Source organism: Nicotiana sylvestris, chromosome 6 (genome assembly GCF_000393655.2).
Source record: "Nicotiana sylvestris chromosome 6, ASM39365v2, whole genome shotgun sequence".
In the NCBI taxonomy this organism is placed as follows: Eukaryota; Viridiplantae; Streptophyta; class Magnoliopsida; order Solanales; family Solanaceae; genus Nicotiana; species Nicotiana sylvestris.
In genome coordinates this window covers 169546353-169834710 of record NC_091062.1, presented here as the reverse complement: position 1 = coordinate 169834710, position 288358 = coordinate 169546353, and the positions used below count along the sequence as shown (strand labels likewise).

General features: G+C 39.8%; 3 protein-coding genes across 3 annotated transcripts; all 3 read left to right on the top strand.

Annotated features, from left to right (window-relative positions):
• Positions 1 to 121188: 121188 nt before the first annotated feature.
• Positions 121189 to 122157, top strand: LOC138871664 (uncharacterized). Its single transcript, XM_070149558.1, has one exon. The coding sequence runs from the start codon at positions 121189 to 121191 to the stop codon at positions 122155 to 122157; it is 969 nt and encodes a 322-aa protein (XP_070005659.1).
• A 903-nt stretch (positions 122158 to 123060) lies between these two features.
• On the top strand, positions 123061 to 124625 carry LOC138871663 (uncharacterized). The gene is made up of 3 exons (XM_070149557.1): positions 123061 to 123304; positions 123793 to 124217; positions 124326 to 124625. Exons 1-3 carry the CDS (start codon positions 123061 to 123063, stop codon positions 124623 to 124625), a joined length of 969 nt encoding a protein of 322 aa, XP_070005658.1.
• Positions 124626 to 221147: 96522 nt separating this feature from the next.
• LOC138871661 (uncharacterized) lies at positions 221148 to 221546 on the top strand. Its single transcript, XM_070149556.1, has one exon. The coding sequence runs from the start codon at positions 221148 to 221150 to the stop codon at positions 221544 to 221546; it is 399 nt and encodes a 132-aa protein (XP_070005657.1).
• The last annotated feature ends 66812 nt before the right edge of the window (positions 221547 to 288358 follow it).

Genomic DNA, 288358 nt, shown 5'->3' with positions numbered 1-288358 from the left:
AATTCCTCAACATGAAACCTCCATTCTTCACAGGGTCCAAAAAGGATGAGGATCCGCAAAACTTTATTAATGAGGTTTAGAATATATTTCGAGTGATGCATGCTACAGACAGCGAGGTAGCAGAGCTTGCTGCGTACTAGCTAAAGGATGTTGCCACATTAGTATGAAACATGGGAAGAGTCTCGAGGGGAGGATGCAGCTCCTGCGACTTGGAAGGAGTTTGAAGATGCATTCCTTGAGCATTTTCTACCCATTGAGGTCTTGGAAGCAAAGGCTTTAGAGTTTGAGAGACTCAAACAGAATGACATGAGTGTGAATGAGTATTACCTCAAGTTCGTCTCTCTGGCCAAGTATGCTCTGAAAATGGAATGTGATATGAGGGCCAGAGTTAGGTGGTTTGTGTTGGGGCTTTCAGATGATTTGTTTGCTGATGCTAATATAACTGCTTAGAATAATGACATGACCATCATAAGATGGTTGCCTTTGTTCAAAGGAACGAAGACAGGTTGAAAGAAGAAGAGTGGCTACAAAGAGAGAAAGAGAGGGAATTCAGCAAGAGAGCTAAGTCTGCAGGAAACTTTAGCCATGGGGGATCTCAAGTAGGAGGCTATCGCCAGTTCGTCAAGAAATCAAAATCAGGACCTGCTCCATCTTCAACTAGTGCACCAGTTCAAAAGTCAATGTTTAACAAGAAAAACCACAATTTCAGAGCAGCAGACTCACAGTCACAGTCTAGTGTGGGCTATAGAGTCCCTGGTAACCCTATTTGCAACACTTGTGGTAAGAGGCACCCGGGGTTGTCATTCGGGCACAAATGGTTGCTTTGGGTACGGTCAACATGGCCACTTCTTGAGGGATTGTCCATCAGCAAAGCAGAACAATGGAGTCAATGTAGCTCAGTCCACTAATTCAGCAGCCCCTCATAACTCTGAGGCCCAACAAGGGCGTGGTTCAGCAAAGTCTAGTAATGCAGGCGGTGGTCGAAACCGCTTGTATTCACTGGCAAGCCATCAAGATACAAAGGCTCGTGGAGATGTTGTCACAGGTATGCTAACAATATTCACTTTTGATGTCTACGCTCTTATAGATACGTGATCCACCCTATCTTATGTAACCCCATATATTGCTAAGAAATTTGGGATAGAACCAGAAAAGTTGTGTGAACCCTTTGAAGTGTCCACTCTAGTTAGAGAATCAGTTATAACAAGATGTATCTATAGGGGATGTCCAGTCAAAGTGTATGATTGTCTTACTATAGCAGACTTAGTAGAATTGGAGATGGTAGACTTCGATGTGATCATGGGCATGGATTAGTTAGAGTCTTCTTATGCCACAGTAGGTTGTAGAACCAAAATAGTAAGTTTTGAATTTCCCGGTGAACCAGTCTTAAAATGGAAAGGTGATGCAGTAACACCTAGGGGTAGGTTTATTTCCTATTTTAAAGATAGAAAGATGATCTCTAAAGGGTATATCTATCACCTGGTTCGAGTTATGGATGTAGATGCTCAGATTCCCACTCTCCAATCGATACCAATTGTAAATGAGTTCCCAGAAGTGTTTCCCGAAGATCTTTCTGGAATGCCTCCCGATAGAGAGATTGACTTTGAATTGATCTACTTCCAGGCACTAAGCCGATATCTATCCTGCCTTATAGAATGGATCCAACAGAGTTGAAGCTAAAAGACAAGTTGAAAGATCTTCTATATAAGGGATTTATAAGGACAAATGTCTCACCTTGGGGTGCACCGGTCTTGTTTGTCCGAAAGAAGGATAGGTCTTTGCGTGTGTGCATTGACTATCGTTAGTTGAATAAAGTCACCATCAAGAACAAGTACCCTCTTCCCAGAATAGATAATTTATTTGATTAACTTCAGGTGCCCAATGTTATTCCAAGATTGACCTTAAATCGGGATACCATCAATTAAAGGTTAAGGAAGTTGATATTCCAAAAACAGCTTTCAGGACTCGATATGGGCATTTCGAATTTTTGGTAATGTCATTCGGTTTAACAAATGCACCAGTAGATTTCATGGACTTTATGAATAGGGTCTTTAAGCCTTATCTTGATTTGTTCGTTATTGTGTTTATTGATGATATCTTGATTTATTCCCGTAGCGAGACTGACCATGCAGAACATCTCAGAATTGTGTTGCAGACACTACAAGATCACAAGCTATATGCGAACTTTTCTAAGTGTGAATTTTTGTTAAAATCAGTAGCATTTTTGGGCCATGTCATCTCAGGGGAAGGCGTGAAGGTGTACTTTCAGAAAATAGAGGCATTGAAGAATTGGCCTAGACCTACCTCAGTGTCCGATATAAGAAGTGTCTTGGGTCTAGCGGGCTATTAAAGGCGTTTCATATAGGGATTTTATTCTATCTCGTCCCCTTTGAATAGACTAACCCAGAAGAAAGTCAAGTTTCAATGGTCGGACGCTTGCAAGAAAAGTTTTGAGGAGTTAAAGAATAGGTTGACTTCAGCTTCAGTTTTGACACTACCGAAAGGAATCGAAGGGTTCGCTGTTTATTGTGTTGCTTCAAGGGTTGGTCTTGGGTGTGTATTAATACAGCATGGTAAAGTCATAGCCTATGCATCGAGACAACTCAAGGCTCACGAGAAGAATTATCCGACTCATGATCTTGAATTAGCAGTTGTGGTGTTTGCACTTTAGATCTGGCACCATTATTTGTATGGGGTGCATGTTGACATTTTTACAAATCACAAGAGTCTCTAGTACATCTTTAAGCAAAGAGAATTGAATCTATGTCAGAGAAGGTGGCTCGAATTACTTAAAGATTATGATGTTAATATCCTCTATCATCTAGGAAAAGCAAATGTTGTAGCCGATGCTCTCAGTCGGCGTTCTATGGGAAGGTTAGCTCGTGTTGAGGCAGACAAGCGAACTATAATGAAGGAAGTCCACCGCTTAGCAAGTCTAGGAGTTCGACTTTTGGACTCTGAAGATGGTGGTGTTGTTCTCTAGAATAGGGCTGAATCCTCCTTAGTAGCCAAAGTGAAGGAAAAATAGTTCAGTGATCCCTACTTATTGCAGCTGAAGGAGGGAATTCACAAACACAAGACTATGACTTTTGAACAAGGGGAAGATGATGGTACTTTGAGGTACAGAGGCAGACTATGCATTCCAGACAGAGATGGGCTTAGAGAGCGAATTGTGTCAGAAGCCCACAATTCCAGGTATTCTATTCAATCAGGTTCCACAAAGATGTATCATGATCTTAAGGAGATTTATAAGTGGAACGATATGAAAAAGAACATAGCAAATATTGTGGCTAAGTGTCCAAATTGTCAGCAGGTGAAAGTCGAACACCAGGGACCTGGTGGTTTAACTCAGAGTATAGAAATTCCCATTTGGAAATGGGAGATGATAAACATGGACTTCATAACATGTCTACCTCGCTCGTTTTGGAAGCATGATTCGATTTGTGTGATTGTAGACCGAGTTATCAAGTCAGCTCACTTCTTGCCAGTGAATACTATAGATTCGGCCGAGGATTATGCCAAGTTGTATATCCAAGAAATTGTCCGATTGCATGGGACTCCTTTGTCCATCATCTCAGATCGTGGTGCTCAGTTCAAAGTGAACTTTTGGAAATCCTTTCAGAAGGTATTGGGCACAAGGGTGAACCTCAACACTGCTTTTCATGCTCAGACATATAGCCAGGCAGAGCACACCATTCATACTCTTGAGGATATGTTGAGGGCGTGTGCTATCGATTTTAAAGGTAATTGGGATGATAATCTACCTCTCATTGAGTTTGATTATAATAACAACTATCGCTCTAGTATCAAGATGGCACCGTACGAAGCTCTGTATGGGTGAAGGTGTAGATCACCAATTGGTTGGTTCGAAGTTGGAGATATGAAATTGTTAGGACCCGATTTGATCTATCAGGCTATGAAAAAAGTCAACTTGATACAAGAGCATTTGAAGACGGCTCAAAGTCACTAAAAGTCCTATTCGGATGTACGACGTAGAGACTTAGAGTTCCAAGTTGATGATTGGGTGTTTCTGAAAGTTTCGCCAATAAAAGACATTGTGAGATTTGGGAAGAAGGGGAAGCTTAGTCCCCGCTATATTGGGCCATATAGAATCCTGCGAAGGATCAGGCAGGTGGCTTATGAGTTAGAATTGCCATAGAATCAGCTGTTGTACACCCCGTGTTTCATGTGTCAATGTTGAAGAAATTCATGGGAGACCCGTCACTTGTGGTTCCTACGTAGACTAGGGGTTAAAGATAGCCTGACTTACGAAGATATTCCAATGGCTATTCTTGATCGTCAAATCTACAAGTTCAGAACTAAGGAAATTGCTTCAGTGAAAGTGCTTTGGAGGAATCAAAAGGTTGAAGAGGAAACATGGGAAACGGAAGAAGACATGAAGTCCAGATATCCCCATCTCTTTGAAGAGCAAGTAGAGAATCTAGATGGTAACTAACCTTTTCATTCAGACCTTATATTACAATCTCCATATCTTTCAGTGTTTAGTCAGTTTAGTAGCCATTCAGTCTAGTACCTATTCAGTTCAGTATCTCATCAATTCAGTAATCGTTTATTTATTCAGTTTGGTATGCAAATGTTAATGAAAGTTCATGTCCCACCAGACCCATTTATGGTCTGGAGTTAGCTGAAGATACAACAAGGACAATCATTCGAGGACGAATGATCCCAAGGGGGAGATAATACCACACTTTAGATGAGCATATCTACAGATATGTAAGGTGTTCAATGATGCACAACCTGTCAAATGAAAGGTATTCTAGTCTAGTTTTTAACGCTTCAAACCGTTCGTCATTTGGACATTCCTACAAGAAGTTATGATCAAATTACCAAAATCAGACCACCTAGTTATTTTGGCGGACAGCGAAGCGAGACTTGCTTCGCCAGACCGGGCATGGATCCTGCCTTACCTTGAAGGTGCTGGACAACAAAGTGAGGCTCACTTCGCCAGACCGGGCACGACCTAGCTAGGGTATTTTTAAGTTAATTCGGGGGTTCACTTCCCCTATTCCATTTGGACGAATTTTAGGGTTTTCCTCCACTTTCTCAAAACCTCCAACCCCTCCCATATTCATGATCTTCAAGAGATTTCTTCAAGAACTCAAAGGAGGGTTTTGCAAGATTTCTTCCATAAAGATTGAAGGTTCATAATATTGTGGATCATTGTAGTATCACTAAGGGACAAAATTGAGGTATATGAGGCTAACTCTTTACGTTTGGGAATGTCTATGATTCCCCCTATGTCCCATTCATTATGCCTATTACTAGTTCCTCAGAAAGTAATTAGGCCTTAGTTCCATGAATAGTAGTAGAACTTCTATTCTCCAGATGGCATAGTTTCATAATCATTCAATATTCTATGAGTTTCAGTTATGACAAATCAACTTATTATGAATACACATCTTAGTTTAGTCCTATTTATTATTCCAGTATCATGTAACTCAGTATGGTTTATTATTTTAGTTTCATGTATTGTAGTATGATTCTCAGTTCCTGATTCTAAGTTCATGAATGTTGAACACCTGTATTTGGTCTCGAGGCCGCAGTTTATGCTTTATGCATTTTTGGTCCTGAGACTGCAGTTATGTATATGTATACTTGGGCCCGAGGCTGCAGTTTATGCACACATTGAGACACACACACACACACACACACACACACACACACACACACACATATATATATATATATATATATATATATTGGACCTGAGGCCGCAATCTATTTATTAAGATAAAGAGCTGGTTCATCATTCAGAAGAGGAAGTATTCATAACCTCGCTTCCTATGTATATTTCAGTTATCGGTTTCAGTTTTAGTATTTGCAGTTCTTTCCTTCAATTGTTTTACATACCAGTGCAATTCAAATGTACTGACGTCCCTTTTTGCCCGGGCCCTACATCTCGCGATGCAGGTAACGATTTACTGGTTGATGATTCTGCTTGCTAAGACATCTGGTATCAGCTATTGGTGAGCCCTAGTCTTTCGAAGCATTATCCCTCCCCTTTTCAGTCATTATAGTATTTCAGTTAATAAGGTATACCGGGGACCTTGACTCGGTAAACAGTTATCATTTTAGTATTCTTTAAAGGCTTCGTAGACTATAGCCCAGTGACTTAGCTATTAACAGGCTTTTATGTGTTAGCCTTGTCGGCTACTCGTTTATATTTGCAAACATTTCAGTACTTTCCGCATTTATGATATTTCACTTAGACTTGTTAGTAGATCAACATGTTGAATGTTTCTATTCAGCTTATAGTGATACCATATGTTGATCCAACCACCCAGTTGGTTCACTTGGACACATGTAGTTAGGCACTGAGTGTCGTGTTACGCCCAGGCTATGGTTCGAGGCATGAAACCGAGAATGACAATCAGTACATGGATCTCACCATTAACAGCAAGCCCGCTCGTGCAATGGTGGATACTAGAGCAACTCATAATTTCGTGACTGAGGCTACCCCAAAGAGACTAGAGTTGAAGCTTGCTCCAACCAAATCTTGCGTCAAGACCGTGAATGCCGAGGTAAAGAATTCTCGTGGGGTAGCTAATGGAGTTGGTGTCAAATTGGGAACTTGGAAAGGTATGACAAACTTTACCGTAACCACAATGGATATCTTTGATATCGTTGTTGATACTCAATTTTTTCCTATTTATTTTAAATATGTAAATACCTTAAAAATAGCATATGTATACATATATAAGCATGTCCAAGGGTTTTATTATTTTTCCATATTTTTAAAGATTTTTTAATTGATTTATTTTCTCCTTTTTATCCATAAAATCCCAATAATTATTTTAAAAATTATTATTTTTGATAATTCATCTATTGGATTTTTATATTTATGCCAAAATATGGCTAAAATAAGTTTTACATATTTTTACAATTTTATTTAGTATTTTTAAATTAAATTGCATATAATTGCAATATTAGCCCTTTTTAAGGTTTAATTAGGTTTTGTATTCATAAAACTGGGTCCTGTATTTTAAAATTGTTAATTATGTGCTATAAATCATTTTAGCCCTTTTAATTAATTTTAAGAAACTATTTACTATTTTATAAATTAAAAAGAGAAAAAGTGGCTATTTAAATTTTAGCCCAAATTGGCTTTCAAATCTAACCCAAATCAAACACAATTCACCGGCCCAATTTCTAATTAAACCCGACCCTAACCCTTTTTAACCCTACCCAAACCCGTATCCCCACCTACCCTATTTAATCAAGGCCGTTGATCATTCAGATCAATGGCCACCATTTCACCTACCTAAAATAAATCTAAATGACCCCCTTAACCTAATTAATTTCTACCAACCCGCCGCCCTTGAATCCCTCTCCTCTCAAACCCTCTCTGAAACCTAAGGCTAACCCTAGCTGTCGCCACCCAAATCCACCCTGAACCCCTTCAATCCTCGCTCAATCCATGGACTCCCATGGCAGTTTGAGATGTATACCAGTCTACTATGTCTCTTGGTTGCCTATTTTCGTGATTTCATGGAAAGATCTTAGAGAGATCTAGTCCAGACCTTGCAAACTTCTATCCATGGCATTTTTCCGGCCATCCATGGCCGTTCGAGTCAGATCCATGACTTTTCTGGCTAGATTGGTAACTTTTCGAAGTCTTTCTCATTTTTCTGGGTTCTCTGAAACCCTAACTTTAAAGGCTTTCCTATTTTCTTTCAGATCTGTCTTAGATCTGTGTCTGTTATGAACCTCCTAAGTGTTTTCCTTAAAGGTTTTTCGATTTTTCAAAATGATTTTTTGTCTTCAACGATTAGGGTATTTCTTAACCCCTTTTAAAAGATCTCTTCTCCGATTTTCAGTGTTGTTTTATGATTTTACTATGTTCAAACAATTTGTATATGCTTTTCTTCTACCTGACTCAGCATGTTGAAAATCCTAAATATCTTTGGTTTAATCCAAGGTTCTGAAATCGTCTTTTATTTTGTATACGTGTTTCGACTGAGTTCTTTGTGCTTAAACCTTTTTCTTTGACTAATTCTGAGTTCTTACCCTTTTAACTCAGCTATGTTAAAACACTAGTTTCTTGAAATTTTCCTCACTTGTTACTGAGCATTTTTAAAAGATCTCCTTTACTTGTTGCTATGTGTTAGACTGTTTCCTTCATTTTTGATTCTATGTGACTACTTGACTTTGTTGACTACTATGCTTCGAGTAGGTTCTTTTACTAGTAAGCCCTAGCCTACTCTTGTTACTGTTGTATGTTTGTGTACATCTAGTTGTTTCTTTTGTCAATATGGTTGGCCTTGCATGTTCTTTCTTCTCTATTTATATGGCGAAGTGCAGAATCATGACTCTTTCTTAATTGATCTTGATTTCCTCAAGTTACGACTAATTGCAAATATTTTCTTATGAACCCCTGGTTTCACTCGTTTTGTTTAAATTGATTGATTCCCTTCCTTTGCTGTGATGTTTTACCCCTACTGAATCCTTTCCCAAAATTAAGTATATTTTGTACTTAGACTTAATTATTTACTCAATACTTTTACTATCTCCTATATGGTCAGAAATCAATTTTTCTCAAATTGATTTTCTTTCCTTAATTACCCCTGTTAGTATTCGTTTGAGCAGTAATTCCTTGATTAAAGGGAATACATGTATTAATCGATTCCGACTATGATTAGTTCCATATTTGTGTCAAACATTTACTTGTTACCTTATTTTTCTACCCGTTTTAAAGGCTATAAATACCCTAATGCTTTCATTAACAAGACACGAACAACTGAGTTCAAAAAACACACACTTACACATTCAAACTCTCTTTCTTTCTCTACTACTTGTGCTACTGCCTTGTCTAGCCGGCTGAAAGCCAAAGCTAGACTTTGGAACTCTGATTGCTTTACTTTTCTGCACTTTGCTACTTCAACTGGTATGTTCTTAATTTAAATTCTGAATCTCAACACCTATGTGTTCCCTTGTTGTCAATCACTGCCTCTTTCTGCACTAACTTAATGGCTCGTGCTGTTGAGTTGTACTGCTTGTTTATTGCTTTACGAAGCATGCTTAAAATTCTGCGCTTCCTTGTTCAAATGTGATCAACATATTTACTTGTTCCTGTTTATGTCCTTCAACTAGCATGTCTATAATGTACCTGATTCATTACTAATTGTGTGTTTCTGATTTGGGTCCTCTATGTCCCCAACCCCTACTTCCCTGTTTGTAACTGCTGAAGCATGTAATTCTCTCTGAACTGGTTCTGTGTGTGTTGTTATTACTCCTACCCCTTTTCCCTTTTCAAAAACTATTTTATTAGGCAATACTTCTGCTGTTTTTAAACTCACTTCAAACATGTTGTTTCCAAAACTATTTTCCAACTCAACTCCCGTGAATTTATGTCCAGCACTCTCACATGCACTCTTAGATTATTAGGTTCTGCCCCTCTTGTGTGAGCCTTGATTTGGGACCCTTGAGATCCCTCTGAACCTGGACACATAATGTCACGCCCCAAACTTGGGGGATCAAGACCAGCACCCAGTGCCTTACCTATCATTGCGTACCAACTTGCAACTAAGGGATTCTGTACATATGATGTAATACTTTTGGCCATGGGCCACATTGCAAGACGACAATGAATGCTGACTAAATATAAATATAAAGCTTGGCCAACAAGGCCATAATATTTATTACAACTGACAAACCAACCAAATATACATACAAGGCCTGAAAGCCCAACATACTGCACTAACTGACAAGATATGTCTACAAGCCTTTACTATTGGATATACTAGGATCAGAACGGCTATCTGACCAACTTATGACATATATACGTATATATACAAGATATATATAAGGCTCTAGACCCGGAAACTCCAAAAGGCATGGAGCTTACGAATCAATCTGATCTCGGGCAACACTTATTGAAGAGGCCTACTCGTCTGTCTATCTGACATGCACACATGAAATGCAACGCCCCCAGAAAAGGGACGTCAGTACGAAATAATGTACTGAGTATGTAAGGCAATATACTGAAAGCTGAAACTGAACTGATAATATAATAACTACAAGTAGTTGGAAGTCAAAGATAGTCTGAACATATGCTTACCTGTTGATACTGACTCAATTCTCTCAATATAGTAAGTAAAATAGTTGTCCGGCCCTATAAGGCTCGTTATACATATATATCTTCTCTGTCGTAGTAAGCTCGCTCATAAGCGCTCGGCCATACTAGGCTCTGTATCTCGACCAACTGGGCTCGCTCATAAGTGCTTGGCCACAATATATATATATATATATATATATATATATATATATATATATATATAATTACTCTATCGTAGTAGGCTCGCTCATAAGCGCTCGACCATATTAGGCTCTGTATCTCGACCAACTGGGCTATCATACGCGCTCGGCCACAGTAGGCTTGGTATATAACTTACCATCTGATCTGAGGTTACCCAATAGGGGCATGCCCATCGATTATAGCTCGATGGTAATGAAAATACTTTTAATACTGTATATATATAACTTCTCTGCTCTTTTGACTAGAAGAAGGAAATACTCAATTGAATATGAAATCCCGATAAGGAGAATATTATAACTTACAACACTAGAAAAATATACGCAATTTGCGAGACTAGCAAAATATACATAAATTCTGGGATATGAATGTAATGACGAGATCACGCCAAATGAAAGAAGACCTTAGCCTTAACATACATGTTCTTGGAATTATTTGAACGAATCTTGCTTCTGCGAAATATGGACAAAATTCCATTTGAAATTTGAAACAAAATCTGACTGCTTTCTGAAGTTTTAATCACAATGTTGGCTTAAGACGTTGAATTTGTTCAACGAAAATGGTTCTACTTCACGTTTTTGGTTTTTAAACAGATTTGCAAACGTTGTTTTATCTATAACCATACAATTAGAATGTTTAATAATAAAGCTTATAACCATATGCAAGACTTGGTTACAAGTCTTGTTGATAAGACTTAATGTAATGAAATCCCTATAAATAGCCACATGGCTTGAATGACTAAGAGTCATTCTTAGCCATTGTGGCTTTATGCCACGTGGCTTTGAGTTATTTAGATAAATTTTGTCCGTTTATTAGTTAACTGGGTAATGTTCTGTTATCCGGTAATTAATTAATTACCCGCATAATTTAAAAATTATCATAAATTACTTAAAATTCTATTTATTTTAAAATACTTCATATATACCTTATATATTATACTACTGTGGTCATATGGTACCTTGCATGGTACTAGTTCATAATTATCAGGTATTATCGCTCGACCCATATTTTATTCCAAATTGGCCACTTCTAACAAAACTTGTTTTCATTAATCCGTGTACCCCTTTATCCTTTAAAACACTTATTTATCACTTGTTTATAAATAGCGTAAGTACGTTAACGTCAAGATGATCTCATTCCCAATTCAACTTCAGTTAACTGAAAACTAAATCTTTAACGTACAATACTTCAGGGTGCAACATCGTTGTAACTTAATATTGCAAAATGTGACATCACCATAATGTAATACTGCGGGACGTGACATCTCACTTCCGGGTTCTTATTAATTTATTTATGGCGTATTTTCATGTACGAAAATATGGGGTGTAACATCATTCCCCCCTTTGGAACATTTGTCCTCGAATGTTGACCGATGCGCTTATCGTTCTCATATCCCATATCTCTTGCGAATACTTTAGTAGTCCTCTTGCCATCTAGGCAACTGTTCTGTGAATAATTCCAAAGGCCAGGGTGTTCCCCCCTTTTTGGCCTCTTTCCCATGCCATGACTTGTGATCAAATTCCTTCCAATCTCATAACTATTGCTACCTCCCATCATGCAGCTTCTACGATACTGACCTTGTAAGTGTGCTTATGCGACTCTCCTCTCCTTTTTTCTCCAGTTTTTAACCAATCCTGAAGTTCTTCACTTTTTGTCGAACTTACAAATATTGCTATATCTTATTTATCCATTCGTATGACTTTACTGCTCTACATAGGTCATACTATACCATAACTCTTACCTCGACTTCTCGTTACTGAGGTCTGCTACCAAATTCCAAGTTACTTTTATTGCTTATCTTAGTGCCCATTGTCAACGCCCCTTTTTTCTCTAACCGTGGGGTCAGAAATCGAGTATACGACATTGGGAAGGACAACTCTATTCCCTTTTGAGAATTGAGTTTCAGAATTTGAAGAGTCACCGCCTAATGATTATAGTGCATTAGGACACTTTTTTAGAAGAGTTTGAGTTGGAAAACTAGAGTTTGGGTAAGGTCTAGAAATTATCTCGATGGGAAGGTGTTAGGTACCCCTCAAGATCCACTAGTGTTGTTCCCGGCCATGTTACAATTGTGACTTTACAAGTAAACAATCAAGGCTCAAATAAGGATTCACATATAACATTGCAATCAGGTTGAAAACTTTCGATGGTAAGTAGAGAAGGCAGAAATTTTAAAAAAAGAGATTTGAATAATTTTACAAGAAAAGATGAAAGCAAATAAAGGGAGGGGGTTCCTAGGTTTACAATTAATATGGATCACATCAATGCAATATCCAGCAATCACTCCTCAGAAGAGGGGTCGCACATGATATTAACGCACCAGTCATCATATCCATATTCTACCCTTCCCACCCCGTTAAGGTATTAAAGCGCAGAAAGTTTCATTACTTATTGCATGCTAGTACCCATCCCACTCCTATCAGTCCCGGAGGCATTTAGGACTACTAATCCTAAAAGGAAAGGGATTTAGGGCCTTTTGAGAGTTTCAAAGGACAAAATACTAAGGCGTCAATCAAAACACATAATACAAGTAAAAGTGGAGGCATATAAGCAAGTAAGGCTCACGTAAACCTCCTTAAATCAGATAAGCCATAGAGTTTATCATGTCTCGCATGTACTGGTTTGGTCTTTAAAATTAAAGCGATAAGCGAACTGATTCAACGCATACTTTTAGACAGGAAGTCCACATTATGGCTCACTCGAATGCAGTTGTCAAAGACTGAGCCACTTTAATTAGTCAACTTTACCTTAAATATGGTACATAACTACTGATTGTAAAGGAGTTGCAGAATAAGATAAGTTTCAGAAAAGATTGCAGACTTAATACAAAGAACATGGTTTAAAACGAGTTTCAGAAAACATACTTGTTTAAGAAAAAGAATTGCCGAGTTTTAACAAAAGAACTGAATTGCAGACCGATTCAAAAGGTTTATCAGATAAGTATAAAGAAGTGAAGTCAGATTGATTTGAAAAAATGTTTGTCAAATTATCAGGAAAGTAGCAAGTTTCCAGAAAATATGCACTGATTTGAGAATATTTATCAAGAAGGAAAAAGATGCACTGGGTTGGTTGCAAGAAAAGTTTTAAGGGTTCAGACAACGTGTAGAAAGTCGCTTGTTTTAGCAAAAAAGGGCAGTACTGTTTTAGACGAGTGAAACAATTCCGATTTGAAGTTCCTATAGGCATGATCTCTACAAGTTACTAATTTTAATACCTTTCAAACGTTAACAGACTTACAAACATAATATCTATATGCTGGCTTATCATAAAACCTAACGGTTTGCCTAATGTCATTATAAATGCAGAAATGCAAATCCCTATAGGTACAGTATCTATATGCATAGTTGCAAAAATCAGAAAGTTAGATCCTATAAGCATGGTTTCTACTTGTGAGATTGCATAGATCAAAAAATTAAATCCTATAGGCATGATCTCAAACCTTTGTGCATAAAGTAAACCCCTCCCTTTTCACTAAATCCCCAAGAGTTTATACAAATTATTACAGGCCAATAAAAATAAGACAGAAATTAAAAGTACATCAGAAATCACAGCTACATCCGAGCAGCCTAATTCAGACTTAGTGTCTAACAATATGAAATTGAACCATTTCCGAAATCCAGATTACCAAAGCCTTCTCTTATCTGGGATGTTTCAGAGATCCAAGGAGTTTCAGGAACTCCGGGCAGTGCTTACACCCCAAATATATTGCAGATTTAAATTATAGTGCAGTGTGGAAATGCCAGCTCTCAGATATCCAAGTTCAGAGGGAACTCAAGGTCCCAAAGCAAGGCTCAAGAGAGAGGGGCATAACTTAAGATTCTAGGAATAGGTGTAAGTGCACAAGGGGGGGGGGAGGGAATCAAAGAGAGACATGGCAAGCTGGTGGTCATGCCCAGCAATCGGGATGCTGGCACACCCTTGACCAGCCTGCTGGTCAAGCATTGAGAGTTAGGATCCATTGTGGATCAAGCCAAGGCTTGGACTGTAATTAAGATACTGTCAGGCCTAGAACTTAACTCAGCACATAGAAGGGTATAGGGGTAGAGGATTCATAACAGAAATAGAAGTAAGGAAGGAAACTATTTAACACAAATTACTGAACATAGGTAGTAGAGTAAACCACAGTCCGAAGCACATAAGGGTGAGGCAGAAAATTAAATAAAGGACATACCAGTTTCAAGAAAATAAGTAAGCAAAAGTAGCCTTGAGAGAACCAAGTTGTAAACAGCAGTTCCAAAAGATCTCAAGCAAAGCCGAATTTAAAACAATATTGCAAGAAAGTGTTTTTGTTCGTGTGTATTTTAGTGTGTGTCCGTGTCAAAAATGTGAAAGGGTTGTCCCTTTTATAGTGCAAAGAAGCAAGTAAATAAGGTAAGAAAATAGTTTACCATCAATCACATAGAATTTCCCTTCAGTTAAGGGATTTCATCTCAAACGGGTAGAAGATAATTAAGGAAAGAATTTTGATTAAAGCCTTTTCAAAGTAGCACAAAAGGGGTAAATGCATAAAGGCTATTTAAGGACATGGTCTTGACAGTACATGGCTGTAACATTTAAGGAAAGAAAATCAATTAATAGCCAAGAAATCAGAATTACAAGCTCAATTCGAATGAACCAAGTCAAGAAAAGGTAAAGGAGGTTCAATCAAAGAAAATCAGTGACAATCAATCAAACCCCATTAGAGGATTTCAGAATTAATCAATGAGTTAGTAAAAACCTTTGAAAGCAGAGTTCTCATATATAAAGTACACAAATATGTGAATCAAGAAGAGGCTGTCAAATTATTTAGAAGATGGTTTAATTGAAGAGAAGTCCAGAATCATAAGCAACGAGATGCATGTTCAATTCGCATACTCATAACGAGTCTGAGAGTTCAGGGTCCCAAAGTGGAGCCTCAACTCGAACACAAGAAATCAAAATCGTCAAAGGAAACCCCCGAATCCTAGGGTTTCAAAATTGAATCCGACATGAAAGTGAGAAAGCAAGTAATTGAAACAGGGATGATAGCAGGTTTTAAACGCAAAACAAGAAAACCGATTTAAGAGCATAAAAGAACATTTTTTTTAGAAAAGTCGGGGCTTAGGCAAGTTCAGAAGAGAAGAGAGGATACAAACTTAAACAAAAGTAGATGAAACATGCTTAGCAAGAACACAAACAGAGTTCAGTAAAGCAAAAATCAAAGAACTCAACGGTAATCATATATAGTAAAAGAGTAAGGAAAACATAACACGGATTAACATGTGAGTACTGAAGTAACTGTATAGTAGAAAAAGAAATGGAAAAATAGTACATGCATAGTAAAAGAGGTCATACGAGCCTAACACAGATAAACACACGTAAAGAAAGAACAAAAAGAATCAGAAAGATGCTTTTTTGGAAAACCTTTCAGAAACCCTAAAATGTCAAATAAAGCATAGATACAACATAGATCTAAACAAACAAACAGAGAAAGAACCTTGAATAACTTAGGGTTTCGGAGAAACCCTAGAAATGAGAAAGGCTTGGAAACAGGTCCGATCTAAGTCGGATGAGGTCAGAAACAGGCTCAGAAGACCAAGAGCCACTGGAGCAAAGTCGGAGATGGCCGGAATCTTCGAATCGGTGAAGGTCTGAGCGAAGACCTTCGAGGTCTGGCAGAACGTTTCGAGCATCAGGCATGCAAGAGATGGAGGAGGTGAATATAGGTTGTCCATGGCCTGAAAAGCCATGGATTCCAGTGAAAACATGGTGGAACAAGATGGGATGAGGCTAGGGTTCCGAAGAGCCTTGAGAGAGTCTGAGAGCGTTTGGGATTCAAAGGCGGTGGGTCAGGTGGAAAATGAAGGAATTAGGGTAGGTCGTTTGGTTTAATTATGGAAGGGTGGGTTATGGCCGTTGATCTTGAATGATCAACGGTCCAGATTTGGAAGGGTAGGTGGGAATCAGGTAGGGTCTTTTAGATTGGGTTATGGGTTGGGTCAGGTTAAAAAGTGGGCTGGTCCGGTTGGGGTTGGGATTGGGTCAAATGGTGGTTAAAATTGAAATATAAAAGGGGATGTAATTGAAATAAATGAGGCTAAATGTTAAATGGCCATTTCTTCCCTTTTTATTTTATATAAAATAATTAAAAAGATTTTTAAAACAGACATTGAACTAATTAATAAGGTATAAGTATTAATTTAAAAATACCGGAAATAATTTAATAATAATAAAATGTTGTTAATTGTAAAATAGGCTATAATTGCAATTACATGCAATTTAGCTTTTAAATATCAAATAAATTTGTAAAAATATGCAAACAAATCACCTTAATTATATTTTGGTGTAAATGTGAGAAATAAATAAATTATTCACCAAAATGATAATTTTGGGAATAATTATTGAATTTTGCATTGCTAAAATAGACAATAATTGTGTTTTGAAAGTCTTTAGAAATTTGGGAAAAATACCAAAACACTTGGGCATGCTTATGTATGCACATATATGTTATTTTGAAAGTATTTTGAGTGTAAAAAATACTTAGGGAAAAATTGGGTATCAACAGCTGCCCCTCTTTACCCGGGAAGGATGAAAGAGTTGTCGGGTAAAGATACGATGGCCAATTTTGACTGAAAAAAACGATTTGAAAAGTTTTGACCGAGCTCTGGTTCCTGAGCTTCCTACATATCCCTGGTCTTACAAGAATCAGGCCACGTATAGTTCAGTATCCATTGACGGGCTATGCCGGTGGAGATTTTGAAAAGAACGGACATGGTGTTTGGTTGAGAAAAGTGGTTGAAGTCTGATAGGCTGCGGGAACTGGAGCGGGATCGCTCCTGCTGAGGTGGCTGTTGATAGCCGGTGTACCTGCAAATGAATAATACCAACATACATTGTGCATAAATTTAAACGTGATACAAGTTCCCATCGGACCATGAATGTTGTTTTTGGACGGTTAGGATGACGTCCTCAGACCATGACGTCCTGGGCCATGAAGCGTATAATAAAGGATTCACAGGCTATGAAATGATGTTCTCGGGCTATGAGAATGATGCCTGCGAACCATGATGCCTTTGAATAATGATATGCAAAAGGTAAAATAGGGGTCCTCAGGCTATGGCATGGCATTCTCGGGCTATGCAAATGGTACCTCCGAACAATGATGCCTTTGGACAATTTGGCGATCTTTCAGCCCATGAAATGCAGAAGGTGGCGATCTTTTAGCCCATGAAATGTAGGATTTGGCGATATTTCAACCGATGTGAGACGTAAAAGGTGGCGATATTTCAGCCATGCGAGAGAGATAAGGTGGCGATCTTTCAACCTATGCAAGAAAATAAAGTGGCGATATTTCAGCCATGCACGATGGAGACAGAGCTTAGTCTCGGAAGGTAGAAAGGTAGCCTTGTGCAATGCAGGAGATGCAGATGGAGGTAGAGCTTAACCTCAGAAGGCAGAAAGGTAGCCTTATGCAAAATGCGGATGGAGACAGAGCTTAGTCTCGAAAGGCAGAAAGGAAGCCTTATGCAACGCAGGAAATGCAGATGGAGGTAGAGCTTAACCTTGGAAGGCAGAAAGGTAGACTTGTGCAATGCAGGAAATGCAGATGGAGGTAGAGCTTAACCTCGGAAGGTAGAAAGGTAGCCTTATGCAAAATGCAGATGGACACATGGCTTAGTCTCGAAAGGCATAAAAGTGGCCTTATGCAATGCAGGAAATGCAGATGGAGGTAGAGCTTAACCTCGGAAGGAATAAAGGTAGCCTTATGCAAAATGCAGATGGAGACAGAGCTTAGTCTCGAAAGGCAGAAAGGTAGCCTTATGCAAAATGCAGATGGAGACATGGCTTAGTCTTGAAAGGCAGAAAGGTAGCCTTATGCAATGCAGAGAAATGCAGACGGAGGTAGAGCTTAACCTCGGAAGGCAGAAAGGTAGCCTTATGCAATGCAGGAAATGCAGATTGACGTAGAGCTTAACCTCGGAAGGCAGAAAGGTAGCCTTATGCAAAATGCAGATGGAGACAGAGCCTAGTCTCGGAAGGCAGAAAGGTAGCCTTATGTAGTAAAGGAAGATTAGTAGTAAGATCTCTTAGCTGATAGCCGATTATGACAATATGACTACTAGGGAGATTGTGTATGGATAGCAATTGCGGGCACGTGATGATTCTGAGAAGTTGCATTCATGGGAAAGTATGCGTACATAAATATACCCGACGATATTGCAAGTCGAGTGCCTGCATCCAAAGAAACTCGTGAGTTATGTGAGGGGAAAGGTTAGTTCTTCTTCCCGGGCTCTTGACATTGTGTATCATTGGGGCAGCGTCGCTAAACAATAGCAATCCGAATAATAGTTATGCATGATTTAGTAAATATAACGTAAGTATATAATTGAAAATAGTTTTCTTTAGATGAACCAACGACTGTGACGTGGTTCCAGACATTGCAACCTCTTTTGCTCCGGAATTTTGAGGATCCCCCTCAAAATTTTGCCCCAGTTTGCTGAGCGGACATTTCTGACGGCTATGCTGAATGGCTAAAAAATCATCTTCGGAATTTTGAGGGTCCTCCTCAAAATTCCATCCCAGTTTACTGGGCTGGCGCTTCTGGCGATGCATGGACTGAAATTAACTTCGGAATTTTGAGGGTCCTCCTCAAAATTCTTCCCCAGTTCCAATAGCGGGGAAAATGGATTTTTTATTAAATTATGACCGAACCCATAAGGCTGCCTACGTATCCCCTCTTAAACGGGAATCAGGTCAGGCGTAGTTCAAATTACATCATTAAGGGAATCATAAGCGGTTACACATAATATCGTTTCACTGCATCTGAATTGATTGGCTTCGGCCAGACTTCTCCATCCATCTCTGCAAGAATAAGGGCTCCTCCAGTTAGAACCCGATGAACCATGTACGGACCCTGCCAGTTGGGAGAGAACTTCCCCTTGGCTTCATCTTGATGTGGGAATATTTTCTTCAACACTAGCTGCCCCGGTGTAAACGTCCTTGGCTTAACCCTTTTGTTAAAGGCTCTGGACATTCTGTTCTGATACAACTGACCATGGCAAACCGCATTCATCCTTTTCCTATCTATAAGGGCTAACTGCTCGTGGCAACCTTTTACCCATTCTGCATCGTCCAACTCTACTTCTTGTATGATCATTAAGGAGGGATTTTCTACCTCGGCGGGGATGACCGCCTCTATACCATAAACCAGCATGTAGGGAGTTGCTCCGGTTGATGTGCAGACTGTGGTACGGTACCCCAATAAGGCGAATGATAACTTCTCATACCATTGTTTGTGCCTTTTGACCATCTTCCTTAGTATCTTCTTGATATTCTTGTTGGCTTATTCCACAGCTCCATTCATCTGAGGCCTGTAGGCTGTAGAGTTCTTGTGTTTGATCTTGAAAATTTCACACATTGCTTTCATCAAGTCACTGTTGAGATTGGAACCATTATCGGTGATGATTGATTCCGGAACTCCGAACCGACAAACAATGTGGTCGCGCACGAAACCCGCCACAACCTTCTTAGTGACCGCCTTGTATGATGCTGCTTCGACCCATTTGGTAAAATAATCGATTGCCACTAAGATGAACCTGTGCCCATTTGATGCGGCAGGCTCTATAGGCCCGATAACATCCATTCCCCAAGCGGCGAATGGCCACGGTGAGCTTGTTGCAGTAAGCTCATTTGGAGGCGCCTTTATCATATCTGCATGTATCTGACAGCGATGGCTTTTACGAACATACTGGATACAGTATGTTTCCATAGTCATCCAAAAATACCCTGCTCGGAGTATCTTCTTTGCTAAGACAAAACCATTCATGTGCGGCCTGCAGGTCCTTGCATGCACTTTGTCCAATAGCATGGATGCTTCTTTTGCTTCGACACACCTTAGTAAACCCAAATCGGGAGTCCTCTTGTACATGATTCCTCCACTGTGAAAGAAGTTGCTGGATAGCATACAAAGAGTGCGCTTCTGAGTAGCATTGGCATGTCCTAGATATTCCCCTGTTGTCAAGTACTCCTTGATGTCATGGAACCATGGTTTTCCATCCGCTTCTTCCTCAACGTGGGCACAATAAGCTAGCTGATCATGAATCTTTACTGGGATGGGATCAATGAAATTTGTATCTGGTTGCTGGATCATGGACGATGAAGTAGCTAGTGCATCAGCAAACTCGTTCTGGACTCTAGAGACGTGCTGAAACTCTGTCTTTGTGAACATTTTCCTCAACTCCTGTATGTGATGCAAGTAGGGAAGTATCTTGGAGTTCTTAGTTGCCCACTCTTCTCAAACCTGATGTTTGAGCAAGTCTGAATCCCCGATCACTAGCAACTCCTGAACGTTCATGTCAATGGCCATTTTGAGCCCTAAGATGCAGGCTTCATATTCGGCCATATTGTTGGTGCAAGGGAACCTGAGCTTGGCGGATACCGGGTAGTATTGGCCGATTTCTGATACTAAGACTGCTCCTATGCCAACTCCTTCGAAATTTGTAGCTTCGTCGAAAAACAACCTCCAACCATCATAGGATTCTACAATATCTTCTCCTATGAAAGATACCTCTTCATCGGGAAAATACTTTTTTAGGGGCTCGCATTATCCGTCCACAGGATTCTCAGCGACATGGTCCGCCAAGGCTTTCCTTTTGATTGTTTCTGGGTTATGTAAACAATGTTGAATTCACTTAGCAGGATCTGCCACTTGGCGAGCTTGCCAGTGGGCATGGGCTTCTGGAAGATATACTTCAGAGGGTCCATTCTGGATATGAGATAAGTAGTGTAAGCACAGAAGTAATGCCTCAACTTCTGCGCAACCCAAGTCAGAGCACAACAAGTGCATTCTAAAAGAGAATACCGGGCCTCGTACAGTGTGAACTTCTTACTGAGATAGTAGATGGCTTGCTCCTTTCTCCCTATTTCATCATGTTGTCCCAGAACACAACCGAATGCTCTATCCAATACCGTAAGGTAAAGCAATAAGGGTCTTCCTGGCTCAGGCGGAACCAAGACCGGCGGTGTTGACATGTATTCCTTAATTCTGTCAAAACCTTTCTGACAATCATCAGTCCGTTTGTTGGCAACGTCCTTCTTCAACATTTTGAATATAGGTTCACAAATGACCGTGGACTAAGCTATGAACCGACTGATATAGTTGAGTCTTCCCAGGAAACTCATCACGTCCTTCTTGTTCTTTGGCGGTGGCAATTATTGGATATCTTTGACCTTTGATCGATCCAATTCTATTCCTCGATGACTCACGATGAAACCCAATAATTTTCCAGCAGGAACCCCGAATGCACACTTGGCGCGATTCAGTTTCAGATTGTACCTCCTCAGTCTGTTGAAGAACTTTCTTAGGTATTCCATGTGATCCCTGGCTTTCTTGGATTTTATGATGATGTCATCCACATATACCTCGATCTCCTTGTGTATCATGTCATGAAAGATGGTAGTCATGGCTCTCATGTAGGTGGCACCAGCGTTCTTCAAACAGAATGGCATCATTTTGTAATAGTAGATTCCCCACGGCGTGATAAAAGCCGTTTTCTCTGCATCTTCCTCATCCATCCATATCTGATGATACCCAGCGAAGAATGTGTATGTTAGGCAAGGGTAAGTCGTCTTTGGGACTGGCCCGATTAAGATCCCGGTAGTCAACGTAAACTCTAACTTTCCCATCCTTTTTTGGTACTGACACGATGTTGGCTAACCATGTCGGATACTCTACTACCTTGGGAACCTTGGCTTTGACTTGCTTGGTAACCTCTTCTTTGATTTTCAAACTCATGTCGGGTTTGAATTTCCTGAGCTTCTGCTTTACCGGCGGGCATGTTGGATCTGTTGGCAGTTTGTGAGCTACAATGGATGTGCTGAGACCAGTCATATCATCATATGACCAGGCGAATATGTCTTCATATTCCTTTAGGAACTCCGTGTACTCTTTCTTTTCTGATGGTGACAGGTGAATACTGATGCGTGTTTCTTTGACATTCCCTGTATCTCCTAAATTAACGACCTCAGTTTCGTCCAAGTTAGACTTAGGCCTATTTTCAAAATTCTCAACTCCTCTAACGACCTCTTCTGGTATATCATCCTCTTCTGAGTCCGTATCCGTTTGTTGCGTTGTCTTGTTGCAAGTCACAATCGTTGGTTTATCGTCAAGGCAAGTAATAGTAATGCTGTGTAAAATAAAGTGAATGATAGAAAAATAATAAGAGCGAGATATATAATAAACTGAAATGCTTAGATTAAATTCGTAATTGTTTTGAATATTAGAGCTCTTTTCAGAATTAAAGACAAAGCGGAAATAAAATCAGCTAGTAAAAAGTAAAATGTGATGCATGGTGCTTTTGTTTAGCCTTGCTACCCCGAAGCTTTCCGGGCCCTGGTGGTTCTGATTGACCAATTGCTGAGGCGCTCTCCTCGGTTCACAACTTGTATAGAAGGTCCTTCCTCCCCTTCCTCCTCGAAAATAACACAGCAATCCATATCATCATCCTCCAAGAACAGATTCTTCACGGCTGACAATGCTTCATCTTCCTCTGACCCATATATAGTATCTGCCGGCTGGAAAGTCTGCTCCAGGTGAGGTATCGAATGCTCCAGTGGGTAGTAGGGACTGCGCCATGGTGGCGACCAGTGATTGAACTCCTCCCAAGTGTACTCATACCCCAAACCAAATGTAGTGCCATGTTTCTTCAGCTTGATGGGTTTGGCGATTCCCTAGAGGTTTTTGCCGAGTCCCTTTCCAGGTTCGTATCCACACCAATTCAAGATACTTTCAATCTTGCTATCCCACCATTTATCTTTGTCTACAGCGTTGACTCTTTCAATGTGGTGGTACGTTTCTCCGCCTATTCTCCTTCTGCCTCCAATCATCGGGATGGTCTGGCGACTATATATGGGGTTGCTACCATCGCCATGAATGATCACCTCTTGGTGATTCCATTCAAACTTCACTGCCTGATGCAGGGTCGATGCTACAGCTCCAGCGACATGGATCCATGGTCGTCCCAACAACAAATTGTAGGATGCTGGGACATCTATCACTTGAAAGTCAACGTCGAACCAGGTTGACCCCATTTGCAAGCATAGGCTGATCTCTCCGATAGTAGACCTTTGGGACCCATCGAAGGCTTTGACGTTGATGGCCCCATCTTTGATCTCGTGCAGGCTCTTTCCCAATGTTCGGAGAGTTATCAACGGACAGATGTTGAGGCTGGAGCCTCCATCGATCAAGACTCTTGTGACGAAGTAATCCTCGCATTGCACGGTGATGTGTAGGGCCATGTTGTGACTCAGTCCTTCCGGCGGCCGTTCATCTTCGTGGAAGGTGATTTTGTGGCTTTCCAGTATTTGTCCTACCATATTTGCCATTTCGCCCCCAGTTATGTTGCTGGGCACATAAGCTTCGCTCAATATCTTCATTAAGGAATTTTTGTGTGCGTCAGAGCTCTGTAGAAGAGCTAGGATGGAGATCTGTGCTAGTGTTTTGTTCAACTGCTCAACGACCGAATACTCCTTAGCTTGTATTTTCCTCCAAAGATCATCGGGACCAGTTTCAGTAGTCTGTCCCGAGTCTTGCTTACTGGACTCAGCTAGGTGCTCTGGAGTGTAAACCCTGCCTATTCTGGTCATACCCTATGCAACAATTGATTCTCCAGTCTTGGTCTTTCCTTTCCTCCTTGCTTCAGCTGTGTAATTTCATGGTATGGAATTTGAGTGGAACGGTGTTATGTTTGACATTGCTACAAGAATGGGTACCCTCGGTGGTAACACAACAACTTCAAAGAGTACAGGTGTCTTTGGAGCCCCAAACTCAACCTCAATTGGCCCTGCCACCTTCGTAGAAGAAGGTGCTTCAAATTCGATAGGTATAGACATGTTTGCTTCATCGCCCCTGGAGGGTTGGTTCTGCACAACAATCGGGTTAAGTGTGACTACCGGTTTCTTTGTCTCATCATCCTCAACAATCAAACCTATCGATCCCTTGGGGTCCCAGTCATCTTTGATCTCGATCATGTGAATGTCCCTACCACTGTGATCTGGCAGAGGGTTGTTGCGGACATTAGGAGCAGGCTCCTTTGCTACGATAACCTTATTGTCGATAAGAGTTTGAATCTTGTCCTTCAACGAGCGACATTCGTTAATGGTGTGACCTTTCATGCCGGAGTGGTACGCACAGGTCTTATTAGGGTTGACCCACTGGGAAGGATTTTCTGAAGTTATGGCAGGGATAGGGGAGACGTAACCAGTAGCTTTAAGCTTCTCATACAGCTGGTCAATTGGCTCAGCGATGGTTGTATATTGTCTGGGAGGTCTGCGGTCAAAATTTGGTCTGGGTCTAGGGAGATTTTGGCGAGTGGGGGTGATTGGTAGTGACAGGGTTGGGCATTATAAGCTTGGTAAACAGGTGCAGGTTGAGAGTATCTAGGTGAAGTGGGTTGATATGCGGGAGATGGAGATGATTGGTAAACAGGTGGTGGATTTTGGTAAGAGGGTGGGGGTGCTTGGTAATTCGGGATAGGCTGATATGTAAGTGGAGGTGACGGGTAAGTGTGGTATTTTAGTGGTGATTTGGCTCCCTGTGCGACCATCACATCATTAACATCCTTCTTCTTGGTCGTGCCACCTGATTGTAAAGCCTTGTTGGTGGCCTGCAATGCTTCAAGATTAGTAACCATACCATTCTTAATGCCTTCCTCAATTCTTTCCCCCAGCTTGATGATATCGAAGAATTTTTGGCCCTCGATCAGCATCAACCTCTCATAATATTGTGGGTCCTGAGCCCGGACGAAGAATCTGTTCATCTGTTCCTCTTCTAAGGCCGGCCTGACCTTAGCAGCCTCTGATCTTTAACGAGTAGCATACTAGCGGAATGTTTCGGTAGGCTTCTTCTTCAGATTCTGGATGTAGAATACATCTGGTGCATTCTCTATATTGAATCGGAACCTATCCATGAAATCCGATGCCATACCTACCCAGCTTGTCCATTTCTTGGGGTCCTGACTGATGTACCAGGATAAAGCATCCCCCTTCAGACTTCTCATGAAGAGTTTCATACGAATTTTCTCATTCCTTCTAACTCCGACCAACTTATCACAATATGTCCTCAAATGGACTCTGGGGTCTCCCATGCCATCGAACATTTCGAACTTGGGAGGATTGTATCCCTCCGGAAGTTCAACATCTGGCTGAATGCATAGGTCCTTATAATTCATCCCCTCTATGCCTTTGTTTCCTTCCATGCCCTGGACTCGGCTGGTGAACTTCTTGAGTTCTGCTGCCAAGTTTATGATAAGAGAGTCCTTGTCATCAGACTCAGGTGCACTTGAGATTGGTTGAGTGTAGTGGGGTATGGTATCTACATAGATGGGAGTGTTGTGGGGGTGGTCGTTTGTGGTGTTCAGTGGTTCAGGAATGAGTAGTGGAGTGTGGCATGTGTTGCAGTGTTGAGCATGAGTGAGTTGCATCTGTGGTTATGGGGTGTTCTGTGGAGGTGCGGGATTTTGAGTATTTGGAAAGTTGACATCAGGAGCGGTGAAAGTGAATGATAAATTTTCCAAGTTCCGAATTTGATCCAGTTCTTCTTGGAACTTCAACATTTTCTGCTCAAGTTGGGCAGCAGTTTCCTTAACAACCGGGGTACCTTGAGGAATCTCAATTCTTTCAATTTCCTTTCTAGCGCTTGAATCTCCCATTCTACCTTTGTTCTTGTTCCGGATAGGACTCGGAGGAGGAGGAGGTGGAGGGCCCTTGGATCTCATACTGTATGATGATGGTGCCAGAATGCACGAACTAACCTTTGGGGAGGGGAATAAAAAATAAAGAAAAACAAAAAGGTAACAAGTTAGTGCGGGTTATGAGAAGAAGATGTTGCAATATTTAAACACATTGTGCAAGAAGATAAATCGCGTCATAATTTGGGTGCCTCGTTGTGCCCGAGGTAGGCCAAGAGACAAATTAACTTGGAGAACTTATAATGCTAAATGACTCATTTTATTGATAAAAATAAGATGAATCCAAAACGATGCTAAATAATAGAAAATAAAATGTCACTAGTGGCCATCGGCCTTATTACATCATTAAAAGCAAAATAAAAGACTCCTAACTACTTGGTCCGAGAAGGATCTTCCCCAGATTCGGTATCTTTATCCCCCTCGAACAGCGTCACCAGCTCGCGCAGTCCTAGCAACAGATAAGCTTGGGCCGAATGTCCGCCTGCATTCCCTTCAGTGTTTCGACAATCTTCAATCCTCTTGAGGAACTTTCCTTCTAGCTCCACTAGACCGCACTCCAAATACCCTAGTCGCTTGTTGGCACTGACAGCCATATCCTTCCATTCCTCGATCAACTTTTGATGGGCTTCTTGTATTTCCCGATGCTCACTTTCACACTCTCGAATCCTCTTGCATAGTTGATTGTACTTAGCCCGTGCTTCAGCTTTCTCGTCGATGATTCTGTGTCTGTGAATGAACCCGAGCTGACCCATACCATTGTGATTATCTTCCAACCAACCCGAATAGTGCGATACGCAACCAGCGTGATACCTGTCTGGCTTAATAGATACTTTCCCTAAAACGAGCTTGCAATACCACATGTGTTGAGCTTGGCATTTGTGAGGGCTATCATCGTCCTGGAAATCAGCCCTAAAATGACTCATTTTGTCGACCCTTGGTATGATTTGATTTCTTCCCGCCTGCCTCATGGCTCGGAGGGGAACATAGGGATAAGTTCCTCTTAGACCAATGAGTATGAGAAATAGTGCGTCTTGGGATCGAACAATGAATTCTTCCGTAGGGAACCATTCGACCATCCACTGTACCTGGTCTTCTTTTAGATTCTCGAATAGCTCCACCCATCTTCTAGCGTCCTCTGGCTGAGCGAACATATCAGACATATAATTCATACGCCTTGGCTGGTGGAAGGCAATGTGATCATCCCAGTCTCTGCGTAAGATCTCCTGTCGGTATTCTCCTTTCTGGAGGTGCTCCATGAGCCAGAGCTGAAGTAATAAATTGCATCCCTCAAAATGACTGGCCTTTCGCTGACAGTTGTCCAAAGCCCGGTATATCTCAGCAACAATGATGGGCACTATACTGAAAGGCTGTCCGCCAATTCCTTCCATCAGAGTCTTGGTTACCATGGCCAGTCTGGTGTGGATCCTAGCCTTCTTCATAGGGAACACTATCATCCCCAGGAAACAAAACATGAATACGAAGATCCTTCTGTGAATATGCCCCAGTGAGGTGAGGGAAAATTCATCTGAGTAGGTGCGATATGACTTGCTATGGTCGTACCTCTCATACAGATAGTCGAATGGGATGTAGGAGTCTTTCAAACAGGTCATGTCTGGGTTCTTCTTCAGTTCCATCATTTTAAGGAAACCCCTACCCTTGCGATTCTCTGGCATAAGCAAACACAGAGTCTCCCAAGGAATACCAGCTAAGCCTCTTATTTCTTCGAGCAAAGGAGTCATTTCAAGGTCCCTGAAGCGGAACACGGACCTGTCACTATCCCAGAACAGAGTTGCAGCCTCTATGATTTTGTTGTCAGGCTGGATTTTTAGAAGAGAAGGCATATACCCTAAGTATTTGTGGACGAGTGTTTGATCACTGGAGTGGAGATCATCCCACCAATTTAGCAGCCTTGGATGAATGTTGGTTACCATGCCAATTCTGGGGACTTCGTGCCTCATTTTCTGCAAAACAGAGTGTTAGACCCTCACCCCGCCAGACTCGACTATTTAAACCAATAATTAGCATAAAAGCACTTAGTTCTCCAAATAAATGCACAAAACATGTAGGTGACCGTTTGGGTTTCAGGGAAACACGATGAACTTTGGACAAGGCTATCTTAATGAGTCATTATGGGGACAACATAACTGACTCGGCTAGGTTTGACCATGATGCATGCACAGTTAGATAGAGTAAGGTTTCTATCAGGGTATTAGACAGGTACCCTTGAGCGGACAACTCAAGGGGGAAAGGTACGGAACCATGGACTGCATCGCTGATCGACTGGTTTTACCACAAATGCGCCTTTGCCGAATTTAAAGGGTGATAATATTGGAAGAGCGCAACCACTCATTATAAGCGTTGCTATGGTATTTGTTTGGCACTAGTGGAATGTGATGTTGAAGATGCAGTTTACAAGAATGAAACAAATTGACATTTAGTTTCACATTCATAAGATAAATGATTACAATAATTGCAGCAATTACAACAACATTGAAATAAAGCAGTAAAGGAAAGCAGCTAAAGGAAAGAAAAGACATAAAGAGCCAAGTCAGTTTCGTAGTGAAAGAATAAAAGACAGTAAATAAAGCAATTAATGAATTAGTAAAGTCACAAGCAACATGCAATGGTAAAAGCCTAAAGAAGATCTCCCCAGCAGAGTCGCCATGCTGTCGACGCCCCCTTTTTCTCTAACCGTGGGGTCAGAAATCGGGTATACGACATTGGGAAGGACAACTCTATTCCCTTTCAAGAATTGGGTTTCAGAATTTGAAGAGTCGCCACCTAATGATTATAGTGCATTAGGACACTTTTTTTAGAAGAGTTTGAGTTGGAAAACCAGAGTTCGGGTAAGGGCTAGAAATTATCTCGAGGGGAAGGTGTTAGGCACCCCTCAAGATCCACTAGTATGGTTCTCGGCCATGTTACAATTGTGACTTTACAAGTAAACAATCAAGGCTCAAATAAGGATTCACATATAACATTGCAATTAGGTTGAAAACTTTCGAAGGTAAGTAGAGAGGGAAGAAATTTTAAAAAATGAGATTTGAATAATTTTACAAGAAAACATGAAAGCAAATAAAGGGAGGGGGGCTCCTAGGTTTACAATTAATATGGATCACATCAATGCAATATCCAGCAATCACTCCTCAGAAGAGGGGTCACACATGATATTAGCGCACCGGTCATCATATCCATATTCTACCCTTCCCACCCCGTTAAGGTATTAAAGCACAGAAAGTTTCGTTACTTATTGCATGCTAGTACCCGTCCCACTTCTATCAGTCCCGGAGGCATTTAGGACTACTAATCCTAAAGGGAAAGGGATTTAGGGCCTTTTGAGAGTTTCAAAGGACAAAATACTAAGGAGTCAATCAAAACACATAATACAAGTAAAAGTGGAGGCATATAAGCAAGTAAGGCTCAAGCAAACTTCCTTAAATCAGATAAGCCATAGAGTTTAGCATGTGTCGCATGTACTGATTTGGTCTTTAAAATTAAAGCGATAAGCGGACTGATTGAACGCATACTTTTAGACAGGAAGTCCACATTAGGGCTCACTTGAATGCAGTTGTCAAAGACTGAGCCACTTTAATTAGTCAACTTTACCTTAAATGTGGGACAGAACTACTGATTGTAAAGGAGTTGCAGAATAAGATAAGTTTCAGAAAGATTGCAGACTTAATACAAAGAACATGGTTTATAACGAGTTTCAGAAAACATACTTGTTTAAGAAAAAGAATTGCCGAGTTTTAACAAAAGAATTGAATTGTAGATTGATTCAAAAGGTTTATCGGATAAGTATAAAGAAGTGAATTTAGATTGATTTGAAAAAATGTTTGTCAAATTATCAGGAAAGCAGTAAGTTTCTAGAAAATATGCACTGATATGAGAATATTTATCAAGAAGTAAAAAGATGCACTGGTTTGGTTGCAAGAAAAGTTTTAAGGGTTCATAAAACGTGCAGAAAGTCGCTTGTTTTAGCAAAAAGGGGTTGTACTGTTTTTTGACGAGTGAAACAATTCCGATTGGAAGTTCCTATATGCATGATCTCTACAAGTTACTGATTTTAATACCTTTCAAACGTGAACAGCCTTACAAACATGATATCTATATGCTGGCTTATCATTAAACGTAACGGTTTGCCTAGTGTCATTATAAATGCAGAAATGCAAATCCCTATAGGCGTGGTATCTATATGCATAGTTGTAGAAATAAGAAAGTTAGATCCTATAAGCATGGTTTCTACTTGTGAGATTGCATAGATCAAAAAATTAAATCTAATAGGTATGATCTCTGCCCTTTGTGCATAAAGTAACCCCCTCCCTTTTCACTAAATCCCCAAGAGTTTATACAAATTATTACAGGCCAATAAAAATAAGACAGAAATTAAAAGTACATCAGAAATCACAACTACATCCGAGCAGCCTAATTCAGACTTAGTGTCTAACAATATGAAATTGAACCATTTCCGAAATCCATATTTCCAGAGCCTTCTCTTATCTGGGATGTTTCAGAGATCCAAGGAGTTTCAGGAACTCCATGCAGTGCTTACACCCCAAATATATTGCAGATTTAGATTATAGTGCAGTGTGGAAATGCCAGCTCTCAAATGTCCAAGTTCATAGGGAACTCAAGGTCCCAAAGAAAGGCTCAAGAGAGAGGGGACAAACTTAATATTCTAGGAATAGGTGTAAGTGCACAAGGGGGGAAGGGAATCAAACAGAGACAGGGCAAGCTAGTGGTCATGCCCAGCAATCAGGATGCTGTCACACCCCTGACTAGCCTGCTGGTCAAGCATTGAGAGTTAGGATCCATTGTGGATCAAGCCAAGGCCTGGACAGTAATTAGGATACTGTCAGGCCAAGAACTTAACTCAGCACATAGAAGGGGATAGGGGTAGAGGATTCATAACAGAAATAGAAGCAAGGAAGGAAAATATTTAACACAAATTACTAAACATAGGCAGTAGAGTAAACAACAGTCTGAAGCACATAAGGGTGAGGCAGAAAATTAAATAAAGGACATACCAGTTTCAAGAAAATAAGTAGGCAAAAGTAGCCTTGAGAGAACCAAGTTGTAAACAGCAGTTCCAAAAGATCTCAAGCAAAGCCGAATTTAAAACAGTATTGCAAGAAAATGTTTTTGTTCGTGTGAATTTTAGTGTGTGTCTGTGTCAAAAATGTGGAAGGGTAGTACCTTTTATAGTGCAGAGAAGCAAGTAAGAAAGTAGTTTACCATCAATCACATAGAATTTCCCTTCAGTTAAGGAATTCCATCTCAAACGAGTAGAAGATAATTAAGGAAAGAATTTTGATTAAAGCCTTTTCAAAGTAGCACAAAAGGGGTAAATGCATAAAGGCTATTTAAGGACATGGTCTTGATAGTACATGGCTGTAACATTTAAGGAAAGAAAATCAATTAATAGCCAAGAAATCAGAATTACAAGCTCAATTCGAATGAACCAAGTCAAGAAAAGGTAAAGGAGGTTCAATCAAAGAAAATCAGTGACAATCAATCAAACCCCATTAATGGATTTCAGAATCAATCAATGAGTTAGTAAAAACCTTTGAAATAAGAGTTCTCATATATAAAGTACACAAATATGTGAATCAAGAAGAGGTTGTCAAATTATTTAGAAGAGGGTTTAATTGAAGAGAAGTCCAGAATCATAAGCAACGAGATGCAGGTTCAATTTTCAGACTCATAGCGAGTCTGAGAGTTCAGGGTCCCAAAGTGGAGCCTCAACTCAAACACAAGAAATCAAAATCATCAAAGGAAACCCCCGAATCCTAGGGTTTCAAAATTGAATCCGACATGAAAGTGAGAAAGCAAGTGATTGAAACAGGGATGATAGCAGGTTTGAAACGCAAAGCAAAAAAACCAATTTAAGAGCATAAAAGAACATTCTTTTTAGAAAAGTCGGGGCTTAGGCAAGTTCAGAAGAGAAGAGAGGATACGAACTTAAACAAAAGCATATGAAACATGCTTAGCAAGAACACAAACAGAGTTCAGTAAGGCAAAAATCAAAGAACTCAATGGTAATCATATATAGTAAAAGAGTAAGGAAAACATAACACGGATTAACATGTGAGTACTGGAGTAACTGTATAGTAGAAAAAGAAAGTGGAAGAACAGTACATGCGTAGTAAAAGAGGTCATACGATCCTAACACAGACAAACACACGTAAAGAAAGAACAGAAAGAATTAGAAAGATGCTTTTTTGAAAAACCTTTCAGAAACCCTAAATCGAAGGTAAACGATTTTAAAAAGAAAATCCGGGGAAAACCTTTTAAAATGTCAAACAAAGCATAGATACAACATAGATCTAAGCAAACAAATAGAGAAAGAACTTTGAATAACTTAAGGTTTCAGAGAAACCCTAGAAATGAGAAAGGCTTGGAAACAGGTCCGATCTAAGTCGGATGAGGTCAGAAACAGGCTCAGAAGACCAAGAGCCACCGGAGCAAAGTCGGAGATGGCCGAAATCTTCGAATCGGTGAAGGTCTGAGCGAAGACCTTCGAGATCTGGCCTCGAAACTTCAAACATCAGGCATGCAAGAGCCGGAGGAGGTGAATATAGGCTGTCTATGACCTAAAAGGCCATGGATTCCAGTGAAAACACGGTGGAACAAGGTGGGAGGAGGCTAGGGTTCCGAAGAGCCTTGAGAGAGTCTGAGAGCGTTTGGGATTCAAAGGCGGCGGGTTAGGTGGAAAATTAAGGAATTAGGGTAGGTCGTTTGGTTTAATTATGGAAGGGTGGGTTATGGTCGTTGATCTTGAATGATCAACAATTCAGATTTGGAAGCGTAGGTGGGAATCGGGTAGGGTCTTTTAGATTGGGTTATGGGTTGGGTCAGGTTAAAAGGTGGGCTGGTCCGGTTGGGATTAGGTCAAATGGTGGTTAAAATTGAAATATAAAAAGGGCTGTAATTGAAATAAATGATGCTAAATGTTAAACGACCATTTCTTCCCTTTTTATTTTATATAAAATAATTAAAAAGATTTTTAAAAGAGATTTAAATCATTGAACTAATTAATAAGGTATAAATATTAATTTAAAAATACTGGAAATAATTAATAATAATAAAATGCTGTTAATTGTAAAATAGGCTATAATTGCAATTACATGCAATTTAGCTTTTAAATATCACATTTGTAAAAATATGCAAAAAATCACCTTAATTATATTTTGGTGTAAATATGAGAAATAAATAAATTATTCACCAAAATTATAATTTTGGAAATAATTATTGAATTTTGCACTACTACAATAGACAATAAATGGGTTTTGAAAGTCTTTAAAAATTTGGGAAAATACCAAAACACTTGGGCATGCTTATGTATGCACATATATGTTATTTTGAAAGTATTTTGAGTGTAAAAATGTCACGACCCTAATCCCGAACCCGGTCGTGATGGCGCCTCTCTTGAAGACAAGGCCAGCCAGTCTAACCCAATTCATCTTTTAAAGCATTTGATTAACACAAACATAGATAATAATGCGGAAGTCCAGCCCGACACAGCCCTAACCGGGGTGTCACAAGTCATGAGCATCTATAAGAATGAAATTTCCACTTTACTGTCTAGAAATACACTGAACAAGAATAATGAATAACATAGAAAGACAGTGGTGCTGCGAACGCTGGCAGTCACCTCGCTAAACCTCTACAACTCTGCCTCCACGCAGCCAATACCTGCTACCGGGTGAATAAATACCTAACTGCACGCGAGGTGCAGGGAGTAAAGTGAGTACTCCAACTCATTGAGTAATAAAGGTAAATAATAACTGAGCAACAAGAAATCACGTAAAGCAGCCAACATGCTATATAGAAGCAGTGTAAAACTCCTTGAGAAAAATCAGTGAAACTGTGAATTCTTTAGAAAATACCTTGGCTCAGTTTTAAACCTCTTTTGAAAATGTTCTTTTCCACAGTTGTGAAATAATTTCAAAACAATTAGTGCCGCTATGCACAGAAATCCGCCCCTCGGGCACAAATACCACAGTTAAACAAGTAAAAAACAAATGAGTATGCAAAATGAACATATAAACCTCGCCCCTCGGGCAATCATATAGAATAGTACCAGCCCTCGGGCACAAATTAGTTCCTGGTCAGCCATTGTTACCTGACCTCACGGTGTTATTCCTGGTCAGTCATTGTTACCTGACAAAATTGCATCATACAATGTCATTGTTACCACTGTCCTGGTCAGTCATTGTTATCTGACCAAATTGCATCATACAATGTCATTGTTACCACTGTCTCAAGTCACATGGGTACCCGCGCTCACTGTGGGTGTGCAGACTCCGGAGGGGGTCCTACAGCCCAAGCGCAACAATAACATAAGGCCTGAAAGCCTTCTTACTTCACTCATAAGGCCTGAAAGCCTTCTCACATCACTCATAAGGCCTGAAAGCCTCCTCACATCACTCAAGCCACCGCGTGGCATAAATAGTAACTCAGGCCCTCGGCCTCATATCACTCAGCATATCCTCACATATGGCCCTCGGCCTTACTCAGTCCGAAAATCATCACAAGCCCCTTGGGCATTTGTAAAACAGTAGTTCTCAGCCCAAAATATCATTTAGAAATATCATTTGAGTTTCAAATATGTATAAAAGTGGCTGAGTTTGTAAAACAATAATCATCAACAGGACTAAGTTTAAAATAAGTCAAAACAGTGAGGAAATGGTGATAAAAATTCCCGAAGGATTCAAATAATTGGCATGAATCCCAAATATGGCAAACAACCCAAATCATGATGATAACAAATCCGTTTCAATCAAATATGCAGTAAAATCATCAATACGGGATGGACCAAGTCACAATCCCCAGTAGTAAAGGACCTCACGCTCTTCATCCAGCACGTGTCTCACCTCAATATAGCACTATGATGTGTAATCCGGGGTTTCAAACCCTCAGGACATCATTTACACTCATTACTTACCTCAAACCGGCCAAAGCTCTAGCTCGCTATGCCCTTGCCTCTCAAATTAGACTCCTCGTGAGACGAATCTGCTCAAAATCATAACAAATATGTCGCATTATGCTAAAGGGACAATACCCAATCGAAAACACTCGAAAAATATCAAAATTTACGAATTTGGCAAAACCCGAGCCCCGGGCCCACGTCTCAAAACTCAGAAATTTTTACATCAACGGGTTCCTTGTCTCCCCATGAGTCTAACCATACCAAAATTATCAAATTCCCATAACATTTCAACCCTCAAATCCTCAATTCTATCCGAGAGGGTTTCTAACTTTTCTCGCTAAATTCACGGATTTAATGCCAAAATTTGTAATAGATTCGAGTAATCTAACCAAAATTGAGTTAAGAATATTTACCCCGTTGTTCTCCCTGAAAATCTCTCGAAAAATTGCCTCACCCAACAAATGAACTAACTAACATATGAACTAATAGATTCGAAAAATTGAGTCCGAAATCACTCCGAAATGCTCCCGAGCCCTCGGGGCTCCTAACCAAACATATGAACTAACTCAACAACATCCTACGAACTTAACCGTGCGATCAAATCGCCAAAATAATGTCATATACCATGAATTAAGCTTTAAAATCCAAGAATTCCTTCAAATTTCATAAAACTTCAAATTTTCCATTTTGAGTCCGAAACACGTCAAACGACGTCCGTTTTCAACCAAACTTTACAGAAAGTGCTTAAACCATATATAAGACCTGTACCGAGCACCGGAACTAAAATACGAGCCCGATATCATCAGTTTCTAATCAAATTTCTTTTCCATTTTCCTTAAATATTTTCAGAAAACAATTTTACTCAAAAATTCATTTCTCGGTCCTGGGACCTCGGAATTCGATGATTCTTGTTCCTATGAGTCACAAATAATGATACAAACATATCCCTTTAGTCAAAACTCAATTCGGAGCTCATTTGCTCAGTTCAATACCCATTTCACTCGTTAAACAATTAACTCATATTTCGTGTGAAAAACCCAATCGTGACTTGATGAAATTAGACCAAACTTTCCGGATCAGTCCTATAATTCATTATCAAAATTCAAGAAGTCTCGAAATCAAATTTCGATCTCTAGAACTAAAAATGGACCTTTGGATCATTACATGCTTATGCTCAAAACGGCAAAATCTTCCAAAAACTCTTCCAAAACTTATCCGAGCCTCATGGGACCCCGACCAAACATTCCAACACACCCCATAACATCATTCAAACTTTTTCCAATCAATAAAACACCTCAAACAATATCAAAACCATCAATTCACATCGAATTCAAGCCTAAGTTTTCCAAAACTTCCGAAACACACATTTGATCAAAAACCCGACCAAATCACCTCCGAATGACATGAGATTTTGCACACACATCCCAAATCACATAATGAACTACAGAAATTATTAGAATTCAATTCCGACCCTTGGATCAAAATCTCATCTATCAACCGGAAATCGCTAAAGTACTACTTTCGCGAATTCAAGCCAAATTCCACACCGGACCTCCAAAACCAATTCCGATCGTGCTCCTAAGTCATAAATCACCTAATGGAGCTAGACAAATCATAAAAATTTCGATCCGATATCATTTACACATAAGTCAACTCTTGGTCAAGCCTTTCAAATTCAAAGCTTTCAATTGAGATTATTCTTCCAAATTCATTCTAATTAACCTGAAACCCAACACCAATGATTTACATAAGTCATAATACACCACAGGGGAAAGTAATGCACAAGAACTGGCGAGCGAAGTGCAAAAGCTCAAAATGACCGGTCGGGTCGTTACAAAAAAATACTTGGGGAAAAATTGGGTATCAACACCCATACTTGCCAGAGTTTTCATACAACTCATATGATCTCGAATATTAGTTTTAATTCTTACTTTCCGTTCATTAGCCACGGTAGGTGCCATTTTACTTAGGATGCTTACAATGTTGTTACGAGATTGTTGTTACACGACCATTTCCTCTCTAGGTTGTTGTGCTTAGGTTGGAGCCTTCTTTCTTATCTCCTCAGCTAGTCTTTCATTGTAGTATTTAGGGAGAACCCTTGACTCTCGTAAAGTTGTGAGCTTATTACGGATCCCTTTTTTTATGTCTAAACCTATTATAGTCTGTAATTGCTTACTTCCATGTCCTTGTGCTTGTATGGTTGCTTCTGAACTGATATTTTGGTTGTCTTCCTAGTGGCACTCTTTTTTATTTCCATAACACTCATATAGTACCTTTTTAACTTCTCCAACTGCTATATGAATATATCTCAAGTATTACAATGTCATAACTGTGGGGCTGAATTCTCCATGCTAGAGTTTACTACATTTATCTTGCATGATCTGTTGATTTGTGTTAACTTCTTGTCTAGTCATGACTAGGCTCTTCCCGAATCAACTACTAACTACTCGTTAGCCCACTCTCATGTCAATATTCCGCGAAATCTTTCTTGGATATTTCCTTTGTCTTAACTTATGCCTTGCACTGACTCCTTTTCTATTAATAATATCTCGGGCATGGATCCTTACTTCCTTTCATTGACGTCATGTTGGCATAATGTTCTGGAATTGTAGCATGTACGTAGGAGCTAAATAAGTGTAATCTAATTACTTTTTCGTTTTTATCCCATCCTTCCTTTATTATTTCATATTTCCGCCTTTAGAGGAGTATTAAGACTTGGAGCTATGACGACCTTCCAACAGATGTTTGTTTTTTTCAACTTTGATATCCTTTCACGTCATCAACGACCCTTACTCACCTTGTGGCATTCCTTCTGTACCAAGGATGACAAATACCTTTACTCGCGAGGGTGACACTTAATGTAACTGGTACATATAGTCACTTAAGCTTAACTTTGTTAACATTGCTTGCTTTAGGGAAGCGTCTTCTTGAATGAAAATCCTCTAAATTTCTCATGAACCTTCCTCTATTGTCCGTCCTATTATTGTTGGAATACGATATGAAATTCTTATGATGCCGACTATTATGAACTCACTCAATCTCTATTTCATGTTTAGTTTATCTTGTTCACCAATCCATACTGGCTTCTATTACTCTGAGGTCTAACATTTCCTTCTGGTGATTGTGTCAGAGTTGCGAACTTATTTCTCAAAGTGAGGATATGACTTTATGGCCTATATTCTTCATTGTCTCAAGACCTGTCATCTTTTGTCTTTCCCATCACTTGACTGTAAATTCTATAATACTGTCATCATTTTTTTTGACCTACCGTTAATATCCGTGTATTATATCTTACTCATAATGTTTGATTAACTCTATTCTCATCTCCCGCTAATTATCTATGTCTACTACTTTATTCTAAAAACTCGAACAAAACTTTCTTTTGCCTTTGGATCCCCTTGCTCTATCCCTGGGCTCTTTCAATTGCCTAGCATTCTTTCTTTACTGGGGCGGGAGCCACACTAAGATAATATTTATTCCTTCAAGGCTTCCAGTGCTCATATCTAGCTTTAATATTTTAGGGTGCACCGTCTAGGTGTCTCACAAGGAGATCTACTAGCATACTTGCAATATCCTTCGGAAATGTCAACTAACACAAACAATCCATTCACCATCTTGGTTTACTATAACCCAGCCAGGTCCTGATGTTCCGTCCTTTTCTTAAACTACACTCGTTAGCCCCCATAGGGTATAACTGAATTGGGTGTGACCAACTGTACATACCTCTGTTACTGTTGAATATAACTCAAAAAGCTTATGTTCCTCTGCCTCAATTATAAAAGTTGATAACCTTTATTAACTGGGCGCCTCATACCCTTCTTCACCTTGCTTCTTTTACTTTTTAAAAGCATTGTCTTTTAACATAAAGGTGGATAAATATTCTTGCCTTAAGGTCGCTTATCAAGAGGCTTACACCTTTCAACACACTCATGATGTGCTAAAGATCTCACATTAATTTATCGTAGGCATCATACAAGAATCCAATTCCTCTGGCTCTGCTCTTCCACAAGTATCTCTCTTTCAAAACCTTCTTTCCAGATGTAGGTATCGTCTTATTACGAATAAAATTAAATTTAAGAACTTGGATTCTTATAAGTGAGCTCTACCACATGATTTAGAGTAAGAAGAAAGAGTGACAATCCTAAATGCCCTGTAGCCTCTTGCTTATAAGTGTGGTGCACGACACACCCATATATAAGACTCTACTAGACACGGCTTGTATATTCCGTAGGGCAGAACTGCTCTGATACCATTTTTGTCACGCCCTAAACTTGGGGGAGCGAGACCGGCACCCAGTGCCTTACCTATCCTTGCGTACCAACTTACAACTAAGGGACTCTGTACATATGATGTCATACTTTTGTCCATGGTCCACATTGCAAGACGACAACGAATGCTGACTAAATATGAATATAAAGCTTGGCCATCAAGGTCGTCATATTTATTACAACTGACAAACCAACCAAATATACATACAAGGCCTGAAAGCCCAACATACTGCACTAACTGACAAGATATGTCTACAAGCCTCTACTAATGGATATACTGTGATCGGAACGGCTATCCGACCTACTCATGACATATATACGTATATATACAAGATATCCATAAGGCTCTAGACCCGGAAACTCCGAAAGGCATGGAGCTTACCGATCAATCTGAGCTCGGGCAACACTTATTGAAGAGGCCTACTCGTCTGTCTGTCTGACATGCACGCATGAAATGCAACACCTCCAGAAAAGGGACGTCAGTACGAAATAATGTACTGAGTATGTAAAAGGCAATATATTGAAAGCTGAAACTAAACTAATAATATAATAACTGCAAGTAGCTAGAAGTCAAAGATAATCTGAAGATATGCTTACCTGCTGATACTGACTCAATTCTCTCAATATAGTAAGTAAAATAGTTGTCCGGCCCTATAAGGCTCGGTATACATGTATATTTGCTATGTCGTAGTAGGCTCGCTCATAAGCGCTCAGCCATACTAGGCTTTATATCTCGACCAACTGGGCTCGCTCATAAGCGCTTGGCCACCGTAGGCTCGGTATATATATATATATATATATATATATATATATATATATATATATATATATATAACTGCTCTGCCATAGTAGGCTCGCTCATAAGAGCTTGACCATACTAGGCTCTGTATCTCAACAAACTGGGCTCACTCATATGTACTTGGCCACATTAGGCTCGATATATAACTTATCATATGATCTGAGGTTGCCCAATAGGGGCCTGCTCATCGATTATAGCTAGATGGTAATGAAAATACTTTTAATACTGTATATATGTAACTTCTCTGCTCTCTTGACTGGAAGAAGGAAATACTCAATTGAATATGAAATGCCGATAAGGAGAATATTATAACATACAACACTAGAAAAATATACGCAATTTGCGAGACTAACAAAATATACGTAAATTCTGGGATATGAATGTAATGACGAGATCATGCCAAATGAAAGAAGAGCTTAGCCTTAACATACCTGTTCCTAGAATTATTTGAACGAATCTACTTCTGCGAAATATGGACAAAATTTCATTTGAAATTTTGAAACGAAATCTAACTACTTTCTGAAGTTTTAATCAAAATGTTGGCTTAAGACGTTGAATTGTTTCAACGAAAATGGTTCTACTTCACATTTTTGGTTTTTAATTAGATTTGCAAACGTTGTTTTACTTATGACCATACAATTAGAATGTTTAATAATAAAGCTTACAACCATATGCAAGACTTGGTTACATGTCTTGTTGATAAGACTTAATGTAATGAAATTCCTACAAATAGCCACATGGCTTGAATGACTAAGAGTCATTCTTAGCCATTGTGGCTTTGTGCCACGTGGCTTTGAGTTACTTAGCTAAATTTTGTTCCGTTTATTAGTTAACTGGGTAATGTTCTGTTATCCGGTAATTAATCAATTACCCGCATAATTTAAAAAATTACATAAATTACTTAAAATTCTACTTATTTTTAAAATACTTCATATATACCTTATATATATTATATTACCATAGTCATATGTTACCTTGCATGGTACTAGTTCATAATTATCGGGTATTATTGCTCGACCCATATTTTATTCCAAATTAGCCACTTCTAACAAAACTTGTTTTCGTTAATCCGTGTACCCCTTTATCCTTCATAACACTTATTTATCGCTTGTTATAAATAGCATAAGTACATTAACGTCAAGATGATCTCATTCCCGATTCTACGTCGGTTAATTGAAAACGAAATCTCTAACGTACAATACTTTAGGGTGCAATATCGTTGTAACTTAATATTGCGAAACGTGACATCACCGTAATGTAATACTGCGGGACGTGACATCTCACTTCCGGGTTCTCATTAATTTATTTATGGCATATTTTCATGTATGAAAATATGGGGTGTAACACATAAGAGCTGGTCCTTCTACACTTCACTAACTCTCTTGGTTATACAATATGGGTGTGAGCACTGTCCGGGATCCCTTGAGATCCTTAGGGAACTCTGACATACCCAGATATGTAAAAGGTTTTGGAACAATATTGGCATTGAAGTGGTTTATTACACAACTCAGAGAGGAAGTCAGGATCAGGCTTTCTATGGTGTAACTTTTTATTTTGTGCATTTTTTCTTATGTAATTCAATCACATGGTCTTTAATAATTTGTAAACAACTCCGAGGACGGATAGTGAAAAGGGAAGGGGTGACTATGCATGCTTTAGTTATAAAAAAGAGTAGAAAACATGTTATTAGGTTTATTTTCCTACTTGCACAATAGAAACCATGCTTAGGACTCATTTCATGCATTAGAGATCATGTTCCCTAGGATTTACGCTTACTGTTTTCAGCATGTCCATTTCATTATCATATCGCTTATAAAATCCTGCATTAATTATGTTAATAATCGGAGTTTCTGCGATCATGTTCCTACTGCCATGCACACATAGAGATCCTGTTTTAGGCTAAACAACACTAACAAATATATCATTTCTGCATATTCTGGAAATCATGTTTAAACGCTGTAATATTTGTGCATATAGAAATCCTGCTTAGGATTATGCATCATTCAGCATCTCTGTACAATAGATACCATGTCTTTAGGATTTCATTTATTTGCTTAAGCACGCTTAGGCTAACTATGAATGCACAAAAAGGAATAAAACAATTTTACTCAGTTTTTACAATCAACTGACACTAATTCTATGTGTTGAACACCTAGAACAACAAGTTTTTTAGGTAATAAAAACCATCTTAATAATTCGGAACAACTATTGCATTGTTTTACTCCTAGGCAAGCCCTAGATAATAACCTGATTAAAACTGGAAATGCCTTTGTTTAATTATTAACTGCTACAACCAGCAGGCGGGCCTGATTCAAACTTCTTTTCTGAGTTATATAATGAATCTGGTTCTGACTTAAACACCCTGCTTGGGACTTTAAATCCAGACCTTAACTGTGTATAAGTCATGATATCTATGTGCAATCTTTGTGGAGGTATAACTGAGCCTTCTACTTGCTTATTGCTTATATGCTTCCCCCCCCTAATTTCAGTCTTATATGTTTTTGTATGTTGCCTGAGTATTTTGCCTTTAAACCTGAGGGTCTGCCTATAACCCCCTTCTTATAGGAATAGTAGTCCTAAATTCCTCTGGGACTGATAGGAAAGGACGACTAATAACATGCAATAAGAGTCGAGACCAACCCTTGCTTTAACTACCTTAACGGTGCGGGAAAGGGTAGATATGGGTATGATGACCTGTGCGCTAATACCACGTGTATCCCCTCTTTTGAGGAGTGTCATACCGGGTATTGCATTGATATGATCCATATTATAAACAAACCTAGGACACCCCCTTTACATTCATAAGCTTGCTTAGATTGTAATTCTTTTCAAAATTCCGCTTTTCACTAATTGTTTTCAAACACTTGTGTATGTGAATCTAAATCCCCTACTATTTGACCCATTCTTGTCTATTTGCTAATTGCACAAATTCATAAAAACTATCTGGCTGGGAACTACACTAGTGGATCATGAGGGGTGCCTAACACCTTTCCCTTAGAATAATTTTAAGCCCTTACCCTATCTCTGGTTATCAAACATAGTTGTAGTTGAACCTTATAGGTGCCTTAATGCACCTTAAAATCATTGGGTGGCGACTCTTCAAATACCCAATTCCCATAAAGAAATGAGTCATCACACCCCATAAATGTCGAAACCCGGACTCCTCTCCGCTGGAAGGAGAAAAAAGGGGCACGACAACATGGCGAATCTACTGGGGATATTTAAGATTTTACCATTTCAGATTGTTCTTATGAATTTATACCCCTCCCTTATGTGCAATTATTTGTTCAACTTTTTTAAGCATTTAATTTCTCCTTCAAAAGCAAAACTGACATATCTTCCTTGTTTCTTTCCTTTATTGTTGCGTTAAATTATGAAAATACTGTATTTATCACTTTCTTAACGTGCAAATACATGTCAACATGCTTTTAATTATTGCACAATCATGCTCAACATCATACTCCACTCGTACCAAACAAATACTATAGCAACGCTTGATGAGTGGTTGCGCTCTTCCTATATCATTACCCGCTAAATTTGGAAAGGCATATTTACGGTAAAACTAGTCGCTCAGCAGTGCAATCGACAGTTCCTTGTCTTCCCCCTTGATTTGTCCGCTCAAAGGTACCAGTCTAAAACCCCATAGAGACCTTACTCTGTTCAAATTGTGCATGCATCATGGTCAAACATCTTTTAAGATAGCCTTGTTCAAAGTCCACTGAGTTTCCCTAAAACCCAAACGGACATCATCACGTTCTGTGCATTTATTTGGAGAACTAAATGCTTCGTGCTAATTGTTGATATTAAATAGTCTAGTCTTGTGGGGGTAAGGGCCTAACCTTATTTGTCTTGTAGAAAATGAGGCATGAGATCCCCAGTTTCGGTATGGTTAGCAGGCCCCACTCTTGCTAGACTGGTGGAAAAGTCTTTCTTCAAATGACCAAATCAGGAATGGAAAGAGAGGGCCACCAAAGCTAGCAAAAAGTTGGAATATCTAGAATACAGTCTGCTGGAATTGGTAGGAAAAGTGAGAAAGAGAGTCATCGACTGCCAGAACGCTGAGGGAAACGAAGGAGAACACCTTGCAAAGGCACTTTTATTGGTAAACCTACGCGATTGGAGGATTTGATCAACAAGAGCATTTAACCAAAGGAAGGTCCTTATGGGACCAAATAGATAGGAATTCACTTTTTCGCTTTATCAATGTAATAAGGCCAATGTCCATTAGTGACTTTTATTTCTTGTTTATTTAGTGTCGTTTTGGGATTCACCTATCTTTATCAATAAAATGAGGCATTTATCATTCTAAGTTCTCCAAATCAATTTGTCGCTAGGTCTACCTCGGGCACAAAGAGGTTCCCAAATTAGGACACGATTTATATTCTCGCACTCTGTGTTTAAATATTGCAATACTTTTTATAATCCTCACTGACTTGATTACCTTTTGTTTTTATTTTGTTTAGGTTTTTATTATTCCCTCCCCAAAGGTTAGTTCGTGCATTCTGGCATCGTCATCTTATTTCACAAGATCCAAGGGCCCTCCACCCACTCCTCCTCTTAGTCCTGTTAAAACAAGAACAAAGGCAAGATGGAAGATTTGAACAACATCAGGAAGGAGAACACAACTGAACGGGTAGAGGCCACTGATGGCCAGGGTATTTGGGTTCCTAACGGGAATGTGTCATAGCTTGAACAGAAACTGTTGAAGTTCTAAGAAGAGCTCGATCATGTTCGGAATCCGGTAAACCCGTCATTTTCCCTCAGCACCCCAAATATCAACTTCCCCAACGCTCAAAACCCTATACCTCCTCAAAATATCCCAAAACAGCAGAATCATCCCGCACCTCACCATCACGCTGTTCCACCAAAGAACCAATGTAACACCTGCCATACCCCAAGCAACACTCCACTACTCATCCTAGAACCCCAAAATTCCACAAACGACCATTTCCACACCCGCACACCAGGCCCCCATAACACTCCTATCTACGTGGAGACCATGCCACACTCCACCCAACCTATCTCTTGCACACCTGAGTCTGATGAAAAGGATATGCATATCAGAAACCTAGCTGAGAAACTTAAGAAATTGACTATCCAGATTCAGGGCGTTGAGGGAAGCAAAAGAATCGAAGGGCTGAACTATGAGGATCTTTGCATACAACCTAATGTCAAACTACCCCCGAGGGGTACAAACCTCCTAAGTTCGAAATGTTTGATGGTACGGGTGATCCAAGGGTCCATTTGAGGACATATTGCGACAAGCTGGTTGGAGTAGGGAAGGACAAGAGAATCCGCATGAAGTTGTTCAGGAGGAGTTTGAAAGGAGATGCATTATCTTGGTACATCAGCCAAGATCCCAAGAAGTGGTCAAGCTGGGTGGGCATAGCATCTGACTTTATGGATAGATTCAGTTTTAATACAGAGAATGCACCAGACATGTTCTATATTCAGAATTTGAAGAAGAAGCCCACAGAGACGTTTCGCGAGTATGCTACTCGCTGGAGGTCCGAAGCTGCGAAGGTCAGACCTACCTTAGAAGACGAGCAAATGAACAAGTTCTTTGTTCGGGCTCAGGACCCACAGTACTATGAATGACTGATGATGATTGAGAACCACAAGTTCTCCGATATTATCAAGCTGGGTGAAAGAATTGAAGATGGTATCAAAAGCTATTACACCCCATATTTTCGTACATGAAAATACGCCATAAATAAATTAATGAGAACTCGGAAGTGATATGTCACGTCCCACAGTATTACATTACAGTGATGTCACGTTTCACAATATTAAGTTACAATGATATTGCACCCTGAAGTATTGAACATTAAAGATTTCGTTTTCAGTTAACCGACGTAGAATCGGGAATGCGATCATCTTGACGTTAACATACTTACGCTATTTATAACAAGCGATAAATAAGTGTTATGAAGGATAAAAGAAAACACAGATTAACGAAAACAAGTTTTGTTAGAAGTGGCCAATTTGGAATAAAATATGGGTCGAGCGATAATATCTGATAATTATGAACTAGTACCATTCAAGGTACCATTTGACCATGGTAGTATAATATATAAGGTATATATGAAGAATTTTAAAAATAAATAGAATTTTAAGTAATTTATGATAATTTTTAAATTATGCAAGTAATTGATTAATTACCGGATAACAGAACATTACCCAGTTAACTAATAAACAGACAAAATTTAGCTAAGTAACTCAAAGCCACATGGCACAAATCCACAATGGCTACGAATGACTCTTAGTCATTCAAGCCATATGGCTATTTGTAGGGATTTCATTACATTAAGTCTTATCAACAAGACTTGTAATCAAGTCTTGCATATGGTTATAAGCTTTATTATTAAATATTCTATGTATAGCCATAGATAAAACAACGTATGCAAATCTGTTTAAAAACAAAAAAACGTGAAGTAGAACCATTTTCGTTGAACAAATTCAACGTCTTAAGCCAACATTTTGATTAAAACTTCAAAAAGGAGTCAGATTTCATTTCAAAATTTCAAACGGAATTTTGCCCATATTTTGCAGAAGCAGATTTGTTCAAATAATTTCAGGAACAGGTATGTTAAGGCTAAGCTCTTCTTTCATTTGGCATGATCTCGTCATTACATTCATATCCTAGAATTTACGTATATTTTGCTAGTCTCGCAATTTGCGTATATTTTTTCTAGTGTTGTAAGTTATAATATTCTCCTTATCGGGATTTTATATTCAGTTGAGTATTTCCTTCTTCCAATCAATAGAGCAGATAAGTTAAATATATACAATATTAAAAGTATTTTCATTACCATCGAGCTATAATCGATGGGCAGGCCCCTATTGGGCAACCTCAGATCAGACGGTAAGTTATATACCAAACCTACTGTGGCCAAGCACGTATGAGCGAGCCCAGTTGGTCGAGATACAGAGCCTAGTATGGCCGAGCGCTTATGAGCGAGCCTACTACGGCAGAGCAGTTATATATATACAGAGCCTACTGTGGCCAAGCGCTTATCAGCGAGCCCAGTTGGTCGAAATACAGAGCCTAGTATGGCCGAGCGCTTATGTGCGAGCCTACTACGACAGAGCAGATATATATTTATACCGAGCCTTATAGGGCCAGAAAACTATTTACTTACTATATTGAGAGAATTGAGTCAGTATCAGCAGGTAAGCATATCTTCAGATTATCTTTGACTTATAGCTACTTGCAGTTATTATATTATCAGTTTAGTTTCAGTATATTGCCTTACATACTCGGTACATTATTTCGTACTAATGTCCCTTTTCTGGGGGCGCTGCATTTCATGCGTGCAGGTCAGACAGACAGACGAGTAGGCCTCTTCAATAAGTGTTGTCCGAGCTCAGATTAATCGGTAAGCTCCATGCCTTTCGGAGTTTCTGGGTCTAGAGACTTATGTATATCTTTTATATATACGTATATATGTCATGAGTAGGTGGGATAGCCGTTCCGATCACAGTATATCCATTAGTAGAGGCTTGTAGACATATCTTGTCAGTTACTGTAGTATGATGGGCTTTTAGGCCTTGTATGTATATTTGGTTGGTTTGTTAGTTGTAATAAATATGACGGCCTTGTTGGCCAAGCTTTATATTCATATTTAGTCAGTATTCGTTGTCATCTTGCAATATGGCCCATGGTCAAAAGTATGACATCATATGTACAGAGTCCCTTAGTTGCAAGTTGGTACGCAAGGATAGGTAAGGCACTGGGTGCCGGTCTCGCTCCCACAAATCCGGGGCGTGACAAAAGCGGTATGGTTACAAACTTCGAGGCCTTGTAAGCTACAAATAAGGCCTTACAGTCCATTGGTGTGTCCATGAAAAGGTACGTAGGGTCCGTGATAGTTGCACAGAGGACCAAATCTCCCCTCAAATACCAAACTTACCCAACACCTCCACTCACACACCAGCCAATCCCAAACTACCAAGCACCCTCACCCTTGTACCAAACTCCGCCACCAACTTATCAGTCACCTCCACCTCCTACATATCAACCTACTTCCCCCAGATACTCCCAACCCGCTCATGTTTACCAAACCTATAATGCTCAACCATCCCACTATCAACCACCTTCTACACGCCAGAACTTCCCTAGATCTCGACCTAATTTTAATCACAGACCTCTAAAACAATATGCAACCATTGCTGAACCCATTGACCAGTTGTATGAGAGGCTCAAAGCTGCTGGTTATGTCACCCCTATCTCTGCTACAACCCATAAGAACCCTTCTCAGTGGGTTAACCCAAACAAATCCTGTGCATACCACCCTGGCATGAAAAGGCACACCATCGATGAGTGCCATTCCTTGAAAGATAAGATCCAGTCTTTGATTGACAATAAGATCATTGTGGAAAAAGAACCCACTCCTAATATCCGCAATAACCCTCTAGCATACCATAAGGGTGGAGATATCCACATGATTGAAATAGAAGATGACTGGGATCCCGAGGGATCAATCAGTTTGATCGTAGAAGATGATAACCCAAAGAAACCGATGATTACTATCAATCCAATCATAGTCCAGATCTAACCGTCTGAGTACACTGAGGTGAATATGTCGATACTACTTGATTTTGAAGCAGCACCATCCGCAAAGACACCGGTACCAATTGAGGTTAAATTCGTGTCTCCAACAAATGCACCCGCACCATTTGAGGTTGTAGTTTTGCCACCGAAAGCACAAGTTCCGTTTGGAGTAAGGATAGCCGCACCGATACCAGTGGTGATGTCAACCATGATACCATTCTGTACAAATATTGTACCCTGGGACTATACAGCCGAGGCAAGAAGGAAAGGCAAGGTTAGGTTCGAAGAAACTATCACTACACAGGGTATGACAAGAACTAGTAGAGTCTATACCCCTGAACACCTAGCTGAATCAAGCAAGCAGGCCTCCAATCGGCCATCCCTTATTGAGACAGGTCCGGACAATCTTTGGAGGAAGATACAGGCCAAGGAATATTCGGTCATCGACCAGTTAAACAAGGTACCAACACAAATATTCATTCTCTCTTTGCTGCAAAACTCTGAGGCACACAAGAACGCTCTGTTAAAGGTGCTAAGTGAGGTATACGTACTAAGTAACATCACTAGAGGGGAAATGGCTAACATGGTAGGACAAGTGCTGGAAAGCCATAAGATCACCTTTCATGAGGACAAGTTGCCACCTGAAAGGTTGGGACACAACAAAGCACTGCACATCACCGTGCAATGCAAAGATTATTTCATCACCAGAATCTTGATTGATAGAGGTTCCAGTCTCAACATTTGTCCGCTGGTAACACTCAAGAAGCTGGGTAAAGGACTGCATGAGATAAAAGATGGAGCGATCAATGTGAAAGCCTTCGATGGTTCTTAGAGGTCCACCATTGGTGAAATTATTCTATGCTTGAAGATGGGACCAACATGATTCGAGGTAGCATCAATGTTGTATCAGGCAGTAAAGTTCGAATGGAATCACCAGGAAGTGATCATTCACGGCGATGGTAGCAGCCCTATATACAGTCGCCTGGCCATTTTGGTGATTGAGGGAAGAAGGAAGCTGGGTGGAGAAACTTACTACCACATCGAACGGGTCAATACTGTCGACAAACACAAATGGTGGGATAACAAAATCGATAGTATACTGAATTGGAGTGGGTACAAACCTGGCAAAGGGATCGGCAAGAACGTCCAAGGAATCTCTAAGCCCATAAAACTCAAGAAACATGACACTACTTTTGGTCTGGGATATGATTACACTTGGGAAGAATTCAATAACTGGTCACCACCATGGCGTGGTCCTTACTATCCACTAGAGCAGCCAATACCACATTTGGAGCAGACTTTCCAACAGGCTGACGTTATTTATGGGTCAGATGAAGAAGAAGCGCTTGCAGCGATGAAGAACTTGTTCCTAGAAGATAGTGATATGGACTGTTGTGTTATTCTCGAGGAGGAGGGGAGGAAGGCCATTCCATACAGGCTATGAGCAGAGGGGTATATCTCAAGAATTGGACCATCAGGACAACCAAAGCCCGACGTGCCTCGGGGTAGCAAGGCTAAAGCAAGCATTATTCACCGTTTTATTTACTAAATGATTTTCTTTTCGCATTTTTCAATTCCCGTAATAAGAGCTTCAATGTTCAAAACAGTTATTCAATTTATCAAAGCATGTTTGATTTTCCTTATGATTTAATATTTATTGCTATCTCTCCTTACTTTACCGATACAACATTACTATTACTTATCTTGATGAACCAACGACTATGGCATGCAATGAGACAACGCAACAAACGGACATTGACTTAGAGGAAGATGACATACCTGACGAGATTGTCAAAGAAGTTGAGAACTTTGAGAACAGACCTAAGTCCAACCTGGAGGAGACCGAAATTGTCAACCTGGGAGATGTAGAAAATGTCAAGGAAACACGAATCAGCATTCACCTATCGACATCAAAGAAGAAAGAATACACAGAATTTCTAAGGGAGTATGAGGACATATTCGCCTGGTCGTATGATGACATGACTGGTTTGAGTACGTCTATTGTGGCTCACAAACTACCAACCGATCCAATGTGTCCACCAGTAAAGCAAAAGCTCAGAAAGTTCAAGCCTGATATGAGTTTGAAAATCAAGGAAGAAGTCACCACGCAGATCGATGCTAAGGTTCTCAGGGTAGTAGAATACTCGACATGGATAGCCAACATTGTTCCAGTGCCAAAGAAGGATGGGAAGGTCAGAGTTTGTGTCGACTATTGGGATCTCAACCGGGCCAGTCCGAAAGACGTCCTCCCTTTGCCAAATATACACATCCTAATTAACAATTGCGCCAAGCATGAGCTACAGTCATTCGTAGATTGCTTCACTGGTTATCTTCAGATATGGATGGATGAGGAAAATGATAGAGAATCACAAACAGTGGCACGAGAAGTTATGATTTGCTCTTCTTGGGTATCGTACCACAGTCCGCATATCAACCAGGACAATCCCCTATATGTTGGTTTATGGTACAGATGTTGTCATTCCTACTGAGGTAGAAATTCCTTTACTAAGGATCATGCAAGAAGCTGAGCTCGACGACACAGAGTGGGTAAAAAGTCGTTATGATCAACTAGCCCTTATAAACCAAAAGGGAATGAATGCAGTTTGCCATGGTCAACTCTATCAGCACAGAATGTCCAGAGCCTTTAATAAAAGTGTCAAACCAAGACAATTCACACTGGGGAAGTTGGTATTAAAGAAAATTTTTCCGCAGCAAGATGAAGCCAAAGGGAAGTTCTCTCCCAACTGACAGGGTCCATACATGGTTCATCGGGTTTTGACAGGAGGAGCCCTCATACTTGCAGAAATGGACGGAGAAGTCTGGCCAAAGCCTATTAATTCAGATGCAGTCAAACGTTACTATGTATAATCTTTATTCTTTCCTTATATGATGTAAATGAAATACGCCTGACCAGATTCCCGTTTAAGAGGGAATACGTAGGCAGCCCTATGGGTTCGGTCACAATTCAATAAAGTTTTTAGTTCCACCGCAATTGGAAACTGGGGTAGAATTTTGAGGAGGACCCTCAAAATTCCGAAGTAATATTTAGGTGATTGTCGCACGAGCAACAGTCAGAAACATCAACCCATTAAACTGGGGTAGAATTTTGAGGAGGACCCTCAAAATTTAGTAGCAAGAGAGGTTGTAATGTCCCGAACCACGTCACAGTCGGCTGTTCATTTGAAAAATATTTTTAACTATACATTTATGTCATACTTTTATAAAATCATGCATGTTTATTATTGACACTACTTTGTTTAGCAACACTACCCCAATGATACAGACGGTATCACCAGATCAAAGACGAACGAGTCAAGCAAAGCCAGCGGGGATACGAACTAACCTTCCCCCCTTATAAAACTCACAATTTTTCTTTGGATGCATGCACTAGGATTGGGAAATCATTAAACATATTGTACACCCATGGAACAAACATTGTTCAAGAGTACGATTCCGAACCGTTGCACTTTCCAACATTTGCTATTAGCACACACAATTAATGCCCCGTAGTCACAATGCTCCAAGTGATCACAATGCCGCGATCTGCTATCAGCTAAGAAAGCTCTACTATCATTTGTTATTTTATTTTCTTGCATAAGGCTACTATTCTGCCTTCCGAGACTAAATGCCGCCTCCATCCACATTTGCATTGCATAAGGCTGCTATTCTTCCTTCTGAGGTTAAGCTCTACCTCCATCTGCATCTGCATTGCATAAGGCTACTATTCTGCCTTCCAATCTGCATAAGGCTACCATTCTGCCTTCCTAGGTTAAGCTCTACCTCCATCTGCATCTGCATTGCATAAGGTTACTATTCTGCCTCCCAATCTGCATAAGGCTACCATTCTGCCTTCCGAGATTAAGCTCTACCTCCAATTTTCTTCGAAACTAAGCACCATCTCAAGCACTGTTTATTTTGCTTTTCTTACAGGCTAAGCTCTGCCCTTCAATTTGCAAGACTAAGCTCTGTCTTGTCCGCATCATGCTACTGCATCTTTCATGGGCTGAAATATTGCCAACTCATCCGAATGCGTCATCGTTCGGAGGCACCATCTTCATAGACGGAGAACACCATGTCATGGCCTGAGGATCTCTTTCAATAGTTTGCATATCATCATCTGAAGGCATCATTGTTTGGAGGCACAGTCTTTATAGCTCGAGAACATCATGTCATGGCCTGGGAATCTCTTTCAATCTTTTGCATATCATTATTCAAAGGCATCATGGTTCGGAGGCACCATCCTCATAGCCCGAGAGCATCATTTCATGGCCTGCGAATCCTTTATCATACGCTTCATAGCCTAGGACATCATGGTCTAAAGACATCAACCTAACCGTCCAAAGACAACATTCATGCTCCGACGGGAATTTGCATTATGTTTAAATTTATGCATAGTATATGCTTGTATTGTTTCTAATTGCACGTAAACCAGCAACCAACGGCCATCCCAGCAGGAGCGGTCCCACTCCAGCTCCCGTAAGCCATGTCAACCCTAACCAGTCCTGTAAACTGTTCACTCACCCAGCCCTAAATATTGCGTCCGTTCTGGAAAGGTCTTCCTCGGTATACTCCGTCGATGGATCCTGAACTACATACAACCTGATTCCTGTAAAACTAGGGATATGTAGGCAGCTCAAAAGCCAGAATGTGACCTAACCTCTTCAAACCATTTCGCTCAGTCAAAATTGGTCATCATTTCTTTACCCGAAAACTCTTTCATCCTTCCCGGGTAAAGAGGGGCAGCTGTTGATACCCAATTTTTGACTATATATTTTCAACATGAAAAATACCTTCAAAATAGCATATATATGCATATATAAGCATGTCCAAGGGTTTTATTATTTTTTCATATTTTTAAAGGTTTTTTTAATTGATTTATTTTCCCTTTTTATCCATAAAATCCCAATAATTATTTCCAAAATTATTGTTTTTGATAATTCATATGTTATATTTTTATATTTATGCTAAAATATGGCAAAATAAGTTTTTTTACATATTTTTATAATTTTATTTAGTATTTTAAAGCTAAATTGCATATAATTGCAATATTAGCCCTTTTTAAGGTTTAATTAGGTTTTATATTCATAAAATTGGGTCCTATATTTTTAAATTGTTAATTATGTGTTATAAATCATTTTAGCCTTTTTAATTTAGTTTTTAGAAACTATTTACTATTTTTATAAATTAAAAGGGGAAAAAGTGGCTATTTAAATTTTAGCCCAAATTGGCTTTCAAATCTAACCCAAATCAAACCCAATTCCCCGGCCCAATTTCTAATTAAACTCGACCCTAAGCCTTTTTAACCCTACCCAAACCCAGATCCCCTCCTACCCCATTTAATCTAGGCCATTGATCATTCAGATCAACGACTACCATCCCACCTGCCTAAAATAAACCTAAACGACCCCGTTAACCTAATTCATTTCTACCAACCCGCTGCCCTTGAATCCCTCTCCTCTTAAACCCTGTCTGAAACCTAAGGCTAACCCTAGCCGCCGCCACCCAAATCCACCCTAAACCCCTTCAATCCTCACTCAATCCATGGACTCCCATGGCCGTTTAAGATGTATACTGGTCTCCTATATCTCCTTCGTGATTCATGGAAATATCTCGGAGAGATCTAGTCCAGACCTTGCAAACTTCTATCCATGACCTTTCTCCGGTCATCCATGGCCGTTCAAGTCGGATCCATGGCTTTTCCGACTAGATCGGTAACTTTTCGAAGTCTTTCTCATTTTTCTGGGTTCTCCGAAACCCTAACTTTAAAGGTTTTTCGATTTTTTTTCAGATCTGTCTTAGATCTATGTATGTTATGAACCTCTTAAGTGTTTTAATTAAAGGTTTTTCGATTTTTCAAAGAGACTTTTCGTCTTCATTGATTAGGGTTTTTCTTAACCTCTTTTAAAAGATCTCTTCACCGATTTTCAGTGTTGTTTTATGATTTTACTATGTTCAAACGATTTGTTTATGCTTTTCTTCTACCTGACTCAGCATGTTGAAAACCCTAAATGTCTTTGGTTTTATCCAACTTGTCAAAACCCGAATTCCCCACCGTCGGGAATCGTGATGGCGCCTACTGTCGGAGCTAGGCAAGCCAACCTTAACATACCTTTTCAACTAATTTTCAACAAGATAATAATAAAAACAATAAATTCAAGCGGAAGCCTTAATTTAATATTAAATGAACGAAAATGCGGAAAAATTAACATCATCCTCTACCCAAGATTTAGTGTCACAATACTCACGGACTACTATAAGATACTACAAATAAGAGTTTGAAAGAAAATACATAAGGAGTCTGCTTCGATACAATGAAAACAAACAGAAATGAAATAGATGAGACTCAGGGCCCACGCACGCCAGCGAACTACCTAGGAGTCTCTGGACTGAAGGCACGCTCCCAATCTACTGCTACTGTGGTCCGTAAGCTACTCCCGAATCTGTGCACAAAAAGGGCACAAAAGTGTAGCATCAGCACAACCGACCCCATGTGCTGGTAAGTGCCTGGCCTAACCCCGGCGAGGTAGTGACGAGGCTAGACCGGACCTACCTCAAATAACCTGTACAAATATATGTGCAACAACGGAAAGATATACAGAATTTAAACAGATAATAGGGAGGGGACATGCTGTGGGGTGTAACAATTTAGATATAAGACCAACGAACAGAGAGATGGAAACTGAATAATTAGCATCTATGAAAGAGAGCAAGTGAATCAACAACTGCACGGCACCAACCTTCGTGCTTTTACTCTCAATTCTCACCAAAACTGTCAAATATAGTGCATGGGCATCACCCTTCGTGCTTTTCCTCACATAACTCTCACATCAAGGCACGGAATGACCCTTCGTTCTCAAATAATTAGAGACATGGCACGGAAAGACCCTTCGTGCATAAATAATTAGAGACATGGCACGGAAAGACCCTTCGTTCATAATTATCAAAACATGACACGGAAAGATCCTTCGTGCATAATCGCTCTTCCTCACCCAATCATCAGTCACAACCAATCGGGGAAAGGGAATATACAACAAGATTAAACATCCCGGCAAGGGAGAACAAATCAACAATAGGTCCCGGCAAGGGAAAAATACCACACTTCCTTCTTTAACTCATCTGCTTCTCAACTATCACTTCATAATTATATTAGCAAGTAATTAGCTCAACTGTTTCACATCTTTCGAATTTAAAAGCAACTACGACTCACGGTCATGCTAGACTCCGGTGTATAGATAACCGTCACCATGCCTATACACTGTACTCCACAGTTAACACGTAGCAAATAATATCCAAATCCTAATCCCTCAAGCCAAAGTTAGAACAAACACTTACCTCGAATGCTCCAAACTTAACTCACGCTTCTAGTATAGCTTTACCTCTTGATTCCACCACCAATCAGCTCGGATCTAGTCATAAGTTACTTAATCACATTAATAATTACTAAATGAATCATCCCCAATGCATGAAAATAGATTTTTCAAGGTTTTTCCCAAAAAGGTCAAAAATACCCCTGGACCCACGTGGTCGAAACTCGAGGTTCGGACCAAAACCCGGTTACCCATTCCCCCATGAATCCAAATATATGATTTATTTTTAAATCAGACCCCAAATTGAGGTCCAGCTTCTCAATTTGTAGAAAACCTAGGTTCTACCCAAAACACCCAATTTTCCCCATGAAAATCTTTGATTTGAAGTTGAAATTATATTAAAAGAAGTTAAGGGATAAAGAAATTAAGTTAGAAATCACTTACCAATTGTTTTGGAGAAGAAAAGTTGTTTGGAAAATCGCCTCTTAGGTTTTGGGTTTTTGAAAAGTGTAAAATGACTGAGATTTCCGAACTTGTATACCTTTCTGAGGACCTGGCGCGGACCGCACAAAAATGTGTTGCGGCTGCGCCGAGTGAGAGAAAAATTGGGGCTTCTCTGAACCCTTCCAGCGTGGACCGCACTGTTTTGGTGCGCGGCCGCGCTGGTTGACCTGAAACCCTAGCCCTCAGACTCAGCCACGCGGACCGCACAAAAAGGCATCGCGGCCGCACGTCTCCAGCGTGGACCGCGCGGAAATGACCGCGGCCGCGCTGGTGTCTGCAACACCTGAACCTGCATTTTCTTAAGTCCAAGACCTCCCGGGCCCCATTCAAAACTTACCCGAGCCCTCGGGGCTCCAAACCAAACATGCACACAACCTTAAAAACATCTTACGGACTTACTCGTGCGATAAAATTGCCAAAATAACATCATATACATAGGATCAAGCCTCAAACACATGATTTTCTTTTCTTCAACTTTCATAACTCAAATTCTCCATTTTTTAGTCCGAAACACGTCATATGACGTCCATTTTTAGCCAAACTTTACAGATAATGCTTAACACATATTTAAGACTTGTACCGGGCGTCAGAACTAAAATACGAGCCCGATACCTATATTTTCTAACTCCTTTTCATTTCAAATTTTCATATCAAATTTCAGAAAAACAATATCTTTCAAAGATTCATTTCTCAGGCTTGGGACCTCAGAATTTGATTCCGGGCACACGCCCAAGTCCCATATTTTTCTACGGACCCTCCGGGACCGTCGAATCACAGGTCCGGGTCTGTTTACCCAAAATGTTGACCGATGTCAACATTATGCATATTAATACCAAAATTCATCAAATGTTTCACATAATTCACATATTCTAACATAAAAACTTTCCGGCTATGCGCCCGAACTACGCACGCCAATCGAAGCAACTAAAAGCGAGGTTTTCAAGGCCTCAAAAGCGCAAAACAAGGAAGAACTACGGTGATGGCCCTTCGGGTCGTCACATTCTCCACCTCTAAAACAACCGTTCGTCCTCGAACGAACAAAAGAAAGAAGTACCTGAGTCGGGAAATAAATAAGGATAACGGCTCCGCATATCGGACTCGAACTCCTAGGTAGATGCCTCAGGAGGCTGACCTCTCCACTGAACACGCACCGAAGGAAAACTCTTCGACCTCAACTGTCGAACCTGCCGGTCTAGAATAGCCACCGACTCCTCCTCATATGATAGATCCTTGTCCAATTGGACAGTGCTGAAATCTAACACGTGCGATGGATCTCCGCTATACTTCCGGAGCATAGACACATGAAACAAGGGATGCACAGCTGACAAGCTAGGTGGCAAGGCAAGTCTATAAGCCACCTCTCCCACACGATCAAGAATCTCAAATGGACCGATGAACCTAGGGCTGAGCTTGCCCTTCTTCCCAAATCTCATCACGCCCTTCATAGGCGATACACGGAGCAATACCCGCTCACCAACCATGAAAGCAACATCTCTGACCTTGCGGTCTGCATAACTCTTCTGTCTGGACTGAGCTGTACGAAGTCTATCCTGAATAATCCTGACCTTGTCCAAGGCCTCCTGAACCAGATCCGTACCCAATAATCGAGCCTCTCCCGGCTCAAACCATACAACTGGAGACCGACATCGCCTACCATACAACACCTCGTACGGAGCCATCTGAATGCTGGACTGGTAGCTGTTGTTGTAGGCAAACTCTGCTAAAGGCAAAAACTGGTCCCACGAGCCTCCAAAATCAATGACACAGGCTCGGAGCATGTCCTCAAGAACCTGAATAGTCCTCTCGGACTGACCGTCCGTATGGGGATGGAATGATGTACTCAACTCAACCTGGGTGCCCAACTCTCACTAAACCGCTCTCCAGAAATGCGAGGTAAATGGCGTACCCCGATCCGAAATGATAGATTGCGGCACCCCATGAAGGCGAACAATCTCCTTGATATAAATCTCGGCTAACTTTTCGGACGAATAGGTGGCTGCAACAAGAACAAAATGCACTGACTTGGTCAGCCTATCAACAATGACCCAAACTGCATCAAACTTTTTCCGAGTCATCGGAAGTCGAGTAACGAAATCCATCGTAATCCTCTCCCACTTCCACTCGGGAAGTGCAATCCTCTGAGATAGACCACCAGGTCTCTGATGCTCGTACTTAACCTGCTGACAATTCAAACATCGAGCCACATGCGCAACGATGTCTTTCTTCATCTTACGCCACCAATAGTGCTGCCTCAGATCCTGATACATCTTCGTGGTGCCCGGGTGAATAGAATACCGAGAACTGTGGGCCTCCGCTAAGATCAACTCTCGAATCCCATCAACATTGGGCACACAAACTCGCCCCTGCAATCTCAATACACCATCATCATCTAAGGTTACTTTCTTGGCACCTCCACGCTGCACCGTGTCTCTCAAGACACACAAATGGGGATCCTCAAACTGCCGCTCGCGGATACGCTCTAATAGTGAGGAACGAGCAACCGTGCAAGCTAACACTCTGCTAGGCTCAGAAATATCCAACCTCACAAGACGATTGGCCAAGGCCTGAACATCCAAAGCAAGCGATCTCTGGCTGACTGGAATATAAGCAAGACTACCCATGCTGGCGGACTTCCTGCTCAATGCATCGGCCACCACATTGGCCTTCCCCGGGTGGTATAAGATAGTAACATCATAATCCTTTAGCAACTCTAACCACCTCCTCTGCCTCAAATTCAACTCTTTCTGCTTGAACAGATACTGAAGACTCTTGTGATCAGTGTAAACCTCACACGTCACGCCATATAAGTAATGCCTCCAGATCTTCAAGGCATGAACAATGGCTGCCAACTCGAGATCATGAACCGGATAATTCTTCTCGTGGATCTTCAACTGCCTCGAAGCATAGGCAATGACTTTGCCTTCCTGCATCAACACTGCACCAAGCCCAATACGAGACGCATCATAATAAACCGTATATGGCCCTGAACCTGAGGGCAAAACCAATACTGGTGCCGTAGTCAGAGCCGTCTTGAGCTTCTGAAAGCTCGCCTCACACTCGTCCGACCACCTGAACTGGACACCCTTCTGGGTCAATTTGGTCATAGGGGCTGCAATGGATGAAAACCCCTCCACGAACCGACGGTAGTAACCTGCCAACCCCAGGAAACTCCGAATATCCGTAGCTGAAGCTGGTCGAGGCCAGTTCTTGACTGCCTCTATCTTCTTCGGGTCTACCTGAATACCTGCTGCTGATACGACATGACCCAGGAATGCGACCGAACTTAACCAAAACTTGCACTTTGAGAACTTAGCATACAACTGACTATCCTTTAGGGTCTGAAGGACCACTCTGAGGTGCTGCTCATGCTCATCCTAACTGCGGGAGTATATAAGAATATCGTCAATGAAGACTATCACGAACAAGTCCAAATAAGGTCTGGACACTCGGTTCATCAACTCTATGAACGTTGCTGGGGCATTAGTCAATCCGAATGACATGACCAAAAACTCATAGTGCCCATACCGAGTGCGAAATGCTGTCTTAGGGATATCAGATGCCCTAATCCTCAACTGGTGGTAGCCAGATCTCAAATCTATCTTTGAAAACACCCTCGGACCCTGAAGCTGGTCGAACAAATCGTCAATCCGTGGCAGTGGATACTTGTTCTTTATCGTCACCTTGTTCATCTGCCGGTAATCAATGCACATCCTCATCGACCCATCCTTTTTCTTCACGAACAACACTGGTGCACCCCAAGGTGATACACTGGTTTTAATGAAACCCTTATCAAGCAAGTCCTGAAGCTGCTCTTTCAACTCTGGCGGGTCCATGCGATATGGCGGAATGGAAATAGGCTGAGTTCCCGAAGCCAGATCAATACAGAAATCAATATCCCTGTCGGGCGGCATACCCGGCAGGTCTGAAGGGAAAACCTCGGGGAATTCTCGAACAATAGGAACATAGTCAATTGATGGAACCTCTGCGCTAGAGTCGCGAACATACGCTAGATATGCTAGACACCCCTTCTCGACCATATGTCGAGCCTTGACATACAAAATAACACTGCGGGTGGCATGGCCTAGGGTCCCTCTCCACTCAAGTTGGGGAAAATCTGGCAAGGCCAAGGTCACGGTCTTGGCGTGACAATCCAGAAGAGCATGATACGGGGACAACCAGTCCATCCCCAATATAGCGTCAAAGTCCACCATATCTAAAAGCAATAAGTCGACACGGGTCTCAAGACCGTCAAATACCACCATACATGAACGATGCACTCGGTCGACCACTATAGATTCACCAACCGGTGTGGACACATATACAGGAATACCCAAAGCCTTACCAGGCATGATCAAATAGGGTACAAAATAGGACGACACATAAGAATACGTAGATCCCGGGTCAAATAACACAGAAGCACCCCTACCACAGACCAGAATAGTACCTGAAATCACAGCATCTGATGACTCGGCCTCTGGCCTGGCCAGCAAAGCATAACAACGGGGCTGACCCCCACCTCTCTGAACTGTGTCTCTGGGACGATCGGCTGCTGGCTGACCCCTGCCTCTGGCGGTCCGAGATCCACCTCTACGGTCTCTCCCTCCACCCCTATGATCCCTACCCCCACCTCTAGCTGGCTGGGCGGCATGTGGATCACCTACTGCCTGAATCGTAGGGCGAGGACCCTGCTGCTGAGAACTACTCGAGGCTCGGGGGCAAAACCTGACAATGTCACTCGGGTCACCAAAACCATAACATGCCCTCGGCTGCTGGGGCTGCTGGCCCTGTCGACATGTATGTCCTCCCCTGAAGCTCTGAAGTGGCGGTGAATTGATGGGGGCTGGTGGTGCGCTGAAGGTCTGCTGACCCGAATAATACTGCTGAGGACTACCACCGCCTGGAGTACTATGAGAAACCTGAAGTGCCGACTGGAAGGGCCTCTGAGAGTGGACTCTGTCATATGAATCCCTACATCCAGACGAGGTACCACTAAATCTACCGGAATAACGGGGCCTCTTATCAGACCCATGACCACCTCCCTAAACAAGTGCCATCTCTATCCGGCGGGCACCATCTGTCGCCTCCTGAAATGAAATCTCACCACCGGCACTCATGGACATCTGAACACGGATCGGCTGGGCCAACCCATCAACAAACCTCCGCACCCTCTCTCTCGGTTGGGAGTATCACAATGGTATGACGAGCGAGATCAATGAACCGGGTCTCATACAGGGTGACCATCATAGGACCCTGCTGGAGACGCTTAAACTACCTGCGAAGAGCATCTCGCTGAGTAACTAGAAGGAACTTCCCCAGAAATAACTCTGAAAACTGATCCCAGGTCAATGATGGCGACCCTGCTGTCCTGGCTAAACAGAAATCCCTCCACCAAGTCTTGGCAGATCCTGCCAAGCGAAAAGTGGCGAAATCAACCTCATTGGTCTCTACAATGCCCATAGTCCGTAGAACCTCATGACAGTTGAATATGAAGTCCTGAGCATCCTCTGAGGGTGTTCCACTATATGAAGTAGTGAAGATCTTGGTAAAACGATCAAGCCTCCACAAAGCATCCGCGAACATAGCCGCACTATCACTGGACTGAGCCGTAATACCTGGCTGGGCTGCCACAGCTGGCTGAACTGCTGGAACATGAGCCTGAGGAGCTACCGGCCATGGAGTACGAGTATCGGGAGTATGAACTCCTCCCCCAGCCTGAGATGTGGCTGGAGCTGCGGGAAGCAAACCCGCTCTAGAAATGCCCTCCATAAAGCCTACCAGTCGGACCAAAGCATCCCGAAGCACTGGAGTGGCTATGAAACCCTCTGGGACCTGAGCTGGGCCCACTGGAACAGCTGGGGCCGGAACCTCCTCCTCAAAATCGGCCTGAGGCTCCGTCGCTGGAAATGCTGCTCGGGGCCGAGCCCTGCCCCGGCCTTGTCCTCTGCCCCTAATAGGGGCTGTTGCTGGGGGCTCAGGCTGTTGCGCGGTAGAAGAGGAAGCACGTGTCCTCGCCATCTGCGAAAGAACAGAGTGGAAAGACAATCAGTACTTGAGAAACAGAATCGCACGACAAGAATGAACAAGGTGAAGTTTTCCTAACTCAGTAGCCACTGCGGGATAAATACAGACGTCTCCGTACCGATCCCTCAGACTCTACTGAGCTTGTCCGTGAGTTGTGAGACCTAAGTAACCTAGGGCTCTGATACCAACTTGTCACGACCCGAATTCCCTAACTTCGGGAGTCGTGATGGCGCCTACTGTCGGAGCTAGGCAAACCAACCTTAACATACCTTTTCAACTAATTTTCAACAAGATAATAATAAAAACAATAAATTCAAACGGAAGCCTTAATTTAATATTAAATGAACGAAAATGCGAAAAAATTAACATCATCCTCTACCCAAGATTTAGTGTCACAATACTCACGGACTACTATAAGATACTACAAATAAGAGTTTGAAAGAAAATAAATAAGGAGGCTGCTTCGATACAATGAAAACAAACAGAAATAAAATAGATGAGACTCAGGGCCCCTAGGAGTCTTTGGACTGAAGGCACGCTCCCTATCTACTGCTACTGCGGTCCGTAAGCTACTCCCGAATTTGTGCACAAAAAGGGCACAAGAAGTGTAGCATCAGCACAACCGACCCCATGTGCTGGTAAGTGCCTGGCCTAACCCCGGCGAGGTAGTGACGAGGCTAGACCGGACCTACCTCAAATAACCTGTACAGATATATGTGCAACAACGGAAAGATATACAAAATTTAAACAGATAATAGGGAGGGGACATGATGTGGGTGTGTAACAATTTAGATATAAGACCAACGAACAGAGAGATGGAAACTGAATAATTAGCATCTATGAAAGAGAGCAAGTGAATCAACAACTGCACGGCACCAACCTTCGTGCTTTTACTCTCAATTCTCACCAAAACTGTCAAATATAGTGCACGGGCATCACCCTTCGTGCTTTTCCTCACATAACTCTCACATCAAGGCACGGAATGACCCTTCGTGCTCAAATAATTAGAGACATGGCACGGAAAGACCCTTCGTGCATAAATAATTAGAGACATGGCACGGAAAGACCCTTCGTGCATAATTATCAAAACATGGCACGGAAAGACCCTTCGTGCATAATCGCTCTTCCTCACCCAATCATCAGTCACAACCAATCGGGGAAGGGAATATACAACAAGATTAAACATCCCGGCAAGGGAGAACAAATCAACAATAGGTCCCGGCAAGGGAAAAATACCACACTTCCTTCTTTAACTCATCTGCTTCTCAACTATCACTTCATAATTATATTAGCAAGTAATTAGCTCAACTGTTTCACATCTTTCGAATTTAAAAGCAACTACGACTCACGGTCATGCTAGACTCCGGTGCATAGATAACCGTCACCATGCCTATACACCATACTCCACAGTTAACACATAGCAAATAACATCAAAATCCTAATCCCTCAAGCCAAAGTTAGAACAAACACTTACCTCGAATGCTCCAAATTCAACTCACGCTTCTAGTATAGCTTTACCTCTTGATTCCACCACCAATCCACTCGGATCTAGTCATAAGTTACTTAATCACATTAATAATTACTAAATGAATCATCCCCAATGCATGAAAATAGATTTTTCAAGGTTTTTCCCAAAAAAGTCAAAAATACCCCCGGACCCACGTGGTCGAAACTCGAGGTTCGGACCAAAACCCGGTTACCCATTCCCCCATGAATCCAAATATATGATTTATTTTTAAATCGGACCCCAAATTGAGGTCCAGCTTCTCAATTTGTAGAAAACCTAGGTTCTACCCAAAACACCCAATTTTCCCCATGAAAATCTTTGATTTGAAGTTGAAATTATATTAAAAGAAGTTAAGGGATAAAGAAATTAAGTTAGAAATCACTTACCAATTGTTTTGGAGAAGAAAAGTTGTTTGGAAAATCGCCTCTTAGGTTTTGGGTTTTTGAAAAGTGTAAAATGACTGAGATTTCCGAACTTGTATACCTTTCTGAGGACCTGGCGCGGACCGCACAAAAATGTGTTGCGGCTGCGCCGAGTGAGAGAAAAATTGGGGCTTCTCTGAACCCTTCCAGCACGGACCGCACTGTTTTGGTGCGCGGCCGCGCTGGTTGACCTGAAACCCTAGCCCTCAGACTCAGCCACGCGGACCGCACAGAAAGGCATCGCGGCCGCGCGTCTCCAGTGCGGACCGCGGCCGCGCTGGTGTCTGCAACAGCTGAACCTGCATTTTCTTAAGTCCAAGACCTCCCGGGCCCTATTCAAAACTCACCCGAGCCCTCGGGGCTCCAAACCAAACATGCACACAACCTTAAAAACATCTTACGGACTTACTCATGCGATCAAATCGTCAAAATAACATCATATACATAGGATCAAGCCTCAAACACATGATTTTCTTTTCTTCAACTTTCATAACTCAAATTCTCCATTTTTAGTCTGAAACACGTCATATGACGTCCGTTTTTAGCCAAACTTTACAGATAGTGCTTAACACATATTTAAGACTTGTACCGGGCGTCGGAACCAAAATACGAGCCCGATACCTATATTTTCTAACTCCTTTTCATTTCAAATTTTCATATCAAATTTCAGAAAAACAATTTCTTTCAAAAATTCATTTCTCGGGCTTGGGACCTCAGAATTTGATTTCGGGCACACGCTCAAGTCCCATATTTTTCTACGGACACTCCGGGACCGTCGAATCACAAGTCCGGGTCCGTTTACCCAAAATGTTGACCGATGTCAACATTATGCATATTAATACCAAAATTCATCAAATGTTTCACATATTCTAACATAAAATCTTTCCGGCTACGCGCCCGAACTATGCATGCCAATCGAGGCAACTAAAAGCGAGGTTTTCAAGGCCTCGAAAGCGCGGAACAAGGAAGAACTACGGTGATGACCCTTCGGGTCATCACACCAAGGTTCTGAAACCGTCTTTTATTTTGTATATGTGTTTCGACTGTGTTCTTTGTGTTTAAACCTTTATCTATGACTAATTTTGAGTTCTTACCCTTTTAACTCAACTCTGTTAAAACCCTAGTTTCTTGAAATTTTCCTCACTTGTTACTGAGCGTTTTTAAAAGATCTCCTTTACTTGTTGCTATGTGTTAGACTATTTTCTTCATTTTTGGTTCTATGTGATTACTTGACTTTGTTGACTACAATGCTTCGAGTAGGCTCTTTTACTAGTAAGCCCTAGCCTACTCCTATTACTGTTGTATGTTTGTGTACAACTAGTTGTTTCTTTTGTCAATACGGTTGGACTTGCATGTTCATTCTTCTCTATTTATATGGCGAAGTGCAGAATCATGAATCTTTCTTGATTGATCTTGATTTCCTCAAGTTACAACTGGTTGCAAATATTTTCTTATGAACCCCTGATTTCACTCGTTTTGTTTAAATTGATTGATTCTCTTCCTTTGCTGTGATGTTTTACCCCTGCTGAAACCTTTCCCAAAATTAAGTATATTTTGTACTTAGACTTAATTATTTACTCTATACTTTTACTATCCCCTATATGGTCAGAAATCAATCTTTCTCAAATTGATTTTCTTTCCTTAATTACCCCTGTTAGTATCCGTTTGAGCAGTAATTCCTTGATTAAAGGGAATACTTGTATTAATTGATTCTGATTGTGATTACTTCCATATTTGTGTCAAACCTTTTGGTTACCTTATTTTTCTACTCATTTTAAAGGCTATAAATACCCTAATGCTTTCATTAACAAGTCACGAACAACTGAGTTCAAAAACACACACTTACATATTCAAACTCTCTTTCTTTCTCTACTACTTGTGCTACTGCTCTGTCTAGCCAGCTAAAAGGCAAGGCTAGACTTTGGATCTCTGATTGCTTTACTTTTCTTCACTTTGCTCCTTCAACTGGTATGTTTTTAATTTAAATTCTGAAACTCAACACCTATGTGTTCACTTGTTGTCAATCACTGCCTCTTTCTGCACTAACTTATTGGCTTGTGCTGTTGAGTTGTATTGCTTGTTTATTGCTTTACTCAACATGCTTAAATTCTGCCCTTCCCTGTTCAAATGTGATCAGTATATTTACTTGTTCCTGTTTATGTCCTTCAACTAACATGTCTATAATGTACCTAATTCATGACTAATTGTGTGTTTCTGATTTGGGTCCTCTATGTCCCCAACCCCTACTTCCCTGTTTGTAACTGTTGAGCATGTAATTCTCTCTGAAGTGGTTCTGTGTTTGTTTTGTTGCTCCTACCCCCTTTCCCTTTTCAAAAATTATTTTATTAGGCAATTCTTCTGCTATTTTATAACTTACTTCAAACATGTTGTTTCGAAAACTATTTTCCAACTCAACTCCTGTGAGTCTATATCCAGCACTCTCACATGCACTCTTAGATCATTAGGTTCTGCTCCTCTTGTGTGAGCCTTGCTTTGGGACTCTTGAGCTCCATCTGAACCTGGACACATAAGAGTTGGCCTTTCCACACTGCACTAACTCTCTTGGTTATGCAATCTGTGTGTGAGCACTACCCGGGATCCCTTGAAGTCCTTAGGGAACTCTGACACACCCAGATATGAAAAAGGCTTTGGAACAATATTGGCATTGAAGTGGTTTATTACACAACTTAGAGAGGAAGTTAGGATCAGGCTTCCTATGGTTTCAACTTCTTATTTTGTGCATTTTTTCTAATGTAATTCAATCCCATGGTCTGTAATAATTTGTAAACACCTCTGGGGACGGATAATGAAAAGGGAAGGGGTTGACTATGTATGCTTTAGTTGTAAAAAAGGGTATAAAACATGTTATTAGGTTTATTTTCCTACTTGTGCAATAGAAACCATGCTTAGGGCTCATTTATGCATTAGAGATCATGTTCCCTAGGATTTAAGCTTACTGTTTTCAGGATGTCCATTTCATTATCATATCGCTTATAAAATCCTACGTTAATTATGTTAATAACCGGAGTTTTTACGATCATGTTTCTGCTTCCATGCACACTTAGAGATCCTGTTTTAGTCTAAACAACACTATACAAACATATCATTTCTACATATTCTGGAAATCATGTTTAAACGTTGTAATATTTGTGCATATAGAAATCCTTCTTAGGATTCTACATCATTCTGCATCTCTGTACAGTAGATACCATGTCTTTAGGATTTCATTTACATTCGCTTAAGCACGCTTAGGCTAACTATGAATGCACAAAAAGAAATAAAACAAATTTACTCAGTTTTTATAATCAACTAACAATAATTCTATGTGTTGAACACCTAGAACAACATATTTTTAGGTAATAAAAACCGTCTTAATGATTCGGAACAACTACTACATTGTTTTATGCCTAGGCAAGCCCTAGGTAATAACCTGAATAAAACTGGAACTGCCTTTGTTTAATTATTAACTGCTACAACCAGCAGGCAGGCCCAATTCAGACTTTTTTTTTGAGTTATATAATGAATCTGGTTCTGACTTAAATGCCCTGCTTAGGACTTTAAATTCAAACCTTAACTGTGTATAAGTCATGCTATCTATGTGCATTCTTTGTGGAGGTATAACTGAGCCTTCTACTTGCTTATATGTTCCCCCTAATTGCAGTATTATATATTTTTGTATGTCTCCTTAGTATTTTGCCTTTAAACCTGAGGGTCTACCTAGAACCCCCTCCTTATAGGAATAGTGTCCTAAATTTCTCCGGGACTGATAGGATGGGACGTGTAACAGCATGCAATAAGAGTCGAGACCAACCCTTGCTTTAATTACCTAAACAAGGCGGGAAAGGGTAGATATGGATATGATGATCGGTGCGCTAATACCACGTTTATCCTCTCTTTTGAAAAGTGTCATACCGGGTATTACATTGATATGATTCATATTACAAACAAACCTAGGACACCCCCTTTACATTCATAAGCTTGCTTAGATTGTAATTCTTTTCAAAATTCCGCTTTTCACTAATTGTTTTCAAACACTTGTGTATGTGAACCTAAATCCCCTACTATTTGAGCCCAACTTGTCTATTTGCTAATTGCACAAATTCACAAAAACTATCTGGCTGGAAACCACACTAGTGGATCCTGAGGGGTGCCTAACACCTTCCCTTTAGGATAATTTCAAGCCCTTACCCTATCTCTGGTTATCAAACATAGTTGTAGTTGAACCATATAGGTGCCCTAACGCACCTTAAAATCGTTAGGTGGCGACTATTCAAATACCCAATTCCCAAAAGGAAATGAGTCATCATACCCCATAAATGTCGAAACCCGGACTCCTCTCCGCTGGAAGGGGAAAAAAGGGGCACGACAATCGTACTGGGGCAAGAGTTCTTTATACATTGTAATACGATGATCGACCCCTACCTCTAATGTCTCTTAGTTATGGAACGAGAAGGAGCTTTCATTGTACCTACAGTTACTATGCCACACAGATAGAGCCAAGCACAACTCTCAGCTATGTAGGTTGTCAAGGGGATCAAGAAGGGGGAGCTGACGTTCATGGAAACCATCGCAAGTCTGGCGGAAGACAAGAGTTTTTAAGAGACACTGCCGCCTTGCATAGAGAAGTTTCTCGAGGAAAACAAAGATGTCATGCCCGACGAGTTGCCTAAGCACTTGCCGCCTAGGAAAGAGGTGGATCACAAGATCGAGTTGGAGCCAAGGTCTAAGCCACCGGCATTTTTCCCATATCGTATGGCACCGCCCGAGCTAGAGGAGCTCAAGAAACAATTGAAAGAGCTGCTAGATGCTGGTCACATTCTCCTATCAAAGGCACATTTTGGTATACTAGTATTGTTCCAGAATAAGAAGGATGGATCATTGCATTTTATGCATAGGCTACCGAACACTTAATAAGGTTACAATGAAGAATAAATACCCGATCCCACTAATTGCTAATTTGTTCGATATGCTTGGGCAAGCCAAGTAATTTACCAAGGTGGATCTTCGCAAGGGCTACTGCCAGGTCCGCATTGCGAAAGGGGATGAGCCAAAGACAACATTTCTGACGAGATATGGAGCCTTTAAGTGGTTGGTGATGCCCTTTGGCTTAACCAATGCATCAACCACATTTTGCACCCTTATGAACAAGATTTTCCATCCCTACCTTGATCAGTTCGTGGTAGTCTACCTAGACGACATTGTCATATACAACAACACGTTGGAGGAGCATATGGAGCACTTAAGGAAGGTTTTTCAAGTCTTATGGGAGAACAAGATATACATCAAAAGGGAGAAATGTGAGTTCGCACAATCAAAGGTGCACTTCTTGGGCCATGTCATTAGCAATGGCGAGCTACACATGGACGAGGATAAGGTACGTGCTATCTAGGAGTGGGAGGAACCTATAAAGGTAACTGAGTTGATATCATTCATTGGCCTTGTTAACTACTATCATCGGTTCATCAGTGGCTACTACGCAAAGGCCACACCATTGACTGAGTTACTAAAGAAGAACAAGTCATGGGTTTGGACGGAGCATTGTCAAAAGATGTTTGAAGGCCTTAAGGCAGCTGTAATTGAGGAGGCAGTCTTGGCGTTACCTAACTTTGCCAAGACATTTGAGGTGCACACAAATGCCTCTGACTTCGCCATTGGGGGTGTCTTGATGCAGGATAAGCATCTCATAGTGTTTGAGTGCCGCAAGTTAAATGAGACGGAGCAGCATTACACAGTGCAAGAGAAAGAAATGACTGCCATTGTGCATTGCCTTCATACATGGCGACATTATCTGCTCAGGTCGAGGTCCATGGTCAAGACAAACAATATAACTACTAGCTACTTCCAGACACAGAAGAAGCTCACACAAAAATAGGCTAGGTGGCAGGATTTCTTGACCGAGTTTGATTATTGCTGGAGTACAAGCCGGGAAAAGGTAACATTGTAGCCGATGCGTTGAGCAGGAAGCCGAGCTTGGTAGCATCACTTCAGCAAGTTAGGAAATTCGTGAGGCTATAAAAGAAGGCATGCAACATGATCGAGTTAGCCAACCAGGGAAAGACGAGACGTTTTTGGGTAAAAGACGACCTATTGCTTACCACGGGTCGGCGGGTCTACATTCCTATGTTTGGAGACATTAGACGACGAATCATAAGGGAGAGTCATGACAAAATGTGGGCTGGTCATCCAGACCAACGTCTCACTAAGGCCTTGGTTGAGTTAGTCTACTATTGGACACGCATGCAAGATGACATATAGTATTATGTGCAGACTTGTCTTGTATGCCAGCAAGATAAGGTTGAGCAACAACAGCCTGGAGGACTTTTGGAGCCACTACCAGTTGCAGAGCATCCATGGGAGTTCATAACTATGGACTTTATCACTTGTCTACCGAAGTCCGATGGTTATGGTACTATTATGGTGGTCGTGGATAGATTTTCTAAATATGCCACCTTCATGCCCGCCTCACTAGGTTGCATAGCCAAGGAAGCCGCCAAGCTATTCTTTAAGAATGTGGTAAAGTATTGGGACTTATCAAGGCATATTATCAGTGATCGAGACCCCCGTTTTACTGGGAACTTTTGGAGAAAGTTATTTGACATACTTGGTACAGAACTGCACTTTTCTATTAGTTTCCACCCACTGACGGATGGACAAACAGAACGGGTCAATGCCTTACTAACATTCTACTGGAGGCATTATGTAAGTGTGCATCAGAAAGATTGGGCAAGGCTCCTAGACATCGCCCAATTCTCTTATAACTTGCAGCGGAGTGAGTCCACGGGGCGAACACAATTTGATCTAGCCACAGGCCAACAGCCACAAACTCCACATTCATCACTAGTCGCGTTAAAGGGAAAGAGTTTGGGGGCTTATCTTATGGATGGGAGGAGTAGCTTGACACTGCTAGGTCCTACTTGGATAAGGCAGCTAAGAAGATGAAAAAGTTTGCAGACCGTAAGTGGCATTCCACAGACTATAGAGTTAGGGACATGGTCATGGTGAAGTTATCCCGAGACAGTTCAAGGCATTATGGGGCATGCATCAGAATCTGATTCGCAAGTATGAGGGGCCATTTAAGATCGTCTCCAAGGTAGGCAAGATCTCATACAAGCTTGACATGCCATCGTAGATTATGGTCTACCCTGTCTTCCATGCTAGCATGCTTAATCCATATCATGAAGATAAGGATGATTCGAGTAGGGGCCAATCAAGTCGAGCGCCAATGACTATCACCACCTCGCATGATCAGTAGTTAAGGCTATCATAGATTACCAGGCTAGGAGAAAACAAGGGCAAAAAGCCACCGCTATGTTCCTCGTCGTTTGGAAAGGGCAATCACCGGAGGAGGCCACGTGGGAATGAGATGAAGTCTTGCGGCAATTCAAAGATAAGATCCGAGAGTTTATGCGGCAGCATTGCGCCGTGTTCGTCGCAACATTAGGTGGGGGAGAGTGTGATGACGCGCCACATCATCATGACACATAGGCACCATCTGGCATATATTAATACCATGTGAAAGCTTACATAAGAGGAAGGCTAGCATTAGTGAGAAGATTCTAGAGAAGTATGGACATTTCCTTTGGAATACCCTAGATCCCTATGGATTAGCTAGGAAAGTCCTTGGAATCTTCTAGGCTTGTAGAGGAATCTAGAGAAAGTCCTTATCTTGTAAAAATTAAGGACTTGTTTAACAATTAATTTTTACACACTAGCCCCTAGGAGACTAGTATATAAAGGGGGCCATTGATTTTTAATTCACCAAACAAACAATTCAAGTTCTCTCTAATACAAACCTTCCTTTAACAATTCTCTTGTGTTCTTTCTACCATTTTTTTAGCGATTTTGAGTATAGTAAGGCTGACTTGGCATAGCAAGAACGTGAGCAAGTTGTGCAAGATCATGAGTGAGTTGTCAAGTACCGCACGTGTACTTAGTTAACGACTAAGGACGTGACATTAATATACCTATAATAGGTGAAGTCCTGAAGAGCTGTAAATTAAAGAAATCACTTGGGACTAAGGTAAATGCCTATATGCAAGAATGACATCTTAATTTATTAACTAGCTTTATTCTTTAGTAAAAGAAATAATAATTCATTCCCTGTTCACTGCATGACTACAAATCAAAGAGAAAAATATGTTAGTTTTGATCATTATAGGCTTATAACAGGGGTTAAGCACTTTGTTTAACCTTAAAATCGGAATTGGTTTTAAGGATATGCGTATTAACTTGATACAAAGAGATATATTAAGTTGCTATTGAATAAACAAAGATAAAATAAATTCAAACCACACGAGTTGGATAGTTTTAGCGTTAGTGAAATAGCGGCTCTCGAGCCGCGTTTGCCATGACCGATACAGATGAAAAAGAACAAGAGTTAAAGATAGAGAAAATAATAATAATATATTGTTTTGAATGCGTGTTGTTACACCTCTTTTTTTTACCTCGTTAAACCCTCTTAAAATTAATAAAAAGATTTTACAAAGCTCGAAAGAGTTTTCCATATTGAAAGTGACGAAATTGGGTTTTAAAAGATTATTCAAAATCGCCACCTAATATTTGGTTGCGGTATGTCAGGTCACCGTTTAAAAATAATTTTTTTTCAAAACACGTTCGACTCTAAAATCGAATGCACCAGAGATTCCGAGAAAGGGGGTTCATTTGACTCGGGGAGAAGGTTTCGGGCATTTTCCGAGTCCCGTGAAAAATACGGTTCCAAACTCGATGTATTTGGCTTTTAAAGAAGACTCAGATTGAGGTAGAGACACACAAAACAAGAGAATAAATACCAAAGAGGCTCGAGATCGTTTCCACCTAATAAAAGAAAATGAAAAGAAAAGAAAATAGAAATCCTAAACTAACCTACACTATGACTTCTCCACGATGCTCGTCAAGGCCTCCCAATACATGTATTACGAGGTATTTCCTGAATTAAAAATATTTAAAAGTTTTTTGGGGCATTACCCGGATAAATTTAATTATGGGAATAATTTTTCACCTCAAAAACTAATAAAACGTCATAATATCGCCTAATCAAGTGGTCGGCCTAAAACATGCTCCTAGCGATTAAGTAACGAGGTAACTAAATAAAATAATAAGAAAGCTGAGTGAAAAAAATCATGGCATGCTGATTTTTTTAAAATTTTATTATTTACACCAAGACCATTTCCTAAAACATGCAAATAAATTAATCACTAACGGGCTTGGGTCTTCCCACTCCCCGAGGTCCAACAATCATTCAAACCATCCATTCATACCAAGATAGTATCAAATAACTAAACATACATAAGAAACGAAAATATAGTAACAATAGAATAGGAGAAAAATAATAATAATAATAATAATACTAAAAATGGGCGATTCAAAGTAGGATAAGAGCCAAAATATCGTGTCAACCTAGCCACATTCCCACTTAAACATACGAACTTGACATACTACAATTGAACAGAAGATGGGAATTTACTGAAATTAATCACCAAACAAGTAGTAGTATCCAAAGAGAGTTAACGTGTTCCTTAACACCACACACGACACACTTGAAATTTTCATATTCAACAACACAAGAAATCTAGCAAGCAAAATAATTTTTAAGACATGGAAGATTATCCCCGACTAACAGAATTTTTTCAATATCCCTTTCCAAAAAACCATCACTTGAAATATCCTAAGGTTCATGCTTGATCATGTTATTATTATAACCTTTTATGAATCCACAGAAGAATCCATTTGTTTAAATAAGAATCCACCATCAGAGATGTCGCCGATAGTAGTCCCAAATATAGCAAGAAAGAAAACACTTTGACATTTAATTTTCAGGAAAAGAGAACAAGAAAAAGTTCGATGCATTACGTAGATTTTATCTTGAAATAAAACAACCTAAATCATTTCTCTAATTAATTGAATATATTATGAGGACCTTACTAACTGCTAGAAACCAAAACTAAAATGAAAATAGCATGCTATTACCATGGCACCTCAACTAAAACAAAGCATTCAAACTATAGGACAAAACATGATAGAACATCAAACAACAAAATAGGGCATCGAGCAACGAAGAAGAGTATCAAATATCTCTTTCAAGCATGAATCAATACTAAGGAAAGAAATGATAAGGGAAAAGATGGACCTGAAATGTGCTTTCCTTTAAGGTATGAGAAATTAGTAGGTATAGAGCTCCAAATCCGAATCTCAGACCGAGAAGACAACAACCAAAATTGAACGGAATTTCGAACTCGAACCTCTAACAGCAACCTCGGTCAAGAACTCGAATCGGCACCTCGAAACCTCACGCCGAACACGAAACCAAACTTTAATCAAACTCCATTTTTGGTAAAAAATAAACCCAAATATAAAATTGAAAGAGAAAGAAATAGACCTATATTTTAGCCTCTGAAATCTCAATTTCTAACTAAAAGAAACACATTTTTTTGTATTTTTCTCAAGCTTGAAACAACCTAAAAAAAAACTAAAAGAAGTCCGAACACCAGAAATAAGAAACGATTGTTTTATTTTCTAGAATTTAAAAGAAGATCCAAAATCACATAAGAAAACTCCCCCTTTTTCTGAAACCCTAGCCACCTTGTTTTTTAATCTTTTCTACGAAAAATTCTCCCAAAAGAACTCCCTTTCTCAAATATTAAAGATGAGAATGCATATTACTCTCCAAAAGCTTCTCATACCTCCTCTCAAATAAAACCAAAATTCCTCCAAAAATCTCTAAATTCGTTTGTTAAAAAAAGTAGAGGACAAATGGAGGGAGTAGATTGAGCCAAAACTCAAATACTACGCTCACCATTTATCCTCCCTTGCCCTAAGAAGTCATGTGAGTGAGGAGCGCGTGAGAGAGATGGAATATTCTTGTCACAAGTTGGTTATGGCTTGATGACGCGGAAGAGGGAGAGGGGAAGGGACTGTGATGACCCGGCCAGTCGTCTCATGAGTTACCGCTCTGTTTCCCCCATTTCTACTTCTTATTGCTTTGTCTATCGGTTCTAGGTGTGATTGGGTTGGCTGGCTCGTGTTCGGAAAGGTTTTGGTAAGGTTTGAGACACTTAGTCTTTTTTGAGGAAGCTTAAGTGGGAAAAGTCAACCGGATGTTGACTTATGTGCTATAGGGCTCAGATGTAAGTTCTGATGGTTTGGATAGCCTTGGGAGGTGATTTAAGTCCTGGGAGCGTGATCGGAATGTGTTTTGGAGGTCCGGAGTAGATTTAGGCTTGAATTGGCGAAATTGGTATTTTGGCGTTTTCCGGTTGATAGGTGAGATTTTGATATAGGAGTCGAAATGGAATTCTGGAAGCTGCAGTAGTTTCGTTGTGTCATTTGAGATGTGTGTGCAAAATTTCAAGTCATTCAGACGTGGTTTGGTATACTTTTTGATCAAAAGCGTAATTCAAAATATTTTTGGAAACTTAGACTTGAATCCGATGTGTTTTGGTTGATTCAATGTTGTTTGAAGTGTTTTGAAGATTGGTATAAGTTTGAATGGCGGTATAAGTGTTTGTGCTTTTGGTTGAGGTCCCGAGGTCCTCGGGGTGATTTCGGATGGTTGACGGAAAGAATGGAAGTTTGAAATGGCAGCTAAAGTTGGAATCTGCTGTCATAACCGCATCTGCGGTTGGGATGCCGTAGGTGCGACCACCGCAAATGTGGAAAGCAGTCGCAGAAGTGGAAGAAGGCAAGGAAGGTAGGAGCTGCAGAAGCGGTTAAGAAGCCGCACCTGTGATGGCGCAGGTGCGGGTTGTGTATCGCAGATGCGAGAGTTGTGGACTTAAGTGAGGACCGCAGATGCGGTGGTCTACACCGCAGAAACGGTAAAAGGGCCGCAGATGCGGAATCCTTAGGCCATAAGTATATAATGTTTCCTTCGCAAATTTTTGGCTAAGTTCTCCATTTTTGAAGACGGGAATCAAGCTAGGGCAGTGAATTCAAGGGTAAATCAAAGAGAATCAGTTGGGTAAGTTCCCTAAGCTTCATTACTTGAGTTTATGATCATTTTTCCATTGGTTAATCATGGTATTAGTGGATATTAAGGGTTAAAATTGGGGAAACTAGGGCTTGGTATTGGAGACCTAGACTTGAGGATTTCAGGGGCCATTTGTGGTCGGAGTTTAGGACTTTTGGTATGTATGAACACGTGGGAAGGTAAGAAATCTATTGATGTAAATTTTATCGAATTCCGAGACGTGGGCTCGGGGGTTGGGTTTTGGTTAATTTCGGGATTTATATTGTAAATTGATTATTTTCGCATGGGCTTCGTTCCCTAAGCATATTTTGATGTTGTGATTCTAATTTTGAATAGATTTGACGCGAGTGGAGGCCGACTCGAGGGGAAAAAGCGTCTCGGGCTAGAGGTTGGACCGGATTGAGGTGATTAATGATTGTAAATGTTGTCCTGAGGGTATGAAATCCCAGATTGCATATCGTTATGCTATATTGAGATGACATACACGCTAGATGACGAGCGTGGGGTCGTGCACCATTGGGAATTATGACTTAGTCCATCCCGAATGACTGTTTTATTACGTATTTTATTGAAAACTATTTGCTATCATGATATTTTGGGCTGAATGTTATATTTGGGTCTCGTGCCAACAATTTTGACCCTTAGGGGATTTTTACTGATATTTCCTCACTGTTTTGACTTTATACTTGTACTCAGTCATGCTATATTTTACTATTTTCATAACTTAACCATGTTTATTCTGCTTTAACACTTAAAATGACATTTTAAATTATATTTTGGGCTGAGCATCATGTTCTACTGTTGCCCGAGTGGCTTGTAAGATTCTGACTGAGTAAGGTCGAGGGCTTATGTTGTGAGGAAACACTGATTATGATTATGAGGCCGAGGACCTGAGATTTGTATTTCACGAGGTGGCTTGTTAATATGAGGCCGAGAGCCTATGTGATTATGCCACAAGATGGCTTGATATTGCGCTTGGGCCGTAATGGGTCCCTCCAGGAGTCTGCACACCCCCAGTGAGCGCGAGTACCCATTGTGATATGAGATATAGCCCGAGGGGTTGGTATTGTTTTGTATGTTGCCCGACGGGTTGTTTTTGTTGGTATTGTGTTCGAGGGACAGTTCTTTATGTATTTATCTTTTCTAGATGCTTGTCATTTACTTGCTTAACTGTTAAAAGGATATTTAAAATAAGTTTAAACTGAACTAAGGGGACTTTACATGGTTTCACTGTTTTTACTGGATTTTACTGCTTCTTTATAGCCTGTTGATGTGCCCTTACGTGTTTTCTTATCGCTCAGTATTCATTTTTTATTATTACTCACTGAGTTGGAGTACTTACTTTACTCCCTGCACCCCATGTGCAGATTCAGGCTCATTAGGTCCTGCTTGCGAGGGTTGAGAGCTTCCAGCAGACTTCGGAGATTCACTAGGTAGTTTCTCGGCATTCGTAGCCCAGTACATCTCCCTCTATCTTATTTTCTCCTGTTTTAGTTTTGTAATAGCTGTGTAGACTCTTACAGACTTGTATTTGTTATGATAGATGCTCATGACTGGTGACACCCCGATGTCGGGCTATGTCTATTCTACAACTGTATTAAATACCTTATTTAGGGATTCTTATTATTATGTTAAAAACTTAGTTTTATTACTTAATTGTTTAAAAATGAATTGAGAATGTGTCGGCTGGGTTTGTCTTCACGAGAGGTGTCATCACTAGCGAGTCCGGATTTAGGGTCGTGACAAGAACTATGTGAGATTTTTTTTTTTTTTGGGGGGGGGGGGTTCCAGTGGGTTAGAGGTAGCAGATTTGAGAGAGGGATTAGGGTGGGGCGGATGAGGTTCTTTAATTTTTAGGGTTTGGAGAAGAATATGTTTAAATATGGTGTGTGGGACTAACCTTGGCCTTAGGATTAAATGGAATAAGGGCTAGGATTTAAAAGGGTGTTGGGGCAGGTCAGATAACTGGGGCACGGGTCAATACGGTGTGGGTCGACTGGTTTAAGGGCTCAAATGAGTGATGGATCAATTGGTATTGGGCTCAGCTTGTGGGAATTGGGTTTATGTCTTGTTTGATTAAATTGGAAATCAAAATTCATTAACTATAGACCCAAATCTTCTTGTATAATAATATAAAACACCTATAAAATTTAAAATCACTCCTAATTAATTAAAATGAACTATTAAAGATAAGACTAAGTATTAAAAAAATGAAACTATTTTGGATTTTCAAGATTATACTAAAATAAAAGTGAAGATAAATAGGTCAAAATCCTAGTAGAATTAAAGTAATACATTATAGAAATAATTAAAACCTTAATAATAATAGTAATAATAAAAATGTATAATGAGATGAATACTATAAAGATGAACCTATTTTGTGTTGTGTTTTTCTTTTGATTTTTGAATACTCAAAACAACAAAAATAAAAATAAAAGTATTTAAGATGTGTGTGCTTGTGTGTATGTGTGTGTTAAAATCCTATAAAAATTAATATAAACTCAAATAGATATGTATAAAATATTGGAATAGCCAGAACAATTGACGGGTCAAAAATTACGTGCTTACAGTTGCGCTTCTTTGCTTGGAAATTCGAAGTGTTTTTGAGTAAAGAATTAAGTAAGCAACTTAATTGATTTCTGACCCGACAATTATCCAAAAGAAAATATAGAATGTGACCGAGCCCTAGTATCTGAGCTGCCTACATATCCTTGGCTATAAAAGAATCAGACCACATGTAGTTCAGAAGTAAGAAAGATAGAGAAGGGTACCGAGGTGGGGAGCCGAGTGAAGTGCCATCGAGGTTCTGGTCCGCGGTTCCTATCATTACATAAAAATAAAACCAAACAAGATAAAAATTACAAGAAAAACTACAAAATCCTATCTACTCTTCTGCCTTGAATCTTCTCTCGGTCTTGTTGTGCATCTGGAACGGCTAACTCACATTCTCAAGGCGAGTTTCTGCTGCTTCGAGCTTGAATTGACCTTATTCTTCAGGCGCGCTCCTGCTGTTAATTTAAATTTGAATTAAACTTTGAAATGAATTTCTTCGATCTCCAGGTGGGCATCTTCTACTGACTTGAAGCTTGAAATAACTCTGAAATAAATATCCTCGTTCTCCAGGTGGGTGCCTACTACTGACTTGAAACTTCAAATAACTCTGAAATGAATACCCTCATTCTCCAGGTGGGCACCTGCTACTGACTTGAAATCAATTCTATAATGAATACCCTCGTTCTCCAGGTGGGCGCCTGCTACTGACTTGAACTTGAAATGAATTCCTTCATTCTCCAGGTGGACGCCTACTAATGACTTGAAAAAATTCTGAAATATTAACCCTTATTCTTCAGGTGGGTGCCTGCAATCACAATAAAACAGACAAAACAAAGAAAATTTTCTGCCCTAGTTTGTACCAGGAATATTTGTCAGTGTAAACGGAATCCCATTTTCCAGGAGGATCCTAAAAATTTAGTATTAAGTCCATTATCCAGAAGGGTCCTGAAGATTTAAAATTAAATCTCATTATCCAGGAGGGTTCTAAAACCTTAAAACCTAATCCCATTATCCAAGAGGGTCCTGAAAACTTAAACTGAACTTACTTGGAACATGCTTTCCTCATGGAGGATTCCCGCAGAGCAAACAAAATTTCTTGCCCCTGTTTCAAACAAAGAAAATCTTGTCAGTTTGAAAATATGGTGGCTAGTTTGTGGCATTCTTGCTGAAGGTGTCTACTTCAGCCACTGCCATGCTTCATTCTGATTAGCGGCTTCGGGCTAACAAGGAATTGTTTGACCTTCTAATCGAACCTCAACCAAAAATCCTCTAAATGACCCGAATCGCTTACACTCACTTGTTGCATTGTGTTTTCATTCTGACAATTTCTAATCTTTGTACTTTCTCATAATTCAAGAATCACTTGATCCCATGAACTTCAGTTATCACCACATTGCTTTTTCTGAATCATGTCACTTGTGATGTGCTCGGAAAAACTTTGCTTTGTCCAATTAAAAGGCTAGCAGTAGGCTTTGAAATACTTTCTTGCTTATTTTAAAAAGACTAACTTGAAAGAGACTCAGAAAAAATAGACCCAGAAGAAACAAAGCGAGGTGACTTTGAGAATTATGAATAAAAAGGAAAATTAGACCAAAGATGACTATTTGTAGAAGAATGGAAAGGAGACTTATCTGAGTGAAGTAGCTGGCTCCAATGATCATGATATGAATTTCAGATTGATCAAATTAATTCGTCCAACCAATCACATTTTCAGTTCATGTCATGCTTTTATACCACGAAGCCGGGCTTCCAATGCTCCACTTTCTCGACAAAGTCCATGATCCTCATTCGACTAGTAGTACCCCGAAGGGTTTTCACCAACAAGCCTCTCTTATTTGTTCATCTCTCAACTCATTGTCGCCTTATAGTGCCCGCGAGGGTTTTCACCAATAAGACTCTCTCATTTTGAATTTTTCCTTGTGCCCATGAAAAAAGTTTTACCCATAATGTAAATCATGCATCTATGTCGCTTGACTTGACATCCTCAAAGATTGATCCGAAAGTCTTTCTTTGGACCATAATGTAGGCTTTTGGACATGGTTAGAAAGAAAGAGTGACATGAAGGCTCAAAACAACTTAAGATGATAGGGTTCAAAATTACAACTTTTTGAATCAGATCTTTTGCAAAACTAAAACTTCTGCCCCAGTTTCTTTGAGTCTGGGGAGTTTTGAATTTTTATTTTAATGGGACTGAACCTCAGAGTAAGGCTTCTTAGGTATCCTTAAAAGGAATTAGGTCGAACGTAGTTCCAACCTAAAAGTTGTTCTATTTTTGTTGTTTCCTTTTTTTTCTTTTTTTTTCGTTTTCTTCTCTTTTTTTTTCTTCATATTTTTCTTTCTTTTCCTCTTTTTTTTTCCTTTTCTTTTTTCTATTTTCTAACTCTATTCACAATTCCAAAAGAGGGGTATGAAAGAAAATAAATAAGGCTCAAAAGAGGTAACAAAAGGATAAAAGTGTTTGGGTAGCATAATAAAATGCTTTCATCATTCCAACTTCGAACATGCCAAATACAAAAATTACATTGAAAATAAGCAAAGGAAGCATACATAATATCTCTTAACTGCATCAGAATTGATAGCTATATCTATACATCTGCCTTCTATGTCTGTTAAATACAAAGCACCATTGGGCAACACTCTTGTCACAGTGAATGACCCCTGCCAGTTTGAGGCGAACTTGCCTTTAGTTTCAGCCTGATGTTGAAGGATGCATTTCAATACCAGCTGGCCCACTTCAAATTTCCTGGACGTACCTTCTTGTTGTATGCTCTTGCCATTGTCTTCTGATACAATTGACCATGACACACTACTGCCAATCTTTTCTCATCAATCAAGCTCAGCTACTCTTGCCGGGTTTTGACCCACTCATCATCATTAATTTTAGCTTCTGCAACGATCCGAAGAGATGAAATCTCAACTTCTGCAGGTATAATTGCCTCAGTTCCGTATACCAACAAATAAGTAGTTGTACCTACCGAAGTGCGAACAATTATGTGATAACCCAGTAAAGCAAAAGGCAACTTTTTATGCCATTGCCTAGAACCTTGAACCATCTTACAAAGTATCTTCTTTATGTTCTTGTTAGCAGCCTCAACAACTCTATTTACCTTAGGATGATACAGAGTGGAGTTTTGATACATAATTTTGAACTGTTGGCATACCTCTTTCATCAAATGATTGTTGAGATTAACAGCATTGTCTGCGATGATTACCTTGGGAATTCCGAACAGGCAAATGATACTTCAATGAACAAAATCTACCATGTCTTCTTGGTCACAGAATTGAAAGTTACAGCTTTACCCCACTTGGTAAAGTAATCAATGGCCACCAAAATAAATATATGCCCATTTGATGCGGCCGGCTCAATTGGTCCAATGACATCCCTGCCCCAAGCAATAAAGGGCCAAGGTGTAGATATTGTGTGTAATTCGGATGGCGGAGAATGAATCAAATCATCATGCACCTGCCATTGATGACACTTGCCAAAAAAGCTGATTCAATCTCGTTCCATGGTGAGCCAATAATAACCTGCTCGAAATACCTTTTTTGCCAAGACATACCCGTTCATATGCTGCCTCAGACTCCGGAATGCACTTCGGTCATGATAGTTGAAGCTTCTGTAGCATCTATGCGCCTTAGCAGTCCCTAGTTTGGAGTCTTCTTGTACAAGATTCCCCCACTTAAGAAAAATCCACTAGCCAGACTCCGAATGGTTCTCTTTTGATCACCTGTGGCATGTATCGGATATTCCCCCTGTAGACATGTAATTTTTGACTCTCCCCAAGATTTTACACATTTTAACATTTAAATATTTAGTTTAGGTCTAATATTTCTATTTCAACTAGTTTTGACTCTTTTACTTTATTTTATCACAAAATTAAAAAATACAAAAATATTTTCAATTTATCTCATTATATATGTTTGTCTTTATTTTATTTACTAGTTCTCGAACACGTACGTTGCACGTGTATCCCATGCTAATTAATACAAATATTTCAATAAAAATATTATAATTAGTGTGTACTAAGTTGCGTAAAAATTGAAGAGAAATAATGCAAGCTTAAACTAATGAATGATGAGCCTATTCAAATATTTTATTATCATTGCAAGCGTAATCATACTGGTAAACTACTACCAGTGAATTTGAAAAGTAACATTAGAACGGCTTCAATTATACAATTTCTTATAATATATCAAGTATTCAACTTGATATTAATTGCTTTTAAAAATGCGAACAACACATAATTTAAATGTCGGCTATGGTTACAAATATTTCACGTAAAGATTTTGCCTTCTTTTTAAGAATCTATAGTCTTCACCTTTTTACAGCCACATGCATGTCAAGAATATAATTATATAATAAAATATTATGAAATATAACACAATCATGTGTTAGATGTTGGCAGTGTGATATCTTGTACTCCTTGAAAAATATACAGTCTATTATATTAGGATATAAATAATATCTTTTTGTTTACAAATTTAATTTTTAATAATCAGAAAAGAATTGACAAACATAACAGTCGTGAGAATAAATAATATTACAATATATGTGTGATAAGTAACATAAAATTTGAAGAGCAAATTACAAGCTCCAATTGACGAAAAAATAATAAAGACATGAAATACCAACATAATTAAAGGCACCTAATTGGGTGAATAAGGGGAAAAAATATAGAAAATAAGTCATGATCGAATTCAAAACAATGATATAGAACCTCAGAAAAAGAGTTTAAAGAGAATCATAAGACAAAATTGACCCCCCCCCCTTCAAATCGCCCCACCCTCTAACTTCTAGTATTACAGGAAAACTAATAAATGTTTACATGTAGCTTGCAAGTGTGAAGTTAAAAATGAAAGAATTTGCATTTTTTTTTTGGTCATGATTCATCATCCATTATTCTACTACACAATAACTAATAAGAAATTATCAGCTTATAGTTTGAACAAATATTTTCGCATCTGGAAGGAACTTTGCAAAATTAATACGGAATTTTAGATCCAAGAAAATCGAAGCATGCCACTAGTTGGAGCTTTTTCGTGGAGGCTGCTTGGGGGAGAACCACCAAAATTCGAAAAAGGCTAAAAAGAACAACTTAGCTCCCAAGTGGAAGATGAAAGAAACAATCTGAAACGTGATTCTAAAAAATTAATAAGAAAATTTATAGCCTGTAGTACTATTAGTGTACAAGATGAAAAAAACGAAACTGAAATGTGAAAACATTACTGACTAATAATTAAGAAAATTTATGGTAACTAAGAAGTCGTCTTGTTTCCTATGGATGTTAGTTTTTAAAAGGAATGACTTAAATAAATTAACTTTTGAGTTAATAGGGTATTTTGGTCATTCTATTTTTAAGGATATTTTAGTACAATAACTTTATCCAAAAATTTTCATGCTTATAATATAGTATGATTTAAGTTCATTAGTATCTTTATAGTGGTATTATCATAAGTTCACATTCCTATTTTTAGTATAATCTTCTAAAAATACAAAAAAGTAACTTTATTTTAATATTTATTCCATTTTTATGATTTATTTTCTTAAATAAAATTAATTAGTATTTTTAATAGTTTGTCTTGTTTGCTATGTTATTTTTACATGTAAAAAAGGGGAGGAAATAGAATTAATTTTTGGACTAATTTTTCGTCTTGCTTTTAGCCCAATTAAACCAATTCCCTTAGCCCAAAAGCCCAACCTCCCTTACCCTTAACACACCCTAAAAAACCCTAGACCTTAGAACCTAACAGATAAGAGCAACGGCCAAACGGGCAATTGAAAAAAAAAAAGAGTTGTCACCCTCACGCTTCTCTATCTTGGAAAAGCTCCAAACGCCCAGCCAAAAACACAGCAACACCCTCTTCTCCAAGCATTAAAAACCAAACGGCCATCTCTCATCACCAAAACTCCATAGCCGCACAAAGACACACCCTTAACCGAGAGGACAAACCAAAAAACCAAAGAAAAACCCTAGGAACTCTAGAGAGAAGAAGAAGAAGCAGCCACAGCTATCTCCCTACTCCAAGAATACACCCTATTCTAGCCGCCTGCCCTATCCCTCTAACCAACGACACTGCTTAGTAGCAGAACCGACGAACGCACTAGAGCAGCTACTCACCGTCCACTTCAACTCCCCACCTTCAACCGTGATGCACACTCACGAACAAGGAGAGGAGTTTTGGACAGGAACATTGGTGATTCTATATAAAAAGATCAAGAAAAAAAACAAAAAAAAAATTCAGTTCTTACTTCAAAATTTAAAAATACAAAAAAAATGTTAGTTTCTTCCATTCAATTTCGTTTTCTAAAAATGGTTGAGGTCGCGTGATTAAGCTGAGGTTTGGAGTCGATTCAAGTTTCTGCTAGTCGTCCGAGGTCTGTTCGTGGTCTTAATCATGGTTCGTCACATCTTTAAGCTTCAAAGCTATCAGACAATTAAAAAAATTTGATTTACTTGAGGTATATCCCTCTCTTTCCTTACTGCTTTTTCTTTAATATTTAATATCATGCGTAGTTCGGGCGCATTTCCGGAATGCATTTATGTGAAATCTAAGTAAAATAAGGAAATTGACCTTTAAAATTGATTAAAGTTGACTTTGGTCAATATTCTTGGTAAACGGACCCGGACCCGTGATTCGATGATCTCGTAAGGTCCATAGTAAAATAAGGGACTTGGGCATATGCCCGAAATCGAATTCGGAGGTCTCAAGCCCGAGAAAAGAATTGTTTTAAAGAAAATTGTTTACTGGATAATATAAAGGCTTTTAGAAGTGAATGAATGCAATTTATTGATGGTATCGGGCCCGTATCTTGGTTTCGGAGCCCGGTACAAGTTTAAAATAATAATTTGGTTGAATCTGTGGAAATTGGTAAGAATCGGAAGTGGTTTGGTATAAAATGGACCTGTAGTTGAGAGAAAATGGAAATTTCAATGTTTTTGAGTAATTGTATGAATTTGAGGTTTAATTCATTATTGTTGATGTTATTTTGATGATTCGATCGCACGAGCAAGTCTGTATGATGCTTTTAGACTTGCGTGCATGATTAGTTTGGAACCCTGAGGGCTCGGGTGAGTTTTGGATAGGCCACAGAGTGAATTTAGACTTAGAAAATAACCGTTGCAGGTTCGGAGAAGTTGCATGTCTCTGAAATGAGCTTCGCGGTCCGCGGTGAAACTTCGCGACTGCGGTGGAGTTTTCACGGTCAGCGGTGGGCAAGGCCATATCGTCGCGGCCGCGCTCGATATTTCGTGGTCCGCAGTGGAGCTCTACGACCGCTGTCCTTTTTCTGCGGTCAACGGTGGGGGTCTGAGAGGGGTATATATAAACGAGACTTTTCAGCCATTTTTCATTTTTCAAAACCCTAAAACATAAGAGGCGATTTTTCAAAACACTCTTTCTTCCCAAAATGCATGTAAGTGATTTTAACTCATTTATTTCACTCATTATCTTCTTTTTACAAGATTTCATCTTAGAATCTAGGGTTTTCATGGTGGAATTGGGAATTTTGGGTAGAACTTAGGAATATCAAAATTTGGGATTTAGACCCCAAATTGAGGTCAGATTTCAAAGCCAATTGTATATCCGGGCTCGATGGTGAATGGATAATCGGGTTTTTGTTTGAATTTCGGGTTTGGACTAAGCGGGCCCAGGGTCAATTTTTGACTTTTTGGGGAAATCACTAGAAAACCTATTTTCATGCACTAGAATTGGTTTATTTAGTATTTATTAATGTTATTAAGTAAATTGTGGCTAGATACAAGCGAATTGGAAGTGGAATCGAGAGGTAAACCAGTAGTTGAGGTCTGATTGTGTTTGTGGCATTGAGGTATGTGTTTGGTCTAACCTTAGCTTGAGGGAATATGAGTCTTGGTCTTATTTTCTATGTGTTAATTGTTGAGTTCGACGTATAGGTGTGGTGACGAGTATCTATACGTTGGTGTCAAGCATTCCCGTGAGTCTTATCCTATGATTGTTGTGACTCCGTCATGTATTATCCATGCTTAATATGATAGTTTCTAATGTTGAACAAGTCTTGTGGAAGTATTCTTGGTAATTGAACATTGTAGAGCATTGTCTCAAGTTGAGAAGTGAGTTGTGAAGTAATTGCGGAAAAGAGAAGATCTCTATGATATTGTTTTCTCTTGATGGGATGTTATTGCTTATGATATTATTTCCCTTACCGGGATATTATTGTTATACTATTGTTCCATTGACCGGTGACGGGATTCTATTGTGATTTTATTAATTCCCTTGCCCAAATTGCTTTGTGATTATTGCTTGGGTAAGGAAGAGTGTAAAAGCACGAAGGGTGATGCCGTGTGTGATATTTGTGAGTGAGTGTTAATGCACGAAGGGTGATGCCGTGCCGATATTGTAAATGTAAAATCACGAAGGGTGATGCCATGCCATGATATGAGTGATATTGCACGAAGGATAATGTCGTGCCATGATTATGTGAGGTAAAAGCACGAAGGGTGATGCCATGCCGAATATATTGATTCTTATGGTAAGAACGAGAGTAAAAGTATGAAGGGTGATGTCGTGCACTTGTTATTGTTATCCTTATTCTTGCTTATAGTTGAATTTTGGTGTTCCGCATGTTTCTTTACTGAATTTCAGTTTGTACATGATATTGCTCCGAGCATGTTTCCCCTTCCCATCTTAAACTGCTAGTTTCTATCATTATTATTTGTTATATATGATATAACTGCACAGATTTATTTGGTAGTCTTGTCCTAGCCTCGTCACTACTTCGCCGAGGTTAGGCTCGACATTTACCAGCACATGGGGTCTGTTGTGCTGATACTACACTCTGCACTGTGTGCTGATCCCGGTGCTGGAGAATTTGGACCGTAGAAAGGTTGCTGCCTTTTGTCCAGCAGGAGACCTACGGTAGTACTGCAGACGTCTGCAGGCCTTGGCGCCCCCTTCCATCTTTTCATTCTGTTTTTATGTAGTTCAAAGACAGATTTGTATTTTCCATTGAGACCACTGTTTGTAGTATTTATAGATAGTCCGTGATAGTATGACACCAATTCTGAGTAGAGTTGTATGTTGGATTCTTTACTAGTATTTGGTTAAACTATTAGATATCATCTTTCACATTTTTGTTTATTATGATTATTCTGTTGTTGATCACATGTTAATTCGTAAATATTAAAAGGTTAAGGAAAAAGGGTAATAAAAATTATAATACTCGTCTTGCCTAGCTTTCACGAGTAGGCGCCATCATGACTTCCGTGGGTGAGAAATCCGGGTCGTGACATGCCCTAATGCTAACATGTTGGCTTTGTTTTGCTCCCCTTTGTTGCTTTCATTGTTATCACAATAGAGGGTGATTAGTTTGTGGCACTTTTTAAGTCATCTATACAACACAAGATCAAACAACAAGGTAGACATGGCTAGCAAAGACTTGGACACAGGAGTTGTTGACCCGCCGAGGGAGATTATTGAATCGAAATCGGAACTGAAAGAGGAGGTCCAAAGTTTGAAACATCAGATGGCGGAAATGTATCAGGCCTGGATTAAGGGACACCCTTCACCGTCATCCCCTACCAACTATGCAGAAAACCCAAATTCCATTCCACCACTGTCCCAAGCCTAGATGCCAAGTACCATTGATCTTTCCCGACAACCCGCACAAGGCTTCATCCCTTACCACTTATACCCCGACACTTCGACCCAAATTTTTCATGCTCCACCCCCAAAACCACCTCATATCCCACTCTATTGACCACTCATGTTTTTCAGCCCCTCCACAAGATACCCTCCACCAATCCTCTAGTGAGCCCGCATTCCAAGCTCCAGATACTCAATACTATGCCCCGAAATCCACTTTCAAAGTCCCAGATCCTTACTCCTATACTGCTCACTTTGAGCCTCATGTTGAAATTGCGAAACCACCCAAAAACGCGGAGCAAGAGGAGATATTTAGGAAAGTAAAGAGCCTGGAGCAATCATTGAGAAATATGCAAGGGTTAGGAAGCCAGGTGGGTGTGGCTTATAAGGATTTGTGTTTGTTTCCTGATGTCCAACTGCCTGCCGGGTTCAAGATGCCCAAGTTTGACTTGCATGACGGACATGGGGATCATGTAGCCCATCTGAGAGGTTATTATAGTAAGATGAGAGGGTCCGATGTTGATACCCAATTTTTTCCTCAAAATATTTTTAAATTTGCATATATGGCTTCAAAATCACTTTTTATAATAATTAGTATTTTTCCATAATTTTCCATATTATTATTAGTTTATTTTCTAATTTATTCAGAACTTTATATCCAATAATTATTCATAAATTACATTACAAGTAATTTCAAAGCATTTCTTAGCTCAATATATCATTTTTAATCCTATTAGGATGCCAATTTGGCATTGTTTGGCTATAATTACAATAATTTTGCAATTATAGCCTAATTGTACACTTTATGCTATTTTAATTCAATAATCAGTCATTTTATATTTTTAATATTAGTTAATTACCTTAATTTCACCTATTTAGTTTTAATTTCATTTTATCTAATTATTAGCTATTTTTATTAATTATTTATCTAATTTTAATTGGGTATTTAACAAATAGCCAATTCCATTTTCAATTCTAACCTGATTGAACCATCCCTAAACCCAATTAAATAACCCACCAGACCCCAAGCCCAATACCCTATCCTACCCGACCCAAACCCCATTCCATCTGAGCCGTTGATTATTTGAATCAACGGTCCAGATCAGCCCCTTCAATAATTAAACCCTAATGGCTACCCCCATCTCTCATTTCCCCCCTCTCATTCTCTCTCAACCGGTCTCTATATCTCCCTCTCTCTATCTTTGGTTCTCTCTAAAATATTCTCTTCTCCCTTCCTCTCCGATGGACCCTGTCCACCTTCTCCGTCCACCTCCATCGCCGGAAACCATGGCCTCTCATCATCTCATGACCTCTACTTCACTGCATTCCGGTTTGACACTACCCTAAGGTACTCAGGTGAACCTGGAGCGGTCAACTCCTACCCATGGTCCTTCATGCCATTTTTCGGCACCTCCGGCCGTTCAAGTAAGATCTATGACTTTTTCGGCTAAAACCACTAACATTTTAAGGTTTTCTTATCTTAAGATTTTCCGATTTATTTTAGATCTGTCTTAGATTTGTGTATATTAAGAGCTTTTGTTGTTTTCCTCAAAGGTTTTTACGATTTTGCTAAAGTAAATCTTCTTCTTCGAACTAGGGTTCTTAAACACCTTTATCGAAAATGCTTCTTTCTTCTGATTTTTGTATTAATCTGCGACTCTCTATGTTTAAAATATTTATTTAAGCTTTCTCCTCTATTCGAGTTATTCTGTTGAAAACCCTAATTTTATCTCTTAAACTTCTTAGATCTGTACAGATCTGAAAAGGATCGAACTTATTTTACTTTTTTATGGTAACTTTCCTGATTTTTTAGTGGCTTATCATCTTCCTAAACTAGGGTTTCTGAAAATCCTTTTCTTCAAAATGCTTTCTGGTTTTAAGTGCTTAATCCCCTGTGTCTATGTGTTTTGACTGATTTTGTTGAGTTCTTCCTTGACCCTAACTAGCCTATGCTAAAACCCCCAATTTTTGATACTTTGTTTGGATTCTGCACTTGTCCGCATTATTTGATATGTTCCTATGTTTTGTGCTTTGATTTACATGATTACTTCTTCGTTTAATTAGCATATCTTGTGATTTTACCCTAGTATGCCTCTATTAGAGTTTTTGATTTGATTCTTTCTGTTTATACTTGACTTATTTGCTTATTCATGGAAACCTATGTTATTTTCCTTAAATTAGTGTTATTTCAAGTCCTTGATTTACTGATTTGCTATGGTAATACCTATATGATGATTCTAGATTATTTCCATATTTTGCAACCTTATTTAGTTTTCTTACCTTATTTGATTAACCATGTTATTTACTGATTATTCACTAATTGTTTCCTTAATTGAACCCTTGTGTATTTACCCCTAATTATCTACTATGTACCTAAGTCTTGATTTTCTTTCCTCCAATATGTCCTTGCCCTTTACCGTTGGTTAATTACCTCTTAATTAAGGGAAAACTTGCTGATTTATTGCCTGACTGATTCTGTGGCTTCCTTAATTATTGAAGACTAATTTCCTTTACCTTATTTTACTTTGCTCTCAACTACAATATATACTCTCCTCTATTCTCACTTCTAGCATAGGCAGACGAACGAAAATCTGTTCAACTCTCTCTCACACAACTAAAAACTCTCTATTCTTTCTTCTGTGCTACTTGATACTATCCTAAGCTAGCTATCGTGCCTCTCCTATTTTTGCTTTTTGTTTTGTTTTCTTCACTTCATTGGTATGTTCTAATTCAGATTTTAGTCCTCAAACCAACATGTTCCTATTACTGTTACAATTCCTTGTATTTCTGGTATGCTTTATTTACTATCTCTGCTGTTCAACATGTAATTAGGATCCTGAATTCCCTCTACATGTTAAGTTATGCCTTACTTGTCAATGACCAGCATATTTCTATATACTCAGTACATGTTTCTTATATGAATCCCCATGATTGGTACATGGTCTTAGTTGTTTGATGTTAATAAAATCCAATACCCTACTGTCCCCCTAATCCTCTGAACCTGTAGGAGTTTTTGATTGTGTGCTTGTATATGTTCCTGCCTGCTATATGTTTGCCCTCACATGCTCTATATTTGTCCATCCAATCCCATTCCCTTGCTTGTGTTTGCTGGACTATTCTTGGTCCTTAGTATGATACTGACTTTGTTTTGGTTCTGAGATTGGTATGCGTGCTACTTCAAATTGTTTTCATCATTTAAACTTTGTCATAAAACTATTCTAATTAAGTCTCTCTTTTCAAAACTGTTTCTTACTTACGCCTTTTCAAAACTATTTTCTTACTTAAACTCTTCAAAACTATGTCAAGAACTCTCACTCTGCTCTTAGACCATTAAGTTATACCCCTTTTGTGTGAGCCTTGCCTTGGGATCGTTGAGCTTCCTCTGAACTTAGACACACAAAAGCTGGCCTTTCCACACTGCACTTACTCTGTCTTGGCTATGAAATATGGGTGTGAGCATTGCCAGGATCCCTTGAGGTCCTTAGGGAAATCTAACACACCCAGATATGAGGAAAAGCTATGAAACAATCTTGACATTTAAGGTGATTTATTACATAACTCAGAAAAGAGGTCTTAATCAGGTGTTGAGAATTTGGGCCTGTTTCAGGCTCTCTATAGTGTAACTTTTTATTTTACTTTTCTTCTCATTCCAGTATTGGTCTGTAATAATCTATTGTAAACAAGTATTGGGGCTGGTTAGTGAAAAGGGAAGGGTAGTTATAGATGTTATCAACATCAATGGGTAGAAACCATGTCTTAGGTTTACATTTCCTATATGTGTATTAGAATCCATGTGTAAGATCAACCCATTCAAAGCATGTCATGCATTAGATACCATGTTCTTAGGTTTACTATTTCAACATCTCATTTCGCATCACTTTACCTCTTAGAAATCCTACTTTAGGCTAAATAACAACATCAACATAAAACTGTTGCTCCTGCACTTCTTGAAATCATGTTGCAACTCTTTGGGCATTTAGAAACCATGCTCTAGGAATTCTGAATCATTCTGCATTTTCATATGTGCATATTAGATACCATGTTTTAGGATCTCGTTCACACCCACTCAGTCACACCTAGTTAAACAAATAATACATGAAAAACTACATAAAACAGTCTCATGTTTGATTACCCTGTTTAAGTGAAACTGGTCACAATCCCTGCATATTTTTGCAACACTTAGAATAACTTGCTTAGGGTAAAATAACTGTTTCAATAATTTTAATAAGTGTTGCACATTATTTTACGCCTAGGCAAGCCTTAGGTGCTAAATTTGTCAAAATTGGAAACATGCTTCTTTATGTATGTTGCTTAATTATCAACTGGTTTAAAATCAGTAGGCAAGATTGATTAGGACTTTATATTTGAGTTATGTCATAAATATGACTCTTCTTATCACTTAGATACCATGCTTAGAATCTGAATTTAGACCTTAATTGTGTATGAGTCAGGCTGTTTATGTGTATTATGTGTGGAGGTATATCTGAGCCCTTAATTTTCTTCTATGATCCCCTTAAGACACCCCTTTTATATTACCGAATATGCTTATATTGTAATTCATTTCAAAATCTCGCTTTTCATTAACTGCTTTCCAAACATCTGTGTACTTAAACTTAAATCCCATACTATTTAAGCCATACTTGTTATTTGCTAATTGTACAAATTCACAAAACTGTTTGGTCGGGAACCACACTAGTGGATCTTGAGGGGGTGCCTAACACCTTCCCCTTAGGATAATTTCAAGTCCTTACCATGTATCTGATTACCAAACGTAGTTATAAATGAACCCTATAGGTGCCCTAACACACCTTAAATTGTTAGGTGGTGACTTTTCAAAATGCAAACCCCCTTTCCCAAAAGGAAAGAGTTGTCCCAACCAAAATGTCATAAACCTGATTTTGGAGAAAAATGGGGCACAACAGCCGGGGGGAAAGATGAATTACTGATGGCGTATCTCAGGCAGAGTCTGAGTAGGGTGGCTCTAAAATGGTACACCCGCTATGATGCCAACAGGTGGTACACATGGGACAATTTGGCACACGCCTTTGCTCGGCATTTTCAGTATAACATAGACATTATCCCGGATCGCCTATCCTTAACCAAGATAGAGAAGAAACCCAGTGAATGTTTAAGGGAATATGGTTTCAGATAGAGAGAGCAAGCAGCGCTAGTCAATCCTCCGATGGAAGAAGATAAAATGGTCGAGTACTTTCTTCAAGCCCTGGAGCCTACTAACTTCGGCCATTTGATCTCGGCCATTGGTAATCCTTTTAATGATGTGGTAAAGATGGGAGAAATGGTGGAAGAGGGGCTCAAGTCGAGAAAGATAATGAGCTACTCTTCTATAAAAGCAACCACATAGGCAATCCAGAGTGGTACATGAAGCTTGCCGGGTCAGAAGAAAAATGATGATGTTTCCATAGTTGTCTAAGGATCACGACATGACCCAATAGGTCTGCCTCACCAATATACTCAGCCTCGACCCCGACCTCAATCCCAAACCTATCCCCGAGCTCCACATAATCCACCTCAGTATTATCCTCCGAACAACGTCCAATTATTTGTTCAACCACTTGGTCAGTCCTTATGGTGAGGACCAGTACCATAAATACTCTTTCACCTTCATAACATTTTTGAGCACCCAACAACCCTAGAAACAGGCATAAAGGGGAACAAACACAAATAAATAGTTTCCCACCAATCGGAGAATCCTATACAAGCTTGTTTGAAAAGTTAAAATAGTCTGGCCTAATTGAGCCGCTCCTCGGCTATACTCCGGACCCATATGCAAAAGGTTTTGATCCAGCTGTACGGTGCATGTACCACTCTAATGTCCAAAGGCATAGCATTGAATATTGTTGTGCTTTGAAAAGGGAGAAAAAAGAATGATTTAAGAAGGGATAATTGTGGTCCAGGACAGTGACACGTAGAACATCGCTCAGAATCCTTTACCTGCACATGATGATGCACACTTTGTGGGGAGGATGCGTGGTGACAGGGAGTATTAGAATCCTTTTGGGAACTTGTTGACTGAAGTTAATAATATTGAAATTGGTGAAGGTCCCAGTAATTTTGATGTGCAACCCAGTGGCTAAGATGTCGAGCTTGGTAATTAGAAAGACACTCCTTTCTTGGCTAGCCAAGGAGGAGTTTCGGTGGTTTAATTTGTTGTCATTTTTGTTGTCCGGGTTATTTTAGGGTTGTATTCCAGATATTGTCTTGTGGTTCAAACCCTTCTTCTTCTTATTTTGACTAGTTCGTTTAGTGGTAATAACTCGTCTAGTGTTATCTAGGATTGTTCCAGGGCTGTAACCCATGTTTATTTTACTTGTTTTGTTCAAACCCTTTTCACTATCTGCCTAATGCAATCTCCAGTTTTCTGTTAAGTTTTTGTCTAGGTCACTTTTCCTTTTATAGTTCTTTTCATCCTGACTCTAGTGACATAACATGCACGCATAGCTCTCAGCCTGGTCTTGAAAGTTAGTCTAATCATGAAGTAATGACACGGTTTTGAATATGATAAAAGGAGGCATTTGAGGAAACAAGTAAAGATTCACACATTCTAAGATAACCTAAAGCTTGAATTGAGTGAAACTGAGGCAGTTAGTCTGGAAAATCAAGAGGTTGATGAGAGAATACAATAAGGCAATGTCTCTCAAACAGTTTGAGGTAGATCAGTCAGTGCTAAAATGCATTCTTCCACATCAAGATAAGTTTGAATCAAGAATGCTTTGAACTGGCAAGGATCATTCATTAGGACAAAGGTATTGCCCGTCGGCACTTTGTGTTTGTGTTGATGCCATCAATAGACACTGTGTATGATTTCCTTACATAATTTCAATTGCATGTTTGTAGTTGGCATTTTTAAAGTTTGGTATGACGAAGGCATTTTATTCTGCTACCTAAATATTTTTATCTTTTGCTACCCCTATTGAGCCTTAATTTGTTTTGTTCCATACCCCTCTTTTGGAATAAGAATGTGACGACCCGGCCGGTCATCTTAAGAATTAATGCCCTTATCCCCTATTAATTTCTTTCCCCGAGCTTATTTCTGTTATTTTGATTTGCCGGGTTGTTCGGTTCTAAGTGACGAGCCCCCTTTTTCTCATTAAATCGGGTTTATGACATTTGGGAGGACAACTCATTCCTTTTGGGAATTGGGTTTGTATTTGAAGAGTCGCCACCTAATGATTAGGGTGCATTAGGACACCAAAAGAATTTGATTTGAATAACCAGAGATTGGGTAAGGGCTTGAAATTATTCCAAGGGTAAGGTGTTAGGCACCCCTCAGAATCCACTAGTGTGGTACCCAGCTAAACTATTATTGTGAATTGGGTGCAAATTACAAATAGACAAATAAGGCTCAAATAAGAGGGGATTTCACATATAAAAGTTTGAAAATAAACAAAGTTTGGAAGAGCACTTAAGAAGGCTGATTTAGAAAATAAGGAGTAAAAAATGCTAAGGAAATAAGAATAAAGGGGGAGGGGGGTCCTAGGTTTATTAAAAATATGGATCATATCAATGCAATACCCAGTAATCACTCCTCAAAAGAGGGGTTACATGTGGTATTAGCGCACCGGTCATCATATCCATATCTTCCCTTCCCACACCGTTAAGGTATTTAAAGCGTAGATTAGTCTCGTTTACTTATTGCATGCTATTGTCCATCCCAATCCTATCGGTCCCGGAGGCATTTAGGACTACTAATCCTAAAAGAGAGGGATATTAGGCTTATTTGTAATTCCAAAGGTAAAAACTCTAAAGCGACATACAAAACAAAGAAAAGCACTTAATCAGTATGACATACACATACTGTTTAGGTCTGATTATAAGTATTATATACAAAGAAGGGCGGTTGCTGAGGCAGTTTTGGTTTATTACATAACTCAGATAAGAAGTCCGAATCAGGCCTGTCTGCTGGTTGTAACAACTGACAGAAGAAAATTCAGTTTATAATTATACTCTAAGGCCTGCCTAAGTGTTAGACAAGGATCCTATAGGCATGACATCTACTGGATTCAGAAAAAATAATGAAACAGTAAGGCTCGAAATGAACTCTTTGAATGCATACTCATTAAACTTGCTAAATGATAGTATCAAATTATTAAAAGAGAGTCAAGATTTAAGCGAATTGATTAAAAGCTCTACAACTGACCGTACTCATTATTACTGATTTTAGATTTATGATTAAGTGAAGTGGATCAGATTCGATTAGGAATTCCTATTGGCATGCTTTCTATGCGCTGTTGATTTTAAACCTTATAGACATGGTGTAAAAAATCCAGAAGCCTTATAAACATAGTATCTAAATGCATAAGACTGGTTTTAAACCTAAAAACATGGTACCTAGCTTGCAGAATTTGTTTAAGACCTATGACTATGGTATCTAGATGTAATTGAATAGGCAGAATTGACAATCCTATAGGCATGATTTCTATATGAAGTTGAGTATGTAGAATCCAGAATGGACCTATAGGCATGATTTCTATATGAAGTTGAATAGGCAGAATTCAGAATGGACCTATAGGCATGATTTCTATATGCATTTTGAATATGCAGAATTTAGAACACCTATAGACATGGTTTCTATATGAAAGTTGGATATGCAGGAATAGAGTAATCCTATAGTCACGATTTCTACCCTTTGCATACATAGTTACCCACCCTTTTTCACTAACCATCCCCAAGTGTTTATTACAAATTATTACAACCCAAAATAAATAAAAATACATCAGAAACAAAAAAAATACAACCAGAGGAAGCCTGATTTTGACTTCCTCTCTGAATTATGAGATAGACCAACTCAAGATACCATTGATCCGAAGCCTTTCTCCCATTTGAGTGTGTAAAAGTTCCCTAAGAGCTTCAATGGGACTTTGGGCAATGCTCATACCCAAATGTATTATCAGAATGGGGACAAGTGCAGTGTGGAAGGGACAGCCCTCTAATGTCCAAGTTCAGAGAGAGCTCAAAAGGGGTCCCAAGGCAAGGCTCATAAGAGGGGAGCAGAACTTAAGGACTAAGAAAGTGTGCAAGTGAAGAATAGAATTCTAAAAGGGGGGAAAAGAGAGGGAAGAAACTACAAATAAGTACACAAAAAGGGGTTCAGGGGGAATAGGGAGATTGTAAAGAGCCTATTGCTCAGGCAAGGGCAGGCTTTAGGCATGCCCAACAATGGAGAATGCTAGCATACCTATAAGCCTATCAGAACACACACTATTAGAGGCTAGGATGCCAGGGGATCAAGTTTGATTCATGGACAATAATTTGCAGTATTGCCATGCCTCAAACCATAGCATGAACACATATGGGTAGGGGTTTAGGATTCATAGTATAACAGGCAGAAAAATATTTCAGCATGCTAGAGTAAGTATATTGAATTATACCTAAGTAGTAGGTAGACATGCAAGTAAAGGTAGTAAATAAACATATTGTTGTGATTGTTGAAAATCTTAATCAGAACATACCAGTTTAAAGAAGAAAATAGAGAAAAAGTAGGCAGCAGGACTTGCAAACAGGCTACAGTACAAGTAACAAGAGAGAATACTTTTGAGTGTAAGTGTGAGTTCAGAAAAATCTACGAGTGTTGGTGTCCTTGTGTCAATGAAAGAGTCAGGTATTTATAGTGTGAAAACAGGCAAAAAATAAGGTAAGGATTATAGTTAAAAAATAATTAAGGAAATATGTGTCAACTAAAATCAAACCAGTATCAAAGACATCCTTTAATTAAGGAATTAAATCAAACGGTAGCATGCACGTGCTAAATAAGGGAAGAAATCATATTAGGGCTGAATATGACCAATACAAAAATATTTCCAAAATAGTACAAGTACAGAGTAGGTAATAGAGGTTAGGTTCATCAGACTCTAATCAATGAAAGGCCTGTAAGGATCCCATACCAATGTAATCAAGGTAAGGGGATCAAATCGACTTAAGTAGAAAAGGTAGGGGTCGAAGGTTCGAAGGAAAGTATTCAAATAAATCCAAGAAATAGGGAAGTCATAAAGAATCAATTACAAGAGTTTAATCAGAATTACACAAAGAGATTTGAAATCAGTCCACAATCAAAAGTTATTTTGAGAGGGAAATTTAGCATATAAAAGAGTGCATAACATTAGGCACGCAAGGCTGAACTCATGACAAAGAGAATAATCACACGACAGTCACATATGTCAAATTCACCATCTCAGTAATAGAAAAGGGGAGAGTATCAAGAAGCATGCAAAAGGGTCAAGTAGAAAGCTTTTCTGAAAACTGTAATCCAGTTCCAATGAGATTAGGAAATCGAAAACACATAAAGCACAGAAGTTGAATGTCACGACCCAAACCGATGGGCCGCTATGGGCACCCAGTACCTTACTTGACCGAGTACCAACGTAATGTAACTTTCTTATTACATCATTATATACATGTAACATATGGGCCTAATAGGCTAACATAATCATTTATAAACTCAAACATAGGCCGACAGGGCCGTACAATCTTCCACGTAGACGATATATGTCTACAAGCCTCTAAGAGTACATAAGTGTCACAAAGGTCGGGACAGAGTCCCGCCATACCAAATAATAGACGTCTAAATCATACTAACCAAATACGCAACTCCAAAGCAAATGGAGCGCACCACCATCTTTCGCTGAGCTGATAGCCTACTTGGAGGGCTCTCGATCTGTCTATCAGGACTTGCGGGCATGAAACGCAGCGTCCCCAGGCAAAAGGGACGTCAGTACGAATAATGTACTGAGTATGTAGGGCACATAAATAAATACATAGGAGATATGGAAGACATATAGAGTACATGACTCAACCCTTAAGTCTGAATAACTTTGTAAATCATAAATTACTTTCAGCGTCATGCATATGCGTATGAATGTCATATCTTGCATAGGTATATGTGTCATAACATCATCAGCCTCTGAGGGTATCCCATCATATCATATCGGCCACTGTGGACAAAGTCATAATCGTATACCAGCTGATCAGGTGGTGGTGCATATATAACGCCATAACCATTCCCATATCCCATATACATATATATACATACATATACGCATATATAATGACGTTTGAATACATACATATATATGTGTATATAATGCCATTTGAATACATACCCATATATGTGTATATAACGCCGTTTGAATCATATTTCAGCCACTGTGGGCAACATCATCATCATATACCAGCTGATCAGGTGGTGGTGCATATATAATGCCGTAACCTTTTCCCATATCCCATATACATATACTTACTTATATACGCGTATATAACGCCATCTGGTCATGGGTCAATGCACATGAATGCAATGCATGAAAAGTACGTCAATAAAATCATTCAGAATGTCATAAGACCATTTTGCCTCTTGAGCAATATCATAAAGTAACATCTTTTCAACTTTCGTATTTTTCTGAGATCCATGAACAGATGATAAAATATTATCACACATGAAAATTAAAGAACATAGATATTTCTATTACTTCTATGAGTAGAGTCACTTATGGAATTTGTGCATTTGCACGTTTCGTTCATATCGTATGGATCATGCCAAAGAAAGAAGGGATAGCCTTAACATACCTGTTCCTTGACTTATTTGAACGAATTGAAGATTTTTGCTTCTGTGAAGTATGAACAAAACCTATGCTTGAATATTTGGACTAAAATTTTTCTTGAAAGTTTCATAAACGAAATTGGTTGCTTTTGGAAATTTTGATTGAAATTTTTTGGCTAAAGATAAGAGTTTGGACGAACAATTGATTCGGCTTCAAGCCAAAGTAACGTTAATGAAGTCAAAGGCCTTAAATTAGGCTAAAGACAATAAAAATGAATCTTGAATAAATATTTGGATAAGTTTTGTATATGTCTTTCTAAGACTTTGAGTTATTATTAAGTAGCCAACTAGAATTGTGACTACTTAGTCCCTTTCTAGGCTTTGTGGCTTATTGCGATGTGTGAAAGATTAGTTTATTAATTATTTATCCACTTATTAGTTAATCGGGTAATGTTCTGTTACCCGGTAATTAATCAATTACCCGCATAATTTAAAAATTACCACAAATTACTTAAAATTCTATTTATTTTTAAAATATATCATATATACTTTATATATTAATCTACCGTGGTCATATGGTACCTTACATAGTACTAGTTTATAATTATCCGGTATTTTTGCTAGAAATACCGCTCGACCCATATTTTATCCAAAATTCCAAACTTGGTCGAAAATTCATTTTCTTTGACTTGTTTACCCTCTCACCTTTACGAATTTATTTATTACTTGTTTGAAATAGCATAATCCTTATAATCTCCAAATAATCTTTTCCTTGGACTGATGTCAATTACCTTATGACAATTTCAACGTACAACAGTACAAGGTGCAACATCGTCATAATGTAGTACTGCGGGATGTGACATCTCATTTCCGGGCTCTCATTAATTTATTTATGGTGTATTTTTATGTACGAAAATATGGGGTGTAACATCATTCCCCCCTTTGGAACATTCGTCCTCGAATGTTGACTGATGCGCTTATCGTTTTCGTAACTTATAGCTTTTGTGAATACCTTAATACTCTTCTTGCCATTTAGGCAGTTGTTCTGTGAATAAATCCAAAGTCTAGGGTATTCCCCCCTTTAGTCTTTTTGCTCATATCATGGCCTGTGGTCGGAATTCATCCAATCTTGTAACTGTTGCTACCTTTTGTTATGCAGCCTGTACGACTTCTTCCTACTATGTGCGCCCATGGGACTCTTTCCTTTAGCTTTTAGCCAATTGCCTTTCCTTACATACAGAAATTGACAAGATGTCCCTTTGGGTATCTATAGGTGTACTGTAGTTCTTTGCTCAGTACTTTGTTGAACTTACGAATATTGCTATATTTTGTTTCATAAACCTAGTTATCTATCTGTATGACTTTAGTGCATCTAGATTGGTCATTCTATCAAACTTCATGTTACTTTCATTGTTTATCCTATAAGTATAAATTTAAGTCCTTTAATGTTTCTTCGCCACTATTTATCTTAAGAGTGACGGCCGAATCTCATCTCATACTTTGTGACTTCTGTCCATCCATTGTCGATTCGCCTTAATGTCGATGTATCATCTATCAGTGATAACTTGATCTCTTATGTAACACTGCCGCTAGGGCTCACGTCTCATCGTGGAACATTTGAAGTGATTGTCTTGATCCACCTAGGGGCGATACGATACTATACTTCCATAATCGTAGTTCATTGCATCCCAGTGTGATTTACCTTATGTGGGTATTTCAATCCTGTACAATTCATGAAATCATTATTCAATTGAAGGCCCAAACGTCATCCTTCCTCTATCCCAATTACACCTGCATTCTATTATCAGAGTAGCATTCCATCTCTTCTAAATGCCATTAGACTCATTTGAGTTCCTCTAGGCTATACTGAGCTTTGCATAACTTAGAGAAACATCAGCTCTTCTTGTTTTCGTGGGTTTAATCCTGAGGACTTATCCATTCTCTTCACCTTCTCACTTGCCCTTTCTTATCCTTACTCTCGTCTTCCTAAAACCTTGTTGCTTTACCATATTTTAGCTTACGACTTACACATATCTATTTGTAGTACTCTCAACCTTCCTTCAACTTGCTTGTATCATAGGTTCCCTTGTATTATTCTTGAACATCATCCGAGATATCACACCATCTCTAACTCTCCTTTACTCTCTTAACTAGGCTTCTCAGTACCTAGAAATCATAGACTGGAAGATATACCACTAAAGATGATACTATCATTCCTATATACTGAATCCCAGTGCTTCTAATCTTCTACCTGAAGTATAGACCACTCTCATCCTTCTATACTTGAGTATTTCGTACATTGTGTACCTTTACCTTACTTACTTTAAAGTATCACCTTACATTCTTCTATATTTCTTTCATAACATCCCTCCTACATAGGTATAAATCACATTCACCATTTGAAACTCTATTATAATACTTGCACCTCTGATTTTTAAGGGAGATCCTACAATGTTCTCGATCACGATGTTTCTATTTTTCTGGGTCCAATAATCAAACTCCTGATTTGCTTGGGTGATGTAACTCTTGAGTTTCCTCCTTATTCTGATCGGCCTTAACGTCGGCTTGAGCTATCTTCTGATATGTGGTTCATGGTCTTATTTATTCTGTTTAGCCTTTTATGAGTGCTAATGTATGTGCATGATACGATCCTTTAACAATTTAATCCTTCGTTTATGACCTGGGCTGAATTCTTTCTTTTAACGTATACTAGAATCTTCTACGACTGTATATTCTACATATATATAAAACTCCAAACCCTTATGTGAGTTCTTAATGCAACCAATTTTGGACCATTGATCAAATAACTCTTTTGTTCCATCTTAGTTTTCTTTCAACGTAAGCTATTACTTTTCCTGGTCTTTCCACCCCCTCGTTGCGTCCATACTTAGCTTATCTTAGTGCCCATATATATTAAAATTCCATACAACTCATATGATTCTGAATATCACTTCTGATTTTACTCTCTGTTCATTGGCCACTGTAGGTGCCACTTTCCTTTGGAATGCTTACAATGTTGTCGCGAGATTGTTGTTACACGACCATTTCCTCTTTATATCGTTGTGCTTAAGTTGAAACCTTCTTCCTTATTTCCTTAGCTAGTCTTTCGTTGTAGTACTTAGGGAGAACCCTTAACTCTCGTAAAGCTGCAAGTTTACTTCATCGTATACCCAATAAAAATTTTTTATATCCTTCCTCGCCTACGATTATCCGTAGTTACTTATCTCACGCCCTTGTGCTTGTAGGGTTGCTTCTGAACTTATATTTTGATTGTCTTCCCAGTGACACTTTTTTTTTATTTCCATAACATTCATACCATACCTTTAACTACCCCTACTCTTGTTTGAATATATCTCAAATATTATAATGATATTCTTTGAGGTTGAACTTTCCACGTTAGGTTCTACTATGTTTATCTCACACGATCTGATGACTCATCTGTAACCTCCTGTTTAGCCATAACTGGGATCTTTCTGACCAATTACTAACTACTCGTTGGCCCATTATCATATCAATGTTCCTCGTAATCATTCTTGGATTATCTTTTTTTGTCTTAACTTACATCTCGCACTGGTTTCTTATTTATTAATAACGGCTCGGGCAGGAACCTTTACTTCCCTTCCTTAACGTCGTGCTTGCACAATATTCTTGAATTGTAGTGTATCTGTAAGATTTGGATAAGTGCCATCTTATTCCTCTTTCATTTATCACATTCTTCCTTTACTATTCCATACTCACTAGAACCACTTAATTCTGACTTAATGTCATATCACTCCATATTCCCCCCTTTTAGGGGTGTACTAAAAGCTTAAGCCATGGGGATCTACCTATAGATGTTTTTCCTCTTCATTTTTGGCGTCGTTTCTTAACATCAATGATCCTTACTCGCCTTGCGGAAATTCTCCTGTTCCAAGGATGACAAATTCCCTTACTCAGGAGGGTGACACTTAATGTAACTGGTACATACAGTCCCTTAAACTTAATTTTGCTCACATTGCTTGCTCTAAGGAAGCGTCTCCCTGAATGACCATCCTCTTAATTCATTATGACTTTTCTTTTGTGGTCTATTCTATTGCCGCCAGAACGAAATCTGAAATTCCCATGATGCCGAGTACTTTCCAATCATTCAGTCCCTAATTCATATTTAGGTTATCTTGTTTAACAACCCATACCGATTTCTGTTACTCTAGGGATTAACTCTCCCCTCTGGTAGTCGCGTTGGAGTCACGAACTTATTTCTCAAAATGAGGATATAACCTTCTATCCTATACTCTTTTGTTGTCTTAAGGCCCATCACCTTTCGTCTCTTCCTTCATTTGACTATAGGTTCTGTAACATTCTACCGTTTTCATCCATGTATCATACCTTATTCATAATGCTTTCTTATCTCTCTTCTCATTACTCTGCTAATATTTATGCATATCCCTTTTCTTGTGAAAACTTCAATACAACATTCTTTCGCTTTTAGCTTTCCTTTGCTCCATCCAGTGGCTCTTTAAATTGTTTAACGTTCTCACTTTACTAGGGCCATGAGCCACACTAAGATAATATTTATCCCTTCAAGGCTTATAGTGCATGTCTTTGTAGTACTCATATCTAGCTGTACTATTTTAGGGTTACTATATCCCTAGCCGGATCCTGATAACTCGTCCTTTTCTTAAACTATGTCTGTTAGCCCCCATAGGGCATAACTGAGATGGGTACGGCCAATTGTATATATTTTTGTTACTATTGAATATAACTCAAAAAGCTTATGTTCCTCTGGCTTAATTATAAACGTTGTTAACCTTCATTAACTGGGTACCTCGTACCATTTTCACTTTGCTCCTTTTACTTGCAGAAACTTGTACATATCTTCTTAATCTCTTATTGTCTTTTACCATAAAGATGGATAGACATTATTGCCTTAAGGCTTCTTATCAGGAAGCTTGTACCTTTCAGTACTGTACACCATGATCTGCTAAAGACCTCACATTTACTTATCATAGGTATCATACAAAAATCCAATTCCTCTGACTCAGCTTTTTCACAACAATCTCTCTTTCCAACCTTCTTTCGGGAAGTAAGCATCGTCTTATTACGAATAAAATAGAATTTCAGAACTTGGATTCTTATAAGTGAGCTCTACCACACGATCTAGAGTAAGAAGAAAGAGTGACAATCCTAAATGCCATGTAGCCTCCTACTTATAAGTGTGGTGCACGACACACCCATAAACAAGACTCTATTAGACACAGCTTGTAGACTCCCTAGGACAGAATGACTCTGATACCACTTTTGTCACGACCCAAACCGATGGGCCGCGACGGGCACCCAGTACCTTACTTGACCGAGTACCAACGTAATGTACCTTTCTTATTACATCATTATATACATGTAACATATGGGCCTAATAGGCTAACATAATCATTTATAAACTCAAACATAGGCCGACAGGGCCGTACAATCTTTCACGTACACGACATATGTCTACAAGCCTCTAAGAGTACATAAGTGTCACAAAGGTCGGGACAGAGTCCCGCCACACCAAACAATAGACGTCTAAATCATACTAACCAAATACGCAACTCCGAAGAAAATGGAGCGCACCACCATCTTTCGCTGAGCTGATAGCCTACTTGGAGGGCTCTCGACCTGCCTATCAGGACCTGCGGGCATGAAACGCAGCGTCCCCAGGCAAAAGGGACGTTAGTACGAATAATGTACTGAGTATGTAAGGCACATAAATAAATACATAGGAGACATAGAAGACATATGGAGTACATGACTCAACACGTAAGTCTGAATAACTTTGTAAATCATAAATTACTTTCAGCGTCATGCATATGCGTATGAATGTCATATCGTGCATAGGTATATGTTTCATAACATCATCAGCCTCTGAGGGCATCCCATCATATCATATCGGCCACTGTGGGCAAAGTCATAATCGTAACCAGCTGATCAGGTGGTGGTGCGTATATAACGCCATAACCATTCCCATATCCCATATACATATATATACATACATATATACGTGTATATAACGCTATTTGAATACATACATATATATGCGTATATAACGCCATTTGAATACATACCCATATATGCGTATATAACACCGTTTGAATCATATTTCAGCCACTGTGGGCAACATCATTATCATATACCAGCTGATCAGGTGGTGGTGCGTATATAACGCCGTAACCTTTTCCCATATCCCATATACATGTACTTACTTATATACGCGTATATAACGCCATCTGGTCATGGGTCAATGCACATGAATGCAATGCATGAAAAGTACGTCAATAAAATCATTCAGAATGTCATAAGACCATTTTGCCTCTTGAGCAATATCATAAAGTAACATCTTATCAACTTTCGTATTTTTCTGAGACCCATGAACAGATAATAAAATATTATGACACATGGAAATTAAAGAACATATATATTTCTATTACTTCTATGAGTAGAGTCACTTATGGAAGTTGTGCATTTGCACGTTTCGTTCATATCGTATGGATCATGCCAAAGAAAGAAGGGATAGCCTTAACATACCTGTTCCTTGACTTATTTGAACGAATTGAAGCTTTTTGCTTTTGCGAAGTATTAACAAAACCTATGCTTGAATATTTGGACTGAAATTCTGCTTGAAAGTTTCAGAAACGAAATTGGTTGCTTTTGGAAATTTCGATTGAAATTTTTTGGCTAAAGATAAGAGTTTGGACGAACAATTTATTCGGCTTCAAGCCAAAGTAACGTTAATGAAGTCAAAGGCCTTAAATTAGGCTAAAGACAATAAAAATGAATCTTGAATACAAATTTGGATAAGTTTTGTATAAGTCTTTCTAAGACTTTGAGTTATTATTAAGTAGCCAACTAGAATTGTGACTACTTAGTCACTTTCTAGGCTTTGTGGCTTCTTTCCACGTGTGGGAGATTAGTTTATTAATTATTTATCCACTTATTAGTTAATCGGGTAATGTTCTGTTACCCGGTAATTAATCAATTACCCGCATAACTTAAAAATTACCACAAATTACTTAAAATTCTATTTATTTTTAAAATACATCATATATACTTTATATATTATACTACCGTGGTCATATGGTACCTTACATAGTACTAGTTTATAATTATCGGGTATTATCGCGAGAAATACCGCTCGACCCGTATTTTATCCCAAATGCCAAACTTGGTCGAAAATTCGTTTTCTTTGACTTGTTTACCCTCTTACCTTTACAAATTTATTTATTACTTGTTTGAAATTGCATAATCCTTATAATCTCCAAATAATCTTTTCCTTGGACTGATGTCAATTACCTTATAACAAATTCAACGTACAACACTACAAAGTGCAACATCGTCATAATGTAGTACTGCGGGACGTGACATCTCATTACCGGGCTCTCATTAATTTATTTATGGCGTATTTTTATGTACAAAAATATGGGGTGTAACATTGAAGCAGAGATTTAAAAACTTAGTTGAGCAACAGATGAAGTAACTTCAGAAACCCAAATAAGTCCAAAGAGATTAGGGTTTTGAAACCAAACAAGTTCAGAGATGAGGAACCAACAAATCACGTCGCAAATAACCTCAAAATTCGGATGAACCCCCAAATTCAAGGGTTTTTACCATTAATCGAGTATAGAGACAAAAACAAGTAAATCAAGCAGAAATACTAACGAAATAAGTTCAGAAATCCCAAAAGGGAACTAAGACTCTTAGCATGCATTTTTCAGTAGAAGAAACTCATGAGAAACGTAGTCAAAGAACAACATAATAAACATAGTAGAAGAACACATAAAGAAACACAGTAGAAGAAACTCATAAGAAAAATAGTAGAAGAACCACATAATAAACATAGTAGAAGGGACACATAAGGAAACCAGTTGAAGAAACTCATGAGAAACACAATAGAACATGTTAAAGATCAGAAAAACCCCAAATCGGAAAAGATGAAGGTTTTGAAAGTAGAGTTTTTGAAAGAAACTTTTTGAGAAAATGTTTGCAAGTTTAGGGTAAGCACAAATCTAAACGGATCTAAAAGAATGAGAAGAACCTCGAAAGTTAGGGTTTCAGAAGAAACCCAGAGAGTGAGAAAGGCTTGGAAAACATCGATCTAAGCAAGAGAAGTAAATATCAGGCTCGAACAACCATGGGTGGCCGGAGCAAGGTTGGAGACATCCATGGAACTCGAATCGAACAACGTCTCGACCCCGCTTTTTCATGGTTAGGCCTTGAAACTTCAGTAACCAGGCGTGTAGGAGTTATAGGAGGCCGGTATAGGACTTCAATGGCCTTGGAAGCCATGGATTCCAGTGATTTAAGGGTGGAAGTGGAGGGAGGCAGCTAGGGTTCTAGAAGCTTTGAGAGAGAATTGAGAGAAAGGAGGGGGGATTCAAGGGCGGCTACAGAAGCAAATGGCATAGGGTTTGGGGGGTAGGTCAGGTTAAAAAAGGAAGGGGTGAATATGAGCTGTCGATCTAAGTGATCAACGACTGGGATTAAAAGGGGAATCCGGGCGGGTTATTTAAACGGGTTGTAGGTTGGGTAGATTTAGGATTTGGGTTGGGTAATTGGGTCATTAGGTTGGGTTTAATTGGGGTGCCATATCTGGCTAAAATTGAAATGCAATTGGTCTAAAAAATAGTAAAATGAATTTAAACATAAATACTAAAATGATTAATAATACATAATTATCAAATAAAAAATATTGGAGTCAATTTTATAAACATAAATACGATTTATATTTTAAAAGAGGCCAAATATTGCAATTATATGCAATTTAGCTTTAAAAATGTCAACTAAATTTGTAAAAATTAGCAAAAATGATGTTAGCTATATTTTAGCACAAATATGAGAATCTAATAAATGAATTACCAAAAAGATAATTTTGGGAATAATTATTGGGTTTTCTTGATAAAATAGTGCAATAAATTGATTTAAACAATTCTTAAAAATTAAGGAAAAATAAGAAAACCTTTGGACATACTTATATATGTATATACATGCTATTTTAAAAGTATTTTGCATATTAAAAAATATACAGGGAAACATTGGGTATCAACAGCTACCCCTTTTTACCTGGAAAAGATGAAAGAGTTGTCGGGTAAAGATATGATGACCAATTTTGACTGAACGAAATGGTTTGAAAAGGTTTGGCCATGCTCTAGCTCTTGAGCTGCCTACATATCCCTGGTCTTACAGGAATCAGGCCATATGTAGTTCAAGATCCGCCAGCGAAGTATGCTGATGGAGACTTTTTAAAGACGGACGCGAAATTGAGGATGGGGTGAATGGTCAAAGTCTAATAGGGTTGCGGGAACTGGAGCGGGATCGCTCCTGCTGAGATGGTCGTTGCTCGCTGGTTTACCTGAAAATAAGCAACACAAGCATATATTGTGCATAAATTTAAACATGATGCAAATTCCCATCTGACCATGAATGTTTGTCCTCGGACGGTTAGGATGACGTCCTTAGACCATGATGTCCTGGGCCATGAGGCGTATAAAGGATTAGCAGGCCATGAAATGATGCTCTCGGGCTATAATAATGATTCCTCCGAACTATGATGCCTTTGAATAATGATATACAAAAAGATTAAAAGTGGTCCTCAAGCCATGATATGGTGTTCTCGGGCTATGAAAATGGTGCCTCCGAACAATGACGCCTTCAGATGATTTGGCAATCTTTCAGCCCATGCGATGCAGTAGGTGGCGATCTTTCAGCCGATGAGATGCAGTAGGTGGCGATATTTCAACCGATGAGATGCAATGGGTGGCAATCTTTTAGCCATGCAAATGTAGAGGAGGCGATCTTTCAGCCATGCAAATGTAAATAAGGTGGCGATCTTTCAGCCAATGAAAATGTAAATAAGGGGGCGATCTTTTAGCCATGCAAATGTGGATATGGTGGCGATCTTCCAGCCAATGCCAATGTAAATGAGGCGGCGATCTTTCAGCCATGCAAATGCATATATGGTGGTGATGTTTCAGCCAATGCAAATATAAATGAGGCAGCGATCTTTCAGCTAATGCAAATGTAAATAAGGCGATCTTTCAGCCATGCAAAAATAAAGTGGCGATCTTTCAGCCATGCATATGTAAATAAGGTGGCGATATTTTAGTCGATGCAAAAATAAAGTGGTGATCATTCAGCCACTGTAAATATAAATAAGGTGGCGATCTTTCAGCCATGTAGATGGAGGTAGAGCTTAACCTCGGAAGGCAGGATGGTAGCCTTATGCTGTGTAGAAATGCAGATGGAGACAACACTTAGTCTCGGAAGATAGAATGGTAGCTTTATGCAGTGCAAAAATGTAGATGGAGACATCGCTTAGTCTCGGAAGGTAGAATGGTAGCCTTATGCAATGCAAGAATGCATATGGAGATAGAGCTTAGTCTCGGAAGGCAGAATGGTAGCCTTATGTAATGCAGAAATGCAGATAGAGATAGAGCTTAGTCTCGGAAGGTAGAATGGTAGCCTTATGCAATGCGGAAATGCAGATGGAGACAAAGCTTAGTCTCGGAAGGGAGAATGGAAGCCTTATGCAAAAAATAGGATAGCAAATGGTAATAGAGCTTTCTTAGCTGATAGCGGATTGCGATATTGTGACTGTTGGGGATACTGTGTTTGCTGGGAACACTGCGTGCGGATAGAAGTTGTGAGTAAGTGCAACGGTTCTGAGAGTTGTATTTTGAGCAATGTAAGTCTCGTGAGTGTATAGTATATTTGATGATTTTGCAACTCAAGTGCCTGCATCCAAAGAAAAATTGTGAGTTTTGTAAAGAGGGCAGGTTAGTTCGTATTCCCTCTGGCTCTACTTGACCTGCTCGGCTTTGATCTGGTGATAATGAATGTATCATTAGGGTAGCATTGCCAAAAAAGGCAATGCATCATTTGTAAAGGCATATATAAATGCATAATTAAGATTTCTTTTTGATGAACCAACGACTACGACGTGGTTCAAGACATTGCAACCCTTCTTATTATGGAATTTTGAGGGTCCACCTCAAAATTCTGCCCCAGTTTAATGGATTGATGCTTTCGATTGCTACTAGCGATGATTGGCTGAAATTAACTTCGGAATTTTGAGGGTCCTCCTAAACAATTGTGCCCCAGTTTCCAATTGCGGGGGGGGGGAGAATAAAAGTTTTATTGAATTATGACTGAACCCATAGGGATGCCTACGTATCCCCTCTTAAATGGGAATCAGGTCAGGCATAGTTTAAATTACATCATATAGGAAAACATAAAGATTACACATAGTAACGTTTGACCGCATCTGAATTAATTGTCTTTGGCCAGACCTCCGTCCATTTCAGCTAGTATGAGGGCTCCTCCTATTAGGACCCGGTGAACCATGTACGGACCTTGCCAGTTTGGAGAGAATTGCCCCTTGGCTTCATCTTGATGCGAAAAAATTTTCTTTAACACTAGCTGCCCCGGTGTGAACTGTCTCGGCTTGACTCTTTTGTTGAAGGCTCTGGACATTTTGTTATGATAAAGTTGACCATGGAAAACTTCATTCATTCTTTTTCCATCGATAAAAACCAGCTACTTGTAATAACTCTTTACCCACTCTGCATCGTTGAGCTCAGCTTCCTGTATGATCCTTAGGGAGGGAATTTCTACTTCGGCGGGAATGACGGCCTCTGTACCGTAAACCAGCATATAGGGGGTTGCCCCGGTTGATGTGCAGACTCTAGTGCGATATCTCAATAAAGCAAATGATAACTTCTTGTGCCACTATCTGTGATTCCCTATCATTTTCCTCATCCATCTAGATCTGATGATAATCAGTGAAGCAATCTACGAATGATTGTAGCTCATGCTTGGCACAATTGTCAATCAGGATGTGTATATTTGGCAAAGGGAAGTCATCTTTTGGACTGGCCCGGTTGAGATCCCGATAATCGACACAGACTCGAACCTTCCTGTCCTTCTTTGGTACCGGCACGATGTTGGCTAACCCTATCGGGTATTCTACCACCCTGAGAACCTTAGCTTTGACTTGCTTAGTGACTTTTCCTTGATTTTCAAACTCATATCAGGCTTGAACTTTTTGAGCTTTTGCTTTACCGCCGAACATGTCGGATCGGTTGGCAGTTTATGGGCCACAATAGACGTACTTAAACCAGTCATGTCATCATACGACTAGGCGAATATGTCCTTATATTCCTTCAGAAATTCTGTATATTCCTTCTTTTCCGATGGCGATAAGTGAACGTTGATTCGTGTTTCTTTGACATTTTCTACATCGCCCAGGTTAACAATTTATATCACGTCTAGGTTAGACTTAGGTATATTCTCAAACTTCTCAACTTCTTTGACAATATCCTCTAGTATGTCATCTTCCTCTGAATCAATATCCATTTATTGCGTTGTCTCATTGCATGTCACAGTCATTGGTTCGTTAAGATAAGTAATAGTAATGTTGTATAAGTAAAGTAATGAGAGAATAATAATAATAATAATAATAATAAGTGTTGATTCATAAGGAAAGTACAAAATTCTTTGATAAATTCCATAATCGTTTTGAACATCGGAGATCTTATTGCGGGAATTAAAATGCGAAAGGAAAATCATTTAGTAAATAAAAACAGTGCATGATGCTTGTTTTAGCCTTGCTACCCCGAGGCTCTTCGGGCTCTGGTTGTCCTGATGGTCCAGTTATTGAGGCGTTCCCCTCTGCTTATGGCCTGTATGGAAGGGCCTTCCTCCTCGAGAACAACACAACAATCCATGTCATTGTCCTCTAAGAACAAGTTTTTCATAGCTGCCAGTGCTTCCGCTTCTTCTAACCCATAGATAACATCGGCCGGTTGGAAAGTCTGCTCCAGCGGATAATAAGGACTGCACCATAGTGGCGACCAGTTGTTGAATTCCTCCTAGGTGTACTCATATCCCAGACCGAAAGTGGTGCCGTGCTTTTTGAGTTTTATGGGTTCAGTAATTCCTTGGAGATTCTTGCCAAGTCCTTTGCTAGGTTCATACCCACTCCAATTCAGTATGCGCTCGATCTTGTTATCCCACCATCTGTCTTTGTCAACAATATTTACCCATTCGATATGGTGGTACGTCTCTCCTCCCAGCTTATTTCTCCCCTCGATTGACGGAATGGTCTGGCGACTGTATATAGGGCTGTTACCGTCATCGTGAATGATCACTTCCTGGTGGTTCCATTCAAATTTTACTGCCTGATGCAGTGTTGAGGCTACGACCCTAACAGCATGGAACCATGGACGTCCCAATAGCAGATTGTAAGATGATGGAACGTCTATCACTTGGAAATCAACGTCGAACCAAGTTGGCCCCATCTGTAAGCACAAACTAATTTCCCCAATGGTGGACCTTTGGGAACCGTCAAAAGCTTTCACATTGATGGCTCTATCCTTTATCTCATGCAGTCCCCTACCTAACTTCTTGAGTGTTACCAATGGACAAATGTTGAGGCTAGAACCCCCATCAATCAGGTTCCCAGTGATAAAGTAATCCTCGCATTGCACAGTGATGTGCAGTGTTTTGTTGTGTCCCAACCCTTCAGGTAGCAGCTCATCCTCATGAAAAGTGATCTTGTGGCTCTCCAATACCTGTCCTACCATGTTAGCCATTTCCCCACCAGTGATGTTGCTTGGAACATATGCTTCACTCAGCACCCTTAGCAGGGCATTCTTGTGTGCCTCGGAATTTTGTAGCAAAGCAAGTATGGAAATTTGCGCTGGTGTTTTGTTTAACTGGTCGATGACCGAGTATCCCTTGGCCTGTATCTTTCTCCAAAGATCGTCTGGACGTGTATTAATAATGGGTGGCCGGTTGAAGGCCTGCTTGCTTGACTCAGCCAGATGTTCAGGGGTATAAACTCTACAAGTTCTCGTCATACCTTATGCGGCAATAGTTTCTTCGAACCTACCCTTGCCTAGGTTGTATAGTCCCATGGGATATCCTTTGTATGGCATGGCGTCACAGTTGACCTCGGTACTGGAATTGGTGTGGATATCTTTACTCCGATGGAGCATGTGTTTTGGGAGGTAAAACTGTAACTTCAAATGGTGGAGGTGCATTTGCTGGAGTCACAAATTCAACCTCAATTGGTGTTGGTGTCTTTGCAGTTGCTTCAAACTCTAGTGGCACAGACATGTTTACCTCAGCGTCCCTAGATGGCTGAATCTGGACTATGATTGGATTAATAGTCTATTGGTTTCTTTTGATCATCACCTTCTATGATCAACCTAATCGACCCCTCGGGATCCCAATCATCCTCTATTTTGATCATGTGAACGCCTCCACCCTTATGGTAAGGTAGAGGGTTATTGAAGACATTTGGACCATGTTCCTTTGCCACAATAATTTTGTTGTCAATCAGAGCCTGGATCTTGTCTTTTAGATAACGACATTCGTCGATAGTGTGTCCCTTCAAGCGGAATGATATGCACAGGATTTGTTTGGATTTACCCATTGGGAAGGGTTCTCAGGGGTTATGGCAGGGATAGGGGTGACATAACCAGCAGCTTTGAGTCTCTCGTACAACTGGTCAACAGGTTCAGCAATGGTTGTATATTGTTTAGGAGGTCTGTGGTCAAAACTTGGTCGAGGTCTAGTGAAGTTTTGGCGTGTAGGAGGTGATTGATGGTGGGATGGTTTAATGTTGTAGGCTTGGTAAACATGTGCGGGTTGGGAATATTTGGGTGAAGTAGGTTGATATATGGGAGGTGCAGATGACTGATAAGTGGGTGGTGGAGTTTGGTAAGAGGGTAAAGGTGCTTGGTAGTTTGGAGTAGGCTAATATGTGAGTGGAGGCACTGGGTAGGTTTGGTATCTGATGGGAGATTTGGTTCTCTGTGCCACCATGACGGCTCCTACGTCCCTTTTCTTGGACACACCACCGGACTGTAAGGCCTTATTTGTGGCTTCCAGGGCCTCGAAGTTTGTAACTATACCGCTTTTGATGCCCTATTCAATCCTTTCACCCAGCTTGATAATGTAAGAAAATTTGTAGCTTTCGATCATCATTAGTCGTTCATAATACTGTGGGTCCGGAGCCCGAACAAAGAATTTGTTCATCTATTCCTCTTCTAGGGCAGGTCTGACACTAGTAGCTTTGTATCTCTAGCGAGTAGCATACTCGCAGAATGTTTCGTTGGGCTTCTTCTTTAGGTTCTGAATGTAGAACACATCTGATGCATTTTCTGTGTTGAACCTAAACCTGTCCATGAAATCGGATGCCATACTCACCCAGTTTGACTGTTTCTTTGGGTATTGACTAATGTATCAAGACAGAGCATCTCCTTTCAAACTCCTCATGAAAAGCTTCATGTGAATCCTTTCGTATTTCTACTCCAACCAGCTTGTCACAATATGTTTTTAAATCTACTCATGGATCCCCTGTACCATCAAACATCTCAAACTTAGGAGGTTTGTACCCCTCAGGCAGTTCGACGTTGGGCTGTATGCAAGGATCTTCATAGTTCAGCCCCTCAATTTTTGCTTCCTTCGACGCCTTGAATTCGGCTAGTCAATTTCTTAATTTCTTCAACCAGGTTCCTGATAAGCGAGTCTTTATCATCAGCATATTCGCCAGATTCCGAACCTGATCAAGTTCTTTTTGGAATTTCAGCAGCTTATGTTCAAGTTGGGATGCACTTTCCTTAGGAACTAGAGTACCATGACCATGAGCGACCTCTACCCGTTCAGTTGAGTTTTCCTTTCTGGAGTTGTTCACATCTTCCATCTTTTCTTTGTTCTTGTTTTTGACAGGACTAAGAGAAGGAGTGGGTGGAGGGCCCCTGGATCTCGTGGAATAAGATGATGTTGCTAGAGTGCACGAACTAACTTTTAGGGAAGGGTAATAAATAAAGAAAAAGTAAAAACAAAAAGGTAACAAGTTAGTGAGGTTTATAAAAAGCATTGCAATATTTAAACACATAGTGCGAGAACGTAAATCGTGTCCTAATTTGGGGACCTCTTTGTGCACGAGGTAGGCCTAGCGACAAATTAATTTGGAGAACTCAGAATGCTAAATGCCTCATTTTATTGATAGAAAATAAGACGAATCCCAAATCGACACTAAATTAACAGGAAATAAATGTCACTACTGGCCATTGGCCTTATTACATTATATAGAGCGAAAAGAAAAAAACTCCTATCTACTTGGTCCCAGAAGGACCTTCCTCAAGTTGAATGCTCTCGTTGATCAGATCCTCCAGTTCGCGTAGGTTCACCAGTAAAAATGCCTTTGTCAGATGTTCTCCTTCGTTTCCCTCAACGCTCTTGGTAGTCGGTGACTCTTTTCCTCACTTTTCCTTCCAATCCAGCAGACTGTATTCCAGATATTCTAACTTTTCACTAGATTTGGCGGCCCTCTCTTTCCACTCATTGATTTGGTAATTTGATGGAAGACTCCTCCACCAGTCTAGCAATAGTGAGGGTATCCTAACCATACCAAAGTTGGGGACCTCGTTCTTCATTTTCTGCAAAACAAAACGGTTAAGACCCTACCCCCACCAGACTCGACTATTTAACATCAACAATTAGCATGAAGCATTTAGTTCTCCCAATAAATGCACAGAATGTGGTGATGTCTATTTGGGTTTAGGAAAACCCAGTGGACTTTGGACAAAGCTATCTTAAAGAGTCATTATGCGGACAACATAACTGACTCGGCTAGGTTTTACCATGATGCATGCACAGTTTAAATAGAGTAAGGTTTCTATGGGGTTTTAGACTGGTACTCTTGAGTGGACAACTCAAGGGGGAAAGGCACGGAAACATCGACTACACCGTTGATCGACTAGTTTTACCGCAAATATGCCTTTTTCGGATTTAGGGGGTAATAATATAGGAAGAGCGCAACCATTCATTATAAGCGTTGCTATGGTATTTGTTTGGGCACGAGTGGGATATGATGTTGAGCATGATTATGCAATAATTAAAAGCATGTTGGCACGTATTTGCATGTTAAGAAAGCAGTAAATACAATAGTTTCATAATTTGAAGTAGTAATAAAAGGAGGAAACAAAAAGAGAAGTCAGTTTTTCAATTGAAAAGGGAATTGAATGCTTAAAGAAATTAAACAAGTAATTGCACATAAAGGAGCATAAATTCACAATGATAGTCTGAAATGGTAAAAGCCTAAAAATCCTCAGCAAAGTCGCCATGCTGTCGCGCGCCCTTTTTCTCGCGAAATCGGGTTTATCACATTTGGGAGGACAACTCATTCCTTTTGGGAATTGGGTTTTCATTTCAAGTGTAAGGCCCCGTGAATTTCCTACTCAGAACCCTGAATCCCGATTCAGACCCTTTTGGATGGATCTATGATATAAAAAGTCAATAAATAATGTTTTCCAGAAAATGCGATTCTGCGGTCGAGGACGCGGTCGCATATCAGGTATGCGGACCGCATAATCGCCGCAAAGTGAGTTAGTGTGTTAGTCAAATTTGAGGTTAAATATGCGGTCCATTATGCGATCGCATAACCGATATGCGAACCACATAGTCGTCGCATAATTTCCTTGGGATTTTGTAAGGAGCAGTTCTACGGTGCATTATGCGACTATAGAACGGGTGTGCGGACCACATTTCTGCCACATACCCAGACAGAATGTTCAGATTTTGGGAGCACTTTTGCGGTCCATTCTGCGGGCCGCATTTCCACTTTGCGATTGCAAATACGATCGTAAACCTGACTCGGGGCTCCAATATTCTAAATTTTAAACCCGACCCCTTATCGATATATTTGGTTTTATAGCTCATTCTTAACATATTTCCTGATGCTTTTAGAGTGAGAGAGACGGTATTAGAGAGGGAAGTGCTTCCCATCAAATTACTCCATGAAACCTTGCCAAATCTTTGAAGATAATCAAGTGAGGGAACCTAAATCTTCATCCCAAGAGGTATGATTTCATTACCTCAGCTCTTGTTCCTATGCTTAGCAATAAGGTATCACTAGTGAAGTAATTCATGGGTGTAAAGTTGAATTTATTCCATGCATTTCACACCATAGAATATTGGGAGGTAGTGAACTAAAAAGGAAAGCAATTGGGGTATAAAATGATAGAAACTTCTCTAAAAAGGGCCTAAGATTACAATGCACCTTTAGTGTTTGATAATATGCTAAAAACAAGCTAGAATCTCAATTTCGTCACTAATTCTCGATTTAATTTGTAATTCTTACACAATAGATCGAAGTGCTAAAAGTTCCGGAATTTTGTAAGGAATAAGGAAAGCTTTATTGAGGTATGTATGGCTAAAACCCCGTCTTTTAGAAATTGAGCTTCATTAGTGTTTCTGTGGGCATGGCAAGGTTAAAGTTGAATTGTTGCATTGCTTTTTGTTTTACATGAGTTGGTGTTGTAACCCTATGTGTGTGAAAAATGTGTCCCGACTTAATCAACGTGCTATCTTGACAGCTTGAAAGGGGCAAAGGTATGAATTATGTATTGGAAATGTTTAGACCTTAAATTGAGATTCTAGCTGAATATATTGTGCTATCTACATGAAATCTTATCTATGTTTACAATTTAAATTGCTCTTGTGTGCACCTACTGTCCTAACTGGCAAAGCTAATATTGAAAATTGGGAACGATGTAAAATGCGGACTAGTGCCAAAAATGATTTGATAAGTCATGGCCCCAAGTGCCTATGAAATGATAAATGAGAAATGAATTGATTTATGATAAGGGAACAATGCCTTGATGAGGCGACCTAGCCGATCGGGTCGAGATCGGACTTCACTCAAGATAGCGGTGGTATTGGAAAGGTATTGTGAATGAATTCCGGGAAAGAAGTAAAATGAGATTGTGATTGAAGCATATGTCTCAAATGAGGCAACCTAGCCGATCGGGTCGAGATCGGACTCCGCTCAAGATAGCGGTGGTATTGTGAACAAATAATGAATAGTGTGAAATGCCCCAAACTAAAAGCTATGGGAAAATGATGTGAAAGTTGTATGATTCTTTTATTTGATAATGTGGTGATCGTTTAAAGTTTTGAGTTATACTTGTGATTTCTTATTCTTGTATGAAAGTTCTTTCTAATTTGATGGTGTTTAGTTATACATACTAGTGCTATTCGATGACACTAACGTACTTTTTGCCGGTGGCGCTACATTTTTTAAATGAATGTAGGTGGCTCCATAGTGGATAGTATCGATCGTGTGTAGCGGATCATCCTTTTCTCAAACTCTTGGTGAGCCCCTTCCTCCTTCAAGGGGTTTTGTGACATGACTTTTGTTATAGATGTCTCTTTTGAGGTATAGCCGGGGCCTTGTCGCCGGCGTTGTTATCGCTGTCTTGGGTATCCTTAGAGGCTTCGTAGACATATGTGTGGGTTATGTACAGGCGTTGGATGGGTCTGCGAACTATGATGTAATTGAAATTCTCATTTTGCTAAAGTGTAATTGTATGTAATCTTGGGAACTTAATTACGGATTAATGTTGTGATTTAAAATGAACTAACTTTGTAGAATGCACTATCTTTCCTCGTCTAAGAAAATGAATGAAAACATGGTTTCCTTATTCGTATCGAGTTGGGTAGGAAGTGTTTGATAAGGCTTGATCAGTTGGATTTACTCGATTGAGCGCCGATCGCGCCTCCCGAGATAGGGGCGTGACAACTTTGGTATCAAAGCCTAAGGTTTTAAAGTGTCTTAGGATGTCTCGGAGCAGTGTCTGGTAGATTCCTTCTTATCGGTGTGAAGTCGACCACATATATAAGTTGGAGGCTATTTGGGCATTTAGGAATAACACCCTTCTTTGATATTCTGGATCGTGCGGTGTAACTGTTCCCTCTCTAATTAAGTGTGTTGCTCTATCTTTCAGAGTATGGCACCTAAGAAGAAAGTGATAATTGGCCAGGAAGCCAATTCTAATTCCACCTCAGGAGTTGCTGATGATTCCCTGCTAGATGATGCGGGTGAGGGTAGTCGCCCTGCTATTGCTCTACCAGATTCTTCTACTCCAGAGCAGACTACCCCAGTTCATACACCTGTGGAGTGTACCACTATCCCTTCCGTTGATACCTCTGTCCCGCCTACAACTCCAGTTTCCGGTTCTGGTATTTCTGATGGGGATCTTAGGGGAGCCATTCAGATGGTGACCCAGCTAGTGGCCTCTCAGACCCAGAGGTCAAATGTTGCGCCCAGTTCATCCAGCCAGCAAGGGAATTCTACTAGTTCTATGGTGAACAGATTTCTTCAGTTAGACCCTCCAGTGTTTACGAGTGCCAATCCAGAAGAAGACCCTCAGGATTTTATTGATGAGATGTACAAGACCCTCAGGGTTATGCGTGCGACTGAGATAAAGGGAGTAGAGTTGGCTGCCTACTGTCCGAAAGGGGTGGCCTATTCATTGTTTGAGTTATGGGAAGATTCCCGTGGGGAGGGATGCACTCCGGCGAGGTGGAGCGAGTTTGCTGATGCCTTCATTGATCATTTCCTGCCCGCTGAGACAAGGGCAGCCCAAGCAGCAGAATTTGAGAATTTAAAGCAAGGTAACAGAACGTGTGGGGGTACCACATTGAGTTTGCTCGCTTGTCCAAGTATGCCATTCATATGTTGCCCACAATGGAAGCTAAGGTGCATCGGTTTGTCCACAGCCTTAATTCTTTGACAATTAATGAGGCTTCTATGGCTGCATTGAATTCCGACATGAATATTAGGAAGATGGTAGCATTTGCTAAGGCCATAGAGAACCGTAAATTAAAGAGCAAAATGGAGAGAGAGGCTAACAGTAAGGCCCGGTCTAAAGGCAACATGGGAGAGTCACTAGGTAAGGGAAGATCAGCTTTCAGGGGAGGATCATCCGGGCCTTCCCAGTCTTTTACACAGTCTTCAGCTAGTGCACCGCCATCAGGGCCCAGCCAGCAGCAGTGGAGTTGTTTCAAGCCTGGTCAGGGCAATAGGGGATCCCATCAGCGAGGTCGGTCATAAGGGAGGTTCCAGCAACAGCAGAGGTCCCCGTGCCCTAGGTGTGGGAAGATGGACTCGGGAATTTTCTATATAGAGTTACCTATATGTTATGGATGTGGGATGAGGGGTCATATTCAGAGACATTCTCGTGTACCCAACCAGGAAGCGGGTAGGGGCACAGCTCAGTCACCCGGTCCAGCAGCTGCTACATCCTTAGCCCCCCTTCTCCAGCTCGAGGTACCCCAGCACCCGTAGGGCGTGGTGAAGCTAGGGATGGTGCGCAAAGTTCAGGAGGACCCAGTCGATTTTATGCCATGAGTGGTCGCCAGACTGCTGAGGCTTCTCCAGATGTTGTTACAGGTATTCTGACTGACCAATCTCATGATGTGTATGCACTTATTAACCCTGGTTCCACCTTGTCCTATGTTACCCCTTTTGTTGCTATGGGATTCGTTATAGAGACGAATCAGCTTCATGAGCCCTTTTTGGTGTCTACCCCAGTTGGTGAGTCTATTACAGTTGCTCAGGTTTATAAGGGATGTGTTGTTACGGTACGGGGTAGGTATACCGCGGCCGATCATATTGAGTTAGGGATGGTCGACTTTGATGTAATAATGGTAATAGTTTGGCTTTATTCATGCTTTGCCAAACTTGATTGTCGTACTAGAACCATTAGGCTTGAATTTCCTAATAAGCCCATTATTGAATGGAAGGGAGATAATGTAGTGCCTACAGGTCAGTTTATTTCCTACCTTAAGGCCGCGAAGTTGATCAAGAAGGGGTGTATCTATCATCTAGTTCGGGTCACGGACACCAATGCAGAGGTTCTTAGCCTTGAGTCTATACCAGTGGTGAATGAATTTCCGAACGTCTTTCTAGATGAACTCCCTTGGATTCCACCGGACAGGGAGATTGATTTAGGGATCGATGTGATACCAGGCACACAACCTATATCCATTCCACCTTACAGAGTGGCACCGGCAAAATTGAAAGAGCTAAAGGAGCAATTGAAGGATTTGCAAGAGAAGGGTTTCATCCGGCCGAGTGTGTCGCCATGGGGCGCATCGGTCTTGATTGTAAGAAAGAAAGATGGATTGCTGCGGATGTATATTGACTACCAGCAACTCAACAAGGTCACAATCAAAAACAAATACCCTCTACCAAGAATAGATGATTTATTTTATCAATTGCAAGGTGCTACATGTTTCTCAAAGATTGACTTGCGGTCCGGGTACCATCAATTGAAGATAAGGGAAGAGGATATTTCAAAAACAACCTTCTGAACTCGGTATGGGCACTTTAAATTTATGGTAATGTCTTTTGGGCTAACGAATGCCCCAACAGCTTTCATGGATCTTATGAATCGAGTCTTCAAGCCCTTTCTAGACTCCTTTGTGATAGAGTTTATTGAGGATATCCTCGTGTATTCCCGAAGTTGGGAGGACCATACTACCCATCTCAGGGAAGTTTTGCAGACTCTTCAGCAACTTCAATTGTATGCAAAATTTTTGAAATGTGAATTCTGGCTTGAATCTGTCGCGTTCTTGGGCCATGTCATTTCCAGGGAAGGAGTTCTGGTCGATTCTCAAAAGATTGCAGCAATGAAGAATTGGCCTAGACCTACCACTCCAACTGAGATTCACAGTTTCTTAGGCTTGGCTGGGTACTACAGGAAGTTTGTGGAGGGGCTTTCTACTCTCGCCTCTCCATTGACTAAATTGACGTAGAAAGCAGTTAAATTCCAGTGGTCTGATGCTTGTGATAAGTGTTTCCAAGAATTGAAGTCAAGATTGATGACAATACTGGTGCTAGCCCTGCTAGAGGGTACACAGAGGTTTGTAGTGTATTGTGATGTTTCGAGAGTCGGGCTTGGGTGTGTGTTAATGCAACACGGCAAGGTTATAGCCTATGCTTCTAGGAAACTCAAGAATCATGATAAGAACTATCCAACCCATGACTTAGAGCTGGCAGCAATGGTGTTTGCGCTAAAGATTTGGCGACATTATTTGTATGGGGTCCATGTGGATGTATTTACGGATCATAAGAGCCTTCAATATATTTTCAAGCAGAAAGAGTTGAATATGAGGCAAAGAAGATGGTTAGAGTTACTAAAGGACTATGACATTGATATTCTCTATCACCCGGGAAAGGCTAATGTTGTGGCAGATGCACTTAGTTGAAAATCTATGGGAAGTTTAGCTCATTTGGAGGCCTATCAGAGGCCGTTGGCTAGGGAGGTTCACCAGCTGGCTACTTTGGGAGTTCGCCTTGCGGACTCTAATAAAGGAGGGGTAATTGTGCAGAATAGGGCTGAATCATCGCTTGTGGCAAAGGTGAAAGAGAAGCAATTCGTGGATCCGTTGTTAGCACAACTGAAAGAGGGGATTCTCAAACACAAAACCAAAGCTTTTTCCTTTGGCATGAATGATGGTACCCTACGGTACCATGACCGCCTATGTGTTCCTGCTATTGACGGTCTTCGGGAAAGGATCATGGCAGAAGCTCACACTTCCAGGTATTCCGTGCACCCAGGTTCCACGAAAATGTATCATGATTTCAAAGAAATTTATTGGTGGAATAACATGAAGAAAGATGTGGCGGACCTTGTGGCAAAATGTCCGAATTGTCAGCAAGTAAAGGCCGAACACCAAAGGCCCGGTGGATTAGCTCAAAGCATAAAAATTCCAATATGGAAATGGGAGATGATCAACATGGATTTTGTGGTAGGGTTACCACGTACTCCGCGCAAGTTCGACTCAATTTGGGTATTTTTGATTGACTCACAAAGTCAGCACACTTCCTGCCAGTCAAATCTACCGACACAACAAAACGGTATGCTCAGTTGTATATCAAAGAAGTAGTCAGGTTACATGGCACTCCAGTCTCAATCATTTCAGATTGAGGGGCTCAATTCACAGCCAACTTTTGGAAGACGTTTCAGCAAGGTTTGGGTACGAAGGTAAATTTAAGCACAACTTTTCATCCACAAACTGATGGTCAAGCAGAGCGGACTATTCAGACGCTTGAAGACATGTTGCACACTTGTACTCTCGATTTCAAGGGTAGTTGGGATGACCATCTGCCACTCATAGAGTTTGCTTACAACAACAACTTCCATGCTAGTATCCAAATGGCACCATTCGAGGCACTGTATGGTAGGAGATGTAGGTCTCGCATTGGGTTGTTCGAGGTCGGAGAAGCGGGATTGATAGGGTCGGACCTCATGCATCAGGCCATGGAGAAAGTCAAGCTCATTAAGGAGAGGTTGAAAACTGCTCAGAGTCGCCAAAAGTCTTACTCAGATGCTCCTCGCAGAGATTTGGAGTTCAAAGAAGATGATTGGGTATTTTTGAAGGTTTCCCCTATGAAAGATATCATGCGATTTGGAAAGAAGGGAAAATTGAGTCCGAGGTATGTAGGACCATACAGAATCATTCAGAGGATTGGTCAGGTGGCATTTAAGCTCGAGTTGCCACCCAAAATGTCAATAGTACACCCGGTCTTTCATGTGTCCATGTTGAGGAAAGTAGTGGGAGATCCGTCCACTATTATGCCAGTTGAAACTATTGAGGTAAATGAAGAACTATCATATGAAGAAGTTCCAGTTGCCATTCTTGATAGGCAGGTTCGGAAATTGAGAAATAAGGAAATTGCATCCGTGAAAGTATTATGGTGGAACCAGCAATTTAAGGAAGCCACTTGGGAAGCCGAGGATGAAATGAAAAGGAAGTATCCACATTTGTTTGAGTAGTCATGTAATAGCTTTTATACATTTAGCTCCTATGAACTCTTATCTTTAGACTTGATCTATGTAAAACTATCCTCTTTTTGGTAAAATGTTGCCTATACGGCCATGGTTGATGATTGTACAAGTTATGTTACGTTTATGAAATATGGTTATGCTGTTAGGATATGTTCTGGGGCTCTCTGACAGGTAGATAAGGCCTAGATACAAAGGAAACTCTAGCGATATTTTCGGAAATATAGGGAGTTAGCTAAATTTGGGGGACTGGCAACATGTTTCAGGTTATAAAGAATAGAAGATTGCAGTAAGACTGTTAATAAGTGAACCGTGATCCTCATTTGAGGACGAATGATCTTAAGTGGGGGAGGATGTAAGGCCCCGTGAATTTCCTACTCAGAACCCCGAATCCCGTAGTGCCAAGTTAGGATCATGCATTAGAGATGCGTAAGGAATTGCACAAGTAATTGAACATAAGAAATTAAACAAGTAATTTCACATAAAGGAGCATAAATTCACAATGACAGTCTGAAATGGTAAAAGCCTAAAAATCCCCAGCAAAGTTGCCATGCTGTCGCATGCCTTTTTTTCTCGCGAAATCAGATTTATGACATTTGGAAGGACAACTCATTCATTTTGGGAATTGGGTTTTCATTTGAAGTGTAAGGCCCCGTGAATTTCCTACTCAGAACTGCGAATCCCGTGGTGCCAAATTTGAGGTTAAATATGCAGTCCATTATGCGATAGCATAACCGATATGCGGACCGCATAGTCGTCGCATAATTTCCTTAGGATTTTGTAAGGAGCAGTTCTGCGGTGCATTATGCGACTGCAGAACGGGTATGCGGACCACATTTCTGCTGCATACCTAGACAGAATGTTCAGATTTTGGAAGCACTTTTGTGGTCCATTCTGCGGGCCGCATTTCCACTTTGCGATCGCAAATGCGATCGTAAACCTGACTCGGGGCTCCAATTCGATAAATTTTAAACCCGACCCCTTATCGATATATTCGGTGTTATAGCTCATATTGAGCATATTTCCTGATGCTTTCAGAGAGAGAGAGGGTCTCAGAGAGGGAAGTGGTTCCCATCAAATTACTCCATGAAACCTTAACAAATCTTTGAAGATAATCAAGTGAGCGCACCTAAATCTTCATCCCAAGAGGTAAGATTTCATTACCTCAGCTCTTGTTCATATGCTTAGCAATAAGGGATCACTAGTGAAGTAATTCATGGGTATAAGAATGAATTTCTTGCATGCATATCACACCATAGAATATTGGGACGTAGTGAACTAAAAAGGAAAGCAATTGGGGTATAAAATGATAGAAACTTATCTAAAAAAGGCCTAAGATCACAATGCACATTTAGTGTTTAATAGTATGCTCAAAACAAGCTAGAATCTCAATCTTGTCTCTAATTCTCGATTTAATTAGTAATTCTTACACAATAGATCGAAGTGCTAAAAGTTCCGGAATTTTGTAAGGAATAAGGAAAGTTTTATTGAGGTATGTATGGCTAAAACCCCGTCTTTTAGAAATTGAACTTCATCGGTGTTTGTGTGGGCATGGCAAGGTTAAAGCCGAATTGTTGCATTGTTTATTGTTTTACATGATTTGGTGTTGTAACCCTATGTGTGTGAAAAATGTGTCCCAACATAATCAATGTGCTATCTTGACAGCTTGAAAGGGACAAAGGTATGAATTATGTATTGGAAATATTTAGACCTTAAATTGAGATTGCAGCTGAATATATTGTGCTATCTACGTGAAATATTATATATGTTTACAATTTAAATTGCTCTTGTGTGCACCTACTATCCTAACTGGCAAAGCTAATATTGAAAATTGGGAACGATGTAAAATGCAGCCTAGTGCCAAAAATGATTTGATAAGTTGTGGCCCCGAGTGCCTATGAAATGATATATGAGAAATGAATTGATTTATGAGAAGGGAACAATGCCTTGATGAGGCGACTAGTCGATCGTGTCAAGATCGGACTCCGCTCAACATAGCGGTGGTATTGGAAAGGTATTGCAAATAAATTCCTGGAAAGAAGGAAAATAAGATTGTGATTGAAGCATATGTCTCAAATGAGGCAACCTAGCCGATCGAGTCGAGATCGGACTCCGCTCAAGATAGTAGTGGTATTGTGAACAAATAATGAATAGTGTGAAATGCCCCAAACTAAAAGCTATGGGAAAATGATGTGAAAGTTGTATGATTATTTTTTGATAATGTGGTGATCGTTTATGTTTTGAGTTATACTTGTGATTTCTTATTCTTGTATGAAAGTTCCTTTCTAATTTGATGGTGTTTAGTTATACATACTAGTGCTATTCGATGGCACTAACGTCCCTTTTACAGGCACTGCTACATTTTTTTAAATGAATGTAGGTGGCTCCATAGCGGATAGTGCCGTTCGTGTGTAGCGAGGCATCCTCTTCTCAAACTCTTGGTGAGCCCCTTCCTCCTTAAAGGGGTTTTGTGACATGCCTTTTGTTATAAATGTCTCTTTTGAGGTATAGTCGGGGCCTTGTCGCCGGCATTGTTATCACTATCTTGGGTATCCTTATAGGCTCCGAAGACATATGTGTGGGTTATGTACGAGCGTTGAATGGGTCTACGAACTATGATGTAATTCAAATTCTCATTTTGCTAAAGTGTAATTGTATTTAATCTTGGGAACTTAATTATGGATTAATGTTGTGATTTAAAATGAACTAACTTTGTAGAATGCACTATCTTTCCTCGTCTAAGCAAATGAATGAAAACATGGTTTCTTTAGTCGTATCGAGTTGGGTAGAAAGTGTTTGATAAAGCTTGCTCAGTTGGGTTTACTCGATTGAGCGCCAGTCGCGCCTCCCGAGGTTGGGGCGTGATATGAAGAGTCGCCACCTTATGATTAGGGTGTATTAAGACACCAAAAGAATTTGATTTGAACAACCAGAGATTGGGTAAGGGCTTGAAATTATTTCAAAGGGAAGGTGTTAGACATCCCTCAGAATCTACTAGTGTGGTTCCCGGCCAAACTATTATTGCGAATTTGGGTGCAAATAACATATAGACAAATAAGGATCAAATAAGAGGGGATTTCACATATAAAAGTTTGAAAATAAACAAAGTTTGGAATAGCATTTAAGAAGGCTGATTTTAGAAAATAAGGAGTAAAAAATTGCTAAGGAAATAAGAATAAAGGGAGGGGGTCCTATGTTTATTAAAAATATGGATCACATCAATGCAATACCCAGTAATCACTCCTCAAAAGAGGGGTTACACGTGGCATTAGCGCACTGGTCATCATATCCATATCTACCTTTCCTACCCCGTTAAGGTATTTAAAGCACAGATTAGTCTCGTTTACTTATTGCATGCTATTACCTGTCCCAATCCTATTAGTCTAGGAGGCATTTAGGACTACTAAACCTAAAAGGGAGGATATTAGGTTTATTTGTAGTTCCAAAGGTAAAAACTCCAAAGCGGCATACAAAACACGTATTACAAATTAGGGGAAAGCACATAACAAGCTGAGGCTCAGATATACCTCCTTAAACAAAGAAACACATAACCAGCATGACTTACACATACTATTTAGGTCTGATTATAAGTATTATATACGAAGAAGGGAGGTTGCTGAGGCAGTTTTAGTTTATTACATAACTCATATAAGAAGTCCGAATCATGCCTGTTTGCTGGTTGTAACAACTAACAGAAGTAGATTCATTTTATAATTATACTCTAAGGCCTGCCTAAGTGTTGGACAAGGATCCTATATGCATGACATCTACTGGTTTCAGAAAAAACAATGAAACAGTAAGGCTCGAAATGAACTGTTTGAATGCATACTCGTTAAACTTGCTAAATGATAGAATAAGATTATTAAAAGAGAGGTAGGATTTAAGTGAATTGATTAAAAGCTCTACAACTAACAGTGCCCATTATTACTGATTTTAGATTTATGCTTAAATCAGATTCGATTAGGAATTCCTATAGGCATGCTTTCTATGCGTTGCTGATTTTAAACCTTGTAGGCATGGTGTAAAAAATGCAGAAGCCTTATAGATATAGTATCTAAATGCGTAAGACTGGTTTTAAACCTAGAAACATGGTATCTAGCTTGCAGAATTGTTTTAAAACCTATGAGCATGGTATCTAGATGTAATTGAATAGGCAGAATTGACAATCCTATAGGCAGGATTTCTATATGAAGTTGAGTATGCAGAATTCAGAATGGATCTATAGGCATGATTTCTATATGAAGTTGAATAGGTAGAATTCATAATGGACCTATAGGCATGATTTCTATATGCCTTTTGAATATGCAGAATTTAGAACACCTATAGACATGGTTTCTATATGAAAGTTGGATATGCAAGAATAGAGTAATCCTATAGTCATGATTTCCACCCTTTGCATACATAGTTACCCATCCCTTTTCACTAACCATCCCCAAGTGTTTATTACAAATTATTACAACCCAGAATAAATAAAAATACATAAGAAACAAAACAAATACAACTAGAGGAAGCCTGATTCTTGACTTCCTCTCTGAATTATGAGATAGACCAACTCAAGAGACCATTGATCCAAAGCCTTTCTCCCATTTGAGTGTGTCAAAGTTCCCTAAGAGCCTCAATGGGACTCCAGGCAGTGCTCACACCCAAATGTATTATCAGAATGGGGACAAGTGCAGTATGGAAGGGCCAACCCTCAAGTGTCCAAGTTCAGATGGAGCTCAAAAGGGGTCCTAAGGCAAGGCTCACAAGAGGGGGCAGAACTTAAGGATTAAGAAAGTGTGCAAGTGAGGAACAAAATTCTAAAAGGGGGAAAAGAGAGGGAAGTAACTACAAATAAGTACAGAAAAAGGGGTTCAGGGGGAATAAGGATATTGTAAAGAGCCTATTACTCAGGCAAGGGTAGGCTTTAGGCATGCCCAATAATGGAGGATGCTAGCATACCTATAAGCCTGTCAGAACACACACTATTAGAGGCTAGGATCCCGGGGGATCAAGTTTGATTCATGGACAATAATTTGCAGTATTGACATGCCTCAAACCATAGCATGAAAACATATGGGTAGGTGTTAGGGATTCATAGTATAACATGCAAAAAGAAATTTCAGCATGCTAGACTAAGTGCATTGAACTATACCTAAGTAGTAGGCAGACATGGAAGTAAAGGTAGTAAATATACATATTGTTGTGATTGTTGAAAATCTTAATCAGAACATACCAATTTAAAGAAGCAAATGGAGAAAAAGCAGGCAACAGGACTTGCAAACAGGCTACAGTACAAGTAACAAGAGAGAATACTTTTTAGTGTAAGTGTGAGTTCAGAAAAAGCTACGAGTGTTGGTGTCCTTGTGTCAATGAAAGAGTCAGGTATTTATAGTGTGAAAACAAGCTGAAAATAAGGTAAGGATTGTAGTTTAGAAATAATTAAGAAAATATGTGTCAATTAAAATCAACCAGTATCAAAGACTTCCTTTAATTAAGGAATTAAATCAAACGGTAGCATGCAAGTACTAAATAAGGGAATAAATCATATTAGGGCTGAATATGACCAATAAAAGAAATCATATTAGGGCTGAATATGACCAATAAGGAAATATTTCCAACATAGTACAAGTACACAGTAGGTAATAGAGGCTAGGTTCATCAGACTCTAATCAAGGAAAGGCCTGTAAGAATCTCATACCAATGTAGTCAAGGTAAGGGGATCAAATCGACTTAAGTAGAAAAGGTAGCGGTCGAAGGTTCGAAGGAAAGTATTCAAATAAATCCAAGAAGCAGGGAAGTCAGAAAGAATCCATTACAAGAGTGCAATAAGAATTACACAAAGAGATTTGAAATCAGTCCACAATCAAAGGTTATTTTGTGAGGGAAATTTAGCATATAAAGGAGTGCATAACATTAGGCACGCAAGACTGAAATCATGGAAAAGAGAATAATCACACGACAGTCACATAGGTCAAATTCACAATCTTAGTAATAGAAAAGGGGAGAGTATCAGAAGCATGCAAAAGGGTCAAGTAGAAAGCTTTTCTGAAAACTGTAATCCAGTTCCAATGAAAGCAGGAAATTGAAAACACATAATGCACAGAAGTTGAAGCAAAGATTTCAATACTTAGTTGAGCAACAAATGAAGCAACTTCAGAAACCCAAATATGTCCAAAGAGATTAGGGTTTTGAAACCAATCAAGTTCAGAGATAAGGAACCAACAAATCACGTTGCAAATAGCCTCAAAACTCGGATGGACCCCCAAATTCTAGGGTTTTTACCATTAATCAAGTATAGAGACAAAAACAAGTAAATCAGGAAGAAATACTAACGAAATAAGTTCAGAAATCCCAAAATGGAACTAAGACTTTTAGCATGCATTTTCCAGTAGAAGAAACTCATGAGAAACATAGTAAAAGAACAACATAATAAACATAGTAGAAGAACACATAAAGAGGCACAGTAGAAGAAACTCATAAGAAACATAGTAGAAGAATCACATAAGAAACATAGTAGAAGGGACACATAAGGAAATCAGTAGAAGAAACTCATGAGAAACACAACAGAACATGTTAAAGATAAAAAAACCTAAATCAAAAAAGATGAAGGTTTTGAAAGCTGAGTTTTTGAAAGAAACTTTTGAGAAAACGTTTTCAAGTTTAGGGTAAGCACAGATCTACAGCGGATCTAAAAGAATCAGAAGAACCTTGAAAGTTAGGGTTTCAAAAGAAACGCAGAGAGTGAGAAAGGCTTGGGAAACATCGATCTAAGCAAGAGAAGTCAATATTAGGCTCGAACAACCATGTTTGGCCGGAGCAAGGTCGGACACAGCCATGGAACTCGAATCGAACAACATCTGGACCTCACATTTTTATGATTAGGCCTTGACACTTCAGTAACCAGGCGTGCAGGAGTTATACCAGGCCGGTATAGGACTTCAATAGCCTTGGAAGCCATGGATTCTGGTGATTTTAGGGTAGAAGTGGAGGGAGGCGGCTAGGGTTTGAGAAGCTTTGAGAGAGAATTGAAAGAAAGGGGGGATTCAAGGGCAGCTACAGAAGTAAATGACATAGGATTTGGGGGTAGGTTAGGTTAAAAAGGAAGGGGTGAATATGAGTCGTCGATCTAAGTGATCAACGGCTGGGATTAAAAGGGGGATCCGGGCGAGTTATTAAAACGGGTTATGGGTCGGTTAGATTTAAGATTTGGGCTATCTAATTGGGTCATTAGGTTGGGTTTACCTATATTTTAGCACAAATATGAGAATCCAATAAATGAATTACCAAAAAGATAATTTTGGGAATAATTATTGGGGTTTCCTGATAAAATAGGGCAATAAATTGATTTAAAAAATTCTTAAAAATTAAGGAAAACTAAGAAAACCTTTTGACATACTTATATATGCATATACATGCTATTTTGAAAGTATTTTGCATATTAAAAATATACAGGGAAAATGGGGTATCAACACTAAGTTTCGGAGAGTTTTGGGACACTTAGTTCCTAAACGAGAGCTTAAGTGTTGGAAAGTTGATCATAGTCGGAACAGTGTGAATACGGCCTCGGAATCTATATCCAATGGTTCTGTTAGCTCCGTTGGGTGATTTTAGGGTTAGGAGCATGTTCGGATTGTGTTTTGGAGGTCCGTAGCTAATTTAGGCTTGAAATGCCAAAAGTTTAATCTTGGAAGTTTCTAGTTCGATAGTGAGATTTTGATACGAGGGTCAGAATACAATTCTAAGAGTTGCAGTAGTTTCGTTATATAATTTGGGATGTGTGCACAAAATTTCAGGTCATTCAGAGGTGGTTTGGTTGGGTTTTTGATCAAAAACATAAATCGGAAGATTTTGGAAAGCTTAAGCTTGAATCCGATGTGTTTTGGTTGATTTGATGTCATTTGATGTGTTTTGAAGATTTTTACAAGTTTGAATAAGGTTTTAGGATATTTTTGTGCTTTTGGTTGAGGTCCCAGGGGCCTCGGGTGTATTTCAGATGCTCAACAGATCATTTTTAGTTGTTAAAAAGATGCAGAATTGCAAGTTCAGCTATTGCAGATATTTACTCTTCGCGTTCACGAGTGGACCCTCGCATTCACGAAGAGTCAGTGGAGGTTAGTGAAATTTTAGTCTTCGCGTTCGCGAGGAAGGCTCCGCATTTGCGAAGGGCTGGATACTTGCGAACTGCGTTCGCGATTGGTCTTCGCATTCGCGTAGGAGGAAAATTGGTCCACTAGAATTTACTCATCGCGTTCGCGATGAGAGGAACACATTCGCAAAGGCTTGTCTGGGTAAATCATCGCGTTCGTGAGGGACTTGTCGCGTTCGCGTAAGAGGAATTTTGGTCAACGTCATTTTTGTGCTACGCGAACGCGAGGCCTTAGCCGCGTTCGCGAGGAAAGAATTATATGCCTAGGCAGAATGTTTTAAAAGGTTTATTTCGCGAATTTTACCCTAGTTTCCTCCATTGTTTGGTGATTTTGAAGATTTTTGAAGAGGGATTCAAAGGAAATCACTTGGAGGTAACATTTTGTACTTCATAACTTGTTTTTATATGATTAAGGACCTAATTAGTGGTGAAAATGTGGGAAAAAGGGGTACTACTTAGGGCTTGAGTTTAAGAGACCTTTAAAAGGGGATTTGAGGGGTCATTTGAACTCCGATTTTAGTGTTCTTGTTATGTATAGACTCGTGATAGTACGAGGTTTCTGAAAATGTAAATTTCGCCCGATTCTGAGATGTGGGCCCGAGGGTCATTTTTATCATTTTACATAATTTCGCGTATTAGCTTATAATTTAATTATAGAATCAATTACTTGAACTGTTATTTACATTATGCAATTGACTTGAATAGATTTGGGCCATTTGGAGTCGAGTACTCGTGGTAAAGATGTGATGTTGGCTTGATTTTGAGCTGGTTCGAGGTAAGTGGCTTGTCTAACCTTGTGTGGGGGACCTTCCCCTTAGGATATGATATATTTGATAATTTAAATACCTTGTACGTGAGGTGATGAGCATGTACTTGATCTAATTGTTGAAAATCTGGTTTTTCCTTAAGTACTTCAGTTGAGTTCTTTTTCCTGTTTTATTCTACTTATGTGTTTAGCCTGTTGCTAGTTTGGAAAAGCATGTTTAGTTGATTTATTGCCTATTCGCTTAAACTGACTTAATTGGGTATTCTTGTGTTGCTTCTATGTGTTTTTACTTTGGGACTACGGTATGGCATCCCGGGAGATCTCCTGTACGTATTTATTATCTGAACTGAGGTGCAGGATACCAAGAGATCCCTGGCATATATATTGAGGATACCAAGAGATCCCTGGCATGTATATTGAGGATACCAAGAGATTCTCAGGATACCAAGAGATCCCTAGCATATAGTGAGGATACCGATAGATCCTCGGGATACCAAGAGATCCCTATCATATATTGAGGATACAAAGAGATCCTCGGGATACTAAGAGATCCCTATTATACATTGAGGATACCAAGAGATCCTCGGGATACCAAAAGATCTCTAGCATATATTGAGGATACTGAGAGATCCTCAGGATACCAAGAGATCCCTATCATACATTGAGGATACCAAGTTATCCCTAGCATATATTGAGGATACCGAGAGATCCTCGTGATACCAAGAGATCCCTATCATACATTGAGGATACCAAGAGATCCTCTGGATACCAAGAGATCCCTAGCATACATTGAGTATACCAAGAGATCCTCGGGATACCAAGAGATCCCTAGTATATATTGAGGATACTAAGAAATTCTTGGGATATTGAGAGATCCCCGGTTACTTCCTTGTGGTTTGCCTTCATCTCTGTTTTCCGTTATTGTACTTTTATTATCCTGTATAGGTTCTTACTATAGATTATCAATTGTACTGCTTATCTTATCCTGTCACCTTTATATTTATTTAATCTCAGTAGGGCCCTGACCTTCCTCATCACTACACTTACTGGGTATTGTTGTGGTGTACTCATGCCCCTTCCGCGCATGTTTTTCACGTGCATCCAGATACCGCTACTCAGGCCTATCATGCTTGAGGAGGCGACTGCTCAAGAGATTTCGAGGTATATCTGCCGCGTCCGTATACCGAGAAGTCCCTTTCTATTCCTGCTTTTAGTATTTAGCCCTTCTGTATTTTTCTATTCTTATTAGACATTCTGGAGTTAGAGCTATGTAGTATTGATCTTAGCTTGTGATTTTTGGGTTTTCGAGTCTTGGATTTATATATTGGTATTGAGAGTTAAACATGGTGTAAGACGAGCGGCACATTTAAACATTGTTACCATTTTATTCCTGTTTTAAATTGTTTACTTCCGCAAAATTTTGGTTTTTCTTTTGCAAATTAGACTTACCTAGCTGTAGAGACTAGGTGCCGTCACGATGGTTCACGGAGGGTGAATTGGGATCATGACAAGTTGGTATCAGAGCTGTAGGTTCATAGGAGTCATGAATCACAAACCGATTTATTAGAGTCTCGCTGATCAGTACAGAGACGTCTCTACTTATCTTCGAGAGGCTATGTAACCATTACGAAAATTCCACTTAATTTGATTTCCCTATCGTGCGAGATTTTTGACATCACAAATTCTGAACTTCTATCTTCTATTCTCTCACCGATGGTGAGGACATACGTTACCTGAAATGATCATGCACGCATGTCCCTGCAAGAGTCACCAGAAGTCGGGGTCGTGGTAGAGGCCGAGGATGTGCACGCGCATGCGCACGTGATGAAGTATGAGCACCCACATGAGCTGCCACCAATGAGCCACCAGCCATTCCAGCTAGAGCCCAGGCCTCGGATGCGCCTACTGCTACTACTACTCCAGCCTTTCAGGAGACATTTGCATAGTTTCGAGCATGTTTGGTATGTTATTTTAGGCGGGGTTGATTCAGGTTGTACCAACTACTTCACAAATCAGGGAAGGGACCCAGACTTCCACCACCCCCACTCCAGAGTAGTGAGTTCCCATTGTTCAAGTTCTAGGTGTCATGGCAACACAACTTGTGGTCCCAGTTCAGCGGGTGGTGAGGACCTCTCGTTGAGTAGGGGACAGGCGGGTCCAGGAGAGAACGGACAGACGAGGATAGAGACCCACTGGTCATTATTTTGGAGGAAGTGTATAGCATGGTAGAGCTTTTGTGGGTCAGCCAGCTTAGTTGCTTCTCAGATTTCATACAGTGTTTCAGGTGTTCAGGGTTCTTAGGGCACCCGTACAACACAGTTCCCACTGCCATGTCCTCCCACAACTTGTTTTGAGTGTGGTTACACATGTCATGTGGTAAGGGATTGCCCCAGACTTTGGGGGACTACACCTCTATAGAGTTCTCAGCCGCAGCGTGCCCGGCAGAGTTCTCAAGCTATGATCACAGCTCCAGTTTCTCCCCCACCTGCTTAGCCAGCTAGAGGTGGAGGTCGGGAAGGTAGAGGTCGCCCTAGAGGGGGAGGCCAGGCTAGATACTATGCCCTTACTGTCCGTACCGAGGCTATTGCCTACGATTCTATCATCACATGTATTATATTGGTTTGCCACGGAGATGCATCATTTCTATTCGATCCAGGCTCTAATTACTCTTATGTGTCTTCTTAGTTTGCTAAGTATTTGGGTGTATCTCGGGATTCTTTGAGTTCCCCTGTTTATATTTCTACTCTTGTGGGAGATTCTCTTATTGTGGATCACGTTTATCGGTCGTGTTTGGTTGCTCTTAGTGGTTTTGAGACCAGAACTGATCTATTATTGCTCAACATGGTAGATTTTGAAATTATCTTGGGCATGTAGTTATTGTCACCCCATTATGCTATTCTTGATTGTCACGCCAAAACCATGACGCTAGTTATGCCAGGTGTACCGCGTGTTGAGTTGAGGGGTACTTTAGATCGCACTCCTAGTAGAGTTATTTATTTTCTTAAAGCTCAGCGTATGGTTGAGAAGGGGTGTGACGCGTATTTAGCTTATGTGAGAGATGTCAGTATTGATACCCTTTCAGTTGATTCTGTTCCAGTATTACGGAATTTTCCCGATGTGTTTCCAACTGATCTTCCAGGCATGCCACCTGGTAGAGATATTGATTTTGGTATTGATCTGTTGCCGAGCACTCAGCCCATTTCTATTCCTCCGTATCATATGGCTTCTCCTTAGTTGAAGGATCAGTAACAAGAATTGCTTCACAAGGGTTTATTCGGACTAATGTATCACCTTGGGGTGCTCCTATCTTGTTTGTAAAGAACAAGGATGGTTCTATGCGTATGTGTATCAATTATCGCTAGTTGAACAAAGTTATAGTTAAGAATCATTATCCTTTGCCTCGTATTGATGATCTGTTTGACCAGCTTCACGGCGCACAGGTATTTTCTAAGATTGATTTGCGGTCAGGTTACTATCAGTTGAAGATGTTGGAGCCAGATATCCCGAAGACTGCTTTCAGGACTCGATATGGTCATTACAAGTTCCTTGTCATGTCATTTGGGGTGACCAATGCCCCAGCAGCCTTTATGCATTTGTTGCATACTGTGTTTCGACCGTATATTGTCTCGTTCATCATTGTCTTTATTAATGATATTCTAGTGTATTCTCGGAGTCAGGAAGATCATGAGCAGCACCTGAAGACTGTGCTTTAGACTCTGAGAGAGAAGAATTTATATGCTAAGTTCTTGAAATATGAGTTTTGGTTGGATTCAGTGGCATTCTTTGGCCATGTGGTATCGAGTGAGGGTATTCAGGAAGATCCAAAGAAGATAAAGGTCGTGTAGAGTTGTCCTAGACCATCCTCAGCTACAAAGATCCACAGTTTCCTTGGTTTGGCGGGTTACTACCATCATTTTGTGGAGGGGTTTTCATCGATTGTGGCCCCTATGACCAGGTTGACCCAGAATGGTGCTCTGTTCTAGTAGATGGGGGAGTGTGAGGCGAGCTTTCAGAAGCTCAAGACAACTTTGACCATAGCCCCAATTTTGATACTACCTACATGTTCAGGGTCTTATACGGTCTATTGTGATGCCTCAAGGATTGGCTTCGGAGTGATGTTGATGCAGGACGGTAGGTGATTGCCTACGTATCCAGGCAGTTGAAGATTCATGAGAACAACTGCCTTGTTCATGACCATGAGTTAGCTGCCATTGTTCACGCCCTGAAGATTTGGGGCCATTATTTATATGGGGTTCCCTGTAAGATTTATACTGACCATCGGAGCTTGCAGCACTTGTTCAAGCAAAAGAATCTAAATTTATGCTAGAGAAGGTGGTGAGAGTTGTTGAAGGACTATGACATCACTATTTTGTATCACCCGGGCAAGGCTAATGTGGTGGCCGAGTAAAGAGTTTGGCTTATTTACCAGCATCAGAGAGGCCTTTGGCGATGGATGTTCAGGACTTAGCCAGCCAGTTTGTGAAATTGGATCTTTCGAAGCCTAATCGGGTTCTAGATTGCGTGGTTTCTCGGTCTTCCTTATTTGATCATATCAGGGAGCGACAGTATGATGACCCCCATTTTCTTGTCCTCAAGGACAAGGTTCAGCATGGTGATGCCAGAGATGTGACTATTGGTGATGATGGGGTATTGAGGATGCAAGGCTGAATTTGTGTACCCAATGTTGATGGGATGCGAGAGTTGATTCTAGAGGAGGCCCATAGTTTGCGGTATTCCATCCATTCGGGTGTCGCGAAGATGTATTTGGATTTGAGGCAATACTATTGGTGGAGGCAGATAAAGAAAGATATAGTTGGATTCGTAGCTCGGTATCTCAACTATCAACAATTGAAGTATGAGCACCAGAGACCGGGTGAGTTGCTTCAGCAGATAGAGATTCCGGAGTGGAAGTGGGAGCGAATCACCATGGACTTTGTAGTTGGGCTCCCACGGACTTTGAGGAAGTTTGAGGCTATTTGGGTGATTGTAAATCGGCTGACCAAGTCTGCTCATTTTATTCCTGTGTGTACTACTTATTCTTCGGAGCGGTTGGCAGAGATTTATATCCGGGAGATTGTTCGTTTGCATGGTATTCCAGTATCCATCATCTCAAATAGATTTACTCAATTTACATCATGGTTCTGGAGGACCGTTAAACATGATTTGCATACTCGGGTGGAGTTGAGTACAGCATTTCACCCTCAGACGGATGGGCAGTCCGAGCGCACTATCCAGATTCTTGAGGATATGCTCCGTGTGTGTGTTATTGAGTTTGGAGGGTCTTGGGATCAGTTCTTGCCATTGGCGGAGTTTGCTTACAACAACAGTTATCAGTCCAGCATTCAGATGGCACCGTATGAGGCTTTATATAGTAGGCAGTGTAGATCTCTGGTGGGTTGGTTTGAGCCGGGTGAGGCTAGATTATTGGGCACAGACTTGGTTCAGGATGCTTTGGAGAAAGTTAAGGTGATTCAGGATATACTCCGTATAGACCAGTCCAGACAAAAGAGTTACGCAAACCTGAAGGTTCGTGATGTTTTCTATATGGTTGTAGAGTTGGTTCTGCTTCGGGTTTTGCCTATGAAGGGCATTATGAGATTCGGAAAAAAAAGGAAAGTTAAGTTTGAGATTTGTTGGCCCTTTCGAGATACTGAGGCGTGTTGGGGAGGTTGCTTATGAGTTTGCCTTACCTCCCAGCTTGGCAGGAGTTCATCTTGTATTTCATGTTTCGATTCTCCGGAGGTATCACGGTGATCCATCGCACGTGTTGGATTTCAGTTCAGTCCAGTTGGACAAGGATCTATCTTATGTTGAGGAGCCAGTGGCAATATTAGACAGGCAGGTCAGAAAGCTAAGGTCAAAGAACATTGCATCAGTGAAGGTTCAGTGAAGGTTTAGTAATGGGGTCAGCCGGTCGAGGAGGCGACCTGGGAGGCCGAGCAGGATATGCGCAACCGTTACCCTCATCTTTTCACTACTTCAGGTATGTCTATATGCTCGTTCGAGGACGAACGAATGTTTAAGTGTAGGAGGATGTGACAACTTGGCCGGTCATCTTCAGAATTAATGCCCCGATCCCCTATTAGCTGCTTTCCCCGAGCTTATTTCTGCTATTTTGATTTGACGGGATGTTCGGTTCTATGTTTTGGAGAGTTTTGGGACACTTAGTCCCTAAATTAGAGCTTAAGTGTTGGAAAGTTGACCATAGTCAGAATAGTGTGAAGACGGCCTCAGAATGGAAATCTAATTATTCTGTTAGCATCGTTGGGTGATTTCGGGGTTAGGAGCGTGTTCGGATTGTGTTTTAGAGGTCCGTAGCTAATTTAGGCTTGAAATGCCGAAAGTTTAATTTTGGAAGTTTCCAATTCGATAGTGAGATTTTGATACGAGGGTCGGATTGGAATTTTGAAAGCTTCAGTAGTTCTGTTATGTCATTTGGGATGTGTGTGCAAAATTTCAGGTCATTCGGAGGTGGTTTGGTTGTGTTTTTATCAAAAAACTAATTCGGAAGATTTTGGAAAGCTTAGGCTTGAATCCGATGTGTTTTTGTTGATTTTATGTCGTTTGAGGTGTTTTGAAGATTTGTACAAGTTTGAATAAGGTTTTAGGATATGTTGGTACTTTTGGTTGAGGTCCCGGGGGCCTCGGGTGTATTTCGAATGCTCAACGGATTATTTTTGGTTGTTAAAAAGTTATCGAATTGCAGGTTCAACTGTTGTAGATATTTACTCTTTGCGTTCGCGAGTGGACCCTCGCGTTCGCGAAGAGTCAGTAGATGTTAGTGAAATTTTAGCCTTCGCGTTCGCGAGGAAGGCTCCACTTTCGCGAAGGGCTGTATACTTGTGAACCGCGTTCGCGATTGGTCTTCGCATTCGCGTAGGAGGAAAATTGGCCCAGTAGAATTTATTCATCGCGTTCGCGATAAGAGGAACACATTTGCGAAAGCTTGTCTGGGTAAATCATCGCATTCGTGAGGGCCTTGTCACGTGTACGAGGACTTTTGGTCAACTTCATTTTTGTGCTTCACGAACGCGAGGCCTTGACCACGTTCGCGAAGAAGGAATTATATGCCTGGGCAGAATGTTTTAAAAGGTTTATTTTGTGAATTTTAGCCTAGTTTCCTCCCTTGTTAGGCGATTTTGAAGCTTTTTGAAGAGGGTAGAAGAGGGATTCAAGGAGAATCACTTGGAGGTAACATTTTTGACTTCATAACTTGTTTTTATGTGATTAAGGACCTATTTAGTGGTGAAAAATTTGGAAAAAATGGGTAATTAGAGCTTGTTAGGAGACCTTTAAATGAGGTTTTGAGGGGTCATTTGGACACCGATTTCAGTATTCTTATTATGTATAGACTCGTGATAGTACGAGGTTTCTGAAAATATAAATTTCACCCGATTTTGAGACGTGGGCTCGAGGGTCATTTTGGTCATTTACATAATTTCGCGTATTAGCTTAGAATTTAATTGTAGAATCAGTTATTTGAAGTGTTATTTACATTATGCAATTGAATTGAATAGATTTGGCCCATTGGAGTCGAGTACTCTTGGCAAAGACGTGGTGTTAGGTTGATTTTGAGTCGGTTCGAGGTAAGTGGCTTGTCTAACCTTGTGTGGGGGACCTTCCCCTTAGGATATGATATATTTGATAATTGAAATGCCTTGTACGTGAGGTAACGAGCGCGTACTCGAGCTAATTGTTGAAAATCTGATTTTTTCTTAAGTACTTCAATTGAGTTATTTTTCCTGTTTTATTCTACTTGTGAGTTTAGCCTGTTGCTAGTTTAGAAAAGCATGTTTAGTTGACTTAATTGCCTATTTGCTCAAACTTCCTTAATTTCATTACGTGAAGCATGTTAGGCTAGAATTAACTGTTTTACTTGGTATGAAATTTTTGCTTAATTGGGTATGTGTTGCTGCTATGTGTTTTTACTTTGGGACTACGGGACGACATCTCAGGAGATCCCCTGTATGTATTTATGATCTGAACTGAGGTGTAGGATACCAAGAGATCCTTGGCACGTATATTGAGGCTACCAAAAGATCTCACGTATATTGAGGATACCAAGAGATCCTCGGGATAACAAGAGATCCCTAGCATATATTGAGGATACTGAGACATCCTTGGGATACCAAGAGATCCCAAACATACATTAAGGATACCAAGAGATCCAATTTCTTGAACGGAAAAAATAGATTCTTTCATTACTAAGAGATCCCTATCATACATTGAGGATACCAAGAGATCTCTAGTATATATTAAGGATACCGAGAGATCCTCGGGATACCAAGTAATCCCTAGCATATATTGAGGATATCGAGAGATCCTCGGGATACCAAGAGATCCCTATCATATATTGAGGATACCAAGTATACATTGAGGATACCGAGAGATCCTCGGGATACAAAGAGATCCCTGGTATATATTGAGGGTACTAAGAGATCCTCGGGATACTGAGGGATCCCTGGTTACTTCATTGTGGTTTGCTTTCATCTCTGTTTTCCATTATTGTACTCTTATTATCCTGTATAGATTCTTACTGTAGATTCTCAATTGTAATGTTTATCTTATCCTATCACCTTTATATTTAATTAATCTCAGTAGAGTCCTGACCTTCCTCGTCACTACCCAATCGAGGTTAGGCTTGGCACTTACTGAGTATCACTGTGGTGTACTCATGCCCCTTCCAAGCATGTTTTTCACGTGTAGATCCAGGTACCGCTACTCAGGCCTATCATCCTTGAGGAGGCGACTGCTCTTTAGACTTCGAGGTACATTTGCCGCGTCCGCAGACCGAGAAGTCCCTTTCTATTCTTGCTTTTAGTATTTAGCCCTTCTGTAGTTTTCTGCTCTTATTAGACATTCCGGAGTTAGATCTATGTAATATTGATCTTAGCTTGTGATTCATGGGTTTACGGGTCTTAGATTTATATATTGGTATTGAGAGTTAAACATGGTGTAAGCCGAGCGGCACATTTAAATACTGTTACTATTTTATTACTGTTTTAAATTGTTTACTTCCGCAAAATTTTGGTTTTTCTTTCGCAAATTAGGCTTACCTAGTCATAGAGACTAGGTGTCGTCACGATGGTTCACGGAGGTCGAACCGGGGTCGTGACACAGAAGTAGATTTAGGAACTAGAAAAGAAAAAGAAAGAAGAAAAGGAAGAAAAAGAAAAGATAAGGGAAAAAGAAGAAAAGAAAATAAAAAAAGAGAAAAAAGAGAAAAAAGAAAAAGAAAGAAAAGGAAAAAAAACCCAACTTTGTGTTTGAACTACGTTGGACCTGATTCTTGTCACCTCAAGATATGTAGGCAGCCTTATGGTTCGGCCACACCAAATAAAATATTTCATAATCCCCGATATCAAGAGTGGGCCAGTTTTTTTTAGAAATCCCATCAAAGCAAAAATCCAAACAAAAAAAATTCCCCAAACTCTAAGAAACTGGGGCAGAAGTTTTAATTTGGCCAAAAGACCTGATTCCAAAAGTTGTAATTTTGAACCCTTTCATCTTAAATTATTTTGAGCCTTTACGTCACCCTTTCTTTCCAACCCTGTCCAAAAGCCTACATTACGATCCAAAGAAAGACCTTCCGACCAATCTTTGAATATGCCAAATCAAATGTGTGGTAAAAGTATGATCTTCTTATATCATAGGTAATACCTTGTTCTCAGCACAAAGAGAGCAAATGATAAAATGAGAGAGTCTTATTGGTGAAAACCCTTATGGGCACTATAAGGCGACGGTGAGTTGAGAAAAAGAGTAAAATTAGAGAGGTTTAATGGTGAAAACCCTTTAGAGCTCTACAAGTCGACTGAGGATTGTGGATCAAATAGGACAATTGGAGCACTGAAGTCCAGTTTCACAACTTAGAGGCATAACAAGAATTGAAGATTAGACTCACTTGACAGATCAGGCTGCTTAATCCAAAATGCATGTCATGGTCAGTGGAGATGGCCTTCAAATCAAATTAGTTTCTACCTTTTTCTTTTTACTTGGTAAAAATATTTTCTTGTTAGATACTATCTCTTCTTGTTTTTTCCCTGTATTTTGTTTGATTCCCTTTTGAGTCTGTTTTTGTCGAAACAAGTGAGAAATGACTTCAAAATTTGCCATCAGCTTTTTAATAACACAAAGCCGAGTCTGACAAGCACATCAAGATGGCATAAGACACAGGAGAATAGTGTGTGCACTGAGTTGGTGTTAATATATGTTTTTTAGGATTGATGTAAAATGCAAAGATTTGGTGAATGTTAGAACACGAGTGCAATGCATCGGGCATAAGGTATTGGACTTGAACGAATCAGGAATATTTCTTGTGATAAGGGTTGTCCGGAAAAATGATCAGTCGATAACAAGAATTGTCTTCCAAGTTGAGGTCCAAGTTGATCATGACAAGTGCAAGAGAAATCTCCCTCGCAATAAAGGCCACAAACTAACCACCATGTTTTAAACTCACAAGTTTTCTTTGTATTAAACAGGGATGAAGGCTATGTTCATATTAAAGCTTGAATTTTTTACGTGTAATGCCCCAATTTTGCTTACGCAAAGGCTATTGAGAAGATCACACATCACCCCTAGGGGACACACTTCCTAGTCTGGGTTTTTCAAGTTATATTTTTATTAGGAGACACACTTCCTAAATTGAGATTTTACCCCTAAGAGATGCACTTCATAGTTTTGGATCATTTAAGTTCATTCCTAGGAGACGCAGTTCCTAGTTCGAGTCATTAAAATTTCACCCCTAGGAGACGCACTTCCTAGTCCGGGTCTTTCAGGTTATATTTTTTGTTTTAGGAGATGCACTTCCTAAATCGAGATTTTACCCCTAGTAAAACACTTCCTAGTTTTAGGTCATTTAAGTTCATTCTTAGGAGACACACTTCCTCATTTTTTAGTCACTAAAGTTTCACCCTTAGGAGACACACTTCTTAGCCTAGGTCATTCAGGTTATACTATTTAGGAGACGCACTTCCTAAATTGAGATTTTACCCTTAGAAGACGCACTTCCTAGTTTTGGGTCATTTAAGTTCAATCCTAGGAGACACACTTCCTAGTTTGAGTCATTGAAGTTTTACTCCTAGGAGACGTACTTCCTAATCTGGGTCTTTCTGGTTATATTTTTGTTTTAGGAGACACACTTCCTAAATTGAGATTTTACCCCTAGGATATGCACTCACTACTATGGTTCATTTAAGTTCATTCCTAGGAGACACACTTCTTAGTTTGAGTCATTGAAGTTTTCCCCTAAGAGACGCACTTCCTAGTCTAGGTTTTTCAGGTTACACTATTTAGGAGACGCATTTCCTAAATCGAGATTTATACCTAGGAGATGCACTTCCTAGTTTGGTTTATTCATGTTTCACCTGTAGGAGACGCACTTCCTAGTCTGGGACTTTCAAGTTATATTTTTATTTTAGGAGACACACTTTCTAAATTGAGATTTCACTCCTAGGATGCGCACTTCCTAATTTGGGTCATTTAAGTTCATTCCTAGGAGACGCACTTCCTAGTTTGAGTCATTGAAGTTTCACCCCTAGGAGATGCACTTCCTAGTCTGGGTCTTTCAGGTTATACTGTTTAGGAGATGCACTTCCTAAATTGAGATTTTACCCCTTAGAGACGCACTTCCTAGTTTTGGTTCATTCAAGTTTCACCCCTAGGAGACACACTTCCTAGTTTGAGTCATTCAAGTTTTACCCCTAGGCGATGCACTTCCTAGTTTGGTTCATTCAAGTTTCATCCCTAGGAGATGCACTTCCTAGTTTGAGTCATTCGAGTTTTATCCTTAGGAGATGCACTTCCTAGTTTGGTTCATTCAAGTTTCATCCTTAGGAGACACACTTCCTATTCGATTCTTTAGTTTTACTTTCGTCATTGCATCAATAGCATAGGTGATTTACAGTTTTGCTAACAACTCAAAAATCTTTCTAGTATAAACTGGGGCAGAAAATTTTGTTTGTTTTGTTGTTTTGATTGCAGGCACCCACCTGTAGAATGAGAAAATTCTTTTCAGAGTTACTTCAAATATCAAGTCAGTAGCAGGCGCCCACTTGAAAAACGAGAGAAATCATTTCAAAATTCAGTTTAAGTTAGAAGTAGCAGAAGCTCGCCTAAAAATGTGAGACGATAGTCCGAGATAATTAAAAGAATAAATCTCAATCTAGAATGAAAGAAAATAAAAGAAAAGTAAATCCAAATACGGAAACATATGAAAGATGTGAACTGCTCAAGACATGGTTGAGTCACGAGCACTTCATGTCCTGTCTTGATCTGAAGAAGTCGTGGAAGCATGAATCAGCACCTGCAGCTAGAAAGCATCAAGGTTTGAATCTAAAGTCTGCATGAAGAACCATTCAACACTCAAGATCAAACTTCAGAAGACTTATAAATAGTAATCTTGTAACTCATAGCTGACAGGCTTAGTTAGTCTTTTTCATTTTTTTTATTTTGATGTAATAACAGGACCGCGGACCGGAACCTCGACGGAACGGCACCTCAATTGGCTCTCCACCTCGGTATATTTCATCATTGTTCCTATTTCTGAACCTCACGTGGCCTGATTCCTTTATAGCCAAGGATAAGTAGGCAGCTCACATACCAGGGCTCGGTCACATTCTCCTTTTTTTAGTTTTTGGTCTCTCTAAATAAAGGTCGGGTCAAAAAATCTGTCTCATTGTTCTTTGTCTGAAAACTCTTCGTGTTTCTAGTCAAAGAGGGGCAACTATAGACATGTAATTTTTGACCCTCCCCAAGATTTTATACATTTTAGCGTTTAAATATTTAGTTTAAGTCTAATATCTCTATTTTAACTAGTTTTGACTCTTTTACTTTATTATATCATAAAAATAAAAATTACAAAAATATTTTCTCTTGTTTAGCTATCTAATATTTTATTTAGTTTCTTTTAGTTTGTCTACCTTACATATAATTCGAAAATACAAAAATAGTTACACTTTGTTTTCAAGGATATTAGTGTTTTTAGTAGAAGTATTATTTTAATTTTGCGATGATTTTAATCTAATCCTATTATTATTTTAGTATGGCATTTGAAAAATATCAAATATAGTTTCATATTTTATATATAATTTAGTTTAATTAATTAGATTAAGTTTTGCATTTTGTAGTATATTTATCTTATATTAAAAGGAATTTAACTAAGATTTGGACATTTGTTCTTAGCCCAAAATTACTACCCAACAAGATATGGATCCAACCCAATTTCTTAATTTTAAAGCCCAATACCGCATCTTTAATTTTTTCCTAACCCTAAGAAACTCTTCTTCTTGGAGACACCTAAAAATCCCCAACCGTTGCTCACCCTTCTTCTTCATCAAAAGACCACCAAAAACCCTTTGAAAAAGGCCGCCGCAGCAATAGCGAACTCCTCCAAAAAACACCCTTAAGCAGAAGTTGCTGCTTCTTCACGCCCAACACTTCTCCACCTTTCCAACTGCCGGACCCCCTCTCTTCACCCGCCAGCCACTGTCGTCTACTCTCCAAGGTCCAAACATCATCATTTTCAACCCTAAGACCTACCTACTTCAATCATCTTCTCTAAAAACAACCACCCTTTAGCAGCACTCCCACGAACGACCTCAAGCCGTTGCCCACCTTCCTTCTTAACCCTAAAAACAATCAAAAACTTAATCATCTCTGGACCCCATCACCAGAAAAAACAATGACCACTAATCTCCCAAAAATCTCTCTAATCTTCCGCACCACGCACACACAGTAAAGAACACGGACAAGATATGGATAAAATTTAAAAAATGGAGTTAAGCCGAGGCTGATTCGAGGTTCATCCATGGATCGTCGCGTTTTTGAGTTCAACATTGATTCACGGTTAATTTTCAAATTTGTTTGAGGTTGATTTCTTCTTTATTCAATTTTGTTTTGCTTAATTAATATCATGATTTCATCGTTTCCTTAGTCTATCTTTGCTTTTTTTCATTGGTGGTATGAGTTAGCATATGATTGCTCTATTTTGAGTGCCTTGGTAATTTTCATGCTTGTTTTTATTGTTTGGTTTCTCCTGGGCACGTACTATTTCTAGAAGTTGATCTATATGTAGTCACTTGGGATTATTTGATTTGTTAATGGATATTCTTGTGAATTTTGTCAAATCTGGCTGCTAGTTGTTGGGTTTAAGAGAACAATTTTTGGAAATGTGCTTTAAAATAAGATTGGATCTAAAAGTTATGGAACGAGGTAAAACATAAGTTGTTAGTGTTCTAAATTTCTCATTTACACAGATCTATTTACTAATTTATCACTACCAGCATGCTTAGGCCGTCATCACTTGGATAGGCAAGCCTTAGGATTTTTGTTGGCTTTGAGGCAAGAGGTCGTTCCCTTAGTTAAATTTATCTGGAGAATGCTCTGAAGACTTTGTATATATTTTTATCCGAGGTATACCTCGTAGTGAATGTAATTGAAGGCCACAACGAACATCGTGGAGCGAGCACAGACTTTTAGTATTTTTCCTTTTATATTATTGTCTTTATTTAGGTGGGGACAACCTCGAGCCTCTTGTGTGTTTATTTCCCTTTTCCCGTGTTTTTTTCTTACCTTAATTTGAATGTTTTAAAATCTAACTTAATCATGTATGCAAACGTATTAGTTACGGGACCCGGGGAATGCCTAACACCTTCTCCCCGAGTCAAATGAACCCCCTTACCTGAATCTCTGGTGCAGACTTAGTTTCAGAGTCCAAAGTATTTTAAAAGAAAAAATCATTCTTAAAAAAATGGGGATCTGGCACACCGAAACCAATGTCAGGTGGCGACTCTGAAAAATCTTTTTGAACACAAATGTTTGTCACTTTCAATTTTGAAAACCATTTTGATCTTCACAAAATCTTTTTATTTATTTAAAATGGGTTAGTGAGGTAGTGAAAAAAGGGGTGTGACACCCCCGACTTGATGTATTCCTTAATATCATGGAACCAAGGTTCACCATCAAGTTCCTCTTCAACCACATTATAATAAGCATGCTGATCACGAACTTGTATATGCAAAGGGTAAACATATATCTTATCTAGATGGTGCATCATCGACGCTAGAGTAGCCAAGGCATCGACAATCCCATTATGAATTCTAGGGATATGCCTGCATTCTATTGACCTAAATCGTTGACAAAGATCATGCAGACACTATTGATACGGTATGAGCTTCAGGTCCAGAGTTTCCCATTCTCCCTGAATATGGTGAACCAACAAATCAGAATCTCGCAAAACTAGTATTTTCTGGACTCCCATGTCTACAGATAACCTCAAACCCAGAATGCATGATTCATACTCAGCCATGTTGTTGGTGCAATAAAATCGAAGATGGGTTGTTACAGGGTAGAGTTGCCTTGTTTCAGAAATGAGTACAGCTCCTATTCCGACACCTTTCACGTTAGTGGCTCCATCGAAAAAAAGTTTCTAACCTAGCTTTTCATTATGATCAACCTCGTCAACATTACTTTTTCATCAGGAAAATAAGTCTTCAGTGGCTAATATTCTTCATCCACCGGATTCTCGACCAAGTGGTCGGCCAAGGCTTAGGCTTTCATCACGGTCCGAGTTATATAGATGATGTCAAACTTTGTGAGTAAAATCCGCCACTTTGCAAGTCTTCCCGTGGGCATAGTCTTCTGAAAGATATATTTTAGAGTATCCGTGCGAGAAATGAGGTAAGTAGTATAGGATGAAAGATAATGCTTCAACTTTTGTGTCACCCAAGTCAGGGCGCAATATGTCCTCTCAAGAAGGGTATACTTAACCTCATAAGGAGTGAACTTCTTGTTGAGCTAATAAAATGCTTGCTCTTTCTTGCCTGTGATGTCGTGTTGACCCAGTACGCAACCAAAAGAATTATCCAGGACTGTCAAATACAAGATTAAAGATCTCCTAGGCTCTGGTGGGACCAACACCGGTGGGTTCGACGTGTACCTCTTAATCTTATCAAATACTTTTTGACACTCGTTAGTCTACTTGACGGCAACATTCTTCTTCAACAGCTTAAAGACCCTCACAGGTTGTCGTAATGTGACGACCCGGCCAGTCGTCTCATGAATTACTGCTTCATTTCTCCCATTTCAGCTTCTTTACGCTTCGTTATCCGTGTTTTATGTGATCGAGTTTATTAGTTCGTGTCCGGAGAGGATTTGGTAAGAAATGAGACACTTAGTCTCTTTTAAGAAGGCTTAATTGGTATCACAGCTATGAAACTAATAAATAAACATTTACTCTAAAAAGGAAAATCATGGAAAATAACACTGAAACTGAGAGTACAAATCCGCAAAAAATATCCATAAACAATGAGTTAATTACCGAAAATAGGCATATTAAAATAACTAAAAAATCAAGGAAAATAATAAAGAAACTAAAGAAACTATACCTAGAATATGAATACCTAAGTATTACAAAAATAGACAAAGCTAGGCTATCTGGATTAATTGATACAATATCTAAAACAGAATACTAATATATTTACTATCTTAAAATTAAAAAAATGAATAAAGAAGAGTTCGCACTAGAAGAGAAAACATATGAAAATCCAGAAGGACTAAAAATAACAATAATATTTTCCAACTTAGGAAGAAGATACAAGAAGATAGAAAATAACCTAAACTTAATTTTAGAAAAAGAAACGGTAAAACTAGAAGATAGTTTAACCGCAATGGTTAGAATAACAAAAGAAAACGAAGAAATAGATAGAAAACGAGAAATTAAAGAAATACAACAGCAAGCTAAAGAAAAAATACAACTGATAGAGGAAGTAAATGTCACGACCCAAATCCCGGTTGTGATGGCGCCCAACACACTAATAGGCAAGCCCGACCATTATTCAACACTTAACCCAATTTATCAAAAATAGCGGAAAAAATATCAATTAAGCAAGATTAAAGTACTGAAGATTTTAACAAAATACACAATATAATCTCACTAGGACCCGGTGTCACGAATCTGAGCCTCTAGAATACAGAATATCATCCTAATACATGGTATATCCAAAGTCTGATAATGCGGAAATAAAGAGATAGGATAGGAGGGAGAAGATCAATGACTGCGAACGCCGTGCAGCTACCTCGATATTCCCAGAGGCTGGATCTGCTGATCAACTGCATCTACTGAGCCTGAGACTACCCTGGATCTGCACACAAGGTGCAGGGAGTAAAGTGAGTACTCCGACCCAGTGAGTAATAAAAGTAACTATAGTCCAAAGATAAGAAAATCCAGTAAATACACAAAGTAAGCTAAAATCCAAATATACAGCAACATATGGAACTGAGTAGCTAAACACTAGTATAAATACAAATATATGAATGCAATGCAATACATATGATGGTACATTCCAGTACCCATTGCGGCGTGAAGCCCGAGCCATCCATATTTATTTATCATCGACGACGCTCACAGGGGGTGTGTACAGACTCCGGAGGGGCTCCTACAGCCCAAGCGCAATATCTTGGTCAGTCATTGTTACCTAACCGGTCAGCCATTGTTACCTGACCAATTTATATCATACAGTGCCATTGTTACCACTGTTCAAGTATATCATCCAGTGTCATTATTACCACTATTTCAAGTATATCACACAGTGTCATTGTTACCACTGTTTCAAGTATATCACACAATGTCATTGTTACCACTGTTTCAAGTATATCACACAGTGTCATTGTTACCACTATTTCAAGTATATCACACAGTGTCATTGTTACCACTGTTTCAAGTCACTTTATAATCAGTCCAGAAAATAATATAATAAGCCCCTTGGGCATTTACAAAACAGAAGTTCCCAGCCCGGAATACATTTAAAAATATCATTTAAGTTTTCAACACTTAGAATTATGGCTGAGTTTGCAAAACAGCATTTAAAACCTTGGACTGAAATTAAATGATATGCAAATCATGCTAAGCAGTAATATCAATCCTCGAAGGATTTTACAAATCGGCACAAGGCCCCAAACATGGCATCAAGCCCAGTAATATCAATGAAGTATGTGTATCAATCACCAGTATAGTATAAACATCACACGGGATGGACCAAGTCACAATCCCCAATAGTATCCGACCCCGCACTCGCCATGGAGTGCGTGTCACACCTCAATATAGCGTTACGATGTGAAAGTCCAGGGTTTCAAACCCTCATAATAGCATTTACATCTATTACTCACCTCTAACCGGTCGTAGACTAGTCCGCAATGCCCTTTCCTCTTGAATCGACCTCTTCGCGCGTCGAATCTAGTCAAAACCACAACGAATACGTTACAATAGGCTAAGGGAATATAACCCAATCGAAAAGACTCGAAAAATGTCGAAAATCCCGAAATTAGCAAAACCCGAGCCCCGGGCCCACATCTCGAAATTCAGAAATTTTTATATCAATATGACCTTTATCATGCCACGAGTCTATACATACCAAATTCATAAAAATCGGAGTTCATTTGACCCCTCAAATCACCATTTAATTCTCTTAAGTTTCAAGCCCTAAACCACCATTTTTGTCCATAAATTACTTGCGTTTTCAGCTCTAATCCATGTATTTAACTTGGAAATAAGTAGAAACAACTCACCTTTGATGCTTGATGAAATCCCCCTTGAAATTCTCTCCAAAATAATCAAAGACAAATGAAAGAAATGAAAGAAATAAGCCAAATCCGTGTTTAAAAGAATTTGCCCGTGCTTCGTCGAGTTGTACCTTGCATTTGTGCTATACAAACTTCCATTTAGATTTGACTCCAAATTTCCTGAATTTTAATTCTGACCATACACACAAGTCAATATACCTGAGATGAAGCCGCTCATGGCCTCAAACTGCTGAATGACGTGCCGGAGCTCAGAACGACCGGTCGGGTCGTTACAGTAAAGATCACTAAAATAACAGAATTAGAAATGCTAAAACAGCTATATACAAATAAACTAAAAGAAAAAGAAAAACGTAAAGAAGAAGAACAAGAGCTAAGACTGACAAATGAGATAGAAAAATTCAAATTACAATTAGACAAAAATGGATTTTATCATTACTAAAACCAGAGATACAACCAACCAAGAGCACTAAAGAAAGGATTTATTTCCAATGAATTATTGACAAGATACTGCAAAATAGTAGGGCACAAATATCCAGATCATATATGTTCAAAATGCAACGGAGAAGATAATTATGTACCAGAAGTACAACTGGAATGAAGATATCAGCCTAAAGACAAAGGAGGAAGACAACTATTGCAAACAGACAATGTAAAAAGTCGTAAAGTTAAATAGTACGAGTAATATTCATGAACAGTAAAGGTCGTTCATGAAGAATCGTTTGTGAATAGTAAGGGTCATTTAGGTTATTTCCTATCTTCTTGTATCTTCTTCCTAAGTTGGAAAATATTATTCGGTAATTAACTCATTGTTTATGGATATTTTTTTCGGATTTGTACTCTCAGTTTCAGTGTTATTTTCCATGATTTTCCTTTTTAGAGTAAATGTTTATTTATCAGTTTCATAGCTCTGATACCAATTTTGTAAGTAGTTTGTGGCAAGCGGAATTAATCTTGAAAGTTCTTTTATATTTTCTCCAATATATTCTAAGTACTGGATATCTTGGGTCTTTTGATATTCTTCTATATTTTCTTTTAATAATTTAGATAATAAATTTATATTTCTAAAGTTTGTAACCAGTATTTGAGATATTCTTAGTTGATCATTAATCTGAATATAAGTCTAGTTCATATAAATCTAAGATATCTATTTCTTCTGATAAAATTAGTTCTGTATATCCTTGTTCCATTATGTTAATTATTTCAAAAGAAATTAAAATATCGTAAATTTTTCTTCTAATGTCGTTATTAAGTTGGTTCAAGGTATATAATATGAGTATTTTGTAATCATTATTATTACCTAGTAGATAAGTATGGTTGCTCATAAGATTATTATTTTTCCTTTTTCTTAGCATGTGTTTACTAAACATATTCTCTCTTACCTCTTTGTTTATCATAAAGTTTATCATTTTTTAATAAGTTATACTGAACAATCTTTTCTGGTCACTACCATGTTTTTCTTGTTTCAATCATTTACCTTAACAGCGCCTCAACTCTGTCGACTCCCCTAAACGGCTTCCTTGCCTACCGGTTTCGACCTTAGGATGGCATAGTCTGGGCTTAACTACTCTCAGCATTATTAGACATGGCCAACTTTCTCAAGATGTTCTTTATAACAGTACTATAACATGATAAACAATTATGATATTCAGGAGATTATAAGGAATATAAAAGTTTAGTTAGACATGATTATGAATAAACTTACCTGATCTTGTAACTCGTTTGGATGTTCCATAGTTGTTAAAGAGACTTGTATATAACTCAGATATTTCTTATAAGAGAGAGAAGATAAGAGAGAGAAGGTGAGGGTGTGTCCTCTCTTCCTCGGATTTACAAACTATATATAGAAAGCTTTAAACGACTCTTACTGTTTACAAACGACTCTTCATGAACGACCTTTACTGTTCATGAATATGACTCGTACTATTTATTTTACGATTTTTTATATACTTAAATGACCCTTACTATTCACAAACGACTCTTCTTGAACGACCTTTACTGTTCATGAATATGACTCGTACTATTTAACTTTACGACTTTTTTACATTGTCTGTTTGCAATAGTTGTCTTCCTCCTTTGTCTTTAGGCTGATATCTTCATTCCAGTTGTACTTTTGGTACATGATTATCTTCTCCGTTGCATTTTGAACATATATGATCTGGGTATTTGTGCCCTACTATTTTGCAGTATCTTGTCAATAATTCATTGGAAATAAATCCTTTCTTTAGTGCTCTTGTATTTGGTTGTATCTCTGGTTTTAGTAATGATAAAATCCATTTTTGGACTTCATCCATATCTCCTTGTCGTAGTTCTCTTGAATTCGCATATATCATTAGCTGATCTCTTGAGTAGTAGCTCCAGATAGCATTTTCTTGTAAATAATTGTTGGCTAGTTCTTGGATAATAGTTGCTATTCTAATTATTCTTTTGTTGGCGTATAAACCTGGTATCTCGATTTTTGGTATTTCTGGTTGTTGTTCTATTTCTTCTGGTATTATCATATCTAGTGTCAATCCTATTTTTACAACCTGTATAATAGGTTTTATTTCATCGTATAGTATCTCAGTTGGTGCTGTATAGAATTTTATAAAAAATAGGTTTCCTTTTGTAATTCTTTTAAATGTAATAAATGCTTTATATAGCTCTGGTATTCCACTTATCTCTTCCTCATCATAGGTATATACCGTGCTAAGTAATCCGTAATTGTAACATGTTTTTACTAAATTGGCTCTAGGTTTTGGCTGTGCAATAAGTCTATTATATCCTTGGAGTTTTTGGGTTATATAGTCCTGTGTTGGATCTGTTGTAGTAGTTGCTCTGGGGTTAAGGTTTAGAAATTTTTGGATTTTGTATATATTTTCAATATAGGTCTGGGTAATATGGTTGTATATTTTTTTATTTTGGTGTAGGCTGTTGGCATAGGTTGAGGTTTGTGGTGTCGTAACTATTGTTTCTTTTGGCCTTTTCGGAGTAATTGGTTTATCAAATATGTTATTTAAATTGACATTGGTATGTGGCTTCTTGTTAACTTGTTTACTTGTACCTGCAGCTGTATATAAACAAACTTTGTTATGGGTTTTTTGGAGTTTCCCAACGTCTCCTTCTAACTCTGGAAGTTTTGAGTCTTCCGATCGACTTAGCTCCGCATCTTTATAGTCATGCTGCTGACTTGGCTGGCTTTTCTCTAGCTATTGTAATCTTTTTCCCATACCATCCATCTGTAAAGATAGAGTAGTAAGGATTGCAAATAAATCTTTTGTTTCTTGGCTTTCATCAGTTTGGGTACCTTTGTCTTGATAGGTAGTCTGCAATAACATTTTTGTCAGTCCTTATTACTTCAATTGTAAATGTAAAATTTTGTATATTTAATACAAGCCTTCTTATTTCCTTCGTAGTTACTGAATCTTGTACTTTCCGTGTTATCCACCATTTTACTTGTGTATTATCTGTTCTTACAATAAACTTGTTATAAACAATATATGGCTCAAATGCTAACAAACATTTATATAATCCAAATAGTTCTTTCCTATTTATCTCCCATTTTAATTGTGGTTCTGTGTATGATCCTGAATAATATCTACAATGGTGTTCAATCTTTTCATTATCATATTTATATTTTAGAACTCCTCCATAGCTGTGGTCACTGGAATCAGTTTCTACTACGTATGTGAACTGTCTTTTTTCATCTGGAAAATATAGTTTTGGTAATTGTTTACACATATTTTTGATCTTCTTTATATGTATTTTATCTTTTTCGTCAAAATGGTATTCTACATCCTTTTTAAATTTTTTCTGTAATGGTTTTAAGTTTTCTGCTAATTTTGGGATATATTCTCTTACTTGGTTAACTAATCCTAAAAATGATTGTAACTTCTTTTTCGTATCAAGTGTTTCGTTTAAGTTAATTATTTTTTGTTCTATATGAATTTGCATTTTTATTCCATTTTTATTTATTTGTATACCTAAGAATTCTATTTGATTTTTCAATATTTCTGCTTTCTTTTTACTTAAACTAATTCCTGATATTTCTACAATGTGTATGAATTTTTCTAGTAGTTTTATATGTTCGCTCTCTGTTCTAGAATATAACAGTATATCATCTATATATATTATGCAATTTTCTAATTGGTTAAAGTAGTTATCCATAAAATGTTGGTATCTACCTGGTGCATTTTTATATCCAAATGGTAATACGTTCCATTCGTAAAATCCTTGTGGTACCATAAATGTTGTTAACTTTTTAGATTCGTCTTCTAGTTTTAAATGGTAAAATCCTGATTTACAGTCAAATTTACTAAAATAGTTATATCCTTGTATTTGTCTGATTTTTAGTATTTTATTTGGTATCGGATAATTATATGTTTTCGTTTTTGCATTTAAATTTCTATAATCTACAACCATACGACTTTTTCCTCGTTTTTGTTCGCTATGTTTATTTACTATAAATGCTGGGCTAGTGTGTTTACTATTACTTTCTTGTATGTACTTATTGTCTAATAATTCCTGTATATGTATTTTAAATTCTGTTAGATCATTACAATTGTATTTTAAAGATTTTTGTGTTATTATACTATTTTCATCTATTATTTCAATTTTTATTTTTGTTTTATGTTTTTCCCATCCTTGTAGTGGATTATCATTATATAGTAGTTCTAATTTATCTTGGAATAGTTTTATCTTGTTTATTGAGAAAATGATTATTTCTATATTATGGTTGCTTTGTGTCATATTTTCTAATTTCTGGGTAATTTTCTCACTTTCCTTAATCCAGGGTGTTGTTTTTCTTAATTTATTATTTACTCTTTTTGCTCCTATTCTTTTCTTACACGGGGTAGTAAACCACCAATATGTTTTTGTTATAGTATGTGGGAATAACTTAACTAAAAATGACATTCCTAATAATATATCTTTATTTGTGAATTCATAACTATATATTTCTTCTATGGTTAATATTTTATCCCATATTTGTATTTTTAGATTCCTTGCTTTGTATGTTATCATACTTCCCTCATTGTTAAATCCTGTTACTACTATGGGGTTTTTTAGCTTTTCCCATTTATTTTCTGGTAGACAATTATGTTTACACATGTTAGCTTCTGCTCCTGTATCCATCATAGGTGTATAATATCTATTATAATATCCTTCTACTATTATTTTGGCAAGTATATATATTTTTGGCATTATATTAAGGTTCTTTTGATTATTATCTTTTTATTTTCATAACTTATTGTTAATTTCCTATCTTCTAATTTATATGGTTTGACCTTTTCTAACCATTTTATTCCTAATGTAATGTTTTTATCTCCTTGATATATTTTAAAATTTATTAATATTGGTATTCCTCCAATAATTAATTCCTTTTCAGTTGTTTCTTCATTTTTTCTTAGTGCTTTTGGTAATACTGAATTTTGTTGTTCTATTGTTATTATCTCTTGTTCTGGTATTAATTCTCTTATAACATAATTCTCTTCTTGTCCTGTATTTATTAATATTAAATATTTTCTTTGGTCCATTATTCTTGTTATATAATAATGATGTGGGTTTATTTCTTCTATTTTTTGTGCTATTAATTTTTGTGGAGTTATGTAATCTATTCTTCTTGATGTACTTATTTTTGATGATGTCTCTGGTATCTCATTACTTGTTCGTTTTGTCGTACTCAATCTTTCTTTTACTATTTGTAAGTCTTGTTCTATATCCATTTCCTTATAACTATAATCATTGTTGTCTATAACTGATACTATTCTTTCGAACGGATTTTCTATTTTAATTTTATTTATTTTATTTTTAGTTGTTATCTTATGTTTTGTTGTTAAGATATATAGATTTTTACATCTTGCTGTGAATATCTTACTTCCTGGTGCTAGTTCTATTCCAGACATTTTCCAGTATAGCACTAATGATTTATCTATATTTTTATCATCTATTGCCACTGAATAGTTGGCACTTATTATGAATTTAAATTTTTGGTATATTAAGTTACCTCTTACTGCACTTATTATACTCTTTTCTATAGGATGTACAATTCTATCGTCTTCCAAGTATATTTTTATTGGGGTATCTATTCTCTCTCTAAAACATGCTTTTATTAGTACTCTGTTCCTCCTAAATGTACATATTTTATTGGGTTTTTTGCTTTTATATCTTGTATTTCTTTATTTAATAGTTTTTTATTTAATATTGATATTCTTGCTTTATCTTTAATGTATTTACAGTCTATTATATGTTATCTTTGGCTTACTACATAGTATTCTTCTTTTTGTCTTTTAAACCAATTCTTTATTGTTAGTACTTCTCGTATTTTGTCTATGCTTAGATCCAATTCCTTTCCTTTTATTTGTTCAAATATGGTGGTGTCAAAAATTATTTTTTGTTCTGAAGATTGTTCATCTTGGTGTTCTTCTTGTTGTATGATTTGTATCTATTTTTCAGTCATAATTATCTTCGTTTGATTCTTCTATTATATTATTATTTATATTCTTTTCATTTTCTGATAATTCATTTTCTAATATTTCATATATACTGTTCTTTTCATTTTCTGATAATTCATTTTCTGATATTTTATATATACTGTCTTCACTTCCTAGGGGAGTAGACAGAGTTGAGGCTTTGTCAGGGCAAAATAATTGAAGCAAGAAAAACATGGTAGTGACCAGAAAAGATTGTTCATTATAACTTATTAAAAAAATGATAAACTTTATGATAAACAAAGAGGTTAGAGGGAATATGTTTAGTAAACACATGCTAAGAAAAAGGAAAAATAATAATCTTATGAGCAACTATACTTATCTACTAGATAACAATAATGATTACAAAATACTCATATTATATACCTTGAACCAACTTAATAACGACATTAGAAGAAAAAATTACGATATTTTAATTTCTTTTGAAATAATTAACATAATGGAACAAGGATATACAGAACTAATTCTATCAGAAGAAATAGATATCTTAGATTTATATGAACTAGACTTATATTAAACATGTTTTAGAGAGGGAATAGATACCCCTATAGAAATATACTTGGTAGACGATAGAATTGTACAACCTATAGAAAAGAGTATAATAAGTGCAGTAAGAGGTAACTTAATATACCAAAAATTTAAATTCATAATAAGTGCCAACTATTCAGTGGCAATAGATGATAAAAATATAGATAAATCATTAGTGCTATACTGGAAAATGTCTGGAATAGGAAAATAAGAAATAAACTAAAGAAACTATACCTAGAATATGAATACCTAAGTATTACAAAAATAGACAAAGCTAGGCTATCTGGATTAATTGATACAATATCTAAAACAGAATACAAATATATTTACTATCTTAAAAATAAAAAATGAATAAAGAAGGGTTCGCACTAGAAGAGAAAACATATGAAAATCCAGAAGGATTAAAAATAACAATAATATTTTCCAACTTAGGAAGAAGATACAAGAAGATAGGAAATAACCTAAACTTAATGTTAGAAAAAGAAACGGTAAAACTAGAAGATAGTTTAACCGCAATGGTTAGAATAACAAAAGAAAACGAAGAAATAGATAGAAAACGAGAAATTAAAGAAATACAACAGCAAGCTAAAGAAAAAATACAACAGATAGAGGAAGTAAAGAACACTAAAATAACAGAATTAGAAAAAGAATTAGAAATGCTAAAACAGCTATATACAAATAAACTAAAAGTAAAAGAAAAACGTAAAGAAGAAGAACAAGAGCTAAGACTGACAAATGAGATAAAAAAATTTAAAATACAGTTAGAAGAGGTACAGAATAATACACCAAATATAAGTATAAACGAAATAAATGACCAAAGTGATAACGACAAAGATCTAGGAGAAGACTATTCAGAAACAAGTGAGACGTACACAGAACTTATAGAAAAAACAGAAAAGATAAAAACAAATCCAGAAATAAATACAGGAGATATGGCCGAGGATAAACCAAGCACATCAGGAGTAAAATATCCAAGACAACTAAACCCAACCTATTACAGAGTAAGTTATGGTTCATATGATAGGAATAAAACATTATGGGACAAAAGGCTAAATAGGAAATGGACACCAAGACAGATAACTGAACAATGTAATTTTTTAGATCTAGATTGTGTAGCAGATATAAATAAAACAATCCAATTATGGATAGGATATATCTCAAAACAACTAATAGATAATAAAATAGTAATAGCTGAAATACCAGGATATATAGAAAGAACACTCATAGGAACGGTAAAACTATGGTTACAAAATTTAACAAGTGAAAGCTTAGATACATTAAGAAGTAATATTGCACTAATCCTAAATCATATCGTCTCACCCAGTACGAACTCTCAGGCAATAAGCCACCCCGGACATGATCAAAAGTCTCATATGATGCCACAATGTGCCAATAGGCTATGAACTCGAACGTGCAAAGGGAGAACGAACTCTGGAAGGAACTACTCAACTCACGCACTAATATGGACTTTCCTTAGAAAATAGGAAACAAGGCATACAAAAATAGCATATAGAAAACTGTACTCAACATCACACTATTCCGGCGTGCAACCCGATCCAAATAACATACCCATGGCGGCGTGCCACCCAGTTCACACATAGAATTCACATAAGGAGATATACATCGAGTTAATTTGCTCTTTACAACAAAATACCGAATATTAGTCACAAGCACGCTAAGTGCATAATACCATCCATGGGGAGACATATAGTGCCATAGGCTACAAAACGCAAGCACAACTGAGGTGCGATATATGTTCTGAAGTTAAAAAGCCATCCTGCTCACATATCACCATCACTACGTAGAACCTCAATACATAAGAAAATTATTGAGCCGTTCACAACTCACAGGGCACAATATAGCATTACATGAAATAGCCGACGACGAAATAACACCCCATGTCTGAATACTCTTCCATAAGGGGCGCTATGCTGAAATGAACACATTCGGCCTGATATAAGGCCCATATTCACATTTAAATCCATCCACAGACCTCAAGTTGATTCTGATCGCACTGAACTAGGCTAATAACTTTTCAAAGGTCCATAATAACTCCCCTTTTCTCATAACACATAATAACAACTATCATAACTAGAGTAATCATCCACAGTCCACAACCCAATAAACCGAGTGCCCTTCAAACATCAATTCACAATTTAAGGACATCACCACAATCTTCATACTTGGTTTAACTCTTCAATCAATCAAGTGACTACGCGCCACACTTATACAACCTTCATGTGGGGAACACTCCCACAACCTTCCATAACAGATAACATGTCTGTACATCCAAACCACTGGTCGCACTAACACTGATAAGCGATCAAGAATCCTTAACCAGGATGCAAAGTCTTTTTCGCAAAGCACCGATCTCAGGTGACGCTAAAGACAATACCAACTTTTAAAACATCAAAACTCCCTTCCTTCTCATCCGAGCCCGTAACATCCTTGTCAACACCGAACTGCAACCTTGATCCTTACTTCAAATTCCATACCACTAACTGTACCCAACATGCAAATATGCGATAGAACATAATTTTTCATCATAACTCCGGAACCACTAATAGATTAACACTTCATCATATAAAAACTTTTCACTTAACACACTTTAGGAGAACCATAGCAACACACAGGTAGATTCTCATAACCATAGAATATGCAAATCTCTAAGTAGTGGTCTAAGCCACCATAGCCCTTTCGGGATCCACCTACACATAACAGGCCATAACAGTAGAATACTTCTAAATAACATCAATTACGGCGGCCGACAAGCCTCGCACGTAGAGTCACAATTCACTTGCATATCTTGACCACATTGAAGGAACTGATCCCTACCACCAATATGCCAACCTAACTATGTCTAACCGATCTACCTTCTTCCAATTATACTTGACTGCCTTAGAAATAATAATAACACCATGCAACACATAGTACCTTCCATCTGCACTCATCCCAAATGACCCTACATTACGAGACCATGTTGTCTTAAATCCCACGAACCGTTGCATACTTCCCTTGTGCACACATTCGCATCCTCAACTGGTATGCCCGTTCTGATAATCCCTCTAAGAATTCGAAGTCCTTTCTCATTTTCCTCCCAAATGTTGTACTACAAGTCAAAACATCATAGAACATTTTGGTCCTCTTCTCATAAGATGCAGCAAAAGCTTGATTCTTAACCATACTTGTAGGCTCGAAATCGTTAGGCACCACACTTTAATCTTTGAATCTACTCGGACTGCTATTGAGAGTCACCCTCTATGACTTGGCCCCAGATATAATCAACTCCATAAATCTTCTACCACATGAATACCCTCACGATAAAGCACCCATCAGAATCACTTCCCTTGAAACCCGCATCTACACAAGGCATAACTCCTGAATCCTTTCCCAAGTTTGAACATGAGCCAATAAAGCCAACCATAACACACCTTTAACAATTATTTTGCTCAAATTACCACTTATGTTCTTTTCCCGTAGCTGAAATAGCCCATCAATATGCTAATAACCACAAATCTCACAAATAGGTGACCAGACAATCCAACCGTAGGTGGTAGGACTCTCCCACTTAGCTTGAAGCCACTATTACACAACTTTGGAACCCACCAAGGTTTTTTATCTCTTATTGACATGACCTTGTACAATTAAACCGCCAGATTCCTCGAAATCCTTCCTTTAGCATTTCATGAACACTCTGAATCTCTAGCAACATTCACACATTAGACCTCTTACCGGATAGTTAATAGAATCCTTCGCCGAATATTTGCCAACTACGCGACCACTGATCTGCTCATAGAAGACATCCCCCAAATTTGGAGACTACACGCCAACATCTCACAACGTCGTAGCACGGGGTACAATTACTACGACATCAATAATCCATCCTGAGCATGTGCTCATCCACCAGCTATACAACTCCATTCACTCCTCGTGGACATTAATTAAATGTGCGATAATATCTTCTAATTCGAAATTATGTTGTATCCTTCTTCATATCAAGCAACTCTTCTCTGTCATATTGAATCCCCTGTTGTTATGCTAGCCAATATTTCAAATTAAGCTCGTAGACCCAATCACCGTCCACTAAAAATTCCCAAATCACTCCAACTTTCCTTAAGGGTGTAGTTACCCTACCACTGAATCCATGTGCTGCTCTACCACTCTCCATTTTGGGCGGACCCTCTTCTTTAAGCAACTATTCGACTTCCGCTTCTTACACTTGGCCTTCTAGAAATTTAACCACCGCATGACACTTCCCACATGTCCTTCCTCATCCTTTGCTGCCTAGATTTTGCCTTAGATCAATATATATCTCTGTAGCACTTAAACCAATAGATTGCTACTAACTTTATACTTTTTCAAAGATCAAGTTTTCCCGAGCTGTTGATATTAGAAACATCGACTCAATCTTGAACAAGTATAGTTTGGTTGCCTTTCCTCCCCCGGGAATGAAATACTGAGTCTCTGAATCATGCACTGGGTAGGCCTCCTTTCAGGTCATTCACTGCCCCAACATATTTGTATGTATCCTACTATCACATCAATACTGGGTGATTGCAACACACGAATCATCATAACATCGATGCCAGATCTCGAAACCGTAGGTAATACTGATACTGAGCTAAAACGACCTTGTCACAACCCAAAATCCCAACCCGGTCGTGATGGCGCCTCTCGTGGGGACAAGGCCAGCCAACAACAAAACAATACATCTCTTTATAATTACTTAGCAGGAATAAGTCTAATTCGCAAATAATATAATAACAAGTGCGAATTAAACATGATAGAATAATGGAAACCATCCCGACTCAGCCCGAAATCGGGGTGTCACAAGCCACGAGCATCTAAGATCTAAATACTAATATAAGACCAGCAATATACAGAATGAAATTTAGAATTAATGAAGAAATACGGTGCCATGAACGCTGACAGTCACCTTGCTCAGCTACAATAGTATACCTTCAGTCCGCTAATAACCCGCTACCGGATGAACAGTACCTGCAACTGCACGCGAGGTGCAGGGAGTAAAGTGAGTACTTCCAACTAAGTGGTAATAAGAGTAAATAATAACTGAGCGATAAGAAATCACGTAAGAACACTTCATCATGCTATCTAAGATGGTACAACCCTTTTTGAAAACAGTAGTTCCATGAAAATCCTTTATAAAATATCTGACTCAGTTTTAAACCTCTTTTGAAAATAATCTTTTTAACAGTTGCAAAATAATTCCAGCCATCAGTGTCACTATGCACAGAAACCCGCCCCTCGGGCAATATCTTCGTTCCTGGTCAGCCACTCGGGCCCCAACACTCAAGGATCAGATAGCACCAGCAAAAGCAGATAAATATCTCCAGAAATATCACAACAACAAATAATGAACAAATGCATGAATGCAATGCAATGCATATGATGGTACATTCCAGTACCCACTGCGGCGTGCAGCCCGAGCCATCCATATTTATTTATCGTCGACGGCGCTCACTGGGGGTGTGTACAGACTCCGGAGGGGCTCCTACAGCCCAAGCGCAATATCTTGGTCAGTCATTGTTACCTGACCGGTCAGCCATTGTTACCTGACCAATTTATATCATCCAGTGTCATTGGTACCACTGTTTCAAGTATATCACACAGTGTCATTGTTACCACTGTTTCAAGTATATCACACAGTGTCATTGTTACCACTGTTTCAAGTATATCACACAGTGTCATTGTTACCACTGTTTCAAGTCACTTTATAATCAGTCCAGAAAATAATATAATAAGCCCCTTGGGCATTTACAAAACAGAAGTTCCCAGCCCGGAATACATTTAAAAATATCATTTAAGTTTTCAACACTTAGAATTATGGCTGAGTTTGCAAAACAGCATTTAAAACCTTGGACTGAAATTAAATGATATGCAAATCATGCTAAGCAGTAATATCAATCCTCGAAGGATTTTACAAATCGGCACAAGGCCCCAAACATGGCATCAAGCCCAGTAATATCAATGAAGTATGTGTATCAATCACCAGTATAGTATAAACATCACACGGGATGGACCAAGTCACAATCCCCAATAGTATCCGACCCCGCACTCGCCATGGAGTGCGTGTCACCTCAATACAGCACTATGATGTGCAAATCCGGGGTTTCAAACCCTCAAGATATCATTTACAAGTATTACTCATCTCGAACCGGTAAAATCTCTAGCCCGTGATGCCTTTGACCATTAAACCGTCCTCCACGTGCGTCGAATCTAACCAAAATCAAAGCGAATACATCACAATATGCTAAGGGAACAATACCCAATCGAAAACAATCGAGAAATGTCGAAATTTACAAAATTTGCAAAACCCGAGCCCCGAACCCACGTCTCGAAACTCAGCAATTTTTATATCAATACGATCCTTATCTCGCCACGAGTCTATACATACCAAATTCACAAAAATTGGAGTCCATTTGACCCCTCAAATCACCATTTTAGAATTTCAATCTCAAGCGCTAATTTCTTATAATTTGGCTATGTTTTCATGGATTTCAAGGATGATTCTTTAATAAAATCATGTATTTAACTCATAAAACTTACCTCTAATCGATCTCAGTTGAAACTCCTTTCAATCCCCGTCCAAAAGCTCGCAAAAATGACTGAAAGTGATGCAAAAATGACCCAAAATCGGGTATAAACTCGCTGCCCAGATTTTTCGGAATTACTGTTCACCCGCGCGATTACTGTTCACGCCCGTGGTCACTATTCACTATTCACCCACGTGATTACTGTTCACGCGCGGGTATTGTTCACTACTGCAGAAAATACAACAGCTTTTTAAGAAATTTGCAGCACAACCATTTTTCACTAAAATGGCTCTAACTCCATCATACGAACTCGGAATATATGATTCTTGTTCCTATGAGTCACAAATAATAATACGAACACAACCCTTCAATCAAAACTGAGTTCGGAGCTCGTTTGCCTAGTTTAATACCTATTTCGCTCGTTAAACAATTAACTCACATTTCGCGTCTAAAACTCAATCGTGACTTGATGAAATTAAACCAAAATTTCCAGATCAGTCCTATTATTCATGATTTAAATTCTGGAAGTCTCGAAATTAAATTTGGATCTCTAGAACTAAAAATGAACCTTTAGATCATTATATTTATGTTCAAAATGGCAAAAATCTTCCAAAATGACCCGTTGGGCATCCGAAACACACCCGAGGCCCCCGGGACCCCGACCAATAACACCAACCAGTCCCAAAATACATTACGAATTTTCTCGAGACCTCAAATCACATCGAACAACGCTAAAATCATTAATCAACCTCTTATCCAAGCTTTATGAACTTTAGAACTTCCAACTTCTATTTTGATGCCGAAACCTATCAAATCACGTCTGACTGACTTCAAATTTTGCACACAAGTCCAAAATGAAATAATAAAGCTACAGCAACTCTTGGAATTCCATTCCGACTCCCGGATCAAAATTTCACCTATCAACCGGAAATCGCCAAAAATACTAAATTCACCAAAATAGGCTAACTTCTTCACCGGACCTCCAAAATTACTTTCGATTGCGCTCCTAAGCCTTAAATCATCACCCGGAGCTAACCGAATCATCGGAATTCAATTCCGAGCCCTCTAACACACAAGTGAACATCCGGTTGACTTTTCCAACTTAATCCTTCTTAAAAGAGACTAAGTGTCTCATTTCTTATCAAAATCATTCCAAATCAATTCTAACGCACCCCATACCGGTAATGAAACATAAGAAAGAAGAAAATAGGAAGAACGGGGTAGTAACTTATGAGACGACGGGTTGGATCGTCACATTCTCCCTAACTTAAACAAACGTTCGTCCTCGAACGTGCCCAGAGTTGTTCCAAAAGCCCATAAATCATAGAACTACCTTTTTACTTCTGAAACCATCGATACGATCAAAACCTCACACCTATACTTTGAATAGTCCCAAACCAGTTGTGATAAACCATACTTATATCCTCAGGTGAAATCATAGGTTCTACCGCGTAATCTAGGCACTCGAAACGATAACTTCTATTCACAGTAGTTGCCCATAACCACAAAATACCGATAGAAAATCCCTTATTAGCTAAAGTCTTATTCCAACACTTTCATATACTGCCAACGATAACTGAGACTCGCAGCAAACATAACCATCTCTCATATCAACCACTTATGAAGCCACTCCCCTTTTGACTAATACCACAACAGATTTCCGAGCCGAACCTAGATATTATCCTTCTAACGAGCCGAAATCAAATTTGTTCTTATTCGTTAATGATCCCAATGATCACCTCGAATCCAATACACCACTCTAGTGATATGACACCTCAATACAGGCCTAAGCCTCAACTTGTGTTATACGCGCACCAATAAGAAACGGTCCGAACATACTCAAAGCAAGAAAATTATTCAACTGAGAGAGTTGTACCTCAAATTCACTAGTACTGCCACAACACAAGGCTGAGACCCTGTCTCACATCATAGAAATAGGATACACAAATTTGACCCGCAAGGTCATGTTTCCAAACTTCTTTGTTGCATGCGCGATCCTAACCAAATACTTATTCCACGTGAAACACCTCTGCACTGACATCCACCACGAAGGCCCAATTAAGAAGCAATCTTTCCCAGTTGTCCGCTGGTTCCTTGAAATATAAATCATTTTGCTAAAACATATTCTAACGCACTTCACCACTTAACCCGTGACATTTACGGCGTAGCCCCTAATGTAATAGTTCAAAATTACCCAACACTAAAACAACCAGTCTGAATTTCAACATCACATCCAAAATATAACACACCATCGAATAAAGATCCACCACCACCACATAGCATGTACATCAGAACTCCATATAGCACACAAATCATCATACCAGATCCTAGTTTCCACCGTGCAATACACGCACATATTTGATACTCCTTCATTCCATGACAGATACTAGATACTTACATGTTCTTCCGAGCAAACCCGAATACCACCAGTGGACCCAACAAGAACATGCCGCAATACTACTGAAATGTAATCAGTTTAATCACATTACCTTTTTCTGAGACATATACTCTCACCAAATCACTTCCACTTAGCAATATCATTTTCCCAAATCATCCGAAGATCATTTATCTAATCACTTAGGAGGAATCACTACACATCCCATGCTCTGCATGACATACATAGGTCTTGTTCAAATTCTTACAATACTGACACGACGGATGAGACCTGTACACATTCATAACTACTATCGAAACAACAATTCATTAGTTATATACTCTTGGCAAGAACTATCACCTCATTCTGAGCCAAACAATGGTCTTAGCTCTTTAATTTACTTCACATACTCAGATTGCACTGATCTCAAATTCAATGATCTCGCCCCGCCCAACATGAACTGCTCGGGTAATATGCCACTCAAGACATAATTAAAAGTTGCATATGATGCCCCAATGTGTCAATAGGCTACCAGTTCGAACGCAATACAAAAGAAAACGAGTTCTGGAAGGAATTACCAAATCCTACGCACTAATACAGACTTTCCTTGGAAAACAGGAAGCAAGGCATACAAAGATAGCATATGAGAAAACTATACCCGATTTCACACTGGACTAGTCTGATAAACTTTCAAAGGTCCATAATAACTTCCACTTTCTTCTAAAAACACAAGAACAACCATCACAATCGGAGTAATCCTTCCCAGCTCACAACCCAATATGCCAAGTGCCCTCCAGGCATGAATCTTTAATTTAACGACACTATCACAAACTTCCTACTTGGTTTACATCTTTATTCAATCAAGTGATCACATGCCACACTTATAAAATCTTCCAGTGGGTCACACTCCCACACCCTACCACAAAATATCTGGAGCGTACCTCCAAAACATCGATCGCACTAACGTTGCAGAGCGATAGAGAACCATTAACCACGACGTAAAACCCTTTTTACAAGACACCGATCTTAGGTGACCTGAAGACAATGCCAACTTACCGTAAACATCGAAACTTATCTCCTGCTCATCCGAGCTCATGACATCTTGTCAAAAAAAAATTTCCTTCACTCGTGCCATTCTCGGCGAAATTTCCACAACCAGAACTGACTCATCAGCATGCATTAAATAAGAACTAACATAGTACATAACCGTACAATCCGCTAACCAATAGCAAGCTCCCCAACTTGGCTCGAAGCCATAGATCACAATACTTATACTCTATTGCTGTCGTAATACCATAGTGAGATTAAACTCACTCCTTCATAAGCTCGTGGAAATACAAATCATTTGGAATTTTAACTTTTCTGCAATTCTTGCATTTACTCACACAACAGTTAAGCCCACTCTTTAGGCGACAAAATTTTTACTAAGTTCCAAATTTTTCAAAAATTTCGGCAGAGTCTCCTTTGTAATTGGGCATATCCACCTGCCAGAGAATCACCAAAACAATCCTAACAACACGTCCACAACTTGACAAAGCATCACAATGTATATCAACAACATTAATCTCAATACTACATGTATTATATTATCAAAATTGATACATGGACATGTGTTGCACCTACTCGAATTATAAGACATAGAAAAATACATTTCAATCCTCCATTATAGGGCTATTCAATTGAGTAAGAACATATTCTTTATTTAATGTTTTCGACCTTCAAGGTGGTCTCCTCGACTCAACGATTTCGTCATAATATATTTACAGAAGAGATCTCAGCTCCCAGACTCATCTCACGTCATATAGAAACATCTCACAGTACTAACATACCCTCACGTAGCTATCCAGCCATGATTCCCACTAGTAGGGACAATACCAAACATAAAGGTTCAAAACACTTGCTCGCACAATCAGCACCTCGGTGCTCAAGCCATTGGCAAAGATTCGGCCTCAAGTCCTCCAGACTGGCCTAACGTCAAACTCACAGAGATTACACCTCGCCCCTCAATCGGGGAATCAAAAGCCATTGAGGCACATCTGATACTGAGTGCCCGTTCGTGCATACGATCACACGAAAAGAATTTCAAGAGTTTCCTTTCAAGTTGAATCAAGGACGTACGATAAGAATTCAAGAATGTAAAGTTTTCCTAAAGGTTCTGCAGCCTCTCGAGGATAAATACAGATGTCTCCGTACCGATCCGCGAGAGTCTACTAAACCTGCTCATGACTCGTGAGACCTAGTAACCTAGGCTCTGATACCAACTTATCATGACCCAAAATCCCAACCCGGTTGTGATGGCGCCTCTCGTGGGGACAAGGCCAGCCAACAACAAAACAATACATCTCTTTATAATTACTTAGCAGGAATAAGTCTAATTCGCAGATAATATAATCACAAGTGCAAAGTAAATATGATAGAATAATGGAAACCATCCCGACTCAGCCCGAAATCGGGGTGTCACAAGCCACGAGTATCTAAAGATCTAAATACTAATATAAGACCAGCAATATACAGAATGGAATTTAGAATTAATGAAGAAATACGGTGTCGTGAACGCTGACGGTCACCTTGCTCAGCTACAATAGTATACCTTCAGTCCGCTAATAACCCGCTACCGGGTAAACAGTACCTGCAACTGCACGCGAGGTGCAGAGAGTAAAGTAAGTACTTCCAACTCAGTGGTAATAAGAGTAAATAATAACTGAGCGATAAGAAATCACGTAAGAACACTTCATCATGCTATCTAAGACGGTACAACCCTTTTTGAAAACAGTAATTCCATGAAAATCCTTTATAAAATATCTGACTCAGTTTTAAACCTCTTTTGAAAATAATCTTTTTAACAGTTGCAAAATAATTCCAGCCATCAGTGTCACTATGCACAGAAACCCGCCCCTCGGGCAATATCTTCGTTCCTGGTCAGCCACTCGGGCCCCAACACTCAAGGAACAGATAGCACCAGCAAAAGCAGATAACAGCTAAACACCAGTATAAATACAAATACATGAATGCAATGCAATGCATATGATGGTACATTCCAGTACCCACTGCGGCGTGCAGCCCGAGCCATCCATATTTATTTATCGTCGACGGCGCTCACTGGGGGTGTGTACAGACTCCGGAGGGGCTCCTACAGCCCAAGCGCAATATCTTGGTCAGTCATTGTTACCTGACCGGTCAGCCATTGTTACCTGACCAATTTATATCATACAGTGCCATTGTTACCACTGTTCAAGTATATCATCCAGTGTCATTGTTACCACTGTTTCAAGTATATCACACAGTGTCATTGTTACCACTGTTTCAAGTCACTTTATAATCAGTCTAGAAAATAATATAATAAGCCCCTTGGGCATTTACAAAATTGAAGTTTCCAACCCAAAATGCATTTAAAATATCATTTAAGTTTTCAAAACATAGAAATACGACTGGGTTTGCAAAACAACATTTAAAACCTTGGACTGAAGTTTGATGATATGCAAATCATGCTAAGCATTAATATCAATCCTCAAAGGATTTTACAAGTCGGCACAAGGCCCCAAACATGGCAATCAGCCCAAATTATGATGATAACAAGTAATTTCAGCCAAATACGCAGTAAAATCAACAACCGGGACAGACCAAGTCACAATCCCCAATGGTGCTCTACCCCATGCTCATATTCGGCGTGCAAGTCACCTTAATACAGCACTATGATGTGCAAATCCGGGGTTTCAAACCCTCAAGATATCATTTACAAGTATTACTCACCTCGAACCGGTGAAATCTCTAGCCCGCGACGCCTTTGACCATTAAACCGGCCTCCACGTGCATCGAATCTAACCAAAATCAAAGCGAATACATCACAATATGCTATGGGAACAATACCCAATCGAAAACAATCGAGAAATGTCGAAATTTACGAAATTTGCAAAACCCGAGCCCCGGGCCCACGTCTCGAAACTCAGCAATTTTTACATCAATATTATCCTTTCTCACCACGAGTCTATACATACCAAATTCACAAAAATCGGAGTCCATTTGGCCCCTCAAATCACCATTTTAGAATTTCAATATCAAGCCCTAATTTCTTATAATTTGGCTATGTTTTCATGGATTTCAAGGATGATTCTTCAATAAAATCATGTATTTAAATCATAAAACTTACCTCTAATCGATCTCAGTTGAAACTCCTTTCAATCCCCGTCCAAAAGCTCTCAAAAATGACTGAAAATGGTGCAAAAATGACCCAAAATCGGGTATAAACTCACTGCCCAGATTTTTCGGAATTACTGTTCACCAGCGCGATTACTGTTCACGTGCATGGTCACTGTTCAATATTCACCCGTGCAATTACTGTTCACGCACGGGTACTGTTCACTGCTGCAGAAAATACAGCAGTTTTTTAACAAATTTGCAGCAGAGCCATTTTTCACTAAAATGGCTCTAACTCCATCATACTAACTCGGAATTATACGATTCTTGTTCCTATGAGTCACAAATAATAATACGAACACAACTCTTCAATCGAAACTCAATTTGGAGCTCGTTTGCCTAGTTTAATACCCATTTCGCTCGTTAAACAATTAACTCATATTTCGCGTCAAAAACCCAATCGCGACTTGATGAAATTAAACCAAAATTTCTAGATCAGTCCTATAATTCATGATTTAAATTTTGGAAGTGTCGAAATCAAATTTGGATCTCTAGAACTAAAAATGAACCTTTAGATCATTACATTTATGCTCAAAACGGCAAAAATCTTCCAAAAATGACCCGTTGTGCATCCGAAACACACCCGAGGCCCCCGGGACCCCGACCAATAACACCAACCAGTCCCAAAATACATTACGGACTTTCTCAAGGCCTCAAATCACATCGAACAATGCTAAAATCATGAGTCAACCTCCTATCCAAGCTTTATGAACTTTAGAACTTCCAACTTCTATTTCCGATGCCGAAACCTATCAAATCACGTCCGACTGACTTCAAATTTTGCACACAAGTCCAAAATGAAATAACAAAGCTACATCAACTTTCAGAATTCCATTCCGACTCCCGGATCAAAATTTCACCTATCAACCGGAAATCGTCAAAATACTAACTTCACCAAAATAGGCTAACTTCTTCAACGGACCGCCAAAATTACTTTCGATTGCGCTCCTAAGCCTTAAATCATCACCCAGAGCTAACTGAATCATCAGAATTCAATTCCGAGCCCTCTAACTCACAAGTCAACATCCGGTTGACTTTTCCAACTTAAGCCTTCTTAAAAGAGACTAAGTGTCTCATTTCTTATCAAAATCATTCCAAATCAATTCTAACGCACCCCATACCGGTAATGAAACATAAGAAAGCCGAAAATGGGAAGAACGGGGTAGTAACTCATGAGACGACGGGTTGGGTCGTCATAGACCTTCTGCAATGTGACGACAATAGCCCAAATAACTATGTATGGAGAAACATCTCGTACCACATCTGTAGTACTATTACAATCCCTTAATTCTCGATTTATAATAAACGCTTCACGTTGCATAAGATTGAGTAGGAAGGAAACATGGGCATAAGCCTCAAAGGAATCAAACCGCATGATGAGGAATCAAGAAGAGAAGTGATCCTAAAAGTCCTGTAGCCTCTCGAAAATAAGTACAGACGTCTCCGTATTGATCCGCAAGACTCTACTAGACTCACGCATGACTCGTGAGACCAAAGGGAACCTAGTGCTCTGATATCATATTGTCACGACTTAAAATCAATTAAGGGTCGTGATGGCTGTTGATACCCAATTTTTCCCTATTTTTTTTACATGCAAATACTTTCAATATATATATATATATATATATATATATATATATATATATATATATATATATATATATATATATATGTGTGCATATATAAGTATGTCCAAGTGTTTCAATAATTTTCCTAATTTCTAAAATATTTTGAACTGATTTATTGCCCATTTTAGCAACACAAAAACCAATAATTATTCCCAAAATTATTATTTTGGTGAATAACTTACTTTATTCTCATATTTATACCAAAATATAGCTAGGTTATTTTTATACATTATTTGGTATTTTAAAAGCTAAATTGCATATAATTGCAATTTTAGCCTATTTTAAGACTAATAGCATTTTATAATTATGAAATTTGTTCCAATATTTTTAAATTAATATTTATATATTAGTAACTGATCTAGTACTTTTAATTTGCTTTCAAAGTCATTTTTACTATTTTTATAAAATAGAAAGGGAAAATTGGCAATTTAAAATCTGACCCATTTTTATTTCAATTATAGCCAAATTGGATCCCCTTAATTGACCCAATTTCAAGCCCAATCTTGGACCAGCCCAATTTAAATTTAAACCCGCCCCTGACCCAACTAATTTAACCCACCCAACCTTCACTCTTGATCCAGGCCGTTGATCATTTTGATCAACGACCACGATTTTCCCTTTCCTTTTTAATTCACAAACACTACCCTAATCCCCTCATTTCTCACCAACCGCCGCCTCTGAACTCTCAAACACTCTCGAACCTTCCCTAACCCTAGCCCCCTCTCACCGTCTTCCACCACAAACTCACCGGAATCCATGGATTCTTAGGAAATGAGAGTCTTAAACTCACCTCCCTTTGCTATTGTACACTTGGTACTTGAAGATTCGGGGTCTGACCTAGAAGGTTCTCACTCAGATCTTTGCCAGCTCGAGGTTTTGCGGCCTTCTCCGACTTTGCTCCGGCGTATCCTAGTCTTATGAGCCTGTTTCTGACTTCTCCGACTCGGATCGGAGATCTTTTCAAAGCCTTTCTCATTCTAGGGTTCTTCTGAAACCCTAACCCTTCGAGGTTTTCTCCGATTTTTCTTAGATCTGTTATATATCTATGCATTGGGTTTTCAAACCATTTCCCCAATTTCTTCTTTCAAAAATTATTTTTTTTAATGTTTTTCTTTTTTGATCTAGGATTTTCTAAAATGTTTAAGTGATTTCTGACTTTCCTTTTCCTTTACATGTACTTGCTCCTACTGTGTTCTTGTATTCTTCCTTTTATCATGCTCTTGTATGACTATCTTACTGTGTTCTGCTATATGTGCTTTTCTGCTATAATTTTCTGATGTTTTTGTGTTCTTTTACTGTACTTTCCTACTAAGTTCTTAAAGTTCTTTGTTTTCCTTCTACTGAACCTTGTTTAAGTTCCTTTTAGAAAAACTCCTTAAGCATGTTTCTTCTACTATTCCTACCAGTATTTCCATTATGTTATGTGAATCTCTCTACTGTATTTTTCTATCGCGTTCTTAAGTGTGCTTACTAATTTTCTTCTACTGAACTTTGTTTTAGTTCTTCTAAAAGAGCCTCTTAAGCATGTTTCCTCTGCTATTCTTATCAGTATTTTCCATTCTATCCTCTGAATCCTGCTACTGTTTGCATGTTACTTTGCTATCATGTTCTCTCATGAGTTCTGAAAGAAGCATGTTAGAAGCTTCAATTCTCCTCTGAAACCTCTACATATGTCTCGACTTAGCTTGCTTGCCCGCTCCTTTATGTTTTATGGTTTGTTCAAACTAGGGCTTTATTTCAAAGACCCCTTAGCTCTTTCAGACTGGTTTTAAACCTCTGAATGAGTTTGCATATCTTTGTTTTCATACAATGTTGAACCTTTTCTTTCTACTGATTTTACAAAGGCATGACAGTTCTTTCTTGTTTAAGCATGTCTGTATGCTTTTATATGTGTGTTGAACCTTTCTTCAAAAGGCTTTCCAACTTATGATTGATTCAGAATCTTTTTTTTAGGATTGATTGATTATTACTGATTTTCCTTAAGTAAAATATTTCCTCACTTTTCCTGACTTGGTTCATTCGTACAAAACCTTCAATTTTAATTTCTTTGCTGTTAACTGATTTCCTTTCCTTACTTGCGCAAACCGTGTGCTATTAGACTTTTTCCTTAAATAAATCTATGTGTATTTACCCTTATTGTACTGCTTTGGAAAAGGTTTTGATCAATCCCTTTCCTTAATTAGTTTTGCCCGGTTGAAATTAGAATCCCTTAATCAAAGGAAAATTTTTGTAATTGATTTTCAAATCATTCTCCTACCTTATTTTGCTTGCCTTCTACACTATAAAAGGGCAAGACCCTTCTACACTTTAACACACTCTCAATTTAACACTTTTATACTACTCAAGTATCATAGTTCTCTAATCATAACATTCTGACTATTTGCTTGCACTTTGGCTTCACAAGACTACTGCTTTCTTTTCTTGTTTCCGGAAACTGGTATGTTTTAGTTTGATTTTCAGCTTCATCCCAATGTGTTTATTTTACATCTTCTACACCCTTGTCTGCTTTACTGCATATGTTTAATGTTAATTTCTTTTACTTGTTTCTGCTATGAATCCCTGTACCCCTATTCCCCTCTATGTGATTTGAGTTGTAGTTCATGACATGACAATATGCAAGTTATTGTTCATGTCTGGATTTGATCCCTTAGAGGATCCTGACTCCCAAAACAATGTGTTCTAACAGGCTTGTGGGGTGTGCCAACACTTCCCATTGCTTGGTATGCCTACTAGCATGTCCTTGTTTCTCCACCACTTCCCTTTTCCCCTTTTCAAACTCTGTACTTACACTTACTCTTAGTTTCTAAGCTCTGCCCCCCTATTGTAAGCCTTGCCTTGGGACCTTGAGTTCCCTCTGAACTTGGATACTCGAGGGCTGGACCTTCCACACTGCACTATGTTCTTAATCCTATATGTGTTTGGATTAAGGAAAACTGCCCGGAGTCCATTTGAGGCTCTCAGGGAACTCTGACACATCCAAATAAGAGAAAAGCTTTGGTTCATGATCTCTTGAAGTTGGTTCATCTCATATTTCAGACCTGAAGTCTGAATTAGGATCCCCTTTGTTGTACTTTAATTTTTGATGTCAATTTGCTTTTCTTATTCATTCTGGGTTGTATAATTTGTAATAACTATTGGGGTTGTTAGTGAAAAATAAAGGGAGGGTAAATCATGCATGCAATATGGGTAAATATTATGTTCATAGCTATTTATTATACTTCTGCAATCATGTCCTGCTTTCACTTCTGCGTTTTCATGTAGAAATCCTGTTTATAGGTTCTGCATTTTCATATAGAAATCCTGTTTATAGGTTATGCATTTTCATATAGAAAACATGTCTATAGGTTCTACATTTCATAACGTTGCATATCATATAAATAACTTGTCTATAGGACTTCTTGAATTCTGCATATGCATCTATCACTAGGCAAACATGTTCACAAGTTTTAATAACAAACAGCTTTTGAGATACCATGCCTATAAGACTCCTGCATTTTTATTTCGACTATAAACGTTTTTAAATCTATAACACTTAGAAAGCATGCCTATAGGGGTAATCAACCAAATCTGAATCACCTCGCTCGTTCTAAGTTTAATCTGCAGAACTTGGTAAAAAATTGGCAACCTTTCTATAATAAGTTAACATCTTTTTTTCTTTGACTAATAGATAGCATGCCTATAGGTTTTGCCTAAAACCTGGGCAAGCTTTAGGGTAAAAGCTATAACTGTGCCAGTCTTTGATAATTATAACCAGTGGGTAGGCCTAATTCAGACTTCTTATCTGAAAATATGTGATAAATCAGTCTGGTTTAACATTTTTTAGTTTAATTCAAACCATAACTAGTACATGTAAGACATGCTAAACAATCTGTCTTTAAGTTGAGGAGGCCTATTTGAGCCTTTTAATGTTATGTGTTTTCCCATATCTACCCTATGTGTTTTGTTTGTCGCCCTAGATTTTGTCTTTTAAACCATTAAAGCCCAATCTCCATTCCCTTTAGGACTAGTAGTCCCAAATACCTCTGGGACTGATAGGATTGGGACGGGTAAGAGAAAGCAATAAGTAACAAAACTATTCCACATTTTAATACCTTAACGGGGTGGGAAAGGGTAGATATGGATATGACGACTGGTGCGCTAATACCACGTGTAACCCCTCTTCTGAGGAGTGATTACCGGGTATTGCATTGATGTAATCTATATTATTTGTAAACCTAGGACTCCTTTCTCTTTACTTGTGTATTTTATTACTTTTTCAGAATTTTCAAACTATTTCCTCAAAATTTCCGCTTTCTTTGTTTCTTCAAACTTTAATTTATTTGCAGCCATAATGTGACAATCCCTCATATTTGAAAATTTATTAGCATACTTGTTACTTGTACTTAAAGTCACAATTGTATCCTGGCCGGGAACCACATTAGTGGATCCTGAGGGGTACCTAACACCTTCCCCTATGGATAATTTCTAGTCCTTACCCAATCTCTGGTTTTCTAGATCAATTCCTTCCTAGTGTCCTAATGCACTTTAATCATTAGGTGGCGACACTTCAAAATGCAAACCCAATTTCCAAAAGGGAACGAGTTGTCCTCCCAAATGTCATAAACCCAATTTCGCGAGAAAAAGGGGGAGCGACAGCATGGCGACTCTACTGGGGAAATACTTTTAGGCTTTTACCATTTCAAGCTATTACTGTGACTTTACATTTCTTCTGTGCTTTATTTGTTTAATACTTTTAAGCATTTAATTCCCTCTTCTACTGCAAAAACTAACTTGTCTCCTGTTTCTTTCCCTTGTTTCTTTCACTGCTTTCCTTTACTACACTCCTTTATTACTATTTTAAATTATTGTAATTATTATTTTATGAACGTGCAAATACGTGACAACTTGTTTTAATTATTACATAAGCATGTTTTCAACATCATATTCCACTCATGCCAAACAAATACCATAGCAACGTATATAATGAGTGGTTGCGCTCTTCCGGTATTATCACACTTTAAATTCGACAAAGGCATATTTACAGTAAAACCAGTCAATCAACGGTGTAGTCGAAGGTTCTGTGCCTTTCCCTCTTGAGTTGTCCGCTCAAGGGTACCAGTCTAATACCCTATAGAAACCTTACTCTGTTTAATTGTGCATGTATCATGGTCAAACTTAGCCGAGTCAGTAACGTTGTCCGCATACTGACTCTTTAAGACAGTCTCGTCCAAAGTCCACTAGGTTTCCCAAAAACCCAAACGGACACTATCACGTTTTGTGCATTTATTTGGAGAACTAAATGCTTTCATGCCGATTATTAGTATTTAATAGTCGAGTCTGGTGGGGGTAAGGCCTAACCCTTTTGTCTTGTAGAAACATGAGGCACGAAGTCCCCAGATTCGGCATGGTCACAAACATCCATCTAAGGTTGCTAAGCTGGTGGAGGGATCTTCATTCCAGTGATTAGACTCTTGTCCGGAAATACATAGGAAATCTACCTTCCCTCCTGGAGGTCCAACCCAACAACAAAATCATAGAAGCTGCTACTCTGTTCTGGGATTGTGATAGGTCTGTGTTTCGCTTCGGAGAGATTGAGATGACACCCCTGCTAGAAGAAATAAGAGGATTGGCTGGTATACCATGGGAGACCCTGGGTTTGATAATGCTGGAAAATCGCAAGGGTAGAGGTTTCCTCAAAATGATGGGCCTAAAGAATAATCCAGACTTGACGTGCTTGAAGGGTTCTTACATTCCCTTTGATTATTTGTACGAAAGGTACGGCCACAACAAATCCTACCATACTTATCCAGATGAGTTTGCATTTACATCGTTGGGGCATATTCACCGAAGGATCTTTATCTTCATGTTCTATTTCTTGGGGATGATAGTTTTTCCAATGAAGAAAGCAAGGATCCACACCAGGCTACCCATGGTCACCAAAACTTTGATGGAGGGAATTGGGGGAAAACCATTTATCATAGTGCCCATGATCATCGCAGAGATATACTGAGCCCTGGAAAAGTGTCAACAAGGAGCCCCACACTTCGAGGGCTGAAACTTCCTACTCCAACTTTGTCTTGTGGAGCATCTCCAAAAGGGTGATTATCGGCATAAGATTTAGCGTAGAGACTGGGACGATCATATAGCCTTCCATCAACCAAGGCGAATGCACTACATGCCCAACATGTTTGCTCAGACAGAAAATGCCAAGGGATGGGTGGAGCTGTTTGAAAATCTGACTGAGGATCAAATACAATAGATGTTCGAGTGCTTCCCTACTGAAGAGTTCATCGCCCGATCCAGGGACGCACCATTTCTGATACTGATCGGTTTGAGAGGAACCTACTTTTATGTCCCTCTCGGGGTTATGAGATAGACTGGTAGGAAACAGGTTATACCAAGGGTCGACAAGATGAGTCACTTCTGAGCCGACTTCCAAGCTGATGATAGTCCTTATAAGTGCCAAGCTCAGCATATGTGGCATTGCAAGATCATCATGGGGAGAGATACTATCGAGCTAGAAAGATACCATGCTGGTTGCACCGCATACTATTTAGGATGGCTGGAGGATAATCACAATGGCCTAGCCCAACCTGGGTTTGTTCGAGGTCACAAAATCATTGATGAGAGGGCTGAACCACAGGTCAAATACAATCAACTGCACAAGAGGATTCGGGAATGTGAAAGCAAGCACCGTGAGATTCAAGAAGCCCACCAAAAACTGATTGAAGAGTGGAAAGACATGGTTGTCAGTGCACACAAGCGATTAGGATACCTGGAACGAGGTTTAGTGGAGCTGGAAAGGAAGTTTCTCAAGAGGATCGAGGACTGCTAGAATGCTGAAGGAAACAAAGGTGGACACCTGGCCAGAGCCTACCTACTGCTGGGACTTCACGAGCTGGAAGCTGTTTGATGGAGCCAAAGATGCCGAGTCTATGTAAGGTCCTTCTGGGACCAAATAGACAGGAATTTACCTTTTTGTTTTATGAATGTAATAAGGGCAATGGCCATCAGTGACATGTTTATCTTCTGTTATTTAGTGTTATTTTGGGATTCGTCTTATTTATATCAATAAAATGAGACATTTAACATTATTTTTCCAAATCAACGTGTCGCTAGGCCTACCTCGGGCACAACGAGGCTCCCAAATTAGGACACGACTTACATTCTTGCACTACGTATTTAAATATCGTAACGTTTCTTTTCATAATCCTCACTGTCTTGTTGCGTTTTTGTATTTATTTTTTCCCCTCCCCAAGGTTAGTTAGTGCACTCTAGCATCATCATATTCCACAAGATCCAAGGGCCCTCCACCCACTCCTCCTCCTAGCCCCGTCAAAAATAGGAACAAAGGAAAGATGGAAGATTCGAACAACACCAGAAAATAAAACTCAACTGAATGGGTAGAGGTCACTCATTGTACTCCGGTTCCCAAGGAAAGTGCATCCCAGCTTGAACAAAAGCTGCTGAAATTCGAAGAAGAACTTGATCAGGTCCGAAACTTGGTGAGCTTATCATTTTCCCTCACCACCCAAGATGTCAATTTTCCTAACGCTTAGAACCCTACACCTCCACAAAACATCCCAAAACCATAAAACCATCCCGCTCCTCACCACCACTCCAACACCTGTCATACTTCCAACAATACTCCATTGCTCATCCCAGAATCGGTGAACTCCACAAATGACCATTTCCACACTCATAACACCCCCATCTACGTGGAAACCATGTCGTAATCCACCCAACCCATTTAAAGCACACCCGAGTCTAATGATAAAGACTCACTCATCAGGAACCTGGCAGTGGAACTCAAGAGATTGACTAGTCAAATTCAGGGTGTCGAAGGAAGTAAGGGGATTGAAGGGTTGAACTACGAGGATCTTTGCATACAATTGGATGTCGAACTGCCCGAGGGGTACAAAACTCCTAAGTTCAAGACGTTTGATGGTACAGGGGATCCGAGAGTCCACTTGAGAACATACTGCGACAAGTTGGTCGTAGTAGGAAAGGACAAAAGGATCCGCATGAAACTCTTCATGAGGAGTCTAAAGGGAGATGCTCTATCTTGGTACATTAGCCAAGATCCGAAGAAGTGGTCAAACTGGGTAAGCATGGCATTTAATTTCACGGACAGGTTTAGGTTCAATACAGAAAATGCGCCAGATGTGTTCTACATCCAGAACCTAAAGAATAAATCTACGGAAACATTCCGCGAATATGCCACTCGCTGGAGGTCAGAAACTGCCAAAGTCAGGCCTGCTCTAGAGGAAGAACAAATGAACAGGTTTTTCGTCCGAGCTCAAGACCCCCAGTACTATGAAAAGTTGATGCTGATTGAAAGCCAGAAGTTTTCCGACATCATCAAGCTAGGTGAGAGGATCGAGGAATGCATCAAAAGTGGTATGGTCACAAACTTTGAGGCTTTGCAGGCTACCAACAAGGCTCTACAGTCTGGTGGCACAACCAAGAAAAGGGACGTAAGCGCCATAATGGTTACACAGAGAACCAAGTCCCCCATCAAATACCAAACCTACCTGATGCCTCCACTCACATATCAATCTACCCCAAATTACCAAGCACCCTCGCCCTCTTAGCAAACTCCACCACCTACTTACCAATCACCTCCACCTCTCACATACCAGCCTACTTCACCCAGATATTCCCAACTCGCACATGTCTACCAAGCCTACAATACTCAACACTCTCAATATCAATCACCTCCTACTCGCCAAAACTTTCCTAGACCTCGACTGAATTTCAACCGCAGACCTCCCAAACAATATATACCGCCATTGCCGAACCAATTGACCAGCTGTATGAAAGGCTCAAAGCTGCTGGTTATGTCACCCTCATCCCCGCTATAACTCCTGAAAACCCTTTCCAATGGGTCAATCCTAATAAATCCTGTGCATACCATTCCGACATGAAAGGACATACCATTGATGAATGCCACTCTTTGAAAGATAAAATCAAAGCACTGATTGATAACAAGATTATTGTGGCAAAGGATCCCGCTCCGAATGTCTGCAATAACCCTCTACCAGACCACACGGGTGGAGGCATTCACATGATTGAAATAGAGAATGACTGGGACCCCAAGGGGTCAATAGGTTTGATCACAGAAGGCGACGACCCAAAGAAACCAACAGTCACCCTTAATCCGATTGTAGTCCAGATTTAGCCTTCTGGGGATGCTGAAGTGAATATGTCCATACCACTTGAGTTTGAAACGTCATCCTCTGTAAAGACGCCAGCACCGATCGAGGTCGAGTTTGGGTCCCCGACAAATGTACCTGAACCATTTGAAGTTGCGGTCTTGCCTTCCAAAATACAGGCTCCGTTCGGAGTAAAGGTGCCTATTCCAGTAGCAATGTCGGCTATAACGCCATTCCATACAAACGTCATACCTTGGTACTACACAACCAAGGCAAGAAGGAAAGGAAAAGTCAAATACGGAGAAGTAGTCGCGGCACAGGGTATGACAAGAACCGACAAAGTATATACCCCGGAACATTTGGCTGAATCAAGCAAGCAGGCCTCTGGATGGCCGACCATCACTGAAGCTAGGCCTGATGATCTCTGGAGAAAAATACAAGCAAAGGAGTACTCAGTCATCGATCAGTTGAACAAAACACTGGCACGGATCTCTATCCTAGCTTTGCTGCAAAGCTTCAATGCACATAGGAACGCCTTGTTGAAGGTACTGAGTGAGGCATATGTACCGAGCAACATCATTGGAGGAGAAATGGCAAACATGGTAGGGCAGGTATTGGAGAGTCAAAAAATCACTTTTCATGAAGATGAGTTCCCACCATCAAGGTGCTGCACATCACTGTGCAATACGGTGATTATTTCATCACCAGAAACCTTATCGACGGTGGGTCCAGCCTCAATATTTGTCCGTTGGTAACACTCAGAACAATGGGAAAGATTCTACATGAGATCAAGGATGGGGCCATCAACGTCAAAGCTTTCGACGGTTCCCAAAGATCCACTATTTGGGAAATTAGCTTGTGTTTGCAGATGGGGCCTACTTGGTTTGATGTTGTATTTCAAGTAATAGATGTGCCGACATCTTACAACTTGCTGTTGGGACGGTCGTGGATCCATGTCACTGGGGCCGTAGTGTCAACACTGCATCAGGCGGTGAAATTTGAGTGGAACCACCAAGAGGTGATCATTCACGGCGACGGTAGCAATCCTATATACAGTCGCTAATCCATCCCAGCAATTGGAGGAAGGAGAAAGATAGGCGGGGAAACCTATCACCATATCGAACGAGTCAACGCCATTGACAAAGACAAATGGTGGGACAACAAAATTGAAAGCATATTGAACTGGAGCGGATATGAGCCTGGAAAGGGACTTGGCAAGAACCTCCAAGAAATCGCCAAGCTGATCAAACTGAAGAAACATGGCACCACTTTTAGTCTAGGATATGAGTATACTTGGGAGGAATTCAACAATTGGTCGCCACCATAGCGCAGTCCATACTACCCGCTGGAGCAGCCAATACCATATTTAGAACAGACTTTCCAGCCAGCCGATGTTATATATGGGTCGGAAGAAGAGGAAGCACTAGCAGCAATGAGGAATTTATTCGTGGAGGATGATGACATGGATTATTGTGTCATTTTCAAGGAGGAGGGGGAGGAAGGCCCTTCTATACAAGTCGTAAGTCGAGGAGCATGCCTCAATAATTAGACCATCAGAACCACCAGAGCTCGGAAAACCTCGTGGTAGCAATGCTGAACAAAGAATCATGCACTATCTTTCATTTTTAATAGTTGATTTTCCTTTCGTATTTTTGAATTTTTGCAATAAGACCTTCAATATTCAAACCAGTTATGGAATTTAGCAAAACATTTCAATTTTCCCTATAAATCTTACTCTTATTATTTTTCTCTCATTACTTTACTCATACATCATTACTATTACTTATCTTAATGAACCAATGACTGTGACATGCAACGAGACAACGCAACAAACGGACATAGATTCAAAGGAAGATAACATACCCGAAGAGATTGCTAAAGAGGTTGAAAAGTTTGAGAATAGACCTAAGTCCAACCTGGATGAGACCGAGATTGTTAACTTAGGAGATGCAGAGAACGTCAAAGAAACAAGAGTCAGTGTCCACTTATAGCCATCAGAAAAGAGGGAATACAGAGAATTTCTAAAGGAATATGAAGACATATTCGCTTGGTCGTATGATGACATGACTGGTCTAAGTACATCTATTGTGGCTCACAAACTGCCAACCGATCCGACATGTCCACCGGTAAAGCAAAAGCTTAGAAAGTTCAAGTCTGACATGAGTTTGAAAATCAAGGAAGAAGTCACCAAACAAGTCAAAGCTAAGGTTCTCATGGTAGTAGAATATCCAACATGGTTAGCCAACATCGTGCCAGTGCCGAAGAAGGACGGGAAGATCAGAGTCTGTATCGACTACGGGATTTCAACCGGGCCAGTCCAAAAGATGACTTCCCCTTGCCAAACATACACATCCTGATTGACAATTTTGCCAAGAACGAGTTGCAATCATTCGTGGATTGTTTTGCTGGGTATCATCAGATCTGGATGGAAGAAGAAGATGCTGAAAAACCGGCTTTCATTACGCCGTGGGGAATGTACTGTTACAAGATGATGTCGTTCGGATTAAAGAATGCTGGGGCCACCTACATGAGGTCTATGACTACCATTTTCCATGATATGATACATAAAGAGATCGAAGTGTATGTAGATGATGTCATCATCAAATCCAAGAAAGCCACTAATCACAGGGAAGAATTGAGGAGGTTCTTCAATAGACTGAGAAGGTATAACTTGAAGTTGAATCCCGTGAAATGTGCATTTGGGGTTCCTATCGGATCACTACTTGGGTTTATTGTGAGTTGCTGAGGAATAGAACTGGATCCATCAAAGGTCAAAGCTATTCAAGAATTGACACCGCCAAAGAACAAGAAAGAAGTAATGAGTTTCTTGGGGAGACTCAACTACATCAGCCGGTTCATAGCTCAATCTACTGTCATCTGTGAGCCAATATTTTAGATATTGAAGAAGGACGCCGTTACCAAATAGACTGATGACTGCCAAAGGGCCTTTGACAGAATCAGGGAGTACTTGTCCACACCGCCAGTTTTGGTCCCGCCTAAGCTGGGTAGACCCCTATTACTCTACCTTGCAGTGCTAGATGGAGCGTTCGGTTGTGTTCTTGGGCAACATGATGAAACAGGTAGGAAGGAGCAGGCCATCTACTATCTTAGCAAGAAGTTCACCCCTTACGAGGTTTGGTATTTTCTATTACAATGCACCTGTTGTGCTATGACTTGGGTAGCTCAGAAGGTGAGGCACTATTTCTGTGCCTATACCATATATCTCATATCAAGGATGGATCCATTGAAGTACATCTTTCAGATGCCCATACCCACTAGCAAGCTAGCCAAGTGGCAAATCCTGCTGAGTGAATTTGATATTGTCTACGTAACTTAGAAAGCAATCAAGGTATAGGCTTTGGCAGATCATCTTGCCGAGACTCCCGTGGACGGAGAATACGAATCCTTAAAGACGTATTTTCCTGATGAAGAGATATTATTCATAGGAGAAGACATTGCAGAACCCTATGACGGTTGAAGAATGTTTTTCGATGGAGCAGCAAATTTCAAAGGAGTTGGCATAAGAGCAGTCCTAGTGTTAGAAACCGGTCAGCATTATCTAGTGTCTGCCAAACTCATATTCCCTTGTACCAACAACATGGCTGAGTACGAGGCCTGCATTTTGGGACTCAAGATGGCCATTGACATGAACATTCAAGAGTTGCTAGTGATTGGGGATTCAGACTTGCTTATACATCAGGTCCGAGATGAATAGGCGACCAAGAACTCCAAGATACTCCATTATCTACATCACGTGAAGGAGTTAAGAAAGAGCTTCACAAAGACAGAGTTCCAGCATGTTCACAGAGTCCAAAATGAGTTTGCCGATGCATTGGCTACCCTATCATCCATGATACAGCATCCAGATAAGAATTTCATTGACCCTATTCTAGTAAAGTTCTACGATCAGCCAGCTTACTGTACTCACATCGAAGAATAAGTGGATGGAAAACGTTGGTTTCATGATATCAAGGAATACTTGGCGAAAGGAGAATACCTAGAGCTCGCAAACTCTATTCAGAAGCGCACGCTTCGGAGGTTATCCAACATTTTCTTTCACAACAGAGTAATCCTGTACAAGAGGACTCCTGATTTAGGATTACTAAGGTATGTCGACGCAAAGGAAGCATCTAAATTACTAGAAGAAATCCATGCTGGGACCTGCGGGCCACATATGAATGGCTTTGTCATAGCAAAGAAGATACTCCGAGATGGTTATTTTTGGATGACTATGGAAACGGACTACATCCAGTATGTACGGAAGTGCCACCACTGTCAGATACATGTAGATATGATAAAGGTGCCTCCAAATGAGCTTAATGCAACAAACTCACCATGGACGTTCGCCACTAGGGGAATGGATGTTATCGGACCAATCGAACCTGCCGCATCAAATGGGCACAAGTTCATCCTAGTGGCAATTGATTATTTCACCAAATGGGTTGAAGCAGCATCATACAAGGCAGTGACTAAGAAAGTCGTAGTAAACTTTGTTCGCGACCGTATCGTTTGTCGGTTCAGAATTCCAGAATAAATCATTACTGATAATGGTTCCAATCTCAATAGTGACTTGATGAAAGCCATGTGTGAAACCTTCAGGATCAAACAAAGAATTCTACAGCCTACAGACCTCAGATGAACGGAGCCGTAGAGGCTGCCAACAATAATATCAAGAAGATACTAAGGAAAATGATAGAGTAGCATAAGTAGTGGAACGAGAAGTTATCACTTGCTTTATTGGAGTATCGCACCACAGTCCATAAATCAACCGAGGCAACCCCTATATGCTGGTTTACGGTACAGAGGCTGTTATTCCCGCTGAGGTAGAAATTCCTTCCCTAAGGATCATACAGGAAGATGAACTCGACAATGCAGAATGGGTGAAAAGTCGTTATGAACAGTAGCTCTTATAGACAGAAAGAGAATGAATGCAGTTTGCCACGGTAAGCTTTATCAAAACAGAATGGACAAAGCCTTCAACAAAGCCAAGACAATTCGCACCGGGGTAATTGGTGCTAAAGAAGATTTTCTCTCATCAGGATGAGGCCAAAGCGAAATTCTCTCCCAACTAGCAGGGTCCGTACATGGTCCACCAGGTTCTAATAGGAGGAGCCCTTATACTTGCATAAATGGACGGAGAAGTTTGGCCGAAGCCAATAAATTCAGATGCAGTAAAGCGATACTATATGTAATCTTTATGCTTTCCTTTATGATGTAATTTGAACTACGCCTGACCTAATTCCCGTGTAAGAGGGGATACGTAGGCAACCTTATGGGTTCAGTCACAATTCAATAAAATTTTCATTTCCCCCGCTATTGGAAACTGGGGCAGAATTTTGAGGAGAACCCTCAAAATTCCAAAGTGATTTCAGCCATTCGCCGCAAGCAGCCGTCAGAAGCAGCAACCTAGAAAACTGGGGCAGAATTTTGATGAGGGCCCTCAAAATTCCGGAGCAAGAGAGGTTGCAGGACCACGTCGCAGTCGTAGGTTTATCTAAGGAAAACTATTCTCGATTATGTATATTTTATACTAAATCGTGCATGTCTGTTACCAAAGTTTCTTCGTTTAGCAATGCTACCCCAATAATACGCACAGTATCACTGGAACAGAGCCGAGCAGGTCAAGCAAAGCCAGTGGGAATACGAACTAACCTCCCTCCCCCTTACAAAACTCACGATTTTCTTTGGATGCAGGTACTTGAGTTGCAAAATCATCAAATATACTATAAACTCACAAGTCTCACATTACTCAGAAATACTACTCTTAGAACCGTCGCAATTGCTCACAACTACTATTCGCACGCAGTGTCCCCAGCGGATACAGTATCCCCAACAGTCGCAATATCGCAATCCACTATCAGCTAAGAAAATTCTATTATTATTTGCCTTTTTTACTTTCTGCATAAGGCTACCATTCTGCCTTCCGAGACTAAGCTTTGTCTCCATCTGCATTCTCTGCATTGCATAAGGATACCATTTTGCCTTCCGAGGTTAAGCTCTACCTCCATCTGCATTCTCTGCATTGCATAAGGCTACTATTCTGCCTTCCGAGGTTAAGCTCTACCTCTATTTGCATTCTCTGCATTGCATAAGGCTACCATTATGACTTCCGAGGTTAAGCTCTACCTCCATCTGCGTTCTCTGCATTGCATAAGTATACCATTCTGCCTTCCGAGGTTAAGCTCTACCTCCATATGTATTCTCTGCATTCCATAAGGCTACCATTTTGCCTTCCGAGACTAGGCTCTATCTCCATCTGCATTTCTTGCATTGCATAAGGCTACCATTCTGCCTCCTGAGGTTAAGCTTTACCTCCATCTTGCATGGCTGAAAGATCGCCACCATCATTTACTTCTCGCATGGCTGAAAGATCACCACCCTCATTTACTTCTTGCATGGCTGAAAGATCGCCACTTTCATTTACTTCTTGCATCGATGAAAGATTGCCATCTCATTTACATTTGCATGGATGAAAGATCGCCACCCTACTGCATCTCATGGGCTGAAAGATCGCCAAATTATCCGAGGGCATCATCGTTCAGAGGCACCATTTGCATAGCCCGAGAACACCATGCCATGGCCCGAGGATCCCTTTTAATCTATTGCATATCATTATTCAAAGGCATTATGGTTCGGAGGCATCATCCTCATAGCCCGAGATCATCATTTCATGGTCCGCGAATCCTTTATTATACGCTTCATGTCCCAGGACATCATGGTCCAAGGACGTCATCCTAACCGTTCAAAGACAGCATTCATGGTCCAACGGGAACTTGCATCATGTTTAAATTTACGCACAATATACACTTGTATTGCTTATTTGTAGGTAAACCAGCTAGCAATGACTGTCTCAGCAGGAGCAACCCCGCTCCAGTTCCCATAGCTCTACTAGACTCTAACCATCCATCCCAACCCGAACATCTCATCCGTTCATGAAAATCTCCATCGGCATATTCCACCGACGAATCCCGAACTACATATGGTCTGATTCGTGTAAGACATGGATATATAGGTAGCTCAGGAACCAGAGCACGATCAAGTTCTTCAAATAGTTTCGTTCGGTCAAATTGGTCATCATATCTTTACCCAACAACTCTTTCATCTTTCCCGGGTAAAGAGGGGCAATTGTTGACACCCAATTTTTCCGTATGTATTTTTATATGCAAATACTTTCAAAATAGCATATATATGCATATATAAGTATGTCCAAGTGTTTCAATAGTTTTCCTAATTTCTAAAAGATTTTAAACTGATTTATTGCCCATTTTAGCTACACGAAAATCAATAATTATTTCCAAAATTATTATTTTCGTGAATAACTTACTTTATTATCATATTTATACCAAAATATAGCTAGTGTAATTTATATACATTTTTTACAAATTTATTTGGTATTTTAAAAGCTAAATTGCATATAATTGCAATTTTAGTCTATTTTAAGACTAATAGCATTTTATAATTATGAAATTTGTTCCAATATTTTTAAATTAATATTTATAATATTATTAACTGATCAAGTAATTTTAATTTTCTTTCAAAGTCATTTTTACTATTTTTATAAAATAGAAAGGAAAAAACTGGTTATTTAAAATCTGACCCATTTTTTATTTCAATTATAGCCAAATTTGATCCCCTTAATTGACGCAATTTGAAGTCCAATTTTAGAACAGCCAATTTAAATTTAACCCGCCCCTAACCCAACTAATTTAACCCGCCCGACCTTCCCTCTTGATACAGGCCGTTGATCATTTTGATCAACGACCACGATTTTCCCTTTCCTTTTTAATTCACAAACACTACCCTAATCCCCTCATTTCTTATCAACCGCCACCTCTGAACTCTCAAACACTCTCAAATACTCTCGAACCTTCCCTAATCCTAGCCCAGTCTCACCGTCTTTCACCATAAACTCACTGGAATCCATGGCTTCTCAGGCCATGGGAGTCTTAAACTCACCTCCCTTTGCTCTTGTACACTTGGTACTTGAAGATTCGGGGCCTGACCTCGAAGGTTCTCACTCAAATCTTTGCCGGCTCGAGGTTTCACGGCCATCTCCAGCTTTGTTCCGGTGTATCCTGGTCTTATGAGCCTATTTTTGACTTCTCTGACTCGGATCGGAGACCTTTTCAAAGCCTTTCTCATTCTAGGGTTCTTCTGAAACCCTAACCCTTCGAGGTTTTCTCCAATTTTTCTTAGATCTGTTATATATCTATGCTCTACTTGGGTTTTCAAGACATTTCCCCAATTTCTTCTTTCAAAATTTTTTTTTAAGGTCTTTCTTTTCCGATCTAGGGTTTTCTAAAATGTTTAAGTGATTTATGACTTTCCTTTTCCTTTATGTGTACTTGCTCCTACTGTGTTCTTGTATTCTTCATTTTATCATGCTCTTGTATGACTATTTTAATGTGTTCTTCTATATGTGCTTTTCTTCTATAATTTTCTGATGTTTTTGTGTTCTTCTATTGTACTTTCCTACTAAGTTCTTAAAGTTCTTTGTTTGCCTTCTACTGAACCTTGTTTAAGTTCCTTTTAGAAAAACTCCTTAAGCATGTTTCTTCTACTATTCTTACCAGTATTTCCATTATGTTCTGTGAATCTCTCTACTGTATTTTTCTACTGTGTTCTTAAGTGTGCTTACTACTTTTCTTCTATTGAAATTTGTTTGAGTTCTTCTAAAAGAACCTCTTAAGCATGTTTCCTCTGCTATTCTTATCAGTATTTTCCATTCTATCCTCTAAATTCTACTACTGTTTGCATGTTACTTTGCTATCATATTCTCTCATGAGTTCTGAAAGAAGCATGTTAGAAGCTTCAATTCTCATCTGAAACCTCTACACATGTCTCGACTTAACTTGCTTGCCCTCTCCTTTATGTTTTCTGGTTTGTTAGAACTAGAGCTTTATTTCAAAGACCTCTTAGCTCTTTCAGACTGGTTTTAACCCTCTGAATGAGTTTGGATATATTTGTTTTCATATAATGTTGAACCTTTTCTTTCTACTGATTTTACAAAGGAATGACAGTTCTTTCTTGTTTAAGCATGTTTGTATGCTTTTATATGTGTGTTGAACCTTTCTTCAAAAGGCTTTCCAACTTATGATTGATTCAAATCTTTTTTTTAGGATTGATTGATTGTTACTGATTTTCCTTAAGTAAAATATTTCCTCACTTTACCTGACTTGGTTCATTCGTACAAAGCCTTCAATTTTGATTTCTTGGTTGTTAACTGATTTCCTTTCCTCACTTGCGCAAACTGTGTGCTATCAGTTTTTTTTCCTTAAATAAATCTCTGTGTATTTACCCTTCTTGTACTGCTTTGGAAAAGGTTTTGATCAATCCCTTTCCTTAATTAGTTTTGGCCGGTTGAAATTAGAATCCCTTAATCAAAAGGAAATTTTTGTAATTGATTTTCAAATCATTCTCCTACCTTATTCTGCTTGCCTTTTACACTATAAAAGGGAAATACCCTTATGCACTTTAACACACTCTCAATTTAACACTCTTATACTACTCAAGTATCATAGTTCTCTAATCATAGCATTCTGACTATTTGCTTGCACTTTAGCTTCACAAGACTACTGCTTTCTTTTCTTGTTTCCTGAAACTGGTATGTTCTAGTTTGATTTCCAGCCTCATCCCAATGTGTTTATTTTACAGCTTCTATATCCCTGTCTGCTTTACTGCCTATGTTTAATGTTAATTTCTTTTACTTGTTTCTGCTATGAATCCCTATACCCCTATTCCCCTCTAAGTGATTTGAGTTGTAGTTCATGACATGACAATATGCAGGTAATTGTTCATGTCTGGACTTGATCCCTTAGAGGATCCTGACTCCCCAAACAATGTGTTCTAACAGGCTTGTGGGGTGTGTCAGCACTTCCCATTGCTTGGTATGCCCACTAGCCTGTCCTTGTTTCTTTTCCACTTCCCCTTTCCCCTTTTCAAACTCTGCACTTACACTTACTTTTAGTTCTAAGCTATGCCCCCCTCCTGTAAGCCTTGCCTTGGGACCTTAAGTTCCCTCTGAACTTGGATAATCGAGGGCTGGCCCTTCTACACTGCACTATGTTCTTAATACTGTATGTGTTTGGGTGTGAGCACTGCCCGGAGTCCATTTGAGGCTCTTGGGGAACTCTAACACATCCAAATAAGAGAAAGGCTTTGGTTCATGATCTCTTGAAGTTGGTTCATCTCATATTTCAGACCTAGAGTCTGAATTAGGCTCCTTTTGGTTGTACTTTAATTTCTGATGTAAATTTGCTTTTCTTATTCATTCTGGACTATAGTAATTTGTAATAACTATTGGGGCTGTTAGTGAAAAAAGGGAGGGTAAATCATGTATGCACTAGGGGTAGATATCATGTTCATAGGTATTTATTATACTTCTGCAATCATGTCCTGCTTTCACTTCTGCGTTTTCATATAGATATCCTGTTTATAGGTTCTGCATTTTCATATAGAAATCCTATTTATAGGTTCTGCATTTTCATATAGAAAACATGTCTATAGGTTCTACATTTCATAACGTTGCATATCATATAGATAACCTGTCTATAGGACTTCTTAAATTCTGCATATGCATCTATCACTAGGCAAACATGTTCACAAGTTTTAATAACAAACAACTTTTGAGATACCATGCCTATAGGACTCCTGCATTTTTATTTCGACTATAAATGTTTTTAAATCTATAACACTTAGAAAGCATGCCTATAGGGGTAATCAACCAAATCTGAATCACCTCGCTCGTTCTAAGTTTAATCTGCAGAACTTGGTAAAAAACTGGCAACCTTTCTATAATCAGTTTACGTCTTTGTTTCTTTGACTAATAGATAGCATGCCTATAGGTTTCGCCTAACACCTAGGCAAGCTTTAGGGTAAAACCTATAACTGTGCCAGTCTTTGATAATTACAACCAACGGGCAGGCCTAATTAGGACTTCTTATCTGAAAATATGTGATAAATCAGTCTGCTTTAACATTTTTTTAGTTTAATTCAGACCATAACCAGTACATGTAAGACATGCTAAACAATATGTCTTTAAGTTGAGGAGTCTTGTTTGAGCCTTTTAATGTTATGTATTTTCCCATATCTGCCATATGTGTTTTGGTTGTCGCCCTAGATTTTGTCTTTTAAACCATAAAAGCCCAATCTCCCTTCCCTTTAGGACTAGTAGTCCCAAATGCCTTCGGGACTGATAGGATTGGGATGGGTAAGAGCGTGCAATAAGTAATGAAACTATTCCGCGTTTTAATACCTTAATAGGGTGGGAAATGATAGATATGGATATGATGACCGGTGCGCTAATACCACGTTCAACCCCTCTTATGAGGAGTGATTACTGGGTATTGCATTGATGTGATCCATATTATTTGTAAACCTAGGACTCCCTTCCATTTACTTGTGTATTTTATTACTTTTTCAGAATTTTCAAACTATTTCCTCAAAATTTCTGCTTTCTTTGTTTCTTCAAACTTTAATTTATTTGCAGCCATAATGTGACAATTCCTTATATTGAAACCTTTATTTGATTACTTGTTACTAGAACTTAAAGTCACAATTGTAGCCTGGCCGGGAACCACACTAGTGGATCTTGAGGGGTGCCTAGCACCTTCCCCTTGGGATAATTTGTAGCCCTTACCCAATCTCTGGTTTTCTAGATCAATTCCTTCCTAGTGTCCTAATGCACTTTAATCATTAGGTGGCGACTCTTCAAAATGCAAACCCAATTCTCAAAAGGGAACGAGTTGTCCTCCCAAATATCATAAATCCGATTTCACGAGAAAAGGGGGGCACGAATGGCACCAGACACCGCTGTCAGGCAAGCCAACCAAAATACTTAATTAAATTCTCATTTTAATAATTTTGAAAACTATGATTTTCCTTCGATTTTACTAGTAAAAGATAATCATTTCAAATTGAATATGAATGTTAAGTAGTTAATACAAGATAACCCATAATCATCCCAGAATCCGGTGTCACAAGTGCATGAGCATTTACTAGGAAATGACATAAACCACAGTAATTGTCCGAAATACAAGTGGACAAAAATGAAAATACAGTACAATAATGTGAAGGAGACTCTGCTGGTTGCGGGTCATCTCGATAATTGTAGCTCACCCAAGTCTCCATATCAACCATGCCTCTATGCCACTAAGCCACTAGCCACATATGAACCTGTGCAACAAAAATGCATAGCAATTGTACTATGAGTACGAAAACAACATGTAGCCAATGAGTATCCCGTCTAATCTCGAAGAAGTAGAAACGAAGGTCGACTTCGACACTTTCTGGTAGTCTAATAGTAATATTATTAATGCGATGAATCATGGATTTATTAAGAACAACAGTAAATTCAAATATGTCACGAAATAGGTAAGAATTCCTTTTTATTAAAAGTCTCCGGATTCATAATCCATTAATTAACAATTATCTCAAGTTAGGGAGAGCAAATATCAATATCAATAACTCTCAAGGCAAGCAATACAAGCATGCGCAAATCATGCCGAGGTCGTACGACCCGATCCAACATAAATGTAAAATGTGCACTGTCGAAGGTCGAGCGGTGCGAACCATAGATGCATATATTACCCCGCTCGCGAATCATACATGCGACGTGGTCAAATTTAAATAAACAATCACCCTGCTCGCGAATCATACATGTGACGCATGTACACATAGAAATACATGCTCAAACAGCCAATTAAGAATTTATCGAGGAACATTTATCCAAATAAAAGCCAATTCATTTTTTTAACGATTCAAGAAAATAAAGTTTAATCCTTTTAGAAATTCATTTAACAATTCGATAGGATTTAAGCAACTCACCTGCCAACAAGATTTCAGATATTCCAAGTATAGCATGCTTTTAGGTCCTAGACAACCCGGACCTACACATAATAGTAGCTACGCACGGACTCTCATCACCTCGTGCATATGTAGCCCCCACAAATAGGAGCACATAACCAATTATATCACATATGGGGACAATTCCCTCTTACAAGTTTAGAAAGGAGACTCACCTCGGTCCAAAATTTCCATAACCGGCTTTCAAGCCCTTCCAACGACTCCAATTGATGCACAACGCCCAAAAACTATTCAAATAACGGGCAAACCAATAAAAATTCACTCTAATACTTGTAAAAATTCAAATTATATTAGTTCCCAACTCCGCTCAAAAAGTTGACCAAAATGCCCTCGGGCCCACGTGCCCGGATTCCGAAATTTCTCGAAGATAAATTCTACCCATAGCTTTACTAACTCAAATATACAATTTGCTCAAATTTTTATGCTCAAATTCAAGGTAAAAGTCCAAAATACAAAATTCTAGGTCTTTCCCAAAAATCCCAAATTTTTACTAATTTTCCATGTCTAAATCCATGTAAGATCGCATATTTAACTCAAAAATAGGAAGAAATCACTCACCTAGTGTTGCTTGGTGAAAATCTCTCCTTGAGCTCTCCAAAATCACCCAAGCCAAATGAAAGAAATGGGCCAAAACTCGTGTTTAAAATAATCTGTCCAGGCTTCATCGAGTTGTACCTTGTGTTGTGCAGGTTGTACATCCTATTACCATTTTTCCCTGTTGTACACCTTCTGTTAAAATGCTCATAGCTCCTTGTGGAAATATCTAAATGACAAACGGTTAATTGATATAGAAACTAGACTCGAAGATCTTTCATATGATAGGTTGTATACCATATAAATCTATATATATTCCGAGATATGAGCTTCTAAAGTCGGCTCCATGCATCAGAAAATTCTATCGAAACTGCTCCACCAGCCATCTTCAATTGATCATACTTTTCTGATAAAATGTCCAAATCATTAATGGTTTAACTTTCTGGAAACTATAATGCAAGGAAAACAAATTTTGCGTTCTGCAAATTTTCAGATTCCTTATAGAGTTCGAGATATAATCTTCCAAAGTAGCCTCCTCGATTGCACCATTGTTGTCCAAAACAGCAGCTGCAGCAGAAAAAGAAGCAGCTTAAAATTTCCAAAATCGATCCGTTAGCCTTCCGAAATCCAATCGAGACCCTCAGGACTTCAACCAATTATACCAACATGTCCCAAAATACAATACGAACATAGCCGAGGCATTAAATCACATCAAACGACGTCGAAATCATGAATCGTACTCAAATCCAAACTTTATGAACTTAGAAATTTCAAACTTCTACATTCGATGCCGAAACACGTCTGATTGACCTCAAATTTTGCACACAAGTCATATTCGACATTACAGACCAGCTCCAACTTTCGAAATTAGAATCCGACCCCGATATCAAAAAAGTCAAACTCTCGGTCAAACTTCTCAAAAACCTTCAAATTTCTATCTTTAGCTAAATGACTTCAAAATGACCTACGGACCTCCGAATTCACTTCTGATCGTGCTCCCAACTCCAGAATCACCATACAGAGCTATTCCTAGACTCGGAATCCCAAACGGACATTGATAACCCTGAAATGCACTTCAACCCAAACTTAAGAAATTCCTCCAAAATGCTAACTTCCACAATAGGCGCCAAAATATTCCCGGGTCTTCCAAAACCCAATCTGGACATACGCCCAAGTCCGAAATTATCATACAAACCTTCTAGAACCTTCGAATCCCGATTCCGAGGACGTTTACTCAAAAATCCAATCATAGCTAATTCTTTCAACTTAAAGCTTCCGAAATGAGATTTCTCTTTCCAAATTAACTCTGAACTCCATGAAATTCAATTCCAACCACGTGTGTAAGTCATAATACCTGAAATGAAGCTGCTCATGGCCTCAAACTGCTGAATGGCACGCTAGAGCTTAAAATGACCGATCGGGTCGTTACATGTTTATTCCAATAAAAATTCTCTTTTAATGATTTAAGAAAAATAAAATTTAATCCTTTTAGAAATTCATTTACTAATTCGATAGGATTTAAGCAATTTAAATGTCAGTAAGATTACAAATATTCCAAGTATAGCATGCTTTTGGGTCCTATACTACCAGGACTTAAACATAATAGTAGCTACGCACGGACTCTCGTCACCTCGTGCGTACGTAGACCCCCACAAATAGGAGCACATAACCAATTATTTCACCTATGGGACAATTCCCTCTTACAAGGTTAGAAAGGAGACTCACCTCGCTCCGAAGATCCATAACCGACATTTCCACTCTTCCGAAGACTCGAATAGATGCACAATGCTCCAAAACTAGCCAATAATTATGAAAATCCATTAATATATGTTCAATTACTCATTACAATCCAATTTATAACAATTCCTAACCCCGATCGAAAAGTTGACAAAATTGCCCTCGGGCCCACGTGCCCGGATTCTGAAATTTTTTGAAGATTAAGTTTACTCATAGCCTCACGAACTCAAATATATAATTAACTCTCAATCCCATACCCAAATTCGTGGTGAAAATTCAAGAATATCAAATTTCTAGGTCTTCCTCAAAACCCCAAATTTCTACAAATTTCCTTGTCTAAATCCATATATAAACCTTGTATTTACTCAAAAGACTAGAGAGATTGCTCTGATGGTAAGCAACCTCCACTTCCAACCAAAATGTTGTGAGTTCGAGTCTCCCCAAGAGCAAGGTGGGAAGTTCTTGGAGGGAAGGATGTCGGGGGTCTATTTGGATACAGCCTCTCTACCCCAGGGTAGGGGTAAGGTCTGCGTACACACTACTCTCCCCAGACCCTACTAAGTGGGATTACACCGGGTTGTTGTTGTATTTACTCAAAACTAGTAGAAATCACTTACCTCATGCTTGGTGATGAAAATGGCACTCCAAAGTTGCTACTAAATCGGCTCCCATGGAAAATGAAGTGAAAATGAGCCAAAACTCCGATTTTTAAAAGAACACTGCCCAGGCGACCCTTCATCGCGAACGCGGAACATCCCTCGCATTCACGAAGCTTAGAAATTTCTTGCCTAGAAAATCCTTCTCCACGTTCACGACCCGCTGATCGCGTTCGCGAAAGCCAACTGCCCAGACCCATCGCGTTCGCGTAGGCCAAATGGCCTTGGGCCTAGCTCTCCCTTACCTTCCTCTTGTTCGCATAGCCTTGGTCGCGTTTGCAAAGGCTAAACTCAGCAGCCCCATTTACTCCTCTTCGCGAACGCGGCACTCCCTTCGCGTTCGTGAAAAAGGAAACCAGACACCAGTAAACAGCAGTTCCAAAATAATCCAAAATGCTCCGAAACCACCCCGAAACACACCCGAGGTCCCCGGGGTCCCGTCTAATCACACCAACCAATCCTACAAAATAACATAGACCTGCTCGAGGCCTCAAATCACATCAAACAACTTCGAAATCATGAATCACACTCCAATTAAAGCTTAATGAACTTTGGAATTTCAAATTTCTATATTCGATGTCGAAACCTATCAAATCACGTCCGATTGACCTCAAATTTTGCACACAAGTGATATTCCATTACGGACCTACTCCAACTTCTGGAATTGAATTCCGACCCTTATATCAAAAAGTCCACTTCCGGTCGAACTTTTCAAAAACCTTCAAATTTCTATCTTTAGCAAAATGACTCCAAAATGACCTATGGACCTCCGAATTTACTTCCGATCGCACTTCCATTACCAGAATCACCATATGGAGCTATTTCCAGACTCAAAATCCCAAACGGACATCGATAACACTGAAATGCACTTCAACCCAAACTTATGAAATTCCTTCAAAATGTTAACTTCCACAATAAGCGCCGAAACATTCCTGGGTCTTTCAAAACCCAGTTCGGACATACACCCAAGTCCGAAATCATCATACGAACCTGCTGGAACCTTTGAATCCCGATTCCGATGTCATTTACTCAAAAATTAAACCTTAGTCAATTCTTTCAACTTAAAGCTTCGGAAATGAGAATCCTCTTTCCAAATCAACTCCGAACTTTCCGGAATTCAATTCTGACCACGCGTACAAGTCATAATACCTGAAGTGAAGCTGCTCAAAGCCTCAAACCGCCAAACAATACGCTAGATCTTAAAACGATCGGTCGGGTCATTTCACATATATAGATGCATACTGCTACATTCTGAGAAAAAAAATTGACAAAGAAAATCGCCAACTCAAACAAGATTTGTGCACAAACCACTTTAAACTCCAATGTTTACAAGGTACCTGAAGTAGATAACAGTACGTAGCAGAACAGCAAAATCCTATTTCAAGTCTTACAGCACCCTCCACTTATCAAGTCGTTCTACCAAGGTAAATTCCTGAATACGAAAAGTTATACAATTAACATTACAAAGAAATGAGGGAAAACAGATAAATACAGGAAAATAAAAGGATTTGCCCAATCTTGGGCCATCCAGAAATAAATCATGAATGTGAGTTAACTCAAAAAACGTATCTCAAGTAGAAAAGCACACATATAGAGGAAATGATTCATTTCCGTATGCACACGGAAATAGCTTCATAGAATTGTAAGGAAAACAGTATATGTACAGGATTCTCTAATTCCTTATTCTGCACCGGGGATTTATGCACAAATTTTTATGAATTTTTGGCTGAACTCCACCATTAGAAAAAGTCTATTTTGATTGTCAAATTTACAAACAAGAAAAAAAACCAATGACATAACCCCCACATCAATTTACATACAAAATTCAAGTGTCTATTTATATAAACAAAAGAGTAGAAAGAGAGGGATGCAGCAAAAACAATTTCGAGATAATTTAAAACTTACCTAATCAAAGAGGCTGTGTAATGGTTGCTCTAGGTGTAGGTGTGTTAATCGGAGACCAAGAGAGCTGGTTTGTTGCTGCAGCTATAGCGAAGAAGAAGGATGAAGCGCCCAGATCCACTTCCAAGCAGGGATGCTAAGAAAGAGAAAGAGAAAAAGAAAGGTAAAAGAAAAAGAGAAAGAGAAAGGTGTGAGTGAGGCGGAGAAAGAGAAAAGAGTAAACAAAGTTAGGGCTTTTGCTGGAAAAGCTAATTGTGACTATTACACTTTTTTACTTAATGTAATTATCAATAAATTTCCTAAAAAGTTATTAATATTAATTAACGATATTGCTAATATAATTTTACTTACTTTAGTTGTCAATTTAAGATAATTAAACAATCACTAATCTTTGTCAATTAATTAAATTCTAGCTAACAAATTACTATGAATCAATGAAAATCAAACTAATGTTTTACAAAAACCTAACATGGCTAATCAATCATTAATATTACTTAAGGATATTACTAATACACATCTGCTTTCTAATGAATCAGTAATAGTTTTTAAGACTATACTAATATGTACTTAATTAGTATAATTATCAATGTATAGGCTAATGAATCACTAGCGTTACTTCAGGATACCACTAATATTACTTAACGATACCACTAATAAACTCCACTAACTTTAATTATCAAGCTAAAGAAAAACAATCACAAACATTTCTCACAAATATCATCAATACACTTCCATTTAGTGTATAATTATCAATGTATCGGCTAATCAATCACTAATGTTACTTATATAAGGATACCACTAGTTCACTAATTGTTAACGTTACTTACGGACACCATTAATATACTTCTACTTACAGTAATTATCAATTTAAGTTGTGTGTGTGTGTGTGTGTGTGATTAAGATAGCTAATGTTATATATATATAAAGCTATATTCGATATAACATTAGCTATATTCGATATAACATTAGCTATATTAAGATGTCTATATAGTATAGTATAGTATAGTATATCGAATTATAGTATAATCAAGCCTAACATTACTTAAGGATACTACCAATGCAGTTCTACTTAGGTTATTATCAATTCATACACTAATCAATCATTAACATTTCTTAAGGATACTTACATTTCTACTTAGTATTATTATCAATGTATAGACTAAAGAATCATTAAGTTACTTAAGGATATATATAAGATATAATATATATATATATATATATATATATATATATATATATATATATATATATATATTAAATATTGTTTATTTAAACTCTCTTTATTATTTACACACATAAATATTATTAGATTTATATTTTAATTTGTATAAAAGAGTATTTCCGACCGAATTCAGTCGAAAATATTGAATTATAATTATTTTGGTTGGTTAATTAAATATATATAATTTTTGTCTTGGGCGGGAAACAAAAATATTAAACTTTCCAACCGAATTCGGTAGGAAATTTGAAAAAAATTAATAAATAATTATTTTTTACATTATATAGAAGTATGAGACCAATTTTTCACCGAATTCGGATGGAAATTTAGTAAATTTTTAATAAATAATTAATTTTGTACATTATATACAGGGGAGGCTGAATAGTTGATCAATTTCCGACCGAATTTGGTATATTTTTGTACGTATGACGAAATTTGGTCGGAAATTTGGTATATGTTTAATAAATAATTATTTTTGTACGTATGACGAAATAGTTGACTAATTTTCAATTGAATTCAGTCGGAAATTTGCTAACTTTTGAATAAATAATTATTTTTGTACATAATATGCAAGGATGACCAAATATTTGACCAAGGAAATTTTATTTTTTTGCTGGCAGTCAATTTTTATTGTCTTTTGCGACCAAATACTCTTATTTCCAATCGATTTCGGTCGGAAAGCCTTGGACGAAAATCACCTAACTTGTAGTAGTGTTTGGGCCTGCTTCATGCTCTTTATAGTTTAACTTCTATTATATTTATGTGATTTATATTCAATTCTTGGTCTATAATAATTATTGTAAACAAACATTAGGGTGATTAGTGAAAAAGGGTGGGTAGTCACATACTGTGGGTAAAGTTGGGGTAGATAACATGCCTATAGGGTCCATTTCAATTCAAATGTGTTTTGTTAGATGACATGCCTATAGGGTTCATTTGGTTCAACAAATGTGTTTGTTGGATAATATACCTATATGATCTTCTTTGGTCCAAATAATTATGCTTGCTTTACTTTCACACAATTAGAAGTCATGCCTATAAGATCTAAATCAATTTTAATAATAGAGATCATGCATATAGGGTTTAAATCAGCTTTAATAGAAATCATACCTATGGGGATTTCGATTTGGTCAAATAAATTCTACTTGCTTCGCATTATGTTTAATTAGCAATCATGCTTTTAAGATCTAAAACCAGTTTAGTTTAACTTTAACTCATGTTTGTAGACTCTAAATAGGTTTAATTAACTAATATGTTCGTTTCTTTAATATGTTTTCAACGCTGCCTTAATTAATATTACTAAAGAGCATGCCTATAGGATCCAAATTGCCCGTTTAAAATTATTCACCGTCTCATTGCTTTCCTGATTGTTGACTAGATACCATGTTCATAGGACATCACTATTATACGCCTAGGCAAGCCTATAGGGCGATTAAAAATCCTGCAACTGTAAAACTATGCTCTGTTATCTGCGACTGCTCATATTCAACATGTCTAAAATCAGTAGGCAAGCTGAATAGGTCTTTGACACTTTGGTCCAAATTCAGTACAACATATTCTCTGCTCACCTAGATATCCGGTTCTAGGGCTTCTCTTAAATATCTGAAAAATGTTGTCTGAGACGTGCACTTACTTGTTCTATTTGTGGAGGTAAAGTATGAGCCATTAATTGTTCCCTCTTTAATGCAATCCTAATTGTTTTGGTTTACGCCTAGATTTTTATCCTTTAAGTACCTTAGAATGGTCTAGAACTACCTAAATTAGGGGTCCTAAATACCTCTAGGGCCACAAGGAAGGAACGAGTAGTGCACGCATAGAATATTTTTCGAGATTGCTAGAACGCTTTAGGCTATGACCAAGGGGAGAGAATTGGGTAGTAAGGATATGATGACTACGCGCTAATGTCACGTGTAGCCCCTCACTAAGGAGTGATTACCGAGCATTGTGTGGGTATGATCCTGTAGCTAACCAACCTAGGACCTCTTTTTTCCAACTCCGTTGTTTAATTAAATTTACTTTTCTTTACATATGTGCAAATTGTTCTAACCTTTTCCCTTGTTTTCATTACTTGAACCATACATGTACTTAAAATGTCAAAACATGCCTTTATTTGCGAGTATGTGTTAAAACTGTTTATTTGTTAAAATGACTAGTTCACATTGTTTAAGTTCGTCCGGGACCCACCATTGTGGACCGTGAGGGGTGCCTAAACCCTTCCTCTCAAGGTTATTTCGAGCCCTTACCCTAATCTCTGGTAATGCAAACTAGTTCATGAGTTAACTGCTCTAGGTGCCCTAACACACCAAAATCCGTTAGGTGGCGACTCTCCAAATACCCAAATTCCCAAAAGGAAACGAGTTATTTCCCCCATGAAGGTCGAAACCCATACTTCCCTGTCAAAAACGGAAGAAAGGGGGCGCAACAACATGGCGACTCTGCTGGGTATATTTTTAGGCTCTTACCATAATGAACTTTTTTTTTGTGAATTAGTCTTGAGCATGCTTTATCCCGTGCAACCTCCCCCTTATTTGGATTTAACTGCTTATTTTCGAGCATCTATGATTTCCTTTATTTTCTGAAATTGACTTGTCTCTTTGTTTTATTTTCTGTAACTGTCTTTCAATAATTTAAATACTGCATTTATTATTTCTTACGTGCAAATATTTGACAACATGCTATTTATTGTTGCATAAATCATGCTCAACATCATACTCCACTCATGTGTAACCAATCCTATAGCAATGCTTGATGAGTGTTTGCGCTCTTCCTATATATCACCCTTTAAATTCGAAAAGGCATATTTGCAGTAAAACTAGTCGATTAGTGGTGCGTTCGACGGTTCCGTGTCTTTCCCCCTCAGGTTGTCTGCTTGAGGGTCCCTGTCTAGACTTCCATAGCAACCTTACTCTGATTAATTGTACATGCATCATGGTCAAACCTAGTTGGGTTAACGCATTGTCCGCATAATAACCCTTTAAGATAAGCCTTGCCCAAAAGTCCAACGGGTTTTCCATAATCCCAACGGACGTAACCACGATTATGTGCATTAATTTGGAGAAATAAGTGCCAATATGCTAATCATTACCGTATAAATAGCCAAACCTGGAGGGGAAAAGGGCCTAACTCTCTTTGTTATGCAAAAAATAAGGCAAGAGGTCCTCAGATTCGGTATGGTTAGCGCACCCTCACTCTTGCTAGACTGGTGGAGGGATATTCCTTCATGTGAAACGAGTCTTAGGAAACTTGCTTTCTCTATTGGACCTTCAGCTCAACAAAATATTGATCGAGGCTGCAACTATGTTTTGGGACAAGGAAAGGGCTTTGTTCCGTTTTGGGAACATAGAAATGACACCCCTTCTAGAATAAATAGGAGGATTTGCTGGGTTGCCTTGGGATAGCCCTAATCTGTTAGCACCTGAAAATTGCACTGCTAGGGGACTTCTGAAGACGATGGGGCTCAAGAAGAATGACAACTTGAATTACCTAAAGGACTCCTACATACCTTTTGAGTTCCTTTATGAAAGATACGGTCACAGCAGCTCCTACCGTATTTTTGATGATGAGTTCTCAATCTCTTCTTTAGGTTGGATTCATCGTAGAGTCTTCGTATTTATTATGTGTTTCTTAGGCATGCTGGTATTCCCAATCCAAGAGGATAGAATCCATACTAGGATGGTCATGGTAACCAAAACTCTGATGGACGGGATCGAGGGGGAGACATAAACTATCGTTCCTATGATCATTGCAGACATGTACCGGGCATTGGAGCGATGCCAGAAGGGGTTCAGGTTCTTTGAGGGTTGCAACTTTCTGCTACAGGACTGGTTGTTGGAACATCTCCAAAAGGGACAATACCATCAAGAATTTTTGCGAAGGCCGTGGAATGACCACATAGCCTTCAATCATCTTAAAAGAATGAACTATATTCCAGAAATGTTTGTTCATCCAGAGGACGCTGCAGGATGGGTATGAATTTTCGAAAATTTGACCGTGGATCAAGTCCAGTGGATGTTCGAGTGGTTCCTTACCGATGAATTCATCATCAGATCCATAGATTTTCCACACTTGGTGTTGATTGGGTTGAGGAGCATATACCCTTACGCTCCTCTCAGGGTTATGAGACAAGTAGGCAGGAGACAAATCATACCACGAGTCGCCAAAATATGTCACTTCAGAGCCAATTTCTAAGGTGACGCCATCCCGTATAAGAATGAAGTGCAACACATATGGAACTTAAAGATTATTGTAGAGAAGGATACTATTGAGCCAGACCGATATCAAGCGGGCCATTCATACCTTTACCCTTCGTGGTTGGAGGACAACATAACTGGGGGCGTTGAGCCAAAGGCTGGGCCAGGAAACAAGGTCATAGACGAGGTTGCTGAGGCGGAGGTGAAGTACAACAAGCTGCAAAAGAGTACGAGAGACTGAAGCTGAGCATATGGCACTGCATAAGGATGATATAGAGATGATTAACGAGTGGAAAGAAAGAGTTGTTAAATCCAGCGAGAGGCTGGAATATCTGGAGTACAGTTTAATGGAGTTAGAAGGGAATATGAGAAAAAGGGTCACTGACTGCTAGGACTCTAAGAAAAATTAAGGAGGACATCTGGAAAGGGCATTCCTGCTGCTGAACCTGAGCGAGTTGGGAGAGTTGATCAACAAGAGCATCCAGTCTGGAGAGGGTCCTTTTGGGACCAAATAGATTAGATTTATGTCACGACCCAGATTTTTCACCTCTCGGGAGTCGTGATGGCGCCTACTAATGAGAGCTAGGCAAGCCAATCCTTAACTACTTACTTTGTTAACAAATTACTTCTTTTTAACAAATATAAGCCGATAAGATGAAAACAACGGAACTTTAGATAATTAAGCGGAAGATAACAATTAAATGTCTGAAATCTACATCTATTACAAATACTTAAGTCTTAACCACCCAAAACCTGGTGTCACAGTATCACAGTCAGTCTAAGACTTACTACATACAAAGTCTGGAGAAATAATAAAACACTGTTTCTGAATGTAAGGAAAATAAAACAGGAAAGTATGGATAGAGGGAGACGCCAGGCCTGCGGACGCATGCAGGTCTACCTTGGATCTCCGCGTGAACTGAAGGTAGCCTCCATACAATGGTCCAAAAGCTGCTCCGAAATCTGCACATAGTGCAGAGTTTAGTATCAACACAACCGACCCTATGTGCTGGTAAGTGCCTAGCCTAACCTCGGCGAAGTAGTGACGAGGCTAGGACTAGACTACCAAATAAACCCGTGTAGTTCAAATATATACAACGGGAAAGAAATACAGAAATAACCAGTCAATATGGGAGGGGGAGCATGCTGTGAGAGAGATAAAAATTCTGAATAGAAAGACATCAAGTAATGAAATAACTTCATAATTAGGATATCAACAAAGAATCAGAAATACGCAAATGCACGGCATCACCCTTCGTGCTTTTACTCTAGTCCTCACCAAAGCAATTATATAATAAAAGTGTGAACGGCATCACCCTTCCTGCTTTTACTCTCTTTCCTCACCATATAATCAATAAAATCATCACGGAATGGTACATTGTGCGGCACGACATCACCCTTTGTCTTTACTCTCTTTCCTCACAATCGTACACGACATCACCCTTCGTTCTTTACACTTTTCCTCACAAAACAAACAATACACGGCATCACCCTTCGTGCTTTAACACTCTTCCTCACCCAAACAACAATCATAAACAATGGGGCAAGGGAATAAACAAGATTATAATAGGAATCCCGGCAAGGGAACAACAATTTAACAATTAAGTCCCGGCAAGGGAGCAACATTAATAATATCAACATCCCGACAAGGGAGATAACCAATAAAGCAACAATATCCCCGCAAGGGAACAATTTATTGACTTCTTTCTCTTATTCACTTTTACTTCACAACTCCCTTTACCACTTGAGCCAATGCTCTAAAGGGTTCAATCAACTCATATACTTTCACAATTCGTAATATAACTTGAGCCAATGCTCCTCGATGTTCAAAGGTCACAATTCCTTCCACAAACTTCTCACAACAAATAGAAATCAACTCTAAAGCATGGATAATATAACGAAGTCATGAAAATCACAATATAAGACTCACGGGCATGCTTGACACCAATGTATAGATACTCGTCACCATACCTATACGTCTTACTCAACAATTATCACATAGCAAATAGGACTCGACTGCTAATCCCTCAAGATAAGGTTAGACCAAACACTTGCCTCGAACTTTCATGGACAACTCAAGCCTCAAACACCACCTTTACTTTCGAATTCAGCTCCAAATCAATTGTATCTACATATAATCGACTTCATAACATCAATAAACGCTAAACAATCCAATTCAAATGCTTAATTATAGCTTTCTAATCATTCTTCCCAAAAATTCAAAAATTGACCCCGGGCCTACTTGGTCAAAACAAGAGGTTCGGACCAAAACTCGATCACCCATTCACCCATGATCCCGAATATATAATTTGTTTTCAAATCCGATCCCAAAACGAGGTCTAAATCATAAATAATCAAAAGCGCTAATTCTACTCAAATCCCTAATTTTCTACCCTTAATTACATGATTTAAGCCTAGAAATCTAATGTGTGTTAATAAAAATTGAAGAAAATGAGTCTAAGATTACATACCTATGAATTGGTGGTGGAATCCCCTTTTAAAAATCGCCTAATTTGGAGTTAAGATGAAGAAGTTCTGAGTTTTGGTGTAAATCCCGTAATGGCTACTGTTCTGGTCTTTTAAAATAACTGGGCAAAATTACTCATCGCGTTTGCGATAACTCAACGCGTTCCCGATGGGTTAGGCCTGATAAGCCTTCACGTTCGCAGAAAAGAAAATCCTCGAGCCTCGCGTTCGCGTCCAATGGGCCGCGTTCGCGTAGGTAAAATGCCCCCTGCCCAGGCTCACCAGCCATCGCATTCGCGTGAGCTGTGTCGTGTTCGCGAAGGGTATCCCTCCTTATCCTCGCGTTCGCAACTCCAGCTTCGCGTTCGCGAAGAAGAAGTTTGGCTCCTGGAAAATTTACCTTATGCGTTTGCGAGTGGACCCACGCGAACGCGAAGAACAAAATCCCTAGGCACTGAACAACAAAAAACTGCAAATTTTCATAAGTCCAAAACCTTCCGAAACACACCCGAGCCCTCGGGGCTCCTAACCAAACATACCTACAAACTCAACAACATCATACGAAGTTATCCATGCGAGCAAATCGCCAAAATAACCTCAATAATAACGAATTAAACCTCAAAACCAAAGAACTTCCTCAAACTTCTTAAAACATAAAGTTTTGCAATTTAGGTCTGAATCACGTCAAATGACATCCGTTTTTCACCAAATTCCACAGAATCATCTTAAATCATATATAAGACCTATACCAGGAACCAGAACCAAAATACAGGCCTGATACCATCATGTTCTAATCAAATTTCATTTCAAATTCCTTTAAACAATTTCAGAAAATAATTTTCTTTAAAAATTCATTTCTCGGGCTTGGGACCTCGGAATTCGATTGCGGGAGTAGCCCATGTCCCATATTTTCCTACGGACCCTCCGGGGCCGTCAAATCATGGGTCCGGGTCCATTTACCCAAAATGTTGACCGAAGTCAAATTAACTCATTGTACAGTCAAAATTTATCATTTTTCACAAATTTTCACATATAAGCTTTCCGGCTACGCACCCGGACTGCACACACAAATCGAGGTGATGCTACATAAGATTTTCAAGGCCTCGAAAACACAGATTTCAATCGAGGTGATGCTAGATGGGTCATCACATCCCCCACCTCTAAAATAACCATTCGCCCTCAAACGGACAGAAGAAGGAAGTACCTGAGTCGGGGAAAAGATGGGGATAACGGCTCCGCATATCGGACTCAGACTCCCAGGTCACTGTCTTAGGAGGCTGACCCCTCCACTGAACACAAACAGAAGGAAAACTCTTCGACCTCAACTGACGAACCTGCCGATCTAGAATAGCCACCGTCTCCTCCTCATAAGACAAGTCCTTGTCCAGCTGGACAGTGCATAAATCTAATATGTGGGATGGATCGCCATGATATTTCAGAAGCATGGACACATGAAGCACTGGATGCACGACTGATATGCTCAGCGGCAATGCAAGTCTATAAGCCACCTCTCCCACTCGATCAAGAATGTCAAACGGACCAATGAAGCTAGGGCTAAGCTTTCCCTTCTTCCCAAATCTCATCACACCCTTCATAGGCGACACTCAGAGCAATACCTGCTCACCGACCATGAAAGCCAAATCTAGAACCTTGTGGTCGGCATAACTCTTTTGCCTGGACTAAGCTGTACGAAGTCTATCCTGAATAATCATGACCTTGTCCAAGGCCTCCTGAACCAGATTCGTACCTAACAACTGAGCCTCTCCCTACTCAAATCATCCAACCGGAGACCGATACTACCTACCATATAGAGCCTCGTAAGGAGCCATCTGGATACTCGACTAGTAGCTGTTGTTGTAGGCAAATTCTGCTAAAGGCAAAAATTAATCCCACGAGCCTCCAAAGTAAATGACACAAGCTCGGAGCATATCCTCCAAAATCTGAATAGTACGCTCGGACTGCCCATTCGTCTGAGGATGAAATGTTGTGCTCAACTCAACTTGCGTGCCCAACTCTTGCTGAACTGCTCTCTAGAAATACGAGGTAAACTGTGTACCACGATTCGAAATGATAGACACAGGCATAAAATGAATATGAACAATCTCCCGGATATAGATCTCAGCTAACCTCTCGGATGAATAGGAGACTGCAACAGGAATGAAATGCGCTGACTTGGTCAGCCTATCAACAATGACCCATACTGCGTCGAACTTCCTCTGAGTTCGTGGTAGTCCAACAACGAAGTCCATAGTGATCCAGTCCCACTTCCACTAGGGAAGCTCAATCCTCTGAAATGAACCACCGGGCCTCTGATGCTTATACTTAACCTGCTAACAATTCAAACACCGAGCCACATATGCAACGATATCCTTCTTCATTTTCCGCCACCGATAATGCTGCCACAAATGCTGATACATCTTTGCGACGCCCAGATGAATAGAGTACCGAGAGCTAAGGGCCTCCTCTAAAATCAACTCCCAAAGACCATCCACATTTGGCACACAAACTCGACCCTGCAATCTCAAAACTCCATCATTATCTAAGGTAACCTGCTTGGCACCTCCGTGTTGCACCGTGTCCCTGAGGACACACAAATGGGGATCATCATGTTGCCGATCTCGGATACACTCCAATAATGAAGAACGAGAAACTATGCAAGCTAACATACGGCTGGGCTCAGAAATATCCAACCTCACGAACTGATTGGCCAAAGCCTGAACATCCAAAGCAAACGGTCTCTCACCGACCGGAATATAAGCAAGACCGCCCATACTGGCTGACTTCCTACTTAAAGCATTGACCACCACATTGGCCTTTCCCGGATGATATAAGATTGTGATATTATAATCTTTCAACAACTCCAACCACCTCCTCTGTCTCAAATTCAACTCCTTTTGCTTGAACATATACTGAAGACTTTTGTGATTCGTGAACACCTCACATGTCACACCATACAGATAATGCCTCCAAATCTTTAACGCGTGAACAATGGCTTCCAACTCTAAATAATGAACCGGATAGTTCTTCTCATGAATCTTCAACTACCGCGAAGCATAGGCAATGACCTTGCCATCCTGCATCAACACTACACCGAGTCCAATACGAGATGCATCACAATAAACTGTATAAGGCCCTGAACCCATGGGTAAAACCAACACCGGTGCCGTAGTCAAAGTTGTCTTGAGCTTCTGAAAGCTCACCTCACACTCGTCCGACCATATGAATTGGTAACCCTTCTGGGTCAACCTGGTTATCGGGGCTGCAATAGATGAAAACCCCTCCACGAACCGACAATAGTAGCCTGCCAATCCCAAGAAACTCCGAATCTCTGTAGCTGATGCTGGTCTAGACCAGTTCTTGACTGCCTCAATCTTCTTTGAATCAACTTGAATACCCTCCGTTGATACAACATGACCCAGAAATGCAACTGAACTCAACCAGAACTCACACTTCAAGAACTTAGCATATAATTGACTATCCCTCAGAGTCTGAAGAACCACCCTGAGATGTTACTTGTGCTCCTCCTGGATGCGAGAATATATCAAGATGTCATCAATGAAGATTATCACGAACGAGTCCAAATAAGGCCTGAACACTCGGTTCATCAAGTCCATAAAAGATATTAGGGCATTTGTCAACCCGAATGACATAACCAAGAACTCATAATGCCCGTACCGAGCGTGGAAAGCTGTCTTAGGGACGTCGGATACCCTAATCCTCAACTGATGGTAGCCAGATCTCAAGTCAATCTTCGAAAATACCTTGGCACCCTAAAGCTAATCAAACAAATCATCAATCCTTGACAACAAATACTTATCCCTGATTGTAACCTTGTTCAACTGCCGGTAATCAATACACATTCTCATTGACCCATCCTTTTTCTTAACAAACAACACCGGTGCATCCCAAGGCGAAACACTGGATCTAATGAAACCCTTCTCAAGCAAGTCTTACAACTTCTCTTTCAACTCTTTCAACTCCGGCGGGGCCATACAATACAGTGGGATCGAAATGGCCTGAGTGCCCAGACCCAGATCAGTGCAAAAGTCAATATCCCTTTCGGGTGGCATACCCGGCAGGTCTGAAGGGAAAACCTCAGGAAACTCAGGAACAATGGGCACAGAATCAATAAAAGGAACCTCAGCGCTAGAATCACGAACATATGCCAAATAGGCCTAACACCCCTTATAGACCATACACCGAGCCTTCACATAAAAGATAACGCTATGGGTAGAATGACCAGGAGTCCCTCTCCAACCTAAACAAGGCAAACCCGGTAAGGCTATAGTCTTGGCATGACAGTCCAAGATAGTGTGGTAAGATGATAACTAGTCCATCCCCAATATAACATCGAAATCGACCATGTCCAGAAGCAATAAATCTACTCGAGTCTCAAGACCCCCAATCACAACTGCACAAGAGCGATGGACTCGATCTACCACAATAGAATCACCTACCAGTGTAGACACATAAACAGGAACACTCAATCAATCACTAAGAATAACCAGATACAATGCAAAATAAGATGACACATACGAGTATGTAGACCTTGGATCAAATAACACTAAAGCATCTCAATCACAAACAAGAACAGTGCCTGTGATAACCGCATCTGAAGCCTCAACCTCGGGCATGGCTGGAAGAGTATAACATCGGGGCTGGGCCCCACCACCCTGGACTACCTCTCTGGGACGGCCTGTAGCTGGTTGGCCTCCACCTCTAGCGGTCTGAGCTCCACCTCTAGCACCTCTACCTCCACCTGGAACACCTGGTACTTGAACCATGGTACGAGAACCCTGATGCTGAGAGCTACTCTATGCTCGAGGGCAAAACATAGAAATGTGACCCACATCACCACAAGTGTAACAAGCCCTCGGCTGCTGAGACTGCTGGCCATGACGACCTGAATGACTACCTCGAAAACTCTAAAGCGGCGGTGCACTGATAGGAGCAGGTGGTGCACTGTCGGACTACTGATCAGAATACTGCATCTGAGGACCACGGCCAGCTGAAGTACCGTGAGAAACCTGAAGTGCTAACTGGAAAGGCTTAGGAGGATGGCCTCTACCATATGAATCCCTACCTCCAGACGAGGTACCACTGAATCGCCCTGAATGACGGGGCCTATTATCTGACCCATGACCACCTCCGTGTGATAGAACCATCTCCACTCTCCTGGCCACATTGGTCACCTACTAAAAAGTAATCTCACTCCCAACCTCTCTAGCCATCTGACGATGAATCAGCTGAATAAGACCGTCAATAAACATCCTCACCTACTCTCTCTCAATAGGAAGTATGATAAGAGCATGACGAGCCAAGTTGATGAATCTGGTCTCACACTAGGTAACAGTCATATAACCCTACTGGAGACGCTCAAACTGCCTCCGATAGGCCTCTCTATGAGTAATCGGGAGAAACTTCTCCAAAAATAACTGTGCAAACTGCTCCCAAATCAAGGCTGGCGATCCGACTGGTCTAGCCAAGAAATAATCTTTCCACCAAGTCTTGGCGGATCCAGACAAGCAAAATGTAACAAAATCGACCCCATTGATCTCAACTATCCCTATGTTCCTAAGAACCTCATGAAAGCTGTCTAGATAATCCTGGGGATCCTCAGTAGATGCATAGCTGAAAGCAGTAGTGAAGAGCTTGATGAACTTATCCAGCCTCCACAAAGCATCGACAGACATAGCTGCTCCATCACCGGTCTGAGCTACCACACCCGGCTGAACTGCTCCAACTGGCTGAACCGCTAGAGTCTAGGCTCATCCTCCAGCCTGAGAGATGGATGGTGCTATAAGAAGCTAGCCGACTCGGGTGACACTCTCCACGAGGCCCACCGGACGGACCAGAGCATCCTAAAGAACTAGGGTGCAATAAACCCCTCTAGGACCTGAGTTGGGCCTACCGGAACTGCTGGGGCTGGAACCTCATCATCAAAGTCAACTTGAGGCTCCGCCGCTGGTGTTGTTGCTTGGAGTTGAGCTCTTCCCCTACCTCGACCTTTAGCACGGCCTCGACCTCGCCCTTTGCCCCTTGTGGGAGCTGCTGTTGGGGGCTCGGCCTGCTGGTCAGTGGATGAGGAAGTGCATGTTCTCGCCATCTACGAAAGAATAGAGTAGAAATTTAATTAGCATTGAGAAACCAAACCGCACGACAGGAAAGAATAAATGTGAAGTTTTTTCTAACTCTGTAGCCTCTAGGGGATAAATACATACGTCTCCATAATGATCCCTCAGACTCTACTAATCTTGTCTGTCAACTGTGAGACCCATGTAACCTATAGCTCTGATACCAACTTGTCACGAACCGAATTTCCCACCTCTTGGGAGTCGTGATAGCGCCTACTAATGAGAGCTAGGCAAGCCAATCCTTAACTACTTACTTCATTATCAAATTACTTCTTTTTAACAAATATAAGTCGATAACATGAAAACAGCGGAACTTTAAATAATTAAGCGGAAGATAACAATTAAATGTCTAAAATATGCATCTATTACAAATACTTAAGTATTAACCACCCAAAACCTGGTGTCACAATATCACAAACGGTCTAAGATTTACTAGGCACTTACCTAGAGGTGGGAAATTCGGGTCGTGACAATTTACTTGTTTTTCAAATGTAATAAGGCCAAGTTCCATTAGCAATATTATTTTGTTTAGTTTCGTTTTGGGGCGTTTATTTTTACATTAATGAAATGAGGCAATTATTGGCACAAAATTTCTCCAAATTTATTTGTCGCTAGGCCTACCTCGGGCACAACGAGGCTCCCAAATTAGGACATGAATTTACATTCTCGCAATATGTGTTTAAATATTGCAAACATTTCAGAATCCTTACTGACTTATTTACCTTTTTGTTTTTCTTTATTATTTATTTACATCACCTAAGGTTGGTTCGCTCATACTGGCATCATCAACATATCACACCAGATATAGAGGCCCCTCACCTCCTCCTCCTCTAAGTAATACAAAAGGCAAAGGAAAAGCAAAAATGGACGACTTAAGTGGTATTCAAAAGGATAATGCTGAAAACGCAGAAACTTTAGACGGTCGGAGTACTCCGGCACCAAATGATCTAGTCTTGAGATTGGAACAAAAAATATTAGAACTACAGGGAGAACATGAGCAGGTCCGCAACTTGACAAACTTGTCACTCACTCTGAATGTCCCTAACATCAACCAACAAAACACAAGGAACCTAGCACCTCCCCAAATCAAACCAAACCAACATCCGCAAAACCCTCTTGCACTGCATCAATACGCAACCCCACCCCAAAATCTCAATCCCCTACCAATACCAACTTCGCCACAACACCACCATCAACCAATTCATTACCCACCAACCGCCACCTATCATACTCCCCAGAATACACCACAACTCATTCCTGACCCTCAAAATCTACCAATGACCACCATTACACCTAGGCACCTGACACTCACCAAAATAACCCCATATACGTGGAAACTGTGCATCACTCTATCCAACCAATCTCCTATACCCCAGAATTCTCTGAGAAGGATCTACTCATTAAAAGTATGGCTGAAGAGCTCAAGAAGTTGACGAGTCGAGTTTAGGGTGTCGAAGGCGGCAAGGGAATAAGAGGTTTGAACTATGAAGACCTATGCATATATCTAGATGTAGAACTGCCAAAGGGATACAAACCTCCCAAGTTCGAGATGTTTGATGGTATAGGTGATCCCAGGGTTCATCTGAGGACCTATTGTGACAAGCTTGTCGAGATCGGGAAAGACGAAAAGATCCTGATGAAACTCTTTATGGGGAGTCTTACTAGAGATGCTTTATCTTGGTACATCATCCAAGATCCCAAGAAATGGTCCAATTAGGTGAGTATAGCATTGGATTTCATGGACCAGTTCAGGTTCAATATAAAGAATGCACCAGATGTTTTCTACATCCAGAATCTTAGGAAGAAACCTACTGAAACCTTCCGTGACTATGCTACTCGTTGGAGGTTGGAAGCGGCCAAGGTCAGGCCATCTTTGGACGAGGAATAGATGAACAAGTTCTCCGTCAAAGCACATGATCCACAGTATTATAAAAGATTGATGGTTATTGAAAACCATAAATTCTCTTATATCATCAAGCTTGGGGAAAGAATTGAGGAAGGCATCAAAAGTGGGATGGTAACGAATTTTGAGGCATTACAGGCCACAAATAAAGCATTGCAATTAGGTGGCATATCAAAGAAGAAGGATGTTGGAGCAGTGATGGTGGCTCAAGGCCCAAAATCTCCACTCATCTATCAAACACCTTCACCCACCTATCAAGCACCACATATCAAGCACCACCACCTACATATCAACCATCATCTCCCAGATATTCCCAAATAGCCACTGCCTATCATACTTATAATTCCCAACCATCTCATTTCCAGTCACCCCCAACTCGCCAAAATTATCCAAGACCACGACCCAATTTTGACCGCAAGCAACCCAGACAATACACCACCATTGTTGAACCCATCGACCAGTTGTATGAGAGGTTGAAAGTCACAGGTTACATCGCTCATGTTCCTGCCGTAGCATTAGAAAATCCATCCCAATAGGTCAATCCAAACAAAACTTGTGCGTACCATTCCAGTATGAAGGGGAACACCATTGACGAGTGTCGAACATTGAAAGATAACATCCAGACACTGATTGACAACAAGGTTATACAGCTAAAAGAAGCTGCACCCAATGTCCGCAACAACCCCCTCCCTGATCATAGGGGTGGCGAGACACATATGATAGAAATGGATGAGGAATGGATTCCTGAAGGGGACAATTAGGCTTATTCGAGAAGGAACTGACTTTAAGCATGCAGTCACAGTTACTCCCATTGTACTACAGACGCAGTCGCCGCTCGAGGTTGAGATAAATGCATCAGTTCCAATTGAGGTTGAGGTAGCTCCATCTGCGGCCACCTCTGTTCCATTTGAAGTGAAAGTGGCCACACCTTTCACGGTGACAGTATCAACCACACCTCCTTTCGACTCAAAAGCAATACCCTAGGATTATATTGCCGAGGCTAGGCGAAAAAGGGAGGCAAAGATGGAGGAATCCGATGTTGCGCAAGGAATGACTAGGACCGGGAAAAGCTATACACCTGAACACTTGGGAGGACCAAGTAAGGATGCTGCTACCAAGCAGCATGTCATTGAAAAATGACCAGATGACCTTTGGAGGAAAGTGCAAGAAAGGGCATATTCCGTCATTGATCATTAGAACAAAACCACAGCTCAGATATCCATACTGTCACTATTGCAAAATTCAGAGGCATATAAGAATGCTTCGATGAAGGTGTTGAGTGAAGCCTACGTGCCTAACAATATCAGCTGCGCAGAGATGGCCAATATGGTAGGGAAAGTGCTAGAAAGTCATAAGATAATCTTCCACAAAGATGAGTTGCCGCCTCAAGGGTTAAATCATAATAGAGCATTGCATATCATAGTGCAATTTGAAGACAAGTTCATTGCCAAGGTCTTGATTGATGGAGGTTCAAGCCTCGATATTTGTCCGTTGGATACTCTGAAAAGACTGGGCAAAGGTTTCCATGAAATACGGGCAGGGAGCATGAATGTGAAGGCTTTCGATAGGTCCCAAAGGGCCTCGATTGGGGAAATTAATCTTTGTCTACAGATGGGGAAAACTTGGTTTTATGTTGAATTTCAAGTGCTCGACATATTAGCCTCATACATTCTTCTGTTGGGCCGACCATGGATACATGCCGCTGGTACTGTGGCTTCCACACTACATCAAGCCGTGAAATTCGAATGGAACCATCAGGAAGTGATCATTTATGGAGATGGGAGTAACCCTATTCACACCAGTCAAACCATCCCGGCTATTGGAAATAGAAGAAGGTTAGGAGGATAGACCTATCATCACATCGAATGTGTCAATGTCATTGAAAAGGAAAAATGGTGGAGTAGCAAAATAAAAAGCATACTGGCATGGTCCAGGTATGAACTCGGTAAGGGGCTTAGGAAGAATCTCCAGGGTATTACTAAGCCGATACAGCTAAAGCGTCATGGCACTAACTTCGGGCTCGGATACCAGTATACATGGAAAGAGTATGATGATTGGTTGCCTCTATGGTGCGGACCTTATTACCCTCTCAAGCAACCAGTGCCACATCTAGATTAGACATTTCACCAGGCTGACACAATATGGGGAACTGTAGAAGAAGAGGCATTAGCCGGTTTGAAGAACTTATTCTTGAAGGATGAATACATGGACTGCAATGTAGTAATTGAGGAGAAGGAGGAAGAAGGCCTCACTATTCAGACTATGGAGAAGGGAGTTATTCTCAGGAACTGAACCGCCACACCATCCCGGGTCCGCCGAGTCCCTGGGTAGCTTGGCAAATTTTATTTCTATAGCCATTCTAAGAATTTAAGATTTTTAGTAATTTGTTTTTAAGATTCACTTGTTTAAAAATAAATGCTCGATTCATCTAGCCGCACTCGTTTGGATGTTTTATGTATTAATCAAATGCATTTGTCTTTATTATTTATTATTATCTTTTGTATTTTTCTTTCTACAACGTTATTGTTACTTTTCCTGATAAACCAGTGACTGTGACATGTAACGAGGCAACGCAACATGATAATAGTTATTCAGATGAAGAAGATGAGATACGTGAGGAAGTTGCGAGGGAAGTTGAAAACTTTGAGAATAAGCCTAAGTCCAACCTGGACGAAACTGAAGCAGTAAAATTGGGGGACGCCGAGATCAACAAAGAGACTCACATCAACATTCACTTATCGCCGATAGAGAAAGAGGAGTACATCCGTTTTCTAAACGAATATGAGGATATTTTCGCATGGTCATATGATGACATGACTAGTTTGAGCACGTCCATAGTGGCACACAAGTTGCCTACTTATCCCATATGTCCGCCGATGAAGCAAAAAATCAAAAAATTCAAACCAGATATGAGCCTGAAAATCAAGGAGGAAGTTACCAAGAAGATCAAAGTCAAAGTCCTCAGGGTTGTTGAGTCCCCAACCTGGTTAGCCAACATTGTGCCAGTCCCGAAGAAAGATGGGAAAGTCAAAGTATGTGTTGACTATTGGGATTTAAACAGAGCAAGTCCCAAGGACGACCCACTGCCAAATATACACATCCCAATCGACAATTGTGCCAAGCATGAACTCCAATCCTTTATAGATTGCTTTGCGGGTTATCACCAGATCTGGATGGATGAAGAAGACACAGAGAAGACAACCTTTATTACACCATGGGGTATATACTGCTACAAGATGATGCCATTCGATCTAAGGAATACTAGGGCTATTTACATGAGAGCCATGACAACCATCTTCCATGATATGATACACAAAGAAATAGAGGTGTATGTGGACGACGTCATTATCAAATCCAAGAGGGTTGCAGATCACATAGCAGACTTGAGTAAGTTCTTTGACAGGTTAAGGAGGTACAACTTGAAACTAAACCTCGCAAAGTGTGCATTCGGGGTCCCCACCGGAAAGTTACTGGGATTCATTGTCAGTCATCGAGGGATCGAGTTGGATCCATCTAAAGTCAAGGCTATTTAGGAATTACCGCCTCCTAGGATCAAAAAGGATGTGATGAGCTTCCTAGGATGTCTCAACTATATCAGTAGCTTCATAGCATAGTCCACAGTTATATGTGAACCCATCTTCATGATGCTGAAGAAAAACGTCGAAACAAGCTGGACTGAAGATTGTTAGAAAGCTTTTGACAAAATCAAGGAGTACCTGTCCACACCACCAGTCTTAGTTCCACCAGTCTTAGTCCCACCAGAACCGGGACAACCTTTGCTCCCTTATCTATCCGTATTAGACGGAGCCTTTGGATGTGTTATGGGATAACATGACAAGACAGGGAGAAAAGAGCAAGCCATATATTACTTGAGTAAGAAGTTCAGACCTTACGAAGAACGGTACTCTCTGCTAAAACGCACTTGCTGTGCTTTGACCTGGACAACCCAGACATTGAGGCATTACTTTTGTGCCTACACTACATACCTTATATCCAGGATGGACCCTTTTGAAGTACATATTTCAAAAATCCATGCGAACTGGAAAGTTATCCAAATGGAAGATACTGTTGAGTGAGTTTGATATCGTCTACATAACTAAAAAACGGTCAAAGGGCAAGCATTGGCAGATCATTTTGCTAAAAATCCGGTGGGAGGAGAATACGATTTTTTGAAAACGTGTTTTCCTGATGAAGAGGTATCATTCGTAGGAGAGGACATTACCAAAGCATACGACAGTTGGAGGATGTTCTTTGACGGAGATGAAAATTTCAAAGGAGTGAGCATTGGAGCAGTTTTGGTATTAGAAACAGGTCAACATTATTCGGTATCTACTAAACTCAAATTTCCCTGCACCAACAACATGGCAGAATATGAAGCCTGCATGCTAGGACTCAACATGGCAATCGACATGAATATTCACGAGCTGCTAGTAATTAGTGATTCATATTTGCTCGTGCACCAGGTACAAGGAGAATGAGCCACCAAAAATTCCAATATATTGCCATATCTGCACTATGTGCATGAATTGAGAAAGAGGTTCACGAAGATAGAGTTCTGACATATGCCCAGAATTCAAAATGAGTTTGCCGATGCATTGGCCACTTTGTCATCCATGATACAACATCCAGATAAGAATTTCATTAATCATATCCCAGTGAGAATCCATAAGCAACCGACTTACTGTACTCACGTCGAGGAAGAGACATATGGAAAGCCTTGGTTCCATGACATCAAGGAGTATTTGGTGAAAGGGGAATATCTGCAGCATGCAAACCACACTCAGAAACGCACACTCCGGAGATTGTCCAATCACTTCTTCCACAACGGAGAAAACTTGTATAGGAGAACTCCCGATTTGGGATTGCTAAGATGTGTGGACGCAAAAGAGGCTTCTAAACTACTTGAGGACGTACATGTTGGGACTTGTGGCCCGCACATGAATGGTTTTGACTTGGCTTAGAAGATACTTTGGGCCGATTACTTTTGGATGACCATGGAGACAGATTGCGTCCAGTATGTCCGCAAATGCTACCAATGCCAAGTGCACGCTAATATGATAAAGGTGCCGCCAAATGAGCTCAATGCCACAAGTTCACCTTGGCCATTCGCCGCCTGGGGAATGGATGTCATCGGTCCTATCAAGCCCACGGCTTCAAACGGGCACAGGTTTATTCTAGTAGCCATTGATTACTTCAAAAAATGGGTAGAGACTACGTCTTACAAAGCCGTAACCAAGAAAATCGTCGCAGACTTTGTCAAAGATCGTATTGTTTGCCGATTTGGAGTACCCGAGTCTATTGTTACCAATAATGCCGTCAATCTCAACAGTGATATGATAAAAGCCATATGTGAAACTTTCAAAATCAAACACAAGAATTCCACAACCTATAGACCTCAGATGAATGGAGCCGTAGAAGGCGCCAACAAAAACATCAAGAAGATACTAACGAAGATGGTAGAAAACCACAAACTGTCATGACCCAAACTGATGGGCCGCGATGGGTGCCTGAGTCTTACCTGTTAAACACCCCTAAGCATGTGTCTAAGATATGAACCAGAGTAACATTTGCTGAATTACGAAAATAACATACAAGAAGGAAACCTGCCTTCAAGCCGTATGTACGTATACAGGTAGAATACAGTGAACGAGCAGGCAAGGCTACTATAGACAATTATAAATCCAAAACTGAAAGCCGACAAGGCCACATACAACCCAACTATACATACTGTCTATAGACCTATAATAGAAACATAGATGTACAAAGACGGGACTAAGCCACGTCATACCCATATACATACATATATATATTTATACATACATACATATATATATATTTATATATATATATATATATATATATATATATATATATATATATATATATATATATATATAACCGTATCGTACTAAAATCAAAGCAGCTCCAGATCAAGTGGAGCATGACAATTCTCGCTAATCAAGGATCCTAAGGAGGGGGACCGTCAGCTTGCCTACCTGCACCTACGGGCATGAAACGCAGGCCCCGTGAAATAGGGCATCGGTATGAAAAATGTATTGAGTATATAAGGCATGAAAATTAGCACGTAAAAGACATAGATGAAACATGGAATAAGGAAACACATCTTTAAATTTGAATAACTTTGTAAATTTTGAAACGTTTATAATGTCATGCACGTGCGTATAAATGTCGTGTCATGCATAGGTATGAGTGTACATAATATCATCAAGCCACTGAGGGCATCCCATCATATCATCTCGGCCACTGTGGGTAACATCATCAACATATACCAGCTGATCAGGTGGTGGTGCGTATATAACGCCATAACCTTTTCCCATATTCCATATACATATATTTACATATATACGCGTATATAACGCCATCTGGTCATGGGTCAGTGCACATGTATAAATGATTGCAATGCATGTAAAATACGTAATAATCTCAATATTCCTTCCGGATAAACTTTTTCAACTGTCTATTATTCTGAGACACACGAACACAAGATAATAATATTTTTCATGGGGAATAAAAAATATAGACATCCCTACTATTTCTATGAATAGAGTAATTTATGAAAACTGTGTGTTTGCTCATTTCTTCAGTATAATTTGGACCATTCCAATATAAAAAAGGGAGGGCCTTAACATACATGTTCCTTGAATTATTTAAACAAAATGACGCTTTCTGCTTCTGCGAAATATGAACAAAACCTATGCTTGGATTGAAACGAAATTGTTTCTGCTTCAAAATGTTTTTGTGTACTATGAAATTCGGCTTATGATCTCTAAAATGTTTTCTTGCTTTTGTATATTTTGGGACGTTAGTTTCCAAGTTCTTGATTTCAAGACAAAGACACAAGTTGAAGCTATGGACAGATTGTCTACATGGTTAAGACTTTAAAAGTCTTACTAAGACTTTAAAAGTCTTACTAAGACTTTAAGCTTAAGTCATATTTGGTTAAGTTACTTTAATTATTAGGTAGACACCTACACTTATGTTTAGTGAGTCATTCTTCCTGATTAGTGGCCTTGTGCCATGTTTCTTTTGGCATAATTAGTTAAGTTTTGTCCACTTATTAGTTAACTAGGTAATGTTCTGTTACCTGGTAATTAATCAATTACCCGCATAATTTAAAATATTTCACAAATTACTTAAAATTCTATTTATTTTTAAAATACTTCATATATACTTTATATATTATACTACCGTGGTCATATGGTACCTTTCATAATACTAGTTCATAGTTATCGGGTATTATCGCTCGACCCGTATTTTATTCCAAATTGGCCACTTTCAATGAAACTCGTTTTCTTTAATCCGTGTACCCATTTATCCTTCATAACACTTATTTATCGCTTGTTATAAATAGCGTAAGCACGTTAACGTCAAGACGATCTCATCCCCGAGTCCACGTCAGTTAACTGAAAACAAAATTTTAACGTACGAAAACGCAAGATATAACATCCTTCCCCCCTTAGAAACATTCGTCCTCGAATGTTCAACTCCCCATGATCTATATAACTTTGGCAAGGTCGCCTCTGTAACAACACTATTACCAACTCTCCCCGTAGAAGCTTAATAACCCAACGACACACAGGACCCTTTATGATTATGACGTCTCAATCAGACCCTTCTATGGAGGAGGAAATAAGTAGGGATATATAGACTTCATGTTTTCCGCGGCGTCCCAAGTCATTTCTTCCATATTGTTGTTTCTCCAAAGTACTTTCACGGAGGCTACCTCCTTATTCCGCAGCTTGCGAATTTGTCGATCTAGGATGGCAACTGGAACTTCCTCGTATGATAAGTCTTCTGTAATCTGTACATCATTCGTGGGTACCACTTGGGTAGGATCGCCAATGCACTTTCGTAACATAGATACGTGAAAAACCGGATGCACAGACTCCAACTTCGAGGGCAATTCTAACTCATAAGCTACTTGACCCATTCTCTGAATGATCCTATAAGACCCGATATATCGTGCCCTAAGTTTGTCGTTCTTGCCAAACCTCATCACACCTTTCATAGGTGACACCTTTAAGAATACCTAGTCATCAACCCCAAACTCTAAATCTCGTCGTCGCACGTCAAAATATGACTTCTGACGACTCTGAGCTGTCAATAGTCGATCCCAAATAAGCTTTACTTATTCTATGGCTCGCTGAACTAGGTGTGGCCCGTGTAATCCAGATTCTCCAACATCTAACCACCCTATAGGCGACCTACACTTACGTCTGTAAAGAGCTTCATATGGAGTCATCTGAATACTGGAATGGTAAATATTATTATATGTGAACTCAATAAGCGGCAGATGATCATCCCAGCTACCTTTGAAATCTATTACACAAGCTCGTAACATATCCTCCAGTGTTTGAATAGTACGCTCAGCATGTCCGTCTGTTTGGGGATGAAATGTTGTACTAAGGCTTACTTGAGTACCCAATCCTTTTTGGAAAGACCTCCAGAAGTTAGCTGTAAATTGAGCTCCTCTATCCGAAATAATAGATACAGGGACACCATGCAGTCGTACTATCTCCTTGATATAAAGCCTCGCATAATCCTCAGAGGAATATGTATTTCTAACGGGTAGAAAGTGGGCTAACTTTGTAAGCCTATCAACAATCACCAATATCGAACTTACGTTGGGTACAAGGTAAGCCTACGATGAAGTCCATATTGATTACTTCCCATTTCCAAGTCGGAATCTCCATAGCCTGCAATAATCCACCAGATTTTTGATGCTCAATCTTAACCTGTTGACAGTTAGGACACTGAGCAACAAATTCTGCTATATCCTTTTTCATTTTGTCCCACCAATATACTTCACTGATGTCATGATACATCTTTGTCGCTCCTAGATAGATAGAATAACGAGAATAGTGAGTTTCTCCGATAACCTACCGACGCAACCCTGCAATATTAGGCACACATAATCGCCCTTGATATCCGAAGACCCCATCTTTGTAATTTCAAATGGTGTCTTCTCCTTCTGAAAAGTGGTATCCCTATAATGAATTAGCACAAGATCCTCATACTGGCGTTCCTTTACTTCAATTACTAAAGAGGATGTTGCCGTATCCTAAAGAGTAATTCCAATATCACCTGAGTCTAGTATCCAAACTCCAAGACTAGATAGTTGATGAACATCATGGGCTATTCCCCTATTTTCTGGCCGTAAATACGACATGTTACCCATAGATATGGAATTTGAAGAGTCGCCACCTAATGATTATAGTGCATTAGGACACTTTAAAAGAAAAAGAAGAAGAGTTTGAAAGAAAAACCAGAGTTCGGGTAAGGGCTTGAGATTATCTCGAGGGGAAGGTGTTAGGCACCTCTCAAGATCCACTAGTGTGGTTCCCGACCGTACTTAGTTGTGACTTTAAGAAGAGTAGAAGTAACAGACAATATTTGCACATAAGGAATACAACTAAAGTTTAAAGTTTTGAAAGAAAAGAGAGAGAGAAAAAAAAATAGACATAAGTGGTTTTAGAAAGAAAAGATTGATTGAAGAAAACATTACTTTTAAGAATACATCACATCGTATAAATAAAGAAAAGGTCCTAGGTTTAAATACAATATGGATCACTTCGGTGCAATACCCAGCAATCATTCTCACACGAGATATTAGCGCACCGGTCATAATATCCATATTCTACCCTTCCCACCCCGTTAAGGTGTTAAAGCGCGTTTAGTCTCGTTTACTTATTGCATGCTAATACCCGTCCCGACCTATCAGTCCCGGGGTATTAGGACTTCTAATCCTAAGAGGGAAGAAAGGGATGGGGCCTTTATGGAGTTTAAAGGATAAAATTCTAGTTTCGGCATTCAAAAAAAATTTCATATAAAGGGATGAGTAAACAAGCAAACAAAGCTCAAATAAACCCCTTAAATCAGACAACACTTAGTTTAGCATGTCTTAGCATAGACTGATTTGGTCTTAAGTTAAAAATTAAGCGGCGAGCGGACTGGTTCAACACATATATTTAGGCAGAAAGTCTGCATTAGGCAACTCGGATCCAATTGTCAGAAATTGAAGTATTTTAAGCAAGTCAAAAAAAATACTGTTTTCAGAAAGGACATAACGCAGAATAGTTTAAGACAGAAGGTTGAAAATTTGCAGAGGTTCAGAGATGACTTGAAAATCAGCAGAATTGTTTAAGTAAAACTACAGTAGAGTTATGAAGAAATGTTTTCGAAAGTGAAAAGACCTTAAAGGAATAGTGAGTTAAAGGCTTTTTTGAAATAGTAGCTTCATGAGATGAATAAATTCAGGCAGAGGGTTAAAGCAACCGTTTTAGAAAAAAAAAAAGATGCAAGTTTAGAAAATTTAAGAGCATTGCAGATTTGTAAGAGTTTCAAAAGCAAACAGATTTGGAAGAGTTTTTGTTGACAAAGTTTGAAGCCAATTAACAGATTATTCCTACTTAAACACATTAGGTGAGTTTGAGCTCCTATAGGCATGGTATCTACGTCTTGATTTTTTAAGGCATGTTACTGTTATTAAACCGGTAAAGGAATAAGTATTTGATTACCCTACAGTTTTCCTAGTGTTTATGCATTTCCTATAGTCATGATTTCTATATGCAATTAGTTGATTATTACGTCCTATAGTCAGGATTTCTAATGATTGGCAATACGACTGAACCTGAAATCTTATAGGCATGATCTCTAAATGATTGAATGAAAGGAATGCAAAAACCTATATACATGATTTCTAGGTGATTTATACGTTTAACCTATAGGCACGATATCTAAGTGGTTAAACAACAATATTGATCCTATAGGCATGGTATTTACCCTTTAACATATGCAAGTAAATATAAACCCCCTCTCATACCCTTTACTAATACTCCCCAAGTTCATTTTTACAAGATTATTACAGAACCAGAAGAAAGAAGGTAAACAAAAATACATCACATCCTACAGCTAGATCCGAGCAGCCTAATTCAATCTTAATATCCAATAACATGTGTTCCACCAAATCCAGATTCCAGAATCCAAGGCCTTCTCTTATTCAGAGTGTTTCAAAGTTCCAAGGAGCTTCAAGAGCCCAGGCAATGCTTAACTCTGAAGAGTAAATATTATAACAGAATAGTGCAAGTGTGGAATTACCAGCCCTCAGGCATCCAAGTTCAGAGGGAACTCCAGGGTCCCTAAGCATGGCTTACCAAAGGGGGTAGAACTTAGGAACTAGGAATGAGTGCAAAGTGAGAGGGGAACCATAGTAGAGGGTGGTCATACCCAGCCATGGCATAGGCTGGCACACCCCTAACCCTTTGCTTAGGTCAACAAATGGGAGCAGACTCTGGGGAGTCAAACTTAGGGATTGAGTTGTGATTAGGACACTAGCAGACCCAAGTTAAAGCTCAACATATAAAGGGGAGAGTTAATGGGAAAGCATTTGAGTAGAGACTCAGGAGAGTCTGATTCTGGATCATGGTCAGCAATATCAGATGCTGTCATGATTCAGAATAGTACTAGCACACAAAAGGGAATAGGGGGAAGGGATTTCCATACAGAAGCATACACTGACATTAAAAAAATATAAGAAAGCATAGCAGACTGCAGATGCAAAGACATAGAAGAACATGCTACAGAACATAAACACATAGTGAAGAATATGTAGAAGTAGAGAAGTGAATACACATAGTAGGAGAGTGTTATTTAACTTAGAAGTACATACCAGTTTTCAGTTCTAGTACAGCAGAGAAACAACAGCAAGTAGACAGCCAGACAGTCAGCAGGAACAATTCAAAACTTCAGCAAGTACTTGGGGAGCTCAGAGGAACTCCAGAAATGTTCAGACAGTAATGAGAAGGGGAGCAGGGTGCTCAGTAGAGAAAGCAGTAGTAGAGAAAAATCAGTAGTAGAGAAAGTAGTCTCTTCTTTATTAAGACAGAGGTGTCTGTGTGTTTTTGAACTCTATTGTTCGCGTCTCCTCTGTGAAAGTTGTGTGTAGTGTCTTGTTTTTATAGTGCAAAAAAAGAGTAAGCAAAAGGCAAGAAAATAGTTTGCAATCAATCATAGAAGGTCTCCCTAAGGTTAAGGGATTTGATTTCAAACGGGCATGAGACAATTAAGGAAAGAAGAATAATTAAAAACCTTTCCAAAGTAACATAACACAGGTAAATACATAGGGATTATTTAAGGCAAAAATCCTATGGTACATGATTTGTGAAAAATAAGGCAAGTAGATCAATCAAACAGCCAGCAATTTATTCGAATGAACTTAGTCAGAAAAAGGGTGAGGAAAAGTTCAATTGGAAAATCAGTAACAAATCAATTGAGCCTTGTTAAAAGGAGATTGGAATCAATTACACATTGGCAAAAGACCTTTTGAAAGAAGAGTTTAACATATATAAAGCATACAGACATGTGAAAAGAGAGAGACTAGTATAGGAAAATTCAGAGCCATAACAAAGAGGGTCAAGCAAAGGTCCAGTAAAGGCAAACAAGAGGCTTAGTAAGAAAAAAGCGAAGGAACACATATGATAGACATGTAAAAGTATGTTGTAGGAACTAGTAGAAGAGATAACAGAGCACAAGTAGGAGAACATGCATAATAACGGCAAAATCATAGGAACATAAGAGAAGACATGCACGGAAAGGATACAAAACATAAGCGAGAACTCATGAAACATGGCATAAACAAACAGATTCACACAAAGACAGAATAAAAAATAAGAAACGAAAATCGTTTTTTAAGATTTTGAAAAACCTTAAATTGAACAGACTAATTTTGAAAAGAGAAAATTGGGGAAAAGCTTCGAAACTTCGAGTATAACATCATATCTATCACAGATCTAAGAAAACAAAAGAAAGAAAGAACCTCGAACAACTTTTAGGGTTTCTCAGAAACCCTATAAACAAGAAGGCTTGGAAAGGATCTGGCCTGGAATAGATCTGAGCCTTATCTAGGCTCTTTTGGCTCGAACACGTCGGAACGGAGCCGGAGAAGCCACAGGAACACAAATCGGCAGAGGATCTGAACAGGCCTCGTTGAAGTGGAACCTCGAAATCTCGAACAACCATGATTTGGGGGTGAAGGGAGGTGAGCATAGGTCGTCCATGGCCTGAGAAGCCATGGACTCCGGCGAGAATTGGTCGGAGAAGACGAGGGAGGCGATTAGGGTTTCGAGTGTTAGAGAGCGTTTGAGAGAAAGGGAGTGTTTGAGGGCGGCGGTTGAAGAGAAATGAGAGATAGGGTTAGGTCGTTTGAAATAAAAAAGGAAAGGGGGGATGTGGGCCGTTGATCAAAATGATCAACGGCCAGGATCTGAAGATACAAACGGGTGGGTCGGACAAGATGGGTAAAAAAAATCGAATTGGGTCGCCGATTTGGGGCATGACTTGAGGTCAATTGGGGGGTAAAGATAGGTTATAATTGAAAGAAATTGAGGTCATGATTGCAATAGCCAGTTTTCCCTTTTGATTTTATAAAAATAGCAAAAGATATTTTAAAACCAAATTGAAGGAACTGAGTCAACTAATAATATATAAATATTAATTCAAAAATATTGGGATCACTTTTGTAATTATAAAATGCTATTAAATCTTAAAGAGGCTAGTATTGCAATTATATGCAATTTAGTTTTAAAAATACCAAACGAATTTGTAAAAATATGTAAAAATCATGCCGACTATATTTTGATGTAAATATGAGAATGAAATAAATTATTCTCCAAAATGGCAAGCTTTGGGAATAATTATGGGATTTTATGGTGTAAAAATAGGCCATAAATTGGTTTAAAATCGTTAAAAAATGCCAAAACCCTTTGGGGTGATTATATATGCACATATATGTCATTTTGAAAATATGTAGGGAAAAATTGGGTATCAACAGCTGCCCCTCTTTACCCGAGGAGGATGAAAGAGTTGTCGGGTAAAGACAAGATGGCCAATTTTGACCGGATCGGTGATTGAAAAGAGTTTTGACCGAGCCCTGGCTTTTGAGCTGCCTACATATCCTTGGTTTCACAGAAATCATGCCATATGTAGTTCAGGAACCATTGACGGTGTGTGTCGATGGTGACTCGAAAAGACGGATGAAATGATTAGGTTTGAAAAGGTGTTTGGAGTCGGATAGGCTGCGGAAGACCGAAGCGGGATCGCTCCTACTGAGACGGCCGTTTGTTAGCCGGTGTACCTGTAGAGGAGCAGATGCACATATTGTGCATAATTTAAACATGATGCAAATTCCCGTTGGACCATGAATGCTTGTCTTTGGATGGTTAGGATGACGTCCTCAGACTATGATGTCCTGGGCCATGAAGAGCATAAAATAATGATTCGCAGGCCATGAAATAGTGTTCTCGGGCTATGCAGATGGTGCCTCCGAACTATGACGCCTTTGAATAAGTTGGCAATTTTTCAGCCCATGAGAAGGTTGCAATCTTTCAGCCGAATGAATGCAAAGAGTGGCGATTTTTCAGCCACGACATGAATTTGAATGCAGGTGGCGATATTTCAGCCGAAGCGAGAATTTAAATAAAGTGGCGATATTTCAGCCATGCAGGGTGGAGACAAAGCTTAGTCTCGAAAGGCAGATAGATAGCCTTATGCAATATGGAGGTAGATCTTAACCTCGAAAGGCAGAGAATAGCCTTATGTAATATGGATGGAGACAGAGCTTAGTCCCGGAAGGCAGATAGATAGCCTTATGCAATATGGAGGTAGGGCTTAACCTCGAAAGGTAGAGAGTAGCCTTATGCAAAATGCAGATGGAGACAGAGCTTAGTCTCGAAAGGCAGATAGATAGCCTTATGCAGGATGGAGGTAGGGCTTAACCTCGAAAGGCATAGAGTAGCCTTATGCAAAATGCAGATGGAGATGGAGCTTAGTCTTGAAAGGCAAATAGATAGCCTTATGCAGGATGGAGGTAGAGCTTAACCTCGGAAGGCAAAGAGTAGCCTTATGCAAAATGCAGATGGAGATAGAGCTTAGTCTCGAAAGGCAGATAGATAGCCTTATGCAATATGGAGGTAGAGCTTAACCTCGGAAGGCAGAGAGTAGCCTTATGCAATATGGAGGTAGAGCTTAACCTCGAAAGGTAGAGAGTAGCCTTATGCAAAATGCAGGTGGCGATATTTTAGCCGAAGCAAGAATTTAAATAAAGTGACGATATTTCAGCCATGCAGGATAGAGACAGAGCTTAGTCTCGAAAGGCAAATAAGTAGCCTTATGCAGGATGGAGGTAGAGCTTAACCTCGGGAGGCAGAAAAGTAGCCTTATGCAAAATGCGGATGGAGACAGAGCTTAGTCTCGAAAGGCAGAAACTAGCCTTATGTAGTGCAGGAATGTAAAAGAGCAAATAGTAGTAATTTTCTTAGCTGATAGGCGATTGCGATATCATGACTGCTGGGGAATGTTGGGTGTAGATAGTAGACCTTTGTGAGTTGAGTGATTGTTTCGAGGGTTTCGACTTTGAAGAGTGAATGCATTTTGCATTGCGATTTGAGTTCCTGCATCCAAAGAAAAATCATGAGTTCTGTAGAGGGGGAAGGTTAGTTCCTATCCCTTGGCTCCTGACGTTACGTATCATTGTGGTAGCATTGCTAAACGACGATGATGCAAATGATGCTTATTCATGATTCAGTAAATGTAATGTAAGTATATATATTTTGAAAAAAAAATGATTTTATTTTGGATGAACCAACAACTGTAATGTGGTTCAAGACACAACAACCTTGCTTGCTCCAAAATTTTAAGGGTCCTCCTCAAAATCCTGCCCCAGTTCACTGAGCTGGCGCTGCTGACAGCTGTGCTGAATAACTGAAAGCGGATCGATTCCAGAATTTTGAGGGTCCTCCTCAAAATTCTGCCCCAGTTTACTGGGTTGATGTTGATGCGAAAGCCGAAAAACTGACTTCGGAATTTTGAGAAACCTCCTTAAAATTCTGCCCCAGTTCCAATAGTGGGGAAAATGGAATTTTTATTAAAATGTGACCGAACCCATAGGGTGGCCTACGTATCCCCTCTTAAATGGGAATCAAGTCAGGCGAAGTTCAAATTACATCATGAAGAAAAACATATGATCAAATGTAGTATCTCTTTACGGCGTCTGAGTTGATTGGCTTCGGCCGGACTTCTCCGTCCATTTCTGATGGTATCCTAATCGACAAACTACTGCAGCTCACGTTTGGCGTAGTTGTCAATCAATATGTGTATATTTGGCAAAGGGAAGTGGTCCTTGGGACTGTCCTGGTTGAGATCTCGGTGGTCGACACAGATTCTAACTTTCCCATCTTTCTTTGGCATCGACACGATGTTGGCCAACCATGTTGCATACTCTACCACTCTGAGAACCTTTGCTTTGACTTGTTTGGTAACCTCTTCTTTGATTTTCAGACTCATGTCTGGCTTGAATTTTCTGAGCTTCTGTTTTACTGGCGGGCATGCCGGGTCTGTCGGCAACTTGTGAGCCACAATGGATGTGCTGAGGCCAGTCATATCATCATAAGACCATGCAAAGATATCCTCATACTCTTTTAGGAACTCTGTGTACTCTTTCTTTTCTGATGGTGACAAATGTACGCTGATACGTGTCTCCTTGACATTCTCTACGTCTCCCAAATTAACAACCTCAGTTTCGTCAAAGTTAGACTTGGGTATATTCTCAAAGTTCTCGACCTTTCTGACAACCTCTTCTAGTATATCATCCTCTTCTGAATCTATATCCGTTTGTCATTGCCTCGTTGCAAGTCACAGTTGTTGGTTCATCATCAAGATATGTAAGAGTAACGCTATGTAAAACAAAGTAAATGATAGAGGAAAGTAATAAAAGTGCAATATATAATGAATTTGAAATGCTTTGATTAAAATTAATAATCGTTCGAGACATCAGAGCTCTTTTGGAAAGTAAAGACAATTCAGAAAGGATAAGCAACTAAGAAAATAAAGATGCGATGCATGATGCTCGTTCAACCTTGCTACCCCGAAGATGTCCGGGCACTGGTGGTCCTGACCGACCAATTGGTGAGGCGTTCCCCTCGGTTCATGGCTTAAATGGAAGGTCCTTCCTTCCCTTCCTCCTCGAAGATAACACAACAATCCATATCATCTTTCAGAAATAGGTTCTTTATTGCTGCTAGTGCCTCGTCTTCCTCTGATCCGTACAAAGTGTCGGATGGCTGAAAAGTCTGCTCCAACTGAGGTATAGGGTGCTCCAGTGAATAGTATGGTTCGCGCCATGAAGGTGACTAGTGGTTGAACTCCTCCCAAGTGTACTCATACCCTAGGACAAAAGTGGTACCGTGCTTCTTCAGCTTGATAGGTTTGGTGATACCCTACATGTTCTTGCCAAGTCCTTTTCCGGGTTCATACCCGCTCCAATTCAGGATGCTTTCGATCTTGCTATCCCACCACTTGTCTTTGTCTATAGCATTGACCCGCTCGATGTGGTGGTACGTTTCTCCTCCTATCCTTCTTCTGCCTCCGATCATCGGAATGGTTTGGCGATTGTATATAGGGTTGCTACCGTTGCCATGAATGATTACTTCCTGATGATTCCATTCAAATTTTATAGCTTGATGCAAAGTTGATGCTACAACCCCAGCGGCGTGGATCCAGGGTCATCCCAGCAATAAATTATAGGATGCTGGTACGTCAATGACTTGGAACTCGACATCAAACTAGGTGGGTCCCATCTGTAGGCATAGGCTAATTTCTCCAATGGTGGACCTTTGAGATCCATCAAAAGCTTTGACACTGATAGCCCCGTCTTTGACCTCGTGCAATCCCTTACCCAATGTCCTGAGAGTTATCAATGGACAAATGTTGAGGCTGGATCCCCCGTCGACCAAGATTCTGGTGATAAAATGATCTTCGCATTGCACAGTGATATGCAACGCCTTGTTGTGACTAAGCCCTTCTGGTGGTAACTCATCCTCTTGGAAGGTGATCTTGTGGCTTTCCAACACCTATCCCACCATATTCGCCATTTCGCCTCCTGTTATGTTGCTGGGAACATAAGCTTCACTTAGTATCTTTATTAAGGCATTTTATGTGTCTCAGAGCTTTGCAGAAGGGCCAAGATAGTAAATTTGTGCCGGTGTTTTGTTCAGTTGTTCAACGACTGAGTACTCCTTGGCCTGTATCTTTCTCCAAAGGTCATCGGGCCCAGTTTTGTCAGGACGTCCAGAGGCTTGCTTGCTGGACTCGGCTAAATGTTCTGGGGTGTATACCCTACCTGTTCTAGTCATGCCCTGTGCGGCGACTGCTTCTCCGGTATGTGTCTTCCCTTTCCTTCTAGCCTCAGCTGTGTAATCCCAAGGTATGGCTTTCAACTTGAATGGGGTCATGTCTGTCATGGAAACCGAAATGGGCACCCTTGGAGGTAACACAACAACTTCAAACGGTGCGGGTGCCTTTGGAATCCCAAACTCAACCTCAATTGATTTTGGCACCTTTGCAGGCGGTGCTTCAAACTTGAGTGGCACAGACACATTTACCACATCCTCCTTAGAAGGCTAAATCTGCACAATCAATGGGATTGACGGTAACCACCGGCTTCTGAGGTTCATCACCTTCAGCTATCTACCCGATTGACCCTTTGGGGTCCCAGTCGTCTTCAATCTCAATCATATAGATGCCCCCGCCCTTGTGGTCAGGCAGAGGGTTGTTGCATACATTAGGAGCGGGCTCCTTTGCTATAATGATCTTGTTGTCAATCAGGGTCTGAATCCTATCTTTCAACGAGCGGCACTCGTCGATGGTATGGCCTTTCATCCCGGAATGGTATGCGCAAGTCTTGTTTGGGTTGACCCATTGGGAAGGATTTTCTGGAGTTACGGCTGGAATAGGGGTAACGTAACCGGCTGCTTTGAGTTTTTCATATAATTGGTCAATTGGCTCGGCTATGGCGGTATATTGTCTGGGAGGTTTACGGTCGAAGTTTAGTCTAGGTCGGGGAAAGTGTTGGCGGGTAGGAGGTGATGGGTAGAGAGAAGGTTGTGAGATAAATGCTTGGTATACGGGTGCGGGTTGAGAATATCTGGGTGAAGTGGGTTGATACGTAGGTGGTGGAGGTGATTCGTAAGCAGGTGGTGGAATTTGGTAAGTGGGTGATGGTGCTTGGTAGTTTAGGGTAGGTTGATATGTGAGTGAAACTGAGGGATAGGTTTGGTACTTCATAGAGGAATTGTTCCTTTGTGCAACCATTACGGAATTTACATCCTTTTTTCTTCGACGAGCCACCAGACTGTAAGGCCTTGTTGGTAGCTTGCAATGCCTCGAGGTTAGTGACCATACCGTTTTTGATGCCTTCTTCAATCCTTTCTCCCAACTTGATGATGTCGGAGAACTTTTGGCCCTCTATTAGCATCAGCCTCTCGTAGTATTGCGGATCCTGAGCAAGGACGAAAAACCTGTTCATTTGTTCTTCCTCCAAGGCCGGTCTGACCTTAGCAGCTTCTGAACTCCAACGAGTGGCATATTGGTGAAAGGTCTCTGTGTGCTTCTTCTTGAGATTCTAGATATAGAACACATCTGGTGCGTTCTCAGTGTTGAACCTAAACCGGTCCATAAAGTCAGACGCCATGTTCACCCAACTAGTCCATTTCTTTGCATCCTGGCTAATATACCATGATAAAGCATCACCTTTCAAACTCCTCATGAACAGCTTCATGCGGATTTTCTCGTCCCTTCTGACTCCTACCAGTTTATCACAATACATTCTGAGATGGACCCTGGGATCACCTATACCGCCGAGCATTTCGAACTTGGGAGGTTTGTACCCCTCCGGGAGTTCGACATCTGGCTGAACACAAAGATCTTCATAGTTCAAACCTTCCACACCTTTGTTATCTTCGACACCCTAGACCCGGCTGGTTAACCTCTTGAGCTCAGCAGCTAAATTCTGAATGAGGGAGTCTTTGATGTCTGATTTAGGTGTATCTGAGATAGGCTGGGCATAGTGGGGTACAGTGTCCACAAAGATGGGAGCGTTTTGGTCGTTTGTGGTGTTTTGGGGTTCGGGAATGAGTAGTGGAGTGTTGTTGCAGGTGTTGCAGGCTTGGGTATGAGCAGGTTGTGCTGGTGGTGGTGTAGTATGGTTCTGGTTGTTGGGATCAGCAGTGGCAAGAGTGATTGACAGACTTGCTAGGTTTCGAACTTATTCCAACTCTTCTCGAAATCTCAGCAAAGTTTGCTCAAGATGAGCAGCAGTTTCCTTAGTGATTGAAGCATTCTTAGAGGTTTCCTCGATTTCCTTTCTAGCACTGTTATCTCCCATTTTGCCTTTGTTCCTGTTTCTGATAGGACGCGGAGGAGGAGGAGGTGGAGGGCCCTTGGATCTTGTTGAGTATGCTGATGGTGCCATAATGCACGAACTAACCTTTGGGGAGGGGATTAAAAAAAGGAAAAAAAAAGGTAACAAGTTAGTGCTGGTTGTGAGAAGAAAATGTTGCAATATTTAAACACATTGTGCAAGAATATAAATCGCGTCCTAATTTGGGTGCCTCGTTGTGCCTGAGGTAGGCCTAGCAACAAATTAACTTGGAGAACTTATAATGCTAAATTCCTCATTTTATTGATAAAAAATAAGATGACTCCAAAGCGACGCTAAATAGCGGAAAATAAAATGTCACTAGTGGCCATCAGCCTTATTACATCATTAGAAGCAAAATAAAAGACTTCTAACTACTTGGTCCCAGACGGACCTTCCCCAGATCCGGTATTCTTTCCTCCCTCGTACAGCTGCATCAGCTCGCGCAGTCCCAGCAGCAAGTAAGCTCGGGCCAGGTGCCCACCTTCATTACCCTCAGCATTCTGACAATCGTCGATCCTCTTCAGGAATTTACCTTCCAATTCCACTAAGCCTCATTCCAGATACCCCAGCCGGTTGTTGGCATTGACAGCCATATCCTTACACTCGTTGATCAGCTTCTCGTGGGCTTCCTGTATTTTCCGATGCTCGTTCTCGCATTCTCGCATCTTTTTGCGCAGTTGATTGTATTTAACCTTTGCTGCAGTCTTTTCATCAATAAGCCTATGACCATGGAAAAACCCTGGGCGACCCAAGCCAATGTGATCATCCTCCAACCAACCCAAATAGTGCGGCACACATTCGGTATGATACCTGTATGGTTCGAGGGATTCCCTTCCCAAAACAAGCTTACAGTGCCACATGTGCTGAGCTTGACACCTGTGTGGGCTATCATCATCCTGAAAGTCGGCTCTGAAGTGACTCATCTTGTCGACCCTTGGTATGATTTGTTTCCTCCCTGCTTGTCTCATAGCTCGGAGAGGGACATAAGGGTAAGTTCTTCTTAAGCCAATGAGTATAAGGAACGGTGCATCCTGAGATCGAACAATAAATTCCCCGGTTGGGAACCACTCATAAATCCATTGTACATGCTCTTCTTTCAGATTCTCAAACAGCTCTACCCATCCACTGGCGTCTTCTGGCTAAGCAAACATATTGGGCATAAAGTTCATTCGCTTTGGGTGATGAAAAGCTATATGTTCATCCCAATCTCTGCGTATGATTTCCTGTCTATAGTCGCATTTCTGAAGGTGTTCTATGAGCCATAGTTGAAGTAACAAGTTGCACCCTTCAAAGTGCGGGGCTCCTTTTTGACAATTTTCCAAAGCCCGGTATATTTCAGCAACGATCATGGGTACTATGCTGAAATTTTGCCCATCAATACCCTCCATTAAAGTCTTGGTCACCATGGCCAGTCTGGTATAGATCCTAGCCTTCTTCATAGGGAAAATTATCATGCCCAAGAAGCAAAACATGAACACAAAGACCCTTCTATGTATGTGTCCCAAAGAAGTAAGGGCAAACTCGTCCATGTAGGTGCGATAGGACTTGCTGTGGCCATATCTCTCGTACAAGTAGTCAAATGGTATGTAGGAGTCCTTCAAGCAAGAGAGGTCGGGATTTTTCTTGAGTCCCATCATCTTCAGAAAGCCTCTACTTTTGCGGTTTTCCGGTATAAGCAAACCCGGAGTCTCCCAAGGGATACCAGCAAGGGCCCCTATCTCTTCTAGCAAAGGGGTCATTTCCAAGTCTCCAAAGCGGAACACTGATCGATCATTATCCCAAAACAAAGTGGTCGCCTCAATGATCTTGTTGTTGGGTTGGATTTCCAGAAGTGAGGGCAAATTCCCTAAGTATTTGCGGACGAGTGTCTACTCACTGGAGTGAAGATCTTCCCACCGATTCAGCAGCCTTGGATGAATGTTGGATACCATACCGAATCTGGGTACCTCGTGCCTCATTTTCTGCAAAACAAAGTGTTAGGCCCTTAACCCCACCAAACTCGACTATTTGAATCAATAATTAGCAAAAGGCATTTAGTTCTCCAAATAAATGCACATAATGTGGAGGTGTCCGTTTGGGTTTCAGGAAACCCGATGGACTTTGGTTTAGGCTATCTTAAGGAGTCATTATGTGGACAACATAACTGACTCGACTAGGGTTGACCATGATACATGAACAGTTTCAAGTGAATATGGTTTCTACTTTTTAAAGTGCTAGACAAGGTACCCTTGAGCGGACAACTCAAGAGGGAAAGGCGCGGAACCGTCGACTACACCGTTGATCGACTGGTTTTACCGCAAATATGCCTTTTCCATATTTAGGGGGTTTATAATATCGGAAGGGCGCAACCACTCATTATAAGCGTTGCTATAGGATTTGTTTTGGCACGAGTGGAATATGATGTTGAGGAATGCAGTTATAATAATGAGACAAATTGCATGTATTTTCACGTTCATAAAGTAAAGATTACAATAAATGCTCAGTAATTACAACAGAATTGAAATAATAAGGCAGTAAAAGAAGAAATTAAAAGGAAAGAAAACATGAAGAGCCAAGTTAGTATTTTGATGAAATAATTAAAGACAGAAGATAAATGCAATTAAGGAAGCAATAAAGTCACAAAAGCACATAATGGTAAAAGCCTTAAAGGTTTCCCCAGCAGAGTCACCATGCTGTCGACGCCCCCTTTTTCCCTCCTAAAAAAAGGCAAAATCGGGTTTACGACATTATGGGCAAAACAACTCTTATTCCCTTTTGAGGAATCGGGTTATGGAATTTGAAGAGTCGTCACCTAATGATTATAGTGCATTAGGACACTTTAAAAGAAAAAGAAGAAGAGTTTGAAAGAAAAACCAGAGTTCAGGTAAGGGCTTGAGATTATCTCGAGGGGAAGGTGTTAGGCACCCCCCAAGATCCACTAGTGTCGTTCCTGGCCGTACTTAGTTGTGACTTTAAGAAGAGTAGAAGTAACATGCAATGTTTGCACATAAGGAATACAAATAAGTTGAAAGTTTTGAAAGAAAGGAGAGAGAGAAAAAAAAAAGACATAAGTAGTTTTGGAAAGAAAAGATTGATTGAAGAAAACATTACTTTTAAGAATACATCACATCGTATAAATAAAGAAAAGGTCCTAGGTTTAAATACAATATGGATCACTTCGGTGCAATACCCAGCAATCATTCTCACACGAGATATTAGCGCATCGGTCATCATATCCATATTCTACCCTTCCCACCCCGTTAAGGTGTTAAAGCGCGTTTAGTCTCGTTTACGTATTGCATGCTAATACCCGTCCCGACCTATCAGTCCCGGGGTATTAGGACTTCTAATCCTAAGAGGGAAGAAAGGGATGGGGCCTTTATGGAGTTTAAAGGATAAAATTCTAGTTTCGACATTCAAAACAAATATCAAATAAAGGGATGAGTAAACAAGCAAACAAGGCTCAAATAAACCCCTTAAATCAAACAACACTTAGTTTAGCATGTCTTAGCATAGACTGATTTGGTCTTAAGTTAAAAATTAAGCGGCGAGCAGACTGGTTCAACACATATATTTAGGCAGAAAGTCTGCATTAAGCAACTCGGATCCAATTGTCAGAAATTGTAGAATTTTAAGCGAGTCAAAAAAAGAACTGTTTTAAGAAAGGACCTAACGCGGAATAGTTTAAGACAGAAGGCTGAAAATTTGCAGAGGTTCAGAGATGACTTAAAAATTAGCAGAATTGTTTAAGTAAAACTACAGTAGAATTATGAAGAAAAGTTTTCGAAAGTGAAAAGACATTAACGGAATAGTGAGTTAAAGGCTGTTTTGAAATAGTAGCTTCATGAGATGAATAAATTCAGGCCGAGGGTTAAAGGAAAAATTTCAGGAAAAAAAAAGTTTAGAAAATTTAAGAGCATTACAGATTTGTAAGAGTTTCAAAAGCAAACAGATTTGGAAGAGTTTTTGTTGACAAAGTTTGAAGCCAGTTGACAGATTATTTCTACTTAAACACATTAGGCGAGTTTGAGCTCCTATAGGCATGGTATCTACGTCTTGATTTTTTAAGGCTTGTTACTATTATTAAACCGGTAAAGGAATGAGTATTTGATTACCCTACAGTTTGCCTAGCGTTTATGCATTTCCTATAGTTATGATTTCTATATGCAATTAGTTGATTATTAGGTCCTATAGTCAGGATTTCTAATGATTGGCAATACGACTGAACATGAAATCTTATAGGCATGATCTCTAAATGATTGAATGAAAGGAATGCAAAAACCTATAGACATGATTTCTAGGTGATTTATACGTTTAACCTATAGGCATGATATCTAAGTGATTAAACAACAATATTGATCCTATAGGCATGGTATCTACCCTTTAACATATGCAAGTAAATATAAACCCCCTCCCATACCCTTTACTAATACTCCCCAAGTTCCTTTTTACAAGATTATTACAGAACCAGAAGAAAGAAGGTAAACAAAAATACATCACAGCCTACAGCTAGATCCGAGCAGTCTAATTCAATCTTAATATCCAATAACATGTGTTCCCCCAAATCCAGATTCCAGAATCCAAGGCTTTCTCTTATTCAGAGTGTTTCAAATTTCCAAGGAGCTTCAAGAGCCCAGGCAATGCTTACACTCTGAAGAGTAAATATTGTAACAGAATAGTGCAAGTGTGGAATTACCAGCCCTCAGGCATCCAAGTTCAGAGGGAACTCCAGGGTCCCTAAGCATGGCTTACCAAAGGGGGGTAGAACTTAGGAACTAGGAATGAGTGCAAAGTGATAGGGGAACCATAGCAGAGGGTGGTCATACCCAGCCATGGCATAGGCTGGCGCACCCCTATCCCTTTGCTTAGATCAACAAATGGGAGCAGACTTTGGGGAGTCAAACTTAGGGTCTGAGTGGTGATTAGGACACTACTAGACCCAAGTTAAAGCTCATTAAGGGGAGAGTTAATGGGAAAGCATTTGAGTAGAGACTCAGGAGAGTCTGATTCTGGATCATGGTTAGCAATATCAGATGCTGCCATGATTCAGAATAGTACTAGCACACAAAAGGGAATAGGGGAAGGGATTTCCATACAGAAGCATACACTGACATTAAAAAAATATAAGAAAGCATAGCAGACTGCAGATGCAAAAACATAGAAGAACATGCTACAGAACATAAACACACAGTGAAGAATGTGTAGAAGAAGAGAAGTGAATACACATAGTAGGAGAGTGTTATTTAACTTAGAAGTACATACCAGATTTCAGTTCTAGTACAGCAGAGAAACAACAACAAGTAGACAGCCAGACAGTCAGCAGGAACAATTCAAAACTTTAGCAAGTACTTGGGGAGCTCAGAGGAACTCCAGAAATGTTCAGACAATAATGAGAAGGGGAGCAGGGTGCTCAGTAGAGAAAGTAGTAGTAGAGAAAAATCAGTAGTAGAGAAAGTAGTCTCTTCTTTATTAAGACAGAGGTGTCTGTGTGTTTTTGAACTCTATTGTTCGTGTCTCCTCTATGAAAGTTGTGTGTAGTGTCTTGTTTTTATAGTGCAGAAAACGAGTAAGCAAAAGTCAAGAAAATAGTTTGCAATCAATCATAGAAGGTGTCCCTAAGGTTAAGGGATTTGATTTCAAACGGGCATGAGAGAATTAAGGAAAGAAGAATAATTAAAAACCTTTCCAAAGTAACATAACACAGGTAAATACTGTCACACCTCCTTTTTGCACGCCAACCCCGAAGGGTAACTGCGTGAGGGAGTTTTTCCAATTTAAGTGACAATATTCGAAATGGGATTATTTATTTAATTCAGAGTCGCCACTTGGGAAAGGTTTGGCTTTTGGTGTTCCAAGTCACCGGTTTATATTGAATCCCAAATCGAGGAAATTTTTCGACTTTTCCAAATGAAGTCTGCGAACCAGAAATTCTAAGTAAGGAATTCTGTTGATCTGAGGGAAGGTGTTAGGCACCCTCGAATCCCGTGGTTCTAGCACGGTCGCTTAAATTGTTATAATGGCTAAATATCTGATTTAAATACATGTTGTGACTTATGTGCTTTTATTAAGTTTAAACCGCTTTTATTATTATCATTTATTTTTATAGAATTGCAACGTCGTGAAAATGCATCTCGAACCACGTCACAATCAATGCACCCGTGGTCGTCGACACATTTTGACTCCGTTGAGATTTGGATTTGGGTCACATCAATGTGCACCCGAATTTAAGAATGTAATTTAATTAAGTCGCACCTAGAGCAACTAACGTACTGTTATTTTGGGAAGGCCGTAAAATTCGCTAAACGGCCTGTCCCGAATTCTAAGTATTTTAGTATATACATTTAGAGGGCCCCGCAGCTTGTTCATTTTTGTTTGTCGAGGCTCGTCTCAATTTTATTTAAAGGATAAACCTATAGTGACTATATTTTTCTATTACGTTTGTCTCTAAAAAATAAAAGGAAGAGGATACCAAATTTACTTGTTTAAACAACTACATACTAAATCTTTAATATGTTTGCCGAATCCGAATTTTTGTTTTATTACGTGATTGGTTGTTTATGAGAGTTACCTCATGACTTGTCTTCAACGAGTGAATACGCTTGTTAATTGGCTAAGGGAGATGGCAAACAAACTAATAACATATACTAAACTTACATTAAACGACCTTCAAATTTGAATTTTAAAACTAGCTTATTTGGGCTTTGATTAATGGAATCGGCTCTTTTATTAGGAAAACTACTACTAATTAAACTCAAAAATGCCTATTAGTTTTCCTCAAAAGTCGTCTCATTATTTCGAAATAGTGAATCTATATCGAAACCCATATCGAGCCTATATCGGAACAAGTAATCTAACAAGGGAGTTGGCGTACATGGCCGAACTGTTAACGTAACCACATGAGAATTTGTTTGGGGTACATTCATCCTGAAGTCAAACGGAATCAAATACAACAGATTTGACAGTTCAGAGGTCTAGACCAAACACATACAGATGCTTGCCATGATTCTATGTTATAATGTCATAACTAAAACAAAACCCAATGGTTATATGCAGTAAAACACGTCTGATCTAACAAACAAATGCTATCTAATAGTTCATCTCAACTCAGAATGTATGTTAATTCATACAGAGCAATTGCAGTTTGAAGTTAAACAAATGCAGGCCAACTTATCATTTAAACTATGGCTATATTTTGAACATAAGCATCGTGAAGGAAACAACATTCGTTTCTTTATTTTTGCTTCAAAACTTCAAGCTTTCAACAACACATGGTTTCAGAAGTTGTGTACCTGGAAGTGTTTACAATTGAAGAAGAAGGGAAGTCAGCAGAGTAACAATGGCAACAAATGCAGCAGCAGTAACAGCAGACAACAACAGGACAAATCCTATAACAAAGTGCGACTATAGCCGATAGAACAAGTAGTAACAACACAAACAGCAACACCCAGTGCAGTAGACACAATGCTTGAAGACAAAACCAAGTCCAGCAGAACAAACAATGCTACCCAAACAATAGACTTAGTCGAGACTTGGAAGAAATCGGGATTGATTGAACAGATTGAACAAATGAAACCCAAACAACAGTAGGAAGAAACAGTTTCTGATTTTTGTATGTTTTTCTCTCTTGTTTATGTGTCTGTATATGCCTCTCTGTGATATCCCTCTCACTATCCCTTTCTTTTCAAAATCCAGTGCCAATTTCCAGTCTCGAAATCTGTCTCTATTTCAGTTCCCAATTTTCAGCCCTCAATGTGTATGCCTTACTTCTCTTATCTCTATTCTGAAAAAATCCAGCCCCCAAGTTAGTCTAAAAATCAGTCCTCTCTCCCCCAAAAATCCCCTCCCTTTTCTAATGGAAGTTCTCCTGTTTTATAAGCCTAGCATCAGCCCTTTAACAGCCTATTAGACAAATCAGAACCCCTCCCATGTGATCTGTTTTCTTTCCACTCAACTACTTAAAATAAGACCCCTCCCATGACATTCCCTGACAGTCCCCTTTCCCCTTTTATTAACTAAAAGCAGACATGGGCAGCAGGAATATAACCTGACAGCATATGCTGTCAAACTATTTTAAACTTTAAAAAGGCCTTAATGCACATGTTGTGCACAAATGCACATGCCCCCATTTCAGACTGTAACTAAACAAAAATGAATCCTCAAATTTCTGATTCAAATACATCGATTATAAGTAGCTAAACTCAATTCCTAATTGATTCAGACAATGCTTAACAGAAACAGATCAAATTGTTATTATTCAAACAGCTGAAACTATTCGACGATACGTATCGAATCGACTACACTAATTATAGCATGTACAATCGAAAACCATGATCAGACATCTAACAGTATTAAGCACATGATTCGAATTGTACTGACTAAACAAAAAATTACACTGGGGAATCAATTAATCAATCGAATTTGAACTCAATTAGTTGTGCAACTCAACACATATACATGATCAGTAAAGGGAAGGAAAATTTGATTGAATACAGAGGTCCGGGCAAGGTGGGCAACAAAAGTTAATACAATTCAAAAGCACAAACTAAACCAGACGCTTGGCCATACGGACAGACCTTTAACACATACATGAACTGGACAAAGAAAAGAAAACAAACTTACCTTAAAGCCCTTGAAAAAATCAGAGAAACCAACTCGTGTTTGAATAGACCCTTCTTGGGGTTGAACGGACTTTAATCGAAGTGATCTCACTGAGAATACTTCGACTAAGGTCCATTAGACCCTAAATACTTTGGCTCAAACGGACACAGACCAGTCACGAGGAACCCTAGGGTTCCTAAAAGCAGATCTAGGATTCATGTTTCCCTGGTTAGATTCGGACCAAACCAAACATGGTTTGGTCACGAGGGAGGTCCGGGGACTGTTTGCTGTGAAACTGGGGTCAATTGGTGTAAGTCAGGTTCCGACTCGAATCTTCAAATGAAGATTCGAGAAGGGGGAAGGGGATTCGAGCTAAGTGGTTGGTGGATTTGGGTTCAGGATGGTGAGGTGCATCTATGGTGTTAAGGTGGAGGTCATCGGTGTTCATGCTACCGGGTTTTTGGTGAAGGGAAATGGGGGCGGCTCTAGGGTTCCGGGGTTTTGGGTCTGTGAAGGGATGACTAAGGCAGGGTGGGATTTGGATAGGGGGGTAGGGTGTGATATGAGGCTTTTATACGGGGTGGATGATTGTGTCTTGGCCGTTGGATTGCCACTAATCAACGGCTGTGATTTTTCCATTAAAAGAAACGGTGTCGTTTGCTTTCATACTGGGGTGGATCAGGCCGGGTTTCATTGGGTTGGGTCTGATAACGGGTAAAGGAGATGGAACGAGGGCTGTTAGATCAGCCCGGCTTGAACGACTGAGATTAGACGGCCTTATACAGCGTCGTTTGGGTACAGGATTGGTCTGATCTGGGCCGTTCCCCTGAATCAATCAACGGCTCAAAAGGATGACGCCTATACGGCGTCGTTTGGGGCATCTCGCAGAAAGCCTGGTTGGACTGGGTCATTTGTATGAGTTTGGGCCTGATTTCATTTGAAATTATGGCCCAAATCCAATGTTTTCCTTCTTACAACTTAAAAAATAAAATTCCTAATAAAATCATACCAATATTAATTAATACTCAAAACAACAATTATCACTCACATTGACATTTAATTAAAATAAAATCACTTAATGACAACAAAAAATAGAATAAAAGACGCATATTTTTTACGATTTTCCTTTTAAAACCAATTACGGTTCAACTACACACGACACATTTTTTTGTATTTTGTTTTAATAAAAATAAAATGGGCAAAAATCATAAATAATTAACAACATACCACGTAAAAATCCAAAAATTGTACAGCAAGATCGATTGCTATTATTTTTGTTTCTTTTGGAGTGATTGTAGCGTAAAACAAAAATCACGTGCTCACAGCTGCCCCTCTTTGTTCGGAAACACGAAGAGTTTTCGTGCAAAGATAAAGTGAGCGGATATGAGCGATTTTTGCCTATTGGACTACTCCGTGTGAAGCATGTTTTGAAAGATCTGACCGAATCTTTGCTTCAAAGATTTCCTACATATCCTGGGCTAAACAGGAATCAGGTCAATGTAGTTCGGGAAGCTTTGTTAGCTGGGACTACCATGGGACTGCAATTCTTGCCGTTACTGCTGTTGCCGTTGCTGTTGCTGCTTACCGACTCCCTTATTACAAACAAAGGAAAATTGAAACTGTACTAACTACGTATGCATGTCAACCGCTAGTTACAAGATTCCTATTTATGATCCTTTGGCGACTTGATCTTGGGTCTTAGCTGATTCTGCTTGTAGACTCCGATCTGAATCTTGATGCTTGCAAGTTGTAGGCGCCTATTTATTTCTGTGACACTAAGTAAGATGGGGTTGGTAGAACTCGGGACCTTTATCAAACCTTTGAACGATCCGCCCTTCTCCTTTCCGAATATCTCGGCACATCTTCTTTTTGTCTTTTTCTTCTTTTATTCTGAGTTGAGACTCATCTTGTGGGTCGTCTCCATTCATGTGTCTCGAGGTCAGATCTACGGGGAAAAACAAATGAACGAAATTTTCTGCCCCAGTTCTACTAGGAAAATTTCGTGAGTTAGTTGCCGGGAAGTTTACAAAGTTGATGAAGGGATTGGACCACAAAATGCAACTTCGGGATTGGATCCCTAATATTGCCATAAGGTAAAAATGCTCAGTTCAGGGTTGGAGCCCTAATACTGACTAGCTGGGGAGAAGTTCAGTTTAGAGTTGAAACCCTAATACTGACTAACTGGGGAAAAGTTCAGTTTAGGGTTGGGGCCCTAATACTGACTGAATGGAAAAGTTCAGTTTAGGGTTTAAAACCCAAATACTGACTGACTGGAAAAAGTTCAGTTTAGGGTTTAAAACCCTAATGCTGACTAAATAGAAAAGTTCAGTTCAGGGTTTAAAACCCAAACATTGGCTAAAGGAAAAGTTCAGTTTTAGGGTTTAAAACCCTAATACTGACTGGATGGAAAAAGTTCAGTTTAGGGTTTAAAACCCTAATGCTGACTAAACGGAAAAAGTTAAGTATAGGGTTTAAAACCCTAATGCTGACTAAAGGAAAGAGTTCAGTTTAGGGTTTAAAACCCTAATGCTAACTGAATGGAAAAAGTTCAGTTTAGGGTTTAAAACCCTGATGCTGACTAAAGGAAAGAGTTCAGTTTAGGGTTTAAAACCCTAATGCTGACTGAATGGAAAAGTTCAGTTTAGGGTTTAAAACCCTAATACTGACTGGCTGGAAAGAGTTCAGTTTAGGGTTTAAAACCCTAATGCTGACTGAATGGAAAAAGTTCAGTTTAGGGTTTAAAACCCTAATACTGACTGAAGGAAAGAGTTCAGTTTAGGGTTTAAAACCCTAATGCTGACTAAAGGGAAAGTTCAGTTTAGGGTTTAAAACCCTAATACTGACTGGCTGGAAAGAGTTCAGTTTAGGGTTTAAAACCCTAATGCTGACTGAATGGAAAAAGTTCAGTTTAGGGTTTAAAACCCTAATACTGACTGAAGGAAAGAGTTCAGTTTAGGGTTTAAAACCCTAATGCTGACTAAAGGGAAAGTTCAGTTTAGGGTTTAAAACCCTAATACTGACTGGCTGGAAAGAGTTCAGTTTAGGGTTTAAAACCCTAATGCTGACTGAATGGAAAAAGTTCAGTTTAGGGTTTAAAACCCTAATACTGACTGAAGGAAAGAGTTCAGTTTAGGGTTTAAAACCCTAATGCTGACTAAAGGGAAAGTTCAGTTTAGGGTTTAAAACCCTAATACTGACTGGCTGGAAAGAGTTCAGTTTAGGGTTTAAAACCCTAATGCTGACTGAATGGAAAAAGTTCAGTTTAGGGTTTAAAACCCTAATACTGACTGAATGGGAAAAAGTTCAGTTTAGGGTTTAAAACCCTAATGCTGACTGAATGGAAAAAGTTCAGTTTAGGGTTTAAAACCCTAATATTGACTGAATGGGAAAAAGTTCAGTTTAGGGTTTAAAACCCTAATGCTGACTAAAGGGAAAGTTCAGTTTAGGGTTTAAAACCCTAATGCTGACTAAAGGAAAGAGTTCAGTTTAGGGTTTAAAACCCTAATGCTAACTACAGGAAAAGTTCAGTTTAGGGTTTAAAACCCTAATGCTGACTGAATGGAAAAGAGTTCAGTTTAGGGTTTAAAACCCTAATGCTGACTACAGGAAAAGTTCAGTTTAGGGTTTAAAACCTTAATACTGACTAAAGGGAAAGTTCAGTATAGGGTTTAAAACCCTAATACTGACTGGCTGGAAAAGTTCAGTTTAGGGTTTAAAAACCCTAATGCTCACTGAATGGAAAAAGTTCAGTTTAGGGTTTAAAACCCTAATCCTGATTAAAGGGAAAAGTTCAGTTTAGGATTTAAAACCCTAATGCTGACTAAATGGAAGAGTTCAGTTTAGGGTTTAAAACCCTAATACTGACTAAAGGGAAGAGTTCAGTTTAAGGTTTAAAACCCTAATGTTGACTAATGGAAAGAGTTCAGTTTAGGGTTTAAAACCCTAATGCTGACTAAATAGTAAAAGTTCAGCTTAAGGTTTAAAACCCTAATGCTGACTAAAGGAAAAAAGTTCTGTTTAGGGTTTAAAACCCTAATCCTGATTAAAGGGAAAATTTCAGTGTAGGGTTTAAAACCCTAATCCTCATTAAAGGGAAAAGTTCAGTTTAGGGTTTAAAACTCTAATGCTGACTAAATGGAAGAGTTCAGTTTAGGGTTTAAAACCCTTATGTTGACTAAAGGAAAGAGTTCAGTTTAGGGTTTAAAACCCTAATGCTGACTAATGGAAAGAGTTCAGTTTAGGGTTTAAAACCCTAATGCTGACTAAATGGAAAAAATTCAGTTTAGGGTTTAAAACCCTAATGCTGACTAAAGGAAGGAAAAGTTCAGTTTAGGGTTTAAAAACCCTAATGCTGACTAAAGGGAAAGTTCAGTTTAGGGTTTAAAACCCTAATGCTGACTAAAGGAAAGAGTTCAGTTTAGGGTTTAAAACCCTAATGCTGACTAAAGGAAAAAAGTTCAGTTTAGGGTTTAAAACCTTAATCCTGATTAAAGGGAAAAGTTCAGTTTAGGGTTTAAAACCCTAATGCTGACTAAAGGAAAGAGTTCAGTTTAGGGTTTAAAACCCTAATGCTGACTGAATGGAAAAAGTTCAGTTTAGGGTTTAAAACCCTAATGCTGACTAAAGGAAAAGTTCAGTTTAGGGTTTAAAACCCTAATGCTGACTGAATGGAAAAGAGTTCAGTTTAGGGTTTAAAACCCTAATGCTGACTAAAGGGAAAGTTCAGTTTAGGGTTTAAAACCCTAATGCTGACTAAAGGAAAGAGTTCAGTTCAGGGTTTAAAACCCTAATGTTGACTGAAGGAAAAGATCAGTTTAGGGTTTAAAACCCTAATGCTGACTGGCTGGGGACAAAGTTCGAGGATACTAACTGACCTCTTTTTTTGAATTTTCTTATTTTAGTAGAAGATAAAAGGGAATCTCGTGGAAACTTACCTTTCGAGTGGATTCCTTATTGCCAAACTGTTTCTTGTTCTCATGTACCTTCTTCGTTGGATGACACCTGCTTCTTGCACGGTTGTCTTGGATTATACCTGTTTCAACTTCCCAAACAAAGAACATGTGTTAGTTCGGAAATGGCGGTTGGTTCGGTGACCTTGATTGTTCCCATTGCTTTGTTGCGTCCTTATTTCTGTTGAGAAATCCTACCATTGATTGGATTCATATGGCGAAACCCTTTTGGACTGCTCAGGCTTGTATTTCCAAATTCCGTGATGATTTACCTTGTAATGCTCCCCTTTTTGTGTCCCGTTTTGCTTGGGGATTCTCAACGGGGATTTTATTGGGGATACTCTGTGGGAATTTGTACAAAGGGAAGCTCTGTGGGGGAATATTTACAAAGTGGATTCTTTGTGTGGATTTTTGTACAACGGGAACATGCTGGGGATTTGTTTCAAAGCGGACTTTCCAGGATTTGTTGGGGTAAGCTCGCTGGGGAATTTTTACAAAGGGACTCGCTGGGGGTTTGCTGGGGAAATCCTCTTTTTTTTTATTATTATTAACAAAAGGAAGACCTTGTGGGGATATATACAAGAGAGAAAATCTGTGTGCATTTCGTTGGGGCAGACTCTTTGGGGAATATTTACGCAGTGGATTCTTTGTGCGGATTTGTACAAAGGGAAACCCTGCGGGGATTTGTACGAGGCAGACTTGCTGGGGAAATTTCTCTCTTTCCTCTTTACTTCGAACGCAGTCAAACATCATGATTCATCAGGTTTGGAAAAACGTACCAACGAAACGAGGTGTTTTCCTTCATGAAACGGAATTCCGTGAAACCAAACCTGCCACCTGTCCTTTCCGGTATATCTGGAACTTGGGGTTAAACATGAAAGGGATTCGAAGAAAAACAAAGAAAGAAGAAAGCAAATTTCAGAAAAGGAGTGTCCCTTTCGGGACGAGAAAGGCTTATTTGAGGAAGACAATGCTGGCTTTAAATGGACATGACATGCTCTTTGGACTGGATGCCTGACCTTCAATGAACTTGCGTTTCCCCGAACCAAAATGGATCTGTGATTCCAAACCGGTGGAACTTTGCCGAGACCTCCTTGGGGTGGAGTCATTCTTTCGGCCAAACAGCGCCCTTTGCAGGTTTTCGCTGGCTGACCTCTCTCATTTCTCTTCCTGTCATCGCTTGATAGCACTCTTTGTGAGTTTTTTACTAAACAAGCTCTCTCATTTTGGTTTCTCTACTCCCGTCGCCTCGCGGTGCCCGAAGGTTTTCACCGACGAGACTCTCTCATTTTATCTCTCTCAATTTAGAGTGTGCCGGCCTCCATTCGTGACGCTTCTTGGCTTCCCGCTATCTTTGGTAATTGATCTGAAGGCTTGTGCTTGGTAAAGAGAGGTAGATGATACTAACTTCTAAACCGCTTGACGTGCCCCGGTTTCAATTTCAAGGTAAATAGGATTTTATTGTTGGTGTGACTGAACCTCAGGGAGAGGCTGCCTACGTATCCTTTCGGAATCAAGTCAAACGTAGTTCAGGCCTCAATCAATGTTTTTTTTTAACCGGCTCAAGGGTTTGTAGAGAGAGTTGATAGTGGGAATAAAACTTTCAGCATTTCAAATGTGTCAGGACCGCTGGGGTGTTATTCAGACATAGTATCTCTTGACCACATCTGCATTTACTGCTATTTCGGGGTCATTTCCTTCGATATCACCTAGATACAATGCTCCTCTCGGCAATATCTTCCTTATGATGTATGGGCCTTTCCAATTTGGAGCAAATTTCCCTTTTGCTTCCTGGTGATGTGGCAGAATACGCCTCAGTACCAGCTGACCTACTTCGAAGTTCCTGGGTTGGACTTTCTTATTGTAAGCACGGGCCATTCTTCGTTGGTACAACTGTCCGTGACAAACCGCGGCCATTCGCTTCTCATCGATCAAAGTCAATTGCTCTAATCGAGTTTTGACCCACTCGCTGTCCTCGATTTCTGCTTCAACAATGGTTCGAAGCGAAGGGATTTCTACTTCCGCTGGTATCACAGCCTCGGTCCCATAAACCAAAAGATAAGGAGTTGCTCTTACTGACGTGCGTACCGTAGTGCGATACCCCAATAATGCAAATGGTAACTGCTCATGCAACTATCGGGAACTCTGGATCGTTTTCCTCAAAATCTTCTTGATGTTTTTGTTTGCCGCTTCTACAGCGCCATTGGCCTTTGGCCGATAAGGAGTAGAATTCCTATGCGTTATTTTGAATTGCTCGCATACATCTCCCATCAAGTGACTGTTCAAGTTTGCTGCGTTATCTGTAATGATAGTCGCAGGAATACCGAAACGACAGATAAGATTTGAGTGTACAAAATCCACTACAGCTTTTTTAGTGACCGACTTGAGAGTGACAGCCTCTACCCATTTTGTGAAGTAGTCGATGGCAACCAGTATAAATCTGTGTCCATTTGAAGCCTTTGGCTCGATTGGTCCAATGACGTCCATGCCCCAGGCGACAAATGGCCAAGGTGCAGACATGGGATGCAGTTCCGTGGGAGGTGCATGAATCAAATCACCGTGCACCTGACACTGGTGACACTTCCGAACAAAACTAAAGCAGTCCTTTTCCATGGTTATCCAATAATAACCTGCTCGAAGGATTTTCTTTGCCAAGACGTACCCGTTCATGTGAGGTCCGCACACACCTGCGTGTACTTCGTGCATGATCTTTCTTGCCTCCTTGGCGTCGACACATCTTAGTAGGTTGAGGTCCGGGGTCCTCTTGTACAACAATTCACCGCTCAGAAAGAAACCACTTGCATGCCGCCTAATGGTTCTCTTTTGATCTCCAGTAGAATGCTCGGGGTATTCTTGCGTCTTCAGGAACCTCTTGATGTCATGGTACCAAGGCTGCGTATTTGATCCCGCCTCGATTACATTGCAGTAACCGTGTCTTTACCTGATTTGGATTTCCAAAGGATCGACGTGGGCGTTGCCCGGGTAGGGTAGCATTGAATCCAGAGTAGCAAGTGCATCCGCCAGTTCATTGTGACACATCAGGATATACCTGAACTGTATTGATTTAAAACGCTTGCCGAGGTCCTCCACGTGCTGTCGGTAAGGGATAAGTTTGACATCCCGAGTTTCCCATTCACCTTGGGCTTGCCGGATAATCAGGTCAGAATCTCCCATAATCAGTAAGTATTCGACATCCTGATCGATTGGCATATGCATGCCCATAATGCAGGCTTCATACTCAGCCGTATTGTTTGTGCAAAATAAACGCAGTCTAGCTGTGGCGGGATAATGCTGACCAGAAGGCGAAATAAAAATTGCCCCGATCCCTACACCTTTGGCATTCACGGCTCCATCAAAGAACATCTTCCAAACATGAGCGTCCTCCGAGACCACTTCTACAGTGTTTACTTCTTCATCTGGAAAGTAGGTACTCAATGGCTGGTATTCCTCATCGACCGGATTTTCGGCCAAGTGATCTGCTAGCGCCTGGGCTTTCATTGTTGTGCGAGTAACATAGACTATGTCGAATTCAGTAAGCAAGATTTGCCACTTAGCCAGTCTTCCAGTAGGCATTGGTTTCTGAAATATATACTTCAAAGGATCCAACCTGCTTATGAGGAAGGTAGTGTGAGCTTGAAGATAATGTCTCAGTTTTTGAGCAACCCATGTCAAAGCGCAACACGTTCTTTCCAACAGAGTATACTTGGCCTCGTAGCCGGTGAATTTCTTGCTCAAGTAGTAGATCGCTTGTTCTTTCTTTCCGGTTATGTCATGTTGCCCGAGGACGCAACCGAAAGAGTTTTCCAAGACTGTCAGATACAAGAACAGCGGTCTCCCTGGCTCTGGAGGGACCAGAACTGAGGGATTCGAAAGGTATTCTTTGACTTTATCAAAGGCTTCTTGACACTCAGCTGTCCATTTGATCGCCGCATCTTTCCTTAACAGCTTGAATATGGGCTCACACGTGCTTGTCAGCTGGGCAATAAATCGACTGATATAGTTTAATCTGCCCAACAGACTTATCACGTCTTTCTTCGTTCTTGGGGGAGGTAAATCCCTGATAGATTTTATCTTTGTTGGATCTAATTCGATACCTCTCCTGCTTACTATAAAGCCCAAAAGCTTGCCCGATGGAACTCCAAAAGCACATTTGGCTGGGTTCAGCTTCAAGTCATACTTCCTCAGTCTCTCGAAGAATTTCCTCAATTCTTGGATGTGATTATCCTGCGTCCTGGACTTGACTATCACGTCGTCCACGTACACCTCTATTTACTGATGCATCATGTCATGAAAAATGGCAGTCATGGCCCTCATGTAAGTAGCCCCAGCATTCTTCAGACCAAATGGCATGACCCGATAACAGTAGGTGCCCCAAGGCGTGGTGAAGGCAGTTTTCTCAGCGTCTTCTTCATCCATCAATACCTGATGATATCCAGCGTATCAATCTACAAAAGACTGTATCTCGTGTTTGGCGCAATTATCAACGAGGATGTGGATGTTGGGAAGTGGAAAATTATCTTTGGGACTTGCTCTATTCAAATCTCGGTAATCTACACATACCCGAGTTTTCCCGTCCTTTTTCGGTACTGGAACCACATTTGCCAACCATGTTGTATACTAGACTACCCGAATCACTCCCGTTTTCAGTTGTTTGGTGATCTCCTCTTTAATCTTGTCACTGACCTCAGTTTTGAACTTTCGTTGCTTTTGTTGAACTGGAGGACAATCAGGATGAATTGGCAATTTATGAACCACTAGATCAACACCTAATCCCGGCATGTCATCGTATGACCAAGCAAACACGTCTTTAAATTCAAAAAGAAGTTGAATTATCGCGTCTCGCGTTTTCTTGTCCGTGTGAATGCTTATTTTGGTCTCCCGGATTTCTTCAGGAGTTCCTAAATTAACTGGTTCGGTGCCATTCAGATTTGGCTTGGGTTTATTCTCAAAATGTTCCAACTCTCGGTTTATTTCCCTAAAAGCTTCTTCTTCATCATATTCTGGTTCTGGGTTCATTAATTCACAGATAAATAGCTCGTTGTGATCTGGGCGTGAAGTCCGCAAGCATATCATATTTAAAGCCGCATTATTATAACTGAAAGGAAAGATAAAAGGAAAAATAACAAAAATCAGAACAAAAGAAAAAATGGGAAAGCAATGATGATTTTTTTTTTATTTTCTTTGGGAAGTTGGAAGACAACAATGTTTACAACTTAGGAATTCAAAACAACAATTGAAAGGAAGAAAACGTTCAAGTTATGTCCTGGAGATAACTTGTGACACAGGAAAGGTGGCAGGACAGGTCTACCCGGACTTCTGTCTAGTCGGGAATGGCGTGGCCTCCCAGTTTCAAAGTTTGGCATTCGGCCCCACGTACAGCATCTCAGCAGTGCTTGTGCCTTCTCCTGGTTGAACCATGTGAGTCTCGTAGAGCATTTCTCTCATTGCCCCACATATCTCCTCGATTTCCTCAGCCGTGAAGATCTCATCGTCTTCTTCTTCGGTGTACCTTGGCCTGATGAAAGTTTCATATAAATCCGGCAATGGTCGAGGTAATTTCCAACCCTCATTTTTCCTTTTCTTTGCCCACTCTTCATCTCCTGGAGTGGGTTTGAAACCTAGTCCAAAAGGTTTCTTGGTGGTCGGCAAGGTGATGGGTTTTGTTATTCCCTGCAGGGTTCGTCCAAGCCCTTTCCCTGGCCTAAATTTGTGCCGGATCATCTCTTTGGCCACCATAACTGAGGCGTTATACAAGAAAGGCTGGGGGCAAGGTATTCCCTCTTCATGCTGCTCTGCTAGTACAATCTCGAAAGCTTGATAGACTGTGTGTTCACTCCCTTCTCTTGGTTCAAGATATGGGATGGATGGGTCCAGATAAATAGCATGCTCGTCTTCTCCATGGACCACGATCTCACGGTTTTCGTACTCAAACTTCACCATCTAGTGAAGAGTGGAAGGCACAGCTCCTGCCGCATGGATCCAAGGTCTGCCGAGAAGAAAATTGTAGGATGTATCCATGTCGAGCACCTGGAAGGTTACTTCAAACTCGACTGGTCCTATGACCAAAAACAGGTCTATCTCCCCCATGGTATCTCTCTTGATGCCGTCGAAAGCCCTTACGCAGACATTATTGGGTCGGATTCTTCCGGTCCCAATTTCCATTCTTTGTAGTGTGGAGAGAGGGAAAATGTCAACACCTGAACCTCCATCCAACATCACCCTCTTGGCATAGTAGTCCTCGCATTTAAATGTTAGATGCAGGGCTTTGTTGTGCGCTGCTCCTTCTGGAGGTAAGTCATTCTTGCTGAAAGAGATTTGGTTAACGGCGAAGAACCTTTCTGTCATCCGTTCCAGTTGTTCAACTGAGGTTTCAACTGGCACGTATGCTTCATTCAGGGTTTTCAGTAAGATCTTTTGATGCTCGGCCGACCTCATCAACAATGATAGCATGGACACTTGCTCGAGGCACTTGCGCAGTTGATCTATCACTTCGTAATCCGGCATTTTCATTTGTTGGAAGAACACTTCCGCTTCTTCAACGCTTACAGGCTTCTTTGGTGGGAAGCGTCTTCGTGTGGCGTTGTTCAGCTCTTGGGTGTTTGAATACCTTCCAATGAAAGTATTTTTGGGAAGTTCCCCCGTGACTTCTTTACCTTTGTACGTTACCAACGTCTTCTGATAGTTCCACGGTACTGTGGACGGGTTTGTCATCGGCTTTTGTGGCATGCGTCCGATAACCACTGGCTCATTCAGCTGAGGTGGTTGAATTGTCCCCCGGACCACATAGGCCCCTTTTGGTACGTACATAGGTTTTGCCTTTTTGACCTTGAAGCTCTGCGGCTTCTCTGCTCGACCTCGTGGGATGTAAAGAACTTCATCCTTTACCGGTACCGCTTTCTTTTCCACCTTCTTTTCGGATTCGCACTTTACAGTACCGGCCTTTTCCCCTTTTTCTGATTCCTGGGCTGTTTCAGGCTTTTTCCCCGCGTCAACAATGGCGATTATAGCTTTCAAAGCAGGGTCAAATTCTTTGTCTTCGCAAATCATTCCGATCAGCGGCCCATTATTATGAGCAGGTAATGGATTGTTAGTCACATTTGGGACCTCCTCGTCTCTTAGCACTATTTTCCCTTGCTCTATTAAATTCTCGACCACTCTTTTCAACGACCAGCAGTCATTTATATCGTGCCCTTCCGCTCCTGAATGATAGGCGCACCTGACACCGGCTTTGTAAGAAGGTGACGCCGGGTTGTGCCTTGTTTGAGGAACTGGCTGCAGAAAACCCAACTAGACTAGCTTCGGGAACAAAGTAGAGTATGGTTCACCGATGGGCCTGAAAGTCTGCCTTCTAGGTGGCTCCTGAGGGCGGAAGTTATTTCGCGGAGGTTGTGGGTTATAGTGGTTGCGGTAAGGAGACTGATTTCTGGGAGGTGGAGCTTGGCCTCGGTTGGCTTGTTGTGGCGGCTGGACATAAGGCTGGGCGTTCATGACCATATAGGGTTGATGAGAATATGCCAGATTTGAGTTGGGGTAGTAGTGTTGTGGGGTTCTTTCCGGAAAACGGGGCCGGGGATTACGATATTCCCTTGCTTCTGAGGCTGCCATGGCCGTTTCTTCCTTTTTCTTCCCTCTTGCCATTCCTCCGGACCCGCTTTGGACGGCTTGGGAGGTCGCCTTTATGGCTGCTTGACTCAAAATCCTACCCGTCTTCAGACCATTCTCCACCATCTCTCCAATCTTAATCGCTTCTGCGAACGGTTTTCCCATGGCTGACATCATGTTTTGGAAATAGTCAGACTCTTGAGCCTGGAGAAAAGTAGTGACCATTTCCACCTCATCCATGGGAGGCTTCACCCTCGAAGCTTGTTCGCGCCACTTAATGGCATATTCTCTGAAGCTTTCTGAAGGTTTCTTCTTCAAATTCGACAGAGAATTTCGGTCTGGTGCAATGTCGATGTTATACTGGAATTGTTTCACAAAATCTCTGGCGAGATCATCCCATATATTCCATCGGGACATTTCCTGGTCCATATACCATTCCGAGGCTATCCCTACTAGACTTTCCCCAAAATATGCCATTAGCAGTTCCTCTTTTCCGCTGGCTCCCCGCAATTGGTTGCAATATTTCTTAAGATGTGCAATGGGGTCACCGTGTCCATCGTACTTCTCAAATTTTGGGGTCTTGAAACCCACTGGTAGGTGCACGTGAGGGAACATGCATAGGTCGGCGTAAGAGACGCTTTTATGTTCGCTCAAACCTTGCATGTTCTTCAAACTTTGTTCAAGGCTTCTCATTCTTTTGGCCATCTCATTTTGTTCAGCAATTCTGGGGTTCTGATCCTGCCCAGGTGCAAGCTCGCACTGAGGCTGTGGAGGGTTAGTGCTGGTGGCGAACCTAGTTGGTTCCATTGAGAAAGATGGGGCTTGAAATGTAACCGAGGATGAGTCAAAAGTTGGCTTGTATGCAGCAGGTTGTGCCATGATCGGGCAAGGTGGTGTAGCAAAGATGTTTGTGTTTACATCCGATGTTGACACTCGGGGATAAGACTCAGAGGGCGATCCAGCAGAGAAGGACGAAATGGCTGGGTATCCAAACGGGGTAGCAGGATAGCTTATGGGGACATTAGAAGTCCCACTTGTCCTGGAGAATAACTCAGGGAATCCAGGGACGGTGCTTGGTGGCTCTTTCCCATTATTCAGTCATCAAGCATTTCCAGCATGCGGAGCCGCAAGATTCTATTTTCCTCCACAGTTGCGGATTCGGGCGTGAGGATGGCCGAGATAGAACTTTCCTCGGAAATAGGCACTGTTGGTAAAGGAATCTCTGCAGACATTTCTGTGCTTCCTTTTGACCTTGTGAAATAAGTGTGAGCACCGCTTCCCGACTTAACAACAAGTAGTTGAACACTCCCCTTTGACCTCGTGAAGTATGAGTGCGAGGCCAGACTTTCACCAAACCAACCGTCTTTTCCAAAACCCTGGAGGAACTCAACGACAAACAAGCGGTTAATTCGAAACAAATAACAGATAGGCGATCTCACGTTGGGCATGATGCACCTATACAGTTAAGTGGATTCCTATATGTTTGCGACGAAAGCATGCGTCATTCCGGCATTCTTTTTAGGCTTCTCCCTTTTTATCACTTTCTTTTTCTTCTTTTTTTTTATGTTCTTATTTTGCGGTAAAAATGCGACCGGATCCGATGAGAATTGCCTACGTATCACGATGCCACATGAATCAGATCATTACGTAGTTCAAAAACACAAATGAGCGTAAAGAAGCAACCTTTTTATTGTTGAAACGGTCTATTACAAACTAAATTTTGCAAAAGAAAGAGCAAACTTTGAAAATAAACCTAGACTCAAATAGACTAAAACAAACTGATGGAAAAAAAACAGGCAGAAGATGCTTGACTTATAAGTACATTATGGTTTTGAACATTGGTGGCCGCGGGGCATCATTCGGCCTCACTGCGGTCCTAGGGGTGAGATCCCTTTTAAGTTGCTCCAACTCGTGCATGATCTGCTTGACATAACCCATCACTATTGAGAGACCGGTAATGCTGGTCATGTTCTCACACCGTAAACACCGTCTGATGATGGCGTGGGCAATGGCCCTGATCCTATCTCTGGTCTGTTTCTTCTCTATGAGTAGGCGTCTTATCTGATCACTGCACGTCTTGAATATCTGAGAATCCTGTATATGCTGATTCTTTAGTCGCCGCACTTCTAGTTTCATCTGGCTTAACATGTCGTAACAGTATCTGCTCTCAATTTGGAAATCCTTGGCCTGATTAGCTGCTTTGATTTCAAGTGTAGCCATCTCTCTCTTCATTTTAGCAACAGTTTTCTCGTGGTCGCCTTTCAATTGATTCAAGTATCAGCGATGCTTATCTGCTCTTGTATCCCACTGTGCCATGAGCTCTGCTATGACGTTTTTAGATTCCTCTAAACCCTCTTGCCATTCCCTGACTTCACTTTTTAGCCTTTTTATCAACTGCTCGTCTGATCGACGCCTTGGCTGTTTATCCGCATCCATCCTTATCTGTTTGATCTGGGCTCTGAGCATTTCATTTTCCTGAATCAACCTGTTCCGCTCTCCCAGATCGGTAGCAACTTGCACGTTGTGCTCATATTTCAGGCTTTCCACTTGTTGCTTTAACCTGCTGATTTCGGCGCAATAGCCTCTTTCTTTTGCTAACCAACCCCACTGCCTTCGCGACGATTCAACGAAATTCAGGATGTGGGGTCTCTTAGTCGGCCTTTCATGCTCAAGTTCCCTTCTATACCATGCAAGTTAACCTGGCGCCGTCTCACCTTTGGCTCGATCCCGCACGCAAGTATCTGATTTCAAATATTGACACTCACTCCAGATTTGGCGAATTTTCGCTTCTGGAAACTGTCCGTCAGGACTTATCTCAATTGTTTGAGCGCTAAGATCTTCCTCATGCGGTACTGTCTGGCATCTTCCGAGCTGTCTCAAAACTCGGCAGGGCGCGTAAGGTTGAATGCTCTTAAGCCCCATTAGTAAGAAATGAGTTCTAGTTGCTGGTATATATATGACTTTGTCAACAGGCAACCATCCCAGTGTCCACCGTATTTGACTGGCAGTAAGAGCTTGAAGGAATGAGGTCCATGCCATAACTCCTTTAGGCAGACTGATCTCTTTGGTTCTCATGTAAAATTCTTCTATGCAAGTTTTCTCCGAGGAACCATGGCTCAAGAGCTCGGAACGATGGCAAAGATGTTCAGTCATCCACATTTGTAGCAGCAAGTTACAACCTTCGAAGAAATTCCCCCCGGCTTTGCAGGCTGTGAGAGCTCGAAAGATATCAGATACTATCATAGGCGCGAGAGCGCTATTGTTTTGAGAGAGCAAAGTACTGACTACCCCAGATATTTTCAGATTAATATTCCCGTCTTTCCTCGGAAATATCAGAAGGCCCAAAAACATCATCATGAAAGCTACCCGTCTGTGCTTGTCCCACTTCTGACGAATACCTTTGCTACACAGTTTGTTGATCGGATTGTTGAATCCTCCTTCATGATCGTACCTATCATATATGAAGCATGGAGTACAAAAATCGGCAGCCAGATCCGGGTTGTGGACCATCCTGGGTATCTTTAGTGAATCTAAGAACCGATGCACCGTGACGACCCTTGGGGCGACCAGGTATTTTTGCTTTAATGGAAGTTCAGCATTTCCGATGTACCCAGCCATTTCTTCCAGAGTCGGGGTGAGTTCGAATCGGAGAAGTGGAAAACATTGTGCGCCGGGTCCCAGTAGGTGACCAAAGCTCTTATGATATCCCCTCGAGGCAGGATTTCCAGTAAACCCGTGAGACCTTTCAGATATTTCTTGACCTCGTCTTGCCCCTCAGCACCTAAATCATTCCACCATAGCCGTAACTTGACAGGGATTTTGGTCATTATTGAAACATGTTCATTTTGCATCGTGCTCATCCTGCACATTTATTAAGGTGATTTTAACAGAATAACTTGACTCAAAAATTTTTACAAGGAGGATCAAGTTTTCGAACACGGCCTTTCAGCACTTCGGGGGTGAAGATTTTAAGGCTGTGTGGGTCAATTGGACAAAATCCTAAACATGACCCAAAAGGTGGCTGTTTATGCAAAGTCAGCCTTCCGGCGTCCCGTTGGGAACATTCGGCTATTTATGATAAAATAGCACCACCCGACTTATTTTGACACATCATTTTTTTTTTGGTTTTGGCTATCTTAGCAAAAGCGGGGTTGAACCCGATGGGGGTTGCCTACGTATCTCACATCCGGTGAGAATCAAACCAGCGTAGTTCGGTACATCGTGAATAGAGAAAATCAATTAAACCCAGAAAGCAAGAATATGTTTTTTTTATTTTATTTTCTTTTGAAAAGAGATAAAGACTAAAGAAAATATATATATTTTTTTTTAAGGAAATATTTGGACTATTAGTCTGAATTTATAAAAGAGGTACTACGAAAGAAACAACATTTTTTTTTTGAATTATGAATTTTTCATTTTTTTTTCTTTTTACTTTTAAATAAATACCCTTTTTTTATTTTGAAAGTGATTAAAAAGAAAATTTTTATGTGTTTTTTTTAATAAATCAAACTAGAAGACAAATTTTGTTCTTATTCTTTTTTTTTTTAGAAAAATTCTGGCGAGGTTTTGACACCACTTGGACATTGGTTTTATTTTTCCAAAAATAAGTAATTATCTCCCTACGCTGCTATTTTTTCCTTTTTAGAAACCGGTCAGCATGCGGAACTGAAGCAAATAAATGCGCAAAACAAATAGGATGCAGCAGGATGGTCTTTTCATTTCAGGTTGCCTGTCCTAGACGGACCCAACCCCTGTGTTGAGCCCCCTAAGTCAAATGCAACATGATGCAAATAAGTGTTCCTACTAGGGATCCGGCATGAAGTTTCGTTATACTAGGTTTATAACCTGGGTATTTGTTCTAGACTGTGTACCCGAGCGGACAACTCGAGTCGAGGAGGGGGCTACGTACCGGAGACCCGCGAGATCGTCCGACTTTGTAACTTGTCCGACCTCTTTCTTATTTCAGGTATCGACACTAACAGAATAGGGAGTCTCGACCAGCGAGCTTCTCCCCGGAGGTAAGAAGAGAAGGGTTTCAGCACAGTTTATATACAGTTCAGATAATATCAAAGCGGTAAAAGACAACATTTAGCACGTTATGCAAAAACATGTAATAAAGATCAGATAATAAAGCCAAATATAACAATTATACTAAGCTCGAATTCTTGAACCCTGAACCAATGGTTCTGGGTCAATCCCCAGCAGAGTCGCCAGAGCTGTCACACCTCCTTTTTGCGCGCCCACCCCGAAGGGTAACTGCGCGAGGGAGTTTTTCCAATTTAAGTGACAATATTCGAAATGGGATTATTTATTTAATTCAGAGTCTCCACTTGGGAAAGGTTTGGCTTTTGGTGTTCCAAGTCACCGGTTTATCTTGAATCCCAAATCGAGGAAATTTTTCGACTTTTCCAAATGAAGTCTGCGAACCAGAAATTCTAAGTAAGGAATTCTGTTGATCCGAGGGAAGGTGCTAGGCACCCTCGAATCCCGTGGTTCTAGCACGGTCGCTTAAGTTGTTATAATGGCTAAATATCTGATTTAAATACATGTTGTGACTTATGTGCTTTTATTAATTTTAAACCGCTTTTATTATTGTCATTTTTATTTTTATAGGATTGCAACGTCGTGAAAATGCATCTCGAACCTCGTCACAATCAATGCACCCGTGGTCGTCGACACATTTAGACTCCGTTGAGATTTGGATTTGGGTCACATCAATGTGCACCCGAATTTAAGAATGTAATTTAATTAAGTAACACCTAGAGCAACTAACGTACTGTTATTTTGGGAAGGCCGTAAAATTCGCTAAACGGCCTGTCCCAAATTCTAAGTATTTTAGTATATACATTTAGAGGGCCCCGCAGCTTGTTCATTTTTGTTTGTCGAGGCTCGTCTCAATTTTATTTAAAGGATAAACCTATAGTGACAATATTTTTCTATTACGTTTGTCTCTAAAAAATAAAAGGAAGAGGATACCAAATTTACTTGTTTAAACAACTACATACTAAATCTTTAATATGTTTGCCGAATCCGAATTTTTGTTTTATTACGTGATTGGTTGGTTTATGAGAGTTACCTCATGACTTGTCTTCAACGAGTGAATACGCTTGTTAATTGGCTAAGGGAGATGGCAAACAAACTAATAACATATACTAAACTTACATTAAACGACCTTCAAATTTGAATTTTAAAACTAGCTTATTTGGGCTTTGATTAATGGAATCGGCTGTTTTATTAGGAAAACTACTACTAATTAAACTCAAAAATGCCTATTAGTTTTTCCTCAAAAGTCGTCTCATTATTTCGAAATAGTGAATCTATATCGAAACCCATATCGAGCCTATATCGGAACAAGTAATCTAACAAGGGAGTTGGCGTACATGGCCGAACTGTTAACGTAACCACATGAGAATTTGTTTGGGGTACATTTATCCTGAAGTCAAACGGAATCAAATACAACAGATTTAACAGTTCAGAGGTCTAGACCAAACACATACAGATGCTTGCCATGATTCTATGTTATAATGTCATAACTAAAACAAAACCCAATGGTTATATGCATTAAAACACGTCTGATCTAACAAACAAATGCTATCTAATAGTTCATCTCAACTCAGAATGTATGTTAATTCATACAGAGCAATTGCAGATTGAAGTTAAACAAATGCAGGCCAACTTATCATTTAAACTATGGCTATATTTTGAACATAAGCATCGTGAAGTAAACAACATTCGTTTCTTTATTTCTGCTTCAAAACTTCAAGCTTTCAACAACACATGGTTTCAGAAGTTGTGTACCTGGAAGTGTTTACAGTTGAAGAAGAAGGGAAGTCAGCAGAGTAACAATGGCAACAAATGCAGCAGCAGTAACAGCAGACAACAACAGGACAAATCCCAGAACAAAGTGCAACTATAGCCGATAGAACAAGTAGTAACAACACAAACAGCAACACCCAGTGCAGTAGACACAATGCTTCAAGACAAAACATAGTCCAGGAGAACAAACAATGCTACCCAAACAATAGACTTAGTCGAGACTTGGAAGAAATCAGGATTGATTGAACAGATTGAACAAATGAAACCCAAACAACAGTAGGAAGAAACAGTTTCTGATTTTTGTATGTTTTTCTCTCTTGTTTATGTGTCTGTATATGCCTCTCTGTGATATCCCTCTCACTATCCCTTTCTTTTCAAAATCCAGTGCCAATTTCCAGTCTCGAAATCTGTCTCTATTTCAGTTCCCAATTTTCAGCCTCAATGTGTATGCCTTACTTCTCTTATCTCTATTCTGAGAAAATCCAGCCCCCAAGTTAGTCTTAAAATTAGTCCTCTCTCTCCCAAAAATCCCCTCCCTTTTCCAATGGAAGTTCTTCTGTTTTATAAGCCTAGCATCAGCCCTTTAACAACCTGTTAGACAAATCAGAACCCCTCCCATGTGATCTGTTTTCTTTCCACTCAACTACTTAAAATAAGACCCCTCCCATGACATTCCCTGACAGTCCCCTTTCCCATTTTATTAACTAAAAGCAGACATGGGCAGCAGGAATATAACCTGACAGCATATACTGTCAAACTATTTTAAACTTTAAAAAGGCCTTAATGCACATGTTGTGCACAAATGCACATGCCCCCCATTTCAGACTGTAACTAAACAAAAATGAATCCTCAAATTTCTGATTCAAATACATCGATTATAAGTAGCTAAACTCAATTCCTAATTGATTCAGACAATGCATAACAAAAACAGATCAAATTGTTATTATTCAAACAGCTGAAACTATTCGACGATACGTATCGAATCAACTATACTAATTATAGCATGTACAATCGAAAACCATGATCAGACATCTAACAGTATTAAGCACATGATTCAAATTGTACTGACTAAACAAAAAATTGCACTGGGGAATCAATTAATCAATCGAATTTGAACTCAATTAGTTGTGCAACTCAACACATATACATGATCAGTAAAGGGAAGGAAAATTTGATTGAATACCGAGGTCCGGGCAAGGTGGGCAACAAAAGTTGATTCAATTCAAAAGCACAAACTAAACCAGACGCTTGGCCATACGGACAGACCTTCAACACATACATGAACTGGACAAAGAAAAGAAAACAAACTTACCTTAAAGCCCTTGAAAAAATCAGAGAAACCAACTCGTGTTTGAATAGACCCTTCTTGGGGTTGAACGGACTTTAATCGAAGTGTTCTCACTGAGAATACTTCGACTAAGGTCCATTAGACCCTAAATACTTTGGCTCAAACGGACACAGACCAATCACGAGGAACCCTAGGGCTCCTAAAAGCAGATCTGGGATTCATGTTTCCCTGGTTAGATTCGGACCAAACCAAACATGGTTTGGTCACGAGGGAGGTCCGGGGATTGTCTGCTGTGAAACTGGGGTCAATCGTGTAAGTCAGGTTCCGACTCGAATCTTCAAATGAAGATTCGAGAAGGGGGAAGGGGATTCGAGCTAAGTGGTTTATTTGAGTTCAGGATGGTGAGGTGCATCTATGGTGTTAAGGTGGAGGTCACTGGCGTTCATGCCGCCGGGTTTTTGGTGAAGGGAAATGGGGGCGGCTCTAGGATTCCGGAGTTTTGGGTCTGTGAAGGGATGACTAAGGCAGGGGGGATTTGGATAGGGGGACAGGGTGTGATATGAGGCTTTTATACGGGGTGGATGATTGTGTCTTAGCCGTTGGATTTCCACTAATCAACGGCTGTGATTTTTCCATTAAAAGAAATGGTGTCGTTTGCTTTTACACTGGGGTGGATCAGGCCGGGTTTCATTGGGTCGGGTCTGATAACGGGTAAAGGAGATGGAACGAGGGCTGTTAGATCAGCCCGGCTTGAACGGCTGAGATTAGACGGCCTTATACGGCGTCGTTTGGGTAAAGGATAGGTCTGATCTGGGCCGTTCCCCTGAATCAATCAACGGCTCAAAAGGATGACGCCTATACGGCATCGTTTGGGGCATCTCGCAGAAAGCCTGGTTGGACTGGGTCATTTGTATGAGTTTGGGCCTGATTTCATTTGAAATTATGGCCCAAATCCAATGTTTTCCTTCTTACAACTTAAAAAATAAAATTCCTAATAAAATCATACCAATATTAATTAATACTCAAAACAACAATTATCACTCACATTGACATTTAATTAAAATAAAATCACTTAATGACAACAAAAAATAGAATAAAAGACGCATATTTTTTACGATTTTCCTTTTAAAACCAATTACGGTTCAACTACACACGACACATTTTTTGTATTTTGTTTTAATAAAAATAAAATGGGCAAAAATCATAAATAATTAACAACATACCACGTAAAAATCCAAAAATTGTACAGCAAGACCGATTGCTATTATTTTTGTTTCTTTTGGAGTGATTGTCGCGTAAAACAAAAATCACGTGCTCACAAATACATAGGGATTATTTAAGGCGAAAATCCCATGGTACATGATTTGTGAAAAATAAGGCAAGTAGATCAATCAAACAGCCAGCAATTTATTCGAATGAACTTAGTCAGAAAAAGGGTGAGGAAAAGTTCAATTGGAAAATCAGTAACAAATCAATCGAGCCTTGTTCAAAGGAGATTGGAATCAATTACACGTTGGCAAAAGACCTTTTGAAAGAAGAGTTTATCATATGTAAAGCATACAGACAAGTGAAAAGAGAGAGACTAGTATAGGAAAATTCAGAGTCATAACAAAGAGGGTCAAGCAAAGGTCCAGTAAAGGCAAACAAGAGGCTTAGTAAGAAAATAGTGATGGAACACATAGGATAGACATGTAAAAGTATGTTGTAGGAACTAGTAGAAGAGATAACAGAGCACAAGTAGAAGAACATGCATAATAACGGCAAAATCATAGGAACATAAGAGAAGACATGCGAGGAAAGGATACAAAACATAAGCGAGAACTCATGAAACATGGCATAAACAAACAGATTCACACAAAGACAGAATAAAAAATAAGAAACGGAAATCGTTTAAGATTTTGAAAAAACCTAAATTGAACAGACTAATTTTGAAAAGAGAAAATTGGGGAAAAGCTTCGAAACTTCGAGTATAACATCAGATCTATCACAGATCTAAGAAAACAAAAGAAAGAAAGAACCTCGAACAGCTTTTAGGGTTTTTCAGAAACCTTAGAAACGAGAAGGCTTGGAAAGGATCTGGCCTGGAGTAGATCTGAGCCTTATCTAGGCTCTTGAGGCTCGAACACGTCGGAACGGAGCCGGAGAAGCCACAGGAACACCAATCGGCGGAGGATCTGAACAGGCCTCGTTGAGGTCGAACCTCGAAATCTCGAACAACCATGATTTGGGGGTGAAGGGAGGTGAGCATAGGTCGTACATAGCCTGAGAAGCCACGGACTCCGGCGAGAATTGGTCGGAGAAGACGAGGGAGGCGATTAGGGTTTCGAGTGTTAGAGAGAGTTTGAGAGAAAGGGAGTGTTTGAGGGCGGCGGTTGAAGAGAAATGAGAGATAGGGTTAGGTCGTTTGAAATAAAAAAGGAAAGGAGGGATGTGGGCCGTTGATCAAAATGATCAACGTCCAGGATCTGTAGATACAAACGGGCGGGTCGGACAAGATGGGTAAAAAAAATCGAATTGGGTCGCCGATTTGGGGCCTGATTTGAGGTCAATTGGGGAGTCAAGATAGGCTATAATTGAAAGAAATTGAGGCCATGATTGCAATAGCCAGTTTTCCCTTTTGATTTTTATAAAAATAGCAAAATATGTTTTAAAACCAAATTAAAGGCACTGAGTCAACTAATAATATATAAATATTAATTCAAAAATATTGGGATCAATTTTGTAAATATAAAATGCTATTAAATCTTAAAGAGGCTAGTATTGCAATTATATGCAATTTAGTTTTAAAAATACCAAACGAATTTGTAAAAATATGCAAAAATCATGAAGACTATATTTTGATGTAAATATGAGAATGAAATAAATTATTCTCCAAAATGGCAAGCTTTGGGAATAATTATGGGATTTTATGGTGTAAAAATAGGCCTTAAATTGGTTTAAAATCGTTAAAAAATGCCAAAACCCTTTGGGGTGCTTATATATGCACATATATGTCATTTTGAAAATATGTAGGGAAAAATTGGGTATCAACAGCGCGTAGTCATCATATCTTCACTACCTAATTCCTTACCCTTGGTCATAGCCTAAAACTTTCTAGTAATCTTGAAAGATATCCTATGTGTGCACTACATGTCCCTTCCTTGTGGCCGTGGAGGTATTTAGGACCCCTAATTTAGGTAGTTCTAGACCATCCTAAGATACTTAAAGGATAAAAATCTAGGCGTGAACCAAAACAATTAGGATTGCATTAAAGAGGGAACAATTAAAGGCTCATACTTTACCTCCACAAATAGAACAAGTAAGTGCACGTCTCAAACAACAGTTTTCAGATATTTAAGAGAAGCCCTAGAACAGGATATCTAGGTGAGCAGAGAATATGCAGTACTGTATTTGGACCAAAGTGGCAAAGACCTATTCAGCTTGCCCACTGATTTTAGACCTGTTGAATATGAGCAGTCACAGATAACAGAGCATAGTTTTACAGTTGCAGGATTTTTAATCGCCCTATAGGCTTGCCTAGGCTTATAATAGTGATGTTCTATCAGCATAGTATCTAGTCAATAATCAGGAATACAATGAGATGGTGAACAATTTTAAACGGGCAATTTGGATCCTATAGGCATGCTCTCTAGTAATATTAATTAAGGCAGCGGTGAAAACTTATAAAAGAAACGAACATATTAGTTAATTAAATCGATTCAGAGTCTACAAACATGAGTTAAAGTTAAAATAAACCGGTTTTAGATCTTATAGGCATGATTTCTAATTAAACATAATGTGAAGCAAGCAAAATTTATTTGACCAAAGCGAAATCCCTATAGGCATGATTTCTATTAAAGCTGATTTAGAACCTATAGGCATGATCTCTATTATTAAAGCTGATTTAGGTCTTATAGGCATGGCTTCTAATTGTGTGGAAGTAAAGCAAGCAGAATTATTTGGACCAAAGTAGATCATATAGGCATATTATCCAACAAACACATTTTTTGAACCAAATGAACCCCTATAGGTTTGTCATCTAACAAAACACATTTGAATTGAAGTGGACCCTATAGGCATGTTATCTACCCCAACTTTACCCACAGTATGTGACTACCCTCCCTTTTTCACTAATCACCCTAGTATTTGTTTACAATAATTATTACAGACAAAGAATTGAATATAAATCACATAAATAGAATAAAAGTTAAACTATAGGGATCCTGAAGTAGGCCCAAAACAATCCTGGTGTACCAAGCCATCACTAGTCTCAAATGCCCAAAGTTTCATAGCCCAATTCATTTTTAGGTGTGTTAGAGTTCCCTAAGGACCTCAAGGATCCCGAGCAGTGCTCACATCCAGACTTTCCTTAAACAAAAACTAATTATGTGCAGTGTGGAAGTGCCAACCCTGATATGCCATAGTTCAGAGAGATTTCAAGGGTCTCAAAGCAGTACACATACCAGAAGGGTAGGACTTAGTAATCTAAGAGTAATGTGAGAGTGCATAATGATTTGAAAGAGTTTGGTAAATAGTATAAAGAAAGGTCTTAAGAGTGAAAAGAGTTTTCTGAAAACCTATATTGGTTTGAGTAAAACATTTGTTGCAAAAGAGCATATTGAAATCAGAATACCAATCCCAGAACAGCTTCAGAAAAACACTTGGGCAAACAGATTTCACACAAGGAGAAAGGTGTAGGGGACACCTAGAATTGACCTTAGTGATAGCAAACAAATACACAGATTCTTCAAGAAATTATGGAATTGACAAGTTAGTTACAAAGATATGTTGAGAACACATAGGTCTTAGACATGACCAATACACACAACTAGAGTACCTTTGAAAGGGCTATAAGTCTTAACAAGATCTCACTAATGAAGTAAAGTAGGTAAGACTTAGATGAACAGACTAAACAAGCACTTCATGAAGCATTCAAAGTTTTAGAGATACTAATTACATGTAGAACAAGCAGAATTTAGACATGTTGGGTGAGACAGTAAGCAAACAATGCAGCTTGGGCATACTAGTGAACAAATAGGATTCATGCAATTATCTAAAGCATGATTGGGCATGCTAAACAGTATACTAGTTATAGCCTTTAACAGAACAAACTTAAACATGCTGAGTGATACAGTAATTAGGCAGTGGAATCTAAGCATGTTGGTTACATATTGAGCATATGACAGTAGAATAACGAATAGAATTGGAAATCACAACTAATGAACTACAGCAACAATGAAAAAACATAGTTTTGGAATATGAATTGAATCAGGACATACCAGTTAAGGAGAGAATACAGAGTATAAAGCAGAGATGGTACAAATAGCCAGCCTTGGCTTACAACCGGCTGGATTAGTGAGAATTTCAAGTAATAGAAGAGAATAGAGAGCTTTTGAGAGTGTGAGAGTGTAGATAAACTAGTGTTCGTGTATTTGAAGTGGGGAGTAAAGGAGAGTATATAAAGCAGTTAAAAGCAAGAAAAATAAGGTAAAGGGAATCAACCCTTCTGCAATTAAGGAAGCCACAAAATCAATTATACACCAATTAGTGTAATTTTTCCTTAATTAAGGTAATTAACCAATGGTAAAGGCAGAATACGTTTAAGGAAAGAAAATCAAGTGAGCCATTAGGGGTAAATAGATAGAATTCTAATTAAAGAAATGATTAGTGAAGAATCAGTAAATATCACAGTTAAGCAAATAAGGTAAGAAAGCTAAATCAAGATTGTAAGTAAAGGAAATAGTCAGGAACTAGCACATAGGTCTTAACAATGCAAATTGATAAATCAAGAATCCAAATCAGTTACTGATTTAAGGAGAAAAGTATAGGTTTACCATGAATAGGCGAAAAAAATGATTATAGACACATAGAATCAGTAGAAAAGATCGAACCAAGGACCTTAGTAGAGGAATATTAGGATAAAAATCACAAGACTTCTAATTAGGCTAAAGAAAAATCACAGGAATCAAAGCATAGGGCAAAGTTGGTACACAGGCGACTCAGAAACAAAATATTGAAAAAAATTAGGACTTGTTAGCATAAACAAGTTAGGGTTAAAGAAAACTTCATGAAATCGGTTAAAACACATAAGAAACAGAAGATTAAACACTCAAAATTATCAAACGCTTTGGAGAAAGAAATTTTTGGGAAACCCTAGTTTGGAAAAACTTAAAGGAGAAAACTGGAAAGCGTGTCAACATACAGAGATTCGAACAAAAAAAAATCATAGAAGTCAAAAACCTAAAGTACTGTAGTGTTTACAAATCGGTCAGTATTAGAGAAATAAGAGGAACTTAAAGAAAAATCACAAAAACTTGAAAACCTTTCAAGTATGCAGAGATTCAAACAATAGATAGCAAAGAACCCAAAATATAGTGCTAAAATCGGTTAACAGTAAAGAAATAAGAGATATTTAAAGAAAAGTCATTGGCAAACTCAGAATCATTCCAGATCTACAAATATCGGGACGAATTCATGTCCAAAGATTAGGGTTTTGAGGAGAAAGGGGAGGGTGAAGAGAATCTGGTTTTGAACCGTGGAACTTCGATAAAAATTACTCACAAACTATGGACGAACTCTTGAAGAGCCTTGAACGAGATCTGGACCAGATCTCTTCGAGGTTCTTCCACAAAAATCACATAATCGAACAACTAGGAGGATAGGAGACAAGTAGAGGCTTCGTACAACCATATGACGCCATAGATCAGACATGGATTCAAAGGATTAGGGCTTATTTTGGGTGACGACGATTAGGGTTAGGGGTTGGTCTTAGAGAGAACCAAAGAGGAGGGCATTCAAGGGCGACTGTATGGAGGAAATGATTAGGGTTTATGGGGTCGTTTGATTAAAAAAGGTAAGTATTGATGTGGATTGTTGATCTAAAGGACCAGCGGCCATGATTTAATGGGGATCATGGGTCGGGTAGGTGGAGATTGGGCTTTGGTGAATTGGGCTAGTATTAAAGAGGTATTGGGCTGATATTAAAGGGGTATTGGGTTGGTTAATTTCAAGACAAAAATGAAAATAGAAAATGATATTTATTAAATACCCATAACAATTGATTAAAAAATAATTTGTAAGATAATTACTAATTATAAAAAATAAATTTCATGCATAGAAATATTTTTAAAATAGTTATTTAGTGTTTAAAAATGCAAATGACTAATTTCTGGTAAAAACAATACGAAAAATGTGTGCATGGGCTATAATTGCAAGGTTATTGCAATTATAGCCAAAAGGTGCCAATTTGGCTATTTATGAAATAATTTGCACTCAATAGGACCTATAATAGTAATATTAAATCAAGACGTGTTCTAAATTTATTTGTGATGCAATTTTGCAATTATTTTTATGAAGAAAAATATTAAAATAAATTATTTTAAGGGTATAAAAATTATATGAAAATAACCATTGATGCTAATGCATGGTTTCAAAGGTATATATGCATTTCAAAAACATTATAGGAAAAAATTGGGTATCAACAGCTGCCCCTCTTTACCAGGGAATGATGAAAGAATTTTCGAGTAAAGAAATGATGGCCAATTTTGACCGGATGAGATGTTTTGAAAGATAGAGGCCAGACTCTTGTCTTTGAGCTGCCTACATATCCTTGGTTTTACAGGAATCAGGACATGTGTAGTTCCCGATTCATTTGTAGAATATACTGATGAAGTCATTACGAGAATGGACACGAGATTTCGGAATGGATGCAAGAGTGGATATGGCGAATGGTCCAGGTTTGAGACAGTTGAAGGAACTGGAGCGAGGCCGCTCCTACTAGGATAGCGATTGCTTGCTGATCATCTGCAGATAAAGAGACGCTACGAACATGTATTTGCACAAAAATTTAAATATGATACAGATTCCCTTTGGACCATGAAAGTTGTCTTCAGACGGTTTAAGGATGATGTCTTCAGAAATGATGAGGGATTCGCAGGCCATGAAATTATGTTCTCGGGCCATGAAGATGGTGCCTCCGAACCATGACGCCTTTGAATAATGATATGCAAATTCGAGAGATCCTCAGGCCATGGCATGGGGTCTTCTGGCTATGAGGATGATGCCTTTTAGACTATGACGCCTTTGGATAAATTGGCAATATTTCAGCCCATGAAATAATGTTAACAAGACAAGGCTTAGTCTTGTGAAATGAAGGGCTGAGCTTAGCCTTATTGAAAAAAAATAGACAATACCGGAATAGAGCAATATTTATATAAGGAGGGACAAGTCTTAGTGGAGGTAGGGATTAGCCTCATGTAGATACGGAGGCAGGGATTAGCCTCATGCAAGTATGGAGGCGGGGATTAGCCTCATGCAAGTATGGAGGCAGAGATTAGCCTCATGCAAACATAGTGGCGGGGATTAACCTCATGCAAATAGGGAGGCGGGGATTAGCCTCATGCGGATATGGAGGCAAGGATTAGCCTCATGCAGGTATGAAGGCAAGGATTAGCCTCATGCAAATATGGAGGCAAGGATTAGCCTCATGCAAGTTATGAGCACCTAATTTTTGCCCCACATGAAAATAATTCCTAAAAATAGACCAAAAATTATTTTTAAGGGATTTTAGAAGTTTTTATTTATTTAGTTGCATTTCATGCATGTTTAATATTTTAAGAACATAAGAAAAATCATAAAAAATTGTCACATTTTAGTTTCATGTCATCTTAGGTTTAATTTGCATTTTTATGAATTAGTCACTCTTTAATTGTTAAAATTAATACATAATAATCAAACAAAATATTTTTTAGATAAATATAATTAATTTGCTGATAAGATTCAAGGTAGGTTTAATTTTGGATTTAATTTAATTAGAATTTAAAATCAAAGAAAACCAAAAAGGAGGAAAACAAAGAAAAGAAAAATGGGAAGAATATTTGATCGTGTTTTTTAAATTGGGCCAATTCCTAAATGATCCAATTGTCACGACCCCGGTTCACCCTCCGCGAACCATCGTGATGGAACCTAGTCTCTACGACTAGTTAAGCCTAAATTCCGAAAGAAAACCAAATTTGTGGAAATAAAACAATTTAAAGCAGAAATAAGGTGATAAACAGCGTTTAAAAGTGCCGCTCAACATACACAATATTAACTTTTAAAACCAATATATTTTCCCAAAACCGAGAAACCCATGAATCATAAGCTAAGAGTTACATAAGAAGCTCTAACTCCAGAAATGTCTAACCAAAAAGGGGAATACTGAAGGGCTATATATTACAGAAAGATACAAAAGGGACTCCTCGATCTGCGGACGCAACAGATGTACCTCGAAGTCTCTTGAGCAGTCTCCTCGCCTCACGGGTGGTAGGACTGATGTGCAGTACCTGGATCTACACATGAAAAACATGCGCAGAAGGGACATGAGTACACCACAACGGTAATCAGTAAGTGCCAAGCCTAACCTCGGTCAGGTAGTGACAAGGAAGGTCAGGGCCCTACTGAGATAAAATAAATAATATAAGACATGACAGTATAAAATAAGCAGTACAGTTAAAAACTAACGATAAGAATCTAATACAGGAAAACAAGGAATACAATAACTGAAACAGAGGCAAAAACAATCACAAGGAAATAACCGGGGATCTCTCAGTATCCCGAGGATCTCTTAATACCCTCAATACATGCTAGCGTTCTCTTGGTAACTGAGCATCTCTCGATATCCTCAATATATGCTAGGGATCTCTTTGTATCTCGAGGATCTCTCGGTATCCCTAATATGTGCTAGGGATCTCTTGGTATCCCGATGATCTCTTGGTATCCTCAATATACACTGCCAGGGATCTCTCGGTATCCCGAACCTTAGTTCAAATCATAAATACGTACAGGGGATCTCCCTGGATGTCGTCTCGTAGTACCAAAGTAAAACACACAACAACAATACAAGAATACTCAATTAAGCTCAATTTCGTACCAAGTAAACAGGTAAGTCTAACCTAACATGCTTCGCATAATTCAATTAAGGCAGTTTAAGCAACTAAACAGTTAGGTCAACTAGGCATGCTTTTTCTAAACTAACAGCAGGTTTAAATTACAAGTAAAATGTAACAGGAAAAGGGACACAATTGAAATTTACTTAAAGAAAATTGAATTTTTAACAATTAGCTCAAGTACGCACTCGTTACCTTACGTACAATGCATTTCAAATATCGAATATACCGAATCCTAAGGGGAAGGTCCCCCACACAAGGTTAGACAAGCCACGTACCTCGAATCGGCTCAATAATCAACCCGAAACCACGCTCTTGCCATGAGTACTTGACTCCAAATTTCCCAAATCCAAATCGCCCAGGTGAAAATCTCTTCAAAAATCTCAATCTCCCGAGCTCCCAAGTCCAAATTATGAATTATGGCTTAAACCTCGATTTTGGGTTTTAAAAATCTGCCCAGGCAATTTCTTAATCGCGAATGCAAGGCTACTGTCACGAACGCGATGCACTAAAGTTCCATTGGCTAATCTCTCTTTTCGCGAACGCAATGCCTGAGCCGCGAACATGATGATCATTTTTTTTCTCTTACGCGAATGCGAGACTGCTTTCGCGAACGCGTAGGTACAAAGTCCCACAGCCTCGCGAACGTAGAAGATCCTTCTGCAATTCTATAAGTCCAAAAATGACCCGTTGAGCATCCGAAACACACCCGAGGCCCCCAAAACCTCAACCAACCCTGCCAACCAATTCTAAAACATCATTAAAACTTGTTCCAACCTTCGGAACGCTCAAAGTAGCATCAAAATACCTATTTTTCATCGGATTCAAGCCTAAGAATTCCAAAACTCTAAAAATACGCTTTCGATCAAAAATTCTATCAAACCTCGTCCGAATGACCTGAAATTTTGCACACACGTCTCATTCAACACTACAGAGCTACTTTAACTTCCGGAATTTCATTCCGAACCTCGGATCAAAATCTCACTATCGGACCGAAAACTTCAAAAATTCAACTTTCGGCATTTTAAGCCTAAATTTTCTACTGACCTTCAAAACACAATCCGAACATGCCCTTAAGCCCGAAAGCACCCAACGGAGATAACAGAACCATCATATTTCCATTCCGAGTCTGTCTTCAGACTGTTCCGACTACGGTCAACTTTCCAATACTTAAGCTCTCATTTAGGGACTAAGTGTCCCAAAACTCTCTGAATCTCAAAATCGAACATCCCGGCAAATCAAAATAGCAGAAATAAACTTGGAGAAAGCAGTTAATGGGGGATCGAGGTGTAAATTTTCAAAACAAACGGCCGAGTCGTCACATCCTCCTACACTTAAACATTTATTCGTTCTCGAAGGAGCATAGAGACATACTTGAAGTAGTGAAAAAATGAGGGTAACAGTTGCGCATATCCTGCTCGGTCTCCCAAGTCACCTCCTCGACCGGCTGGCCCCGCCACTAAACCTTTACTGATGCAATGTTCTTTGACCTCAACTTTCTAACCTGCCTGTCCAATATTGCCACTAGCTCCTCAACATAGGATAGATCCTTGTCCAACTGGACTGAACTGAAATCCAACACGTGCGACGGATCATCGTGATACCTCCGGAGCAGCGAAACATGAAATAAAGGATGGACTCCGGCCAAGCTAGGAGGTAAAGCAAGCTCATAAGCAACCTCCCCAACACGCCTCAATATCTCAAAAGGGCCAATAAATCTAGGACTCAACTTTCCTTTCTTCCCAAATCTCATAACGCCCTCCATAGGCAAAACCCAATACAGAACCTGCTATCCAACCATATAGAAAAACCATCACGAACCTTCCGGTCTGTGTAACTCTCCTGTCTTGACTGGGCTGTACGGAGTCTATCCTGAAACACCTTAACCTTCTCCAAAGCATCCCGAACCAAGTCTATGCCAACAATCTAGCCTCAACCGGCTCAAACCAACCCACCGGGGATCTACACTGTCTCCCATATAAGGCCTCATACGGTGCCATCTGAATGTTGGACTGATAGTTGTTGTTGTAAGCAAACTCTGCCAATGGTAAAAACTGATCCCAAGACCCTCCAAACTCAATCACACACGCACGGAGCATATCCTCAAGAATATGAATAGTGCGCTCGGACTGTCCGTCCATTTGCGGGTGAAATGTTGTACTCAACTCCACCCGAGTACCCAACTCATGTTGAACAGCTCTCCAGAACTGGGATGTGAACTAAGTACCTTTATCTGAAATGATGGAAACCGCAATACCACGCAGTCAAACAATCTCCCGGATATAGATCTACGTTAACCGCTCCGAGGAATAAGTAGTACACATAAGAATAATGTGAGCGGACTTGGTCAGCCGATCCACAATCACCGAAATAGCATCGAACTTCCTCAAAGTCCGTGGGAGCCCAACTACAAAGTCCATGGTGATCCACTCCCACTCCACTCCGGAATCTCTATCTGCTGAAGCAACCCACCCGATCTCTGGTGCTCATACTTCACCTGCTGACAATTGAGGCACCGAGCTACAAATCCAACTATATCCTTCTTCATCCGCCTGCACCAGTAGTGCTGTCTCAAATCCTAGTACATCTTTGCGGCACCAGGATGGATGGAATAACGCAAACTATGGGCCTCCTCTAGAATCAACCCTCGAAGCCCATCAACATTGGGTACACAAATCCGACCCTGCATACTCAATACCCCATCATCACCAATAGTCACATCTCTGGCATCACTGCGCTGAACCTTGTCCTTGAGGACAAGCAAATGAGGGTCATCATACTGTCGCTCCCTGATACAATCAAATAAGTAAAATCGAGAAACCACGCAAGTTAGAACCCGACTGGGCTTCAAAAGATCCAATCTCACAAACTGGCTGGCTAAGGCCTGAATATCCATCGCCATAGGCCTCTCTGATGCTGGTAAATAAGCCAAACTCCCCAAACTCTCTGCCCGGTGACTCAAAGCATCGGCCACCACATTGGCCTTGCCCAGGTGATATAAAATAGTGATGTTATAGTCCTTCAACAACTCTAACCACCTCATCATGCGTAAATATAGATCCTTTTGCTTGAACAGGTGCCGCAAGCTCTGATGGTTAGTATAAATCTCACAGGGAACCCCGTATAAACAATGGCGCCAAATCTTCAGGGTGTGAACAATGAAAACTAACTCAAGGTCATGAACAGGGTAGTTCTTCTCATGTATCTTCAACTGCGTGGATGTGTAGGCAATCACCCTACTATCCTGCATCAACACTGCTTCGAGGCCAATCATCGAGGCATCACAATAGACCATATAAGACCCCAAACCTGTAGGCAATATCAAAACTAGGGCTGTAGTCAAAGATGTCTTGAGCTTCTGAAAGCCCGCCTCACACTCCTCCGTCCACTGAAACGGAGCACCCTTATGAGTCAACCTAGTCATAGGGGCTGCAATCGATGAAAACCCCTCCACAAAACGAAGGTAGTAGCCCGCCAAGCCGAGAAAATTGCGGATCTCAGTAGCTGAGGATGGTCTGGTCCAACTCTGCACGGCCTTTATCTTCTTCGGATCTACCTAAATACACTCACTCGATACCACGTGGCCTAAGAATGCCACTGAATTCAACCAAAACTCACATTTTGAGAACTTAGCATATAACTTCTTCTCTCTCAGAGTCTGAAGAATAGTCCTCAGGTGTTGTTCATGATCTTCTCGACTCCGGGAATACACCAGAATATCATCAATAAAGACAATGATGAACGAGTCAAGATACGGCCAGAACACACTTTGCATCAAGTGCATAAAAGCTGTTGGGGCATTTGTTAGCCCAAATGACATAACAAGGAACTCGTAATGACCATACCGAGTCCTGAAAGCAGTGTTCGGAATATCTGGCTCCTAAATCTTCAACTAATGGTAACCTGAGCACAAATCAATCTTAGAAAACACATGTGCGCCCTGAAGCTGGTCAAACAGATCATCAATACGAGGCAGAGGATAGCAGTTCTTCACTGTAACCTTGTTCAAATGGCGATAGTCGATACACATACGCGTAGAACTATCCTTTTTCTTCACAAACAAGACAGGAGCACCCCAAGGTGATACACTAGGCTGAATAAAACCCTTATCAAGCAATTCCTGTAACTGATCCTTCAATTCCTACAACTTAGGAGGAGCCATACGATACGAAGGAATAGAGCTGGGCTGAGTGCCCGGCAATAGATCAATTCCAAAATCAATATCTCTATCAGGCGGCATGCCCGTAAGATCAATTGGAAACACATCGGGAAAATCCCGTACTACTGGAACTGAATCAACTGAAGGGGTATCAATACTGATATATCTTACATAAGCCTAATATGTGTCACACCCCTTCTCAACCATATGCCGAGCTTTTAAGAAAAGAAATAACTCTATTGGGAGTGTGATCTAAAGTACCCCTCCACTTAACACGTAATACACCTGGCATAGCCAGCGTCACGGTTTTGGTGTGACAATCAAGAATAGCATAATGGGGTGACAACCAGTCCATGCCCAAGATAATATCAAAATCTACTATGCTGAGCAACAATAAATCGGCTCTGGTCTCAAAACCACTAAGAGCAACCAAACACAACCGATAAACATGGTCCACAATAAGAGAATCTCCCACAAGAGTAGAAACATAAACATGAGAACTCAGAGAATCCCGAGATACACCTAAATGGGGAGCAAAATAAGAAGACACATAAGAATAAGTGGAGCCTGGATCGAATAGAACCGATGCATCTTTGTGAAAAACCAGTATAATACCTGTGATGACAAAATTGGAGGCAATAGCCTTGGTACGGGTAGGGAGGGCATAGTATCGGTCCTGGCCTCCCCCTATAGGGTGACCTCTACCTTCCCTACCTCCACCTCTGGCTGGCTGAGAAGGTGGGGTAGTAATTGGAGCTGTAACCATAGCCTGAGAACTCTGCGGGGCACGCTGTGGTTGAGAAGTCTGTGGAGGTGCACTCCTCCCAAGTCTAGGGAAATCCCTCACCACATGGTGTGTGTTACCACACTCAAAACAAGCTCTAAGAGGACGTGCTGGATGTGACTGGCTCGGGCCAGTTCTGCTGGACTGACCTCTGAAAATGCCCCGTGCAGGAGGCAGGCTAGATACAAGTGGTGCATAATAAGGCTCCTGAGGTCTAGGAGAAGCTGGAATACCACTGATTGCAGGAAGAGCTGAATGAACAGGGAGACTCATCTAACCCCTACCATGATGACCTGCTGCTGGGGCACGGGCACCAGAGAAATGGCCCGACTCTGGAGACCTCTTGGCCTCCCTCTCCTCTCTCTCCCTAGCATGCATACCTTCAATCCTCCTAGAAATGCTCACCACCTGCTGATAAGATATATCCATCTCTAACTCATGAGCCATGCTAGACCTGATGCTGGGAATAAGGCCCTCAATAAATCGGTGAACCCTCTCGTGAACAGTAGAAATCAAGGCTGGTGCATGCCTAGCCAAACTGGTGTAACAGGCAGCATACTCTAAGACAGTCATAGCACCCTGGTGAAAATGCTCAAACTCGGCGCGCCATGCGTCCCTGAGGCTCTGAGGAACATTTTCTCTCAGGAACATATCTGAAAACTGAGTCCAAGTTAGTGAAGCATCCTCATCCGGACTGTCTAACTCATAGGTGCGCCACCACGTATAGGCGGCTCCTCGAAGCTGGAAGGTAGTGAAGGAAACCCCGCTCGATCCTGATATACCCATGATACGGAGAATGCAGTAACTCTCATATAGAAATCCTAGAGCATCCTCTTGTGATAGACCACTGAATACAGGAGGCTTGTACCTCTTGAACCTCTCAAGCCTCAGCTGCTCCTCCTCGGAAGTCGCTGCCCTGTCCTCGGGCTGAACTGGTACAACAGGCGGTACAAGAATAATCTCAAGGATCTGCTTAACATGCACTCGCTGCTCAGGAGTGTGGGCGGCGGGAGTCTGTGCTCCTCCCCCGGCTTGAGATATAGCTGTAGTAAGGGGAAGCAACCCTGCTTGAGCCAGAGTGGTGTACATGCTCATGAACTGTGCCAGAGTTTCCTAAAGAGCTGGAGTAGTAGTAGTAGTAGGCGTGTCAAGTGCCTGGACTTTGACTGGAACTGCCGGTGGTACCTCGGCGGCAGCTCGCACAGGTGCTTTGGTTGTACCACGTGTGCGTTCTCGGCCTCTACCCCGGCCTCGGCCTCTGACGGCTGCAGTAGGGGGCGCGAGTGCCTGATCATCCCTGGTAGCACATGTTCTGATCATCTGTGAGAGAATAGAAGACAGAAGTTTAGAATTGTGATGTCAAAATATCGCACGACAAGGAAATCAAATAAAATGGAATTTTTCTAACAGTTACATAGCCTATCGTAGATAAGTACAGACGTCTCCGTACCGATCAACGAGACTATAATAAACCAGCTTGTGATCTATGACTCCTATGAACCTAGAGCTCTTATACCAACTTGTCACGACCTCGGTTCATCCTCCATGAGCTATCGTGACGGCACCTAGTCTCTACGACTAGGTAAGCCTAAATTGCAGAAGAAAACCAAATTTGCGGAAATAGAACAATTTAAAGCAGAAATAAGGTGATAAACAGTGATTAAAAGAGTCGCTCGGCATACACAATATTAACTCTTAAAACCAATATATTTTCCCAAAATCCGGAAACCCATGAATCACAAGCTAAGAGTTACATAAGAAGCTCTAACTCCAGAAATGTCTAACCAAGAGGGGAATACTGAAGGGCTATACTATTACAAAAAGATAGAGAGGGACTACTCGGTTTGCGGACGCGGAAGATGTACCTCGAAGTCTTTAGAGCAGTCGCCTTGACTCACGGGTGGTAGGACTGATGCGCAGTACCTTGATATGCACATGAAAAACATGCGCAGAAGGGGCATGAGTACACCACAGCGATACTCAGTAAGTGTCAAGCCTAACCTCGGTCGGGTAGTGACGAGAAAGGTCAGGTCCCTACTAAGATAAAATAAAAAACATAAGACATGGCAGTATAAAATAAGTAATACACTTAAAAACTAACGATAAGAATCTAATACAGGAAAATAAGGAATCCAATAACTGAAACAGAGGCAAAAACAACCACAAGGAAATAATCGGGGATCTCTCAGTATCCGGAGGATCTCTTAGTACCCTCAATATATGCTAGGGATATTTTGGTATCCCGAGGATCTCTAGGTATCCTCAATATATGCTAGGGATCTCTTGGTATCCCGAGGATCTCTTGGTATCCCGAGGATCTCTCGGTATCCTCAATATGTGCTAGGGATCTTTTGGTATCCCGATGATCTCTTGGAATCCTAAATATACGCTGTCAGGGATCTCTCGGTGTCCCGCACCTCAGTTCAAATCATAAATACGTACAGTGGATCTCCCGGGATGCCGTCCCGTAGTGCCAAAGTAAACCATACAGCAGCAATACAAGAATACTCAATTAAGCTCAATTTCATACCAAGTAAACAAGTAATTCTAACCTAACATGGTTCACATAATTCAATTAAGGCAGTTTAAGCAACAAATAGTTAAGTCAATTAGACATGCTTTTTCTAAGCTAACAACAGGTTTAAATTACAGGTAAAATGTAACAGGAAAAGGGACACAATTGAAATTTACTTAAAGAAAACCGGATTTTCAACAATTAGCTCAAGTACACACTCGTCTCCTCACGTACAGGCATTTCAAATATCAAATATACTGAATCCTAAGGGGAAGGTCCCCCCCACAAGGTTAGACAAGCCACTTACCTCGAACCGTCTCAATAATCAATCTGATATCATGCTCTTGCCCCGAGTACTCGACTCAAAATGGCCAAATCCAAATCGCCCCGAAGAAAATCTCTTATAAAATCGCAATCTCCCGAGCTCCCAAGTCCAAAATATGAATTATGGCTTAAACCCTCGATTTTGGGTTTTAAAAATCTGCCAACGCAATTCCTTAATTGCAAACGTGAGGCTACTGTCTCAAACGCAATGCACTAAAGTTCCACTGGCCAGTCTCCCTCTTCGCGAACGCGATGCCTTAGCCGTGAACGCGATGATCATTTCTCTTCTCTTACGCGAACGCGAGACTACCTTCGCGAACGCATTGGCACAAAGTCCCACAGCCTCGCGAATGCAGAAGCTCCTTCACGAATGCGAAGCTTTAATTCCTCACTAGCCCCAGATCCTCTTCACGAATGCGAGACCCCACTCGCGAACGCGAAGAAGGAAACCAGAACTGACTGCTGCAATATTTTTCTACAATTCTCTAAGTCCAAAAATGACCCGTTGAGCATCCGAAACACACCCGAGGCTCCAGAACCTCAACCAACCCTGCCAACCAATCCTAAAACATCATTCAAACTTGTTCCAACCTTCGGAACGCTAAAAACAACATCAAAACACCTATGTTTCATCGGATTCAAGCCTAAGAATTCCAAAAACTCTAAAAATATGCATTCGATCAAAAAGTCTATCAAACTTCGTCCGAATGACCTGAAATTTTGCACACACGTCACATTCAACACTACAGAGCTACTCCAACTTCTAGAATTTCATTCCGACCCTCGGATCAAAATCTAACTATCGGACCGGAAACTTCAAAAATTCAACTTTCGGCATTTCAAGCATAAATTTTCTACGAACCTCCAAAATTCAATCCAAACACGCCCCTGAGCCCGAAATCACCCAACGGAGCTAACAGAACCATCAGATTTCCATTCCGAGGCCGTGTTCATACTGTTCCGACTACGGTTAACTTTCCAACACTTAAGCTCTCATTTAGGGACTAAGTATCCCAAAACTCTCCGAAATTTAAAACCGAACATCTCGGTAAATCAAAATAGCAGAAATAAACTTGGGGAAAGCAGTTAATGGGGGATCAGGGCATAAATTCTTAAAACGACCGACCGGGTCGTCACACCTATTGATTTTAAATCATCTAGCCCAAACCAAATTCCACCCAGCCCATGACCCGAATCGGCCCAGACCATTGACCCATTACCTATTTACCTAAAAAAACCTAGAGAGATATAATCAGAATCAATACCGAGCAGAGGCAGCAAGAAAAGGGGATCTTACACCTATGCATAGCGACAAAAGGAAAATGACACATAAAAAAGAAAAAAGTTGGGACGGCAAGATGAGTGAAGATGTGAACACAAGGCGATTCCCAATGAGAGTTTCCAAACAAAAACAGGTTTATCCAACTACGTCAATAAAGTCCACTTGTTCAAAGAAGAAAGCATTAATTTTGAAGAAATTTTAAAAAGGGTAAAGGATGAGGACAAACGCCTACAAGTTGAAGACTTCAAAAAATTAGAGAACAAAGGACATCACTGTTATTTCTACATATTCTTATTCTACCATCACATTAGCATAGTTTTATGTAATATCATCACAGAGTATGTTATAAATTTTGTGATGATCATAGAATATCTAGTGTTAGCTAGTTCTTTCTTTTTGCATGCTTGTTAGTAGGTGAAACTTTTTATTTGTCTCAATAGGATTAATAAGGTACCTATGCCTTTGGAAAGATATCCAAATGTCTATGAGATTATATGCTCTCGTGAAATTTTGCCGACAGCTACACTATGATTCCTTTACATGAGGCTGTCATAAGGGCATTGTGAGGCGCAGATGAGTAATTATATAGCCAAGGCATAGAGACCATTACTGGTGCTATTATCCCCTTATTTGTACTCTTCATATGTGGTTCTTTTTTGCTTTTAGTATTAATAAAACTAGTCCTAGGCACCCGCTTAGTAGATTTGCTTAAAAGAAAATACCCTCCCCATTCTAAACCTAGCGATAGAGATAGAAGAGAATCCCTCCCCTCTAAAAAACCAGAAACCGCGCAACCCCCCCCCCCCCCCCCTCTCCCTTTTCCTGCATCTTCGTTCCTCATCTTCAACAGATAATCGAACCCTCCCCCTTGAGCTAAAAAACAACCTAGCTTCCTATCCTCACTCTCAAGAAAAAAACGAATCCCCCCTGCACCACAAAGTTGAGTTCTAAACATTTTTTGGAAATTTCAGAGTTTGATGGAGCTGTAGAGTTTGTTTCGAGTTTGGGAGGTTTTATTTGAACTCAAATCACTAATTTGGTTCTACTGTATGTTGCTGAATCTGTGTGCTTTTTGTTCGGCTGAGCTCCGTCTTTCATCCCTAGCCTCTTTCTGATTTTTCCAAGCTAATTCCTGCACAGTCGGGTATCCATCTAAACCTGCACTTTGGAATTTGTTTCTTATAATGAAATCGCATATGCATTCGCTAGTTTTTTAGTGTCTGATTTGTCCTTTTGTTTGTCTTGTGGTTACTCTGTTCTGATAAGACGATTTAATCGTTAGTTACTAGTTAGTTAAAGCTTTGCAACTTGTTTTTAAATTTCCATCATCACGCAAAAATTGCCTAATGAACCTAAGTAAATTTATTATTTGTACGAACCTATCATCCGACGTAATTGTGATTAATCTCCCCTGAAATCACCTTCGTGCTTCTGCGACCTACTGTTTCTCTTGGTAAATTAGATCTGGAAATATTTGACGAAGAATTCATATGATGATGTGTAGAGAAACAGTCAGGTCTCGAGGGATAATTGTAAAGTTGGTAGAAGGATTAATTGTTTGCAAGGCATGTGCTGCAAAGCTTAACGTAGTTAATAATTTTGCTATCCCCAAAAGAGTTGTTGTTAATTATTCATTTAGCATGATGATTTCATATTTGAAGTCAAAATCTTGTTAGCCACGAACTAGTATCAATGGTGATTACATAATCGTGTTCATTTGTGGTTAGGCAGCGTAATAAGTTTTGTAGGAACGTTCTAAGTTTTTGGGTGCTATTTCTCATTTATTTTGGACCTGATAACTAGTCAGGTAACACCCACGCAAGGTTGAGTTAAATAAACTTTAAGCCTGTTGTTATGATAGCCCAAGACGTTCTTGGTAATGTATGTCATTTTGTTAGTCTAGTGTGCAACTTTTTGTTAACAATCTCAAAAGGATGAAACGTTAAGGTATAACGAGTGATTTGATAACAATGGTCAAAGTCACACCTTTTCCAGAAACAAATTAAAGTTCCGTAATTCTAGACTTGTTACAATTAATCTCAAATTCAGTAAAATCAATAGTTTAAATCCTTGTAATTGTTTTAGGCGCGTTCAATTAATAAATAATCGCGACTAGGAGTATGGTTCTTGTGGCATAATCATGATACATACTTCCTAAATTCGGGTGTGTATTTCATGTGACTCGATCATAACACCTTCGAACAATAATAAAATAAACATGTCGCGAATCGCAAGTGCATTTTATGTAGCGTGGTATGCGGTGTGTTCCAAAACGGCAAGTGTACGACAATCGTAACTTGTTTCAAAATAATTTCATAAATAATTAAAAACGGTTAAAAAGTTAAAATGCACATTAGGTTTAAAACATGAGGTAAATCAGATAATCGGCCAATTATTAATAGTTTAAGCGATCGTGCTAGAACTACGGAACCCGAAAATGCCTAACACCTTCTTCCAGGTTAACAAAATTCCTTATCTAGAATTTTCGGTTTCGCAAACTTTTCAATAAAGTCAATTTTCCACGATTTGAGATTTTAAAATAAACCGGCGACTTGAGACACCAAATAGATTATTCCAAGTGGCGACTCTAAAAAAATTTATTTCGAATAATGTCACTTTAATTGGAAAAACTCTCTTATACCCCCTCTCGGGTGGTAAAAAAGAGGCGTGACACAAGTATGAAGGCAGAGATTAGCCTCATGCAGATATTGAGGCAAGGATTAGCCTCATGCAAGTGTGGAGGCAAGGATTAGCCTCATGCAAATATGGAGGCAAGGATTAGCCTCATGCAGATATGGAGGCAAGGATTAGCCTCATGCAAGTATGGAGGCAAGTATGGAGGCAGGGATTAACCTCATGCAAATATGGAGGCAGGGATTAGCCTCATCCAGGTACGGAGGCAGGGATTAGCCTCATCCAGGTACGGAGGCAAGAATTAGCCTCATGCAGATATGGAGGCAAGGATTAGCCTCATGCAAGTATGGAGGCAGGGATTAGCCTCATGCGAGTATGCAGGATAGGACTTAGTCCCATCCGAAGAACGAGTAGCAAATAAGAATAGTATATGTCTTAGTTGGAGATATATTCGGTGTCTGATGGCCTGATTGATAGTGATTTTGTTACGTGCCTATATTTGTAGGCAACGCTATTGCTAAGTCAGATGTGCCTGCGTTCAACGAAAAAATTGTAAGTTTAGTGAGGGGGAGGTTGGTTCGTGCTTCTATCTGCTCGCCTTGCTTTGCTCCATTCTGGAGGCCTTTTCGAGTCCCTAGGTAACACCTGACTATTACGAAAATAGAA

Bases quoted from the DNA above. Each gene is read 5' to 3' on its own strand.
- LOC138871661 (XM_070149556.1), top strand. From the start codon at position 221,148: ATGCCCAGAATTCAAAATGAGTTTGCCGATGCATTGGCCACTTTGTCA.
- LOC138871664 (XM_070149558.1), top strand. From the start codon at position 121,189: ATGAGTGGTCGCCAGACTGCTGAGGCTTCTCCAGATGTTGTTACAGGT.
- LOC138871663 (XM_070149557.1), top strand. From the start codon at position 123,061: ATGGGAAGTTTAGCTCATTTGGAGGCCTATCAGAGGCCGTTGGCTAGG. The intron at 123,305-123,792 runs GTACCCTACGGT...CTCAATTCACAG, and splicing joins TTCCTTTGGCATGAATGATG to CCAACTTTTGGAAGACGTTT. The intron at 124,218-124,325 runs GTATTTTTGAAG...AGGATTGGTCAG, and splicing joins AGTTCAAAGAAGATGATTGG to GTGGCATTTAAGCTCGAGTT.